Consider the following 288358-nt stretch of genomic DNA (forward strand, 5'->3'; position numbering starts at 1 on the left):
CTCGCCGCTGCCCCGCTCCGCTCCCCGGGGTCCGGCCGCCGCCTCCGGGCCGCGCCCGGGAGCGGGGGCGGGGCCTGCTGCTCACCGCCCCGCCCCTCATGCATATAGTGGCGCTTATTAGCATACCGATGAGGCGGGGCCCGCCCCCCGGCGGCCATTTGTAGCCGCGGCGCCCTGGCTGCGGGGGCGGGCGGTGCTCGCTCCGCTCCGCTCCGCGCTGCCGCACCGCACCGTACGGTCGGGCCTGCGGCTGTTCAGCCCCGGCGGGCCGAGGAGGAGGGAGGAAGAGCGGGAGGGTGAGAAAGAGAGAGAGAAGCGCCGGACTCGGCGGCGGCGCTGCCGCGATCGGCTCCACTCGGCTCCCCCATGGCCGCGGGCTGCAGGGACGGCCCGGGGCAGGAGAAGTACCGGCTGGTGGTGGTGGGCGGTGGCGGCGTGGGCAAGTCGGCGCTCACCATCCAGTTCATCCAGGTGAGGGGCCGCGGCGCGTGGGGGGAACCGGTCCGCCCGCCCGCGGCGCCGGGGCCTGGGCGCTGCCCGGCGCGCAGAGCGGGGGGGCCGGAGCCGGCGCGGCGGGCGGCAGCTCCCGGAGGCGCCGCGGGCTGCCGGCGGGGCTTCGCTGCGCTGCCGGGCGGGGAGGCGGGAAGCCACGGGCGGGGAAGCGGCGGCGTGACCTTGAGGGGCCCGGGGCGGCGGTTGGGGCGCGGCGCCCGCGGCGGTGCGAGCCCCCGGGAAGGTTCTGGAGGGCGGGAAGGGGCGGACGCTGCCCCCGGCCCGCCGGGCGCCGCCGCCGGGGGCCGGCGCCGCCGGGGTGGGGTCGGGCGCGCGGGGCACCGGGGGTGCGGGGCGGCCGGGGCCGCTGAGGCGCCGGGACCGGTGGCCTCCCGGGGGCGCGGGCGGGGTCCGCCCCGCGCTCCGCCCGGGGAGCAGCGGCACTTGGCGGCCGGCCCCGAAGGAGCTGCCCCGGGGTGAGCCTCCGCCTCTTGTGCCGGCCCCGCAGGGGCGAGGAAGCGCTGGCAGCCCACCTAGGAGAGGAGGGGGCTCCGCAGGGCGCGGGGCACGCCGTGCCGGCTCTGGCCAGCCATCGCCCACCGCCCCTCGCAGCTCTCGCTGGTGGTGCTTCAACTTCTAGGTTATTGAACTTTTTTTTTAATTAATTTCCAGTAAAAACCGTGACAGAATAGGTAATGTGAAGTATGCGTATCAATCTCGTGAGGAGGAGCCCTTTCTCCTGTTCTGTCACTAACTCAGCCATACCCCTTTTATTTATTTTCATCTCTGCCCTGTTGCTTTTAGTGTTTCTGCTGCTGTCACGGGAGTGTTATTAATCTACCTCGGTCTGTTTATGGTGGAAGGAGGAGATAACTACTTGCGTTCTGCTTGCTGCTATTGCTGAAGGCAGATGAGCAAATCTGGAGAGAATGACTTTTTGTTTGTCGTCTTTGACTCCACCGAGGAGAGGCCGTAATGTTCTACCTACCCTGATGATAAGCTGCTTGATGGCATGGCAAACTTGTCTTCTAATGCTTGGAGCAATGATATATTCAAAAAATATTTTGTTAGAACAGATGATCTGATAGCAAATAGACTATTTTTTTTTTACTTCAGATTTTGTTCACTAGTGCATGCATCCATGTGTTCATTAGCTTTAATATTCTGCTGAGCTCTGCAGCATAGACTAAGTAACTACATAGAAAACAGCACCTTCAAAATCTGGGTAAGTACTGGATACTGAATGCTTAGAAGATCCAGTAGTGTACAGGATGTTAAAATAACCGACGCTTTAGGAGAATTAGTTCTTTGGAAATCAGTTTGAACAGTGCATTTGAGATGGAATGGAAATCTGTGTTGCACAGGTGCCTTGTTTGTCGGACTTGTAGATGGCTGGTCAGATACTGCCTCGGTGGCCCGTTTGAAGGTGATGGGTCTAGAACAACTGCAGTCGTCTCAGTGTGTGGATTGAATGCCTCGTTGCCTGTATGCAGAGGTAATTAATTACAGTGGTTGCCTCAAGCTGCTTTAGAGTGCCGTTCACTCAAACATGGCACTGTTGCTTTAGATGGTATTGCTGCGTCTTCCTGTGGACACCTGAGCTGGTTGTGACAGTAATGTGTGCAGCTGGACACAGATTATGTTCAGTTCTGAGATGCTGCTGTCTTGGAAGATGTTGCTGAATGGATCTCTGGAATCCCTGGCCATATTAAGGGCTTTTGGATAATGTTAACTTCACCAAAAATAAGTCTTTAATTTCTATTAAAGACATAAGGGGGGGGGGGAAGTGAAGCTCACACTTGATGCCTTGGTATGTCCATTTATTGTAATAGCAATAAGGTTCTGCTGAATACTGAATATTTTCAGTATTTGAGTGCTGGTAGATAATAATTCTTTGAAGTAAAAGCTTGAGCTACACCCCTGTAGAAATAAAAGTTTTGTCTCAAGTGCTCTGACTGACACTCGTCTTCCAGTGAATATCTGCAAAAGAGGAACCTGCGTCTGCTTTGTCACGTATAAGAATATCTTCAAATTAACAGCAGAAAAAGGAATAGTTCAGTTTGAAAGAGTGGTGAGAGAACAGCACTGTGGTGTTAAGTTGACATGTTGTGGGTGAATTTTTCAAGACAATTTACTGTCAGTTTGTATTAAATTATCTCCATCTTTTTGCCCCCTGAGCTGCTTTATCTTGAGATAAAAATCTTGCCACCACAAAGTGACGTTTAGCAGAAAATTCAACCTTCTGAAAAAAAAAAGAGAAATAGCTGGGAAATAAAGACCTTCTGAACAGAACCCTAGGTGCCTTGGAGAATCTGAGTTTTGTATTGTTTCTGTGCTTGCAGTGTAGTTACAGACAATAAGAGATGAGGCTTGGTATGTTATTTATATACTGCAGTATCTTCCTGAGCTCTTAAAGCCTATGATGTTATCAGCTAAGTGCGATGCCATGCAACCACTTCTGTAGTTTCTGTATGGCAAGTGTATTGCCAAATATGTTGTTTGTCTTTTAAGACTGCCTAGAAGCTGTTCAAGATTGTTTTAAAACTTATTACAAGCAAGTCACATGCTTAATTTTTGGACTTGCTTAGGATTAAGTGACAAACTTGTAGTCACTTTCACTAAAATACGGGTTGGTACTAGCTCTTGCTGCAGGACAAATCTGGATGTCAGTGAAGGATTTCAGTTGTCTTTTGCTTCTTTATTGCTTGTCTTCAAAATAGGGCTGTCACCAGCTCAGTTTTGAATCATAGAAAGTTTCTTCTTACTGATACTAGCACAGATTTCCACACGTGGTCTTGCTTTCCTGTAATTCTGTATTTAATTTTCAGTAGATCAGTCCTCAAATACAGTTACTTTTGCTTCTACTTCAGTGCTGCTGATTATTTTCCAGTAAACAAGACTATTGTGATAGGGTATCATGGGAAGGCATGTGCCATGATTTATGTTGTACCTTTGAAGGATTAAAGAGGTTTCATATTTGAAAAAATGGGAAAACTCTTCCTCCATTTCAGATGCAATAAAGGAAAACAAGAGGAACCGAGGCTGTAGGAAGAACCAGTTCATTTTCTTTCTTCTGCCACCTTTCTGGGATTTGTGCACAGCACATCCATCCTCTCCAGACTTGTTGGTGGGGAAACGGATAGCATTCGTTCTTACAAACAGTAGTAATGGCTGAGGTTGGACTCTTATTATGGTAGCGATCAGCATGTAAAGCATTCCTGTGCACGGTGTGCTGTGCGCAAGGGTATTGGTTCCTGAAGACTGTTGTGCCTCAGTCTGAGCTGAAACAACAATGTTTTTGTAAGGAGGCTGAGTGAGCAAACCCGCATCGTACAATGAAAGCTCTTTCACGTACTGGGTTCAGCATCGTTGTGCTCATTAGTTCCGTGCGGTAGGAATGGTACATGAGATGTAACTGGTCACTTGTGTATAATTGCTTGTGATCTTGGGTTCACTTTTCAGAAGTTTGTCTAACAACTTGGAAAAACTTTAGAGTACAAATTAACAGATCAAAGCTTTCAGTGGTCAGATGACTGGTGTTCCTCAAAATTCTTCCTCTGGGGAGATAAACACAGCTTGATACTGCTGTTGGTGGGCCAGGATTTCGTCCTGGAAATATCAAATCACTTCCTTTAAATCAGGATATGATATATGAATTTACTGCTGTTGAGTCTGTGCACTGTTAAGACAGGAAGTGAAGACGTTTTAATTGTAGAGGAGAGTTTGATGGGATCTGTCGCAGCTATAAACTTTAGGAAAGCAGCAGTGAAGATAGTTCAACGTTACACCACAGTATTCTGTAAAACTGTAAGTGATAGAACTAAGCATTCCTTTTCGTATTTAAAACATACATAAATAATCCATCATGCTCATATCCCGAGAGGCAGAAAACTTCTAAAATGCATTGCAGCCCGTTAACTGGCGTCTTAGCAGGCTGAGGTATTTGGGAGTATGAGCTGTGCAGAGCACACAGCTGTTGCCACAATAGCTTTTCTCCAGCTGTCATGCAGAGGTCTGTCACAAAATACCCCACATTCCCTTCTAACTCAGCCCTTTGTAATGTTCAGGTTTCTTTGCTCAAAGGGAATACAGCCTAGCAAATAACCTAATCGCCTTCTGCATTTTTTTATGCTGCAGTTGCCATTTACTTCATGCTGCTTTTTTTTTTTTGTTCAGTTTAACAATGTATAGCTAGTCTTGGCAGTATACAGCAAGAAAACTGCTAATGTTTTATTATTTCAAATCTGCTTCACAAAATAGTGGATGCTTTTGATTGGAATTGTTAAAATTATTTATCATACTGTTTTTCTTCATAAAACTATAGCTTTGGTTTTGTGACAGATGTGTATATTTTTACATACTGAGTAGCCTTTGGTAACTTACAGGAATGTGTTAATAAATTAATAAATGTTATTAACATTAACATTAAATAAATGTTAATTAATAAATTAATAAATGTCACTAGAACCTCGAGATGGTATTGACTAGATGTAATTCAGTGTGGCTGAGTTCAGCTTAGTTTGTCAGTCAACTTCACATTCGTGCATTACCGTAGTTAACATGTTTGAGACCGATAAAACACTTAATGTAATACAACAAACATGTATGTAGGGGTCCAGTTTGGGGTGGTTTTTTTTTGCTTACTGATTTCATGCTGTGTTTACAACCTTAATTCTCACTGCCTAATTTGTAAAATAAAATATTTTTCCTACTGCTCTTAAACTGTCAGTGACAAGTTCTGATTGGAGCTGAGCTTTCTGTTCTACTGACTAGTGAGTAAAACAAGATGGATGTAGATTTGTTGACTTCTTAATGTTAATATTAGATACTTGTCTGAAAGCAAGCATATATGACTTGCAGATGGGTGGTGAGCAGCTGTTCAGACTTTTTTTTCCTTTTTCCTTTCCTGTTTGAAGCTGCTCCTTTCACAAGGCTGTTAGTTCTCATTAACAGCAAGAAAGCTAAAGGTAGGTTATCTCAAAGTATCTTTTATATCTGTTGGGCAAGAAAATAGCTTGTTCTGAATTTTATGCGAAAGCTCTAAAAGAGTAGTAAAGCAACAACTGAAAGTGCAGCTGGTTTTTGAGCTGGTGTGCTAGATGTTTGTCAGACCCCGATGTCTTAGTGTACCACTTCTGTATGCTGGGTTTGGGGGGTGTGCAAATCTCTCTCCAGTTTCTAGTTATTCTGACTAACCGTTGCTAATGGTCAAAAAAAGTGTTGTTCAAGTAAGCCCATAAGAAAATCAAAGGAATAAAATGCCATGAATTCCAGGCTGCAGATTCATGCAGGGCTACGCTAGGACTGGTATGCTTACATTTTGATAAAGCGTGGGGCCTTCTTACGGTAGGTAGTACAATGTAACGCAAGGTGACAAAATACAGTTTGGGAGAGTGAGCAGCTGATTGCTGGCATCTATTGAGGTTAAAGGTGGGAAATAAAAATCCTAACCAAAACAAAGCACTTCTGATGCAGTCACCTGGAATAATAAGGGTTGGTGGTTGTACTTCGTGTGAAACTTGAACTGCTTGGCTACTTGCTTCCTAGAGCACTGCTACAAAAAAAAAGAAAGATTTGTCTCGCTCAGGCTCCCTGCAGCCTGGGAAATGTAGTGCATAACTTCAGGCTTAACTTGCAGGCAAGAAGGAAGCATTGGTTTGCATGTTCGTGGTTGGGGTTGCGTTCAGAGTTGAGAATGTACGGTGTGATACACTAGTGTCGTGCGCACATGGCAGCTTGTTGGCAGGACTGAGTTACGCAGTTTTACCAGGCAGCTGCCTGGTACCACGGACCGGTGTCGCCAAGAGCAGCATCGGCGGCTGGACAGACTTCAGTGACCTGGGCTGCCTGGAGGGTGTGCAGGTCAGCTCTAGCAGTGGTGTAATGCATTGGACCTTACCCAGCAGGGATGCCGTGTATTAATGTACATACAGGGTAGAACTGAGCTACGTTGAAAAGCTGGCATAAATTTGGAGTAGTACTTAAATTTTTAGGTACTGATCATTCCGGTTTTGAGGAATTTACAGTCCTTTCCCAAAGTGAAATTCCTTTGGGATAACTTAAATCACACTACAGTCAGAAAGCACCTTTCCATGCGTTAACCCTAGCAGTAGTTGCTTATACAGCAAGTAAGTATTGACGAACCTTTTGGTTATCTGGTTGTCTTCTGCTGCCACTTGCACAAGGAGTACTGGCACAGCTTCCCGGATTACTGGCCAGCGTGCCCTTTGCCCTTTCAGGGATGAATAGGCAGCCGCTGGCCTGTAGCCCTGTTCCTCCTTCCCGTGCTAATGGGAGAGGCTTCTGCTTCTGGTTTTGGCTGGAGCACTGAATTCCAGTATTCAGTAGTGGTGGTAGAGAAGGTGGCTTTTATAAGTAGAGCCCTTATATTGAGAGAATTTTGAAAGACGTGAATGGCTCGTGTTTGTATACCTTATGCAACCTATCTGTGTTTTCCAAAAGCGTTACCAGCACTGAAAATGTGACTGAGCTCCTTGATGTACCCAAAGACAAATACCAGCTTCATGAGCTGAAATGTAGCAGTCGTCTGGCTAGCTGGTGGGAAGCTAGGTTTTTTGCAGACCTTGCTAAATGAGTTACTTTTCAGGTCTAGACTGGTATGATACCAGTGGATAACTTCTACGTTGGTTCTGACAATTCAGGTGGCTTAACTGCACTGGCTTAGTAGTCTTGTCTTCAATTATGGCCACAAGCACTGTTAAAGGAAAACGCAACACCCAAGTAAATGCAGCACTTACTAGAAATGTGTTCTATTTCAAGAAGTATGTAAAATCAGCATTAAAACTGAAATTACACCTGTAATTGCTCTTTTTTTTTTTTTTACTTTTCCCAATTGCTGCATAAAGCATGTCCAAAGATTTCTGGATCATTTCTTTGATCAACCAAGGCAAATTTTTACTGAAAGAGGTAAGCTGAATGGGGTCCAGATTGAAAAGCTTCATTGTACATAATACCAGTAGGCAGAGTTTGTCTGGCAAATGGTTTGCCTTGAAAAGTTGCTGGAGTTCTAGTTTGAAATGCTGACAGATGGTAGCAGTAGCCTTGTTACTACAAATTTAGAGAGTTGACTTGGATCCTGGGTGAATTATTTCTATCTGAGGAGTGAGGCCCTACCTATTTGTCTTGAACTGCATCTTTCTTTACTAAGAGGGATATCATGAACAATTTTTTTTCTTGTCTCTTTTACCTGCTGTTCTTTGCCATTTTTATGTTCTATCGCACAGCTTAAGAGTAGTTGCTGCATGGATCTGGGATAGCCTGTAAAGCATTCTGTGGGAACAGGTAATACAAAAGAAAATATTTCTTTCCTCTCTTTATAACTTAATTACTTGAAGTAGATAGCAGACAAAAAGGATGTTTACTTAATCTGTTTGCTTTGCCTCTTCTTGCTTATTCTCCTTTGATGACACACCATGTGTATACTTAAGCTAGACACATCCCAGAGTGTAAACTGCCTGGTACGCAGCACTGCTTCTAGATGGAACTTCCATGAGATTAAAATTACTTTTTTTATTGATTGCTTGCTTTTAGTAGTTGCTTCTAAGAGGGCTGGCTGGAATGCAATGCATGGGCTGTTCATAGTTAAGTTAAAGAAGGTCACATATTCATGTTTGAAGTGCTTGATCTTGCGACTAATCAAGCATTGTGCGCAATGCTGCCCGTCATTAAAGTAAGGTCAGAGCTTCTTATCTGCTACTGGGAAGGGAAAGGCTGGAGAACTTGCACTTCAGCTGTCCTCGAGTATACGCAGAACCTCAAACCTGAGCTGGGTGGGGGTTGCTGAGGACTCTAGTGTGTTCCTCTAGTTACGTGGGGAAGCACTCTAAGCTCTACTTAGCGGGAGATCCTGTTGGATGATTGAGTTCTGTGGTGATTTTTGTAACGTATAAATGTGCTCACACAAACGCTCAGAAGGGACTGAGAAGGAGAAGGTGCTATTCCAGAGGCTTCTGTGGAGCTCCCCAAAACTGCGATGGGAAGCAAGGGCGGGCTGTGCTGAAGCCATTGCAGGTTGGAGCAGCGTGCTGGTGCAGCTGAAGAAGTTGAAGGGCCTTGAAAGTGAGGGCAAGTTGATCGTTTGTTTGTGTTTTAGAAGGGACAGCTGGTGGGGAGGCACAAGACTAGGGAAATGTTTTTAATCTTCAAGCCTGAAGAACTGGGCTTTGCTGTAATTGAGGGTTTAATTTGATAAGCTAGTACTACCAGTAATGAAAAATGCTCAACGGGTCGCCGCGCTGCCACAGCAGTTTACCACGATAGCTATTTACTCCATCTAGTTCACTGAAACTCCACAAGCACTCCGAGTTAAAAATAACCAGGGAATGTTTTTACCCAGGATCGGTTACCCCGTCTGGTTCACTGTGCAGCTCTGCAAACAACTTCATCTGGCAGTCGTGCTCATTTAACCAGACCTGCACCAGCTTCTCAGCTGTGCCCAGAAAGTAAACTGCAGTTTCTGCTGAATCTAGATAGCAGTGAGTTCAGATGGTAGGAATGTATGCAAAAGGGCACTATTAAAGATAGATTAAAGTACTAGCTGCTAGGACCAGCTTGCATTAATAATTAACTAGATGTTAGCACCAACATGTTAAAATGCTACAGTTCAAGCAAAAAAAACAGTGTAACACTAGTAACTGAAGAATTCTATGAAGATCTTTATGCAGAAGACCTACGAGAAGTGTTATTTCTCATCAGATTAACCTTAGATACACATTTATAACTATCATGTATGTCACTTCTCAGGTGTTTTAAGTCAGAAGGTAAACTGGAGCTTCCACACAACTTACATGGAAATTATTTTTCCAGTCCTATTCTGATTATTACTAACTGTAGTGATAGACTATGTTGAGTCACTAGTTACATTTGCTAGGAAAAGGAGAAATTTTAACATCACTGCAGTTACCATTTCGGCTTTTTCTGGCAAAACCAACTTGCTCAGCTCATATCATAGAGCATCTTCAGCATTCCTGATGTAAGCAGGTATAAAGCTATAAACCTGCAAGCAGATATGAATATTTTGCTGCTTATGTTGCAAGTAGACCAAATGGTAGGATGCGGATGATAAATCTGTGTGAAAGATCTGGCATCTTTGTGTAGAAAAGTGATCTGTTTAAATTTCTTCCGTTATTAGACTTATTCTATGTAGGGAAAGTAAATGGGATTGCAGTAGTATGTACTGCTTGAGGTAGGGTGTTTCTAAATTGCATGTTCCTAATTGTGTTTCTGTGTTTTGTCTCTCCTTTTATGAAGGGCCTTTAAAATCATGTATTTAAAAAAAAAAGTAGTTGCTGATAATATATTTGTGTATGTGCTACCAACTCTACTACTTAAGAAAAAGATTCTGTTAAGACATAGAATGCTTGTCTCTACTACCTCACGCTAAGAAGTCTTCATTAGCAAATCCCCCCCCAAAAGTAATGGTGATGTATTTAAAAGGATTCTGGCTTTGCATTACCCAATATTACCAAGAACACAATTATCCGTGTATTTTAACTTGCAGTTTCAATTGTTCTTAGGATTTTTTTTTTCTAGTAGTTTGTCTTCGAAGTCCTCCAGAAACATACTATCCTTGCATCTTATTTTCTTGCCTTCCCCCAGACCCCAAACAAACTTATCTGAATCTTGACCACATGTCCTGATGGATATTTCTGAGATACAAACACATGTGCTGTACCATTTTGATTCTCCATATTTTGACTTTGTTTTAACTGATACTCCTCCTCCCCCAGAGCCAGATTCTCACTTTCCTGGGAGTTCTCAGCTTGAGGTCCTGCTTTGGGGTCTTAAAATATCATGGGTGGAGGCCATATCTTCCTGGGCTCAGCAACACTCCTGCAGTGAATCCAGAAGACTTTGTTGGTAGGTTGTATGCCATGATAAAAAATTTCCTGACCCTCAAGTTTGAAAGTAAACTTGTGAGGCCAAAATCCTTCTTAGCACCTAAGCAAGGAAAAACAACTCTTAAGCAGAATTTATCTTGCCTTACTGTCTAGAGAATATTTAAATGAGAAATTTTAAACTGTGGAAATATATCTTATTTCTGTCTCTGTAGGGGCAAGGTGGTGGGTTTTTGTTGTTTGGTGGTTTTTTTTCTTAGAAATTATGTGTTCTGCCCATGGCATCCAGTGGATGGACCACTTTGAATATCCTCCCTTGCTACTTTGATGGTGGCTCTTAACAGCTTGTCACAAACCAGCAGTGCTGTTGACTGCTTAGCTTTGGTTCTCATGGTTGTGCTTCTAGCTTTTTCAAGTCCAGAAGTCTCTCCTCCCATAAACTAAGGGAAGAGGTATACTAAACTGCTGTACAATCTTCTGTATGGTTTAACTACTTCTCCAGCTTTTGGTGCGGTATTATTTTACGTTGTGCAGGTGATACTGCTAACTGCCAAAGTACAAAACCTTAAAGCTCTCCTCTTGTTTCATTGCTGCAATAACTGAACATTTAAGCTGTATACCATATCTGGATTATTGGAGGATTAATCAGTTGCAGGCACTCTATGAAAGAAATAATCTGAAGAGGATTGGGCTGCCCATTGTAACTTCTTGAGCGTGATTTTAGCATTAAATGTTACATGAAAACAGATCTTCAGCAGTAAAGATAATTTAAGATGCTTCTGCTTCTAGCAGTTACACGGTTCATAACATCACTTCAGCTGTCGGGAGTGATGCTGTAAAAAGGATCACGAAAACCCAGGTAGAACTTTCTGTAGCTAATGTGGACCAACACAGTTATGCTGAGACCCGTGTGCAGGCAGAGCGTGAGGGGGAGGGATGGGACAGGCAGCAACTTCTGCAGCGGGTTAACCACTGGAGATGATGTGTGTACAACTGCATGAAGCCTTGTGCAATGGGGGAAGTTAACCTGTTCCAGCTCTGCTCAAGATGGAGAATGAGACTTAAGAGGGTTGCTCTTATCGTCTAGAGCAAACACAAGAAGAGTTGCAAAATGCCTCCTGTGTATAATACTGATGAGTGAGTCCTGTTATCTGATAAGAGGGTGTTCTGCTGAAGTCTCTCAGACTTTAGACTGTGTCAGATCCACTAATGGAGCAAGAGGTTTGATTTCTTTCAGGTTCATCTGGAAATGTCAAGGCAGCTCTGAGGCTTCAAGGTGTTGTGGTCTTCTTGCTCTTCTAGCGACAGTAGGTACCTGTGCATCTCTGAGACCACTAAGGCTGAAAGTTAATTTACTGCTTGTCAGTGGGTTAGCTCTTTGATCCCCTCTGGTATTAATTCTGAGGAATTAATTTGTGCAAGGACACATTTGTAAGTTGAGTGTTGTACTTAACAAGGGTGTTTAAAACTCAAAGAAGTTCTGAATTCTTGTATGTGTGGCCTAAAACTAATAACTATAGAAAATGTTTTGCCTCCTGCAGAGTTTCTGCTTTGCTTCTGCCGTGCTGGAAAGGTACACTCAAATATGTTGATAAAATTAATCTCAACTTCTTTAAATTCAAAGTAAGACAGTTCAAAGCTCAGCTTTTGAAGTAAAGACACTTTTTTTCCTTTTGCTATCTAGAAGTTTTTGCACCCACTAGAATGGATATAGTGTGTATCAAGTAACCATAGGATTTCATAATTTTTTTGTCTGTGAAACTAATTTTTAGTCATGTATATTCTACAAAAGTTGATGAAATTCACTAATATTTGTGAATTTAAAATTGCCCAATATCTGTGTTGGTGGGACTGTATGGGAAAAGAGCCTCCGATCTGAAGTAGTTGACTTCCTTGTCCCAGTATTATCTGCCTTCTTCCAAGTAGGTTACATTCCACACATTTTTAATAGTGGCTTCCCCTCCTCCATAGCTGCTTTGACTTGTTTTGTGGGAGGACTTGAATATTTCAACTGACACACCAGAAGTCTTCTCCCCAAAACAGAAACCAATAATAGAATTGTTCACTTTGAGCAGAGTGTGAAAATAATCTTATCTGTGCTGACTGGATGTCTGTTCAGTGGAATTGTTACCTGGGGTCTTAAAATCCCATGGAGTTAGGGATTTTGTTCAAGCTTTAAGAGTTTGGGGGTTTTCTAGCTTAAGAGCTAAAATTGCATGTTGAAATTCTGTGTTCTGTGCATTTCTTCAATTTGCAAATATTCTAAAGAAAACAAAAGCCCTGTGTCTCTTGACATGATCACCTGAAAAAGGCGCTGGCTGCCTCCCTGCGTGAGGGAAGGTGGTGATCTGGAAGAATTTGTTCAGGGTGATTGCAGAAGATTATTAATTTAAGATGCAGCCACTTGCTTCAGACTAGGTAATTGAGACTGAGTTTTCTAACAGCTGAACAGCTTATGTTAAAATTTAAAAATTTCCTGCAGTGCATGTGCTTTAGCAAGCTGTTTTGTGTGTGAGTACTTTTCATGCCAATTGAGTAGCCTGAGAAATTCAGAAGTATTTCATCTTTTCCCCAGTGCTAGTAGTAATTATGAGATGACTACTTTATGATTGCCTAACGGTATTCGGGTAGGTATTTATCATCTTTCTGTAACTTCTTCATTGAATGGATTATGGTCTCTCCTAAAACTAGAAAATAGATGAAGCGCACTACTTGATTCTCCTGGGCAAAACCCTGTGTGTATGTTCTGTTACTGTTGACTGAATCTGAGTTGGATCACTGACTTTTTGTTGGCTTCCACTTTAGTGCGTGCTGTCGCAAACGGGTGGCTGCCTGCCACTTCTAGCAGTGGGCTACCATGGCAATTCATAGGAAGATATCCCTAGGCTTGTTTTTGTCTTACCTTCAGGATCTGATAATAATTTCCTAAACCTGAAGCATGTAGGCTGTCAGTGGCAAAGCATAATTGAAGAGGACTTTGTAACTCTGCTTTCTTACTTTAAAAAAACAAACTCCACAAAACAAACCAATCCAAAAACACAACCCAAAACCAAAAAAGAAAAACAACAATGTGTTCATGTGCTCTTGACTCTGTTCAACAAGTTTGTAATGCATATCGCCCATCTAATCAGTTTTGAGTTTTGGTCGTCGTGAAAGGTTGCTTTTATCACATGCACAGGAAATGAGCCTAGAAGACTCAGGATTTAAATTAAAATACTTTCTAATGCTGGAAGAAAGCTTAAAAGATAAACTGCTTGCCTTTAATTGGTAGCATCCACCCTGTCCTTGTAAATAACATTAGCTTTGCTGAGTGTTAAAAGCTGGCAGTGCTGTGTGGTGGTAAAGCTGTGTTCAGAGCTACGTTCACACTCGGCTACGTACGTGTTAACCAACAAGAAGATAAGGTGTTCTGAAGGGCTTCTGCTTGTCTTACTGATGTACTGCCTGTCCAGAGATTTCACCTATGGTTACTGGAAGTCTGTTACACTGAATAGTCCATTATTCTAAGCATGATAAAGTTGAAGAACCTGTTTCTAATCTATAAAAACGAGAGAAACTAATGTGCTTTCCTGTGGTTTCGGTGCAGAAGGCTGGCTGCCTGTGCATTCCACGCTCTGTTTTCTCTTCACTGAATGCCTTTACCACAAGATCACTATTCAGTAGAATATGGGAGCGGAAATAGCAGTAGGGTTTTTTTTAACAACAAAAAAAACCCCTCTGATCAAACCTGGTGCATTCTAAAACCACCTCCTGAAAGTAAACAAATTGAAGGTCTCTGCACACCACTCACATTTTAAGATGGCATTCGCTGTACTGCTACCTCTCTATACCTTTAAACAAAACGTTTACGTGAGTTCTTTGCTCAGGAAAGCAATCAAATAATGTTGTTCTCTACTTATTTGAAGTCATACTTTATTGTGTGTGCCTGTCAGACCAGGGAAGAATATTGCACGTTACAATTTGAATTTAGAAGTTGCTTTATAGATGATTTTCTTAATGAAAATGAGTGCTTTTAGGTGATGGGAGTATGTTCTTTCCTTCAGCGCACAGTGTTTTAAGCAGTCTTCCCCTCTAGATGTACGATAAAGCCACTTTTTCAAGTGCTACTAACCTGTTACAGTACTAGAGGGCTGTGGCATGCAGTGAATTTGGCTAGTTTGGTATGAGTTCCTCACTTCTGTACATGTTATGAACTGGGCTCAGGTAATTTATGTATTAGCTGCTCTGTTTCTATCCATGTGAACTTACTTGGAGAGAGGAGGACTTCTAATGGTTTTGTTTGGGGATTTTATAATTGCTGTATTTCATGCTACAACAACTCCTAGGTTGCTGCCGCCTTGAACTTTGCATGCGATAGCTAATTCTTCTGGTGCTGTCCCTTCTGCACTGTAGCATCAGCCTCTGCCTGGATTATGGCCTCCAGAAATGAGGTGGGGAATGGATGGGTTGCTGGGGAGGGGTCCGAAAGGCAACTAAGGGCAGCAAGGTTACATTTCAGGAATCATGGCTTCCCTCCTGGAAAATCTTATGGGACCTGTCAAGTTGAAATACTGTGAACTAGCATAGTGTAGCCGACTATGGCATTTGATAGTGTAAGTTTAATTTGTCATGGTAAGACGACAAACAAAGTATCTTCCTTGCAAGTTGCTCCTAGCCTGTGTAGAAATCTCATACTCTGTGCTGTTTGTTGGATTTATACTAGTACCTTCTTTTCTGAGCTTGCTATCTGCTCTAAGAATATTAGTAAGTAACTTTTTTTTTTAAAAGGCAAAATGTCTTAGTAACGAACAAATTAGTGACTTGCTTTTGTGGCAGTGGCTGTTCACAGAATCTGTGGTGAAGAAGGTAGCTAGCTTCATTGGAGAGTTGTTGCAAGCTAGTAACCATACCATCAGAGCGAGAGCGGCGGGCAGTGGAACCAACTTGTCTTAAGTGGAAAAATACAACTGTCACGATTGAGTTACTTTTCATCAGCCCTTGTCCTTCCTCACTTTGATCATACTTGTACATGGTTTAGATGATGTTTACTGATGCTTTTCATGACCTATATTCATATGATGTGCACCTATGTTTTCCAGACAGTGATGCTTTTCTCCTCAACGGATGTCTGTAAAGGAATATTATAGAGAGAAGTCGGCATGTATCCTCTCATGCAAACGAACTACATGTGATCTGGCTGTTCTGTGGAGGTTGACAGCAGCTTGCAAGTTTAGAAAACAAGTTTATTTGAGAATTTATGTAAATCCTTTGTCAGAATGAGAGCACACAGGGGACAGAAGGGAAATCACCTTGCTGGAAACCCCCAGAGCAAATCTTGACTATATGCTGTTACTAAACTGAAGTATCTGAATTTGAACCCTTAGTTTTTAAGTTCACACCTTTAATAAGCCTAAAAATCTGAAAGCCTGTCAGTCCTGAGGATGGGAGGATGAACTGGTCAACATGAGTACAGTGTAGGAGAATCACAAATGCTTTAAATTTTTAGTGGTGTGTATCCCTTATTTTCCTTTAAAACTTGAAAGCCTGCTAAAATACAAGATTGTGTTTTATTCAAAATGGGAGTATCAGGAGAGGGAGAGAATAATTGAATCTATTCAAGTGAAATTTGGTAAAGAGCTGTCCTTGAAGGTTTGTGTGGACGTACGTGGGTGGCTCGAAGATTGAACTGTGCTCCTCTTAATAAAAAATGCCAGTAGAAAACTGGGCTCAAATGTGTTTTAAATAATCATAGAAAATCACAGTGTTGCAAAAGGATGAAGAGAAAAAGATTTTGCTTAACTGATTGAGCTGAGATCTTCTTGTAGGTAAACTGGTGGTGCTTCAGCCCTTTTCTAGCTGGGATGGGGCATTTCCCTAAAGCAAAGGGTGTGAAAGGATAAGCTACCATCAACAGAAAGGAAGGACCTCGCGGGGCGGGGGGAGTCTACTAAGCTTTGGAAGACCAGTGAAGACAATACTAGAAATACCCTCTTTGAAAGGTTTGTGTCTCTGCAGTGCAGATACTTCTCCCAAGGTTTTTTAGTATGAGGGTTAGGTAAGGAGCAAGGGCGGAATGCAGAAAAAGAGCATGAACGTTTCTAGATCTGATGGGGGTTTGTGTTCTCTCAGTGCTCTTAAGTTCTGCAGATTCATTTGTCTCGAGTGTTCACTGGTATCCTGGAAGAAGAGCATTTTGATGTTAAAGCCCTATTTGCAGTATTAATTTGCTAGCCGATTACTTAAGCAAAGCTGTGTTTACAAGCTTTAGATGGCAGAACCAAAAGTGGAGAAGTGCACACAGTGCTGTCACAGCATGTGTGGCCAGGTTCATATTTGGAGCACTTGTGCTTCAAACAATGAATTGCCACACCCGTCGTTTCATGAGAAAAGCTCTTCACTTGCAGAGCTCAGGTTTTGCCTGAGCGTCCAGATCTTGAAGGAAACAAAACACTTGTTTCCTTTTAGCAGTTTGTGTGCTTCGGAATGAGACTGTCTATAGTGCTTGCTCTTTAAGCTCTCCTTCCCCTTGGAGAAACCTCACTCTCAAACTGAGTAGAGAAATACTCTGGAACTTGCTCTAACATATTGTTAGAGAAGGAGATACTAGACCTCGCTTTCCAGTGACTTTAAAGTCTATGTGACTTTAGCAAATGCTAAGTCTCAAACTGTGAATTCCCTGAACAACGAGGGATCATCTGTGGATGTGGTGTTTAATGCAAATCATGTTTTTATCTGTTACTTGGAATCAGTTCCACTATGGGAAGTGATGCTGCGTAGTGTAAAACTGCTCCAATCTTTCATTTGCTGCCTTTACTGCTACCATAAATGGCCAGACTGTAAAAACATTTGTTGACTGCATCTGGTGTTTGATTAGGTAGCACCTCAGCTGAATGTTTGCTTGCTGGTTCTTGATGTGGTTCGTAATAGATGTGGCTTTTCATAATGTGAAAGTAGGTATTTGCACGTAAAACTGCAGTTTGTGGTGTTGCATAGTGTGAAGCAGATCTTAACATAAGTCTGCTAACGCTCGTCTTTAGCATACTGTGTAGCTGGGTTTTGTTCATCGAATGATGGTGGTGCCTTACAGGAGGTGCATTTATTTTTTTGCCTTAGTTATAACAGCACTTGGTTTGGGGGCAATTGCATTCTCACTGAGGTAAAACAGTCCTTCCTATTAAGCTAATAAATTCTCCAAAAGTATAAAAGGATTAACACCTAACTGCTTAGGTCCTCTAGCTCAAAGGTCACATGAAATACTCATCTAACATTGCTAATGCTGTGGGTGTTCAGTAATGTTGTTTATCTTTTTCTATTCCATCCGGTGTCTGTGATAATTCCAAGCAAAAAGTAAGCTCCCTCTGAGTTTCCTGTGTGTTTCCCTGCCCTGTGATTTGGGGTGATGCTGACTAAGAGTGGTACTACACCTGCAGGTGCAGAGATGGAGGGGGAGAAACACTGTGGTTGGTTTTAGTATAAGCAAATGTTTTGCCGGTAAATATGCTTTTTTTAAGATGGAAGTGGATGCTTGCTTAAATATGTAGACTGAATACTGAAGGCAAAGGTGTTTAATGAAGTTTTGAGAACATAAGTGTGTTTTCATTTGACACTCCTTTGACTTTAAAATCTAAAGTTGCTGAGGCTGAAAACTCTGGCACTGCTTAAGAGCATTTGAATTGTGCTTACTGGGGCTTTAGGATCTCTTCCTTTTTCCTGTAGATCAGCTACCAATCTGATTTTAGCAAGATAGTGCTTGTAACCAGTTCTGTGCTATGAAATCTTGCTCATATGTCAGGATTAGCAACCGTAAAACCACTCAGTAGTTTCTGGTTCCTGGAATTTGAGTCTGCACACATTTCCCCATATGTAATTTGCGACAAGATCGGCCACATTGTGCTTTTAAAGCCTACCTTAATTGGGAGGATAACTCCACTCAAGAACTTGCCCCATGTAAATGTTCCTGTTGCGGGTGGTTCAGCTTCACGGCCGCCGCGCTGCCGGGGTGTGCCTGTGTGCAGCCGCTTGCTTGGTGGAACAAAACGGGGGGTCACCCGTGCGTTCTCTGCCAGGAGAGCATCTCCCCCTCGCTTGTCGTGTGATACCGGCACTGATGTGACTTTGTGCACACTGTAAAAATAATTCATGTAAAATAGATACCATGCTTTTGATCTTCTTGAGTTAAGCATAAGCAAGTACAGATTCGGGGTGAGGTGCACAGAAAATGCTAGGTTGTACATAAACTTCAGGTGTTAGTCTGCAAATTTGCTGTTTTAAAAGTGAGTTTGCTGATTCTGAGCAACTTTGTGGTGCTGAGGTGTGGATGTAAGTGTAGCATAGGTGTGGGCACAGATCTCAAAGAGAAATAAACTGCAGGGGCTGGAGCTACTGCAGCACAGTATGCTTGGGTTGGCTTGTGGGATGCTAACACAAAACATGGAACAGTAATTTCTAAAACTTCACAACCATGAGTGTGGTGGTTTGGGGTGTTTTGTTGTTGTTTTTCTTCTGTTTAGGATGAAATTTTCCCCGTTACCTCTTGTATTTCTTCTGGGAACTTCAGCTAGCTGTCTTTGACATAAAAGTTCCAATGCACATGGCTTTGCTTCTGTCAGAAACAAAATGCTACATTTCCTATTATAAACAATCCTCATGCACTATTCTGCAACTTACCCTTGATGAGAAAACCTGTCTGAATTACGCTATTGTCAGATGTGAAGGAGTAATAACCTTTGATCTGGAAGTCTGCTGCTGGTGGTAGTAAGAGAGACTATGAAGACATTCTCCAAGGACATGAAGATTTAACTTCTTTGCAAGCACTGATTAGGTTGGAAAGAAGAGCATTGTACTCTGCTGGTATTTGTGATGGAAAAATACTCTGTGTTACTTTTTTCAAAGTGGTTTGTCCAGATGGAGCTTCGTTTCAGTTATGCAAGTCCACACTGCAGGTTCCTTGAACTCTGTATATTGGATTTCTAATCTCCTGTTCTTACAGAAACCTGGGATTTTTTAAAATAGTGGTATTAATTTGAACCACCACATGAAGCAGCAGTGTCTATGTCTGTGAGACTAGCCTCTGTTTAAAATACTTGTGCTTTTTGACAAGTGTTGTGCCTTATGATGATTTCGGGTCAGCTTGCATCACTGAAATCTCTGTTGGGTATCTCTCTGCCGAGATGGGGTAGGGTTTTTCTGTCTTGCTTCAAGGGTGGAGTAACTTATCACATTGCTCTTCTAAGTTTGGTTGACGATGACCAAGTCGGTCTTTTTTTTTTTTCTTCCCCTCGGAATCAGATCTGTTGAACACCATGCCCAAGCAATTGAACAAAACAAAGGGACTGCTTGTGTGACAGGAAGCTCCGAACACACTGTCCCTGGTGCGAAAAGGCTTACACAGCCTGCTCTACCTAGTAAGAGATCCCCTTCCCTTCTTTTCATTCTCATAATTAGGTGGGTTAACCCAGCACCTTAGGTTAGAGACAAGGCAAAAAATACTCTTAAGCTTTTTGATGTTTAGCTCTAAATCCCGAACTAAAGTTATGAATACTTCTCCTTAATGCATCTGGGTTAAAAACCTGATACTGAAACGTCAGTCTCTTGGAAAAACCTCTCTTTGCAAAGGGGGCATTAAGGCTACGGAGCTTATTGCTGGACTTGGGAGTGACTAGCGCCTAAGTGCTCCGTTTTCCTTCTTGGTCCCTGTGGGAGCCTGTATGCTGGCCCTGACCGGAGCTGCTGAATCTGAAAGTACAGGTCACGTGGCGAATACACTTGTTGACCTGTACAAATTCTCACCCTATCTGAGGTGATACTGCTTAGCCACCAACTTCTAAGAAATGGTTTCAGGGGGCAGAAAGCAATGTTTTCATCTTAGAATACAGTATGGTGACTGATAGGGATGTGCAAAAATACCTGGTGTTAGGGCATGACAGGTACTCCCACCTGCTGAGCTGGTGGGACTGCAGCGTTGAGTCCATCAGCCTGGTTTGGTTATGGCTTTCATGCTGTGTCTGTTGTGGTGTGAGGAAAACTTAAGAAACTGCCTTGTTAGAAGTGTGCACTTAGGACCTTATCACTATTGTAGTTTTTTTAGCATTAACTTTTTGTTGATAGCTTACCACCTGCAAACTGTTCAGATACTAGGCAACTTCCCCTTATAAAAGGGTGTGTTTTCATTTTAATTGAATTTGCTGCACATTTTACCATTATAGTATGTGCCTCATGCAGCTTCAGATGTTGGCACTCCCGAATGATTAACACACTTTCGAGAAGTCCATTATTTCATAGGTAGGCAACCAATTCTTTCACTATCTTTTTGAGACATGAAAATTTTAAATAACTGCTTTGTGTATCTTACCTAGCTGGGTAAGGGTTTTGGGGGAAGGCTAGTAATAATTTGCCTTGCTAACGAAAATAGATGGCTAAATAACACAGCTGCCATTTCAGCATTCCTGGCACTTCTGGTTATGGCACTTTCAAAACTTAAAGATTATAGTAATTGTCTGTAGTTTGCAAAATGAGTCTAGACAGTCTAGTCTCAGGCCAGAAGGTTGGAGCTGAATAAATGCATAATTTGGGCAAATAAAGCTATTAGAACTGTGCTTATCTTCTGACACAGTAGTTCTTATTAGATATAAGTGGTATTTTATAGCTTTTTCCTAAATAATTAACTTCTAATGATCAGTTCATAAATCTTCAAAAAATAAAGTATTCCAGACTTTACTAATGAAGCTGAATGTCTTCATGTTGGATGTTGTCCAAGCTGGTGTTCAAAAATTCCATGGGATTAACACTAGTAATAGAACAAAAATCATAGGACGGGAACTAGTGTATTGCTATCTTATGACCACAATGATCTTACAGTATAAATGAGATGTGTTACCAGTTTTGAAAGAGTCATCTTAACTTTTAATTACCTGTATACTAATGATTCTGTGTATCTAGTTCTTTTCTAACAGAACGAGCGGTATGATGAGAACTTCTGGAAGCTTTCACTCTTTTGGTTCAGTCCCTGTTTGGCGCTTGATATATATGTATAAGCAAATCATATATAAAAAAATATTTTTTCATGTATGTATTAGAGTTGGGGGAAAAGGCATCTTTTAGTGATATGCTGTGAGCTTTCCTGGAGTGTCTGGACATTTAAAGGTGGTTTGCAGTTGGATAGTGTTTGGGTGGGGGATTTTTTAAATTTTTAGCTGGCAATTTGAGCTGTCTGGTCTCCTGATCAGGCTGCAGGCATCAGGGAACCATGGTAGAAGGTCAGAAATGGGGATGACAAAACCTCCCTCTTCTACCAGCAGGAAGTTGCTAATGTAGTTTAATTGTACTGTGAAATACTATCCTACAAATATTTAATCCTAACTAGAAAACTGTAGGCTCTGGGTTTAATGGACTAGTTAACCTGCCTGTATCTCTGTGTAAACAAATCTTTTAAGAGGAAGAACATGGAGAACTTACCTTCTTTAGGCTTTCTACCTGGCTCTTCCTGCTGAACTGTGGTGCAAGCCCATATCTGCTCAAGCTATTGCAAACCTGCACAGCTGACAATTAGCACCTGGCTTTGTAGAGATCTGAAATGTAATAGTAAAGGTAGGAAAAGGCTCTTACTACCTAAAATGGATCTTTACTTCCTACTTTCAAAATAAGAAAGGTATTAACTTCAGAAATTTTTGACCTTGGCTTGCTATTGAGTCCCAGGGCTCGAACATTGTCAGGTACTTAAAACACAAAGTAGGAGTTAGCAACTCTAGTGCATTTTAGTAATGTTGACGTGAGGCTTTGTTTTACTGTCTTGTTTGGGCTAGAAAAGCTTCTTACTGCATTCATGTAATTAAATGGGTCCAAGTGTCTTTAACCTAGGCTAGACAATCTGAAAAGTCCAATTAATAAGCAATTTGTTTGCAATTTGAACCTATTTAAAGGTTTTGATTTTATGTGAATACCTGCACTCTCCTTAAGAGTGGGGTTTTTTTTGCCATGGAATTAACTTTTCCAATATGAATTTAAGTTCTTCCAGCACATTCCTCAAGGAGTTGTGAAGTGGCTTTTTTCTTAATAGACTGTAGATGCCCTAAGCATGGGTTTCCTCATAGCCTCTAACCTGAAGTCTGTTGTTGACTGCATTTGTTAGGTTTCAGTTACTGAAGTGAAGAGCTATTTTGATTGATTTAAGTCTTACCCTGTATGTAGACTTATAAATCAAAAGTTCTTACATTATACCATATATCTTGAGGTATTCTGATGATTTCATGTGTATGAGAAAAGGTATTCCAATAACTTCTGCCACATCAAGGGATTTTTTGAGTAACCTTCCTTTCTTTTCACTTACAACTATATTCCCTGTTACCTGGTTATACACATACCTGATTTTAGGGTATGTACTTTTAAAAAGATATCACGGGCTTCTTGAGGTAAAAACCTGAGTTCATCCTGAAGAGCTTGTGTGAGCCATGATGTTGAAAACTGTCTGTGATAAAATTTTATAGCTGAAAAGATAGTGTGTAGTGGAAACATAAGCAGTCCTTGAACTGCAAGTGGCCAGGATCAGGAATATAAAGTACTGTGTTCATAGTTCTTGCACATATTTACTGTGAAGCAAAAATGAAATTAAATGAAATCAAGACTCATCTATGCTAGCTGTATAGAGTACATTTTACAGTCAGACATGTTTCGACTTGAGAACTTGCATAGCTGCCTTCAAAGAATTTTGTAGGTGCTTACTGGCATTAAAATGCATTAATTCAAGAGGCATTACAAAGAAGTCTTAACGGATAGTGAAAGTGTACATTCTCTGATCTTGAGTAATGAATACTTCCTGGTGATGCAGTTTTCAAGAGGCCAAAGTTTAATGCGTATATTGCCTAAAACAGGTCTCTGTGTGAGTGTACTTGAGTTTTGGTGTGGTTTGATTTTGAGAAATTTGAGAATTGTAAATTGTAGGCAAATGCTCACAGGCTGGTGAGCTGCTAATACTGAGTTGATGTGCAGTGTGGAGAGCTGTAAGCTAGCAGCTGAAAGGAGGTGTAAGCACAGTGCAGATTCAGTCTGAGTTTGAAAGGTGAGAGCTGTTCTAAAACTATTGATCTGTCTTTCAGAGAAGGTAGTATTTAAAAATATGGTCACATGCATTTCAAAATACAGATTAAAAAACCCAACCTACTTTCATCAGTATTCGTTATATGCATGTAACCAGTCCCCACTCTGTTCATAATTGGTGTTGAGGCTGCATTAACCCTTTACAAGAGTTACCCTAGCAGTATGTTCAAACTTGGCAGGGTGTTAGTAAAAAGGCATGTAACTTTTCAAGAAAGTAGTTGTAACAGTTGTTCTTTAAACCTCTATGATTTGAACATGCACTGAGAGGCTGCCTTTGTTTTATGTTTCAAATACGCTTTCTTTTCCCCAAACTAATGTGCTGTCTCTGGGTGGATTCTTAGGATTTTTTCACAGAATCTTGTAATTATCTGTTCAGCAGTTAAAAACTCTCCAGACTTCTACCTGTAAGCCCCAGCGGTTTTGCAGGTTGTGCCTTGGGTGCCAGGTTTGAGGGAGAAAAGGGAGATGCTTTCCTGTGCTGTTGCAGCCCAGGTGGGGCTGTTGAAGGTAAAGCTGCTTTATTGTAAGTAGCAACTGGCAAAGGCCAAAAAATAATAGGCAGTTTTTTAGGAGTGTTGAAGGGTGTGAAGAGCTGATGGGTGTTCCCTTTCAGAGCACAAAAGTAAGTTTTATTTCAGTTTTGCATCTTCCTGAGTCTTAGTCTGTTGTGTGACCTGCACAATAAGTTGATGTCCCACAACCAATGTGGCTCTTAAATCCTTAACACAAGTCAGTCCTGCTGAACTGTGGATGAAATCGGTGGAATTTCTAGCATACAGCTATCTAGAGAAACATCACTGTAAATGAGTGTTTTTATGGATACGAAAGTCAAGTGTTCATTTAGGAAATAAAATTTGAGGTGCATAGACAGAATTCAGATGTCTATTAGTCTTCAGATTGAAGACGCTTTACCTTCTCTATCCTTTATCCCCTTGCTCCCCATCCTAACTCATGTTTCCCAACACCTGTGAGGGAAGCAAAGTTAGTTTTGTTTTTAGGTCCTTTGGGGTAGTGACCACAACAAAGCCTATCAAGAAAAGAGCTGTGTTGTATTTGGCTTTGTGCAATAAATATGCCCATGCACTGAACACAGATTTCTTAATAGTTTCTTTTTCTGATATGCTCATTCAGTGATCACTGTATATGGAAGGGCAGGGAATGGAGAGAGTAAGAGAAGAGTATGTGGCCATATAATAGGACTAACTGATGCCTTATTAAGTGTTTCCAGACCAAACAAACTCTTGACAATCCTCGCATTGCATAAAAAAGTTTAAGGGGAAAACTTAACCTATATTTAACCAAGTCAGATGTTTATTTTTGTATCCTACCATATCTTATTCAGAATTTGAGAGTTGTATCTCTTCTGCGTGTGAATTATGTGTTGGGGGGTAACTTAATGGATGCACTCTGAGGCCACCATGGGTTCTTCAAGAACTTTGCATTTTCAAGTAGGAGTTTCTTCTCTAACAGAACCATTCAGATTTGATTAAGCATGTACTTAAATATCAGTATTATATGTATATGTAACGCTAGTTCTTCAGGAACAAATAAAAACTTCTCAACTTGTGTATGAATTTCCAAAGGGTTTAGCTTGTATATTGCTCATAGCATCTTCCTTTCACTATAACTTCAGTTTAATCCTCTATTCTCTTTGTGTCTTAGTTTTCACTGTTCATGAAATTATCAAGTGTTTCACATCACTGGATAATTGCAATAATTGTAGTTACAAATGACATCTTTTTCCCTAGATAGCCATAACAATAGTGTCAACAATACATTAGAACAGTGGGAAGTAGTGTAAATTGAGGGAAACATCATTGCTTACAAGCACTGACTATCTTTTAATTTATATTTTTGGAAGAAAGCAACAAGTGCTCTTACTGCTTGTATAATTAAAAGAAAGTAATTCTTTAAGATTTGTATAGATATGGGATAATTGGAGGAGGATACCCCTGGCCTTCTTGTAGCATGGTCCAGTGTTTAATCCGTTATGTCTGTGATCTAGTCTTTATCTTTAATTCTAGACCCTTGGTCCCCCACAACACCAAAATATTTCCCTAGTTCTACAAAGTGTGACTGTTTCTGCCAGTAAAGCATGCTCAATGCTATCTCAAGCACTTCGGTTTAAAACCATGCTGAGTTGCTGCGGGTAGCTCCTGCAGTCTTTCTGGTATTGGTTTGTGTAGTGCCCAAGCCCTTTGCAAAGGTGACAGTCCCTGTTGTCAACACCAACTGTATTGATCACCTGCTTCCCCAACACCAACCAGTTAGACTTGTCTCGAAATACCAGGTCCTTGTGAACCACCTGCTCTTGGGGAGGTATATGTTAAGCATTTAACAAGCTTGTTAAATACTTATCTAATCAGTAGTGTGCTTTAGTTTGTTTGGTGGTTGTTTCTGTGACCCAAGTACATGGGGCTCTGCAAAATACTAAATTTGTATGTTTTGCTGTGTTGTCTGTTCCTTTATTCTGGAATGCAGTCTGGGTTTAAGTTTGCTTCCAGAAGTCTGTTCAGTTTTTTTCCTGCATGTTTTCCTTGTTTTCTAGCCAGCCAACTAAAATATTTCTGAAGAAATTACTTGAGGAGCCTCCTTTGGTGTGAAAGGAGGTTCTTCAGTTAACCTCTTCAGGTGCTGAGGCCCCAGTGGCTGCTTTGCTTAATTACCAGTTCTACTGGGTAGGTTAGTTCTGGACTGGGGCCAGTGTAGCGCTTGAGTGAGGTGGCAGGTTACTGCCACCCCTCTTCTAGGAGCTTGTCTGTGGTGACATTGAACCTGTGTATGCTCCTCCAGGGACAGGGATGGAAATGTACATTAAAACTCCTTGAAATGGTCTCTAACCTCCTCTGCAGTCTGGAGGAGGGCACAATGTGACTCTCTGATCACATTAGTATAGGCTTGGCTGCTGTGTCACCCTTCTTGGGTAGAAGAGCTGAAGGCAGAGGCTCTAAGATTTCCATGGGTGGCAAAGCAGTGAAGAATACAAACTGATTTATGTGGTCAGTCATTTAGATCTTAATTCGTGGTCTGAGAAAGAGGTACTTGGCTATGCCATGAAAAGCTGACAGAAAGGTGACCATTTATGGTTCTACTAGCTGGCTGGGGCACTAGAGTTCTTGTCTTAGACAAAGTCAGTGCCATAGTTTATGACTTCAAACAAATGCCAGAAATACTCATTTAAATGAAGAAAGCTGTTTTAGATGAGTACTTGGGTCAGGTTTCTGTCTTTCTGGGTTAAGTCTTTCTGATCTGATCAGTGGAGTGCATGAAAGGGCTTTAGCCGATACTGTTGTTTGTTCCATGCTCATGGTGAAGACATGCCACTATAGATCGTGAATTGATCTTTGAGTGGGACAGGAGCAGGAAGATGTTCTTGGTGAAGTACAGAGGAAATGAACAACCTAGAGAAGAGAGTGTTGGAGGTAGTCAAAGGAGAAACTGCCAAAAGAAATACTCTGTCAAGTAGTACTTACAGCCTAGGAGATGTCTTGGGTCATGCATTTGAGGTACTTGGGAACGTACGCAAGTCTAAAGGTGAAGCTTTGGTGTGTAGCATTGACCAACATGTTTGCTTTAAGTTCTAATTTATAAATTATAGCTAGGAAGGATTTTTGGGCTATTTGCAATGCTGAAATTGTAGATGCTATTTAAATCCAGAGCTGGTCTGTAACTTCAGCTGGAGGGTGGAAACCCTTCTATTTCCTTGCATTCAGTGGGCTGAAACCAAAAATTTAAATGTGTAGAAAAAATTTAAATAAGCAACTAGTGGTGCTTTGAAACATTAAGTGTATATTTAGTAAATACAGATGGAAATTATAGACACAGCAAGGATGAATTATATATTTTGGCATGTAGCACTCCTTTAACTTATAGTGGTGTGCTTTCACTGTGCTGGGCTGCCTTTCATTGCATGTCCTTCAAGCTTTGTGTAAAGATAAAAGGAAGCACATCATGCAGCCAGCCTCTGGACTGCAGCTTAGAGCAGCTCCTGGTTGATAGTGTCTGACTTCTCTCTCACCTTAAAACTTAAACGTTGATTCAAAAGAAGGTAATCCAGTGGCTTTTCAGCTTGTGGACTGTTGATGACCTTACAAAGAATAAATAAGAAAAGCAGCGTAAGAGCTGTGAAACTGTACTGGGGTTCTCCATCTTTCTATGTAAGATGTCTTTACTTAGTTGTTTTATTAATTTATGGAGTGGGACTCCTGAGCTTGTAAGCGAGTCTAGCTAATGGAGGAATTCCCTTATGTATATTAGAGGCAGCATAATGAAGGGGGAAGATGATAAACTGAAAGCAGGTTTTCACATGTTCTCCTTGCCAAAAGACTTGAGTGATTGAAACAATGACTTAAGGATTACTATTACCTTAAATGGAGAAAGACTGCTAGAGCAGCGTTCGGTATAGTAGTGTCATCGTTCCCAGGCACTGCAAGCAGAAACTCCTGTAAAGGTCAGGAGACAGTCTGAAATACATTTAAGATGACAAGTGTGTGTACAGGAAGGGATTTTGGTGGTGGATTGCCCAGCAGTTAGTGATGTAGGTGGTGTGGGGATGGGTTTTCTGGGGTTCTTTCGTGTGGTTTTTCTTTTGTGTTTTGTTTTGGCTTTTTTCTCCTGCAAAAGGGCTTGTGTCCTTGGCAGGCTTTCCCATATCTGGACTTGATTGCTTCAGCAGTCTTAGAAAGAGGAAACCTAGAAAACTTGTTGCATAATATTTTGGGTAAATTGAATGGTTGATGAGACTGCTGGGCTCAGCTTTTCATTTCCCTTCTAGGAGGTGGGTGGGAAGCGTCTTGATTTTGCTCGTGATTAAGGGAGTGGTGTAACAGAAGGGCATGTTCAAGTTACTATCTTCGTAGAAGAAATTTAGTTTCATCTAATTACTTCCTGCAGGTAGTGGCCGACTGCGGTGGAGCCAGCTGAATGCGACTTAGCTCCTCTGATTTGCCATAGAAACTCAACTGCTCCTAGAAGAGCAGATCTGACAACCTGGTCTGTAATGGGTCGCCCTAGAGAGTGGTCCAGTATGTTTTGTACCAGCTAGCATCCGTGAGACCGGCTGTATCTTTCTGGTATTTTTGTAGTTTCGCGGGGCAACTGCTTCGAAGTATTAGGACTTGCACATACAGCTTTCATAAAGGAGACAGAAGTAGGCAGGCTTGGGTATTCAAACACTGTGGTATGTGCATGCTCCTCTAATTTGTCTGGGCTCAGCGTGAGTTTAAAACCACTAGGCTGGCCGTGGTTTACATCTGCTGGAGTTTGCACTCATGTTAGTTGTTTAAGCAGTTCTGCTGCAAACTCCTGGACCCTACAAAACTGCTTATGCTGATGTATGGTCTTGGGCTTGCTGGGTGCATAGGCACCTTCCCACCGTTGCAGGACAGCATTCAGAAGTAAAGGTATGCTCTGCCATCCCTTAATTCTTTAAACACTGTCTGTACACCAGCAGTAGGGTCCATTTCTCTTCAGATTGATAAATACTGCATCTGCTACATCTAATTTTTGTAAATCAGCCCTAACTTGAATAAGGCCTGCAAGCTGTGGTTGATGTGCTCCCTTGTGGTAAATAGTCCCAGTGCAATTTGGGAAGACTCCTTCAAAACCAGCAGCTATTTCAGGCACATTAGTGTTGTTCTGTGCCTGGAGGTAAACCGCAATGCTAATTGCCTTGCAGACCTCTCCTGTAGTGGCTGTGACAGCAGATTTGGCAGCGCAGCTCCATGGGAGGGAAGAAAGTGCTCATAAGAGGCGGCTTAAATGGGGGAGCTCTGGCATCTGCTCATTCTGAATTTGAGATGTGGCTGATGCTGGATCAGGGCAACTTAGTCTTGTTCCCTTTTTTGAGGGAGGAGCTGTATTCTGTTTCTGTACCTAGTCTGGCACTCTTGTTTTGTGTGTAGTTTCCTTTTAAAACAACAATAACAAACCCAAAACAATAAACCAAAAAGGGTGGGGGGAGTCACAGAAATGCCCTGGAGATTACAGAACATGCTACAGTTCTTGGCCCTTGGACAGATAATAAGGAAAATATGAAGAATCCCTCTGAGATTATTATGGTTGTCTTTTTCTGACCTTTCTCAGGGAAAAAATTGCCCTTGTTAGAAATAAACTTGATGCTTTAGGTGGTCTACTCATACTGATTCATGAGAGTGAAATAAATTGATGCCAAATTCTCCCTTTTATTTAAAACTTGATATACTTTACCACTTTATAGATGTAAAGGATCAGACAGTAACTTTGAATTCTGCAGGATAGAGAAATGAAAGTTGATGCTGGAGAGGGATAGGGAGTAACTTCAGAGTATGTGCTAGTGTCTTCCAAATCAGAACCCTGAATTTCTAGATATGCAGATAGCGACACCATGTTTTAGTCACCTGATGTTTTTTTGTGAATACCACTGTTTCCTTGATGAAACATAGGACTTAAATTCCCTTCCTTGTGATCATCCCTTCTAAAGTCAGATTCTGTAAATAATTTTAGTTATACGTTTTTATATTCACATAAGTGAATTCCTATTCCATCTTTCAAAAAGTGTTAAAGGCCACAGAACACTTGAGACTTAATTTATAGTTTATGAATAAATTAATTCCTCAAAAAGTCTGTTCTTAATATCCTGGATAGCACTCTTTGAGTCATAGAACCAAAAGAAAAGACAAGAACAGTTCTGAAGGCTGTATTTTTTCCTTATTAAGTCTCAGAGGAGCAAGATAAAGGGACAACTTGCAGTTGGAACAGCATCTTCTGGGGGTTTGTTCCATGGTGAGATGTTCTGCTGTCTGCGAACAGGCTCTCCTCTGCTGGAAAACTTGGAAGTTTGTGTGCTCCATTTAGGATCCTATGCCTGTTGGTTTGTTTGAATTTTTGGGCTGGGGTTTTTTTATGGTGTCTGGGTGGGGTTTTGGAAGGGGTTGGAGGGGGGACATTGCTTAGCCCGGGTGAATGTTCTAAGCAAGGGAGAAAACATTTCTTGTTTACAAATGAGCAGCTTGACTTACACAAAACACTATAAGAAAGGAGTGAATTGCAGCCTCATGCTTCACAAGTATCTCTGGTGGGACAGATTGCTAGGATTTTATCCTCCTCAGAGGAGCATGGTGGTTTTAATGTTACTGCTACCTAAAGGTAGCTGGTTACAGTAGTGCTGCTGCAACAGACTACTGCGTAGGTATGTCCCGGGAGGACAGTTTACTGATGTCTACTTAAAATGCAAAGGAGATGTGCAGAGCTGTTCAGTGTCTCTGCTGTAGGGGTCAGCAGTTTTTCAGTTTGGTGCCAGATCTAAACGAACAGATCGACAGCAACCTGTACATACTCTTCCTGTAGCCAACTGCATGGCGGTGAGGTGGTGGTATATGAGCATGGGTTATATATAGTATACACAGCTGGTAAAGTGTTACAACTAGTCGTGTCTTCCTCCCAGTAAGGCAGCTACAGCTCGACGAGCTCTGCTGGGGAGCCCATGTCCGTGCTGTTAAACCAGAAACCTACCTTAGGCGTGTCCAAATGGTGGGAGTCGGCTGGGTGCAGTCAGGACAAAGTACTGCAGCCAGCCCTCATGGGCAGCTCCAGATTGAAACTGGACAGGAACAAATACAACCGCATTAATAAAACTGTATCTGCAAGAACAGAGTTAACAGTATACTGTACTGACAGTGATGTGTCTGGAGAAGCTTAGTGGGCTAGTGCTATAATTTGTTATCGTGTCCGTGTGCCTCCTCCCCCCCCCCCCCCCCCCGTTAACTTGAGTTTGGTAAGTTTAGAGGAAGAGTGGTGTCTTGTTGGTATATTTTGAATTTGTGTGATGGGGAAGATGCTTCAGTGAGAACTATTAATTCTTACATGAATAAGGGGATACACCCTATTTTTGGTGATATCTTCTTAATGTAAGGACACCTCCCTTCCCCATTTTTTCCCTTCCTAGGAGCCAATACGTAGTTTTAAAGCATTCTTGTTTCCTTACTGTCTTACAGAACTGAATGACCTATGCGGGTAGTACTCCTTCAGTTACTGTGACATTCATCTGGGTGCATACATGCCCGATGTGCTTGATTTTTGAATAGTCAGGGTAGTACATATCCGCAGCTCCTGCCGCATTGAGCAGAGGGGGAGGAATTTGATCGGAGTTCAGATTTGTTATGCTAATGTGCTTTAGGTTTGGGTGAAGATAGCTTTGCTATGACTGCATGCAAGCTAAAAATTCATCCTTTGAAATCTAAACTTGTTGTTTCCAGATAGTATTGTTACCCCCAGTATTCAATACCAGGTCACTCAGTCTCTAGAAAGATGTACCAGAACGTGCTTTGCTCTGGAGTTTGGGTGGTAGGTAATGGACCGGCAGTATCTGGTGGTGCCTTGTGCTTTGGCCATGGGTGGCACAGGTGTTTCATGGCCTATTCTGCTTTCAGGACTTGTCTTTTTGGAGGGGGTGTGTGCTTAAAGTCATTAAAACAAGGAGAGAAATCCTGGGAACAAGGATGATCTACTAAACTTGATTCAATTTAAGTGCCACTTGGGCTGCATGGAGCTGTTGCTGGAAATTGTTATAAAACTGCTAGAGAATTCTAGAAACAGCTGGGAAAATCCTGGCACTTCCTAGAAATTACTGGCTCTGGGAGCAGGGGAGGAAATCCTGGAAACTCTTGAGAATTCGAAAAAACTTCTAAACCCTACCAGAAGTCCAGAGAAATTTAGCAGTTACTGAAGACCTTTAAAGCCGCTAGAAACTAAAAGTTTCTAGGGATTCCTGCTGGGAAATTCTGGCAGTTGCCAGAAATCTCTAGAAAATGCTAGCAATTCTGTGGGAATCCAGTAAATTCGGTGACTTTGCTAGTAATTTCTACAATTTATGAGTATTTACTAGGAATAGGAAAGCAGTTACGTGCTGTCTTTTTGAATAAAGTGGCAAACAGTTGTACACGGGTAAAACCTGCTCATCTTCACTAAACCGTCAAGTGTAGAGTTTTAGCATCTTACTCTGAGTGTCCTGTATGTGATTGTCTTACACACAGACTTGTTTTATTTTCTGCAGTCCTATTTTGTTACGGATTATGATCCAACGATTGAAGACTCCTACACCAAGCAATGTGTGATAGACGAGAGAGCTGCACGCTTGGACAGTAAGTAGCCTAACTAAAGCATGGTGCTAATAGCCTGTAGCTGTTGGTGCCTGTGTTTACAACTGTGTGCATAAAATGTAATGCAGGTAAACTGTGCAGCATGTGGCTTTTATGTAAGCGTGTGGCTGATAAAAGCTACCTAACTTTGTTTTAGTGATGAGATACCCAGGATTTGAAGTGCTTATGCCTTACGTAAAGTGAATATGGATATGAAGTGCTTATGCCTTTAAAGTAAATTGGACTTTTTTTTTTTTAAGAATTATTCCTGAAGCCTACAAAACTTAGAACTTATGTAACTCCTGGCAGTTACCTGGGTGACATGGTGGAATAAAAACCACATCACTTGGCTGTTGTGTGCTGCCTCTCCCAAGTGCAATATAAATGCTTTGCATTAGGAGTTCCAGTTCTCCCTTGTCAGTGATTTCTTTAAGGACAAATCAGCAACCCTCCCAACCCCCATCTCTGTCTCTTTAAGCACTTTTCAGCTAGTCATGAATTAGCAAAGATCCACCCAACTTTGTTGTTCATTTTGGTTGGTAGGTCTTGAATTGTTCAGTCAGTCCAAGAACTTGTTGGGAATCTTAGCAAAAAATCCAATAATACATGTGAAAAGTGATTTTTTGCTTAGTTAAGATGTATAGGAGAGGCTCGCAATATATCCTATTAGGAACGATTTTTTTTTTCTCGGACTATACTCTAAGAACATGAACTGTAGTAATCAATATTTTGCTTATGTTCAGTTCTGGATACAGCAGGACAAGAAGAATTTGGAGCCATGCGTGAACAGTACATGAGGACAGGGGAGGGTTTTCTGCTTGTTTTCTCAGTCACTGATAGAGGAAGGTAAGCTTGATGTCAAGTTATTAAAACAAACAAGATGTAATTAATCCTAAATTACTGCTTACCCTTTACTGAAATAATCTCAAACAGCAACACCAAGTATGCATTCACTTTCAGATTCTGTGGCATGACGCTCTTTCAGCACTGATGAAAACCCATTTTAAACCATTCGCTTGAAAGTATCTGTTTCTTGCAATAGATGACTTGAAAGCATACACACAAAAAAATGAAAATTCTATTGAAGAACTTCATTGCAGTCAGAACACTAGCTTCCTGGAAGTGACAGAAATTAGTTAAACTAAGTGCAACTTGCTACGATGTCTGATCAGTTCTTAGAAATATCCCCTGCAACTTGCTACGATGTCTGATCAGTTCTTAGAAATATCCCCTTGTTGTGTGCTTGTCAACATCAAGTGGCTGGCTCTGGATTTCTGAACAGGTATAGCCAGTTCAGGGTATGTCTCTGCACTCTTCTGCAGGCAGTGCACACTCTGCTTACTCCCATGAATTGACTGGAACCTACAATAACTAATTGACTGCAGAGTTGTGAAGAAACATACCTTTTTAGAAGCTGATGGAGCCTGGTTGGGTAGCTCCTGATCATTGTAAGAGTAGGAAACTGCAATGTATATACAGACAATCACTTAATATTTTGGCTGTGATCTTTCTCCACTGACCGTGTCAGATATGTAGTAATAAAGGAGAAGTGCTCAGGGATCCATCCTTCCACTTGTTTCGAGTTGCAACACAAGAGCAATAAAATGACCAACAACTTCAAAAAGTTGTCTATGATTTTTTTTTTCTCCCATACAGATTCAGTCTAGGCTCTATAATGAGAATTAAGATAAATATTCTATGGAGCATGAGTGTGTTTCCATTGGATCTGTATCTTACATTTAAAGATGCTGCTAAATATATAAATTCATCTTGATGTACTGTCCAGAAGAGACTCTTACACTTCTGTCAGAGATCTGGGTCTGTGATCTTAAGACACGCTGAGAACTTGTGTTAACATAAATAATTTTGCTACAGATGACTGTAGATTTTAAGTTGTCATGTGAACTCCTTGGTTTGTCTAAAAATCTTAAGTTTTTGTTTGCCGTTCTGGCTAAGGATCTGCCTTGATTTTATGCAGCTCTTGCCACATATCGCTCTCCTCTCTGAAATCCTTAAAGACTTCTGAAGAGAAGAGTTTTCATTTTTGTTCTGATACCATTTGATTCAAGACTTACCTTGCCTGTCAATGAAGCATCTGCTAGTGGTGTCTGAACTGGTTGTGTGGTGGAAAGTAATTCTGAAGCAAGAAGAAATCTAGATGACTTAGTTGGTAACTTTCAACTCTCTTCCTCCAGTTGCTCCAGACTTCTGAGCAGAGTATTAAAACATATGTAAATGGAGGTCCAGCTGTGCTTAGTGGCACACCTTCCTTCTAATTCACCTCTCTTCTCATGATTGCTTTACGTGGATGGAGGTGGATTGGCATTGTCATGTCTGACACTGTAATTTTTTTAATGCAGCTTTCTTACTGATGATCATCTTGCTTTTAAATTTTGGTTTGCAAATTTTAGTGTAAATGGTTTCAGACTATGTGCCTGGAATTAAATATAATGCTTGGGAAGTCTGTGCTCCAAAGAATATGTGATTGTCTGCAAGTATCTGTGCTGCAGTTCCTTATGTAGTGATGTAGCTTTAAATGTAGCTTTTAACAGCATTTACTTGAAAGCAGTGATTTCCTCCCCGCCCCCCCCCCCCCTCCTGTTTAGGCCAGAATTTGCTTGTTTAATATACTGTCCTTGGTGAAGCTTTCTGCTTTGCTCACCTTCCCTTAAGTATTGCTGGAATATTCCTTGCTGCTTGAACAGTATTAGTACCTGGTATAACTTAGCTGGTAATTGGAAAGCTTTCTCATCATTTGGCCCTGCCCTTCTTCTGTTCTTCAAGAAATAAAATTTTCCAGCTTCAGTAGCTTCCCCCCAGAATTCCTAGGAGTAGCTGTGGAGACTGCCATCTGAAATACTGAACACCAGGGTCTCTAGACTGTAGTTTGACTATTGTACCACAGTTGAACTCCAAAGTCAATATTTGTAGAATAGACTGTGGTTGCTTGATTCTCTGCAACACATTGGCAGCCGAGTCCTTCTAGATCAAGACACAGTAAGCATTTTGCTTATCCTGCAGCCCCACCTAAGTCCAGTGCATAGCACACTGCTAACTTGTGGATTTTTTTAGTTTGAGTGTTGAATGATTCTTTAACTGGTCATGCTGTGACAGTGGGATCTGGAGTGCCTGCAGCTGTCTGTGCTTGTGTGGCATAGCAGGGCAAGTCCAAATAGGTGACTCATCATTTCTGAACTTCTGCAGAACCTGAGAATTATGAATTAGTACACTGAGGCTTTACTTTTTTTCTTTTACAGTTTTGAAGAAATCTATAAGTTTCAGCGACAAATCCTTAGAGTGAAAGATCGCGATGAGTTTCCTATGATTCTAGTCGGTAATAAAGCAGATCTGGACCACCAAAGACAGGTAATTAATTTGCTGTTAGTTACCACTCACTCTCTTATAGAAGCTTTACAATTTTTCTCCCAAAAATAGAGTGGGAACCAGAAAGAAAGGGGAAAAAAAAAATCATACTAACTAATTCTAATGCAAGAAACACAACTAAACTCAGTTCCTGTACTTGAAGAATCTTAGAAGCATGATGGCATTCCACATAAAGCACATCTTCTGTCTGACTCAGTGGGGTTATGTTGAGACCAAATCTATTCACGTACAGAGTTGAGAGCTTTCTGTCATGACTTGATTACTCAGGCATGAACGTGTCTAATTCCTCTGTTTGGTTACTCACCATAGTGCTCTGTGCCAAGCAGAATGTGTTCCAGCACTAGCTCTAACGATCCTGAGGCTTCGGTGCTGTTGCTTTTACCGTTCACTGCTTATGCGTAAATGAGTAGCCGTTCGCTGTTTTCTGTTTGGCCACTCACCTTCTGCATGACTGACTGAAAGTTTTAAAAGTTGGAAGTACAGCAACACAATTGCTGTCGTATTTATGTACCTTAAAATTAAAGCTTTGAAACCAGTAGATGTCAACCTCAGCTCTAGTTCTAAGAAAGCTTAAAAGATTTAGTTCAGAATGATTTAAAGAAGGAGCTTTAAATTTGTTTTCCCTATTTACTCTTGATTTTTCATGGATCAAGCTGATTTGGGCTGAAATTAAAATAATCTTACTACATCAGCAGGAAAGGAGCAGGCATCAAACTTGTATTCTTCAGCAACTTATTTCAGGAATTTAGTATTTTCTCCTGAGATTGTAAGGTGAGCAAACACATGATTGATTTTTTTTTTTTTTTACTCTGAGAGTAAACTAAATATTACTAAAAATGCTGTGATTTTAAGAGTTTCACGAGGAAAACACAGCATTAAACAGTAAGATATTCACACATTTGTGTACCAGGATGTGACTTAATTTCTGTCCACAAATGCTTACCTAGGTTTTGTTCTTTGCTAAATAAAATCTTTTCTCTGTCAAAAAACAGTGCCTGGAACAAGAAAAAATTATGCTCAAAACAAATAACATTAAGGAATTTGGTGGATTAGTATGTTGTTGTTGAATGAGGTTTTTCTTGAATACCACATAATGTCCTCAGTTAAAAAAAAGTTCCTGTTGAGCATGCTCCCTTGATTGTCACAGCCCCTTTACCTTAGAACCTATGTAGAAGGACTGTGACAAAATTAAAACCTATGCTGGAAGATGTGTTTAGAAGATGTTTTCACAGAAGCGGGTCATAAACTCATCAGTAGTAACTTCATGTACTCACATATGCACAGAGCTATCGGCCTGTCCCTGAGACAGAGTGAAACTTTCACTCTTCAGTTACCATGTGCCCCCATCAAAATTCCCAAATTTAACCTTGCAGGTCCTGGAACTTAAAGTGCTTTATCTCATGTGCAAATGTCGGCATGGAAACCATGTCAGTGAAACTGAACTGTTCTGCAAACTGTAATTGCTGAAGGACAGACATCCAAATGCTTTGGGAGGGGAAGTAATATCATCGCTGTCAGGCCCAGCTCTCGGAGGATACCTGCAAATGTCGTTGGTAATCCTGTAGATCCATTTCTAGAAAGTTAGGAACTTTGTTCTCTTTCCTCTGCCCTCCTAATGTCAGTACACTGCATCTGTTTCTCCCTTAAAGGAAGAGAGAGGTGCCTGTCACCTGTTCTCCTGCTCATCCCTCCGTGCCCGATTCCTAGCTGCTTTTTCAGATGATGACGGGCTGCCACGCATTCAAGCTCAAAGCAGCCGTTTTCAAATGCCTAACTTTACGGTTTTGCTGCTTATATCTGAACACAAAAAAAGCTATGTCCACAAAAGCTCCTTTATAGGAGCTTTTTATGGCTATATTAATTGCCTTAATTGATTAGGTGCTGATGAACATAACTTTTGGTGCTCTCCTTCTCACAATTTACATGCAAATTGGTGGATTTGTGACTTCCATTGTAAGCTGGGGCTTAAACAGCTGTAGCTGAAAAAGCACTTCCAGGTTTGCTGAAACAGCTACTTACGTGTTCTTAACTCTTCCCTGGCCCTTCCTCATCACACGGTATGTTTCAGTTGGCCTTAAGTCAGTCTGAAGGAGTGGTTTGGGGATGCTGAGCTGACATCATCAGTCTCCAGAAGGGAGAGGCTGCCCTCCCTCTTGACTTCACGTTCCCACTCTTTCCTTTGCTGGCCTGAGCTCTCACTTGAAGCACTTTGTGAGTTGAATCATCTCTGTAGACAGGGAGGAAAACAGATGAGCTGGAATGGCTTTCTGGGACCTGTGTGAGTCAAATCAGCTTGCAGAAAGATTTGAGTGCCAGTGCTGGAACCATGGGAGGGGTGGGACTGCGGCTCAGAGCAGAGCAGGGAGGAGTTGGGGTGGGGGGAAGAAAGTGAGACCTCGCCTTTTGGCAGCAGCAAGCAGTTAGATGTTATCAGCTGCATGTTAAACGCAGCCAGTCTCTGCTGTGTTGTTGGTGGGGTGGTTTCTGCTCCATCATGTGAACTCTTGATGCAGGCATCCAGTCAGTGAGTTGGACCAGCTTGCTGATCTGGCTGAAAACTAGTACTGCCACCATGACTCCCCAAGTATGGAGAAACTTCATCCTGACAAGCAACGTCATCCTGCTCTGGCTACAGGTCTGCTGCACAGGCAGCTGCGATGGGACGTCTGGGGGCAAAGGCGAGAGTAGTCCCTCACCTTGGTTAGGAGCGCTGGGGTGAGTGGGAAGTGTGGGGTGTCCCCAGGCTGTAACTTGTGGGCAAACGTGTGAGAAGTGCTAGTTCCCTGCATTTTCACATTTTCAGTCTGCTGGTGTGCCAAGCCTCGCTTTGGTTACACTGAAAGCCTGGTCAGCCAGGCTAGAGTGTCACACTGCAGTCCTTTTACTTATCTGGCAGCTCTACAAGAAGTCATCTTACTCTCTTTAACTTGTTTAATCACAAATGTATATTTTTAGCTTCAGAATTTAAGTAGCATTTTTAGAAATTCAGGAAGCTGGGTATGAGTCTTTAGAGTAAAACTATTTGTACTAAGCATCTGCCTTCTTTTTATGAAAGACAGGAGGCAAACCAGTGAAATAATAAGAGAATATATGCTACCTCTGAGAGTGTAAAACTGTGTTAAAAGTAATTTAGTGTGTGTGTTGATCAGCAAACAATACTCGATAGAATTAACACACAAATCTTTCTGGTGCCCAAAACAGTTAAACGTGTACAAAAGGTTTGGATATCTCAAGGGTCTGTCCACACATTTATGCAAGTAACTGTTTTGTAGTTGAACACAGTACTGAGTACTATCACTGTGGTACCATAAATTTGGAAGCAAATGATGCGTAACTAATAATCCTTGTATGGTGGCAACTGTTTCTCAGGAAATACATGAACTGGGTTGTACAGCAGAAGTGCACAGATTATAGTATGATCTTGATGAAGTGTTGGGGTATACCAAAGGTGTAGTCTAAAGTAGTGGTGGCTGTAATATACTATAGGTCAACTCACAGGTGTATTTGGAAGAAGAAAGGTGAAAGAGGAAGTTTGAAATAGCTATTTGCTATGGTTATAACTGTATAGATAAGTGGAGTTAAGCAGCCTTGTAATTTTGTCTCCTTTGTGGTATGGGAGGCAAAGTCCTCAATATCCACAGGTTAGGTTGACAAAGAAAAATGAGTTATTAGAGAATGAGCAAGCATTAATATTTAGAATGTCCTTGTATGATAAGGAATAAAGTTACCAGTGCTTCCAGATTCCCCAATCCGTCATAGATTGGTGACTGAAACCAAAATTGAAGCACCACCTCTCATTGCTCTTTCCTTAAAGGAAATGCTGTGTAGCAGTTTTTCTCTTAAAAAGGTTAGTTTCGTACAACTCAGACAACGCTAAATATTTCTGCAATAAGACAATTCGGTAGAGCCCCAGACACTTTAGTAATAACCACTACTGACGGAGGAGTAGACTTGTCAGTGCAGGATATGTATGACTTTTTGTAGATAACTGCTAGCTTAAATTGGGTCAAGTCTGATCATTCCCCAGATGGCAGGGTTTCAAGGAAAATCCAAGTTGCAGCAGGAAAGTGCTTGGGTTTCATTAAACGCTAGTTTTTGCTTTTTGCATCATGACTGAACTAACACAATGACCTAGTGCTAAGATCATCTGTGCTGCTAGATACCTTTAAAGCAAAGAGAGGTCCATGTGATGTCAGTTTATGCATGGACAGATAATGAGCAAAGCTGATGATCCCAGGCAAGCAGCCTCGTGCTTTGACCTCTATCAGCATCAGCCTAGATGCTGGTGAGCAAGCAGTTAATAAGTTGGATTTGCAGACTCCCTGCTTCACAGGTAGCTTGGCCTGAGGTGGCTTATTCCAGGGTGTGGGTGGGTACAGGGACTTGGGTGGTAGCCTACCTGAATTCATTAACGTTTTGCTTTGGCCTTTCTCATAACTATTGTGAACTTGTATGAAAGTGGGACAGAAATTTCTTGAGGTGGTAGATTTTATGGCCATATACAGTGATGCCTCTTTTTCTCAGAAATGGATCGTACCTTCAGGTCTTCCCACGGCTTGCCTGATTTTGAGCTTTACAGATAACTAGCAATCAGGCATCTGATGCAGTACTTCAGTACAGCAAGTCAGTGTGTTTGAATGTGTGGCAGTGCTTCATAACCACAGTTTGTGCGCACCAAAGCGACATTTACATGAGAATGTGGACAAAATAGAATTAGTGGGTAGTGAAATACCCCCACAGGAAAGCGTTATGGCAGCCCACTGTAAGCATGAACAAGCAGCACTTGTGGGTGGGTTGGTGAGGCAGAACATCAGGATGAGAGATGCGCTCTTCAGGAGTGATGCGGCTCTCGGCAGGAATGGGCAATGTTTCTGTGCGGGGAGCACTGTGGGGTGAGGACAAGGAGGTAGAAATGGATTCCTTTCAAGCTTGAGGAAATGTTTAACTGTGACCTGCTGACCCGAGTACAGTGTGGCCCTTAGTTTTGCATTAAGTGTCCAGGCAAAATGCAGAGGCAGTGTTAGGTTAGGCAGCCTTGTAGAGTTGCTTTAGGTGGAGGCAAGAATAGAAACTTTAGAAATTAATATATTTCTGACAGTTCTCAGCTACAACAGTGAAGAGAGGGGGCCGTGTCGGATATGTTCACAGGATTCTTGCACAGATACTCAAATGGAAACTGTTTCAGTAAGAAGACTGATAACTTAGAAAGTTGGAGAATAAGCTTTTCCGTGTTTGACTTGCTCACATCTTCTATAGTAGTGTTTAATTTGAGAAACTTTTACCTAATGTCTGAACAGCGTGAATGAATGATACCCAAAAACAAACAGTAACATATCCTATAAGGATAAGCATCATGATTCCCATTCATATTCAGCCTTAAACTTGCCAAAGCTAAGAGATTTTTTTTCACTGCAAAACGCCCCCCCCCACATGTACACACACAGTTAGTACCAGAAAATCTGTGGTTCTCTCTACTTCGTCAAAATAAAATAAGTGTTCTTTGAAGAAAAAGGATTTAGTCTTTATTTTGCTGGTGGTGTTTAATAAGTTCTCTTATGACACTTACTGGAAAGCCTGTCATGACACAGGGTTGTCGTACTTGAGAAGGGAGAATAAAAAGATGCAAATTAATAAATTAATTAAATTTTTGTTTTCAAGTATTTCTATGTTTGTACTTACTACATTTCCCTCAGCTTTGAAAATGGAACCGGTATGTTCTGGCCTCGAATTTACAGCTTGGGCACTGCAAATGCTTCTGTAGTGTGCCCAAAACAAAATACTGTTTTTAAACTAAGTTTGTTGTTTGATGTCACTAAAATTGACCATGAGCTACTTGACAGTATACTTGTAAGATTGACAAAAAGATTATTCTGGTATTAAGCAGTTAGATATTCTAGTAAATACGATAAGGACTTTAATGTTGCACCAATAATATTTTAAATGCAAACTGCTGTGGAAGTGTAGCTTGGCTGTATTACAGTGCTAGTTTGACTTGCACCTCTAATGTGCTTTAGATACAATAATGAAGTGGTAACCACGTATATTTAAAGACTAGTTTCGGTTTCTCCTCAGGACTGTTCGTTCCTTCCCAATTACTCATCTTTATTAGACTTTAGCCTCTCACTTTTTAGGGCTACAGTGGACTATGCAGGATGAAGAAGAGCAAAGGGGATTAGTTTTGCAAAAACTGCTGTATCCATACTTCAACTTACTTTTGTCCAGTGAGTGAGGCAGAGATGCATAGAAGGTTTTTGAAGCCCTGATGAAAACTTTGGGGGATTCTGCAATGTCATTCATGTGCCAGAAAACAGCTACAAATGTTTCTCAAAGTGCAGCTGTTGTAAGCCTTGGAATAAGGATATATCAACACCTGAGGCTACAGAGGAAGGTGGAAGTGGATTTGTTTTAGCTACTGGAGCAAAAATCTCGAATATCATTCAGTTTTCAGACAGCACTGGAGGTTTGAAGGATGCCAGTCATTCTTGCTTTGTGCTCTGCAGTTAAGAATGCATCTCCGGTAGTTGATCTTGGGGTTGCGTTGGTTTTGAGGGTATTTTTTGGCTTCAGCTGATGGTAATAACACTGAAATAAATGTAGAGTTTCCATGAGCATTTGAGATCAGCAGATGCATCCTGAGTTACTCCAGCTAATGGCACAAGGTGCTGGGGGCTCCTTGTAGAGCTTCCTGAGCGTTTAGTGGGAGCAGCCCTCAATTCAGCAGTAATAGATGAATGTACTACCAGTGGGGGGGCTAAGGACAGAGGAATCAAAACATGTTGAGATGCCATGCATGAAGGCTCTCAAACTGTGCATGTAGATGTTGGGAAGGTATTTTGCAAGCTAAAAAGTACTTCTATACCTTGCACTGTGGTGAATGCTGCCAATGATGCTTTTCTATTTCCATTTCTGTGTAGCTTCTTAATCTAAGTGAATATCTGAGTGCCTTTTCAAAACTAAATTAATAATAAACTCTTTTTTTTTTTTCCTCCCGTTCTCATCATATCAGTCCTCTGTGCTGGTTTAACATTTTTCTGTGAAAGCACTGTAGGCTTTGACATTTCTTCCACTAGCCATTGGCTTGGCAAGATCTGTTGTACTTCCTTTTATCACTGAAAGCTGCCCTTTCCTCCCTGGCCCTGTGGGTGACCTTCCTGTTGAAGCCTTGCACTGCTCAGGGTGGCCTTCTGTTGTCTGACCTCATTGCTTTCTACTCATCCAAAAATATGCAGTGATCTCCTTTGGTTTTGCCCTGTGCCCAACTTATTCCTCCCTCCTATAATGGTTCACTAGCTTCCTGCCTTCTGCTTCATCACTTCAAATTTTATACCAACTCTTTATGACGCTCGTTATTTCCTCTTCATCTCCCTTTCCTCTTTTGTCCCAAGGAGTCAAGAAGTAGACAGGGTTTCTTTAATATCTCTGGATAGCCTGAAAGCTTCATGGATTTTTAGATCTCTTGTAATTTAAGACATGTTTAAAATGGGTTGTATTAATATTTTGCTGTGTCATAAATAGATTTTTTTAATGACTTTGTAAAGATTCAGGAGCTAAACAAGTTCTTGTTTTAAAAGTAGTAATCTGATTATTTTTTTTTCCTCTAGATTTAGCTGGGACAGGGGGAAGGTGAATTTAGCAATAGTATTCACAGTTCTGTTAGTAATCCAGCAGATGTTGACTGAAGCACTCACTTTGAGGAGGAGTGGGGGACTCTTGTCTGCCTGTGAAGGAAAGCTTGGTCTTGTTAGGCAGAACTGAAGTCGAGGCAGCTGCAGTGAGGGAAATTCCTTGGAGGGGCAGTCTTCGTCTGTTGCAGAAATTTTGTTTTAAAAAGTCTTCACTTGCATTTGAAAAGATGTATTACGTGGATTTGCTTCCCAGTTGTTGTATGTGGACAGCGTGGAAACTATCCTGTGGCCAAATAAGCATTGCTGTTTGACGGGAAATAGATCCCTAACGTGTATATGCAGTGTCTACGCATACGAACGTGCCTGCAGGAGCCTTAAACTTTAATGATCGATGTCTGTTACAGGTGACACAAGAGGAAGGTCAGCAGCTAGCACGGCAACTTAAAGTAACATACATGGAAGCCTCAGCAAAAATCAGATTGAATGTAGACCAAGCTTTTCATGAACTTGTCAGAGTTATAAGGTATGAGAACTTGAGAGCAGATAATTGATGTCCCTACGTTAATGGATAGCTACAGCAAATGTATTGAAATGTAGCAGGAAATTGCTGAGAAAATTCTGCCTGCTGTTACCTGTAAACTTTGGCTGATGCTCTCCATTACAAAATGTTCCTGTGTATTAGGAAGAATGTTTACATTCATGTAAACATGTATTTGAAAGATAATCTCTTCACCTTAATCTCTCAGACTATGTTGATCACCCAATAAGTAAACCTGATAAACTAAATCTGAGATCGTCCTGTAAAAAATGGTGTTTCTTAAAAAAACAAAAAGGCAAACTCAAAAAAACTGTCACTCATTTAATGACTAGTTCTGAGTGTCGAAAGTAAGTCCATGCTCTATAAAAGTGTAAAAACAGTAACTTTAAATATGGTATTTACTTTTATTTAACTGAAAATGATTCTGTGAATTTAATATGGAATATCTATTTCCAGGAAATTTCAAGAACAAGAGTGCCCTCCTTCACCAGAGCCAACACGGAAAGAAAAAGACAAGAAAGGCTGCCATTGTGTTATTTTCTGAAAATCCCAAGAACCAAGCTATCAACTGCCAGATTATTTTTTCTTTCCATCATTTTACATCACTTCTGGTATTGGTCTAGCCTTATATGTACATGTCCTAAAAGTGGTCACCAGAATAGCCTTAGTCCAAGAAGCTGGCAGAATAGTTCTTGAAGAAGACCCAGTCATCCTGGGGCAGACTTCAAAACAAAACACTAAGGCTGCTTCTTTAATACCACAGTTCCTTACTTCTCTCCCTTAAGAGCTTGCACCTTGTGGAGTTTTATTCGCAAAGGAGATGAAACAAAACCATGTAGGACAAGGTGTTGAAGTCATGCATAAGTCGTCTATTGTGAATTAATTTATTTTTACTTCTGACATTTCATTAGCTCTTACAAAGACCTATATTGAAGTATAGAGAATACTTTTTAAAAAAGGGGTGGATTGGCTTTTTTTGCCCTCAGTTAAATTAGACTTGAGTATTCAGCTAGCCTTAAGAAACCTACACTGAATTTCATTGTCAGCAAAAATGTTAATCTCTCATTTATGCTGCAGTTATATTTCAGTGGCCAAACAGTCTACTGTATTTATTTTATGAATCCGGAACGGCTACAGGATGATTACTACTACTATTAGGATATGGCCAAATACCTGAGCTCATTCTGGATTGAGGCATTTCAGCTTATTGAAATTTCACATCATTTGTTTGGAAACAAATTGTGTCTTCCTTTGTATTTCTGGGTAAGGGATTAAGGAAAACTGAAATTGTAGCTGTTTTTGTTTCCTGTGATATAAAAATGAATTTGATCTTTCCATTGTCAGAGATGATTAAATGTTTTTGCTATATACTTTTATACATTATTTTCTTATCAAACTAGTTAACAAGTATTTTTATATGTTTGTAAGCAAATATGCTTTCACAGCATAACTTGTGTATATGTAAAGATGAGTATTTAATTCTCACAGTTCACTTTTAACTGACAAAATGTTGGATTTGCCAAACTGTGGTAAACTTCTCCTTACTCTTCTGGTTATACCCAAGAATGGCCAATTACGTGCCTGCCCAACACACCCATAGAGCAAAATCTAGTGTTGTGTTTTAATGAATTTCAGTATCCCTTACTAAAGACTGACCATTATGTGAATTATTAAACTGTAAGACTTTTAACTGATTGTTTAGTTAAACTGTGGATGGTTGTTTAATTGAGTTCTGTGGATTGTGTTTAAACAATTCAAGAGTATGTTCCCTGATATTGAAATACTGAGTGGTATTGCACAGTTGTCACCTTACTGAATGTGTCCAACAGTTCTTTGAAACTTGATTATTAAGCAAACCCTTGTATAACTTCAGGTGCTAGAATTAAAGATGATCTAACCATTATCGGGGGGTAAGCACATTGCCTCTTTCTGACTCTCTTCGGAAACCTGAATTTTTGGGGGTGGGGGGAAGAATTGGGTGACGGGACCTGGTTAGGTGATAGGTATGCATGTCTGCATGACCTTTTCAAGCTTGGCAGTAAAGAAAAGCCATTTCAATTTAAATCATGATAGATGATAAAAGCTGATGTTTGTTTTGACTTGAAGTATGTAGTCGGTGGTCCAGTCAAGAGTTCTTGTGTTTTCAGGCTATGCTCATTGTCCTGTGCTCTGCCATAAATCTGTAAATGTCTGCTGAGAAAACAGTGCTTAAACAGCGTCCAGTCACCTCTACAGCCACCAAGCATTAACCAGGAGTAACTAGGAGTAACACCAGTGCCATGTGTAGCAGAGGAATTTAAATTTTTCTTTATTTAGATTAGGTTGTGTAATGCTGTTTTGAGAGCGGGTAGCAAATAGTAGTAAATAATGTTACTGGTTGATGAAAGGCTACTTATTCGTAAATAATCTGTAGGAGATTAAAGAAGAAGTTACAGTGGAAGTGCATTTGGGAGATGGATTACATTTTTCAAGTCAAATGTAAGAAATTACAGCCTGTAGCACACGCCACGTGTTTTCTTAAGTACGTAGAGCTCTCTGGAGTTAAATCACTAAATATGTGACATTGGAATGAGTTAAGATGACAAACTACAGCAGGTGTGTTGAGACTGAATTTGAGGTGCAAATATCTGAGTTTCATCAGTTTTTTTTTCCTTTTTTTAATCTTTCATTCATTACAGGTTGGTTTTAAAGTAGGCTGTTACATAGATAGAGCTTTTAATATGTAACTCTGGAATTCATAGGGAAGGAGGAGAGCACCACACCCTTGCTTTTCCTCATAGGGAAAGCAGAATAGCTTTGAGGTGGCTGATGCTAAGCAACCTAGTCCTCTCTGCTAAGCCGCATATAAACAAGTTAAATGGAAGGTGGGACCACCAGCTGCTGCTATGGAAGTCTGCTGTAAGCTTATTACCTAAGGCAGTATGTTCCGGGGCACATGTTTTATAAGGCTTCTGCTGGAGAGAATGGGCAGGGAGATCTTCATGTAATGTTACTTCTGAGACTGGTTTGTATATGGCACTGTAAGGAGCTGTTAAATGTAGGCATTTTGATCCTACTCTTTACACTTGAAGTAAGTATTTAGAAAAGTAATATGGTTTTCTGGCCAGTAATGGTGATCTAGGTGGTCATGAGTTCAAAGCAGCTTAAGGTATTTCAGCGATTTGTTTTTCTCATTGTACCTAAAGGTACTGGTGAAAAATGGCACTTCTGTCCTTGGTGTGGAGCTTGCGAAGTGCAACAGGGACCTTGTCAGTCTTCTCAAAAGTAGTAGCCCTGATCTATATGCCTTGAATTATTTGTGAATTTACGGCACTGCCACCTTGCTGTAGGGTAGCAGTTTAGTTGACAATGTGAGAGAGAGTTTCTTATGACTTTACCTGGCAGAAGAAATGCTGGAAGATTTGTTGCTTATGTTGGTGGTTACTTCAGTTCAAGGCCACATCCATAAATGATTTAAATTCACAGTTCAGGAACTTGGGGTGCTTAAAACGTATCCACAAATGACCTCCTGTTCCTCGTAGAGCAAAGAGGAGGATCTGGGTCTTTGTTTTAAAGCATAAAATTACTTTCCTCTTTCTGAAATCTCACACTACTGAGCCTGCCGCTCCACTGGGTGTGGAGAATTGACCTGCTCATGGGCAAAAGCCTTTTTATGCAATTGGTGAAGCTTTATGGGTGGTCCAGAATCGGGGAAGAACTACTTCCGTGGAAGTATGCTGTAGTTCCTTATGCCTGCTCTGGGTGATGTATTTGCTTTCTCTGACCTAGCAACTCCTCTGCGTCAGTACTCAATGCAAACTAACATATACAGCCTTTTTGCTGTACTTGCCTCATTCTGTTGGAAAGCCAATTTAAAATTCAAGGCTTGGAGCAGGCTCTGGGTTTTAAGTGGGGGTAAGCAGGAGTATGTTCAAGGTGTTAATCCCTGTGTTGCATGGCATGTGTTGTAAGGCCAGAATACTTGTGACCGTTCCTCATATTCAGATATTCTCAGAGCTCTGATTGTGGGAACGTTTGGTTGAAGGCAATTGGGTTTTGTTCTTAAAACTCTGTGGCTGTCTTGGTCTTTTCTAGGCTTTTGCTCAGGCTGTATGAGGAACAGTAGGAAATAGGAAAAATCGCTGAGGAGTGATAATGAAGGGAAGAAGGAGGAAAACAGCCTTGGTACTACGCTGGAGCCTGAGTGCAACCAATAGATTGGATGCAGAAATGAGGATGGGTACGACTGTCTTAGTAGCCTTTAGCTGGGAAGATAAGAGCTTTAAACGAGAAGCAGCAGATGTGGAAGAGGCAATGGATTAAACTACAAGGAGACCATGATACCCAGAAACAGCACGGTGAATGTGTGCTATGCTTGCTTTCTGTAGGCATGCTACTAGACTTTAAGACCACAGTTACTTTTGGAGAGTTTGAGAGATTTTTGTGAATTAAATATAAAGGGGATATGATGTCCCCCACAAAAGCTACATTGGATTAATGCATGTAATATAATTAGTAATGTTCCTGAGCCAGCCAGCAAGTAGTATGTAGAACTAAATGCATCATCTTGCTGCTGGAAAGGAATCTGTTCAGCTACATTTAAAACCGGATCCTGTGAGCTGTAGTGAGATACAGGGAGTACTTGGTACTCATTAATTTCTAGTAAATTTCTAATAAATTACTACATTTTTAAAATATGCTGCTGACGTGAAGGTATTGTAGAGAGGGAGAAGTTACCATAGCAAAGTGTGGGCACCAAAAATGCATATAGAGGCAATGATGAAACCTTAGTCCTAGGCATGAATTAACACATGCTGGAGATAGTTTTAGTTTCGTTGAACTTGACCACTGAAGAGCGATAGTATGGTACAAATACTCCCCTGAATGCATCTCGCGTTTCCTATGACAAATGTAAAAAATGAACTTACTCTGATATGAGTAGCTTCCATGCTTTACAAAGTATTACGTAAAGTAGTGGTTTGAGACCTATCCGGGATCGTATGTCCAGTCCACCATGCAAACGCAACACGAGTTTGTCCTCGCTGTAAAAAGCTGTAATCCGCATAGGTAAGACCAGCACTCGTAAAGAAGAAGGATCTGCTGGGAGTAAGCGGTGGATTGTCGCTTTGTTGTGATTACTTCCCTATAAACCAGCAGGCTCGTGGAGGGGATCCACCTCTAAGTGAGGGATGGAAGGTGGGATAAAAAAGCGATGGTAAGAGCCACATGGAGCAAAGTGAAGGCGTAAGGAGGGGGAAGTCCCAGAGAGCTGCCGGCTACGGGCATGGAATGTTCGACCTAAGCTGTGGCAGCTCCTGGGCGCTCACCCGCTGCGTTCCTGCGGCTGGTCCTCAAGGGTGGAGTGTCCAAAAGGGAGCTAACCCCCCTGCGGCTCGGGGGGTGCTGCCGCCGGCTCACTCTGGCCCTGGAGAAGGGTCTGCGAGAAATCCTGCTGTGAGTGTGAAATGGCGGGGAACGGTTTTACTGGGAACCACACGATGTCACTGTCGGTAGGCAGCCGTCTGCACTTCGAGGGCTTTGCAGCGAGGCTTTTACCCAGACCCTTGTACAGAGTTAAAGTTCCTGTTTTTGCAAGCGGGGTTGGGGTGAACGACAAGAACCATAGCGGAGCCGTTGAGCTGTAATTAACCGGGGCCATGTGTCCGTGCAATTTCAGTGTATTTTGTTCTGTGAAATCAATAGCTAGGGAAAAAACAGTGATTTATGAACAGTGGTTCTGAAGAAATTTGTGTGAAAAGCAGGACGGGTGCTTGCAATCTAAAACATTAAATGCACGTTAATTAAAATATAGTACAAATACAGGAGACAAGTAGTATTTGCCTATCGTTAGTAACATGTACAATTTACAGTCAGAAAGTTATGTATAAACACTTCATGCTCAGTTAAATAATACATTAAATGAGGATTACTGTTAGCATGAGAAAAATGTAGTCCCTCTCATCTCTGCACCAGTCCTGGCGATTCCCTGAGGAGCAGGGAAGTCTCTTCAATGCGGTGCAGACCTTTGAAAGTGAAAGGAAGTTCTAATGCTTTTCTCCTTCCTCCTGCAACTCTGAGGCAACACCTGCTGTGACTTCCAAGCAGTAAAAGCTCATGTGTGCTCTAGTTTTTCTGCAAAGTGTAGAATATCCCCCTCCTTCATTGCCTCTCGGAAGAATGTCCTCTTGCTGAACTGCTGGCGCTCTGCCTCGCCGTAAAAGCCATTCTGTCCTATCTCTTTCCTCGTGAAGCTGAGCCATTCTGTGTCTCAAGCTGGTTTTTATTACTTACAAAATAATCAAGTGCCTTAATGCAAGTATGAAGTACTGCGCTGGCAATATGAACTGATACCTCTTCTACTTACCATGGTTGTCCCTCTCAGTCGAAAGGCTGACTTTCGGTTATTCCAAGGGCAGCCTTTTCAAGGTGTTAGAAAGTATTACATGCTTGCTGTAACTTTTTATATTCCTCCCTAATCCCACTTTTTCAAGTCTCCATTCATCCAGTTGTGTTTCTGGGAAATGGGAGGGGGGAATACCTTGTGAATTCTGAATGTTTTGGTACTTCTTTTTTTTGTCTTGTGGATGTGCAGGTTGCACGCTGATGTTGCTCACCTCTCTACTCCAGGTGCCTTTCTGAACTAGTTGTCTTAACTTCTTGATTGTTTCTTTTTTTTTTTGGTAATTAAAAGGAAGTGAGACTGATCCTGGTTATCTTTCTCTTGAACAGCCAACTTGTAATGAGGATTTGAATGATCTCAATAGCCAGCTGAATGGTACCGTCAACATCTGCCAGAGTCTAATACCACATTTGTCAGTTTTGTAAGGTGTCTGGGCAGACATCTGTTGCTGCCAAGCCCTAAACTCTGGTCTTCATCGTTGCTGCCAGGAGCTGCTCTGTGATCATTTCCTCCCAGTAGTATTAGTTCTACTTTGAGCCCTCTTTGGAGGGCTCTGGATGTGCAAATAGAGGATGCTTGTAGCACCAGAGCAATCCCCTAGCAACTACTGTTTGACTACTTCATATTACTAGGACTGACTCTGCCTTATTCCTCCAGACTATTTACTAACTGATAGGTTGCAGATGATTCTTTGGTTTTGCCTTTCAAGGGTTACATATGACTTGCTGAACAAGGAAGACAGAGAGTGTTGCTGAATGGGGTGAGTGATTTAGTGATGGTAGGCATGGATATGGGTGAGGTACCCAATGCCTTCGTTGCCTCAGTCTTGACCACCAGGGTTTTCCAAGCCCATATGGTTAGTCAAAAGATATGACAAGAAGAAGAGCCAGCAGCAGCGGATGAGGATTGAGGCAGAGGTTACTTTAGAGAACTCAACCCATACAAATTCATGGGCTCCGTCCAAGGTGGTGAGAGAACCAGCTATGTCCTTGCAAGGCTGCCTAGTCATCTTTGATGACCATCTTTAATGGAGATGAGGGCAACTCCTGGTGGCTGGAGGAAAGGAAGTGTTGTATCCATCTTCCAGCAAGGCCTGGAGAGCAATGTAGGGAACTGCAGGGAGTCAGCCTTGCTTCTGTCCCTGGGAAAGTCACACAAGTCCTCCAGGGAACACATTTCTGGGCACATGATAGAGAAGTGGTTGGGAACAGTTCACATGAATGTACCAGTTTACCAGGGTCAGTCACACCTGACCAGCGTGATGGCCTTCTATGATAAAATGACTGGATTTGTGGACGAAGGGAGGACCAGTCGTGTGTTTACCTCAACTCAGCAAGGCCTTCACTGTTTTCTCCCACTATTTTTCTATCAAAGTTAGGACCTGATGGTATGGATGGATGGGCAACCAGATGGATAAACACCTGCATGGTGGGTTGGGCTCAGAGGGTAATGGGCTGGCCTCCAGGTAGAGTACAGTGACAAGAAGATTCTGCAGAAGTTTAGCCTGGCAGCTGACACGTTAAACATCTTGCCAGTAACCTGAAGGAGACAACTGAGTGCACTCTTACCGTGTTTGGAGGTGACACCATGTTGGGGGACCAGTCAATATACTTGGTGGTGGAGCTCCCACCCAAAGGGACCCCGACAGGCTGGAGGAAAGGGTCAACAGGAGCCGCATGGAATTTAACAGGGACAAATGCAAAGCCCTGCACCTGGGAAGGAAGATTCCCCTGCAATGATACAGGCTGGGGACTATCTGGCCAAACAGGACCTGGGTTCTTGGTGGACAGCACGCTGGACACGAGCCAGCAGCATGCCCTGGCAGCAAAGGCTTTTAAAATGATCAGAGGGCTGGAACACCTCTGCTGTGAGGACAAGCTGAGAGAGTTGAGGTGGTTCAGCCTGGAGGAGAGAAGGCTCTGGGAAGACCTTACTGCAGCCTTTCAGTTACTTAAAGGGGGCTTATAGGAAAGATGAGGACAGACTTTTTAGCAGGGCCTGATGTGATAGGACAAGGGGTAACAGTTTTAAACTAAAAGAAGGCAGATTTAGGCTAGATAAAAGGAAGAAATCTTTCACCATGAGGGTGGTGAGACAGTGGCACAGGTTGCCCAGAGAGGTGGTAGATGCCCCATCCCTGGAAACATTGAAGGTCAGGTTGGATGGGGCTCTGAGCCACCTGCTCTAGTTGAAGATGTCCCTGCTCACTGCGGGGGGGTTGGACTAGATGACCTTGAAAGGTCCCTTCCAACCCAAACTATTCTATGATTCTCTGTGTCTGCCTGGATTTCACTGTAAAATCTCAAATTAACTTCCTGATGTTTTTATGTACTTCAGGTTCTGCAGTCCTAAAGTAATTCCAGTTTCCTGTGACATTTAAATAACTTATTTGTAAGCTTTGAAAATTCATTTTTAAAAGGGTAAGTTAGATAATTTCCTACTTTCTTTTCAGATTCAGACCTAAAAAACCTGAGGAGGGGCCCTGCTTTAATGCTCCTGGTGTGGAGTTGCCTCTCTAGCAAGATGTCCGGTTACTTGAACGCTGCCGCGTTAGAAGCCGGTCAGTGGCAGCCTCACTGCGGCATTGCTTTAGGGACGGGGCTGCCTGGCTACCTGACTTACCGCTGCCTGCAGCGGCTGCAGGACTCGGCAGGAGCGTCGGCGGTCGCGTTTGAGGGCAGAACCAAAGGAGGCATTAACGCTTTTCTTCTGGCCGCCGGAGCCGGCAAGAACCGTGGAGGAATGGCGAGGGGAGCGACAGGTATAGTGCAGGACGGGGGTTTAATTAACGCAGCTTTGGGCTGTGAGACCGGGTTCTGTGCCAGGGCTGATCGCTCCCGCAGAAGCCCGAGGCAGAAGCTCCTCGCAGGGTGGGAGCCGGCGTCTTCCCCTTGTAGAAACCGTCCTCCCGTCGCGACCTGGCTATTGCCGTGGGACGCCCTCGGCTCCTTCGCCTCCCCCCGGGAGCTCCCTCCAGGCGGCGGCGAGGACGTTACCTGTGTTCATCTTTCCGGAAGGAATCGGGGCTCCGCGCTTCAACCCGGCTGCAGCGACGCTGTCGGGCTGTTCTGAGGCCTCGGTTTTCACTCCTGCTCCTTGCAGCTGATGTGGGCTGTGGGCACAGTCACCGTCTTATCCAGGTTTCTTAAAAAGAGATATATTTTAAAAAGCTACCCTGCTTTTGTTGAACCTGCATATCTGTTGGTAAAGATGGGAACTTTTTTCATAGATACTGGGATGCTGATCCAGAGGAATGAATGCAGTTGGAAAATCCTCCAACAGATGGGGACTGGGATTGAGCTAATTTTGTTTCTCTCTCTCCCTATCTTTTCTTTCTTTCAATAAAGAGCAAATGTAACATCAACCACTCCTTTCAGTCCTCTCAACTCATCCCTGAGTTTTTTCACAGCTGAAGCGTCAGCTACGTCTGCTGGACCTGAGCAGTATTTCGGGGCCGTGCATCACTCGCCCGGCTTCTTGCTGTCCTGCTGCAGTTACGTGTCTTTTCGCTCTGCCTCTCCTCGCCCCTCTCTTACGCCATTGTTCGCTCTCTCCTCCCTGCTTTTTTCCTAGTTTTTATGTCTCTGTCATCAGCTGGTCCATGTGAACGATAAATCCACAAGAGCACAGTGCTGCCTTCCCAAATCGCGTGCCCAGGTACAACCTAGCACCGTCAGGGCCTCTTAAGTCATAGACACAAAACTCTTTGAAATGCAAAGCCTGTATGCAGCAAGCACCAAGCTGGATTGATGCACCATGTCAAATTTTTCCACACTTTTCCCAGAAGAGCAGAGCGCGAGCTGGCTCCCGAGGGGCTTTGGGGCTAATGCAAGCTGCTGCCGCCCGCGGCAAACATCGGGGAGCCGCTGGTGCCTCGAAGGAGGGGGACGCGGTTGAATGTAGCATCGGCACCCAGTGCTGCTTGGTACTTTCTTTAACCCAGGGGAAGTTCTGAATGGTCAAAACAATTTTTATATTTCATTTTTTTATGCCTCTTGATTAACAGAGCAATACTTTGCTGAAGGCTGCTGTAACCACCCATCCACACAATCTCAAGTTTGATGTACAACAATTTCTGTGCATGTGGGAAATTAGCAAATATTAGAGGTGAGTAGGGGATGGAAAGAGCTAAGGAGGTACTAAGAGATTGCCTTAGCGATTAGGACTGTAGAAATGGGTGAAACGAACATGCAGCCCTTCAGTGATACGCTCCGTGAGAAGGCAGAGTCTGTGAAAAAAGTACAGACTGGCACCCATACGACTATGGACTTTCTCTGGTTTAGAAATTACGGCATTTTCTATAGAGTAAATATAGCATACCTGTAGTATATATAGTAAATATAGTATTTTCTAATCACTCAAAAGGAAGAAAGAACTCAAGCTGTTATGAGTGCAGCGCTGGTTCCTTTTATTTGTAAAGGGAGGGACTTCGAACCAAGCATGGGTTGCACGGCCGCCGAGAGGGATACGGGCTTCTAAACACTTCCATGCAAGATATTATCAGAGGGTCGGCATCGCCCCGTGCACGTGTAGGATGTTGCGGGGTGTTGCGGTGCGCAGGGTGCTGGGGCGGGACTCGGGAGGGTGCGGGCAGTGGGTGCATATCTGCCGTGGTTTCGTGGTTGCTGCTGGGAAAGTTGTGCTGCTTCAGTTGCCTGTCTGTAGGCTGTACGTGGCGATGCTGGCTTCTTTGCAAAACGCTTGGAGACTGACGGGTAGAGTTGTTTATTGTATCGGGAGCAAAGTAAAATTATAATGACTCTTGGAGGGAATTTTTAGAAGCTGCGTTTTCCTTTGAAAGGAAGATGAAATGCAGAAATATGCCAGATGCTCTTAAGGATGTAAATAGCCTCTATTCAGACAAAATTGTTAAGCCCAACTTTCATGAGCTTTACTTTGGCAGGGTCATATGAGGGCATGTGGAAAAACAAACAGCAGCATTCCTCCTTCCCTAGCTCCCCAGTATAAAATACTATTTTATACAAGGCACTGGCTTATTAGTCGCTGGCACAGATGTTAGGTGGCCTGGAGTCTCTGCTGCTCGTCCTGTTGGTACGGATTTCTCCACATTACAGCTAGCTGCAATCCAGCAGCACAGATGCTTTTATGCTGTTTTCTTCTGCTGTGGTAGGACATAATGTACCTTGCAGCCTCTCTTTGCCCTTTTTTGTAAAATTACGTAGTGCTTTTTTGGAGGCGTCTCTAGCTTCTTTTAAAGCAGCAAAGCCCCGCATGAGGAGGCGGGTGCTGCTCCCGCACCCGTGCGTAGCGTCTCACGTTGCCGCTGGCCTTTAGCTGCAGGAACAGCAAGCAGTGCCGGCAAATGGCTGAGGCTCTCGATTCCTAAATCTGTCCAGAGTGGGTGCGAGTAGCTTTGAGGCTCTGCTGACTTGCTTTATGGACCCCCAGCCCCAGTGGGCGGTTGTGTACGGGCTTAGGTACAAACCCAAGTCTCTTTCTAAGCGAGGTCTGGGTATTTATTCTGCAGGGGGGTGCAGCGATGTTTGCCCAGGTGTCAGAGGGTTTATAACTGGTTTTTCTTGAGGTTTTCCTGTTGCTGTCCTATAAATCTGTCTGGTTATCAAAGGAGAAAATGCATGTTTTGTTCAAGTCAGCCTGAGTTCCTCTGGAGCTGACAGGCACACTGGGTTGCAATAGTCTCCCGCTGGTATCTCATAAACATCACCCTGGCGCTCTGCCCCGGCCGCGTGCCGCAGGCAGCGGGTGTCTCGGAGCATGCTGCGGTGGCTTTCTGGAAAAACCTAGTTCATGACAGTGCTTAGGCAGCCGAGTCTCCTCCGCCTGTGGCTTGGAGTGCTCTGCCCTCACTCCTCATCTCCTCCTCACCTGGAGATCGTCTGCGCACGGGGTTGAGAACGGGCGGCCCCTCAGGAGGAGGAGGGGAGGAATTTTTTTGTCAAAACCAGGGGGACGGGGGCTGTCAGTGCCCCTTCGCTCTGGGCGCAGGTCCCCGTCTCAGGGCACTGTCCGCAGACCCAGCAGCATCATCCCCTGCAGGCAGCAGCCCCGAGGGCTTGGAAAAATCCCCTCTTGCGTAAGCGCTAATTAGCGCTGCCGAAGGACTCCTAATCTCATTGAGGAATTTCTGGTGGCCGTGGCTAGAACACGACCTGTGCAGCGCTGACAGGCGCAGCTTTGAGCTCCATCCGGGAGGAAGGGAGGTGCTGGCGATCCGTTCGCCGAGCACGCCCGCGCTGGTGGTGGCTTTCTGGAGTGGGAAAGCGAACGCCGTAGTGGGCTCCGGCCGGTGCCTTTCTGGCTGGCTGGATGCAGGGACCTGCCTGTCCCTTTCCAGAGCTCACCTCCAGACCCAGGCTGGGCTGTAATGAAGGGACAGATCATGAGGCCACAGACACCTGATGATGGGACAGATGGTTGTGAACATGGTGTTTTGCTGGAAAAACTGTCTGGGGATGTCCAAAACGTACACTTAAGCCTCAGAGTATTTCTGGAATACCTAATCTAGAGTTATCCTATGTTGTTTTTTTGACTTACCACTGCTAAACCTATTAGGCACCATTCAGTGACTCAGCAGGTACTTTGTCACTTGTTTGCAGCAAGTTATGTGCCAGCACAAAAATGCAGGAACAGCCTGTTTGCTTCAGTGCTGCTGCCGGTTTAATTTCTGCGGTATTTCATCAGCTCAAGCCAATATTCCAGATCACGTTTATTTGGGTAGTAAAGTCGATTGCCATATACTAAACACCTGAAAAAAATGTATGGTTTCATGCTTTCTCAGTGCTTGGTTCCAACCTTTCTCCTAGCTGTCACGGGGGTGGTCACTCTGTGGGGCAGCTTTCCAACGCTTGTAACAAAGAACTGAAATTTTATGACTGCTCCAGTATTAACATGCTGTAATCCAGAAGCCAAGCTCCCCTGCTGCCCCCAGATTAAACATGCCTGCTTTGAGATGTCCCCGTATTTGCAGTGGTCAGAGGGAGAATCTTGAAACAGGGAGCAGAGGTGACTCGTTTCAGATGAGTAGATGTGCCCATGCACAAACACGGGGTGACCCACGCCTTGCGGCACTGGTAGCAGAGCAAATGGCAAGAAAAACATTTCTGTTTCTGACTGAATTCCAGCATGGATCCAATTCGTGTCTCTTTACCTTGCGCAAGCTTATGAGTGCCCTGGCTTCGCCATCAAAGCTGTCTTGAAAATTTCAAGTCTGAAGTAATATTGTCAGCAATGCAGGTTGTGGGGTCGGATGGCAGAAGCAGAGCCGGGAGAAGAGAGCCACAGCCCAGCAGGAGCTGTAGACACTCACAATTAATCACAGGCAAAGGCTTCACTGTTTGTGAAGTTTATTGGTGTTTGTTTTGAATTAGTGACACAGGAGTTGAGAAACTCCTGAGAGGAAGAGTCGGGAGGTTTCTGTGTTCAGGGAGCTTGCCATCCACACGCCGGAGGCAGGGAGACACTCCTGTCCTAGCCGAACTGCCACCCACCCTATCTTTCTGAGGAGTCTCAAACTGTTGTTCAGCTGCCACAGAGCCGTGGAGAAGCTCTGCGTGTTTCCACTCTCGAGTGCCTCTTGTCTGAGGATGTGTGGAGGGCTCTCCCGAAGCTGGCCCAGGCAAGGCCTCAAAGCACCGGTCTTCCCAAACGATACTCCGTTTATATACGGAGCTTGGATGTGGGTTTTGGTCTTTGGTGTTACCCATGCGGAGAGGCTGTACTTGCTGTGAGGTTGGGCAGGGTCAACCCAAAATCTTCGCAACCCACCTGCCTTAGCATGCCAGGACAGTTTTCATTTCTGTCAAGACTATGAGGAAGCAAAGCCACTGGGACAAGACAACTCTGGGTGCACAGCTGCGTTTCCCCCATCTCAGCATGAGCTGCTGCACTTGACGTTCTCCTGCTCAACGCTCTGGTCCAGGATGAGTGAGAAGGAGCCTGAGGTGCCAGCGAGCTATGCTTTGAGTGAGGCACATGGAGAGGAGAGTCCATGATCTGGCAGCTAACCTGTGCTCCTTGCTCTTATTGATGCGCCTTGAAGTGTTTGTTTCTGACGGAAGCTTCCCTGGGACGCAGGGGCTCCTCAGGGTGACTTTCAGCTGCTCTGGTGTTGAAAACATTTGTCCTGAGTAATCCAACAGCCAAGTAAATGGTCAGGCTTCGGTTTGCCCATTTACAATTTTCTTAGCATGAGCACAGCAGTGAGGAGATGCAGGTAGGTGGAGGAGATGGGCTGTGACTAACTCTGCCTTCCAGACTGTTTGCTTCATCCAGGTCACTCAATGCAGGTTATAAATGAGATAAGTGGGAACGTGCTGTCTATACGTTAACATCAACAACAGCATCTGGAACAGGAGTCAGGATGATAAAATCATGGGATATACGCAGTTATAAGGAACAAGGCTTGGCCAACTTAATTGCCATTTTGAGGAAACCTGGGTGATGTCTTCCCCGTTGGAAAGAAGTGTGGCCAAATATCACCCAAATTCAGAGAAGGTTTGATTTAGATTAAAACCAGTACATGAAAAAAGCTCTTAGGCAGGTTCTGCCTATCCTGACATGAAGGGGTTAAGGGTTTGGCCCATTCACCCTCCCAAAATAAAGACAAAATGAAAAGATGATGGCAGGTATTCATGAGAAAGAGGATTTAACTGTAACTAAAGGAACTGAATGGGGAAAGACGAAGTGGATATCAGATGTCCATGAATACCTTTGAGCTAGAACTAGAAAGGTCTCTGGCTGTCTGTAGAGTGGAGCTCTAGGAGCTCTTCACTACCAGCCTCTGCAGCTTCAGCCTGAGACCACTCATGCTGGTGAGATGAGGGACTGGGACTAATTAATCCAAGTCTTCATTTTATGTATGTTTGGGGTTTTTAGCCACTTCTACTGGGAGACCTTACCCTTAGGAGCTGGGAGTGCGCCATACAGCTTAAGAGCAGGGCTGGGCGCTTGGCTGGCCTTGCAGCGAGGGAAGGGGCCAGGAGATGCTAACGTGGGCCGAAGAGCTGAGGCTGACTGGGAACTGTTTGAAAGCGGTCCCCCCATCTGCCATGCATGTACGTAGACATCCCGGGTCACCCCGGGGGCTGACTGTACTGACCTGGCACTGCTGCTGGTAGCACCTCTCTTGGACAAGGTACAGCCAGGTCCTCTCAGCAGCCCCCAGCGGGCCGTTGGGAAACTGTAACTCCTTAAATCAAGAGTGAAGCACAGGGCAGAGCACGGTGCCCTGGGGCAGTGAGCAGGGTGCAGTGTCCTGAGCACAGCTGTGCACAGCGAGGTCTGGGCAGCTCTGAATCGGCTTCTGGAGAGATGAACCTCTGCCTGCCTGCACCTGACCCTGCAGACGTTCTCCTCGTCCTGGGACCATCCACCAAGCATCGTCAGTAAGGCTTGCTTTTGAGATCTGTTGCCCAAACCAAACTCTTTGGTAAGAACTATGAAGGGTGTCCTGTCCAGAGGGACATGATCCAGCTGTCTCTGTGTGCCTGTCATTGCACAGCCATGCATCTCGGCAACCAAACCTCACCCATGTGTGGCACTGGGAAGCTGACAGCAAGCAAATATTTTAAGAGGAGATGCAAGAAACCACTGCACAGTTTGAAGGCAGACCTGAAATAAAGCAGCTTGAAAATGCAGAGCTGATGTGCAAGTTCTGCTGAACATTTTTTTTTTCTGAAAGGAAAACCAGAAGTGAATTTGAAGGAAGATTATTATTATTATTATTATTCCTTTTTTTGTGTGTGTGTAGAGTGGTTCAGTTTGAACTACTGTTGCACAGTGCCCTTGTATTGAGGTTATCAGAACTGATCAGAAAATATTCAGTGAACAAGGTCTGACTCCCCCCAGTGCGCAGCCTTGGGCACCTGGGAGCAGAGCAGACCCCGTGCCACCTGCAGCTGATGGAGGTGAGAAATGCCTCTGTGAGAGACCCACGGTCCTCGGCACAGGCCCCGACACTGGACATTGCTGGTGCCCACGGGGGAAATGTGGGTGGGAGCCACGAAGCGTGGCTTGGCTCTCGGTCCTATGCCCAAGACCTGTGCTCAGGAAGAGCCACGTCAAGGCTGGATGGATGTCGCGCTGACGCCCCTGCTCTGGGGCAAACTGGGGCTGTGCGCTGCACAAAACCAGTTACTGAAATGGGGTATGCAAAGTGTTTTTGCTGTATGTTGAGTGATGCCTAGAGAGCCCTGTGCACTGACTGTGGGATGCAGGGGCTGCAGCGGACAGGACGGCCAGCAGAGCCGTGTCCCCGGCAGGGAGGTGACCCTGCGGAGCTGCCTGACCGTAGCCGACTGCCAGCGCTTCCCCCGCACTCAGGAGATGTGATCATTGTCTGCCTGAAAGACCACGTTGACGAGACCCAGGGACCCACGGCGGGGTGGGAGGTGGCTGATGTCAGAGTGATGGACCCGTATCTGTGGCAACCAGAATGACTAGATAGATAAATAAATAAATAAAGCGGGCGTGCTGGAGCGGGAGGCATGCAAGCCGCTCCTCCTGAGCGCGGCTTCGCTGAATATCTCTTAAGCAGCTTAGCACCCTTGCTCCAATTTATTACCTGAGCGCCTTTGTGTCTGCCGGGTGGCTGAGAGCATCCTGCTGCCGGTGCCTCCCACTCCCGCCCGCCCTCCCTCCCTCCCTGGTGCGGGCAGTGGTTTGCTCCGCGCATCCAGAGCTCGATGCGAAGCTGCCGCTCGGCGGTGAATTTTGGCCCCGCCGTGCAAGGCCGGAGGCGTCTGCCCGCATCCCCACGGTGGGCCCGTCTTCAGGCAGGTGTTTGATTTCCAAGCCCGGCAGCCGGTGCCTGCAGGAGGCAAGCGATGCTGGAAGCGCCATAGCTGAGCCGGAGATGGATGGTGTCAGCAGCAACAGGACCATGTCTTACAGTAGATGGAGTTACAACAGGTATTGTCTATCTTGTTTTGGTTTGGGTTTTTTGTTTGTTTTTTTTTTTTCTTTTTTCCTTCCTGCTATCGCAAAACTGGCAAGCTTACATAAACTGAGAGGGAGAGCCCTCTTCAGGAAAGCATAAACCTTTACTGATGCTGCTTTTACAGCCTGAAAGATGCTTGAGGCACCCCGATTTCTCAGCGACCGGAGCAGTGGCGTTCGCCGTTGTTTAGCAGGTGTTTGCCTGGAAGTGGGGTGGTCGTTTGAGCCCGCTGTGGCAGGACCGGGGGCCGCTGGCAGCCCCGGGCGGTGCAGCACACAGCCTTCCCGGGCTCCCGCCTCCGAGTGGGGCAACGGAGCTGCGGCGATTGCCTGAGCAGTCGCCCTGACTTCCGAAAGCTGATCTCCAGTGACTACCGCTCAACGCCAGCACCTGGGTGTTTTCTGCAAACCTGAACTAAAGCTTGGGAAAGAAAGGGACCAGGGCGCCAGGATGGGGCCAAAGAGCAGCATTTTCAAGCAAAAGCTGTGAGGAATGCTGTGTACAGCCCGGGTACCACAGAGCCGAGGGGGCTGAGTTAGGTGTCTCACTGAGACAAATAATCACACCATGTTTCATATCAAGATGCAACTATGTATGTGCGTTGCTCCGGGGAACGGAAAACTATTGTAGCGTTAGTTTTGCTTTTACATGATTCATGGCTGTGACTGACACATTCTTTGATCCTGGTTAAAAGGAAAAAAAAGGTACAAACTTCATACTTTTTTTCCTTTTTTTTTAAACTTTTTGTTGTGTGGAGCTAGATGCTAAGCAGTATTGGCATCTCACTGAATCACTACCGCAAGCCACCACAATATTCTGAAGAAATAACCTTTGGAAGTGGTTTTCAGTGCTTAAACACATATTCAGTGTCGCCCACGCTCTCCGTGTGTGTGGGTTTATATGGTTTATACGTGCATCTAGAGAGTTTCACTCATTTGCAGTATATTCATACTGCCTCAGCAGAAAATATATACAGATGCATACAGTGGTGGCAATGGGAATGGTGCCGCCTTTAAAAAAAAAGAGTGTATGTTTATGTATAAGCAAAGCTGAGTTACACAACAAGCTGTGTTTTTATGCAAACCTTCTCCCACACAGAGGATGCTTTCCGTCTGATGCCATGTCATCATCGTCTTGGCACTGAGACCCTGTAGTGCTCAGGTCTGTCCCATGCAGTCCAAGTTTGCAGCAGTTTTGATACCCTAAAGTATCAAAACTATTTGTACTAGGGTACTAAGTATTACCCTAGAGTAAAAAATCCAGAGATTTTCGCAAAAACTCCTCTTGGATGCTTTCTCCCAGTGCTATTGCCTTTTGAATTAACCTTATGTATTGCTTGCAATCTATTTCTCCAGTTTTCAGTCTTCCTTACTGCGACAGAGAAGTCTCTGTTTATTACTGTTTATTAGCCTCACACCACTTAGGGAGGTGTGCTGCACTTGTCTGTCTGCCCCACTTGGCTTTTGTACTGCATCTGGGGGGAGAAATGCAGTATTTCAGTGCCCAGGCTGTTTTTTTGGTGGCCAGTTTCCAGATTTTGAGATTTTTCCTAATAAATCCAAGCTCCGTGAACCAATGCCTGTGTGCCATGTATATTTTTCAGTGCCGGGAGGCTGAGTGAATCGCTGCTTTTATTCACAGTATTACCTTTCTGAAAAATGGTGCAGAGTTGTTCTCGCACACCGAGCCTGTCCTCCCACACCCCTCTTGTGCCCAGGCCCATGACAGGAGAAGGAGCTAACTCTTTTGCACCCAAAACCCCAGTTGCTGTCATTTGTAGCTGGAGCACATTCACTGCCCCATCTTTGGTCTCACTGAGCAATGACAGAAAAAAAGAGACAGAAAAAAGGTTTTGGGGAACTTTCTGCCAGGGAGGGAAGGAAACAGGAGGTGCTCATTTTGAGCATCTTTGAGCATTTACTGTGCGTGCCGGAGCCTGGGGACATGGGCTCTCCCCTCCGAGCTCTGCTCCAGCGGGGCCATGGGATGCCTTTCTGATCTGCGGGCTCCTGCGAAGCCCCTGTGGGCTGAGACATTCCCATGACTACTTAGGTGACTGTTGGGGCTTGGGTGGGAAATTGCAAGATTTCATGGAAGTTGCACTCCGGTGTAGTGGGTTGTAGGAGTTTTGCTGGTGAATTTAAATAACAGAATTTGCTTCTTCCTCAAGGGACATTTGTAACCTTGGGCAGGAAACACTGCTGCTCCGAAAACAGGTTAATGATGCTTACTTCATTTACAGAAGTCCTGTGAAACCAAGTGATAATGCTTGGGTTATTCCTCCTCACCAGGGGCCACAAAATGTCACAGCTGCTCTTGGGGTAGCTGCTCTGTGGCAGAATGTCTCAGGCCAGGGCTCCTCCAACATCGGCTGGCAGCAAAGAGAGCATAGCTGATATTTTTTTATTGAGTAAAAACATAATATTTACAATTCTTAGCTCTGTTACTCATTACTGTGTGACCTGCAGAAGTTACTGTGCTTTTTTGCTCGTCCCCCCAGCCCCTTTCCCTGAAGGCAGAGGGGTTTAGGCACATACCTGTCTGCACGGACATGTGGGGCAGCACTGTGAACAGCCAAGTGCCGTGCAAAAGCCAACAATAACTCCTCTGGATGCACGCCCAGGTGTGTCCTCTTGGTGTTGGCCTCCATGAATCAGCACTGCAGTTATAGAGGGACTAGGGCTGATGGAACAGGTGCTGCCACCCATAAATACAATTGCATCTATTAATTTTAAAGATGCTCATCGTCAATTAAATCACATGAACCAATTTAAATTGGTTCAAGATTCCGTAAGATGCATGATGATAGAAACCCATGGAAAAGGGGAGAGCTGCTATGTCCCTTCTAAATGGCCACACATGTGTCTTGCAGATGAAAGCACCTGTGTGCAGCACATGGACATTTTTCTAGTGGGCATTTATCTGTCACTTGTTGTGTATCTCAGAATTTGGCCCTGTGATTGTGGTGTTTCCTTAGGCTTGCTGCACAGGATTTCTCTATAGGAAAAGCGTTGCTCATTCCTGAAGGTAGTTTGTGCAATGAAGAGAAAGTCCAAACACTGACTGCAAAACCTGTGATCAGGGAGACCCATGCAATGAGAAGAGACCATTTAACAAAGTTCACCTCAGCTACTCTCCTAACCAAAGGAAAGGTTTTTTTCCCCAAACTAGACAAGTTTGTATGTGAAAAGGCTCTTAATGATCGCATGTGTCATTTCCACATCTGACTCGTTGCCCTTCCTAAAAGGCCAGCCTTATCTTGGGCGCGTCTTTGCCTTCCTCCCATTTTGGTGCTGTGATAATTTCCTCATCACTCTGAATGTTGCCAGATGAAAGCAGGGGACAGGCAGCAATTTAAACAGAAACTGGGGATGTTTTGAAGGTCCTAGAAACACTCAGGACTTCTGAAGTCAGCCAGCTAATTCCTCAAGTAAGATAATGTCATTCTTCACCCTCTGCCCTTGCAGATATGCTCTTTTCTGGATAGTTACTACTCATTTCTATTTGGTGTCTCTTCCTCCGAAGCAACACACTGCCCGCTCACCATGCTTATGGTCTCCGGGTGTGCAAGAATGCGTCTGCCAGAGCAGAGACAAACCTGCCCTTTTTCATGATCTCTATTTCCAGCACCATTGCAGGTTTCGGCAGCTGGACTGTCACCCATCAGCACTCCTGCTGCCTCCCCCCAGCTTTGTCTGGGGTTCATGCAGCACCTCACTCTCAGAGATGCTTCAGGGGGACTGACAGAGCAGGTCCCCATCGAGCTCTTTGGGAAGCGTCCACCCATCCTAGTTCACTGATTTCAAGTGTCATCCATGCAGGTGTAAGAGCCACCATGTAGTACATTCTTCAGGTTAACTTGCAATGAATTCTTTTTAGGTTTAATGAATCCCTGTAGGAGTTCATGGTCTGTATGCAGAGAGTTGTACTTTCAGGGGGCTCTGCTCTGTGCCATGGCAGTTGTTGGTAGTACCCAGCACCGATTAGGTAGAACTTGAACGCTGTGTGAAGTTGACTTCCTCTAAGCAACTTGAAGCTCAGCAGTTATTGAAAACATCCAGTGCCAGGAGTGAAATGAGCAACAGAAGATGGAGTATTCAGAAGTCTCCTTGTGTTGGAGCTCTCTGGAAATAGAGGTGGCACGTGGAGGTTTACAGAGCACTTCCCATCATGCCCTGGTGGAAATGGAAGCTCAGTAAGATGTGTCATTAATGTGATAGGAAGGTGAAAATGGAGAACAGGTTTTGGCTGGTACAAGACTGAAGAGCCATTCTTGTGAGCTGGACCAGATGACTCCTTCATAGCACTTCTAGCAGTTGGACATTCCACCAGATGGACAAAAAATTAACTCTCAATGCCACACAAATTTGACCACTGAAGTTCAAAATAGTGCTCATGAAGGCTTGAGGGAGCTCTGATACTGTGGACATAGTCAAATCCAAGCTCTGGGAAGACACAATTTAGGAAAGTGTGCAGTATTCAGTCAGTCCATAGACACAGGAGACCAGTTTGAAATCAAATATACAGGCAAATATATAGGCAAATATTGCAGACTGGGAATCTGTGGTATGTGTTTGGAGAAACCATGCTAGGCAGTGGTGGACTGCAAAATTTTGCAAGGTTTTTCAGGTGTCCGTGGACTGTGTATAGCTCCTATGAGGCGGCCCACAACTGAATGGCTGGTCCAGAATAGTTTTCTGCAGGAGCAGTAGAAAGTTTTGCAGCAGAAGGAATGGGTAACCTGCAGGCAAACTGAATACCTATGCATGAACAAAGATGTTAGTGTTGCTTTTTTCTTAAAAAAATGACACCCCTCCCCCCCGCCCCCGACAAACCACAACAAAATGCCAGCTGCGGAGGCAGTAAAAGTCACAGTCGCTTCCCTGTTTCCTCACATTTCTTCCTGAGACCAATACGTTCACAGTCCTCCCCTATCCTCTTTGCTTCATTTCCATACTTATTTTCTATTTTTTTCCCAGAGGGCTTTAGTGCAGCTATGCCAGGCTTGTGAATTAACCACATTATGATTCATGTAGGTTTTATCGGCTAGCATTTGGAAGTATATTTTGGGGAACTTTCTCACAGGATGTTTCAACTGTGGAGACAGCTGAAAAGTCTTTTCTATTGGTCTGTCTCTTTGGTCTATTCTGGATATCAGTGTTGTTCGTGGATGCCTTTTGAAGCTGCTATTTCTGTTTTGCCTTTTCTATCCTGTGTTGAAAAGCTATGACTGTGTGTTTGGGTCATGGTGTCAGAGGGTTTCAATCTTAGATCTCATTTTTGAAGGCTTTTAAACTCTTCTACCTTGATCTTTTTGGGGACATGCTGTCATCAGTAAGTAAATAGAGGTTGTCCTCCAAACTTCATCCAAAAGGGATTTCCTAGGGAAACTGTAATTTCTTCTTCCCTCTCTTCTTTGAAGTAGCAGCTGTGAAATACAGAAGCATGTAGACTTGTTACTTCTCTGGGCTTGCGGTTGTGTGTGCACTTTGACTACACTGAAGAGCATCTCCTCTTTCTGTTCACAGCAGAGCTGTCTGAAGCCCTGTGTGGTGATCTGCCGTCAGGAAATGGAGGGCATGTGATGCCCTGAACCCCTGTTGGTAGTGATTACTGTGTCTGCTCTTAAGGGGAGGTAGCACATTCAGGTAGCAGGTTAAGGAGGGAGTCCCTTAGCCACCCCCCCTTCTTTCCTCTGCCATCTTGTGTCCTTAGGTGTTTCCTGGAGTAGATACCTTTATAGCTGTAGCCATTGGACAAATCACTTGAGTGGACAAGAAGTGGAAATTGTCCTACAGGACAAAAGGAGGGGATAGAATCAGCCAACCCTGAAACGAAGCCAGAATAAAACATTCACGTGATGGATAAACTTATGAAGATTTATGTATCAACGTTGCACATTTAGTTTGCTGGAAACCTGTTCTTTACTTTTCTTTCATAATAAAGTATCATAATATCAATTACATAGGAGAACCTAGAGTTTGGGAACAATGTTTCCTTCCTCAAGTCAAAACAGTAGGAATGATCTGTGGGGTGCGTTCATGTGCATCCTCCTGTCCTCAGGATGAACATTACGTGTTGGTTGGCTGCACATCCTCAAGGTGTGTGAATTCTCCAGAGGCTGTGTGGTGGCTTGTGATAGCCTGCGAGAGAGGAAACTTCTGCTCCTACTTCACTGAGGAAAAAGTTTAAAACTTCTTAAACAGAAGTACCTGAGAAAATATTTTAAACATACTTGGCTCATGTACAGCATTGCGATACTAATGAACATAAGAATTGTGTTTGGAGCAGTAAATATCACTGCCAGCAGCTCAGCGATGAGAGTGAAGGGTAAGTTTTTAAAGGGAAAACCAATATTACGGCTGATCTTCCATTTATCCATAGTATGTAACTTAGTTAAGAGTTTACAGTGAAAAAGAGGCAGTCACTTGTAAGAGTTAACTCAGCTTGGAAGGTGCCACTTGTATGCTCTGTCATTTCATTCTCTGCTTTTATATAAAAGAAGCGCACAAGTTGGGCCATAGCAATTGATGGAGCTCACTGGTGTGTAAAACTTGATACCCCATCTGAAGTTTTCAGTGGGCTCCCTTGCAGGGATGGTAGCGCAAGACTTTGTGCTCTCCATTGAGAATTGGACTGTGATCCTTGAAATCCTTATCAACAATGTGGATAGACAATTAGAATGTGATGCCCTAGAATAGCCAATTCCCCTGATTAGTGGCTGCCTCCTCACCTGCATGTACTTTAGACTTCCTTCACATCTCACTGAAATTTATCTCTGGGTATCTCTAGTTTTGGCCAAGTACCGATGATATTACTTCTCTCAAATACGAGTGATAGGAAGTGGAGAACTTCAGTGGTTAAAGGTATAACACAATATAGACCTGCTTCTGTGTATGGCATCTGCTCTGAGATAGATGGCTATTGAAGTGAAATGTGGAATAAATGCTGTTGCCATCTACTGTTACCCCCTACGTATTTAGCTATAATTCTAGTGTCAAGACAGAAATGTATTCTTGTCTGTCTCCCTTTTTTTTTTGGCAGCCTAGCAGGAATTCTTAAGTTTAAACTACTTTTAAAAGGCATGCTATTAAAAATGCAATTTTTTCTCTGTGAAGAGGTGGGGTGAGCAATATAGTCTCTATATATAAAGAGTGAAGGGCAATATAGCAAACCATCTCAACATTGTGTTGATAGTCATCTTTCTTCATAGTCAGAGAGCTCATTAACAAATCTCCATTAACAAATTCTTTTAGAAGAAGATGGAGAGAAAAACAGAAACAAAATATACATATCTTGGGTCGGTACATTTGTAGACCTCTATAAAAGTTCCAAGGCCTCTGTAAAGCTTTATGCTTAAAACCTGCATTCAGGGTTTCTCTTGAACCATAAAGACAACTCAAACATTTCTTCAGAGTGGAAGGGGCAATAGGAAACCAGCAAAAATGGCCAGGAAGGGACCAGGCATCACACAGGAAGCGTGAGATACGTATGCTGCTCTGGTATCTGTTATTAGCACTTTTCTCTTTCCTTCTTCTTTGGTCCTATCACATGCTCTGTGTGAGTGCCTTTTGTTACCGTGTCTAAAACACACGCTAAGCGCCTCGCCTTTGGTGCTGGGGCACAAAATTGACAGTCTCTTCTGTGCCTGTACATGTGCACCGTACAAGGAAGATCGAACATCGCAGCTCTGAGCGATCAGAGGCTCTTTAGCTCTCACTGCAGCTTTCAGAATTAGATTGTATCTTGAAGGAAAATCAACCACGTCTCATGATCTGCGTTATCATAAAAAGAAACACTTTTCTTTCTCCAATATATAATTTGCGTAAATGTCACTACTAGTGGAAGTCTGATAAATAATGTTCACTGCTGAAAACCAACAGAGAGGGTTTCCCCCCGCTTCAGAAATGAATCAGGACAGAAGAGCAATGCGGGCCATTGACATGGCACACGGCGGGTGCTACATGTGCAGCTGGCTGGCGAGTGGCAGTGCATGCAGCCATGGCAGGTTGATGGGGTCTGGGGAAGCTTGTTCATCACTGATTTTAGGGGAAACTAGTTTCCAGTTTTTGCAAGAAGAGAAAAAGTTAATATTCAGTTCATTCTTCTCTTTGCAAAGGCTAAAGCTGATCTTTATTTTGCAGGCAGGGTCCATCTGTCCACTTCAAATGCCATAACCACTGGGCTAAAACCATAGCCTCACATGGTCATGGTCATCAAGTTAACAAGCACCTCTTTGTTTCAGTATATCCATACCCATCACTTTCTAGAGAAGGTTGAAACAGGGGTGGCAGCTGGTTTATCTTTCCTGCACCCTGAAAGCCCGTTGCCTTTGGCTTTGTGCTCCTGGCTAGTGGCAAGTGTTGTACTTCCAGCAGCTGATTTATACCTGTTGAGTTTTGTTTATTCTTTGTGTCTCTGAAAAATAAGTATATCATGAAGCTTTGGCATGACCAGATTGGGTTCCACCAGCAGTCACCTGTATTCATAAAAAAAGAGGTATATTAGTCAACACTTGGATATATCTGAAATGCTTGAATGCCAAGATCAAGAACAGAGGAAGACTCCAACAGTTACTACAAAAACAAAGATGGTCCCAGAGGTGTGCAAGTCTCTGAAGTGTAAAATGACAACAAATAAGCCCAAAATTAATTTCAGAAGTATTTTAAAAATTGTAATTTGTTTCTAGGAGTCTACTACATGGATGATCAGCCAGGTAAGTTACCTGGCTTAGAAAAAAATTAATTCCTTGTTTTTATAAACTTGCTGTGATAAGTGTTTGATTCCTTTTATCCTACTGGTGCTATGTCATGTTGTGGTCATGTTACTCCGACAAACTGCCACACATATCAACTATCCAATTATTTGCTGTTCAGCTAAATGTGTCAGTTCAAATTCCTGCACCAATTTGTGGGTTCTTAGAGAGACAAGATATGTGGTAAGAGTATTCTTGTACTTAGATGCTGTTACTCCAGAGATAACTCTCTTCCGTTTCGAAAAGTCCAGTTTATTTTGATATCTCACCATTTCATGCACCACCACCAGCATCCTCCTTCCTGCTGTGCATTTTTGCTGTCTGTGAACACAGCTATGTTTTGCAGGATGGAATAGCTCCTTATAGCCCTGTGGGCACTGTTGACATCAACATTAAACTATTGATCTGTTCTTGGTTAATTAAGCACACTTACCTAGATTGGCTCCTGTCTTCACAACCTGCTTGCAATCCTTCAGAACATATTTCTTGAAGTTAAACTTTTCCAGCCCTAAAATCCCATTCAAAAATCCTGTTCAAACGTCTTCTGCTGGGACCCATGAAGTATCAAAGACAATCCTTTACTGCTTAATGTGGCTTTTCTATGTATGTTCTTGCAGGTTATTTTGCAGAGCTGTAACCTAAAATCCTAGCAAAACACAGGGAATTTGCCCGACCCTGTTAAAGGCGCTCCCAGAGAGCTGGGGGAGCTCTGCTTCTCTGCGAGTCTGGGGCTGTGCAAGGAAGCTGTCTAGAGGGACTCAGCAAGGGATATTAATCGGATAGTCATTTCAGGAGAGGCTGACTCCACACTGACTATTTTTTTTTCAGTAGTTGGAATATTGGAGTGCAACTGTATGAACTATCTCAAGCTGGAGTTGTTGGTTAAAGTTAATTTCTCACTCCATCATATTTTTTAACATCTTTGGTTCTACTTTTTAATATAACTTGGCTAGCTATAGGAAGAAGTAATGAAACTTGGGCTTTGTAACAGGATCTAATAGCTTTGAACCAGACTTCAGAATGAAGTTATCTGTATTGTGAAATAGCAATGGGACTGGAGCTGGGCTCCAACATCCTGTGTGAACAGAAGCTTTTAAGGTATTCGCAGTAACTCTCCTTGCATGACATACTGTGCTTCAAACAGGCCTAGGATCCAGATGCTGATATGTAAGTGTCACCTTCCCTTGGAACTGTGATTTTGCCCTGGACGTTGAAGGCAGCAATGGTTTGCTTCCCAGGTATGTTCTTTGGTGTGCACAGATGCACTGCCACGTTTTTCCAGTAAGTGCATCACCCACACTACCACCACCACCTAAGATTTCACTCCTTTCACCCTGAATGCGCACCATATAAACTTCTTTTTCTCTCTGGCATGCTTTATTTTTCTTCTCCCCTTCCTAGCAATCCCTTGAATGTGTTTAATTAGTGGGGATTTTCAAATTCAGTTTGGGCCACTCATGCAAGGAGTGTAGGAGCCGGTCTGGGCTATGAACCCAGGTTGAGGCCAAAGCCCATTTAAGTCCCTCCTTACAACCCTTCTGTTCTTTTGCTAATCACAGTAAGAGGATTAGCTTCAGGAGCAAGGGGTGTTGAATAGTACAGTCAAAGATGTTCATATCAGACTCTGGGCTATTCTCATGCAATCTTTTGCAAATGTAAAATGATTCCCAAAGCAATGGGTGAATGGAGATCCAAGGCAATTTACTCATGCTTTGAGTATATGTGTGTATATAGCAAGAAAAGGAACTTTGGACTGAAAAATAAGAACTGGCCTTAAATCAGGGCTGAGACTTAATGTTCCAAACTTGTTAAAATTCAGGGCTTTTGCTCCCACTGTCCATTTGTATTTGAAAAGAATTGTATTACACAGATGTTATTTGCTTTCTCTTATGAAAAATACTGAGCAACTATCTAATATTACATTGCTTTTGTCGGTGCCCGAATTGTACCTTCTGTGAAGGTGTGCTTCTCCCAACAGGTCCTGGTGCAGGTGGACTGCTCTTTGCAAGGAGCTGAGGCTAAGCCACAGCTATTTCTGTCCATTATTTTTGGAGCTCCTAGAGTTGAGCTTCAGTCTGACTACAGGTATTATTAAATATATCATCTTAAATATACAGTATCATTAAATGCAAATACATAGCCTTTTGCTTGGGAGGCAGGGAGGGAAGGCAGTGATATTTTCCCAATACATCCTGTCTCCCCTTGGCATCATCTCTTGGCCGCCAATAAGGCAAAGGGAAACAACTGGCCTTGCTGTGTGCAGCCACTCTTGTGCTCCTGAGCAAGTGAAACTAAAATTTGTCTAACAGGCATCCTCCTAGGCAGGCTGGGACTGCAGGCATCCCAAATGAACATGTCTGTGCCTGGGTGGGCAACTGAAGCTCCAATGCAGTGACCGAACTCTATTTTTGTTCACTGTAGTGTCTTTACCGTATGTTGTGTACATTTGATTCATTCATTGTAAAATCTATATGGACTAATAGGTTGTTTTGAAATGTAATTAGGGTAAAATGTCTGCAAAAGCAGAAGCATTTGCTTTGCTTATCCATTGCAGCGAGGCTTTTCTGTTGTCTTGATTGTGCTGTAGAATTGCTAACGTAATCCAATGAGATGCTGAACTAAGAGTCAAATGTAAGGATGCTGTATGTGTGGGAGACAAGTTGTGTCTGTTCCCATCTCGATACACAGAAATGCAGTTGTTTAGGTAAGCTCTCATCGATTAACAAGTAGGGGTGCTCTGCTGTGTTTTCTCTGCTCGTCCTGTGTGAAGCGTTCCCCACTGAGCCCGGGGGAGCTGTGCCCTGGGAACAGCCCCGGATTGTGGGTGAGGGTTATGCTGAGTGCTGTTCCTACTGTGATAAACCTGCTTTTCAGAGGAAGCTATGCATTTATCTTTGACTTAGCTTGATTTTTTGGGATTGACGATTATCTTTCTGCAAAAAATCTCTCTTCGCTTTCGCTTTCCCCTCATTATACTGTGGGATTGTCTGCATGATTTGAAATACATGGCCCCTAAGTCCCTTTTCTGTCGATCTTATGAATCTTGCCAAGAACAACATTGCAAAGGATATTAGTTTGCCTCTTATCAGTTACCTTCCTGGCTGGTTGTTTGGTGCAGACTCTGACACAAAAGGCAGCTGCCAGTATTTTTATGCATTTATTATTCCTATGTACTGAGCAGCATAGAAGTGCTTGTGCCTCCAGCAGTGGTATGATGCTCCAGTAGCAGCATGAGGCTCTGAGGACTTTTGCAGGTCTTTGGCTTCTTTACCATATGATTGCTCTTTTTCTACAGTGGTAACATCTGGGTTTACCTACTTGATGTCATCTCAGTCATGGTGCAGCTGAACACAAATTCTGAATTCTGTGTACAGTAAATTAAATAACGTATGTCAGTGTTGAAAATACAGACAATTGATTTTTTTACTAAGTTTCTCTTCATCACTCTTGTGTAGGTAGTTGGAAAGTCAGGGTGTGTGACTTTGATAAGAATAGGCAAGGAGAGAGGGAGTGATTAAACAGATTATTTAGCAGAGAAAAATAATAGAGGTCTTTAATGAGCCTTTTCTGAAGTATCTAAGATTCAGGCTTTTAATATGGTGCAGAAATTATGCGAAAAGTTTTCTAATGTTACTGGGATTCTCTCCACATGGACCGTCAAATTTTTCCACGCAGAAGTTACAGGATGCCTATAAGTTATAACTTATTTTTTGTTTAAAACAACTGAATGATTTTGTTTAAAACAACTGCAATGAACTATTCAAACCTGTACTCAGATCCCACTGACTGTGACACAGTGAGACTGTTCTTAAATGCTTGTTAGAATAACTTAAAATTCACCTTCACCTGAATGTTATGCATGAGGGTGGCCTTGCTGCCCGGCTCTGCCAAAAGAAGCAAGAAGAGAAAGTACCAGGGGAACACCTCACTGTAGCAGTACCGATTTGTTTAAATTTGAGTTCAGCTTTGTTTTAGTTACAGCCTTGTGGGCTGACATTTAACTGCAGCTTCGTGCTCTCCATCCTGGCCTCACATGAGCTTACGAGTACTCTGATCTATGGATTTAAAAAGAAAAATAATCTCATAATATAAGACACAGAACCCTGATGATGAATCACAGAGTGTTATCCAGTATGTTTTAGGGAATTTGGTTGCTGAAGTTAACCAGCCGCTCTCCATCTTGCCCAGGAGTAGGAGGGATGTTTCTTATTGTAAGTTGGAAGACAAGAAGTCTCTAGAATTAGATGTTTACAGTGAAGTTCACATTGTGACACTCCCTGAGAGCTGCCAGTGTGCTCTGTGCTATCTCTGCCGTCTTGCCTGTCCTGTAACTGTGAACTTGATTTTTCTTTCAGTGCATTTCAGACACCCTCTGGGTATTGTAGGAGACTTTTTAGGGCCACTAGATTAGCCTTTTTTTAGCCTAAACCATATTCTCATCCCTCAGTCTGGAAAGGTGTTGGTGCAGGAAATACCCCTTTAAAAATACATGAAGATTAGGAAGCAGGTTTGTTTTCTTCCACCTCTTTTAAGTCCTCTCCTTTGTATTCCTTTCTTCTGCTACTTTACTGTCTTGTCTTTTCTTTCCAGTTTTACTGCAGTTACGTCCCTGGTGATGGACCGTCATAAAAAAAGTCAGGTATTATTTTTGTTGCACCTTAGCAGTGGATAAGGCTAGAGAAAGAGAGGGGGGATCTTCACAGCTGTTCACTTGGTTTAGCTCTTTCCTGAGCTGTTGCATGGAGGATTCAGTTGCCTTCCAAATTAAACCTGTGCTGTCTTACTCATGTATTATCTGACAGTTGGCCAGAGCAATATGAGCTGTTATTTTGAGATTTTAATCATGTTCTGAAACAGTATTACCTTGTGGCGGTTATGCAGCAAGCACAGCTTTGCAGCGCTGAAAGCCTTGCATGTGCAATGGTAGGGCTGCAGCCAGGCATCTCTCTAGTACAGAAGATTTACATAATGACTGACTTTTTTTTTAATTAGATACACTTCTTTATTAGTAACAAAAAGTAGTCCTTTTATTCTTTTAATTAAAAATATTTTAAAATATCAAGTAAGATTCTTTTCTTTGAAACAGCAAATCAAATTAATTTCATTTCAGAAGGAAGCCCTTGTTCATAAGGATAGAGATGTTGTTGTGTTGCAGTTTGTAGAGTCATGCTCCCTCGCTTGCCTTGGCCTGGGTAAGATGAGGAGAAGGAGCAGTGCTCCCTGTGCCAGCAGCCCAGCCCAGCTCGGCAGGCAGCAGGAACTGGAAACCCTCAATGGGGCCACGGGGACTCAGGGAGTGCCAGGAGCTGCTCTCAGTGAGCACCACGAAGCTCCTACCCAGCGCAAGACACTGTATGGCAGACTACAGCGGAGGGAGGATCGCTTGATGCCTCTCCAAAATACCCAGGACTGGGCACTGTTGGAAATGGCAGACTGGCATGCCTTAATTTTTTAAGTTTAATCTGAAATAATAGAATTTCTTAGGGGTGAGTAACTGCTGACGGCATGTGATGACTGCACGGACTCCCCCAGGAAGGCCTGCTTTCGGTGGTGGAAATGCCTCTCAGGTCTTGGGACCATGCTGGCCCCACTCTTTGCTCCCTTCTTCCTTTGCATGTACTGTCGTGCCAGGATAAACTTATTTTGAAATTAAGTCTTTTGCAGAAAAGGGAGGACACTGCATACTGGGACTCTTTCTTTGTAATACTATTCTTTGAATAGTTCCTCTGTTCCCAGGGCACATGGTCTCTGTCAATACAGGTGGGTTTAGTCTCAGCCTGAAGAAATATCAGCTGTAAAGTTTGCAGAAGAGGAGTTTTGTCTCTTTTGTTTTGTTTTATTTCTTTTAACTACACCATCTAAAATAGAGCACAAGCAGGAGAAGGCACCATCAAATAGTGACTGCCCCATGAAGGCAAATAGCAGTGTAGGTGCTGCCAGCAAAGCCATCTCCTGAGGAGCTGGCTCCAGAAGCTGGAACAGTCTCAGCTCCTTCCAAATTTCATCCTGTGTTTATGTGCAGAGCTGCAAACTGCTCACTGCTTTCTGCTCTCCAGTGCTGTCCTTTGCTGTGAAATCTGTCTGGATGGGAGTGCTGACTGTATCCTGAGCGCTTCTTTCAAAGGAAATACAAAGGAAAGACCAGCACCTCAGTTAGGAAGTCGGGTGGGGAGACATGCTGATGGTATTTGCCTGCCGTTCCTCTCCCTCACTCTCAAAATACCTATTACCAAAGGGTAGAGGGAATGAGGGACCCTCCTCCCAAAGATGCAATCAAATCCTACTTGTGTATTCAGCTGCCATAAGATTAGGCAGCTCCCTTGCCTCAAACCCTGCACATATGTTCTCTTTTTTCCCTTCTGCTTGCCAATATATATCATACTCAGCTGCCTTGCTAGGTGTTTCAAGGCGTAATTCCTTCACATTTTTTTATTAAATCAATTTCAAAGTTCTATTTAATTGAATAAATACACCTTATTCCTGCTTCCGGACTTAAGGCACTCATCAGAAAACATTATTCTCATCTGGATATTAGATCTCATCCCCTGGAGTCTACATCATGAAAAATATGGTCTGTATCTTCAGCAGCCCCGTGGAATAGAAGACAGGCAGCCCAGCTCTTCAGCGCACATCACAGCCGTCGCTGAAACTGCTCAGCGCTCTTTGTAGCAGTTGCCTGGAAAGTTAGGAAATAAGTCTACAAAAAATGGACTGTCCTTTACTCTCGGCTATTGTGAAGCTTTGGGGAAGCCAGTCCTGGGCAGTTTTCCTGCACATTTCCCCCCTTTTGGGCCTGTTTTATGAGCAAGCCCCTGAGTGGCTCTTTGGTTGCCAAGAATAAGTTATCAAGAAGTGTTACTCCAGAATGCTCAGTCACACAGCACTGAGCGCCTGTGGCGAAAAATAACTTCATGTAGATTGCATGAGTTACTGAGAGGAAGCTGAATTCCCTGAGGCTCTTGTAGGAGGGAGGAAAAAAAGGCTTTTTTGTCCAACTATGTCATACTCATGCAGTCATGCCAAAGCATGATGGTGTGCTGCTCCTGCCTTTCAGAGGCCTCTAGATTAATTGTTTTTCTTCTGAGAACAAGATATCTGAAAGATACAGTGATTAATGACATAGAATGCTTTCCTCCCTCTCTGCAGGTCAAGCCTTCATGAGCAAGAATGAGGAGGCTGCTAGCATGGGGCTGAGATCTGCCAGATCCAGAAACTTTATGTTTTTTTCACACACTGTGCATTTTTTCTCTTAATAGAAACTGTCATCTATAATTGAGACTATCACATTGAAATATGAAGATAGTGCAGAAATGTATGTAATTTAACTAATTCTGAGCCTGCTCATCCCCCTTGCTAAAACAGACAACGTTTTTAGCAGCCCTATCCAGTGCTTTCTAGCCAGCAACATTTTGCTATAAAAACAAGGCAAACCTCCATCACTTCTTCTGACTGCATATCCCCTGGCTGGTGCTAAAGGGCATCAGAAAGACTTTATCAAAATTAGAGCCTCATTGCGCTAGATCCTGTGCAAGCACCTTGGCTGGGTTAGTCTAACCAGAGAAAATACATAGAAGTCGAGACTGATATCATTTTATGAGTGCTGGGTGAAAGTAAATGTAGCTGGGGAACATGAATAAATAGTTTGCACAGGCCCAGGAATTGAAACTGCCTCCAAATTTCTGAATACCCAGAGAGTGCGATTTCCAGCTGGGTGATGTAAACCACAAGGCAGAGGAAGGATGGTGGGGACTGGGTTACTTCCTTCAGCCTGGGCTACATCTGTTGTCCTTAGTGGCGTTGTCCTCATGTGGCATGCTGGCCCCAGCACAAACTTGTGATTTTTTAAAATGTTGTTGCATAGGGTGGGGTTTGAGTCCTGGGAGTTGGACATGTGGGATTTGGATAAACAGCTTAATACACCTGTTGCTGTAGGTAACTCAATGTGATTTGGCTGACTTTGATGCTGGTAAAATGCCAGGCATTTCCTACGCCATGTACAAAAGAACAGGACAGATAAAGTAGCTGAACCAGCAATTTTTTTTGGACTTACGGTATTTATGACCCAGCAGGTTTTTCTTTATAAGCCCCCCACAGGGTGCAGATTTTACAAAGGACTATTCCCTTGGTCAAGGTTTCAGTATATTTTAGATTTCAAAGAAGTAGTCTTCTAACTCCAGTTCTGCCTCGGCTGCATAAATGTCATTGTTATTAAGTCATCAGGAAGAGGTTGAAGATAACTCATATATGTTCATCTTGAAATACCTTGTAGGTTTTTAAATGCAAAAGGCAGAAATCCTGGGGCAAGAAGGAGGAGCATGGCTTTGTCTTCAAGGCTCGATGACATTAAAAAAAATGCTTGTTTTAGCTGTCACGAAATAATTGAGATCCTTCTGAAATATTTTTTCGGCTTTTACTCTGCATATGTTGAATGTGAAGTGGCACCTGCTATTAACACTTATCTTTTGTCATAAATATCTCTCTCAACTCACGAAGACCTGTTTGCAACATATACATGAGAATACCTTGTTTGCTGTTTAAACAGCAAACCGATGAGATGCTAGTTACTTTACTGTCACTGATTAAGTAATTACTTCATCTGGGACATATATTGCTTATCTTCTCTATCTTGATTTTTCATATGAATTGAGTTTAAACCCAGGTCAGTTGAATTTACTTTTTTTAACCATGGTTGAGTCAACAAGTTTGCAATTATTGGCCCTTTCTTACATAAAAATATTCCAGTCTTGTTCTGATTAAGCTGTGATTTAAGCAGAGCATCAGCCTGCTAAATAAATCCAGGTATGTTTTTCAAATGATAACCCTGGCATGTTGTGAGTGAGCTTAGTTGACCAGTCTTCAGAATCCTTGATACAAAAAGCCCATTTAGGGGGGGGAAAAAAGGATAAGTGAATAGGAATTCTGGCATTTTAGAAGCACAGGGAACTAGTAGCATTTTGGCTGAATGCTGAAAAAGTCCCAATATTTCTAGAGAAGTGCTGAAATTCCTTGGCCTCCTTAAAATACTGCATGTAGCTTTTCATTCCTGTGTCATTCCAGATCCTCTAATCAAGAAAGCATGAGCCTGATATTTACACACAGGCTAGGAAGGAGAAATATAAAAACAGCCACAGGTCCTCATGGAGAATTGAAAGCATAATGGTTCCTCTGACCTGTGGGATGCAGGAGGAGTGATGTGGCTGATGCTGTGCTTGGTTGCCTGTGGCTCCTGAGGCTGGTTGGTAAGACATCATGCTATAGCTGGTTCTTTTACTCCACTAGTAAACAACATACTGTATTAAAAAACCCAAACACTAGGCATATATTTTTCTGAGACACTCAAGTTACTTGATATTGGGCAGAAATCTTGCTTTTGAGCAAGAATCACTGCTTCCAAAGTAGAATGCCCCAATCCCCGAGGTTGTCCCCAGGTGCCGGGAGTGCCTGAGGCATGCGGGAAGGAGGACAGTCCCACTGTCAGAAGCAAAGCTGCAGCCACACTGAGCTGGCCTAAGGCCCAGAGGCTCTGGGTTTGGAGTGGTACGTTTTTTTTTATAGGGCATTTATTTGCGTTATGCTGTCATTGTGCAATATTGGCAAAGGTTGGCAGAGAAAGGGAGTGTTCAGCAGAGTGTGATTAGGATTTTCAGAGCTGGGCTTGCCGGATGCCTGGGTTTCAAGCATGTGGTTTAAATTGCAGTCTGGACCATGGGAAATTCAGTGAAGTCTGCCTTGTAGCAACTACAGAATGGCTTACGTACAGGTGGGGGACACTGCTTCGCTGCCATGCTCAAAATGTTACATCTCCTCCCTGTCCATACTTGCAAGGGAGCATTTCTGAAGTATATTGTTCTTACAGAACTGGAAGAGCCAGATAACCCCAGCAATGCTGTTTTTTCATACTTTGACACCTATTGAATAAATCAAGGGTAATGGGGCAATCAGAAATCATAGAGTCACAGTCATATGCAGTTAAGTGATGAGGTGTCTTCTCTTTTAGTCTCTGCAGTGAACTTGGTACTGGGGGTTAGAAAGCCAAGTGCATCTGGCAGATGGGACACTCATTTAGGAAAAGGAGTAAAGAGTTGGATGAAATGGAATGAATGGTCTACAAGACCATTGGATGAATGGTCTACAAGAAAGGCCGGAAGGAGGATCCTGGGAACTACAGGCCTGTCAGCCTGACCTCTGTTCCAGGGAAGATTATGGAGCGGTTGGTTTTGAGAGTGCTCACAGGGCATCTGCAGAACAGCCAAAGGATCAGGCCCAGCCAGCATGGGTTCATGAAAGGCAGGTCCTGCTTGACCAACCTGATCTCCTTCTATGACCAGGTGACCCGCCTAGTGGATGAGGGAAAGGCAGTGGACGTTGTCTACCTGGACTTTAGTAAAGCCTTTGACAGCGTCTCCCACAGCATTCTCCTGGAGAAACTGGCGGCTCGTGGCTTAGACGGGTTTACTCTTCGCTGGGTGAGGAACTGGCTGGATGGCCGAGCCCAGAGAGTTGTGGTGAATGGCGTTAAATCCGGCTGGCGGCCGGTCACGAGTGGTGTTCCCCAGGGCTCGGTTCTGGGACCAGTCTTGTTCAATATCTTTATAGATGATCTGGATGAGGGAATTGAGTGCTCCCTCAGTAAGTTTGCAGATGACACCAAGCTGAGTGGGAGTGTTGATCTGCTGGAGGGTAGGAGGGCTCTGCAGAGGGATCTGGACAGGCTGGATCGATGGGCAGAGGCCAACTGTATGAGGTTTAATAAGGCCAAGTGCAGGGTCCTGCACTTTGGCCACAACAACCCCATGCAATGCTACAGGCTTGGGGAGGAGTGGCTAGAGAGCAGCCCGGCGGAAAGGGACCTGGGGGTGCTGGTTGACACCCGGCTGAATATGAGCCGGCAGTGTGCCCAGGTGGCCAAGAAGGCCAACAGTGTCCTGGCCTGTATCAGGAATAGTGTGGCCAGCAGGAGTAGGGAAGTGATTGTGCCCCTGTACTCGGCACTGGTGAGGCCGCACCTTGAATACTGTGTTCAGTTTTGGGCCCCTCACTACAAGAAGGATGTTGAGGTGCTGGAGCGTGTCCAGAGAAGGGCAACGAAGCTGGTGAGGGGTCTGGAGCACATGTCTTATGAGGAGCGGCTGAGGGAACTGGGGTTGTTTAGTCTGGAGAAGAGGAGGCTGAGGGGAGACCTTATCGCTCTCTACAACTACCTGAAAGGGGGTTGTGGCGATGAGGGTGTTGGTCTCTTCTCCCAAGTAACTAGTGATAGGACAAGAGGAAATGGCCTCAAGTTGCGCCAGGGGAGGTTTAGATTGGGTATTAGGAAAAATTTCTTCACTGAGAGGGTGGTCAGGCATTGGAACAGGCTGCCCAGGGAGGTGGTGGAGTCGCCATCCCTGGAAGTGTTCAAAAAACGTGTGGATGTGGTGCTTCAGGACATGGTTTAGGGGACATGGTGGTTCTGGATTAATGGTTGGACTTGATGATCTTAAAGGTCCTTTCCAACCTAGTGATTCTGTGATTCTGTGATTCTGTGATATAGAAATAAGGGAGCCTGGCATAACCTGGACAGGCACAGCAGTGTAACTCTGAAACAAGTCTGAGGAAGACTCTGAAACCAAGCCTGCAGATGCTGACTGGCTTTTAGATCTTGGAGCCAGAAAAGTTTTTCTGATGTACATTACTTTGGGGAAAGAAAATAAAACTCTCAGCTGTAATTTTTTTCTTCCTTAATCCACTTCTCAGAGAGATGAGGTATGAGAACCTGCAGCATGCAGAGTGCAGGTGAGGGACTCAAAGATATGTACTCAAGAGCTCTGCCAATATTCTAATTTGTGGTATGTGATTTCTTTATTGGTTGAGAGACTTGGTCAAATAGAATAAGCGGGTATTTTATTCAATTATGATTGTACTATTTGAAATACATTGGGAAAATTAATAATTGATATCTCATAAGACTGGCTAAATTTGGAGGAAAAGAAGCTCAAATATTTTCAAGACTCTATAAAGTAGTTTAAATAATAGATGACTATGTGTTATTGTGATTCCCCCGCTGCCCCAAAATACATTTGGGGTATGTATCCATTTTCTTAAAGTGCAAATACTCTAAAAGAAAACACAGTGGAAGATACATTTAAAATTGAAAACCAACACGAGTGCCTTGCTGTAGGCTAACAAGAAATGGAGAGCAAATTCTCCATGAAACAACACAGTAAGCTTCCTCCTATGTTACATCAGTGATAGTTCCTAAAAAGGTGGTGATAGCATAAACAAAGGATGCTGCGTACAAACCATTGAAGGACTGTACACGGTTGTGTTATGTGGATACATAGTATGCTGAGATAGGATTATTTTCTTTGCCAAAAGATTTTTATTTGCTTATGTGGAATAGCTGTACTCATTTTTTTGGTGTGAACAAGTGCAAAATATCTGGTTTTGGCTTAACAGAAACCCCAGTGGAAGCTTTTACCTCTTTCACTTGCAATGTTTTTGGGGTCACCTTCCACGTCTGACAGCTGCTTCTGCTGCACAACAGTGCTGTTCAGCACATCCCAGGTATGGCCAGAGACGGTTGCCCTGACGATTCACTGCTGGTGAGTCAGACTTGTTGTCTAGGCAACTGCCTTCAGCTCTAACTGGAAAATGATGAGTTGAGACCATAGTCTTAAAACTGCAAGGCCTCCAAGGGTGGTCTCATCACACTTAAAGCTCTTCTAAACTTTAGTCTTTGTGGGCATGTGCTGTAAAGACACAGTCTGAGGACATAAGGGGGAATATGGCATCAACAAGAAATGAGAGAAGATTTGCTGCAGTGGGGAGCTGCTGCCTCCTCCATAGTGCAGGGCTCGGGGGCAGGTCTGGTGCCTGGGCACCAACTTCAAAACCCCACGGGAGGATGCAAAAGGGGGAGTGGGAACACTAAGTGCCCTCTCATGCCCTGCAGATGTCTAGCATTTCACTAAATGATGCAAAATGCCAAACTCTTTCTCTACTGTTAAGATTTCTTTGCTGGGCAGAGCAACCTTTTATAAGGTCCAGCACAGACAGTGCTTGGTAACTTGATGGAGGGGAGACTGTTTAGGAACAGCTGTGCCTGACCGATGTTGGTGCTGCCGCCTACTCTTCAGGATTGCCAGCATGTTTCTCAAAAAGAAATCAAAAAACCCCTGTTTCTGGCTTTTTGATATAGATGCGTGCAAGCACCTTACTTACGTACAGTGCTTTGTAGCAGGTTCCAGTCCCAGTCTTGGGGCCATCCTGCTGTAAGGGAAGATGACAGAAGGCACAAATAGATTTCCTTGTTTTTCTTGGATACACATGTCTTCAAAAAGGTTTCAAATAGACTAGCTGCTTCTAACACAGTGGTGGCAAAGTTGCTCCTTCAGAATTACATGAAATCAGCTCTGACGCGAGAACCTCACTGTGCACATTTGAGTGTGCAGCTGCTAAATAGCATAAACCAGGAGCACTGAACCTGGAAAATTTCCAGGGAGTGCGCACATACGTATATTGATTTTTCATAATTCTGGGTGGCTTTAAGCTATATACCAATGTGCTGAATTGACAAAGTAATAATTTCAGGAATTTACGTAGGTGATGAAAAATATTTCTTCCCTCTCCTGAATCTATGGCTGTGCTGAGGGTGTCTTCTCTAGGCCTGTGCTTTAACTGAGAAGGTGCAACTGTGGGGACTGTGGGTGCTCAGTACTGAGGAATTTAGGGATGACAGTGTAAAACAGAGGTGCTGGGGCAGAGAAGCTGGATGAAGCCAGCAGGCTAAGGAATGAAATACAGGAAGATAAGTAAGTGAGATCCCAAAAAATGTACCAAGCATCATCTGGTAAAGGTTTAAAAACAGCTTCCTCCCTGGGGGAGCTCCATGCATAGCCCATCTCCGGGGACACAGCTGTTCACTTCTGCCCCTTGCGAGTGGGGCTGGAAATAAAGGACGTGCCATTTTTTAAGAAGCTGAGCTGGCTATTGAGTGGGACTTACAAGCTTTTGTTATGGTTTGTCCCAGTAAGTATGAAGTGTCTGTCTGTATTCATGAGAGCTGCCAAATGTCTGTCTTCCACATTTGTGTTGAAAACTTGTGTGGACAGACAGACTCTGTAGTATGAGCCTGAAAAAAGTTAATAAACATTTAGAAAAGCATAGTCTTTGGAAATATATAGAATATAATCAAAATGGTTTTGGTTTTGTTTTCTAGTAGAGCGAAGATAGTTGTTTCTGTATAGTTTTCATGGGAGGTCTGAAGTCTGCATATATGACAGTTGCAGATGTTAACATAACTACAAAAATTATCTGAAGCTTCTTCCCCTACAATGTTGAATTTTAGAGGCAAGTGTATACAATATAAAATCTCTCCACTGCTAACCACAGTAACAGATTACATGTGTCAGAGACAGATGAAGCACATTTTGCATAAACATCTAGAAACGGTCACTTGAGACCTCTGAGACAGAATAGCTTTTTGTTGCAGTGCTTCTACCAGAGCTATCAACAACCTTGACAGTTCTAGTTTCCTGCTGAAATGGAAATGTTTCACGGGAATAGATTAATTACCGCTAATAATCTTGACAGAATGCTGTCAAAACATCTTGTTTTGATTTATACGTAATATAGAATGTAAGTCAAAATGAATCACTGGTGCTTGAAACAACATACTTTTGAGTTTTAAATGTAATGTTCTCAACTCTTCATTAAAATGAATTCTTAGAAAAGAACTTGGAATTTCTGACATGGAAAATTCTTCCAAACTGATTCCAGCTCATAGTTTTCTTTCCTCTTTAGCTTATCTTTTAACCAATATGTCCAAGGCATATAAAAGAAAACCTATTCTTAAAATGGTGATTACTGATGTTTGTAAAATCTATATGAATGTACTATTGCCTCTGGATTTAAAGCCTTAAAATATATTGGGTATTTTAATTGATGCTGAGGATCAATATAATATGTTTATTGCATTTTTGGGAAAAAAAAACTTCATCCTTTTCTTAATCACATCTACTGAAACTTTTGGAAGCCCTGCCTAGGAATGTGCTATGCCTGAGATGCTGAAACTTTCATTTTGCTTACCAGGTACATCAAATTCTAACCCGATTATATTGGAAGAGGAGAGGAAGGATGGTAACATCTAATAATGGATGGGATTGTGTGTAATGTGCTATAAAATGTATAACGTATATAGCTGTATGATGTAGCTCAAGACGTATAGCCACACTGTGTCTAGGTCTGTTCAGGCAAATCCTGGCAGTTAAATGCAAAGTTGTGTCTGGGCAGCACTGGCTTGCAAATCCAGCTTTTAAAAGTCTGGTTGAAGTAAAATGCTGATGAATGCTAGTGCAGGCTCACGTTGCTGTTTTAGAAATTTCCTCTCTTGTTGGGCTCATGTCTGATAAATGTTCCCCTGGCTTGAGTAGCCCTGCTTAGTGCTAAATTTCAGTAAAGACCTGGAATTGTAATATGGAGGTCTCTCTGTCAGAATCTCTTACATTTAACATCAAAAGATATTTCACATTTTGCAACAGTGCATGTGCTACACAGACAGGAACAAATACTAGATTTTTAAAAAGAGAAAATGAAAAAGCAAATGCTTTGGCTCATTGAATTAAGTCAAAGTCCATGGAAGAACATTGTTTATTCCCCTGGGCTGAGGATGAGGCATTTTGTGATGATTTGCTTTAGGCTTCTGAACAAAAACTGCAGGAATACCTGACTGTTACTTTCTTTTTAAATCTCCACGAGAAATAAAAATTATTTATGGCAGCATTTAATTGTAACTATAAACAAGATTTATTCAGCACCTTTACAGCCATTTGCCTTTTTTAGACTTGCTTTATATGGTATCTTTGCACCTGTAAATATCCCAATCAGCTTCTGAGAACTTGAAGCTCACATAGCGCTTCAAGACTTCTCATAAGGGCAGCTGAAGAAGCCAAACTAGTAGCTGGGCAAATGTATTTAAAATATCACCGTGGCTTATACAGGAGATGGACAAGCATGACAGAGCACGTATTTTATCAACATGTTGCCTGATACTTATCATGTAGGCGAATGCATCCAAACTGCTTTCCTGCTGGCAGTAAATGGATGAAGGAGCTATTCTGGAACACTTTTAGAAACGCTCTGGAACTCTACACACTGTACTAAGGATTACTAGAGCTAGTTGTGATAATCATAGAAGCTGTTATTATTCTTTACATACAGTAATTGATTTTCCCAGTTTTACTTCATTGCTTTACAGATTTATTTACTTTTTACTTTTCTGTGTTGTTTTCTATAGATGTAATGAGCATTGTGGGTTTTTTTTATAGTGCCAGCTTAAACTGTGGTAGTAGAAAACTTTGTATGTAAGGAAAATTTAGGTGTAGAAGCATAATTTGTTGGATGTAGTAGCCTATCAACTAAGTCAGTTACAAGGTGCAATGTAAGGAATTTCCCATATGTCAAGTGGAAGGAGGAAATATTCTAAAATCCAGTCTACACTTGGCAACTACCATTTGTGTCTTCTGTACACACACATTGCAAGAGAGTGTTTTAGCGACTAATGTAATCTGCATTCCCTGCAAAATTAAGAGGTTAATATCTCTATTAATAGGGGAGAAAATGTGGTGCTGATTTTCTATTGGAGGACTAGAGATGCCATATTGAAATACATCAAATAATTAATATACATATTTTGAATCTCCTGATGTCTCCAAATCCTCCCATAGCACTCCAACTTAAAGCAGATAAACTTATTTATTTTTCTAATTGAAATAAATAGTGCTTGTCATTATAGACAGAATGTGCTGCCGGAAAGTTTTTAGCTGGAGCATTTGCCACTCTTTCCAGCAAACTTTGGTTTCATTATGCAGTCAAGAGGTAGTTGAAGGTGCCAGTAAGGAAACAATTAAGCAGCTTAGTGCTTACAAGTTTATGGCAGAACTGTCTGTAAAGCCCATTTAACTGAAAGTCCCACTTCTGGTGGGGAGGGAGGGAGGGAGGGAGGAAGCAAGCAAGCAAGCATGCATGCATGCATGCATGCATGCTGTGGGGTCAAGAAGTGTCACTCTTCTTGTCAGCTGCAGTGAATCCACACCCTGGCACTTGCAAGGGGTGTAAGGGGCTACTTGTTTTATTTGAGATTCTGGGATTAAAAAAGTCCTCTCTGTCTGAGGTTGTTAAAAGGAACATTTTGTCCAAACTTCAGCTCAAGTAATTGAAGGGGGATTTTTTCCCCTCATTCTTTTCCCTTGGTATTTTAAGAAAGCATAATATTTGTATATAAATGCTTTCAAATGATTTGGGGGGTTTGCAAAGGTCTGTTTTCCTCTCTTAATTGGTAAAAAGCCAGAACCCTAGATATGATGAGTTTTTCTCTTTCCTCCCGTTTTTAGTGTGTCCTTAAGCCTCAAACTATTTTCTAGTACAAGAACTAGGAGCCAGCAAATGAAGCTAGTGGGAGACACGATCAAAACAAGGAAAAGGAAGTAGTTTTTCGCACAGCAGGCGACAGACGTGTAGCTGCTTGCCAAAGCAAGCTGTGGATGCAGAAGTTTTTTATATGGATTCGGGAGGAGATTTGACTCAGGAAATGCCCTGAACTGAAAATACTTGAAGGCTGGGAAAGGAACTATCCTTTTTTTTTTTTTTTTTTTTTTTCCCCAAGGCATGTACTTGCCTTATTTATTCTTTTCTCTGGGTGTCCACATACTGCTTCTGCTGCAGACAGGATACTGAGCTAGGCAGCCCCTTGGTCTGAGCCTGCACAACCTGCTGTGCTGACTAGATTTCACACTTCACACTGTTCGTGTTTCCATGGCTTTAATGGAAACAGAATAACACCCCAGAGGTAGCTGCTTGTCAGCATTTGCTGATGTAATCCCTTTGAGATGAAAGGAGCTCTATAAGTTAACATAAAGTCATGTTCTAACCTAGTACTTTTGATGAGACAGTGAAATGATTTAGAGGCCAATAAATGTGAATAACTCTCAGCTAGCCTTTTTCTTGCAGCTATCCACACTTCAAGCAAACAAGTGTTGCCCTCTGTAGTGCATAAGATTCCCATTGAAATAATAATCAAAACTGATAAGGCTCTTACCTGGAAACCTCTGTGTTGACAATAAAAGGTGCCCATTCTCCAGATTTAAACAGAGAGCCATTGAACCTGTCAGAGTTGGGGAAGAAGCACGAAAGGCATAGACAGAGAGGGATTCTGCAGTCCTGGGGAATGAGTCACCTTTCCAGTTCCTTGGGTGTTTTTTAAGAACCTCCATGTGCTCCTTCACTCCCAGCTGATTCTTCCAGTGTCAGCAAGTAACAGTCACAAGGTAGAGGCAGAACATGCTGTCCCAGAGAAGGAAAGATGCCTTTCCTTCTTTGCCCCTTTGACTTGCAGTCTGGCTTCAGATCAGGAAGGCACTCACTTTGTTCCTCAGGGCAATTACAGAGAAATTTGACAGCCCTATATTTGGAGTGAAAGGAATTACAGCCACTGCTCACAGCCCAGCAGGACCAAGTCTGCAAGACTATGCTTCCATTCAGGGTTATTTCCCACTCACCCAAACACGTATCAAAGAAGTATATTTCTCTTAAATCTTTTTGATTAATTGAATGTGCCAGATATAGATAAAATGAGTAGCCAAGGTAGCCTGGCCTTGCTTTCCTGTCTCTTGCATATAAATAGGGGTGAATGCAATCAGACAAAAAAAAGGAGTTGTTCCATCATCGTGAGTGTGCATTGTAGACAAAAAGTACCTGGGCTCCCCTTTGATCTCCACCTGCTCTTGACTTGAGTTCTTAGCGACATTTAATTCAATGAGTGTGTTTGCCTGTGAAAGAACTTTCTTTCTTTTCTTTATGCAAACTTTCTGCATAAACTGTTTTTCCATTAAGTAGCCTACGTGCTATGTTGCCCCATGTTGTCTCCCTGGGGGAAGGGTTGGTTGTTTGGTTTTTTTCAGATTTATCTCTTAAAGCTCTGGTCATGGAAGAGGACCAAATCCTGCTCGTTTCAAAGGAGCAGGTGGCATTTGTAGCCTGTCACTGTTTCTTCCCTGGCCTGGAAGGATGCACCCTGAGGAGATATTGGGATCTCCAATGTTAAATCACTAGCTAAAAGGCTGAATACTGTGTGTTAAAATAGAAAGCAGACTAGAGATGTGTTTAAAACAGTGCACTGAAAGAGTATGAGTACCGGAAGAGGAGAATCTTGAAAAAGAAATAATTCCTGGCAGCTCTTCTGGAGACTGATGCGTGGCGAACATTTGGCTTAATCCATCACAGGAGAGCTCTAACAACAGGGAGAAGGGTGGGAACCAAGCCCCAAACCAGCAAAAAGGTGAATTGTCTTGCTCTGTGTTTAAATGCCAAGAGGAAATTAGTATAATGTTTCCTCATCTGTTCCACTGGGATTGGAGTTCTTCAAAATGCTTCTCTGGGTTAGGGGTCAGGAAAATGCCAGGAAACATCTAATATGAACAAATCTGCTATAGAAAACTGTTCCTAGCTTACAACCTTCTCTAGTTGAAGATGTCCCTTCTCACTGAAGGAGGATTGGACTAGATGACCTTTAAAGGTCCCTTCCAACCCAAAGATTCTATGATTAGTTTTAATGGTGCTTTTAACTATGCTTTTGTTATTTAACTTTAATTCTTGTAGAGACAAGAAATCTTAGCTGTGGGATTGGATTCTCTTGCCCTCCACACTGTGAGAACAGCTGCACAAAAAGATTTCTGCAACAGATCCATGCTCTAGAGAGAAGGACAGAAAAGAAGAATCACAAAGTCATATGAGCACAAACTGTGTATTGGCATGTTCTGATGGCTTTATGGGAATATGAGAAATATATCGACATTTACTTCTTTTGTCAGGGTCATGGCACAGCCCTTTTATCAGGCACCAGCAAATTAATGAACTGCTGAATCTTAGCCCATTTGTCTTTCATCTCTTGTCTCTGATACAAGCAGGCAGAGAGCTAGCGCAAGGACTGTGGCACAGACTTGATCCAACAATGTGAATATACTCTTCGGTGCTTGCTACAGCTGTTGCAGGTGAGGTTACTTCCTACAGTTGAGTAGTGGTGTGTTGTCATGTTGCAGAACCTCTGCTAGTAATTTGCTCCTATGCCTATCTCAGGAATAACAAGAAACAAAAACTGTGGGGCCGGTAGGATTGTGGGTCCAGAAATATTTCCTCCTTTAGCACATGATAGCATTTTCCTACTTGCTGTTATGCTACACAAATGCAAAAAGCTCATTTTTGGAAGGCCACCCAGTCATGTAAAGTTGCCTGATTTTGCTGTTATGTTTCAACAATAAATTTTCTCTGGTAAGGGTTCATTTGCTGTTTTCAAACAGCACCTATACTTCAAATATATCAGTGATCTGAGTAACTTGAAAAATGCCATAACATTTATCAAATTCATGAGATATTAGTGTTGCAATTTGGTGCATTTTGTTAAGGCTGGGAAGAAATTTAATATCTCCTGTGTTGCTAGTTGCAATAGCCTAGTCCCTTGGTGTTAAAAAAAATCTAATTTCCAAACATGTTTCACGATCCAGTCCTCCTTTAACGCTGTTATTGATTTTGTTCCTAGAGACTTGGTTGTTTTTTCCTTAAGAATGGGGGAGGAGGATTTTTTATCCAAAACTGCTTTTGAAATGAAAATGTTGGACAGACCTCATCAGCAGAGAGCGCTGAAAGTTATTTTAAAGGATACACCAAAACTCATGGGTTTTTTATTTAGTGATGTAGATATGATGTATGTTCTCAGAGAACTGATCTTCCACTGCCTTGATGCCATGTGATGAATCTTGATGTAAAATCTGGGCTCAGTTCTCAGCCACCTTAGAGCAAAGCTCTGATTCTCATGTGTTTTAAATCCTGCCTAGGCCTGGCAGCTGAGAGCACTGCACTCAGTGAGCAGGAAGGGGAAACTTCCATCTGATGGGGAACCAGTGAAATATGTGGATCCTGACAAAAAGATGTAATAAAGTGCAATGTTTCCATGATGGCAAAGTGGGGAGGTATCCAGAACCAAGTGTGGCCCAAGAAGACTTGTGGGCACGGACACAGTTGGGAGCAGAGAGGACTGGTTCCTGAGCAGCCATCCCTGTTTCTTGTCTGACAGTAGTATGCCCTGTGTCTCACAGCGTTTAGCTCAAATAACTACCCATGTAAGCATGAGAATTCGTATGCTTGCATTCTCCTATCAACTCTGCAAGCTTAAATAAACACTTAAACATATTCAGGGTTAGAGCCATAGTCTGCTATGTTCTGGTAGTGACAGAGCAGTTTTTGTTTACCAGTGGATTGTTGGTTACTGTCTATCATTGGTGAAATTTAACTCATTTTCTCCATATAGCAGCTTGTGTGTGCTACTTTATTTGCATTAAGCACTGCAGACAACCATGGAAATGACCTTTTTAATTGGAAAGGAACCATTTGCTAGTCAAGTTCAATAAACCTAAGCTGGCAAAAACATCTGCTCTGCTTTGATAGTAATGAGAATTTTACAAATTCAACAGTAAAGTTATCCCAATGCTTTTTTCTTTGGTTATAAAACATGCATTTAGGCATTTGCTAGTAAAGAGAAGCATGAGGAGCTGAAGTGTATCTGTTCATGCTCAAACTAGGGTATCAAAACAGAGACAACAATTTCTAAAATAAAGCTGGTGTCAGCAGGCAGGTGATAGAAATAGGCTTCAATGTCGTAGCAAGTAAAGATGTAGGCCTAGCTCACCACAGCAATCAAATGTGTTTCTTACCTAGTAGACCTTAAAGCATGTGATTTAGGGTGTTCCTAAATTAGGGTCAAAAGACATAAAATGCCCAAATGTTATTGATCTTGATTAAGCAAACAACAATTAGATTTTCAGTATGTTGCAGCCCTAATTTAAATGTTTTCCTGATAAATGGCAATATATAGCAGTTGAGTATCTGTCTCTTCATATCATTCTGCAGTAACACAGATAATTATTGCACGGCTATTCTGCAATCAAATGCTCTTAGAGCTGACCATGCTTTACCATGCTCCTTAAATTAATCACAGCTAAACTGGCCAAGGCCAATACTATTTCTTGGGAAGTAGCTGATTGATTGAGTCTTTCTTTAGATGAAGAGGAGGAAGAAAATACAAATCTGCTCTGCAAGTAAACGATTATTTGAATTTGGGGATATAACTCCTCTCTGTGTTACAGCACGAATGCAGTCGCTTTGTATCACTGATCAGATAGACATGAGTACTTAACAAGTAAAGTTTCTGTGGCTGAGAAATGTTCATGGGAAATTATGGAAAGGAAATTTTACAAGAAAATGGAGCTAGGTAACCCTTTCATCTTGTGTCCTGTGAGGCTATCATGAGAAGGGGATTGACTCTAGGGATGAATGCCTTGTACAGAAAAGCTCAGATGTTCAGAACAGCTGGAGTGTTTGGCTGTATCCTACTTCAAGAAATTGTGTGCAGTCTCTTGGGGAACATAAGCTCAAGAAATATCGTCCTATACCATTCTTTGGAAAATATTTTAGCAACAAAAATTGTTGGAGAAAACAGGTGATTTTGCCAGACAAGGTATTTCTCTACTTAGATGCTGTAAGTTTTCATGGACTTACTGCTTATGCCTTTTATGAATGTATTTATCTAAAGAAGCTCTCCTCCCTCTATCTTAACTTAATTACACAATATAAACTCAGTGAACAGAAGCTGTCTTTATTTTACTGTGGAAATAAACTTACTCAGTTCAGTTCTGTATTTTTACGAAAGACTGGAGTTGGTAAAAAAAAAGTGCAGGCAGCTTCCAAGCATTTTCTATTTCTGGTTATCTAACAGGTATTAATTAACTGAGGTGGAAAAACACTGTTAAGAGGGAGGTACTTCAGGCCATGAAGATATGTCCTGATAACATGTGTTGTTGGCATCAATGAAAGAGTGTTTGGAGCTTATATCAGAGATTTGGTAATTTCTGCTGTATGTTTCAGTACTTTGTTGAAGCTGTAGAAAGTACAGAAAAATACTCTAGGTGTTGATTATTGCAATGTTGATGCTTATGAATCAGCAGTATATTTTTGTTCTGTGAGCTCATGCAGCAAAAAGACTGTCTGTAGTGAGGTCTGCAAGAGCTAAATTGTGCTTAATGGCTTTTGCAATGTTGGGAATGTGGATGAAATTAGTGTGGAGATCAGGTGCTAGGAACCAACATAGCAAACAGCATTTTTCTTGTCTAATATTGGCTGGAAGCACTGGAAAAGCAGCCATTACCAGGAGGGTGGAAGGATGGGAATACATCTTATAGCGTGGTGCTTTGCATCCCTGAGGCAGGAGAGCATTTTCAGGAAAAGCTGGCATGTCTTGATTTTTTTGAAAAATGTACTTTCTTAAATTTTGGGACTTGGAAAACTCTAGTTATGAATATATGCAACATTTCAATGTGTTTTTATAATTGCTCATCGGAAAAACATTTGTCTTTTAAGACATTGCCATTTTCTAGCTGTGGACGTTATTAAGTGGCATCTTACAGGGTCTGATGGTGACCCTGGAAGCTTGCTTGGAGGCTGGCACAGTCAGGGCTCTTGCACTTTCAAACTTCTGTTACCTGCCCAACAGTGTGACTGCGGGAGGATCAAGAAGAATTTGTCCCCACTGCATCTGGTGGTGCAGAAAGAAAGACTGGAGGTGGCTTCTGCCTTGTGCAGGTTGCTAGTTGAATAGAGAGGATAGATGAGGGATGAGAAGACTGCATAGCCAACTGATGAGAAAAGGAGAATAGGTATTTTTAATCTGTCTGAGTTTTTCTGGCATTAGAATTACAGTGGGCTACACAGAAGGACGGGGCAGGAATGGGAGTAAAGAGAACATGAAGAAGAGGATGATAAATAGGTGAAGACGGGCAAGAAGGCTGACCTGAGGGAGACTGAAACACATTTGGAGAGGTTGGAGCAAACAGGGAGAGGTTCAGTCAAAACTACTTTATTAAAGGTATTCTCTGATATCTTCCTGCTTATGTTTTTTCTGTAGAAACTGAGTTGGCTTTGATCCCTGTCTAGTCTATGGTGTCTCATGCTCCCATGTGTCCCTAGGTACAGACCCTGTCCTACCTCCTCTCCAGAGTAGCAGCACTTGTTTAACTGCCTATTGTAGTGACACTACTGGTTACGCTTTCTGGCTGCAAAATTGTAACTGGGAAGTAGGGTCCCATTTAAAAAAAAAAAAAAGGTATATGGGAGTCTGTCACTTGAATACATTTAAATGTTACTTAAAGTTCTCATAACAAAGTAATCCATTGCAGGAGATGTTGAAAACAGCCTTCAGCTCTGTATATCTTCTGTAGATTGAATTATTATTTTTTTTAATAGTCAGTCTACAGTGAAAACCTGTCCAATCCAGATAGCTATTCTTTGGCTATATTCTTAGACCCTTGGAAACATGGTATTTTTGCTGAAGTTTTCTAATTTCTTTTCTTAAAAATATGAATTCATTAATAATTTCCCCAGCTATCAGAGCCAAATTTCAGCATGAGAGGTTGACTGTATTGGAGCTTAACCCAGTATTAGTAGCTCAAGAAAGAAGTTATTCTTTTTATCTTTGCCATTTCATTTGACATACAAATGTAAAATAGACCATCTTCTTCTTTTTTTTCCAAATTGTAAAAATCTTTGGCTCTGATGAATCAAAAATATATTTCCGTAATGTTGTACCTATCTCCAAGTATTTGAAATTATAAGGTGAGATCAGATTTCAGTACTTAGCAAAACTTCCATTTTATATTCTGGAAACATCAGCGGTGTTTCTCTTTGAATTGAGATGCAACTTAAACATACAGTAATTTGCCTTCTACTCCTTTTATGCCAAATAGGGTAATTGAAATTCTTCCCTCCTTCTTTAGTCTGAAAATATTTTCATTAAAAGAAATGTCTGCTTTCTTGAGATTTTTGTTATCACAGACATGTTGCAAGGTACTGATTTGATCAGGATAAGCATTGCCAATTACAGCCTTAATCTTACAATCTAGTGTCCTTAATAAACATAAGTAGTGTTATCTGTGTTGCTGTTTAGGAGACTTTATTTCCTCCCTGTGAGAGGAAATTTTTTTTTTTTGCCAAATTTAGATGTAGTTGGAGTGAGAATGTGAACATGGAGCTTTGTGTGGCATTACAAGTTGTTTTGATATACAGCACCCTTGTCCCTGACTTTTCTTTTTGGTCTAGTTGCCTTACACTTTGTGTAACTAAATGCCTTTTAGATTCTGACCTATTTCTCAGGGTCTTCACAGTAGTCTAAGTTATTGCAGAATGTAAGAAACCATACAAATAACATGTTACTATTCACAGTCGTTTTCTGCATAAAGTTTCTGTGTGAACTACTCAGTCATCAGGAATGAGAATGCTCTACCAAACACACAGGGAAGCCACTTTATCCAAAATACATGTGCACATGCACAAAGAAAGCCAAGAATACCTGTGGGAGGAAAACAAACTTTATCCCTGGTGGAAATAACAGGTGAAATGTTTTTGTAAGCAAATGGGACTTAGGGTGGCCATGTACTTTTTAACTACCTGTGAAGGACCTTGGGAGCTTTAATGCCTGGAAAGAAACTGAAAGGTGTAATACATAAAATGTTAATGATAAAAGGGGAGCAGGTGTTTTTTCTCTCTTGGTAATTCATAATTAATATTTTCAAGGCTGGAGAAGGTAGAGGTTTTTGTTTGTTTGTTTTTTTCTCTTGATAACTTGGGGAATTTTAGAGCACAGTAAACAATGGGTTTTCCATTCCAGCAAACAAGCTCTTCTGGGCTCTCAGGCTGTAGCTTTTAGCCCATTAGATTGAATCCTGCTGGAGTGATGGATGCTGCAGCCACCCATTCAGTGTTGGCAGTCTGGTGTGTCTCCATGCTTAATTAGTCAGTGAAATCAGCTTGAAAGACAGCAGTTGCCTTGACAGAAGCACTGAGAGAGGTTAGTTGTCAAGTGTTGGGTTGTTTATGCGGTAAATGTTTGGTTCCCAGGGGATGACAGTTGGTTGGAGCCTGAAGCGAAGGAGGTGGAAGAGTAAGCATTTAGCCAAGAGGTGTGGGAAATGCCTTGCAGTAAAGAGCAAACAGGATTTGGTTCTGTTGGCACAAGCCTACTAACCATAGGGCAGTATTTCAAAAACATATAGGAGCTGGGCATATTGAACTCTGGCCCCGTTTTCTGAGCAGCTGAGTGCCTGCCTTTCCTCAGCATAAAAAGTAGCTATGAGAGAGCACTGCAATTACATGAGAAGATGATGGTTTTAAATACTCTCGGTACAGCTCCTGGGCCAGACACCAACCAGTGCTGGTGGTTGGGCTACATGGGGAATGGATTCAAATCATGCATCATTTAGAGTAGGCCATATCCCATGCCCACCTACTCCTTGGCTGTTTTTCAGGAAAGACTGGTCTGTCCCAGCCTCTGTAAGCTAAGTATCAGCTCTGATGACAAGAAGCTATGGTAACAGTTTGCTCTCATTGCAGATAAGGCAAACTGTGTTCTGGGCTGTGTTAGAAGGAATGTACCCAGGCAGACCAGGGGAGCTGTTTATCCCCACCCATTTGGCACCAGTAAGAGCACCCAGAGGCTGGATCCAGTTCTAAAGGAGGTGACTACTCATCTAGCTGCCTCTGGCTGTGACTGCAGGCTCTCTGCTTTTACACACTTTGCAGTGGGCATTGTTGCTTGCAGTCAGCTGGAGAAGCATGAGATTGTTTTGCAGGTTATGTGGAGGGCTCTGTTTCCTGAGTAGCTGTTGTTTTTTGATCTTCATTCCTCACCTGTCTCCATTTCAATTGTTCCATAGAAACTTTCAGCAAGCCCCCCAGGGCTCAAGCTCAGATGGTGAAAACTGTTGTGCCTTTGTTTTGTTTAAAAGAAAAAAAAAAAAAAAAAGACACCCTGGGTCTAGTCCCTGTGTTGAGTCCTTGCTGTTAGATAGTACATGGTAGAAGGCACAGCTGCAGTCTAAACATGGCAACAGATATAACAAACACACTAATAAAGGCAACTCTCCCAGTGATGTCTCTTCAAATGGCACTCTTGGGTAACTGACTCTTTATTGTTGTTATACTTTCTCCATAGCATCTCCTCAAGTAGAGGACTTCCTTCTGCCTATGTTTTTCAAGAATGGCTCTTTTGTGGATTGGCAGACATTAAATTAGAAATGTGTTTTGTCCATGTTCTAATAGAAAGTCACCTATTACTAATAAAGTCCACTAAGGTGCATGGAGTTTATAAGCTCACCAGGCAGGAAGAAACATCTGGGAAGCAGCAACTGGGAGGGAGGCAGTTACAGTTTCCTAAATGAAAGGGCTTAGATGCCTACAAGGAGAGTGGGAGGAGCACTGGATAGTGCAAGGAGACAAGCATTAATAGCCAGACATCCGCTACCCAGGAGAAATGCCTGCTACCCATGTCTGAACAACATTGTTCCTTTTCTGTCATTCCCTGTTGTCCTAGTTAGGTGTTCTGTTGAATATGAAAACACCATATCCAATGTTTTTTGTTGCTGTATTTTGGTTTTTGTTGTCTTGTTGTTTTTTTTTTAATGACATCTAAAGATGTTTAAACTGGGTTTCTCTTCATATGAGTCTTAATTGGTAGCAGTAAGAATCAAACCAAGAGTATAAAGTTAAGGAACCAGGAAACTCAGGAGTTATTCTTATTTTGGCAAAGTTCAGGTCCAATTGTAGTGATTCAGATGATCTAATTGCCTCCAGTACTGTGACCACTTCCACAGTGGAACATCTCAGAGGTAGTAGTGAGTGTCTGTAGACTAAATGACTGCTCAGCATTGGGATGTTTTCCTTCTCACAGAGACTTCCATGTCTTATTTTCAATGGGCTTATGCTAGTGAGGTGAGGAGCATCCTGAGTCTTCATTAACCTCACCAGGGTTTTGGGATGCTTAGCAGCTGTTGGACTGGTCTCCAGCTGTGATACAGTATCTTCATACACCACAGCATGACTATTTGGTGCAGTAGTTTTGGAGCAATCGGTAACTTACACTGCAGTTAGGCTTGAGAAGCTTTGGAGACTGACAAACACATATGTTCAAGCCCAGGTCTGTCTTCATCCAAGTGAGAAAAGTAGTTGCCTTCAGTTTCATGTGTAGTTATGAGAGACGCTCAAGGCCAATTCAATCCACCTGAGAACTATCCCCCAACTCAGATCCCTTGAGCCACTTAAACATAGGTGGTACGAATCCAGGTTGTAGCTAATAATCCTGAAGCAGCCCTTGATCCTTACCTTGCTTAATTTTCTGAATCAACCTGTTGTGTTTATTGACCTACCATTTGTATCTTCCTACTGCTGTTATAAAGATATCAACAGAAGGGATTACTGTTCTCCCTCTGTTTTGCCCATAGCCCAACACAATGGCAACGCTGCCTGAGCAAAACTTGCCTGTGTGCTGTTGTGAGTGGCTCTGAAGAAAAAAGTGGGTTATGATTGAACTAACAAAGCTTCTGTCTTTTGAGTTCTTTGTCTTGATCCTGCCAAGTATTTTATCAGGTCCTTAAACAAGCTAAGTATTTCTGACATGGTGCTAGTCCCAAGTGTCCTTTTCCAACAGGGTTTTGCTACATTGCAAGCATAGTTCAGCTGCTTGCTTCCTTCAAAGGGTTCACAGTCACGTTAAGAGTAAAGTGCTGAGACATTAAGCAAAAACCTCTTTAAAGCAAGCTCCTAAATCTCTTCAGGACTTGAAGGCAATTGTACTAATTTGTACTAGAAACACTGAAGTGAAGGCAGAGGACCTAAGACCTTATACCAAAAAGCATCTGAATAACACCACATACATGAAAGCACCTGAAAGCCTGTATAGTATAGCACGCTGTTTTAAAACAAGAAAGATGGCTTGTGGCAATGCTAGACTTGAGCTAAGAAAAGCTGTGAAACTGTTGCAGACAACAAAAGATGCTCAGGCAATAGACTTCCTTGAACGCATGCCTCCTAAGGGCAACTGAAAATGACAGCTATAGAGCCATGCTGTTCTGTGGCAGGCTTGAGTAAATTTTATTTGCTCCTAATGCAAAAGATGGCCGCCTCATGGCTATAAAGGTTAACACAGGCAGTTCACAGTGAATCAACACGACAACTGCTAACAGAGAAACAGCAATAATATCCAGAGGAGCTGGGGTGACAATTCCTTTAAAGGATATTTGATAGGGTGAGCCCTTGTACAGGGAACATGGACAACCTGCAGACAGACACCAGGTTTACAAACAGACCTTAGAAACTCTAAAATGGTAAGTTTCCAGCACTTGAGTTCTAGCTGAATCAGATCCTGGAGAAAATTAGTCCGTATTTCATATGTCCAAAACTAGCTGTGTAACATTCGTTGGTCACAATAAAAGCTGCATAAAAGTGTAGGCTATGAACTAAAACTATTTCTTTCATGTCTCTTTTGCACAAATCTGACTCATCATTTTATGGATGTACATGGATGTTACAGACCACAGCCTGTCATTTTGTCGCCCTTTGTCAGAGCAAAGCTTTTAAGCACTAATAAAAATCCTCAATGTAAAGAACTTGTCTTCCCTACAAAACTTTTCAGGCCTGGCTTGCCTGTGGCTGGGAGGGGTTCACAGGAACAGTTCTCTCCTCCCCCAAATCTAATAATAATCTTTTTTCCTCAATATCCAGTAGTGTTTGCAACATTGTGTGTTGTAGTATTTTTTTTAAATTGTTGTTCTCTGAATAATTTTCAGTATGATAAGCAAAGACGTATGGATGAAATTGAAAAAAAAAAAGATTGGTTTTTGGACTTCAGATTCTGAAGTGTTTGTTTCTATTCATAAAGCTTTCAGTAACTGGAAATAATATGGCTTTCTAGTTGAAGCTGACTTTTCTTTTACTGTTAAGGCACACGACTTAATAATGTCAGTTAAGAACCTTAAGTATGTCTAACATAGGGGGATGCAGAAATTTCTGGGAGGCAGCTACACCTTAATGTGCTCAAAGATAAAGAAATTCCACTTTGTCGCCTTCAGAATGAAGGACGATGCTTCAGCAACACCAGCCGTCAGCCCAACCTCTAAAAAGGGAGAAATATCGCCATCTTGAGGTTACTGTTCTGTATGGTGACTACGATAAGGTAATGCGAGAGGTATTCGGCTACAATTAACTAAGAATAAAATATCATAGATTTTGCTTGAAAAGCTCTGATGGAACACACACAAAAAGCTACAGCAATAGAGAAAACTTGTTTTTTCTTTAGCTGTACCCTTTTCTTCTAAAGAAAAAAACATTGATGAATAGCGTTTTTCAGGCTGTCAGAATCCTATTAAAATAGTAAGTGTTCTTTTGTGAAATAAAAGGAAAAAGTCCAAGTGGTATTTTAAACACATTTCTTAATTTTAAGACAGCCTAACTTCCACTTTTGCCTTCACATAAAAATTCTGCATTCATTTTTAGTGGTATAACACCACAGTAGGTTCAAGTTCTCAGTAATAGTTAACATGTCATTTTGTGTGTTTTGACTGTACAAGTTGATTCTCTTTTGAGAATTGTAGCTGTGTGTAACTTCTGCTATTCAAAGAGCCACATACAAAAAAACTTGTTACAATTCTACTTTTTATCACCCTGACACTGATCTGTTATAATCATAGGGGCTGTTTTCTGAAGATCTAAGATGAGGGGACAGAGGAACATAATCTGAAATGTATGCCTATTCCTAATTCTTAAGGTTATTGAATTAAATGATCCAAAATCTAGGTGGACAAATTGAAATCAGATGTTGAATTTTAGCCCTTAAAATGCTTATAATTTCAGCACAATGTATGCAGGATTGAAGTCCAACAGAATTTCACAATACTTCAAAGGCAAGCTTTCAGTGCTTGCTTCCAGACAAAACTGAAAGATCATCTGGGAGCAATTTTATAACTCTTTCTTATGTTTTTGACCTGGTCACTGGCTTTCTGATGAACTTTGAACCTGTTGCTGAGGGCCTGTGTCCTAGCTTCTTTGCTCATAAAAGAGATGAAATGCAGAGATGAGGTGAGATCCACAGTTAAGGCTAAATACGCTCAGAAAATGGCTTTGCTGTGTAGATACTAATATTGGTAATTGGCAGGACGTTCAGAACAGTTGCGGAAGGCAGGGTGCATTAGTGTTGCTCTGTGCTGGTTCTCTGAGAGACTTCACTGCAGGTCTCCGAATGTTGAATAAGTGCCGACTGCACACCTGTCAAAACCTCTGCTGTGCTAGAGTGTTGCTTATGTTAGTTACATCATTGTGTCATCTTACTTTGAGGAATTCTGTATTTCTGCAGTTATGGGTGTGTGTATACTTTGTACTATGTTTAAAGTTTTATTTTTTATGGGATAAACTACAAAATAGTATACTAGCTTTGAGACAGTGTCTATGGGAAAGAATTTATGGAACTACAGAAAGTGTAGTGGATTTTACAATGGAACAGCTTTTCTCCTTCCCCCTGCTCTGCACACCTCAGATCTGTACATGTTAACTATAGTGACTATTGTTTGCTGGGACATGGATTTCTTCAATATCCTGTTTAGTATCTCCATTTCTGTTTTAGAAAATATATATATATAAGGCAAAGTTACTGCTCAAAATAGAAGCTTCGGGAGTCCTGATTTCTGAAGGTTTAGGGTTGTTTCAGGTCAGGGTAGAAGTCTGACTAGTCCACTAATTTTCTGACAGCGGCTAGCAGATAATGCAAAGGGGGCAGTGTGAGAAGCAGCCAACAATATTTCACCACTCATTTTTTTCCACTCAGAGTATCAAGTCTAATATTAAAAGAGCAATGCAAATACATTAATGTATTTCTCTACATTCACATACGCAAGATTTTGTTGTTGGGTTAAAGAAAAAACTCATCCATGCCAAGAATCAATCTCTTGGCATGTAATCCAAAGAAAAACAATTTTTACTGGAGGGAGACATTAGCACAGAAAGCTACTATCTGAAGAGTAGAAAATATGCATCCTTATTACTGGAACAGTTACAAGCCAAAGAGAGGAGATAATAACCCTTTAAAATGGGATCAAGCCTAACATGAGAAAAAGGCAAATCATTTATCGGATACCTTTCCTCTGCCGTTGTTGGTCATGTGCTAGCCCTGGCCCCTGGAACGTACTGAATGGCAGGTGACCATAAATGTGACTATCCGTCTTCCAAAAGAGCAATGCTGGATGGGCTGTGGCCCTGAGTTTTTCTGGGGTGCACTGGAAATTGCGTGTGGTCCATGGTGGAGCTCTCGTTATTTCAAAATATATGATGTGAGGGCCTGGAAACAGAATGGAGCCGCTTCTGAGAGCTATGTCTTTTGAGCTTGTCACCCCAGATGGGACAAAGACTCTGTGACTGTTTCTCTTAGGAGATACACAGCGAAGATGTGCAGATGAGACTCAGTTTTCCCTTCTAGTCCCACCTTTTGCCCCTAGAAATCAGAGCGAAGCAGAACTGGCTTGTGGGAATGAAATAACAGAAATCTGTTGCCATTTGTAAGAAAATAAACTAAATGGATCTAGCCCTTTGGTTACTCCCATGTTCTTGCTTTCTTTCCTGTCAGGGCAAACTGTGAGCCCATAACTGTTCTTGGACTGTGCCTTCTAGATGGCAAATATTGTGATTTAGTGCTAAACTGCAGTGTTGACAAGTCTGAGAATTAGACATCAACTGTAAGGATTTTTTGAAAAAATGAGTTTAAAAATTAGAGATTTTATTTTGTTCCAAGACTTTTGAACATTTCAGAGGTCATGGTTTTCAAGCTTTCCTCCATAAACCTGGCAGCAAAATGCCTTTATAGGAAAGTGCATCTTCTTAACCAGAAGCCCTTCTTTAAGAAAAAAAGTTAAGTATCCTGACAATGTGAATAAAAATGTTGTTGTTGATGCTTGTGACTTTTATGAGCTTCTTCTTTACCCTTTAAAGGAATCAACGCATATTCCTCATGTATCAGACCAACTCTACTCTAGTTAAAGCTGACTCTGTTCTTAGTTGTGTCTCCATGTTCTTGGATCCCCTGGTCAGCATGAAGATTGCAGGATCTTAAGGGACTGCACTGAGGATCATAGGTTTGGCTTAAGCCTGTGGAGTGTTTTAGATTTCCCTGTTGCCTTGGTCAAGTCCTTTAAATACTTTCTTTGGGCTCAGAGGGGAATGATGATATATTAATCGTGCTCTAAGCAAAACTTCATTAATGGGTAACGAGGTTTTTCTATGCTATGGTAACAGAAGGCATTTTGGTACCTCATCTGTTTGTGTCTTGGTCTAAGACTCCTGTCCCTTACTTCTGGTAAACCAGGTAGTTCTAAGCTCTGCCTCTGTATTTGAAAAGATTTCTAGTGTGGAAGTGTTTTCCTCCTGACGAAAGATAGATGGAAATGGAAATACAGCTTTCTTACAAAAAGTGAGAAACTGGCCTCATGAAAGCATCAGCTGTGCAACAAAGGTAGGAGGGGAGGAAGAGCGCTGCGTGTGCAGTGCTATTGATACTCTTTCCAAGCCACTGGTTTTGCATTTTTTCTTACCAAATTATAGATCAAAGTACAGGCCTAAAATGTGCATGTTAGGCAAAAGCACTCAGATAAATTCTACTTAGTTATATTACAGCCCGTTATTGCATTAAGACATAATTGTCGATTTCATTAGAGTTAATTGTTGCAATTTTAATGTCACTATCAAAGTGAAGTATCCTAGCTGTAAGAAGCAGCACATCATCTTCTATTGTGTAATGGCCCACGTGTTACTACATGCCCGAGAACAAGACTTGGCTGTCTTTCTGAAAGACAGATTTGATTTTAACAACAAATGATTGGGCTTGGCGCAGCAGCTTCAGGGTGATACTCCAAGTCTTTTTAGGCAGGAGGTCAAAATGGCTCTCCTTAGCTTAGATACCTGTGGTTCTTTTTTTACTGCATTTTTTAAGGGAAGCCGCTTGGCTGCATTAATGTGGTATTAAACAGTTAAGCAAGCAGCTCCCAAATCTTTTAATGGATATTTAATTGTCTTAGTTTTGTGTTCCCAGAGGATGCGTTGGGGCCACTTTGCTTTTGGATAGTACCTCATGTGAGCAGGAGGTAGACTCTCTGCAGTGAGCTATCCCTGGCTCATGGTGTGGAATATATGCAATGGTTTGCTGCTTTGGGTCAGCATGGGGTTTTGAATGGTAAAAAAAACCCCAACATAGTAGAGATGAATGCATGCGTAATTTAGGCAGGTCAGTTTTTTATATTATATAATCTTATAATTACTTTTAGCGTTGTTGACTCTCTGCAAAAGACAGAATAACCTAGATGCTATCTTTGTTAGAGTCTAATGCACTACTACTTCAGCTTCTTTACTGGGCGGGGAAAAGATGCTAAATATGATTTAGGAGGTACTTAAAATTGTATAGCAGAGCTCTTAGGGAAAGCTGTGATAAGACAGTCACTTAAGGCTAAAATTAACTATTTTATCTCAATAAAGGCCAGCATTTGCTCTTCTAATGTCTTTTAGTGTCCATTTCCCTCTCAACTAGGCAGAGAGGCAATAGAGAGCAACTGGAAAACCCTTTTCTGAATTGGAAGAATCAGCAGATGTTACTGGGAAGATGTAACTCGTTTTGTGACTGATTTTTTTTTTCCCCTCTCTCTCCCCTCTTCCTTGTTGACTGCTTTGGGCACTTATCGCTAAGGTGTTTGCACTTCAGTAAGGTGCCCATAAGGATGCCAGTGGGCAGAGCTTGTGTGAGAGGGAGGGGAGCACGCTGCATGTTTGCATCCCGTAGGGGAGGAGCTCACAGGCTTTAACGGGCACTAAGCCAGTGAGTTCTCCTGCAATGCAATTTGTTTCTCTAGGAACTTCAGTTTTTACTTACAGGCTTTAATAGAGTGTCTCTTTAAAGGGCCCGTGGGTGGCGCTGAGCCGGTACGCGCTGCTGCGGAGAACATTCGCGCTGACACCTCAGTGAAGCGGCAGGCGCTGAGGGCGGGCTCCAGGGGTGTCCCGGCTGGAAGGCACCGCCGCGGGGCTCAGCTCCAGCGCTAGCCGCGGCTCGTACCCCGCGGCCCTGGCAGGATCACGGCGAGTACCTGCCGCCTCTGCAGCCGGCAGTAGCGCCTCGCCCCCGGCGACCGTTAGCCGCTAACGGCCGACAGCGCGCCGCCGCGCTGTTGCCATGGGAACGGGAGCTGCGGCGCCCCCGGGCGGTGCGGCCCGGCCGGCGGCCTAGGCGAGGCGGGTCCCGCCCAGGCCTGCCGGTCGCGGGGCTGCCCGGCGGGCCCTGCCCGCCTCCCCGCGGCAGACCCGGCCGCCCTCCTGCTGCCCCTCCGATTGCCGCCCGCACCCGCTGGCCGCTCCCTCCTTCCCCGCGAGGCAAAAACTGCTGATAAAAAGCCAGAGTGCACTTCCTATGTTTTTTCTCCGCTCAGCTGAGGGAGAAGGAAGAGGCAGCATGGTGTAGCTAGTCGGCTTTGAAGGCGGGTGGGCACCAGCTGTGCCATGGCATCACCCCCAGAACGCTTTAGATGCACCATGGGCATGAGAGAGAGGTTCGTGTTCAAAGAAAGCAGCAACATGAAGAGTCGCGCCTCTCGCTGAGCTGCTGCTGAGGCTGGTCCAAGTAACATGTTGAACAGATCTTGGAGAACTGAGGCTTAGTTCGTAAGATGCTCCTACATCAAAGTGTTTCCGGGCATAATTCAGTCACAGGTCAACTGACTGCCTCTGCTCAGTGCCGGCTCTGCTTGCCCTTTGCAAGAGGCGTTTATGCCCACACGGAGATTCAGTTTCCTACCGCCTTGGCTAACAGGTCTGTGTTGTAAAAGCCATGCAGTGGCCGACAGCAGATGCTTAGGGAAGGGTGCGAGAGCAAGGCGGCATCACTTAACCTGGAGAGTGAAGACTTGTGTTTTGCAGTCCAGAAACCTTAGGTTATGTGGGCTGTTAATGACTGATTGTTCTGTTTTATTATTGCTTACAGCAGTGGATAACTGTGGGTAAAACCTTGTTATACTAGCCACAGTCTTTCCTTGAAATAAGTAGTCTAAAGACAAGAACTAAAGTAGGGAAAGAAAGAAAATATTGCCAACAAATGCAGCTCCTGTGAGGCAGAGCATCACTGGCAAATTAGTGAGCCTTGCAGATCCTTCCTGGGATCTTGCTGCATTGCTTGCTTCAAATAAAACCAAGCACCAGACCGAGTATTTTTTTACGTCATTCCTTTGCCAAAAGGCTGAATTAAGACAGAACAGTTTGGCAAAGGCAGGGAGTTGGCCTTTCAGATGGAGTCCTGGCTTGTAGCCAGCCAAACTCCTGATGTCTGGGTACAGCCCCAAGCTTCAGCATGGCGGAGCAGAGAGGTTGTGCCTTGAGCCCTGGTAGGTTATCTCAGAAGGTCAGTGCTACTTGCAGGGAGGCAAAGTTGCCTCCGTTTGGGAAGTGAGGAAGTCTGTAAGTGCCTTCCAGATCAGGAAGCGGCAGTGGAGTAACAAATCACCTCTGTAATTGGCAGCAATTGTCATGATCCCAAGCAGCCCTGGCCGAACTGTCCATATGTTTTGCAGCACCTATTTGCATTCTGTGGTTTCCCTCAGTCGAGGTGTCATTCATTGCTGAGACCGTTCTGCCAGCAGTATGATGCCCAGGGATGCCAGCACAAGAAGCAAAATGACACTTTGAGAAGGAGGTAATTTCCTTTTCAACACTGCAAAACATCCGCCCATCTGTCACAAATGCATGTCTTCTTTCCCGGCACTGTAGCATCTCCGTATCGGTCGCACATGGAGTACAGCTCAGCACAGGGGAATTTATCAACTTAACGTCATCAATCATGTGCCAGTTTGCATTACTCATGAGTGCCAGAACCACCTTCTTTTCACTCCTTACCATCAGGTTTGGGCTTTTATTTTAAGCTTATCCTAGAGAAAAGAGCTGGAGAAAACACAAGTGGGGAGATAGTGCTGAAGTGTCTCTGGAAGACCAAGCTGGCTTGCAGACAAGCTGAATGCCTGTAACCTGAAGGAACTCTGCTGTCAGATTGCAGAATCACAGGTGGAATGCTTAAAGCCACACATAGCTGATTGCCCCCCAGACCCTCCCGCTGCTCCTTTCTGTTTGAAACCAGTACCTTTTGTCTGTATTAGAACATGCTGATCCTTTACAGGAGAAGAGGCCATGTGACTTGCCTGACAAGCTGACACACTAATAGCAAACCAAGTAATCGTTATGCTCTTGATTCTGGAAATCATGTTCAGCCTGTTGAAACACTAGTTGCAGTGTTACTTAACATCTTGGGGTCTGTTCTATGTTTTTCAGTGTCACTCTGTGTCATTTAGAAACAGTACTTTAAAAAGCATTCAGTTAACCGTTGGTGAAATATGCTCTGTGGCTGTAATGAAGTGTCAGGTGCATGGTAATTAATAACGTGCTGCAGAGTTCTTGCTGTGTGAAAATACAGTATCAGGTGTGCTTATATTACCAGAAATACTTTTCATTCAGATTGACTTGAAATTTTGGTTCATTAAGCTGTCAGCAACTCTCAACAACTATAACAAGGAGAAAACATTGATTAGTAGCCTTAGAAACTGCAGGCATGTTTACAAGAAACTCTGATTTGGCTCTGTGAACAGGAGCTGTCTGTAAATTTTAGGTTTGTTTTTAAATGTTTTTTTACTCATTATTGCCATATTGATCTTTTATAAAACTCAAAGAGGTCCAAGTCACACTGTTCCATCAAGCCATGTTAGAAAATGAACATTAGAGCATCATTAAATACATGCAAGTCTGAAACAGAGCAAAGTCCAGAGAAAAGCCAGTCTAATTCACCATAGAATATTACACATTTTGTATATCAATTCATATTTGTAAAGTTCACTGGAGCAATTCCATTGTTATGCTATTTAAGAATAACTTTATTTAAAAAGTTATAAGGAATACACGTTGTACATGTTCTTACTGTAAAGAAGATCAGACAATTTGCTGTTTTGTCTGTGAATTATTTAATTTGCTCAGATGTTTCTACCGATGTCTTCCATCCAACCTCTTATTGCCACGTTCAGAAATATCTCATTTTTTGAGACAAGAATTTTATTTCTTCTATCGGGCATTTATATATGTGTCTTGGGTAGCTGTGTGTCACCGCTGAGTTAGAAATCAGTCATAACAATACTGGAGAAAATTAATTCTCCTTGTGTTTCACTCAGTCACCTTGAATGCCAACTTCTAGAAGTGAGGTAGCATTTGTCATTCTGAGAGTGCTGCTATTTTGTTGGTGAGATAAGATGAAAACTGGGATTACTAAAGCACACACATGGCTTATTGGGCAGCTTGGTGGATGCATTTTAGGTTTGGATGTCTATGAAAGACAGGATCAAATCAGGAACTTTTATGGTTAAGCCTTTGCAAACTTGAAATTTTTTGAAGTGTCTGTATTTATTTGTAAAAAAGGCACCTGGACTTTATCTGACCACTCCCTGAGGACAGACAAAACTGAAACATCACCCCTCAATAGAGAATTGATTGACACAGGGAGCACTCTTCCAGTCACTGGTGGCAAAAATGGTTTAAATTTAATAATCTTAAATGAAGCTATTTATTTATTTGACTACAGAACATGGAGGCCCCTGCTGTAGGCTGCTGGCCAGAAGGTGTACTTGTGGGAAGGAGTGCCGAACACAAAAGGTTTAGTAGCAAATACTGAACAGAGAAGTCAACCTACATGTATTGCGCCATGTATTGGCGATTGTCTGTCAAGTGTGAGGTGTGCTTACTAAGCAGACCTATAAGGTGGCTCCAAAGGCCCTAGGAAATTACTCTTTTGTTTTGGGTTTTTTTGTTCCTCTCTGCCCATCCATCAGCTTTTTGTTTCCTTCTCACCTGGAAGGACCCAGTTCCTGCTATTACAACCTCTGAGACTGAAGGCTGCCTTCCCCAGGGCAATGAAGAGGCAGTGCTACCCTGAGAGTATGTCTGCTGAGACTCTCATTGAGCACCAGAAGAACTAACTTAGATATAAGAATACAAGATAGTAGTATTCATGGCTTTTCTGCCTGGACTCCTTTGTCCTGATGAGCAACAGAATGTTTAAATCTGGAGGATGCTGTGGTACAGGACCGACACCGTTTAGGCAGCTCGTGTGCCTAAGTACCCTGGAATCATACTGAGCTTGCCTGTGATTTGTGACTAAGGAAGTTTTGCAGATGAACAAAGGAAAAACAGAGATGAGTCTATATTTGTTTCGTTCCTAGTTTGTTGACGTGAAAATTTTTAAAAGAGGAAGCTTTCTTGCCTTTCTCTGTAATCAATATTGCAACTGCCAAGGAATTCTGCAACTCTCCCACTTTTCCATGGGGTACCACCATCAGCCACCACTAGCACCTCTTATGTGACTCTTAGGATACAACAGGCTTACCTCTGTTTTCTTTTTGCAGCCTGCTAGTTCAGTGACCCATGTGTATGACTATGATTGCTTCTGATGGGAAAGGTTCTCCAGCTATCGCAAAGCTGTAAGCATTGCTTCTCCTTCAGGGCTCTGCCTTTCTTCTAGTCACCCATTAGGCCCCCATATTGGAAGTGGAGCAAAAGAGAGATTCAGCCCTGTTCTTCTGAGAGGAGACGATTTTCCCCATGCCTCACAGACATGAAGGAGATGCATAAACAAAAGACAGAGATTTTTTTTGCTCCTGTAGAATAAATTCTGCTGGCTGAAAAAAATAATTGCTTCTATCTCTGAAAACCTCTTCCAGCCAGACCAGCAGGGGACACAGAGACTGGCCAGAAAATTCAGACTGGATTGCCTAGAGGTTTATTACTGGGTCGATGGTCCAGCTGGACTGGGTTGGGGCTAACCAATATGTGGGATCAGTGGGAGTGCTTTGCGGTTCATGCAGTGCTACCTCCAAATGTGTGGCCAGCTCACAGTGTTGAACTCTGAGTGTTGAACTATTTCAACCCATAAACCCAGTTTCTTCTTAGTCATAAATGCAGATTTAAAACTAAGGGTGAATTATCAGACTGTGTTGTAGCCAGATAACAATTATCAGCTGTTTGTAATTCAAAGCCTGTCTCTGCCTTAAATTGCCTTTTTAGAGAAAAAACCCCTACAAACAACCAAACAAAAAAAACCCACGCCCAAAACCCCTCATCATTTTATCTCCAGTATTGTACTCGGTATAGCTGAGTTATAGCCAGAATGTGAAAACAGCGTACTCAGAATTTGCTACTTCTTTTGTACTAATAGGTCTGTTAGTGTTTGATTGGCAGTTTGCTATTTGTTTCAAAGAAAAGTGTGATGATAGGTTTTCTGCAATGGAAACTCCATTATCCGTCCTATATGCTATCTAAGCAATGCAACATCCTTCAAATGTCCTGAATCCTTTTATATGTCTTGTCTGGTTTTAGCTGTTTTGAAAATGTTTTACTTTTGACTAAATGATTACAAAAAATTTCTAGTCATCTCTGCTAGCAAAACATACTTAATTTTGACTTGGAGAAGAGGATGCGGCACTTGTACTGCCTGAGACTATCTTTAAAGATACAGCAAATGCTTTACGTCAGGTTATTGAGTGCACCTTTTAAATGAACTGAGTGAGAAACGGAAAGATTGATTGTGGGGGTTGATGTTGGGTAAGTAAATAACTGTCAGGTGGAAGACTGATGGTTTGGGTGGAGTGGTTAGTTGTCTTGAACCGATACAGCGGTCTAGAGTGGAAATATGTAGAAAATGCTGGTTGTTATAAAAAACAACAGCAAAGGAGGGAGGAAGCTGGTGCAGGGAAAGAACATGGTGAAAGGAGGTAACGCTGGGTGAGTTTCCATGCCCTCATCTCCAAGTCTGCACTCCAGGCAGGAGCAGGCACTAACAGGAGCAGGGCAGCAGAGACACTGGACCATCTGGCCTTTCTTGGCCACTAACCCACTTTATTTTTGGCACTGGACTAATGGTAGTGGCTCTCCTACCCTCTCTTAGGCTAGATGGAGATGGACTATCATGGCTGCCACAGTGGCAAGGTACAGGAATTTGGTTTTGAACCTTTTCATAGCATCCTCGGAAAGGAGTTGGTGCTGTGCTGCATGCTGAGAGAAGGCATGTGTTAGCAGGCAGGATCCCTGCAACGGGGTGTGCAAGTGCCATCCTGAAATATTACACTAGCAAACTTTTAGACCTCAAGCCAGGGCCAAAGGACAGTCCACAGAAGAATATACTGGGTCATACAGTGGTGGGTTTTGGGAAGGCAAGTGGAGAAGTCAGTCTCTCATCTCGTCCTGCAGTGTCCAAATGGATCAAGCCATTTTGGTATTCTGAAATGGTGATACAGGAGGAAATGGCCCTCTATTCATGACCCAGACATGATTAATGCCTAGCTATGGATAAATAGTTGTTATAAATAAACCTGAACACTGATGTCTGGTCCTGTTTGATAAAATAAGCTTGCTGTTCTAGGTTTTAAAGAACTCTGAAGGCTGGTCACACAGACTTCCTCCAATTTCCCCCGTCCAGTTCGTCTGGAAGTAAAATGCAAATCAGCTTTTTGTGTGTTTTAGTTCCCTCATGTTTATCCAAAAGTACTTAAATTATGTTTTTGAATAGAAAAAAGTTTTTAATTTGGATTTTGGAGGGAGGATGGACTTTCTTTGAGAACTTTAATTTACTTCTGCTTAAGCAACTTGCTGGCTACTCCAAATGCTAAATGTACAACTTAACTCAATAATGACATCTCTCAGGTAAGTCCTGAAGGAATGTTTTAAAAGTCCTAATCTGCTTTTCTAATTTAACAATGAACAATCTATGATTAAGGGCTAAAAGAAATTAATCTGAAACTTTAAATGAAATAGAGCCAGTAAGGGTATGTGAGACAGGAAAGCTGTCACAGACAGAAGGATCCCTATTGGTAAGAGAGGAGTGTGTGAAAAGAGATTCAGCCAGGCTAGAAAAGGGGAAGGTGTATCATGGGAATAAAGAGCTTTACGTGTTGATTCAGAAAGCAGTATGTGAGAAGGAAGGCAGAAGCTCTCTACAGACAGTCTGGAAGGGGAAGAACTGTGCCAGAGAGATAAGCACGTCACAAGGATCAAGTTGAGCGTGGTTATTAAGAAATATCAGTAAAGAAGTTGGTTTGGCTAATGTCAGTTCAAATGTGGTGATTAAAGTTAATGGGAAGGATAATATGATCAGGAAAGAGAAAGGTGGTGAATGAGATTAAATTTATAAAGCCCTATTTCAGTTCAGGTTCAAATAGCGTTACTGAATCTGTTACCCATTTTGCATAAACTGGAAAACAATGGAAATTAATGCTTTTCTTGGTTATTTAGTTTTGTTACCAGTGGCTTGAAAAGACTTTGAAAGTCAGAAAATGGAGATAACACTGTTTTATTCAATCTTGTCTGGATTCAAAAGACCTATTCCAGACCAGTTTCTGTGCATCTCTCCCAAGTTGTCTCTATTTTTTTCAAGTGTATTAAAGATTGTTTTCTGTGAATACTTTTCATTGGTTCTGGTGACAGCTCTTAGCATTTCCTCCAATATGACCGTAACTAAGTAATCCCAAAGCAATCCTAAATGTAAATACACCACGTGGAATGTTTTTATTCAAAAAAATGAGGTAAATGCATTCGCCTCCTATGAAATACCAAACTGCAGTTTTTTCTTTTAAATCTTCTATTGGAAATGTCTCGTTTAAATTTCTGCTCCTGCTGCCGGTATTTTGTTTAACTTAATTATTTGATACTTACCATAGCAAGCAGTTGTGCTGGTACCACGGTGCCAAGAAGACAGGATCGAGTGGCCCAGGGGTGCGAATGTGTGATTGCTTGTGTTGAGCCCCGGCGTCCCGCCTCCACCTCTGCTCCACTGCTGCCGCGTGCCGCGCTGCTGCCGCGTGCCGCGCTGCTGCCGCGCTCCCGCTGGCCAGCCCGCGCTCAGCACGGTCTAGGGTAGCCAGCGTGCGCGGTGCTACGGGAGCCTCTGAGGTCTAGCCACGTCCTGGGTGTTCTGGGCCACATCTTTTGCCCTCGCCCATCAGGCTCAGTGGCCAGAGGTGGTGGAGAAGGCAAGGTTGTCCTCTGATGCGGTCGGCTTCTCCACAGCATCTGAGGTTTTAGGTGGAACCAAGGCCACCAGAGCTTTTAGTGTACAGATAAGGTGTTTTCTTACTGTACACCTAATATACAACTTGTAGTTCTGTCAATGCCAGTTAACCAATTGCAAATTAACTTGTTTTACCCAAGACAGTGGCAAATTCTGTGTCTGGACAGCCCACAGAGTTTTGCCCCAAGACCAGTTATTATATATGTGAGTAGAAGCCAGCTGTAAACATGAGTCTAGGCATAGATGCTACAGTGATGGATAGATGATGAAAATCCCGATGTGTAAACGCTGTAACTTAGGTTTAAACACTGTAGTCAATTTGAGTAGAGCCATGTTAAGTTCCTTTAGTCCATTCTAACAATGAAGAAAGTTCAGAGAGATTTGATTGTGCTGATTTAGGAATGTAAAGTGGTTAAAAGCAGTTAGTGAAATAGCTGAATTTTTGTATGCTGAGTTGCAAACTCAGGAGGCTACCAGCACTGAAATACTGGAAAGGAAAAATCCTAATCTGGGACATGCTAATAGTTGAGAAAATCGAGCTGTGTAGTTTCTATAATTTTCTGCACCTAAGAATATAACATAAAATGGGGTGGAATTGCAGATCAGAAAAAAATATAATTTTTTTTACTTAATTTATACAACTTCAAGCAACACCTGCTAATGTAGCTTCTAGATGTTTGGATGGCAGGACAACAACAGGAATTTAAAGTGGAAGTTATCCTTTCTGATTTGATTCCCCCTCCCCCTAGAATACAGAAAGAGAGATGTGAAACACATGCTAATTGGCTATTCTTAGCTTTTATTTTTGAGTTCGTTCTTGCATGTAATTGTTTGAACAAACTATGATCCTTCTGCTGAAAACTGTAACTGTGCAGAGAATTATAGCACTTAGTTTATCTTAAAGAATATCCCAAGTTACAGATCAGTATCAAGTGAATTATAACCAAAGAATGTAGACGCTTACTTTCACTGTTGTAAATTGGGGAAATTAGCATCCTGAAAAAAAAATTGATTACTTGATCTATGGAGAAATGTTTAAAAGAAAGTATGCAAGGAAAACCCCAGAAGGTTTCTGATGAGACACAAATCAGAAATAGTAATCGTTATAAACCAATAATAGCCAGTAGCACTATGTAGGAATGAAAGCAAAAGCACTTAGTAAAGCCTGTGTCTGATTTTTCAAGGTGCCTCGTGTTGTTTTCTTTCTTTTAGTATGCTATTTCCAAAATCATCTAAGCCTTTGGAGTGAAAAGCCATACTTTGGTTGATATCCAGGTTTTCAAAATATTGTATGTTTCTGAAAACATTCAGTGTTATCTGTGGCCAGTGACACTTACTATAAGATTGTCTAGATGAGGCTTTTGCCACATTAAACTGAAAGAGCATGAGAACAGCTTGGCAAAGTGATTCCTGATTTATGTATGCATGTCAGCATTTCACAAGTACTAAAATATAGCATTTGCTTATTTGCATGATGATGCCCGAGCTGAAAGATACCAATTTAACTACCGCTGGTTTATTGCCTCTTGGATCATGCTTCTAGATACATTTTATAAATGTGAAATAGTTTTATCAGTCTGGTGCTTTTTCCAGTACACAGAAATGAGTATGATTGTTTTCTTTAATATAGTATATTATTGTGTGCATGGACATTGCCTGAAATACCATACATGTGAATTTTGCAGTTGTCCTTGGCAAATGGAGAGCAACACGGCTCATCTTTGTGCCCTGAACTAATAGCCCCGCTGTTCACAGTCAGGACTGCAAAGGCCACCAGGGCCAGCTGTGTCGATAACTTGTCACAGACGACTCAGAAATGCAGGGTGAGGTTTTGTTGCTTGTTTGCTTGTTGCAAAACCTCTGAATATTTCTGATAAGGAGGTGCTTTTGCTAAAGAAAGCAGAGTCCTCTGCAGCAGTTCTGTAGCATGGAGGTCGGGCACGGAATGCAAGGCAGTTCCTGTTTGCTGCTTTTCCAGAAGCCTCAAGATTGGAAGTACTGTGCTGATTTCGTTCAGGCACCAAAAATGCTTTCGTCTACTTGGCATTCAGCCTGGCTTTTTTGCTGCTGTGCCACCTGATGGTGCTTCATCAGGCGAAGGGCTGAGCTGAAAGGATGTGAAGGATGCGCAATTAAAACATGCCACAGAAGTATTTATTCATTGGGTTTATACCAAGACAGAGATTTAAAAAGAAACATCATCCAGGAGCTGGAGTGTTGCAAGGGCTGGTACGCCTTTCCATCTGAGGAAAAGGGTACTATCATAGTCTGCATTTCAAATTCCGGAGTTCAGCTGAATCACATGTTTAAAAGCTTTAAAAAAAAATGTATGATAGAACAAACTCTTCTGGGTGTTCCTTATTTAGACCTAATTAGGCTACCTTGACCTGCAAGGAAATTAGACTAAGTGTTGCTGGGAACAGAGAAAGTATTTTTATTTCAGTTTTTGTCTGGAGGGACAGTTTTTGCATGGCACCCTTCTGTAACATTGATCTGGTTGCATACATTATTTTTATCATGTGTGTATCATTTTGATTTACTAATTAGATTACTGTAGCTCTAGAAGGTAATCAGGCCACTTGATTATTCACTTTTTATAGCTGTGGTAGAGTTTGGAAGGAGGAAACAAAACCTGCAAGCAACCTTTAAATCTTCTGTGCAATCCACTTTTTCTTTGGCTCCCATTCCTCTTCACAGTCTGGCAGTGACAAATGGGTAGCACAGAAATTAATGAAACTGGATTTTTTTTTGAAAGCCTGTTAGTCTCTAAACCACCCATCTGGATTGCTTAGGGTGGCAAAAATAGAAAATACGGATCTTAAACTAGACAGATTTTAAAACCGGAATCTTTGTACTGGCCCATGAGAAACAGTAGAGTGCATGAAAAGGAGAAATATTTGCTGAGGTGTTTGTAAAAAAACAATTCAAACATTAATACACTACTAGCAATGTTAAAGACTTTGTAAACATACATTTGTAGTGATTCATTCCCATAATTAGTTGGCCCATTTTTAAAAAATGAAATCAATAACTTTTTTTTTTGGCTTGGGGTAACAAGTGAAAGCATGTGGGGTTTGGGCTTTTTTTCTGTTTGTTTTTTACAAATGACGATGACATAGGAGAAATTCTCCACTTTACTTCACTATGTCTTATTCTGAGAATGAATTTGCCCTCAAATATATTTTTCACAGCTGTCTTTCACTATTTTCAAGGGCAAGTGAAGTCTTCATTGTAAGTATTAAAGTCTTTTTCCTTAATCAGATTTTCCGACACAGAGATCAGAAACAAATTCTAGCATTTTTCAACTCAAACATTTTTATTTTGTTGTGAGACGGAAAACATAATTTGCTGTGCCTTTTTGGAGGGTAGGTGAGCATCTTGGAGCAATGGGCCAAAACAATCTTTTCTTACAGCACAGTGAACATGCTGGTTGCTGAGTGTGTACCCGCCTACGGCTCTCAGGGATGTCCAAGGCGGGGGATTGTACGCAGATGGGAAAGAAATACTGGCTTGGGAAAGTTAGGGAGAGTTTGACTCGCTGTCAGTAACGTGCTTTGAGGTCCTTCAGGAATTTCAAAATACATTTTTTCACCTGAGTGACTAGTGGGAAACAGTCACGAGGAGGCTGCGTGGGGTCTGCCTGGGGATGCACTGAGTCCCCTGCTCTGGCACCAGTAGCGCTCACAGCCAAAGAGGAGGAAACGCACACCTGCAGAAGGTGCATGCTGTACTGCTCACGTACGCTGTACCGATGACGTATGCTGTACTGCTCTTCCAGCCTCCAGTGATATGCCCCTTGGGCACTTCTGAACCAGAGGCAGCAGCTTTGTAACGCACAGTGGGTTTTCTTACCATTTCTCTAACCAGTTTTTATGTGCAAGCTTTTAACAGTCACAGCACTGCACAGCAAGCAATGCCACCAGTTATCTACATCTAATGCCAGGGAGAGAAAATGCATCCTTCCCCACTCATCATCTCCACAGAAATCACAGTTAGTAAACCTTGTTCCTGTTCCAGCCTCAGCTCTTCTTTTTCCATGCTATAGAAGTCAGGGCGTATGGAATTTTTCCTTAGGAAATGTTCTATACTTTTCATAAAAACATAGGATAGTTTGGGTTGGAAGGGACCTTTTAAAGGTCATCTAGTCCAACCCCCCTGCAATGAGCAGGGACATCTTCAACTAGACCAGGCTGCTCAGAGCCTCGTCCAACCTGACCTCGAATGTTTCCAGGGATGGGGCATCTACCACCTCTCTGGGCAGTGTGCCAGTGTGTCACCACCCTCATCGTAAAAGATTTCTTCCTTATATGTAGTCTGAATCTACCCTCTTTCACTTTAAAATCATCACCCCTTGTCCTACTGCTACAGGCACTATTAAAAAGTCTGTCCCCATCTTTCTTATAAATCCCCTTTAAGCACTGGCTGGCTGCAATAAGGTTTCCCCAGAGCCTTCTCTTCTGCAGGCTGAACAACCCCAACTCTCTCAGCCTGTCCTCACAGCAGAGCTGTTCCGTCCCTCTGATCATTTTTGTGGCCCTCCTCTGGACCCACTCCAACAGGCCCATGTCTTTCCTGTGCTGAGGGCTCCAGAGCTGGATGCAGAACTCCAGGTGGGGTCTCACCACAGCAGAGCAGAGGGGCAGAATCACCTCCCTCCACCTGCTGGCCACGCTGCTGTGGATCAGCCCAGGATACGGCTGGCCGCCTGGGCTGTGTGCACACATTGCCAGCTCATGTCCAGCTTTTCATCCACCAGTAACCCCCAGTCCTCGGCAGGGCTGCTCTCCATCCTTTCATCCCCCAGCCTGTACTGATACTGAGGGTTGGCCTGACCCAGGTGCAGGACCTTGCAGTTGGCCTTGTTGAACCTCATGAGGCCCACTTCTCGAGCTTGTCCAGGTCCCTTTGGATGGCTTCCTGTCCCTCAGGCATGTCAGCTGCACCACTCAGCTTGGTGTCATCTGCAAAGTTGCTGAGGGTGCACTTGATCCCACTGTCTGTGTCATTGATGAAGACATTATACAGTTCTGGTCCCAACATGCATCCCTGAGGGACACCACTCATCACTGATCTCCATCCAGACACTGAGCTGTTGACCACTACTCTCTGCATGTGACCATCCAGTCAATTCCTCATCCACTGAACAGTCCATCCATCAAATCCATATCTCTCCAATTTAGAGAGAAGGATGTTGTGGGGGACTGTGTCAAAGGCCTTACAGAAGTCCAGATAGATGACATCAATAGCTCTTCCTTTGTCTGCTGGTGTGGTCACTCCACCATAGAAGGCCACTAGGCTGGCCAGGCAGGGCTTGCCCTTGGTGAAGCCATGCTGGCTGTCTCAAATCACCTCCCTGCCCTCCATGTGCCACAGCTTCTAGGATGATCTGTTCCATGACCTTCCCAGGCAGAGAGATGAGGCTGACAGGTATCTCTCCCTAGATCAGGTTGCTCAAAGCCCCAGCCAGCCCGATCTTGAACACTTCCAGGGATGGGGCATCCACAACTTCTCAGAATCACAGAATCACAGAATCACAGAATCACTAGGTTGGAAAGGACCTTTAAGATCATCAAGTCTAACCATTAATCCAGAACCACCATGTCCCCTAAACCATGTCCTGAAGCGCCACATCCACACGTTTTTTGAACACTTCCAGGGATGGCGACTCCACCACCTCCCTGGGCAGCCTGTTCCAATGCCTGACCACCCTCTCAGTGAAGAAATTTTTCCTAATACCCAATCTAAACCTCCCCTGGCGCAACTTGAGGCCATTTCCTCTTGTCCTATCACTAGTTACTTGGGAGAAGAGACCAACACCCTCATCGCCACAACCCCCTTTCAGGTAGTTGTAGAGAGCGATAAGGTCTCCCCTCAGCCTCCTCTTCTCCAGACTAAACAACCCCAGTTCCCTCAGCCGCTCCTCATAAGACATGTGCTCCAGACCCCTCACCAGCTTCGTTGCCCTTCTCTGGACACGCTCCAGCACCTCAACATCCTTCTTGTAGTGAGGGGCCCAAAACTGAACACAGTATTCAAGGTGCGGCCTCACCAGTGCCGAGTACAGGGGCACAATCACTTCCCTACTCCTGCTGGCCACACTATTCCTGATACAGGCCAGGACGCTGTTGGCCTTCTTGGCCACCTGGGCACACTGCCGGCTCATATTCAGCCGGGTGTCAACCAGCACCCCCAGGTCCCTTTCCGCCGGGCTGCTCTCCAGCCACTCCTCCCCAAGCCTGTAGCATTGCATGGGGTTGTTGTGGCCAAAGTGCAGGACCCTGCACTTGGCCTTATTAAACCTCATACAGTTGGCCTCTGCCCATCGATCCAGCCTGTCCAGATCCCTCTGCAGAGCCCTCCTGAGGGCAGACTCAGGGACTGCCCTCCACCTCCCCTCGTGTGCCTGGGCTCCAGCCCCTCCTCACCCTTGCCTGGGCTCCCCTGGATGAGATGGTGGCAACGGTGTTGCAGGAGGGTCAGGGGTCCTCAGTGACCCCCAAAATCCTGGCTCCCTGCAAGTGGCACAGCCGCCCATGCCCGACAGTGGCTGAGAGGGGATGAAGCACCCAGACGTCCCGCCGGCGGGAGAGGGAGGCACAGCCGGCCTGCGCAAGGTCTCCCCGCACTCCATAAAAGAATTGCTGATTGGTTTTGTTTCCCTTTCAGCGTCTTTTCTAGTTTGCTGTGTCCTTTTAGAAATGGGAGGATGAGGACTGCGCACAGTATTTGAAATATGGGTGCAATATGCATTGAATTGTTGAGGTAGAGGTGTTCGTATTTTGTGTTCTATTTCTTTTAATTTCAAACCATCTACTGGCTCTGTCCAAAGAACAAAGTTTCTTTGAAACCTCACTAATAATCTTAAAAGTCTAATTTTTAGTGTAAGTAATGGAGTATTTATCAAAAATTAATTTCCACTAGGGCTCACGTTCATAGCCTGAACAGGCTGTTCTGACACTGAAGAGACTGCTACATCTTATTTTGTGTTTGCATGAAATTTTTATATTCTATGTCAAATTGATCTAAAAGCATGGCTATGAACTTATTTATTTCTGAAAGTGTTATTAATTAATAAAATTTGTGTTCCTATGCTTGATTTACATGAAGTGACTGTTTTTAAGCAAAAACAATTAAGTATTTTTTTAATGCTAAGTAAGCAGCAGAAACTTGTAATGATTTTTTCACAGGAAATTAACAGACCAGGAATTAAATTCTTGGCTCTGTGAAATAAGCAGTAATATTTCCATGGGTTTCAGGGATGTACTCCCCGTGAGCTGCTGAATAAATTCAAAATACCGATTAGGTTTCAGAACATTGTGGCTATCTTCAAATGCAACTTTTGAAAAAAGAAAGGGCTAATAGTTTGACTAAATAACCTGATTTATCTTTCTTCTCCATAGGCCTATAGTGAGCATAGTGACAAAACCAAGTAAAGGGCCAGCGAGTAGGACAGGTAACTGTTTGTCTAAGCACAATCAACAGCTTGTCACACTGCTACGTTCCTCTCTGTAAGCTCAGCACCCAGAAGCCTCATAGCTCAGCGTTGTCAGACTGACTCAAATTAGCTGCAAATGACAGGGTGATATTTATTTGGGGCAACTCTTGGCATACTGTTAATTTACATGTTCTACTACTTAAGGATTTGCTCTTCAGTGGAAAGCATTAGAACATGAAGGGAAGATTTTGTATTCTTTCTTGAAACATGTTGAGCATTTTGAATAAAAGAGTAATTATAGTTGTTATAGTCGGCAGAACAATGTGAAATAGTTTTACTTAGAATGATATGCAAGCACTTGTCAGCTTGCCATTCACAGGAACCTTTCAAAATGCCACGGTAGTTACTTTCTAAATGTGTAAATATTAAGTCACTGGAACACAATTAAAACAACGATATTCAGGGAAAGATATTCTTGCGTTTGGATTTTGACCATACAATCCATGGCAAGAAAAATCTATGTGTTTCTAGAAAAGTGCTAAAATAATATTCCATGCAAATTAGATTTCTTGCTTACATGAAATTGATATTAAAAGAAGTCCCACACCAGCCACTCCCTCCAGTCTTGTTATAATATTGTACTGTCCATAGCATTTAACAATAACCCATTAAAAAATGTAAGTAAAGGAGAAAAGAAAATTCTTGTGGTAATACATTAATAACAGCCATCACCACAATATGTAGGAAAAGCTGTTTTTTGCTCCAGTGATTTGAGGGGGTCTCTATTTGCAGGCGCTTACTACCTTGCACAGGATCTCTGCACCGTACTGAGTCAGCACTGGGAAGCACCAGGGTACTGAGCCATTTTGAATGCAATGTGCTAAGTAGTTACCCTTGTTCTAAAATACTTAAATATCAAAATGACATACCTGGCATTGCTGAACCTCTTTTTAACAAGTCAGATATTTGTATATGATATTATCCATCTGGTCGTTGCTGAAAGCATATACTATGGGAGGCCAAGTTTTTAATCCCTGTTATCTCTGTAAATCTGGGAAAAGTTTATTGATTTCAGTAGTCTTCCTGGTGAGATTTTTTTCTTATATAACAGGGCAGAATTTGGGTTATGTTCTCATTCCCAAGACCAGTGCTCCTGCAGACTTCTGTGCTGCTCCATGCTGGCTGCAATAAAGGCACCGCACAGCTCAGATAACCGTCTCCCAAAACCAGACGTGCTCCTTGACATTTGAGCTCCAGCTCATGGGGTTTTTGCTGCCTCTCTCCTCTACAGCTTCTGCAGGCTGACTACGATCATTCATTGGGCTGCTGTATTATAAAAATAGGCTAGTTACTAAGATATCAATAAGTCACTTAATTTAGAAACAATACATGGATTTTTTTCATTGGTGACTTTGGGGGAGTCGATAAATTGCATGATGAAGACCCCGGGGCTGATTTGGTAAGGTATCAGCTGGGCTTTCAGCTCAGTCCCTTGTGAAATTGGGTATGTAAGAAAAGCTGCTGTGCTCCTTTTCCTGTGAAACACGCTTGAGGTCTTTGACTCCTAGAGGATTTTTGCCAAAACCCAGATGCACAACGTTCAGATATACCCTTGCCAAAACCACCCTGTTCTCAGCCATGTGAAACCATACATAGTCTTCACCCCAGTGAAAAAGGAAAATATATAGTTCAGACATCCAGACATCTTTGAGCAGACTGTCAAGGCGTTGCTGTCAGCAAAGGTTAAACTTGTTCTGTATCCAGAAGGAATGCACCCTGAAAATAGCTTGCAACTGAATTTCCTTTAGTGGCTAGAACTATTATTGTAGGTAGGACAATGTTTTTATCTTGAATAGTGGTGCAAACTTGCTGGTATATATTTGGGTACAGATGCAAGAGTACTTTCTGAGGGACAGTATAGTCCGTGGGTCACTGGGTAGCTTGGCATTAAAAGTTATTTCTTAAATCATATAAATACCAGTAAATGTTGACTGCAGGAATAAGGAGGTTCTTTGTGAAAACATGTTGGAAAACTGAAGATTGTTCTCACACACTAGAGAGCCGAGAGCAAATTACCTGACACTCAGGCTGTTATTTAAGAGTCTGAAGAAAGGCACTATGTTTAAAAACACTAGTCATACTAGCAACCTAATCTTTTACACAAAAGCTCAAGGAGCTTTGCTATTGACTAAATAGGTGAATGAAAAACCACACTGTTTAGGTTTATGCTCATGTTTTTTCTCTATTATCTAGAAAGCCACTTTACACTTTTTGATAATTTTCACAAAATTGCCTGAAACCCAGCTTTAATGATTTAAATAAACATTGTTTAGTTTTAGTTTGTGCCTTTTTGGTTTCTGCAGAAACGATGGGACTGATGGGAAAGGATATGAGAGCTCATTGACCAAAAGAAATGGAAAAATTGTCTGTGGAAGCAAGAAAATAATATATTAAGGAACAAAGCAAGGTGAGCTTATCACAAGGTCAGAAAGGTTTTCTCCGAGGAATTTGTTTGACAATGACGTAAAGAACAAATACATGTAAGGAATACCGAAAAATAAATGCAGACAGTGTGTACAACGCAGCGATTTCTTACATCAAGACTGAAATCTGTGGTGTTTTTATCTTGGATGAGGGTTTTTCAGTTCATTGACTTTTTTTCTTTGGTTCACCGGGACAGTATCTTTCCACATGGCAAAATTTGACTGTGTTACACAAAGCAGCAGGTGTGGCAGGGCATTGGGAGTAATCAAGCGTACAAAAGCAAGGAAGATCTGTACTTTTAAACTGCATCTTATATTATAAGAGGCAGCTGTATGGGGGCAACAGTACAGCAAGTGTTTCTGGCTCTGAAAAGCATGTGAGACCCCACCATTATTTTTTTCAAAAATGGAGAATGAAATGGACAGTCGCACAGGTATGGTCTACGACAGCGTTTAGGCACAAGAAATGTACCCTCCCACCTACTATTCACTCAGTGGTAGATATATACCGTGACAATATTCCTGATCATAGTAATTGCTTTGAAAAATATGTTGCATTTAATGCGCTGCTTGCTTTGTCTCAGTGGCCAGAATGTGATAAAACTCAAGATTTAAGAAGAATATGCCTTAGTATTTAGCTCACAGGCAACCCCGTGAGATCTAGCTTCAGCAGAGGCTTTCGGTACCTGAAACATCAGTCAGGGCAGGAACGAACCCGGAGCAGAACATAAGTAAATGGGGAGTGTCTGAAACATCCGGAGTTGTAGTTGGGAAAACTGTATCAGTGCTGATGTCCGTGGCGTTGTCATTTCTCTTCGCCCCCCGCACGTTCTCTCTGTCTTTCATGCCTTTTGTTGCTATGTCTCCAGTTTGGGACATGGAATTTTTAAAAAAGAATTAAAAACTCAACCAAGTGTATTAATGCTTCATTTGAATTATTCCTTTAAACAAAATGTTGCACTTGTTTTTTTTTTTATCTTATCATTATATATGGTAATTCTTTCTTCTCTAGCCTGTGGAAAGCTGCGCCACCCCTGCAAACCTCTCTGAAAGTGGTGTTAGCTCTTTAGGTCCGTGACAATTAAAGAGGATATGAATAAAAAGATTATTTCCTCTTTATAAAAATAAAGAGGAAATAGTCTGGTTTTGAGCATGACCTTCCACACTGTATCTTTGCCACCAGGCTCCTCTTCCACTTGGTCTGAAGCGATAATACTGTAATTTGGCCGGAATACAGCTGGTGAATTGGTCACCTGTGCTGGCTGTGGATGTGAGGCACAGCGTCGCGGGGGACTCCCGAGTCACTGAACTGCAGCAGCGGCTTACGAAGGAGGCACAGATTCTTCCCCCTGAGCTTGTATGGCTGTTCCTCGCTGTTTGCAATGCATATAGTATTGTTCCTCCTGCGTATTTACAGCTTGTCTTAATGTGTTACATAAAGGCTGGGTTACATAAAGCACGGGGCACCGCATTAATAGTGACCGACCTGGTCTTGAACGAACAAAATGAGGATTAAAAACCTGCAGTGTCAGCCAGTGGCTGAGTCAAGAGAAGAATCCAGGTGTTCTAATGCATGGTACAGTGCCTTTCCACTAGGCCATGACATCGCTATTGTGCAGATAATGCAGTAAAAAAATATGAATGGGAAAAAAGGGTGACATGTCGTCTGGACTGTGAGCCACGTCCTTTTCAGCATTAAATGAAAAGCAAAATCCTATAACAATGCAGTGAGACAGTTGCCCATGATGCAGGTGTTTGTGTTATGGCTGATCCTTGTAAAACACACCATTGAAAAGGCCATGCAGAACCATCTTGAAGCTTATGTTAATTTTTAATGTCAAGTGCATATTTTGTTCTGTTACAATTCGGTGTGTATTTATTGATCTGGTTTTTCATACTTTCTCAAAGACGTAAGACTTACCAGAATGCCTGCTGCTGTTGTACATTTTTTACCACAATATTGCAACAGGGCTTTATTAGCACAATGTTTCTGGATGATACTCTAGAATCTGAATAAGAACACAGTCTTTCTTCCACGTCTTTGAAGAAAACAAAATTAAACAAAAGATACTTTATAGCAGTGGTGACATTTAGCCAACTATTTCTAGGGTTATATTCCCATCAACCTGGCACTCATCAATTTGAGCAAAAACAGGACTTCTGCTTTGCTTTTCATTGAGAGGATTTGTATGGGATTAAGCAAGCCAGACAAAGGTGTCTAAAAATCATACTGTGGCAGCTGAGCCATCTGAGGATGCCTCTCTTTGATCATGTGTTTGCCACGGAGACATGTGAGGCCACGTTGTAGGTGTCCCTTAGAGTTGTGAGGTTCAAAAACCTATGTCCTGAAATAGTCTATGACTCACCTGCACCTGCAATGCTTGCCTTTGTGACCACAGAATTTTATTATTTTAATGTCCTTCTCACACATCTGCCAGCAATTCTTCTTCAGAGCTTCTCATTTGTTCAAAATATAGCTGCCTGCTTCCTTGCTGAAGTCAGCAACTGTGCCTGTTTTGCTCTTACACTGACAGATTGCCTTTAGGTTGTCCTTTTGTTTTTTGCAGGCCTTAATGGATACTCTACTTGTCTTTGCTTTTCTCTGAGCCTTGTACTTTGAGATTTGCATTCCAGCAATGCCAGAACAGTAAAGATCCTAAAGCTGTATTTTAGCATGGAAAAACTGCGTTTTGCCTTCTCTTGTTTCTAGGAAATTAATTTCCCTTCAACAATGATCTTGGTGTATTCTCTCTTCCTTACACTCTCTTTTCTGTCTTTTGACATTGAGGATTGATGCAAAATGTCCTGCTGAATGCACATAAGTTACGTTTTGTTCACAGCCTAAGCATTTGACAGAGAGGAGTTTTAAAAATGCAATCACTACATTTCATAATGCAGTGTAAGCTGGAATAGTCCTTCAGGACAAGAGCATGGGGAAACCAATACTGTTGGTTTAGAAGATGGGGCCATGAGAGTCAATTTTGACTTGAGCTTCCAAGAGGCAAAGTCCAAACGTGATAACAGATGCAGACGTTAGCCTGGGAACTTGGTGAATTCTGGAAGCGCTTTGCTCTGAGAAAGATTTGAAGTAATTTTAGAACATGTAGCTCTTCAGGAGAAACAAAGTACTTTTCTAGTATTTTGGTTGATTGATTGGGTAACAGTCTGAGGCCTCGTTTAAAGAGGAATCTGACATTTCTTATCTCAGATAGGGCAGGAAAGAATTCTGATTCAATGAATATTATCCTTGAATGTTCAGTAGATGAACAGATGACAGGCACAGTCATTGTAGCCTTTTAAGTTTTCACACCATGTAAGGTGAATACCAGAAGTGGCCACTGCCTTTCATGCTTCCCTTGTTTCCTGCATTCAGTTCAGCCCCTGCAGGCTTTTACTGAAGCTTGGAAGTGCCTCTGGCTCCTTGGTACCCAGACTGCGTTAGCATGAAAAGCATGTGAATGCAGTAAAGCATTTGAATAGGCTTGAATTCCATGTTTAAAACAGAAATGCTGAATGCCAAATTTGACAGCCTTTGGGAATTTGGAGGTAAATTCCTAAACTGAATTGCCTTTGGGGTGGTTGGCATCATCATATGCGTTTGACTAAAAGCCATCCGTCTAATGGCGGCTAGATGCCCGTGTCCTGCAGAGCAGGAGCCTAGTTCACTCCTAATTAAGATTCTGGCTTTAATCTGAGTGAAGATAGGCCAGAACAATTTTTTTATTTCCTTTCTGCTCTTTCTTAGTGTCTGTGCTACGTTTCTGTTTCATTTGCTCTCATGGTGTCTGTTCAGAGGCAGAGCAGGCAGGTGGCAATCATGGGAGCCCAGACATGCATTTTGTTTGTAAACGTTCCCAAGTGAGTAGAATTGTTTCTCGCTTCATAGTTCTACTGCAGGAGTCCGTCCACCCAATTTTCTCTTTAGGCAGAGGAGGAACAAACTGCTTGATGCACAACTGAAAGATACTTGCTTTGGTGGTGAAACCGTACTCGTCGAGAGGACCAGAGCAGTTTGAGAGACTGACCATACTTTGAACACGTTACCTATTTCTTAGAGCTGTGAGTAATCTCCTGAGAGGCGACATATTTACAAAAGTAGCTCTCCATCTTTTTGCCACAAGCACAGACTTGCTGAAAATAGAATCCTCAGAGAAGAAAAGTGAGAGGCAGAGATTGCGACTGCTCAAAGCCACCTCACATGAGAAGTATAAAACCGAAACGTACACTCAGCTGCTGGTACCAGCTGTTACATTCATTATAGTAATTGCTACCATTAGTGTGCTATTAATATTTCTCTTACAAACTTGTAAGGGAAATCAAATGAAAATGCAAAATCTGCTCCATCTGCAACCATTTAGGTTCTCTGTGGTCAAGTCACACAAGCAATAATTTCTAGCAATGCTGTTGTCCTCTAAGGAAACAGGTCTTAAGAGAAGCTTCATTTATCTGAGTTAGTTGTAAGATTTCCATTTTGTGCTGGAGGAGAAAGACAGCATGTAAATTTGTGAGAGCATAAGAGCATAAGAGGGGATGTGCTGCAGTCCTGCGTCAGAGCATCCAGCAGCAGTTAGTGTATTTTGTTTTCATTCAAGCAGGTGCTGTGTTTCTTCCTGCACTGACGGGCGTCCGTCTTTTATTTAGCAGCACGGCGGGCAGAGCTACGGTCTTGCTGAAGCGTGTGAAAGCGCCGTTCTCGTGCTCTCTGCACACCCTTCTCCTCGCTGCCTGGAGGGCAAAGGATAGGAAAGCTGGTTCTGGGAGTTACCTTCTTCATTATTCTGGATTTCCCCTTCATCCTCATCTAGTGTCAGCTTGCTCACCCTCCGGGCTCAGGGAGAGGGAACTTGTTTGCCCATCAGATTACCTGACTCTCACACAAATTTCGTGCATCCTCAGAAAAGGAGGAAGGCTGTACTCTCAAAGTCAACTCTAGCCCAGGACCAGCAAGGACCTCACTATAAAGTTTGTCCCAGCCAAAAATCCATCGCTTCAAGGAGAGGCAAAGTATAAAATTTGATGGATTTGGAATGAAAGAGCAGTTTATTCTAGAAGTGTCATATATAGCACCGATTGAAGCAGCAAGGTTTGAGGGAGACCCTGGTTAAGTTTTAGCAGCTCATCATTAATACTGCATCTGTCATGTTTTATGATGATTTACGTAGTATTACAGAAATAATTGACCAAGCTCGCAGCTGATGTAAATCTTCCTCGCTCACTCCAACTCAGTGAAGTTCTGCTAGTTCCTTTGGAAATTTGGAGTTTGATTTGCAGTTATTATTATTACACACAATATTTTCCCTGCTTCCACAGGGTTTGCAGTATATATTTCAAGTAACATAGACAATGATAATAAATCCATCTGAATGCAGAGTTTTCTCGGCAGATTAATAATACGAAGTTGATCTCACAAAAGGACAAGTACCCGACCTCGCACTGCTAACGCAATTAAAAACACTTAAGAGCTTGCTATGGTATTAGCTCTTAGCTTTGCAGCCCTCCCAGCAAAAATGTAATTTGGTGCTTATGCTGCCACAGCAAATTCAATTCTATGAATTCCCAAGTTGCATCTCTTGCATGTGAGAATACCCATCAATTTGTCTTTATGAGTTCTGTTTCCTACTAATATCTATGCGCAGTGTCTTATGATCAGAGAGACGTTGAACCAATCTGTTCGTTTGCAAAATGATATTTGATGTGACCTCTGTTTCACTTCTGTCATTATCTTCTCATCCAACTTCTTCCGACAGTTTGTTGATCTGAGCTCGGAACGTGGATCTTTCAGGGCTCCCTGCTTCCGAAACGTGAGGGGACAGAGTCACAGCCAGAGAGCCACCACCTGGTCTCCCTGGGGGGCAGGAGCCTGCCTTGGCAGAGGCCCAGGGCAGCAAACTACCTTCCTGGAGGGGTCTGGAGAAAAAAGGGCTATATGGGCTGCTGTGCCAGCCAGGCTATGGAAACTGAAGTTTAGGATATCATTTTGACTGGGACTGAGTAAAAGGGGGGAAAATTCAGTAACATTCACAAATTTGGCCTAAAGGAGAGACCTGAACATGTAATGGTGTGACCTGGCAGCCATTCTTTCAAATCACGCAGGTCTTAAATCCAAAGCCTGTGTACCAGCAGTCTTAGAAATTTAAAAGCTTTGGGCTTGAAATCTGTTTTAAATCATAACTGATTTTTTCTCATTTTGATTTTTATGAACAGATGGACTATAGCTAGCAGTTGCCCTTGAGGAGTCTTTAAAAATGTAGTTCCGTGAACTGTTTCCCTGAAGATTGATACAGCTGCTATTTCTTCAGCTATCTCTGAATCACCCTCAATTACTATATGTCTTTATAAAATAATTATAGGTTTTATCCGGGAACTGAACCTGGCTCTGTATTTTTCATAAAACACTTACGCAGGGTTGGTTAGCAAAAGAGATGATTTTACCCAACCAAGTTTTCAATTATTTAGCTTTGAACTTTTCTTCACTTATTCAATGTTTTGCTACCATGCAGCAGCTATATTCCCTTGGAACTGAAATGGAAAAGATTTTGGCTGCTCTATCCATCTCTTTGCACTTACTAATTTGTCTGCCAGAGTAAATCACACACAGAATGAACTTAGGAGAGTTATTAGTTCAGATGAAGCTATTCAGACTTAAACCAATAAATAAATGATGATCTTGCCCTGGAAAATCTCTGCTTGTTCAAAAGTCAGTCCACTCTTTCTGATTCCCTGTGCACCTATAATGGGGAAATACTCTGTAGAAAAAAATCACTTTTAAACGTTAAGATGAGAATGGACCGAATCAAAGTATGTGGCATTAGCTCTGGATGACAGGGTGATGGACATTGGGTGGTAGCCACATGGAATTGTCATCCGATGACGCAAATACAATTTATAAAAGTTCATTTAGTCCTTGCCCCTCTGTATCTCCAGATACATCTTTGATGATGTCTTGGCCAGTGACAGATATGTTGCAATAATGAGGGCAGTAGGTGAAACCACTGAGACAGCCAACAGCCCAGGCAAGCTCCTCAGACATTAAGGCTGGCAGGTGTCTTCCTTCGGGTACCCTAAGACATTTTGTAAGGGAAAGGTTTTGTTCCCTCTGCACCTTCCATTTTTGCTACCATTACAGACACCTTTTACTCATGGCAGAGATCATGCTGAAGTACCAATCTTTTTTCTGGAGAAATGTGAGGAATTGGGGAGCCATATAGTTTCCCTGTGCCTTTATATAATGGCACAGGAGGGGATTGTTCTTCTTTTAAGATGAATTAGCAAAGTTATAGATTATCAGAAGTGTTCTCAGTAAAATAGATTTTCAACTCTGTAGAAGTTATAGCTTCATCTTTGTTTTGTGTATTATTTTGATGCACATAACCTGTAATTTATACGCACTACAATGGAGGATTGCATGCATTAATCTTTTGCCTGGAGGAATTTTCAGCATGTTTGTCACTGAAATGAAGTGTGGAAGGAGTCTAAACCCTAGCTTGTTTTCAGTGCAATGTGCTCAGCAGCTCCTGCTGGAATTTTGCAAGGCTTAACAGAAGTTGCCACTTCCAACTGGATGTGTTCCGGAATAACCTCCGAACGCTGGTGTTTCCAGTGCTGGTAAACTCTATAACAGCGTGTTCTTTGGAGATATGATTAAAACCATTGCATTCTCTTTGGTTTAAGAAGTAAGTTTCATTCTTCCACCTCAGTGTGCACAGTCTATTGTTGATTTAACTGACTCTCATTTAGGGCATAATACTTCAGATTATACCTCTGTGCTCTTTTGTTAAATTTCTCTGATGAAGATGCTTGTTATGAGGCAGTGAAAGAAATTCCTCATGCCTGTGAGGACTGGCTGGTTAAGTGAGAAATGTTCCTGTAATGGGGAACAGCATGTTTAGTACCGTAAGACTGAGTGCTCAGTAGGCACTTCAGTGACCTAGCCTTCTTAAAAACCCTACAGATTTTAGCTTAAATTATGACGGCTTACAAGTTGAGCTTAGTGTAAATCAATCTAGATTTCTTTCCATTTTGCTTTTTGGGTTTTTTTGGCAGAGGTCCTCATCCAGATGATGGCACTGCTAGGACAGACAGATAATCTGGGGGCCGTCCTGCATCACACTTTGACTGCCTTGCCTGTTTACGCTGTAAACATAGCATAAGGAAAGACAGACCTAAGGGTGAAGTGACTTGTCCAAAATCGGGTAATCAGGCCCTGTACTGAGAATCTCATTCAGCTGAAATTCAATCTCATGTGCTCTTGTTAAATTGCAGTTTCCTAGTTTGCTGTCTCTTTTGGTGCTTTCCTGTGATGCCTGGAGTTCTCTTGTTCTTCAGGGGCTACAGGTGTTCATAACACTACCTTTGTTAATGAATATTTTCTTTTAAATAAAGGGGTGATAGTTTGCTTCAGGGATGCAGCTGCTCACAAGATAGGAAACGGAACTTGAGCATCTCTGGAAATAAATTTGTGATGCTGAAAACCTGACATTTTTCAAGATAAATATATTTTATCAATTCTGCTCTTGAGATTGCAATTGGGACAGAGGCACAGCTCCCTTCGTACCTGCTTGGAATTCATTTCATGTCAGTGGGGAATGAAAACAATTTATATGCAGTGACACAAATCATTGATTGGTAGGTGTTAAAAGAGCCCAGAGTCTCCATTTTGTGTTTGGTCAATGTACGCCTGTGTCATGTAAGCAGGCAGGACTCCTCATACTACTTGATACTTTTTACAATTGCTATACTGAAGGAGGAAAGTAGATTCGTGTCAGGGTAGGGGCAACAAGCACAGAGGCACCCTCTCTTTTAATGCCAGCCTAAAGTCTCTCCAGTGGACAGTGAAGTTTTGTTAAGCAGGATGCCAATATCAAACCGAAAAATTTTCCAGTATTCTTTTCTGATTTACACTTAAGTCAAAGGTTTCATTTTAAAGGAAGTTATATTCACTGATTCTTTCAAATATTTGAATTAACGAACAATTTTCTTTAAAAATCCAGAGTTAGATTTAATTGCAAATAATTAAAAATTGTATCAAGGAAAGCTGGCACTTACTGACATTAGGAGAGCATGGTATAACACATCCTGAGGCTGGCTAGTATTTGGCTGGCTCTGTTTTCCTCCTCTCTGAATCCCTACCTTGATCATATTAGGCTGACCATAGAATAAATGTGCATAAATACTTACACCAATTCCAATGGACTTCTTGAAATGTCTATTTATTGCCAATTATTTCCTTCCAGAGCATAATTTGCATCTGAGACACAGACTGCCCTACAATATCTTATCTCAATGTAGTGATACATTTAGGTCTGCTGAAGTGTCTGTGCACGGGGTGAACAATAAAGGGAAAATCAAGAACTCTTCAACTATGGTTTGACAGATAGGGCAAACAGCAGGAAAACACGTACTCTCCAAGAACAGCGCTCTGTGAAGCTGGGTACTTTCAGGAGAAGTTAGCACCACAATTTTTCTACAGACCGATTTGTTTTTAAATGACAATTTGAAATAAAATCTGCCATTCAGAAAAATATGCAGTATGTTTCCTTTCAAGTGTTGCTCATTTACTGCATGGCTGTCATGTTTTGTGCAACAAAATTCATTGCCATCAAGCGGTACAAAGTTGGCAAATAGAAAAAAAGGTATCAATACTCACCATCTGCTTCTGTGGCACTTCAGGTGCGGCACACCTTTGCGTATTTCAACTGTGACTCATTTCTAATTGACTGACTTACCCCAATATCCCATCGCAATATCTCGGTTTTTTGGAGGCTTTTCATTGTTGTAGGGTTGTTTGGGTTTTTTTTTCCCCAGACTGCTGATATATATGGACCTTTTGTGCGTAGTTTCTCTGACTGTATTTAGTCTATTAAATCCAACTCTGTCTTCTAGACCTGAATCTCCTATTCTAGGTCTATTTTATATATTTTTTTTTTCCCCTCCATCTTGTTCTCTCCTTTTCCACATCAATTTGCCTATTACCCCTTAGTGAACTTTTTCAATATTTTCTGGATTGTCTGTGATTTTTATGTTTCTCCTTGACTTAATTTCCTTCACTGAGTCTTCATTTTGCTTTGAAATTTCTTTATAAAGGAAGGTTCTTATTGTTAACTGGGTCTGCTTGAGATTTAAATTGGAAAACATGCCGAGAGGCACAGAAGGGAATTTCTCTAGGTCTTTGAGTCAGTGTGTCTCAACACATCTCTGGCACTACAGCACAATACAGCACTGGTTGTAAAGGGGACTCTTGCATTACCGCTTTCCTAATGTAAGGGAAGACAGTGTAGACAAGGATCAATAAATAGCAAATGTCAAAATGAGGAAACTGCTCAGCAGTTCCTGAGGAAGAGGCAGTGCTTTTTGCAGAGTTGGGTTCTCAAGGGCGTTGTTACTGTTAGGACTCCGTGAGAGGGAGCAGGGTCACACAGCAGGTAGAGCACCAAAAAGTCTGTGCCAAACACACAGCATGCCCAATTGCTTCATTATGGTTGCTAGAGGTACAACATGTATGTATATTATACATGTATATAACATATCTAAACGTACTAATATTCTCTGGGAAAAGGGCCATCAGTGGTTTTGGAACAGACTTTTAGCAATTGCAGAAAATCTGGTATTGTTTTTCTAATCTCCACTCCCATTTTGTAATACTTGCTTTGCCCCAGCTCTTTTCTACTTCTTCCCTGTCTCAGGCTTCCTTCTAGCTTATCTTCCAGTCAAAGTGTGCTGACCCTCAGAGATTAACTGTGCTGTCCAGAGGCAACTGAGGCAATACTGCAAATCCCTTCCTGAAGACCTGAACCTTGATCTTTCCTGAAGAATCTGAACAGATTCTTTAAATCCAAGAAAAGGAGACAGAGCTGTGAAAAGAAGAAAGGTAAACTGAGACACTGCCACATCATTCATGCAGGAATGGGCACGATGGGTAGTACCAGCAGCAAGACAGTAACAGACTCTGATATCCTGAGGTGTCTCAGGCCCTTTACTTTTTTCCTCTCCCCAGACCTCTCACTAAATCCAGGCCTGTGACTGAGCTTCACAAAAATTGTATTTTTTTAAGTGAATGCATCATATCTTTTACCGATGCAGATGGTCTGTCTGGCTTCACATTCTCCATAGCATGTACTGTATCTGCACATTCAGTGAAGGATTGTTGTGTTGATCTCAGTCTCCTTTTGATTTAGGCATAAATAATACATTTTGGGTGAATCTGGAATTATCCCTGCACTCAAGTCAGTTTGTCTTTACAACTTGCTGCTCCTAAAGGGAGGTTGAAGGATGTGGTTACAATCGTATTACCAACGTTACGATCCAGACCTGAATAACTGTGTTGGCACATGAATGAACCAGGCACGTGAACCCAGCTGACCATGCAACTTGAAGAATAGAGGGGAAAATGTGGTATCATTGCAAGGAAGGTGCAGCAGGATTTGGCTTAGAAGAAGAGCATGGAACCGTCATCAATAAGAGGTGTGAAGAAATCCCAAGGAATCCAAGTAGCAATTCCTCCACTGGACATTGGCGAGAAGAACATCCAGATCGATCTACCTACAGTAATTTAGGAGAAACTAGATGTTGTCTGGAAAGGGTCTGAGAGGCCAAAAAAGAAGATTGGTTTATGCAAAGCAAAATGAAGAAAAAGAAGATAGATTTCATACAGTCATCTTCCTGTACGAAAATCTGCACAGGCTCAGAGAATTTTGTATCCACCTATTTCCTATACAATATTTACTAGAGAGACATAAACTCACTTTTTTTTATTTATTTTCCTGGTTTTAATTCTTATCTCAAAATTACATGAGAGATGTTGCTTTACCTTATCTTCTGCCATGCAAGAAAACTCTCTTTGAAGAATTTAATTTTTTTTAAGTGGAAGTCATTGTAATAATCCTTTGTGTTTTCTGTACAGTGCTTTTTGAAGGTATATGTTTTGCTTAGTAATTAATTGGTGCTTAAATACTTATCATTTTATGTCTATAGGGGAAATTTTAAAAGCTTATCTTCCTGTCTGGCTGCCAGGAAATATATTTTGCAAACAATAGTTCCCCCAACCTTTTTTTTAACAGAAAATTAACAAACAAAACTGCTTTGATTTGTACTTGCTGGTGCGGGAACTCTGCTCAAACTACTGATGAAGTTAATGAGGAAAATGTGCTCATGGTCTGCCAGGTGATACCAGATACCGTTCTCGCAGAAGAACTGTTAGGAGTTCAGCATTGCCCCCCTGCCCTCCCCGAATGAAGAGGGTTGCGGCACAGCGGGGTCTGGCCTGGTGCAGCTGTCCTCCCGTCTGAGGTGGCGGGACCTCGTCTGCTTCCTGCCAGACCCTTCAGGTGTTGGCTTTCTGAAGGGCTGGCAAATGCGCGGTCCGAGAGGACCACCTGGGGCGCAGGAGGGCCAAGGGTGGGCATGACGTGCTGGTGGGAGGGAGGTGGGCGCTGGGCTGCACAGGGGCTGCACGCTGAGCCCGGGGAGACCCCCGGGCTGTAGGCAGGGAGTGCCCAGGTGCCCGCATGGGGAGTCACCTCTTCACCGGTCAAAAAGAAATTGCCCTGGTGCTCTCCGGTGGAAGCTGGGAGCTGCCCAGCAAGCATCTGTTGAACTCTGACAGCCAAATTACTGAGAACCTGGTAAAGAGTGAACTAAAACATTTTATAAGAGAATGCTAAAACATAACAAAAAAAAGCCTCTTTTTAGGCTGGACCAGGTTATTGAACACAGTGTCTCACATTTAGCTTATGTTGAACTATTTGGCCACAGCTTCAGTCATCTACTGAGGCAAAGTGAAAAAACGGTGTGGTGAAATCAATGACATTAATAACTCTTGCAAACAGAAATTCTCAGCTAGCTCTTTAAGTTAATTTAGTGTATCTGTATATTTGAAATTATTACCAATTGCATTAGACTGTAATTCAGGGAAACACTGAGTAAGCAATGCACTCCCACCCTGTCCTTGTACTGGCAAACACGGAGGACTCAGAAAGCACTTGGCTCGTAATACCCAGAATATAATTTCTATGCACTGTAGATGGATGTTTCCATGAAGATCAGCTGATCGATTCCTATCTTATCCAGAGACTTGCTATATAGCTGTGGGCAAGCTAAATAATCTAGCTCTGGCCTCAGTTTATCATCTCTAATGTGAAAATGGCATTTTATTGCATTACAAAGATGATGTAAAGAAGTCATATTATGCTTAGTGTCATATATTGGCCAGAAGTGCAGATGATTGCAGTAAGTCAGGCTAATATGTTGCATAAATTCTGAAGGAAAATCAGGTGTTCCCATTGCAAGCTCAGATATATTTAACCCATTCAACCGGAAAGAGAGCAGAAAAACAATATTTTAAATAATTATTCCTTTTCCTTTTGAAAAGTTTTACTAGCTAGACCATTTTAAAGCAAGCAAATGAAAATAATGACTTGATACTATTTAATCTTAAATATCATCTGAAGACTTTGAAGACTGTAGAATGTTTTCTAGTTATAAAAACGCTCAGCTATTCTAAAACTAGTTTCTTATTTTTCTAGCTGCTTTGACTCCAAACAAAACCATTCAATTTTTTTTCCTTGTACAGTGAACTCGACCTCATTTTAATTTGATTGCAACTCTGTGCTAAAGTGTAATGGAACATCAATTCTTTCAAAATCTGTCATTTTTTTTTTTTTAAACAAACTGACTTCTTTGTGTAATCATGTTTGATGGAAGAATAAATCTAGAGGGTATAAAATGAGAGGGTCATTATCATGATGTTCCAAATGAACACCTATGGCAAAGCATTTTTGGTTCTACTTACAAGTTCTGCTGGGAGCATTTCAATTTTCTGGCTCATTGTCAGGTGAAGTTAACAGTTTTTAAGGGCCGATAAGTCATGTCTGAGTTTGAAGCATCCGTGAGTTGGAAACTTCTCTGAGATTGGACAGGATTTAGTCTGGGTTTTTTTGTTTAGCTCCCCAATAGCTAAGCATGAACATTTAAAACTACATCCTCAGCTGGGGTAGACAGTTTTAGATCTCTACTTTCAATGGAATGTTTTTGATTTACATTAACTGGAAGTAATGCCTATGCATGCTTTTACAGAACAGTTATGAAGGATGTACTTAGCTTCAGATTAATCCTGAGGTTTTGCAGGACTGAGTACAGTTGCCTACTCACCATGCTGCAAAGGAAAGACTATTTAATATGAAGAAACTGTTTGGGGTTTATCCTTTCAGCAGGCTAAGACATGCTACTGTTTGCGAACAGCTCACGAGAACTTCAGCATGGCTTTCCCAGTCTGAGTTGGGAGAGCCTGCTTTTGTCCTGAAGGGACGCCTCAGGGTCCTCTGGACTTGCCATGAGGACAAAGGGAGATGCAATATGTTCCCCTCTTGCTGGTTGAGTGCAAAATGATGCGTCTTTGCTCAGAGAAACAAAATGAGTAACGGGCACGAATTGAAATACAGGAAATGCCATTTAGACATAAGACAACACCTTTTGACTGTGAGGCTGGTCAAACAGCAGCGTGGGCTGCCCAGAGAAGCTGCAGAGTCTCCGTTCTTGGAGATAATCAAAACTTGCCTGAATGCAGCTCTGAGAAACCTGCTGTAGTTGGTATGGCTCTAGGCAGAGGGGTTGGACAAGATGATGTCCAGCGATGCCTTCGTTGCCATCCATCCTGTGATTCCGTGAAAACAAACAAAAAAAAGGAGTCAGAACTGAAAGCTACCCTTGGTTTTTAGAAGGCAAAAACAAACAAAAAGTGACTTATAATTTTCATGGGCAGTAAACTGGCATTTGGTTTGTTATGAATTTAGACTTGTCTTATAGGAGAGAGACATGTACTTTGGGCAGGGGGTCTTTTTGAAAATATGTGGGTTTTTATTTGGTATTCTAACTGCCTTGAGTGACATGAAGGCTTCAGAAAAGTTCAAAAAGCATCAGTGCAAAAGATGAGAGCAAAATTACTGTGTAAAATTTGGTTTAATAATAACCTTCAAAGGGAAAATAAACCTTTAAAAGCAAACCCTATGTGAAATAGTATGCTGAAACGGGATAGGATTATCCACTTTCGTATTTGAGCACTATCTCAGGAAAATTCATCCTTCATGAACAATCATTTCGGGTATCAGGATATAGGAATAATGTTAGAGGGCAGTGAAAAGGGGAGTCTGAAGGGGATATATAGCAGAATCGACTCCTAGCGGTTCCACTGGATTTAGATGAGTGATGATTAGGACAGCAATTCCAAAGATGACAGGAGCTCTAATTATTATGAGTTTCTTAGTCAGGTTTCAGTGACTTTATGTACAGCAGTCACATAGGTTAGCCTGTCTCTGTGCGAGAGACCTTGTTTTCACGTTAGTAACAGGGTTTATTACTTACAGTGGAGAATCAGAGCATTGGACATATCCAGTGCAAAATTTTGAGAGAGGTGTTAAGTGTTGTTACAGAATCTGCTGTCAGACTGAACTAAAAACTTACTTAGCGGATGTTGAAAGCAGGCCACCAGCGGCAAACACCGGGACAGCGGTGTGCAAGGTTTGACTTCTAGTGCTGGCAAAGTGAGCTTAACAACTTTCACTCCTCAAAAGTTTGCATTTTATCATACTTACGTATTTTATGGGAATATGTAGATGTAGGTGTCAGCTTGATATTAATTGTCAAAAAAATGGTATTATACAGGATCTCAGTGGAGATAGGCAAGTTCAAACTGAAGTGACTAAAGTAAAAAATCACTCTGGGTGGCGAGGGAACTCTATTCTGTTATTGCAGAATAGATTTTATTTCAGTGTGTTACCGATCAGTACTTATGCTTCACAGCCTCACAATAAAGAAACACAAATGTTAAGTACCTCGTGATAAGTACATGGAATGAGAATAGATGAAATACAGTAAGGAAAAGTGAGCTTTCATGGAGAGATGATCAACCATGTAAAGGCTGCAATAAATCTTTCATATACCAATTTGTCTCCTTCCCAGAGTATCATCTCCAAATTGTTCACCTTTACCACAAAATTTTCTTGTTATAGTTGAAATTGGGATATCAAAAATAGGGCATTTTTCTCTTACTAGGGAAACAAGATTTAACCTGGGCTTCTTTCTGTTCAAGGCACAAGGACAGTGAACTCGGCATAAGCCTCATCCAAAGCCCACAACAATGAGCAGAATGATCTCTCTCATGTTTTTGATATGACTTAAGTGTTTATGGCTAAAATTACCACTTAGGGCTTCAATTTTATTCACTTTTTGTGAGCATTTTCTTTTTTTTTTTTTTTTTTGGTGAAAGTTTTAACGTCTTTACTGTCATTCCTGGAGTTTATTCTGCATTTGTTTCAACACATGCCAAAACTCACTGCTTGGGAAGAAACCCACTGAACTTGCTGCATTTCAGCTCATTATACAAAACCTCAGCTTTTGCATCTGGTCCTGGTTAGTTGCAGAGTTTGATTTTCAAAGAAACAAACAAAATATCCTAGATATGCTCAGAACTGATCTGAGCTTTATACAGAAAGGTTCATGAACTTTGTTAGGAACTCTAGGTTTGCAGTGAATGCAGATAAGTTTTATTTGGCATGATTTTACTTCAAATATGATAGCTTGATTTTAGATATATTGGAATGGAAAAATCTAAACACAGACACTTCTGTAGTTACGCCAGCACAAACATATCCCTATTCCTTGTCATTTGGAGCGTAATATTAGAAATGTCCAAGTCGATAAAGGAAAGCACAGAATCCTTACATGTTTATGCCAAATCTCTCCTGTTTGTGCTATCATAAGATTTAAAATGCCAGATAGAAGTGTTTTCTGCACTATGCTTGAGCTGATCCAGAGACAACAAACTGTCAGCTTTTGCCCTTTTAAAAGACCTAAAAAGTAAAGCTCGAATTAGTTTCTCAGATGTCTTATGAATGGGCTAGGAACTGTTAGGAGTTGTGTTACACCGCAGCATAAAACCAGGATGGGTCCGCAAATAAGAAAATCTACGGTGTTCATTACTGTACTTTTCCTTTTTCTAAAACCAGCCTTCTTTCAGGTCAGCTAAAAAGGCGAATGAGACAGGAATTTAATTTGATACATATCTTGTGCCTATGGGGTGTAGGAAACCTTATAAGTTACGCAACATGCAGACCTTTCTATCTGTAGCACGGAAGCTCTGACCAGTGCCGTGCTTACTAGTGCAGAAGCAACAGTGCCTCTAGAAAGAGGAACAATAGGAATATAGATAGATAAAAGCCTCTCTATAAAAGACACCTTGTGCACTTTTTCAAATCAGTATATACGTTTACTACTTGATTTTTTTTTCATGGGCTAAATTATAAGAACTTAATTCCCCCATCATGGCAAAATTAGACTTTTAAAAGTTATTAATCTAGACATTTAGGAAAGACCTTACATCAGTTTCTTATTCTACTGCTTGCTTAGATTCTCTCAACTCCCTTTCAACAGTCCTCCTGCTTTGATGTCTTGCTCTCTACCCAGATTGCCAGAAGGCTTTCAGTTGCAAATGCAGGTGTTTTCAGCTGTTATAGTTGTGTTGTATTATTCATCATCTCAATCAAAAAACGTATTAGTAGGACACTTATTTTACATAGAGGACAAAATAGGAATGACTGGCAAGGTAGCACACTGTACACAGAGGAAGATGGTACTCAGTGAGACACATCTGGCAGTGGAGGAGCTAGGTTTGCATCTACATTGCTGCTTTCCATCTGTGTCATATATCTATTGTTGAACCTTTAAAGCACTGTTTATCTAACAGACTCTTGCCCATTAGGCTGGTATCAGAAACTAATTAAGCATGGTTTTTGAGGAGTACAATTCTCTTTACAAATAGCACCTAGAAATCATCATTGCACGTAAGGGTTATTTGTCACATGCTGGTATTTTTTCCTAGTTTTTGTTGTAGTAGTGCTTGGGGAAACTGGCAGCTGCAAAAACCAGGTCTTCCCTGAGCTGCTGAAAATTATTAGAAATGTCAGTGAACAGATCTGCACCTCAAGGGCAATCTTGAGGCTTGTTACACTGCAAAATGAACACCTTAGTCCTCTTTCCGGCAAGGATTTCTCTTTAACTCTTGCCCTGTCATTCAGAATTAGCTCCGTGTGCCATGTAGACAAAGCAGGGTGACATCTGTAGGAAACTGGTGAGTCGGGACGGAGTTAGAGACATGCAGTAACCCTGCTCTCAGCGCTGCCAGCTGCAGAGGGCTGGTATTCAGCTTTCTGCTCAGCTCAGCCGCTTCAGAAATGGGGCAGAGCATTGCCAGTGAGAAAGAACTGAAGCTGGGAAGTAAGGCAGTATAAAAGCAAGTGACTCGAGATGGTAAAGGGATGAGGGGAATCAGGGTGGGGGAGGATGAGGAAGAGGGTCGGGGCCATAAGTAAACCCTACAAAAGCAGATAAAATACCAGAGAATTGTTTTTCCCTTCTCCCCATACAATTTTCCTGATCCTTCTTCTCCTCTGTGTCAGCACTCCCTAGACAGACATGCTCTGTGCACCCCCATCTTCCTGGACACCCCGACGGTCTCCCATCTTGCACATCTAGTAACCCCATATGCTTTGTATTTGTTAACACAAACATGGTCTTGGGCTGTTTAAATGACAGTAAAGCACTTCCATATTTCATATCGCTCAAAGGTTCGGAGGGATCTTTTTGATGTGTGTGCATTAGCTCATCTGTCAGACTTTACACTTATAGCTTTTTGAAAATAGGTATGCTAATCATCAGTCTTGAGAGCTTTCGACTCTGAAGACATGAAACCCTTAGAGTTTTCGTCTTTCCTTTCTTCTTTTCTACACAAGCCTCGGTAAATGGGCATGCTTAAAAAGCATGCAGCTTAGTACCGGGAGCTGGGATCTGTCTCCTGCAGCCACCTCCTCACACTGATAACACTGCCAAGTGGTGGTGAAGCCCGTTGTTTTACAGATCCAGATTGTGCCTGACTGGAACTGAGGTCTGTCAAGCCCAGTGCCCGATGCCGGCCAAGAAAGCGGCAAATTATCTTATCCACATGGATGTGAGATAATTCTTCCTTAAAGGTAGATCTCATTCAGACTTCTGGAAAATGTTTCAATTCTGGTTGCTGGCTTTAAAAGACAATAGCCTCTCAAAAGTTCATGACGGTGAACGATATGGTAGCATTTCTGTTATCTGTTAAGCGTGTCACCTTCTGTGGACTCTTGCTGGCTTCCTGGCCCCGGCCATGTTCTTTGCTAGTGAACTCTATCATAGAGTTATGTTGTGTGAAAAAGTATCAATCTCCTTCAATCTGCTATTAATTTGCTAAATTATAATACTATCTCCTTGTTTTTTATGCTATAAACCCAGGAGAACAAAAGCTCTTTTTCTACGGTTCTGCTCTACTATTTCTAGACACTTAGTTTTAAACTCCCTGTCTCTATTTTCTTAGGTGAACATTTTTTTTCACTCTCTGCTCAGATGTGCACCTTTCCGCAGCCTTAATCATTCCTTCTAATTCTGCAGTACCTTGCAATGGGATAACCTGTACTGTACCCTTCCTCTGCATGAGTTCACACCATCAAGCAGATGACCAACATTGCAATATGGGTATGGCTTAGCAGGTCAGAGCTTCATGTCCTTCTCACTTAGGTGCCCATCTCCATCTTAGCCTTTCCAGGGTACCACACTTAACTCTTTGGTGGCTTATTCCACGATGCCTGTTCTGTGTGAAAAGGTGACTTCAGCTAACTCGTTACAGTCTTTTCTTTCAATCTCCCCTCCACACACAGCACAACTGTTACCTACAACAAAATTTCTGAGATATTGGAGGCCAGATTGCCATTATTCAAAGCAAATAGAGATTACATTTTTCATTAATCCCTCTCACTAATTTCTTTTCTTCAGATCGTGTTTTTTTCTACAAAGTCAGGAACTGTTTCTGTAAGCATATAGTCTGACACAGGCTAAGAGGAGCAGGGATTTACGTGGCCAACAGTGTAAATGGGCTTCACTTCTGCTGTGGCTGCAGAGCTGGAGCAGAGCTGGCCTTGCCGGGGTGAGTGAATGGTGGCCTGTTAACACTCTCGCGTAGCCAAAGCTGGGCTCCTCAGGGAGCCCTGACGGTGCTCTGCTCCGAGGCGTCCTTAGCCTTCCGCCACGGTTTCCACAGGAGAGCTGCTGGTGCTCACGGCCGCCCCAGGGCCAGCAGAGGTGGGCTGCCGCCACCGTGTCCCAGCGGGCCGGCATCACCGCGAGGTGCCAGCCTGGCACCGGCCAACAGAAAGCACGAGTTTTCCCGTAAGGGCCGCGTTCAGCTTTTACCAACAGACCCCAGGCTGTGGCTCCTCAGCCATTTTGGGTCGAGCTGCTGAAATGTATAGATTTTGCCGTTAGGGCTGGACTGAGAAGAGCCTAAGCTCGGGCTGAGCTCTCCTCACACCTCTGACCGCCACAGCCGGCGGCCGGCGGTGCGAGGCCAGCCGGGACGAGCCGAGCCGAGCCAAGCCCGACCCAGCTCTCGCCGGCCGCGGCGCCCCGCACATGCCCAGTGTCGACGCGGCTGACGGGGCAGGGGCGGGCCCGGCACGGGGGGCGGCTCGGCCCGCCTCGGCCCGCCTCGGCCGGGCGATGCCTCAGCGCGGCGGCAGGGCGGGCGGGTAGCGGCAGCGGGGACGCGGCGCTGCTGCCCTGCCTTTCCCTGCCCGCGGCTGGCCCTTCCTCCGCCCCCTTCCCCCGCGCCAGTGCCCGACTCAGCCGCCGCTCCGGGCAGGGAGGAAGGGCTGGGAGCCGCCTCCCGCTGCCCCCGGCCGCCCCCCTCCCCATGCAGCCCGGCCCGCCGCTGGGAGCCCTCCCCGGGGGGATGTTTCTGCGGCCGCTGCCGGGATAACCGGCGCGCCGTCCGCCCCCGCCCCGGACGGAGGATGCTGCCCGCGCCGTGGCGGGTTCCGACTCGGGCTGCAGCGGCCGCGTCCGCCTCCTCGGCTCCGGGCAGCGTCGCCGGGGAGAGATGACTTCAAGGCACCAAGCGGACTGGATCCCTTACAGGTAGAGGGCACCCCGCCGGGGGGCGGCGGGTGGAGCTGTGCGGGCGCCGGCCGGAGGGACCGGCGCTGCTCCTGGGCTGGAGCCACTGCCCCGGAACCCCTGCCTCGGCGGCGGGGCCGAGCGGCCGGACTCTTCCCGGGGCGTGGCGGGAAGGCGGTGGGTCCCGCCTGGAGGAGCGGGGCGCGGGTCGGCCCCGTGCCTGCCGGCTAGCGGCCGCTGTCGGAGGGGGGGGGCCGGTCCCGCCTCCCAACTTCGGGCCGGTCCCGCTCGGCGAAGTTCAGGGGCCGGTCTCTGGGGAGAGCTATCAGGCCCGCGGAGAGCGGGAGCGCCGCTGGGAGAGCCGGGGCGCTTTCCTCCCTGCCTCCGCCACAGAGCCCCCGCGGCGGGCCGGGCGGCAGCAGGCAGAGCGCTGCGCCCTCGGTGGCGGCCGTCGCCCCTCGGCCGCGGGGACCCCAGCCCCGCCGGGCGCTGGCGGGCGCTCGTCGCCGCTTCCGCTGCCCGCCAGCGAGAGCGGGCCGGCGCGCGGCGGACCGGGCAGCGCGCGGGCGCCGCTTCCCCGCGGCGCGGAGCGGCCGCTGCCAGCGGTGCCGCCATGGCGCGGAGCGGGATCGCCATGGCAGCGCCCGGCGGACGTCGGCCATTGGCTCCGCCGTTGCCATAAGCTACGGGAGCCGCCGCGCGGCGGCGGCGGCTGCTGCGGCCCAAGAGCCCCGTGCGTCAGCGGGCGGCGGTGGGGGCTCCGCGCCGCGGGGGCCGGCCCGGCCCCGGGGACGTGCGAGGGGCCGCTCTGCCCCGCTCCGCCTCGCAGTGCCGGGCTCGGCTCGGGCCTGCCCTTCCGCACCCGCCCCGAGCGCCGGGTGCTGGAGCGGGAGCGTTCGCTGCTGGAAGATGAGAATAGTTCGTTTCCGATCGGCGGTCCGAGGGGAGAGCGAGGCGAGGCAGGTCTAGCTGCGGGCGGGACGGGCTGGGCGGCGGAACAGTGCCAGAGCCGTTTCTGAGCCTGCTGCTCGGGAGGCTGTTCTTCAGACTGAATTACCGCAGAAAGAAATCGCAGGTGTTTTAAAAAGGTGTTCTGGATAAGACAGCAGAGCGTGTTTGTTTCATTCATTTGGTTGTAAATAAAACCAGGCAGATACAGTAGTGTAAACTTTTTTTTTTTGGTGGAGAATCATGAAATTAAAAATGTTTACTCTCTGTAAATGACACTCAGCATTTTAAAACAAAGACAGCTGTTTAAGCAGGTCAGTTGTAGTTTGCCCCATTCTGAATGACAATATTTGTAGCAACCATATGCCACAGTGAGTGCAACATAAGTGCAAATAAACCGTTCCTTGGTACAGGGAAAAAAATATAGCGATAGATGCACAAGTGGAAGTCTGCTGTTTCAATCTGTGCACGTGACCGTTCTAATCAATAGAAGAAGCAGAAAGAAAGAAAAATGATCACAGTGAACCGGAGAATATCGCCACTCTCTCTCCGGTAGCTCTTTCAGACCATGTATTTTGAAAAGATATAAGGAATTGAAGTAAAAAATGACTAGCGGATGCATTCTGATGCAATTTGAAGCTATGTAATGAAGGCAAAAATACCAGAAGAACAGCTGTTCATGGCTCTTCCCAGCAGCAGAGTCACCGTTTCTCCGTTCCGTCACTGTACACAAGGCTCTGCGGAGGCCAGTGCCAGAAGTTTGCTGGGGGGTTTTGTAGCAGTGGCCTTGGAGAAGGAAATAAAACATCTCTTCTGTTTCTGCTCAGTGCAGTTCAGAGAACCAAAGGGAGACAAAGCGGTAGATATTCAGAGAAACACAGATCTGAGGATACTCACGTCTTTTCTAATACAGTATTATTCTTGAATGTTAACCATATGTTTATGGCCAGAAGCTGCTGAGGACTGCCCCAAACCAAAAGCAAACCAACCCATGCTTCTGCTCTGAAGTGTCTTTGTTCAGGCTTCTAACACAGACTTCTCTTGAGAAGTCGACTTATTTTTCAGTCTACAGAGCTAATTCCTGAGTTAGAGGTATATCATTGCAAATCTCATTTGAAAAGACACATGAAAAGACAATTTATTAGTAAGTTAGGTCAAAGTAGCATTTCGTAGGAGTGAAATCCGCAAGGGGAAGCCTGCTGTGCACCCCTTGGAATAGTTCGTCTTCTCTCTGGGAGCAAAATGCCTCGGCTTATCTGCTGCATTGCTTCAGATTCTTGTTTACTGTAGTGAGTTCAATGGTTGCTGACTCTCGAAGCTTGGAGGCCTGTTCCCCACCGTCTTTATGGCCTGGGTGGCATGTGGCAGCCAGCAATGTCACTGCTGCTAGCGTGGGGGCAGAGCACAGGCTGTTGGGCTTGCTGAAGTCTATAAGGACGTATGTGACGTAGCCCGAGCCTTGCTGATGTACAGTGTGCTAGAAGAAGCTGCAAGCTCTTCTCTGAACTTGGCAAAGCCGTTTCAACTTTGGCACAGACTTTAAAATGGTAGCATGACTCCTAAACCTACATTTTTTCTCCTAGCAATTGAACGTACATGCAGCTATATACCTGAATTAATCCAAGCAGAGAAGTGTTTGGGTTTTTTTTTTCCTTTAGTAAAATGTCATATTTTTCCTTACAAGTGAAATGAGCCAGAGGGAATCAGTTCTGCCTGTGTCATGCACAACTCATTAAGCAATCCACCTGCATGTCCAAAACTCACAAAACAGATTATACTTCCACTTTTAAGATGCTGAAAACATTTTGGCTGAGTTAACAAAAAATAGTAGGCATTTCTTTCAGTGTCAGTGCTAGCTTTTTAATGCTGAGGTAGATAACAGACTCATTATTTGTGAGTTTGCAACCTTGGTATTTTGCCCTTAATGTCTTTTCTTCTTCTCTTATGAATTCTGCTTTTGCAACACTAGTAGTCATAGGATTAAGAGATTTGAGTTCGCTAATGTTAAGAAATTGAGAAATTATTTTTGAAAGTAAATACTTTTCATTTATTTTCATTGAACTATTTTGTAGATAGAAATTCAAGCATATGATTAAGCACTTACTCATGTGAAGCTACATAGCAGGTACGAGCTAGGAATTCTTTTTTAAATTGAACCCATTTTTAACAATGCTTCTGTCCTTTATTATGAAGGATCAAAATAATTTAGACTCAAGTAAAAAATCATTCGCAGTTCATGTAGCTGCCCATAGCCCCAAAGGTGGTTCCTGATGGCAGTTAAGAATAAGATGTAGCTTCTTTAGGAACTGCTGTTCTCAAGCTCATTAGTGTTTTCCTTTGGTATGCTTTATGAGTTTCCAGTAGAAAATACAAAGCAGAAATATCTGGGAATCATTACAGATTCACAGGAGTTCGGGTTTTTTTTGTTCAAAAGTATGTTTCAGTTTCATATCTTTTTCCTGAATTCATTTTTAATTTATAGAATTTCTAAAATTAACATTTTCATTTTTATTTTATGCTGGTGTGTCTTGAATAAGCGAGCACATTCCTCAAACTGCATTAACTATAGTTAAATGAAACTGTTGCTAGCTAAGATAAAAGTGTCAATACACTCAGTCACAGTAAGGTCCCGGTCCCTGTTGTCAGTAGTAGTATTTGTTCTTCTATTTTCACTTGCTGCTTTAACAATAAATCTTAATACTGTAACTTAAAAAGCAGCATTTACAAAACCATCTAGCCTGTTTAATGAGAAACACACAAACGTTGTCAGCTGGAAAGCGCAGTCCACGTAGGAATAAATTTGCCGCGAGTCCCCGGAGTTCTCGGTAAAGCGTCTGTGTAATTCTGCTGAGACTTGGTTTGCGCGGATAAACCTGCCGTAGCCCAAGGGGAACGCGTGAGCTGTGCCGCGGGGCTCTGGCGCTTGGCGTGGAGGGCACTGTGTAAAGCAGATTACACAGCGCGCATTTGCAGTGGGATAATGAGTCTTGGTACGCCCATGATGATGGTAATAATACACAAAAGTATTTTATTTGTGGTGTTTTTTCATTAGGCTCAGTTTTTGGTAGCTTTTATGAATTTGCTCTGAAGTTTTAAGGCTGTGCTTAGATGTTGCAGCTATGAACAGTCACTAGTTATTTACTTGCAAAGTGAAGGATTACAGTTGGGTGAAAATTGTGGAGCAGAGCTGTGTTGTGAATTCACGAATCACGGCAATTAGAGCACATAAGAAGATTTCTGAAAGTGTGATGTGTAAACAACTCCTGGAACAGGAGCGGGCTTGAAGACCAAGGGTGTCCCACACTTGTTTCTATGCATTTATTTGAGGTATCGGGATATTATCTACCCTTAAGCCTCGACATTCTAAAGGCAGCAGCGCAGGTACAGTGCCTGCCCCGCCGCAAGGCGCGGTGTGTGGCCGAGGGCATCGCAGTGCAGGCGGGCTCGCTCTCAGCTGCCTGCTGTGGGCAACGGCGTCGATAATTGATGAGCGTGCTGCTTTTTCTAAGGAAAAGGGTGCAAAGAGCACGTGTGTCCGCTCTGAATTAGGCTGTCTTGTCTCAGGTTACCGCGATGTACAAAATTAGGCTAGTCCTGTGCTTTTAACACGCTTAAGGTAGAGCTCTCCCTTAACGGCGGTCTGTGCGCCTGTGCAGGGTGTTGGTGCCGTGGTGCCCAGGCTCCAGCTGGGATCGAAGTCCTGTTCTGCCCGGCATCAGCGTGAGGGAGCTGTACAAGCACGTCGTCAGGGGCTGTTGCTACCCTGGGGCTGACAGCCTAAGTCAGTCAGACAGAAGAGAGAGGTGAGGAAAATAAAGTATCACTTCAGGTTTACCAGCGAGGGAAACGGAGACCTGCGGAAGTTGCGGGGAACGGGCTCACATGGAAGTGGGACAAGGCTCAAGGGAGATGAGCAGCAGAGCTGGGAGTGAAGCCCAGCCCTGTGCTTTGCAGTGTGCCGCAGGTGGGTGTAAGTAAGGGGCTGGAGGGGCTTTGCCACCTCTCGCAGGGTGTGCTTTGGGCCTTCTGACAGGTGCCTTCTGCACCAGCTGTCCTAGAGTGTTGTCAGCCACGACCACCTCTGCGGTATCGACGCCCAGGTAGAGCGTGAGACTCATTCCGTAACCGGCCCGTGGATTTCTGGTAGCAACGCTCGTTTGCAGGGTTCTGGCAGTGACAATCATTTACGAGCCGTCTTCTGTGCCAGCTTTGGATCACAGCTGGAAGGCGGATATGAAATGTTACGTCTCCCCTTGCGGTTCCTTGAGTTGGATGGTTTTGACTCTTATGCCTGAGGGTTTTTGGACTTCCCTTAAAGCAGCATCCATTTAGACGTGCGAGCAGCAGCTTTTCTGGAAGGTGGTACTTTCTATTAGTAACTAAAAATTGCCATTCTAGAGAGCTGGATTCTTTTCACACTTCCTCCTCATTCTTCTTCCCCTCACACTAGTGACTTACCTTAGTTTCTAATTCATGTTCTTCGGTTCTTTCTCTTTATGAACCAATTTCTTTTTGCCGTTTGTCCCTACATCTTGCTCGCCTTCCCTTTTTTGTTTTCTTCTCTTTCCCACTTTGAGATTATTCATGAAAGTAGAATTCTGTCTTGCCAGCTATATGGTGCCTGCAGGAGATAACACTTCTCTGTAAATGTTTGCTATTTAATTTGTATTTTATTGTTTGTAACTTTTGAATAAATCCATCCCAACTGCTCATTGTATTACTTAAGTAGTTAGTACCGTTTGCAATTTTTTAAAGCTAAATTTATTTATTTTGCAGATTATCGAGAATTAATTTCAGTTTTTAGAGCAGATTAGTCAAAGATTATTGCTTTAAGCACGGATGTTAAAATCAGTGTTTATTTTATGTCTGTCTTATTGCTGAAGCTTTTGTAACTGCAGTATACGAAGGCCAGTAACTGGGATTAGGAGATGCCCTTCTCGGTGATAGTCTGTGTCGTGCAAATAGAGGGTGGTGGGCAGCGGAAGAACTGTTCTCTCGCAGTTCTGCAATCTCTTTTATCATGACATAGTGGCAAGACGACACCAGCAAGTTCTGAGGACTCTCAGCTGAGAATATAACACCTCTCTGGGCTCTGTTATCGTTCATATCATGCTAATAGTATGCACGTATACCGCAAGACAGTCTTCAGTCTGAAAAAATTTCAGTTTAGAAGATAGATACAAAAGAAGGGCAAAACATACAAGCAAAAGGATCGGTGTTATTGTTGGCGTACTTCTTTTTGCTTTCATTTTTGTTACAGACGTATGATCATCAGCTTCTTTTGACTATCCTGTTCTTAAGAAAATGGGAAGTAAGGGGATAGTGACTTCAATACGCAAGGAAATGTTCTCCCAGAGAAGGGTGTATGCGAAGGTAACTATGGGAGAAGGTGGAAAGATTGGAGTAATTATTTGGAACAGGATGAGTACACATGATAAAAGATGAAACCAGATTTTTTTGCTGACATGGTTGTCTTACACCAGCTTGTTTTATCTAATACTTGATGGCAATGTAGTTTTTTTTTTTTTGCTTTGTACATGTTCAGTAACTGTGGATATAATGCGGGTCATCTATGGAATAATTTTAGTTTATGTCTACATTGTGTGGACATTTATTAGTAACTACATTTATTAGTAGTGATATTTGTGACACTTAGGAAGGTCTTTAAATGCTCAGTTTGCTCTGTAATTAAATTATTTACTAGATGTATTTTCTTTTACATTAATAAGAAGCTTAAATATATAGTTACGTCCCCTTTCGGTGATTACAGCAGAAGTACCTTTCATACTTTTGGATTGCTAATAAGTTGGGAGATTACATATTTATCTATTATTTATCCTTAAAGGGAAAAAGTGACCCAATTTAAAACACTTTCTTTGGGGAAATACAGTAGAGCCTTACAAGGCAGAGGATAGTCACTGCTTCTGCCAGTACAAGAACTTTGCAGATGTTGGATGCTGGTTCCGTGGAGTACTATCCTCATACCTGGCGGTGGGGATGCTCTAGAGTCTAATACCACCCTCTGCCTTACATGTGGTTGTGTGGTTGCCTGCAAGAAGCAGTCACAAAAGAGGTGCCACAACAGCCTTTCTATTGACTTAAAAGGGAATGGGATTGGTTCCATGAACTTCTCTGAGCTCATGTTTTAGATGAGTAAATAACAGCAAGTGGTTAATATCAATGTGCAAGCACACTTTGTTTGCGAGTGACGTACTTATCGTGCTCTCTGACAGCACAAGTGCCGGAGTCATTCTTTCATGAAGTTGAGTTTTAGCCTGAGTTCTCAGATGCTTACCAAAATTAAGTCTTGAATTGCAGATTTCGGTGGAAACCTCATGGTTCCTGTTGAGATGCATGTTAACACAAGTCTGTGAATATCATCATTCGTAATTAATATAACTCATTTGACACAGGTAATGAAACCACAGCATGAAGTTTTTAATGGTAATTTTAATTGTAATCACAGTTGTAACTACCTGCAGGTGAGAAATTACAAGATGAAGAAATTCCTTGATTAACTTCAAAAAATTGCTAAGTTGGAAATTGCATCTGCAAGTGAAATACAGATATGTCAGTATTTGATCCATGGTTAGGGAAGGGATCAAAATAGGCCTGTCTTTCAAATTTGGTTTCGATTTGAAAGGAAAATGAATAAAGTTGAAGGCTAGGTATTTCCAGTGCCACAGCAAGAAGCGTAAGGAAAATTGGTCTCTCTCTTTTCCAGAGCAGGTTATTGCTAATGGATACTACTACAGCAGCATTTTCACTTGTCTGCAGTAAAAAAACCCAACAAACTAAACCCAAACGTGGCATCAGGTTGCAATTCTCTCTTCTGAAAATTTGAGGAAATTATTGGATATATTGTAAAAATTAAATAATAGATAACTTGTCTGGACAATGACTTAGACTTAACTGCTCAGGTCAGGTGGACTGGCAACTGAAAGACTAAAACACTTACTGTACTTTGGAATGCATCCCACTATTTCTGGCAGATACAAATCCCAAGACTCAAGCCAGGAGTGTGAATTTCCATGAAACAGTCTTTCGCAGACCTAGGGGTTGCATGGACTGCTATATGCCTACCTAAAACTTTAGGTTAGCTGTATGGGTAAATAATGCATCTTTTGCGACACTGCATCTGTAGAGCAACATTAAATAACATTAAAGATGTCTCTACACACCAGTGAATCAGACCTTGATAATTGATTCTTCCAGGTTACTGAATTTTAAATCACTTCACTGGCTGTTGCTGCAGATTTAAAAAGTGAGGTCCAAGGTTTTAGAGGAAGTTTTGGTGCTTGCCCTAGAATTTGTTTTATTGCCTGTCCTTAAGGCAGAGCTCAGGTGCCTGTGCGTGTTCCGTATCGTTAAATCTGTGCAACGATGGAGATGCGGAGAACCCTGTAGCTTTGCTTGGTGTTGAATTAGTTAAATTCTTTCCTTCTGTATTTGATCTCTGTGGTATGTCCTGCTGCATACTGCAGTGCAGTAGAGAGACACTTGGGCGAGCTGCATATGAGCTAACACAGATCTTGAAAGCCGTACAACAACATCAGAAATGCAGAAGTGATTTACTCCTTTGAGGAGCAGTGCAGCTCAGTCTGTGAGGAGCTATGGATTACCATAGTTAAACTGTTTCCAGTACATGTGTTGGCTTGTTCACAGCTAGCTGGGTATCTATCATAGCACAGTTCACAATGAGGATGTGACTTTTAATTTAAAATTAATTATTTGGTCTAAACGAAGAATGTTAATTTTTGCTTGTTAAGAGCACTAGACACCTATGAGCGACCTAATCTGGGTTCTGGCTTTTCCGAATACTAGGATAATTCTTCTTGGATATGCCAAATATATTAATTATGTATTGATACCTGGAGAAATTGGGGCATCATAACAGTGCAAAAAGATCATGACATTGCTAGAAGTTTGAGGCATCCTGGAAGATGCCTTTTAAATGTGATCTACTTCAAATAATGATATAGTATACTTTTCTGGCACTATTGATGCAACTCGAAAAATTGTTAATTACTTTTGTGGGGCGTGAATATCACTCACAGATTTTAAAGATCAAGAAAAACCAGCACAGGAGAAATTTAAATGGAATGTAAGGTCCTCCCTTCCTGTTTTCCTTCCCGTTTTCCTTCCCGTTTTGATTCTCAGGCACCTTCTGTTATTGATTCATTTAATACTCTATGCTCAAGGCTTTGCAAGATAGAGGTTGTTCTGAGTAGTGTTGGAAGGAAAAAAAGTTTTCCAATCCTGTGCACCATGTGTCGGAATGATTTCCAGATTATTCTATGGGAAAAAAATATGAAATTATGTTTGCATAGCCTGGAAAGTGGGATATGCATATTCAAGTGTTCAAGTCTCTGCCATGTGTGTTGCATTCCTTATAAATGTATTTCTAATACCTCAGATAAGTGCCTGGACTTTCAGGTTATTTGTTGGTGTGGACTGGGCCTGTCCTTACCTCCCACCCCCCCGAAATTTTATACTGAAACTCTACAGGTCACTGAGTTTACAAGATTTGGATTTGATAGAATGGCATTCTCTTACAGAGACTTCTAGCAAAAGAATCTAGTGAACTCGAGACTTGGAATAAAAGGTTTTAGGGCTTGAATATTAATTTTCCTTGCAATAAATTATAATTTCCGAAAGCCATCATTTCACTGAAGCGGTGCCAAATAATATAAGCCGTAACAAAAATTGAAGGAGATACTAAGGCAACTAGGAGCTTGTTGGAAATGACTATCCGGTTGCTGGACTTTCAGTTTATTGATTGTTGCATTCCTTTAAAATATAAAGATTTTGAAACAGAAGATTTAAGAACATGTGAGGAATAGCTGTATTTTAGCATTAGGCTGGTATAGGCCTTTCAAAGGATGGAATGTAACGCTACATAGGGAGCCTTGATTTTCAAGAGGGCTCAGGGTCACTCTGATTCTCTGCTCGCGTTTCTTCCTCATCGTGACCCTCTCTGAAAATCTGAAGCTTCTGTTGAAAATACTTAATGTGGTGGAGAGAGAAAGGAGGAGAATGGCTACTCTGCTGCTTAGTCAAAATGACAAATAACACGTTGCAGTTTTTATGTGTTCTTTGGCAAGAACAACTCATTCTCATCTGAAAAAGCTTATTCTGAAGAAAAGCGCAAGATACATTAGAAGCATAGAAGTTTCCACTGCATTGCATGATGAACTGTAAATATGCCAAATTGACAGTGCGAGGAGTCTTCGAAGTAACTCTCTGTGCATTGGGATGAAAATTTAGCCCAAGGGGTTTTAGTTTGCAGCCAACTCTGCAATATTGCGTTTACTATGGACTTGGGTTAACAGTGCCAAACATGACTGCATATTGCAATAAATAGTAAGTAGAAAGATGGTGTTCTGTATGATTATGCTTTTCACTTTGCACTTGATGACCTCTATCTTCTTGCTAATTTTTCATTAAAATGGCTGTGATATTGTTTCTGTATTTTTTCATTTTCACTCCATTAGAATAGGTCTATAACTAACAATGATTGATTAACTATTAATAATTCCCCAAGTTATTGACTTTGTGAAATGAAAGACATTTGTTTTCTTTTTACATCACAAAATGCCTTCCTCTGTATTCTAATGATATTCAATAGTTAAGGAAACTTATTCAGCTTGTTTCTGTGGTTCTTTCCCTTTTCATGTGAGTTCTCTGTATCTGGAAATTTCATCTGTAGTGCTCTGTCAAATGGCTGATGTTGATTTTGGGGAGAATAGTGTATGTGCTGCTGGACGTAATACAGGTTCAGTTAAATTTGTCAGTAAGTCAATGGCAGTATTTCCTTATAATCTTCCAGCTCTTCTTAAATTAAATCTTTTAATAATCATAAAGCAGATAAATTTTTGATCGGGATTTCAGGTCTGTGCTCCCATCCAAGAACTGCCACCAGAAGCCTTTCTGAAGTAGGCTTGAGATTCAAGCAGAGGTTGTTCTGTCAGCTCCCCGGGGAGCACATAGCCTCAGCGACGTGGGCGAGAGGTCTCCGATCGCTGCTGTGGTCAGCGTTGTGAGGCTGCCCGTCCGGAGGAGCTCGCTGCGTGCTCCCGGTTTGCCGCAGGTGAAGATTAGGGCGTGCGCACTGGTAGCGGTACAGCGCTACCCCCGAATGGTGAACGCTTTTGAAGAATCGCGTAGAGGAAGCTGTTGCTGTCTTGTGCATTGCTCGCTTGCTTGTGCCAGCCAGCTTGCTTTCCATAGTTCCCGGGCTGAACTCTTCCTCATCCTGTTCCAGTTTTGTCTGGGTCCTGAAAGAGCCCTCCGAATCTGACAGAGTGAGGCTGGATGGCATTCGGTGGATGGTCCTGCAGGCTGGAATGGCTCACCTTGTAACCCCGTATCCTACAATAAACGCAAACTCGCAGGCTGTGCGTTGAAATAATAGAGTTATGAAAAATGTGCAAATAGCAGTGATCACATGCTACATCAATTAGACATTCTGTACAGTGGGCAATTAGTGTTCAATAAAGAAACCAGAAGATACATAGTCGTATCCATTTATCTGAGAGGAGTGGAAAAACATCTGCTGGTGTGTGAGTGTTGATTAGACCCAAAGGGGGATCTTATTTTCACACTCTTTTTTTAATAGTTCAATAGCTAAAACGATACTTCCTGCCTTACTCAAATGCATTTGGAAATGTGTTCCCACAGTGCCAGAAGTGGTTTAATTACCACTGATATGGTTAAAAGGGGTCTCCAGCTTTGCCTGACACAGCTTTCCTCTGTCTGAGAGTACGTGTGCTCGCTTATTATTCCTCCTGTTGTCTCCAAATTATATTTGCTTTACCTTCCAATTCCATCCTTGTTGCCTCTAAAACAGATTATCTTTCTTCTTTCTCTTGCATTTCTGTTTGTCTGTCTATAAGAAATCCAAATTAAGATGAGCTATGCATATACATATGACCTGAAAAAAATATACCCAGTAAACTTTCTTCACAGTGTGTTGGGGTTGGAAGAGATCTTCTGCATATAGCTGTAAGAAGTCCTAGGATCAATACAGCTTTTGAAGCCAGAATTCCTACAGCTGTTGTTCATAATGTCCCCCTGTGTGGATTCTCATTACTCTAATAATATTATTGAGCTGGGCCCAAAACCTTCCTCTCCACAGAGAGCCTGTTTAAGGTCTTCGCCTCTACCCAACCACCGCCTTTGTCATGAAATCTGTTGCACTTAGAAAGATTTACCCCTCTTCAATTTTAATTGAAATTGATCAGCTGAAGAAAAAAAAAAGTCATTGATACTATGAACATGTAAGTTGTTCTTCCTTAAGAACCCAAGCAAAAACCCTTCATTATACACATAGAGAATTATCGGTGAAGGTGTTTGAAGTTTGAGCGCTTTGGTCAAATTTTTTTGCACAGCCCCTGTGGAAATAAGAATTCTGCTTGAAACTTCCAGAGATTCACTTGTTCAGTGCTTTCTGTCTTGTACTCTTACGCAAAATGTAGCATTAACATGTATGTTTCATGTGAGACAGAGAAGAAAACTTAAATACTTCTCTGACAAAGACCTAAATGTTTTGAATTTAATTTTACTTGCATGGTATGATTTGCTTCCTGTTCTAGAAAACCAGGAACCAGCCTGATAATCACACATTTCTATTCACATTTTGCTTGAAAATGTTTCATAGGAGGGAACTAGCAGGCCTAGAAGTGTATCTACTGACAAGGCTGTATGTGGTGCTTCAGTCCCCAGTGGAGATGGCTTTTGCTGTAATCGTTGCTAACAGGCATTCTCGCAGGTGAAGTGGAAAAATTAAAATGGCAACTTCAGCCGCATATTAAAAAAATATGAAAAGGATGGTGAAAAGCCCTTTCCTGTAATGGTTTGCTACTGATGCCACAGCACCTGAGCAGCTTTATGTTCAGTAAAACCCCTTTAATTCTTATTCTTCCAGCCTTTGCTTTACAAGAAGTTCAACACAAGCTTAAGCCAACCTCCTGGCAAATAGATTTGTGTGTTTTACTGTGCTTTTTGTATCCACAAAAAATGCTGGTCAACTTTTCTGTACTGTTTGTCAACGCAATCTTTCTTTAGCAGTTAATCCGATCTACGTCGGTGGTGATCTGTTTAGTTACACAGAACTAAAGATGATTTATCTCTAGCCTTTTAAAAAGGCACACTGGTGCAAATTAAATTACGCTTGTTTTCTTTGTTGAAAAATGGAAGGCACAAAATCCAAGTCCTGTAGCATCTTGAATTACCTCAGGACCTGTTTCTGTCATGCTTAAACAAATCTGCTACAAAGAGCGTGGCTCTCATCAGTGATATCTCTCTAAAGCTGTGCCTGTTTTGAAATTAGAAATGGAGGTGGTTTTATACACACTTTCTTATTATTAAAACATTCGGGATGAGACACAATTTGCACTTTTTCTCAATACGTGGAAAAAATCTAGATTCTGTTTATTCTTTCTCTCTTGAATCTATTTTTGGCAAGTTGTAAACACATAGAAAACAGTACTTCTCACAATACAATTGAGTATTGAAGATTCACTTAAGCTCCACAGGTTGAAATTCAATGTAGGACTATCATTTATTTTTCATTTAAAAAATGAAGAAGGGAATAAGAAACAAAAAACCCCAAACTCAGTGATACCCGATCTTCTGTGCATCTGAATTATGTTTTAAAAAGGAGAATTTGGTCTATTCTGTGCAGTAAGTAAAGGGTCAGTAGATTTTTCCTATGTTATTTCTGGCCAATAAACTTATCTTTGTCTTTCTGTGGTTTCATAATATGCCTGAATCTTAGGGAAAAGAGAAGAAAAAGACAGTTTTTGTCTTAATTGGTAAATGAACTGCAGTGTTCTCAGTATCTGTATTTAGCATGAAAACATGCATTAGAATTGCAGATTTTGCTATCCATTTTGTCTCTAGGAACTGAAAAACATACAATTTGCAATCCTATATAATTATAATCTGATTCTAGAGAACTGTAATTTCTACCAATATCTAGAAATATATCATTTGAGCCTAAATTTTCAGTACATGGTGTGCAGGGTTAATGGCACACTCTTAATGAGGATTACGCTGCTCATTTCCTTGGATATCGTACTGGTATTGTATCCTTTATCTATTTTGAGACGTCAAATTATACTGAAAATATGTAGTAGTATATGACAGGCCAAGAATGCTTGTGGGTTTGTATGGTAGGTCTTCTTTGGTTTATAAAACATAGTACCCTATTTGCTTAGCAATTGTCGCATGGTGAAAGAAAAAAATAATGCTTAACTCGGGTAGGAACAGTTTAAAAAATGGTAGATTGGATAAATGCTGAAATCTTTTTCTGATCTAATGCCTTTGAATATTTTGTTACAGTTACGGATGACAGCTGCTTGCCAATGTAAGGAAAAAAAAACACCCCACCCTGAAGTTGACACACCTTTTAAAATTAATTATCTTATGCATGCTTTATTTTAAAGAAAAGCTTACTCTTTTTGCATGTAAAATGTTTGTGCAAATCCTAGGAGTTTTCAAAACAACCAGAAAAAGCATCTTACTGTTTTTGTGTGGTTTTGTTTTTTTTTTTCTCCTTGGTCACTGTTTAATGGAAATGGTGAATATTTGACAAGATGTTTAGAAAATAAAGATAAAAATTAATCATTTTTTGTCAGCCTTCTCCTTTGGTGTTCACCATTTCACATGCTATAAGCTTTTATTTTGGAAATACTTAGCCATTTGAGCGGGCTCAGGTGGCAATATTTATGTCCAGCAATAACAAGTTTTATTAATCTGTTCAGGATCAAAATCCTAAAAAATTTGGTGGTGTGCCTGCATCAGACCCTAGTTGCAGTTGTCTTCAAATGTAGTGAAAATGGTGTTCTGGAGTCTGAAATGTCTTGCGTGGGGACCAATGGACGCTCTCAGTACCATGCGGGCTGTTTATGTAAAGAAGTTTTCAAGCCTAGAACAGTAATTTGGAAAAGATAGTTGCACTTAAAAATATGAATTAGTTGGGTCATGATAATTAACTCTTAATTTTCTAGTAATTCGATAACTGTGTCAGCTGTAGGCTGTATACTGCAGAGGAGATTTTTCAGCTGGAAGTCCGAAGCTTTTTAGGGACACCAATTCCCAGTTCTCTAAAACTGTGAGTCTGCATGCTGACTCCTCTGCCACAGCCTTTCTCACAATTCTCATTTCCTGCTGGCAGCACATGTTCTGGCATGTCTCATATGTGTTGTAGGGCAAAATTTTATGTCTTGAAATTAAGGATTGCTGTATCAATATACTGCCCAATGCTGAAAGTATCCAACATTTGAGTCATGCCAGTTACTGACAATGGTTTTTCAAATGGTATTAAAAAAAGTAGTAGTCCTCCAGATTTTCTCCCCCAGTTTTTTTTAATATATACATATATCTGTGTATATATAGTTAAATATGAGGAAGTAATGTCTTGTCCTTTTACCTGTTGAGAGGTCAAGCTCGGCAGAGCAGATAATGTGTTACTTTTATCAAGTCATCACACTTCTTAGTAATTTAATGCTTTTTTGTGTTTTTCCATTTATGTATCACTACAGCAACGCATTTCACATAGCTCTTTGTAGCTCCACACAATATGTTAGAAAGTGTTGAGGGAACAATCCAGAGTAATTATTAAACTAAATGATAACTTCATTGGAGGCAGTTTGAGAGAACTTGATGACCAGTTAGAGGTCGCATTGCTGGGGTATTTTGGATTGCTTATTTGCTGAGATATTAATGGCATAAAAATGGAAAATCCCAAGGTGTAACCTCCCCTCTCTGTATTGTGTATACTCTACCTTCTGTAGTTTCCCATAATTTTCAGGTTGCGATGTACACATGCTTTCCCGTACTGGCCGTGGGAACTAAGCATTTTTCAAGTGTGCTGCATTTGCCATGAGATTCTGATTGAAGATTTGGTTAAAGCATTCCTGGCTTAACATATTAGCTTGATAGTTGATTTGGACGTAAAACTTTACACACCAGGTGGATTTGTGTGTTTTCACTGTTCGTGTCAGGAGAGAGAATTCTAGCTGCTGGACACTTTCTTACATCAAGAAAGACTGACGCAACCCTGGAAACAAAAGCCTTGTGTGAGGAAGTTATCAGAAATGGAGTCAAAAGATGACAGGATAGATTGCCATTGACTGCTGGAGTTGTCCGAGTGGACAGGTATTGTAATTTTGTGACAGAATTTTGATTATAGGAGTTAGGAGACTTAAATAGCTGAAATCTTCCTGTTGTGTGGCACAAGAAGAGCCCAGGCTTGTTTGTACTTCCTAATATAATTTCCTCTAGTACACTTACTTAGGTAAAAGGTGCCTCATGATTGTCAGATGTAGCAAAAATGGTCACAGTGCAGCTGAGAAGTACAGTTGGGACTCTGATGATTCATAATGAAGATGGAAATAAAAATATTCCAGTAACAAATATTTGATCTGTTTTAAATTTGACTAATTTATTTGAAATACTTAAAGCTGATAGGCTAAACTAAGTATATAAATTCAAATTGGTGAGCACAGTTAATATTTATGAAAATCCAGCTGAATAAAATTTTTGCAGTGTACGTCTCTCAGTATGCAACAAAAAGAGGTATATTGCATAAGAGTGTTGAGACTTTTACTTGATCTTGCCACTTCCAAGTACTTATAAATGTAGTGAATGCATTTTACTATTAAAAGGACTATTTTTTTGCCAATTCGAAACACAAAAATGCATGCCAGCCTGTCTGGGGTTAAATGAAGTATGGTCAGAACACAGAAATATGGTATAATAGCAGAAGTTAGATTTTTTCCCAAAATGTGTCAAAAGTAGTATTTGTTCCTTTTCCTACTATGTCCTATGACATAAGATCTTACGTACTGTTATTCCTTGTTATGTTTTTCCCTCCTCCTGTTAATTTTTTCTCTACAATTATTTTTACTAGAGAAAGTTGGAAAGTGACACAGGCTGAAATTTGCATGTAGTAGTTCAGCTTCCTTGGCTGGTAATTACACACAGATGTGGAGAAAATCACTTAACCTAAGAAAAAAGGAAAAAGAGCTGATACGAAAGATACGGATTTGATGGATGGACTGTTTGGTGGATGAGGAATTGGTTGGATGGTCAAATCCAGAGGTCAGTGGCTCAGTGTCCAGATGGAGATCTGTGACAAGTGGTGTCCATCAGGGGTCTGTATTGGGACCAGTACTCTTTAATATTGTTATCAATGACTTAGGCAGTGGGATCAAGTGCACCCTCAGCAAGTTTGCAGGCAACACCAAGCTGAGTGGTGCGGCTGACATGCCTGAGGGACAGGATGCCATCCAGAGGGTCCTGGACAAACTCGAGGAATGGGCCCATGTGAACCTCTTGAGGTTCAACAAGGCCAAGTGCAGGGTTCTGCACCTGGGACAGGGCAACCCTCAGTATCAATACAGGCTGGAGGACGGAGGGATTGAGAGCAGCCTTGCCAAGAAGGACTTGAGGGTGCTGGTGGATGAAAAGCTGGACATGAGCTGGCAATGTGCACACACAGCCCAGGCGGCCAACTGTATCCTGGGCTAAAGCAGCGTGGCCAGCAGGTGGAGGGAGGTGATTCTGCCCCTCTGCTCTGCTCTGGTGAGACCCCACCTGGAGTTCTGCATCCAGCTCTGGAGCCCGCAGCACAGGAAAGACATGGACCTGTTGGAGAGGGTCCAGAGAAGGGCCTCAAAAATGACCAGAGGGCTGGAACACCTCTGCTGTGAGGACAGGCTGAGAGAGTTGGGGTTGTTCAGCCTGCAGAAGAGAAGGCTCTGGGGAAACCTTATTGCAGCCTTTCAGTTACTTAAAGGGGGCTTCTAAGAAAGATGGGGACAGACTTTTTAGCAGGGCCTGAAGCGATAGGACTAGGAGTAACTGTTTTAGACTGAAAGAGGGTAGATTCAGACTACATATAAGGAAGAAATGTTTTACGATGAGGGTGCTGACACACTGGCACATGTTGCCCGGGGAGGCTGTAGATGCCCCATCCCTGGAAACAAACATTCTATAATAATGCATACTTATCTCCTCCACCCATAGAGAACAATATATAATGGTGATGGATTTACCAACTGTGTGCTAGAGCCGTCGCACTTTGCCTGACAGTAGTCTGACTTCTGTTGCCTCCTTTCCTACACTACCTTCTTCCAACAGCGCCTGGACTGAATAGGATCTTTGAAAGGGAGTTACTTGCCGTGAAGAAAGCTCAAAGATGTATCTGACATCTAACAGATGAAGTGTGGAATGTGATTTCTTAATAATCTTTAAACACCCAGAAAATCTAATGAGGGACAAAGACTTTGTTGGCTGTACTGTAGTTTCAACAGTTTTCTATAATAATATATAATACTATAATATTAGTATAATAATTATGTAATAATATCACCTGGTTATTTCACATACTTACAGTGCTAGAGTGGGGAAAGCTTTCATTAGAATTTGCTGATTTATTACCTTAAAATGATTCATGGAGAAAGCCTGATCCTAGAAAAGTTTTACTGGGAAAAATTCCTTTGGGAATTTCTTTCGTTGCTTACCCACCTAGCCCCTCAGCAGCCTCCCTGATACACAAGCCATCTCATGTGCTTCTCACTCAGTACTCTGTAGGTGCCAGTGCTCCTGGGGCCTTCCATGTCACTGATTTTGGTAGTCGGGCAGGTGGACAGGCATTGTATTAGAGATCCCAGGGCTGCCAGGAGCTCAGTTCTGTAGGTATTTTATCTATTCTGTAGAATATTTGCTTTTGGTTGTCTTTCTGATTTAGAGCAGATGGGCAATTCAGGATGTCAGATTTCAAAATCTGGCGCTGGTCAAGGTAATGGAATGATTTTTTCTGTGACCAGCCCTGTCATTAGCAGGAGCTTCTTGTGGTGATCTGCCACAGCCATGTGGGGAAGAGCCCCTTCCAGTTCTCCAAGGAGCAGAATTCTTGAGTGGAGGCCAAGAACATAGGACAGAGTTGCAGGTCTTATTGATATCTGGTGCACTGAGAAGCCTTCGTGTATGAGTGTCAGTGGTTAAGTGGTTTCCTGCATACCAGATCACGTACCTGAAAGGAATCATTCACTGTGCAATGCCATCCAGACGGCCAGCATGTTTGCCTTTGCTGCTAACTCTCAGAAGAATGGTTGACTTAGGTAATTAGAGGGACCAGCCTTCACAGGACAGTCATTAATACTCTTGTTGCGAGCAAAGCTCCCATGTTGGTTATCTGCCACTGCTTCTCAGTAGCTGTACGCTTCACAGCTGCAGAGAACTCTCTGACCATGTTGTAAAGTTTTCCTGCCACTTCCTAAGTCTTGAGAGTGGATTCCACTTACCCACCTTTGGTTGCACACAGAAGCGAAGCAAAGAGATTGGCTTAGTTTTGATATGGAGAATAATGCTCTTCAGGTTGTTTACTCACAAGATCATCTTTTCAGAGGGAACTGAGAGATTAGAAAAGATGAAATGTGTAAGTTCTTTTGAAATTATCTTTAAATACTGTAGGCATTACCATGTTTTAGAAAGGAGTGAACACCTCCGACTCATTTTAAAAAAAAAAAAAAAAGGGAAGAAGTCACCACCCCAACCTTACTTTACTCACAACCTTATGCTTTTCTGAGATTGTGTTAATACCTGGAAAGAAGAGTCTCTCTTGAGCAGCCACTGTATATGCACATTGTGAAAACAATTCTGTCTCCAGGAGTTTATCATTAAAAATCCCAACCTCAAAGGGTTTATACATATGCATCTTTTTATGCCACTTTTTATTGCATGACATTGAACTAATATTGTTTGGGATCAGGGCCCAAGTATGCGGATCAGACTGTATGGAATGCCTCATCTGCATAGAGTTAGAAGTAATGACTTAGTTTTCATTATTTGGTACAAAATCTAGGCCAAATGATATTTGTTACTTTTGCCAGCCATCAACATCTTACCGATCTTGAAATCCTTATCATCTACTTAGGCACCAGGATCTGACAAACTCACTTTTCCACTGAAAATGTTGTCCAGAAGTGTCAGAACTTGCCACTTATATAGAAGGTAACTACAGAGAATGAACTCAAACCAAAATGAAAAATCTGTTTTCTTCAGTTCCAGCAAAAGAATAGTAGATTGGATTATAAAGATAGTATGTGTAGGGGGGAAAAGTGACAAAATATTTTGTTTCAGGGTTAGTATTTATCACGAAATGACATGTCTTCCCTTAGAAACTGTATTCTCCTGAAACTGTAAAACCACCTGTAAAAAGGAAAAAGGAGCTTGGCTGTTTCACTTCACTAACATCTCCTATCAGAGTTGTAATTCTCACTGTCTTTTTCTTCAGTTTTCATTGTTGAAAAAGCTTAAGGGAGACTAGGTAGTCTCTTTCACCTTCACCTTTACAATAAATTGATAGCTTAATTTTAATATTCCTTTTAAAATCCAGTAAATATAACGGTATCATTTTCCTGTCCTGTCCTAAACACATAGGTAGGCAACGGGATCTGTTAATAAGCTGCTGCATTAGTGAATTGCCTCAGATAGAATCTCTTTCAGCAGCAGCGTATTTGATCTACGTATTTGTGCCTGTGTTTACATGCCCGCCGCAGGGAGAAGCCTCGCGGAACACCTGCAGCATTGACCCTGTTGTTGGGGTCGGTGTTTTGCTTGTTAAACATTTCACTGTAATACTATTGTTTTAAAGGCCAGCATTGTTTTTAGGTTAGTTACTGTACCTGTAATGCTTCATTCTTACATCATGAAGGTATTTCCAAGGGGTGTTAAGACTTGCTAATCTCTTTCTACAGGTGTCTTGGAAGGTTATAGTGTTTGATGTAAAATAGGTCCAGTATGCTGTCAACTGGACAAAACCATGTTTCCTAGAACAGGTATAAGAGAGGGAAGGAAAGGAGCCAGCAGTCATCTTATGCAGGTTTTCTCTTGATCACAGTGGTTCAGTCTTTTCCATATCAGAATCGCAGAGGTCTGTTCTAGGTGGCATCTGTTACCAGCGCAGCAGTACTGGAATGGAAGAGTCGTCATGGTCCTCTAACGTCCAGCTGGAGAGCTTTTGTTCTGCAGTGCATGTGTAAGTGCAGTCTCTCTACCCAGACAACACTTTTCCCTAGTTTCTGCTCACTTAATTTACTGTGTTGTGGTCGGATGCTTTGTACATTAGTGGGTTGGTTTCATTTGCTTATATATTTTACTGTTTTAATGATTGAGATTGGTTGAAGCTTGGTACTGAAAGAGAAATCAGACTGACTGTTAGGGCTGGATCTTTCCTGTGGCTGGCGGCGATGCATTTTCAATAAATGCACTTCCTGAAAGTCATGTCATTTGTCATCTGGATCCATCTGCATTGCAGGTAGTGTATCTCCAGGTCAGGTTTTTTTTTTTCCTTCCCAATTTGCTCCTATTTTGGCACTTCTCATAGATCTACTTTAAATATCATACTAGCATAGCTCGCATAATACCCAAAGGCTATTGTGTGTTTGTGCTCCATCATTCATATTTATTAAATTCACCTCTTTTAGGACATAGATTTTCTTTCTAACATTGCATTCAGGGTTTGTGTGTGTTGAGAAAGGGCAAGAAATAGCCCAGCCATCCACTCTTCCCTTAGGTGTTACTTTCATTACCTGCAATTTACTGCTGTGTGCTATTTTATTCACCTCTGTGTAATTGCAGAGAGTGAATCTGTGCAAATATTAGTTCAACTGATCTTTTCAGGGCAATAGTGCGGCCCTGTAGTTTGGGTTATTTAAAACATGCAATGTGCTTTAGGGAATAGTTTTGCTTTTCCTCTCATTAGATCTTTTCCTGGCTTCTTACCATCCTCACTGAAAGCTGTCAGCCTAAACATTTCAGATCCTAAACTGTAGTTTCTTCTTCCCAGAGACTTCAGTTTTGTTCTTGGAATGTGAATAGCAGTTTTCTGATTGAACGCAAAGCTAGATCTCATTAATTCAAAGCATATCTACAGTATCTGTAGAGCTCTTGTTGTTCCCTTCAGCACTGACAGTCTGTTGGGCAGTTTGCCCTTGGGCAGTCCTTGGTTATATATGTCTTGTAATATACCCATCTTCCAATATATTTTTGCCTGACTCTGATGATTTATTTTTTAAAAAAAGCTTACTCTGAGTGAAACATTTAGAAGACTTGATTTCTACAGTTTTTGTTGGTTTCACATCCCCCTGCAGTTTTAACAATTGGAGATTTGTTTTGATGAACTGTGCTAATTAAAACAGAACAAAAATACAATTGTGTGGTCATGCTGAGGATTTGGCTGGAGTTTAACTTAACAATGATGTATGTGGAATTAAGAAAGAAACTATGAATGTGTGTTCCTGTTACATTTTCTTTCAGTTAATCTGCTTGTATAATGTGCCATGTACCTCAGCTGGGACACTGATGTTTTAGTTCTGTATGACATCCAAAGCGAAGACACTATTCACAGAATCTGGAAGGGACCTCTGGAGTTCTCCAGTCCGGTATCCTGCTCACCGCACAGTCAGCTGTGAAGTCAGACCAGGTTGCTCAGGGCTTTAGTCATTTGGGTCTTGAAAATGCCAAGGATGGAGACTACACAACCTTTCCAGACCACTTGGTATTAGAAGGCTGTGATTTGGTCTCTCCAAAGCTGTCCCTTTTCCCCTCAACCTATCCTAACAGGACAAGTGCTCCAGCTCCCAGACTTCCTTAGTTACTCTCCTTTGGGCTTGCTCAACATGGTCAACATCATTCTTGTACCAGAGGACTCAAAACTGGATGCAGTTTTCTATATGGGGTCTCACAAGTGCAGAGAGAGGAAGGGTGTTAATCACTTCCCTTGATATAATGGTCATACTCCTGTCAACACAGCGCAGGGTGCTGTTGGCTGCCTTTGCTGCCAGGGCACGCTGCTGGCTCGTGTCCAGCGTGCTGTCCACCAAGAACCCAGGTCCTGTTTGGCCAGATAGTCCCCAGCCTGTATCATTGTAGGGGAATCTTCCTTCCCAGGTGCAGGGCTTTGTGTTTGTCCTTGTTAAATTCCATGAGGCTCCTGTTGACCCTTTCCTCCAGCCTGTCGGGGTCCCTTTGGGTGGGAGCTCCACCCCCAGGTATATTGACTGGTCCTCTCAACTTGTTGTCATCTCTGCAAGTGTGACAAGGGTCCACTCAGTTGTCTCCTCCAGATTGTTGATAAAGATGTTATCTCTTGCCCAGATGAAAATACTTAGCACATGACTAAGGAGGGATGGAAGAGAAAAATATTAAAAAAATGTGTGTTCTGCATTGAGTTACAGGAAAAATATAGAGTGCTAAGAAGCTTTTTGTTGTTCTTTTTAAATCCCCAAAACAGAATGGTTGGACATAATGAGTGTCATAGATCTTAGATAAACTTTACTGAAGCAAATAGGACCGACAATTCAGGAAGGTTTCATTCATTTACTGTTTTTTAAGGTAGTTTGCCAGCCAGGATTTGAAAAGAAAATAAAACATTTGGTTCTGTAATTGTGCAACTACAAATTCAGTCTCTGCTTTCAGCCGTCTGCCCTGCAGGCATTATTTTTAGTGCCACTTGGATCATTGGCACAGTGTATGATCCACTGCATCTTCTTGTGTTTTGTGCTGACTTGGTGCTGATAATTCTGATACAAATATCTGTGTTCGTATTCCTGCCTTTCTTCCCCTGTCCTTTTGCTTTATCTCTTTCAGTCTTTTTAAGGCTCTTTAGAACAGCTGCACGGGCAGGGGAGGCAATGCTGTATTCATGGACAGGCATGCTTTTATTTACTGTGTGAGGTTCACAGTGGAACAATTTTATTCCGTTGAAGCTTCCCATGAAGAAATGCAATCTTTTCTGTAGCAGTTGCAGTGTCTTTACTTCACTGGTCAGCTCAGTGGTAACTGATAGATGTACCGGTAATGGTAGGCTGTTGCCCTCTCTGCCGTGTCAGTATGGCATGGGAGAAATCCAAGAGCTTCTGCTGTTGCTGCTGTTGGCAGTAGAAGGGCAAACTAAGATTGAATGTGCTTGGGCTGCTCCTCAACAAAGAAGATGGCCAGACTTCTGCTTGCTTAGATGGCCCAAGGAAAGAAGTTACTCATTTTACCATAAAGATAGTAGCTGAATGTTTTACTCTAAAACAGATAACTGAGCAACTGCATTGGGTTCAGAAAACCTTGATGATTCCTAGTGTGAGGGGAGCCCTCGCAGTCTTTCGAAGTGCTTTTTTTCATTTAAAAGTCTTTGATTAGGGTGTGTGTCTGATATGATAATGTTCTCCTAAGAGGTTTCTGGTAAACTCAGCATATATGGGTCCTGCACTTTGGCCATAACAACCCCGTGCAACACTACAGGCCTGGGGAGGAGTGGCTGGAGAGCTGCCTGGTGGAAAAGAACCTGCGGGTGCTGGTTGACAGCCGGCTGAACATGAGCCGGCAGTGTGCCCAGGTGGCCAAGAAGGCCGACAGCATCCTGGCCTGTATCAGAAATAGTGTGGCCAGCAGGAGTAGGGAAGTGATTGTGCCCCTGTACTCGGCGCCGGTGAGGCCGCACCTTGAATACTGTGTTCAGTTTTGGGCCCCTCACTACAAGAAGGACGTTGAGGTGCTGGAGCGTGTCCAGAGAAGGGCAACGAAGCTGGTGAGGGGTCTGGAGCACAAGTCTTATGAGGAGCGGCTGAGGGAACTGAGGTTGTTTAGTCTGGAGAAGAGGAGGCTGAGGGGAGACCTTGTCGCTCTCTACAATTACCTGAAAGGGGGTTGTGGTGAGGTGGGTGTTTGTCTCTTCTCCCAAGTAACTAGTGATAGGATGAGAGGAAATGGCCATTTCAAGTTGTGCCAGGGGAGGTTTAGATTGGATATTAGGAAAAATTTCTTTACTGAGAGAGTGATTAAGCATTGGACCAGGCTGCCCAAGGAGGTGGTGGAGTCACTATCACTGGAGGCGTTCAAAAAACATGTGGATGTGGCACTTCTGGACATGGTTTAGGGGCCATGGTGGTGTTGGGTTAACGGTTGGACTTGATGATCTCAAAGGTCTTTTCCAACCTTAATGATTCTGTGATCTGTGATTCTGAGAAGTTGTAAATGGGGGAGCCAACTTTATTTTTTGTGGGGACTTGCAGGTGTTGGGACTGGTTAGGAATTCATTGAATTTCACTTCTTTGAAGAACCTAACTGTGTGCCATTCCCTCTGGAGCATGACTTCAACCTGCAGGTCCCTGACCCTGTTAATGGGCTTTTACAGTAGCATTTCATCAGTGCTGCTGGAAAGCTTGTTCCTAAAGGCTTAACAGTAACATTATCCAGAGCGGTTGGGTTTTATGCAACTACAGAGACTTTATGGAAGTATAGAGATTATAGAGAAGTGTAATTGGGTGAATATAACAAATGGTATCCAATAAGCCAAGTGCTATCTCTTTGCAGGAATTTTATTTCCTGTTTTCAGAGACTTTGTAACGTTCAAATGGCACATTATACCCATTCTTGCCCTTTTGAGTCAGCAGTGTTCTAAAAGATCCCATAACCGGCTTCTCTTAACACAGAAACATACCACCTTTCTTCACATCAAGAGTGCATGGGAAAGATCTGAGGGATCTTGAAGGTTAGTCTGGTATGGTGTATTTTTTTTTCTTTCTCTCTGGTTTGATTATCCATAGTTTTTGAATTGCAGTTGACAATACGGCAGCAGAAACTCAAGATGAAAATACCTCCTCTAATCTTCCATTGCTTCTGGTTTAGCGTTGTAAATGGGAGTAATGTTTTCTTATCCAATTCTCCATCTTTTTATAATGCGAACTGTTTGTTTCAGGAATTTTCCCTGACTATGTACATTCATTTTGCTTGCAAAAAGGTTCCCGATTTCACATAGAGTTCGTGAGTGCTGCTCTTAGTAATGTGTTATCATGAAGCAGGAGAAAGAGAAAATGCAAGGGTGACACTTTTAAACAGTGTATGAAAGTTTAGTGGTAGTATATGTCTTTGCTTGTTTGACCCAAACACTTCTCACTGCAACTAGTGCTGGACTGCAGAGATGTGACGGATGTGATTTTGGACCTTTGTCCTGGTAAAAAAGGTATTGTCAACAGAAAGCGGTCCTTTATGAAGCAGTGCCAGGAAGTAAAAAAACATTGCCCCATTTGTCAGGTAGAAACAATAGAGCTGCTTTACTGTGTCAGACTTTTTCTTTAAAAAAAAAAAAAAAAATCAGTGACTACATGCATCTTGCACATTGTAACAGAAAACATTTCTTCTTAGTTATTTTTTCTTGCAATGCCATACTGAAATGTGAGCAGTTTGCATGTTCAAAGAGTAAAGGTGAAGTACTTGTTGTGAAATGTGTTTTTATTTGATTTAAGGCTTTTCTGATTTTATTTAAATTTATTTAATATTTAAATATTTAAATTGAAATCAGTCCATATGTAATTACAGTAAAATGTAGCATGATGTTTATCTACAGAAGCTTCTTCATCTCAGAAGTAATCCCTAAAAACCTGATTTGTCTTGGGTTTCTCTCTAAATGATCTTTAAGGAATACAGATTATGACGAGCTTAGAATACTAAAATTGTTGCTTATATTTTTGTCTTCATTATGGCATGCAGCAGTATAGAAAGCCTGGTTATTTTTGTGCAAATTGGATTTAATCTTGAAACTGCCTCTGTAAAATAGATTTTGTGTCTTAAAAAGGTGGTATGAAAAGTAATACTTTGACAAAAAGGCTCATTTAATATATTTCCCTTTAGAAAATAGGAGGTGGGGATATTTGAGTCAAATGCCATTTTAAAAATGTGAAAATATGCTATCCAAATTTAATACTTAAGTCTCTCTGAGCCTTGGTCCAGGCTGCTGATATGAATATTTAAGTTATATAGCTAGAGTCTTGCTTTCTTAAGCCCAACATCTAGTAAGCTCTAATGGGTGGGTTGCTCGAGTTATGTATAGATGGGTAGGTCTTCCCTGGAGGAAATATATACAAGTTCTGATTTGTTAACTGAATTTGGACTAGACTATTACTGCAAACCTGAAGTGCTGTTTACAATATTACATATAATCTAAAATTGTTTTTTATTTTAAATGGGGTCAAAGCCATAGCCAAGATGCCAGGTGGGTACATGATACTTGATCAAACAGGAGTAAAAATGAACCTTGCTGGATCTTCAGGATGCTTCAGCATGCTCAGCAGATTACTAGTATGTATGCATTCTCTTCAAGAATTCAATTTCCATGAATTATAAGGTTACATTTCTCTGTAAAGACTGAGTTTCACGCTGCTGCTGGGATTTTCTAGTATCACATCAAACTTGTAGGCAGAATTGTTCTAACGGCCTTGTCCTCTCTGACATTATTTCCTGCAGTGGTCCTGCCATAGATTTTCCACTGTACTGGGCCTTTAGACTCTGACCATGCCGGTTATTTGGACCACTGAGCAACAAAACCATGGCCACTTCTGAAACCGGGTAGGATAGGCTGGATCCTCACCATGTGCACTTCCAGAGAAAAGAGCAAGTGATTTCTGTTCTTTTCAAAGACCAGGAAGAGCAAAGGCTGTGCTTCTGCTCCCAGACTTTTGTGTTATTCAAAGAAAGAATAGGGTGGATCCTCTGGATTTCAGCTTCTGAGTCCTGGAGCATCTGTCAGAGTGCATGGACTGCCAGACACTGTAGCAAGACCATCTGCTAAATCTTTCTGCAAAGCTCCACTGAAGTGTGAGAAAGGGTCAGCAGTGGTTACCCACTTGCATCTCAGAGTCCGCTGTGGATGTTTTTGGAGGCCGCAAGAGTAAGGTCCTGATGGAATTGCTACGGAAACAAAGCTTAGTATTTTTATTTATTACTTCATCCATCAAGTTATTTATTCATTTATTAAAAACTTGATGCCCCTTAATGGCAAATCTTGGGAGTTACCCAGTCTCAGGAGTGGTCTTCCATTGAAAATCTTGGGAATGTGAAATGTTGGTTACTAATCAGCAACTCCAAGGTCCACCAGTCCTGTAGAAAATATTAACAAGGTACACAGTCTTGAACTAGAGTGCTCTGCTAGAATAGGAGAAGAATATAGAGGCTAAATTGAATCCTCTTTTTATCTGGATTTGCATAACGATTATTTAGGCATCAAGAAAGGACAGAACTTCAGCTTTTCACTGATACTGGTATTAAGTAACTTAAAATAGAGTTGGTGTTAGTGAGATTACTTTTAAGGCCTTTTTTACGCTGTGGAGGACTCAAAACAGTGGTCTGTCTGGTGGGAGTAAGGCATTCTAGTCCAAGTCTGGTAATCTGGAGAGGGGGCGAGAATTGTTGAAATAACTGTATTCTATTGAACCTCGGTATCATGGAAGAAAGCTGGAGTTCAGTTTGAGTTGTTGAATGTTATGGCTTAAATAATGTAAGGCTTGTAGTTAATGCATATTTACAAAAGGATTGTGGGAAACAACCCAGAACTTTATAAAATATGAAGTGAGAGAATGGAGGGCCTGGAAGCTTGTCAGATGGTTTTTTTTGGTGTCAGCTTTGATTGCATATGTTCAGAGGCTTTAAAAACAATGTCTTGCAGTAGAAAGGCAATATGGAGAGGTGTTCTAGTGTTACAGCATCCACAGTTTTTGGATGTAGGTTCATTTTTTTGGCAATCCTTTGGTGTGTCTGATAGTTGCTCTGCATTCGTGGGATGCTGAATCAATGCAAATCACACCCTTCCTCTGACTGGTGTTTGCTGTTCTGCTCCCAGACTTTTGTGTTATTCAAAGAAAGAATAGGGTGGATCCTCTGGATTTCAGCTCCTGAGTCCTGGAGCATCTGTCAGAGTGCATGGACTGCCAGACACTGTAGCAAGACCATCTGCTAAATCTTTTTGCAAAGCTCCACTGAAGTGTGAGAAAGGGTCAGCAGTGGTTACCCACTTGCATCTCAATGGGTCAATAAACATTGAACTGCCATGTTTATCGTGGTAGGGTTGGGCATGAAGAGACCTGAGGGATCTGTGCTTGTTTACCTGAACTTGGATTTAGCTTCTCATGGCTTCCCAGGGAGTCACAGGTAAGGTTTTGAACCTGACCGAGGACGTTTCCCTGCTCCCTTGTTCCGTGCAGTGTGTTATGCCAGGATACAGCGTGATGGGAAAGCAGAGGAAGCTAGAGTCATCCGGACCGCTTCGACACCTTGTCTGTGATACAGAATTTAGAATTACAGCCAATCCAGCATAATACTGAAAACCATTATATTCACATAAAGATAATTACCGAACTGGTGGTCTATGGGAATGTCTGAGATGTGTATATATAGCTCATTTAACACATCCGAGGGAGTCAGCATAGTCTGATTTATACAGCAGATGAGATCAGAGTTTTCTCCTTAGCTCTGCAAATGACTGATAGACTGGAGCAGTATTGGCTCTCGACCTCTCTGGGTATTACAGGTGTACATGCATTGCTGCCTCTGCAGTTCTTATGGTCTGTATTAGCATCGTTACATGGTTTTGGCTTTTTTCAAGCATTGTCTTAAATGAGGAGGATTTGTTCAGGCCATTAAGCCTGAAACTTTATAATTGGGCATCTTTCATTCAATTGTTTGGCCAAAGATGTCTGTTCGGGTAGTTTTACTTCCTAGCAGTGCAGCTAATATACATTGCAGTTGTAGTAACGCAGTCTTGAAAAAAACCCTGATATTGTATACCATCTAGGAATGTGTGTATTCTTTATATAACTGTATATAAACAGTGTTTGGTGTAAAGCATAACATTTTTGTGGCTGTGAGGGTTTTTTTCGTTGTTGTTTTTTTTGTGGACTACGAGTAATGCATTACCTCTGCAAAACGCTGTGTGATTTCATACCCCAGGTACTTGTATAGCATAGTTTCATTCTGTTGAACATCAGCCTTCTGTAACATATAACCTGAGTATAAACTGTAAGAGGCTGATGCTACCAATAATGCCTAATTATAGGTCTTTGATAATGCTGGCATGGAAGGGTGGCATTCTGCATGCCTTTATTAGCTGTCCTATCTAACGCTGCTATAATGTTACTGTCTCCCAAAGAGTGTATATTAATACATGGGAAGTCACATTTTTAATGAAATTTCCATTGCAATACAATTTGGTTTTATGCAGGTCAGAATCCAGGTTCATTTCTCCTGGGTTTTTTTCTTTTTTTACTTTTTGATTGTTAAGAGCGATTATAAAAAAGGGACTGATATTTTATAAAAATGTGTTGTAAGAAAAAATGAATTCTACTTGTAAGAGGCTGTATTTTTGTTCTGTAGAACTATTTTCCTTGTAGATGATATATTGCAGTTTAAAACATTTAATTACCTATGTCCAATGTTTAACCATAATGTTCTTACAAAAGAGACCTTTGTTCTCCAGAAAATTAAAGTGTAGTCAGTAGTTTTATAAAATACTTCGCAAAAATTTCAATGCCATTAGTTTTTAACATCTAATTAATGAAAATGATTGAACGTGCAGGAGCTAATCTCCCAACTGCCAACAACTAGCAGAAAGAAATATGGCAGTGCACAATACTGTTTGTCTTGCTGGTCTCTAAAAGTTGAAGTGCATGGCAATCAGTGTGACTTTTCAGATATTCAGGAATAAATTCTGGTTTTCAGTGTGCAAAAGATTAGACAGTTACTTTTCCGAACATAATTTTAAATACTGCTGAGTTGCTAAGCAGCTCTTTTACACTTCTCACTTTTCATATGCTTATTATACAAATTTTCAATCAAACCCTGTTGCTGTATGTATTGGTATGTTGCATTAGAAGACAGTGGAGAAGAAAACAAGCTATAGACTGTGGATTTTGCATTTCTTCGTGAACTGGCTGAATATATATTTTTTATTGAGGTTTATGTGAACCAGAGTTTATCAGTTTTTCATGGACTGCGTTTAAATTTTCTTGAGCCAACTTCTGCAGATTAGGGCAAGCAAACTTCCATGGAACATAGTGGGAATTTTATATGGATAAATCCTGCAAGAGTTTGCTCCAGTGATTGCTGTTAGGTGTTGTTTTGAGTGATAGATTTGTTCCAATTACGTACGCTTTGTCTTTGCAGTGTTCTGGATGATGAGGGGAGCAGCCTGCGTCAGCAGAAGCTTGACAGGCAGGTAAGATTTTGGAGGGGGACCTACTGGTTCTCTGAAGTCTAGTTCTTGGGGTAATGCAATCACTGACATATATCTGGTAACTGATAGAAAATTGCATCCTCTGATTAGGGAATGCAAGAGAGAGGTCTGTGGAGGTTACAGCTTGCTTAGAAGTCTACCATTAAATTTTTTCTTACGGCTGTAGACTGAGTGAGTCTCACTTCCATGGCCTTCGACTTGTTTTAAGCTGATTTACAATGTATTTGTTACCCCTTTGATGGACCAGGAAGGACAACAGGGTCTGGCAGGCATGCCAGCCAACAGAGGATTACCACAAAGTTTTTACGTATTTTCCTTTTTGTTCCCTGAGTTTAGCCCTCGTGGCTGTAAACTAGTGGCACTATGTGCTATGTTGCCTATTTTGCTACTGTATTCCTACATGACTTGTACAAGAAAATGATTCAGAATCTCTCCCATGAAATCTCAGGGGATTTTGCCGTCAAGTTTTCATGGGGTTTGAGGTTTCCACTTTTCCTTTGATTTTTCTGTGGTCCCTTTTTCATGAAACTTTGTCATGTTTATGGTTAAACCTGGTGAGTTTAATTTTAGGTTTTTCTATACATTTCTTTTCTTCTTGTTTTATCAGCTTGCATATCTACCAGGATCTCATTTTCAAATTCAAATACTCTCTATTTATGCCATAATACTGTGCTAGATTCTGACTGTTTTGAAGTCATATTGAGGTGTTCCACACAACTTATAGAGCTGAAAGTATCCACTTCCCATTCTTGTTCTTCAGTTTTAGTCCATCTCCTTTCTAAAAGAAAAAAATCACTGTACAGGAGCAGGGAAATGGTAAGGTAAAATTAACATTTCAGTTCTCTGGGGTTGTGGAAGAGGGCTCAAAGAGAGAGTTGCCTATGGTGCCATCGGATGCTGGAGGTTTTGGTTTTCAGCAGGTCTAGCTGAGAAATTCGAGTGTTTAACTGAAGTTCATCTTGTATAGTTGTTAAATTAGGCTCATGTCCAGCATTACCACGTGATTCTCGTTTGCGGAATACCTGCTTTTAATTTGCAGAAATTTAAATTGGCATCTCTGCCTCATGCCCTTGCTTACCCTCCCATTGCTTCATAGCCAGTACTCTCTCACTGTTGTTTTCCCAAGGGTTATTTCCAAGCAAGCTCAGACAGCTGGTAGACTGCTCAGAAAGATCTATTTTAATTATTTGCTGTTTTCAGCAGAAGGTGTTTTAGCAGTGGGTTGGTTGCCAACTGCTGCCACTGGAAAACTGGAGAAAGTGTAAAGACATCCATTGGTTTTCATCATAGATTGCTACTGTATGGAGTCCAGTAACAGATGCTTTTCTTTGTTTTTTCCTCAGCGAGCATTGCTAGAACAGAAGCAGAAAAAAAAGCGCCAGGAGCCGTTAATGGTTCAGTCCAATGTGGACAGTCGCACAAGAACACGCAGAATGAAACATTCGGAAGAACAAGCACCATTGGTTGAATCGTATCTTAACAGCAACAGCAGCACCATATATCATGGTATATGAATATGATCTATTGCATGTATACTTACTGCAAGTCATAGTATGATGCCCTCCATGTTAAATTTATGCTAATGAGAACAAAGGTTGTTGTTTTGGATTTTTTAGTAAATAATTTATATCCTTCACTTGCGTTTGGGGATAAAAACATCAGAACTTGCAATGCTAGCCTAACAGGAGGGAGCGAGGTAACTAGCTGCCATTTCAGTGCTGTGGGGAAGAAAAGAGTGGCTTGTCCCCTCTGCCATGAATATTTAAGTGACTTCAGCCTTCGTTCCTACTAAAGTAAAGCTTATGCTGTTCCACTCTATGTATTCCTCTGTACATAATTTTGCTTAAGCCTGACAGTGTTAATGATAAATTTGAAACCAGTTAACTAATTTCAGCTAAGTTTGAATATAATAATTTCAAAGATACTGTGTTTCTGCAAGGTTCATTAAAATAGGTGAGTGGGTAGGGAAGAACATTTCAAGCTCATACAATGTGGTCTACCCTTTCTTGTTAAAGATTACAGAATCCAGAAGGGACAGAGACACTTCAGGTGTCACAGCCATAGGGAGAGATTATAATGCCATTTCTGTATTGTTAGACTTCAAAGAATTTAATTATCCTAATCATACAGAGAAAATAAATCCTAAGGAAACCAGTTGTTACTTAGTTCTGTGCATGTATGGCCCATGCTTGTTGGCCCCCTAATGAAGGTAGGTGCATACTTTTCCTCAGGATTTCCAAGAGGGAAGCTTGGGTAACCTTTGTTTAATATTTCATCTCTTGTAGGTCTTGTTACAGGTGCTAGCACCTCCAAGAGATATAGAGAACAGTAATTTTCAATTTTTCTTGTTTTGCAGATCATTAAGTCAAATTTGATTCATAAGGGATTCATAAGCCTCAATAGCAAAAGGCTTTCTTCCCTGTGTATTGATGAGTATGTGCTACACAGAATTAGTACAAGGAAAAAAAGAGAGTAGAGGACATGAGCTGAAATCTACTGGTACTGGGAATGCAGCTGGCTGTTTTCAGGTTGGGAATGCTACTGGGTGGCAGAGTACTTAAGATTTAATGTCTAAAACACAAACCCTAAGATGCCTTTGTGAATCTACCTCTGGGGGGGAAAAAAAAAAACAACAAACCAACCAGTATCCTAGTCTTAAACAAACAAAACCTTAATTCAGCATTCAGTTCAGATCTCTATCATGTATACTGCACATGCTATACTTTTTGTCTGCCCTATCATTTCATTTTCATTCAGTGGTCACAACTTTCAACAAGGCAATGGCAGGTATTTACTGGACTAACTAATCATGCTGTGAGAAGTGCAGGATTCAGAGTCCCTACTTCCGTTTGCATTTGGTGGAATATTTTGGTGTGGTTACAGCTACAGAATTTATTGTTAGAAACTGGAATTTGCATTGATTAAATGTTAAAACCGCGTTAATAATGGACCTTTTTTATCTTGCTTCTGCAAGCAGATAGGCTACCATTTCAGATGGAGAATTATTTTTTTCTCTTAGTATTATTTCAAATATGTTTTTTTGAATAAATATTAAAAGCATTAATAAGATTTCTTTCTCTTTACTGTATTTTTCTCAGGGTCCAGGAAGAAAATTTTTAAGACAAAACTAAAGTTCTTTCCAGTCTGACCTAACAATTTGATTTAGCATAGAATTTTAATTTGGGGTTTTTTTTATTTTTTAACCAGAGAAAACAGATTCTTGTCTCTCTTTCCTCTTTCACTGAATAGCTTATCAAAGGTACAGGACTGTTCTAAAAAATAGTATCTTATGGTACCGCCATAAGAGGTAGCGTCATATACTAAAACTTCTGTATTGTCAGTTGAACAAGGTTTTAATTTTCACAGATCAGAGAAACAGACATTATTGTCCCATAAATGGTAGCAAATTTCATATCTGCACTAACTGAGCTAAATTTTGCAACAGTTTGCACCAGAGTGGACTTTCTGACTTAAGTGAGATTAACTGTGCTCTAAGGTAAAAGTGACCCTTCCCGTAATGTTATGCTACACCATGGAGTACTTACTAATTTATTCTCCTTAAATCAGCTTGTTCTAAATTTGTCTCTCAAACCCCTTCAAGATTTCGCAAGGTTTCAGAGAAGCAAAAAAATACAGTAATGTTTTTCATATTTAACCCAGAGTTTGTTAATCCCTGGGGACAATTGTCCTTGTAATAAACTGTGCAGTTAGGAAAAGCCAATTTAGGAGAATTTAATTACCTAGTAATGTGTTTTATTGCCTTGTAAAATCCTTTGTTAGGAACGTTGCTTTTGCAAATATTGTAAGAACTCCAGAAGTGTCCTTTTTTGGTGTGCTCTTCTCTGGGAATGTGCTTAGTGTCTTAGGTTACACTGTTTGCATGGTACATAGTTAGGTTTTGATGGCCATTTTTAACTACGGTATTCAGCTTCAGGGTTGGCACTTTTTTCCCCCACAGTGAAAAAATTTGTATGTGGGAGTGTTGGATGCATGAGACAGCTGGGCTGTTTCTAAAGAACTATTCTGCTCTTTTCCATTCATTTGTTTCTGGTACGGGCATGCTGATTTTAAGTTAAGAATGACTCTTTGATGGGAGTTGACGGTCTACTGAATGAACTACATTGCTTGGATAAGCATGTTTGTGAAATCAATTCCTGTACTGCAAATGTTACAGAAAGAACACTTCTTTCCACCTATCATCCTCCTCTACTCTCTTTTTTCCCTTCTACTAATTCTGTGTAGCACAAAAGTACTTGTTGATTTCAAGAAATAAGTTGAATGCCTGTGTGGAGATATCTCTATGGTACTTTGAGCGAAGTAGGTCAGAGATAACATCTCAGCAATTCTGAGATGTTAGGCGTTCTGCACTGGGAAATTTTCTTTCATACACTGTTGTGGCTTATTCTGATGCAGTTATCTCTGCTGCAATGGTTCCCTGATGGGCAACTCTACTCTGGAATAAAAACTCATTTCATTCCAGCATAATTATTGGAATGTGGAGTAAAAAGTCTAAATCACTTTTGTTCTGGAATAGGACATCGGCCTGGATGTGAGCTATTTGTAGGTAGGTGTAGTGGGACAGCATATTTCACTAGTTAAGCTGATCATAAATTTTTCCACATAAAGGAGCCCTTGGGTGCTTTTGAACTTCTGCAGGGAGTCGCAGAGTGATTGCTGCGAGTTCTCTGGCTGCACATGTATCTCGCTTCATCTAGCTTGGAGCTGAGGGGAAGTGCAAATAAATTTAAGGTGCAGTAGGGTGGAGGGATGTTAATTAAGGGCTGTGACTGAGCTCAGCTGGGGCAGCTCACAAAGGGGGTAATGCAGATGTGGCTTTCCTATGCTTGTGTTGCTCAGGATTGAAGATGCTGGGACCAGTTTAATTCAGCATGAAACTGAGCAGGTACAGGGCTCTTCTGAGTTTTCTTTTTTGTTAGGTTAATAAATAACAAAATGTCTCTGCTGAAAGCCTGTCTCCATAGAGTAAGGAGGAGTATTGCCAGGATCACCGTACTTTTTCCTAGGTACCTTCAAAGCAGCAAGGTGACATGTTGGTAGGATGAAATGGTATCTGTTCCCTGCCAAGTGTTACTAGCAATTCCTCTGGGTGCCATGAGACTTTTTAAAGAGATGGGTGCCCTTCCACTGAGGAAGTGGCACTGCAGAATTCACCATACCCAAGCCTCCAGATGGGTAATTTCTTGTTCCTGCCCGTGTTTCACCTACAGGTAAAAGTTTTCAGATCCTATAGTTTGTAAATGACTGGCATGTAGTATGCCTTTTAAAAACCTCTTGGTTGTTGGCATAATGCCTACTTAACTAATAACAACAAAAGTATTTGAGTTATCTGCAGGAACTGACAAGAATTAAGTTGAACAGGCCAGCCTGAGATAAAATGAATCCTTGGCACTCTGGTCCATTAGCGGTTAGTTTGAGCTCAAGTATTAGCCAGTGGTAATGCAGTGCTTGCCTGCCAGTGTCTGTAGGTCAGGGAGGACCAAGTGTGCAGGAAATTGCTTTTGTTACTTGGAAAGGATTATAGAGATACATTTAATGGGGACAAACCCTCCTCTTTTATAATCTGTCCATCTAGGACAGATTGGCACAGTAGTAGAAGCAGTATCATGGCAGCATTTCTAGATAAGTCTGGGGCAAAGCTGAGTGCATGGAGGTAACAAAGTGCTCATGTGATTAATGCAGTGTCCTTCCCCCCCCCCCCGCCTTTTTTTCCCCTTTTCCCCACTGAAATGTGGGTATTAATATAGTTTTGGGACCGTACTTGTAGCTTAGACCCTAAATTATCTGCCTGCCATTTCAAGCAATAGGTTATGCTTCCATTAACTTCCATAATGTTTGGCTCCAGTCGTTACTATTACAAATAATGCTTCTCTCTCTTGCAGTACCAAATACAGCTTCATCACTATTTCATTGTTATAAATAGCAAAATAAGAACCCATAGCCACATTTTGTATTGCTATTAAGTTTACATTGAATATAAAAGACAACAAAGTCATTTATTCACTAGAATAAATTTAATCCTTCTGTGTAGGAGAGGTCACTTACAAATTGCTTTGTCTTCTCTCTCCTGTGTTCTTTATTTTTGATTTGGTGTCCTTCATAAGGACATATTGCTACCTGTTTGTTTAAAGTTTTTATTAAATTTTGCTTGCCATTCTGTAATGCCTCACAGTCACATCTGCTGGTTTGTTTTCATGTATCTCTACATCACTTGTTTTGTGAAGTTTGTTAAAAACCTGAACAGACATTTTAGCCTGATATGACACTGCAGAATTCTGCTATGAGTACAGTTCTTTTCAGTCTGGATTGAAAATACATACTGAGCATTCCTGGAGCCAAGTAGCATGCAGAGATACACTAGTTACTGCAACAATTTAATTACATTATTTAATTACATTTAATGCAAAAGATGTAAGCCCATTTTTACAGAGAAGAGTAAATTTACTTCTGTGAAAATGGTGAATTTTCATTGGAGAGTGATTTTTCTTTTCACAGCACTGAGGAAGGCAGAGATTTGAATGAGTGCCAGCCATGCTTTCATTAATATTACCATACTTAGTTGCAGCTGTGGCTTTTTTTTTTTTTTTAAGACCTGAAATTAAAAATGTTTTCAATTAGATACTCTCAGAGTAATTTTCATGGCAACTTCCAATTTAGAGATTTAGATTAGCCATGTGTAAAAAGGCAAAATTACTTTCTTACTTTCCTTATTTGACATTTGGCAGCACATCTAGATGTAATGGTTGTGTGGCATGTTGAACAGACTTCTGATGGCAAGTCATAGCTCTGGATTGTTAAATTTGATGTGTTGTTCTGCTCCTTTACTGTGAATTAACGGTTGGACTTGATGATCTTAAAGGTCTTTTCTAACCTAAACGATTCTATGATTCCATGATTCTATGAATGATGAGAGAGAGTTTTCTGATGGCTATCAAGCTGCCAACTTTATAGCATGACATCAGTTAACCATTTGTTTAAAAAAACAGGTATTTGCATGTTCATCAAAACAGTGTCTTGCCATCCCTGTTTTCCTCTGACCTTGAAGGGAGATGGTATTAGTTTATTTTTTGAAGGTAGCCAGGAATGTTCTGTGCACAAGAGTATTAATACTGAGAGATCAGGCAGCACTCCAAGTATCATATGGGCAAAATACTTAACTTCCAATAAGCATATATTTGGAAATCACGCTTTCAGCTGCAGTCTCTTCACCTTCATCCTTTAAAGCATCTTCTTGATTTATCAGCAGTCCTTACTGTGCTAGTACATTTTCAAAATAAACAAACTAACCTGTCAGCAGTGGTTAGAGAGCGGCGGGTAGCAAGCGGTTTGGAGGTCTTTTAGTGGTTCTTGGTACTGAAAGATTTGAGTTTAGAGGCAATTGCTCACGATTGCTTGAAAAAACTCCCTTCTCTTTGCTTTAAAGTTCCACTTAAAGCATCTTTACTTTCAGTTACCACTTCACAACTAGCCATTATTTTCCATCCTCTGACAGTCTCGCTGTCGGGGAGCAGCAGGGGCCCACCATACCACAGGCTCCCAACATGGCAGCCGAACAGAGGTGGCCGCTGCTGACGGGATCCTCAGCAGTCCCAGACACAGCAAGGGACGGATGAACTGGGGCCGGGACCCTCCAGGGTGCCCGTCAGGGCAGAAGGGAGACGGGGCTGGGGGGCACGGCTGCAGCCTACGCATGGCGGGTCCGCGGCGCGGGTGAGCGGCCTGCAGCATAGCGCCGGTCCTCCCAGCAGGCCGGCTGGGAAGCAGCGTGCCGGGCATAGCCCGTGGGCTGGGTGTGGGTAGAAGCCCCCGAGGGGACTCGTCAGGGCAGCTAAAGCCTACTCGTGCCCTCAGGGCCCTGATACACCAAATAATTATGTAATTTCTTACTGTCCTTAATCTTCCTGGCATAGGTTTTTCACGGATATTTTTAGCTTTCCTTATTAGTTGTCTGCTTTCCCAGAGAGTCTAGTTCATTGCTATTAACTCTCCATTTCACACGTTCCCTTTTCTTTCCCCCTCCCTGGTAGCAGACAGCCGATATTTGGGGGTTAAGAAGAATCTTTTGTTTAATTCCTTCCTTTGTTCTTGCGGAGGAAATTTTCTCACAGCAATGAGCTTTTGATAACATCCTTCAGCGGCACCAGCTTCTCATGTTCCTTTCTTCTCGGCCCGTTCACATTCAGCTCCACTTATTTTCATCTTTGTATTTTCATCTTTGTAAAACCAGCCTGATCAACACACCAGTGATAGATATGTAAACTGCAAGGAGCCATAGGGAATTTATAGGCAGTATAATGTTTTGGGAATCTGGAATCTGACTGCAAGGTAGTAGTTGCAGGGGTGATGCCTTTGATTACAAGCATTTTGAAGCAGAAGTCAAATCTTTGTACGTGATTAAACAGTACCTGACAAGGACCTACCAGAGTCCTTGCCCTAATTCAGGCCTGTGTATTTAACTAATTTTATTGTCTATATGAAACTAATAAAAAATATTTCATTGCATTGTAAAATACAGTGTGTTTGCCCATCTTCAGAATATTTCTGATAGAATCCAGTGTCTTTTAGATGATTGTAAAAATGCTAGACCAGCTCAGAATCTAAGTTGATCAAATAAAGTAATAATGAACGACAGCCCAAACAAGCAGCAATATTCACTAAGGCTAGAGCTTTATGAAGTAAAATAGCAAGCCATTCTTACAGTGAAGCACAAGAGCATCTCAGGCAACAGTAAGAAAAGGGCAACCGATTTGCATTGATTTGTTAAGGTACACCTTGACTGAACTGTAGTTTATCTTTCTTTGCGTGATGCTTATTCCAGATTTCGCTTCTACTGTTGAGAGGATGTTGGTAAACAGAATTAATATTTGCCTTATACAGCTGAGACAATGATTTGCATCATATACCTCATTGTCTGCTTCAGCCTCTTTCTACTTAAGATGTTTTCCAGACAGACCACACAAATTTTTAATGTATCCGTTTAAAAAATCTTTGTCTTTTGTGGTTTTTCACTCACTTCATTCTTCACATAATGTACTGATGAAAACCAATTTTTTTAGCACATGGCATTTTTATATGATAGGGGTTGCTAATTTACGATTCATACATTTTTGGTTTTGTTTGTTCCCCTAAGATGATAAGAGTGTACAAGCACTGACATAAATAAAAATGGGGGTGTAAATGAAAAAAAAAAAAATAATCTGCATTTTCATTGCATGCTACTTTGAAACTAATACCCTGTGTGAACGTGTCGTCATGAAGGCCAGATGGAAAAACTTGCTTTTGCTCAAATACGTGCAGATAACGATCTTTCAATATTTTTCCAGTTTTGTGTTTTCTGCATCACAGATTATTCACTTACTTACCAGTTGGACCCTTTTGTTTGACTGCACCTTGTGGCTTTATCCCTGTAACATGCAGTGTTGTCCAACACAGAACTGGTTCATGGGAGAGGCTTCTTTTTCCACTTTTAGCAGTTAGACCATTGGCGATGCAAGGCGAAGCCAGGACACTGCCCTCGTCTGCTTTGATGCCAGTCCTTCTATGCTCACTTTGTACTATGTTAATAGACTACTTGTTTGTTGTTCATCTTTTCTTTTTAGCTCAGATCCCAAATTAGGATCGTAATCTGTGCTCTTTTCTGTCTCCCCAAAAGTATTTTTTTATAATACTGTATTGAGGTTAGTAGTCAGTACTTGATTTAATGAGCATAGATGAATAACACTAAGCTTAAAATCATGTCATTGTTTTATTTGAAAGCTTGCCATTTATCCCAAAACTATTTCTTATGAGTCCAAATGAGAATGAAACACCAGATCTGAGAGTTCAGCATTATGTGCTGTTTGGAATTCTGTCTCACCACAACACATGCTGCTCCATTTGTGTCTTTTCTAAATGCAAATTCCAGTACAAAGAAGTAGTTCTAATGGAAAAGGAAAATCTGTGGGGTTTTTTTAAGTGAACATTTTAGTAGTTTGTGGTGGGGCATATGGGGTTTTGGGCTAAAGTTTCAAATGTAGTCTCCTGTTAGTTAAGATAACTATCAGTAGGGATTTTTGAAGTTGCCTAAATTTCTTTTTGTATTGAAATTAATGTATTTTTGAGTGAGCATCTTTGAAACTCCATCTTTGTATAGCTGCATTTAAGGTTCTTAATTTATTTGTCCTGTGGTACTGCTGTCATTATTTTTAACTTTTTAACATCCAACTAAGGACATAATCATATTGTCGTATCAGTGAATATTCTCTAGGGAGGCCAATTTATCTCATTTTCTGTATTCACGCTTTCTTACAGGGAACCGTAAATTGTTTCATGGGGCTATCTAGAGTCTGCAGAGAATGCAGAGTTTGCCTCAAGGTTCCCATCCTGCTGAGAAGGGAAATTCTTGTCAGAATGTTACTTAGTGATCCAAAGATGTAGTAAAGGGCAGAGGGGAGGACATTTGATCCCTTGATGACATTGCTTCTACGAATTGCTTCATCTCCACAAAGACAGACCAGAAGGAGTGCCGGCTCGGTAAGTTCAAAGCTCCACATGCTAATGACCAGCCGCAGAGCGAGTACAGAGGATGTTAGAAATGGTCCTTCTCACAAATCTCCAGGGCAGGAGAAAGCATTGGAAAGAAAACCCAATTTTTTTTTTTTCCCCCACTTTGCTCCACATCTGAATCTGTTGGACCCACTGAGCAAGGTAGGTCCACAGGTCTCTCTCTGTAGGGCGGCAGGCTTCAGAAGATAGCCCGCTGCCCACTCCTCTGCAAGGATCAAAGTCGACTGGCTGTGTCGGGCAGGAGCTTGCTGTGCTGCTTAAAATTCCCTTCCTACCACTCCGCAGCGGGCAGCGCCTACCCGTGCGGTGTTTGGGGAGCTTAGTGCTTACGGGCAAGGGAAGAGCTGTGCTTGCCTTGTGCTTGACTGCAAGTACATAACCAGGTCCCCTGGAACTCAGTGCTGCCCTGAACTGAATTTGTACAATCCGTAGCAAATCTACATAATTTCTTTCGTATCTGCAGTCATCAGAGAAAACATTAGTGAGCAGATGAGCCTTAGCTGAGGTCTGCTATTTGCTGAATAGCTAATGGCTAAGAATAAGATGGTGGGGTTTTCTGGTAGAGATGGTATTTTGGGATTCGATTTGGCTTTATTTTAGAGGTAGTGCTTTAAATGTAATGTTAAAGCTCAGAAAAGCATCTTTTAGAAACAGGAAATTTTGTGCCAATTCCTTTCATGAACCCAGCTGCGGTATCTGCACATTTATGGTTTAAATCTTATTTTGCAGCCTCCATCATTTGTGCCTGAAAGTCCTGTTTACCATAGACAGCAGTGATGATACATGCTTAAAATGGCTACTGGTCTGAAATCGTGTTCTCTGCCTTATAGAGTAAAGCAATGGAAAGATTTCCTTCTCTGTCCTTTGGGAGCTCCATCACTGTACTTATAATCAGATATCTCTTGCTGAAAGTTATGAGAGAAGAGTAATTCAAAAAGCTTCAGGCTTACCTGTTAGATCAAAGGATGTCTGAGAAGATAAGTCTTTAACTTTTCAATTAACAATGTCAGAATTTTTCATCCTTTGCTGATTAATTGTTGCTTTGGACCAAGTAAATGGTGCTTCATCTGATTGAATGAATATGGTCATATTTAAAAGGATTTCAAGAACTATCTGGTCATTTAACATTGATCATTTGTAAAGTACTGAATTTAATTATAATGTGGATTATTATCTTTAAAACAATGAAAAGAACACACCCTAGTTTTTAAAGAGAGACTCAGTTGTAAATATAGGACAGATTGCTGGCTTGGCAAATGACGCCTATTTAAAGACTGGGGAGCGAGGACTCTTTGGTTCCCTGCTTAGTCTGAGGCTGCCATGCCCATGCAACTAGGACCCAGTGTACTGCCTTTTATGTGCAGTTTTCACTGACATCCTGTGCACTCACTCCTTCGGTTATGTCGTCTTCATTTCCAGCGCTCCTTTACACTCGCAAAGGGACTGCAGTCTTGTGATTAGTGTATGATAAAGACAGGAATGTGGAGTTGGGCAGTGACGAGCCAACTTTCAGTCACTCTACTAATTTAATGTATATTCTTTATAAAACTTGAACTCTGCGTAAGGAGAAAAGGAGTGTGTGTTTATTGAGTGCCTCTGATGCTCATTGTGTTGTGAACGTAATGCTATTCATAACAGATTGCTGTGCTGGGGAGAGTTGCTCTGGGTTTGTAAGCTACAGTCTAGGCAGACACGGCTAAATCTGTTTCATCTTACTCCTCTGAGATCTCCTTGGTATTTCTATTGCTATCTCTGCGCATGAAGGATTTGGTGAACAGGAAAGTTGCCTCACAGAGCAGAAGCCTAGGGAGAATTACCTCCTTCAAAGAGAAGGAGGTTACTGGCAGTCCACACATCATTGGGCGTCATTTGGTCTTTTGGGGGTTTATGAAGTTTGTTGGGATATTTTAAACTAATTTTATGGGCAATCAGTTCTTTCCAGTAAGGTTCCTCAGTGGACTTCTTTTAATCCTATTAAAGAAAACACTTCAGTTTTGGGAAGAATGAAGGGGATGGTAGGAGGCCCCAAGTGCCAGGGTGATATTGCTCTGAGACAAACCATAGTCACCACGTGAAGCTGGTGGGGCTCAGCAATTAACAATGGCCAGCAGCTGGCACCAAAATCTTTTAGCCCACCTGTGGGTTGTTTTGTTTGGGGTGAGAAGTTTGATGTTTTCTCTATGCATTTCACAAAGGTAGTTGCTTTTCTGCCTTCGTCAACTCAGTATTTTTTCACTTCAAGGCTTGGCCTGGCCAGAAGAAAGAGTTATTGTGTGTGTTGCTTTCACAGATCAAATATTGACCTGAAAGCGTGTCATGGTCTTAGAAAATGATAAAACCTCTTTTTACTTTGAAAACAACTAGCATTGCATGAATTATGCCGACATTCACCGTTTATGCCATGCATATTATGTTGAGACTTCTAGGAATTAATTTATGTATGTATGTTACAAAGTAGGAGGAGTTTTTAATTTCAGCTTGGATATAGTTTCATCATAAAACACATGGCCATTCTACTCATCATATCGTGATACATACAATTATGCAAGAAGTGTTTTGAAATTAACCTTCCCATGATTCCTTGTTTACAGGGTTAGGATGTGGCTTTAAGCTCTAAGCACTACAAAGTCTAAAGGAAATTTTTCTGCCTTCATGCTGCTACTGTTGATGATCAGTCTGGCAGAGCTTTGCTATGAGGAAAAGTGCTTCCTACAGTAGCTCAGCAACACATTAATATTCTGATGTCACTTTTGGCCTGAAACTTAGGAGCTGATATTTTATTGGAAGGAGGAAAAAAGTTAGGAAATGCATCTTAGCTATCCTAACACTTTCAGGATTTTACTGTAGCTTTGCAAATTCTGGTTTATTTGACTCTTCCCTCTGCATGAATTGTCTGAAGTACCAAACAAACTCTGCTATGTCTGCTTACTCTTTTATGCCTTCACAGAGTTCTCAATTCATTCTCTTTTGTCTCTCTCTGTTTCTCTCTTCTCTCCCTCTGTTTTTCTTTTTGGTGGGTACCCTGAATCTCTCAAGCAGTGCAGGAGGCCGAACAGGAAGATGTAAAGGTGGTAGTGGATGCCCAAGCTCCGAAACCAACTAAAAAAACCAAGGCAGCAGCTGCAAGTTGTCAGACTGGCAGCACCAGAAAGGAGAAAAAAGGGAAACACAAAGGTTAGCTGCATGTGTCTGAATGTCAGATGTTGTATTGACTGCAAAATAACCTTTTCTTTTTCTTTTTTTTTTCTCTGACTTTTGGAAAATTGCCTAAAAGTAATTTCTTGAAATTTTTATGAGATTGGAAAATGTGAGTGACTTGGTTTTGTCTTGGCATGTCCAACCTGGGAGTGAAGGAGGGCTAAAATTGGTAAACTGAGTCTTTTGCAAACGAGAGTGTTCAGATTGCAGAGAAGGAAAAAAGTACTGATGGAAAGATGCTGGTGTTTTCTTGCAGTGTTAAAGAAATTAGAACCATCTTACATCAATGTGGGTTTCTTTTTAGACCATCTGCATGTAACATGATTTGGAGAAACAGCCTCAAATTGCAATCCAGACTCTTACGGAGGTTTAAACTATACAAATTAGTGGTTAAGTGGCCATTTTGAAAATCAGTTCAACACAACCAAGATAAAATCCTCAAAGGAATTCTTCAAGTTGTTACGTTAGTGTTACTCTATTCCACCTGGTTGACATATGGGAGGTGTTTCTATGAAAAATTTTCAGCAATGACTTTGGGTAAGATTAGGTAGACAAAAAAAATAGAGTCTTGATAATGACAAAATGGTAGGGAGAAATGACATTGCCATTATATTATTTAGGCTAGACACAAGGAAGAAATTCTTTACAATGAAGGTGATGAAACACTGGCACAGGCTGCCCAGAGAGGTGGTAGATGCCCCATCCCTGGAATCATTCCAGGTCAGGTTGGATGGAGCTCTGAGCCACCTGCTCTAGTTGAAGATGCCCCTGCTCATGGCAGGGGGTTGGACTAGATGACCTGTAAAGGTCCCTTCCAACGCAAACTATTCTATGATTATCAGATTTACTGTTTGAGCTACATAGGCTAGATGGAAGAAGTAACATGAGCTACTTCAGAGATACTCAAATCTTATATACATGCACAGTCACAAAAAGAGAGAGGTTTTTGTACCACATACAGTTTCTTTTTATTTGATGGCGAATAACTAATGAAATTCATAAGTACCTTTCCATAATTTGCACCTGCTAGATCCGGGCAAGTTACTCCATGAGCAGTGCGTGCTTACTTTGTCATGTTGCACAGGTTTTTATCATCTCAGAGCAGGTAACACCTAGTATTTTTCTCATAAGTCAATAATATTGTTATTCATTTTCTGAGAAATTCCCCAAATGGACAAGTGTTGGCATATTTTAATAGAAGCAAGTTGTGTCAGTAGAAGTAATGCCACTTTATGTAAACTGAGAACTTCTGCATGCTAATACTGGTCTATGTGTTGGTAACTAATACTGTTAGCTATAGAAACCTCTGCTTCTGCTGCAATTCTTGCTGCTCATCCTGCTGTGTTACGCATGGTCTTCCCTGGCCTTCAGCATTTGCCCATCAATCGCACCTTATGTACGTTTCCATAGAGTGGGGGTGTTATTCATCAATTATACTAAAGAAAATTTTGAGTACCTCCTCTCCTGGAGTTTATGCTGATGATTAGTAACAAATCTCAAGCAACAAACATCCCTGTCAGATAAAGTGTGTTCAGAGCATACACGTGGCACCTTTTCGTCTAGCTCATCTACTTTTTTTCCGCACTGGTATTTAACTGTTCATTTCTGTATAATTTCACCCTTGGAATCCTATCTAGTTTACCTTTGATAGTGTTGTAAACTTGAAGTGTTTGCAGGGGTTTGTAACTGGATTTCCAATCTTGCATCCTTATCAAAGCTGCAAAATATTTTGTTATTGGATGAAAAAGTACAACTGAACACGACTTTAAAATTCAAGAGGGATTTTACTGATCAATCCACTACAGACATAGCTAATTTGTGTTAGTTGGGAATGAAGAAAATGCCAGTGGTAGCAGAACTCTATAGTGAACTTTTATCATTTTTTCAGTTACTTTTTAAGGGTAAGTGTGAGTCTTAAGAAAAGATTTTTATAGTAATGTTGAATGGATTTGCTAACAACTTCAGATCTCCCTAATGAAAATATATGAAAGTTAAGTGGTTTTATACCATTTTGTGGGACAAGACATTTTGTTGGAGGAAGTTCATTGGTAATTAGACCAAATCTTGGAAGTTTTAGGTTCTTCTTTTAGGTTTGCAGTTGCTTCAGGCTTTGTCTGCGCTCTGACTACTCTGACTGTAACCTTTGTATGTCCTGTAAATGAGCAGGATGGATGCTGAAGGGTGAATGCACTTTACGTGCTAAAATAGCTTTTTAAAGGTTTCTGTTAGTATTTAGCTATAGTGAGCGTTACCTTTATAGAGCCGAACTCTCTGTGCTTTAAGAAAAAAGAACTCTGCGACCAGATCCTATGAATAATAATCTAATGCAGAGCAAAAAATCGTTGAATTATATATGAATAGCTCTTGAAGCTGTAGTGTAATGATTGCACTCTGGTATTAGATGTGTAATGCTTTTTTAAGTGGCTCAACGAATGATGAAACTGGGATCAGAACAATGTGCTAAAGACGAACGTAAGGGAGATATTAGGTTTAATGAGGTTACACTAACATAAGAACGCTACAATTGCTTGTGTAGAGCTGATTAGGCCTCCCAAGTTAGGGGTCAGTGCATTTTGTAATTCTGTGATGGGTAGTACGGTATTTAGCAATTTTTTCTAAGTCTGTGATTATTACTGATATTTCATTCTTAATAATGGTATCCAGTATACACTGTGCATATTTTTAAAAGGAAACACCATTTTTGTGGGACAAAGCCTGCAAATGCAGTGAATTGATGACATTTTGCAGTAGCTTAGCTCATTAAACTGGTATTTCTGAATGCTTTGGTCTCCCAGTTTATTGTTTGACATAATATTCAGTATTGGGGAAAAAACCCAAAACGTAACAAATGAATATGTAAAAATGGTTGTCTTTCCAGTGCAGATAGTGGATCAAATTCTGGCTTGATTTGTGATGCTAGTAAGGGGTGATTAAGGATATTGGAGAACCTGGTGTACAGTATCGCTACATGGTTCAACAGAAAAATAACCCAAGGAAGTGGAAATAGTTGCAGTAGGAACCTACGAAAAGTATGCACCCTGCATAATATTACAAATACAAAACCAAAGCATCTTCAAATATCAAATACCTTGATGATTCTTTAAAAACTGAGATGCCTGAAAGTATTACAGGTACATAGTGGTATGGGTTTTTTTGTTTGGTTGAGTTTTTTCCCCCAATGTAGGTTGGTGAAGAAATTAATGAATATACCAGATAAAGTGCTTTTTTGGCTATGTGCACTGAATGGGGCAAAAATTAATCAGGAAGATAAAATGAAACTTTTAAAAAACCCCAGAAAACCATGCAAAGCCAGGAGTTCATTCAAACTGAAATCTGATATGAAAATTCAGGAATCATTCTGTGAAAAGTTGTGGGGTTTTTTGTTTTGTTCTGGTTTTGTTTTGTTTGGGGTGTTTTGTTGTTGTTTGTTTTTGGTTTTTTCCTAGCACTCTTGCATTTATAGCATCTAAATACATTCTAGAAAAATCCTGCACTGGTTCACTCACTACCATAGGCAATATAAATGAAGGGTTTTGTCACTAAAATGGGGAATCTGGATGTGTTTAAAATGTTCAAATAAACAACACCTTCCCAGCAATTTTTCTCTTGTGTTGTACATTAAATATATATAGTATGCTGGGTATTCCCTCCTGTCTTTGTGAGAGTCAGAAAGCAAACAAGCTGCTCTGACACACAGCACTTTCTCTGCCAGGATGGCTATTTCACGTTTTGATTTGGTTTGCTTCTTCCGTGTTTCTTTTCTCTCTTTCACGCCTGTCTGTCTGTTTTGATTTCTGCATCCTATCTCATTTTCATATATTTCAAGCAACTACATTAATGCTGGCTGACTAAGAAAGCAGCACCATTTGTTGGAGAAGAAGCATCATTTCTCACTGTAACACTTTGTTTCTGACAGGAGGAGGGAAGTTCATGTAGAGTAGATTTATCTCGGCTTCCCTGTGCTTTAAAGAGAAAGGGTAGGAGGAACAGTAAGTGAGTTTCCAGCAAGAAAAGTCCTGTTATTTCCAGATCTGACAACCCTTTCAGGCTATGCTTTGGCAACACATGAACTTGACTGTCAAGAAGTCATTTTGGCCTCATCAAGAGGGAGATCTATGAAAGTACAGTTCCTGCTACAGTTTTCTAGATTTCATCAAGGTGAATGTAGAGCTTGATGCTCAAGCAGTTGCTTTTAGTGACCTGATCTGGTGTTAGCAATAGTCCTTCTGATAGAAGTTTGGACTAAATCACCTCCAGAGGTCCTTTCCTAAAAAAAAAAAAAAATATATATATATTTGTACTTGCCCCCTTTCCCTATAAACAAAGCCCTTTGTGATTTTGCAGTTGCTTGAACCCATATCAGTGCACGCGCAGCCCCTATGAGAACAGGCACATACTGGGAAATGGCTCAGAAAATATTGACAACTACAATATACTTAAAGTTATTTGGTCCTAAAAAATAGACAGAAAAATGCTTCCCCCCTTTACCGCCTTTTCAGTAAATTCCTTTTGAGGAGAGTTTCACCCAACAGTGATAAATATATATCGATATATATAAAAAGATAGATACATATTTTAAAGCAATGAATTTCTAGAAGATATAATTTCCTGATGTTTCATTCTAGCCATTTTATTAGACCTTCCTAAGCAGTCATTCTGAGGAAGAACCTTTTCCACTCACTGATTTGTGCAATACTGCTTTCTTGTACCACTGTTCTGGAAGTAAACGGTATTATACTCAGTGGTCACACTTCTTGATAAATGCAGATTTCAAAAATAAAACCACTGTTGTTCTGTCTTTTTAACTTAAAATGTAGATCACTTGAAACAATAAAAGCAGAAGTAGGGTTTGCTTTAAGCCAAGTTTTTTAAAGGACAGAAATTCTATTTGTTCCGGTGTCGGTCTAAGAAGAGCAGATTTCTCTGAGGACAGACTCCTTGCCTTTGACTTCGGGGCCGGCCTTTGAAGGGTTATGCTGCATTCTTGAAGAGCAATTTGCAATTGCAGTGTGGCCGCTGGCCACAGCCTTGTGAGTGTTATCCACGTGGATATGACTTCTGTGTCAGACCAGTGGCTTATCTAACCTGGTGTCTTGCCTTTGAAGGCACATTCTTAAAAAAAAAAAAAAAAAGGAGAAAATTTTCTAGTGTGTCTGCATTTGCTGTCAGCATGTTTGCAGAGGAAGGGCAGACTTGTGGTATGTAACGGGGGTCAGAAAACACGGCTTGAGATTTTTTCTTCCAGAGTCCTCCTGCCTGCCCTCGGTCAACTCTTCAGATCTGATCTGCAAAGGGGTTAAGCATATTCTTAAAACTTAGTCTGTGAGCAATATGCCTGACTTCCTGTGTTGAATTTCTGTCTTGAATGCTTTATAAAATGAGACCAAGAATTTTTTTATCCTGCAGTTTGTATAGTAGGGACAGAAATGCTTGTTTTCTAGGCTATGTTCCTTTCCCGATACGTAATCTCATTTACCATTCAGTCACTGAGCTCAATTAGTTCTCTCTGATGTACAATACTTTTCTTTTTAGCTTCTTTCTTGGTTTGCAAATGTCCTATGAAGAAATTAATAATTTATTTTAACAGTTATTTTCAAATAATTTAGAAATCTGTCTTTTCATGGTGTCCTAGGTGCCAAAAAGGCTTTCTGTAAATAATAAGTTAATCATTCTTTCATGTTGATGTAAAAGAACCAAGAGGAAATAACATTTGCTGAAAACCTTTTCACAGCAAAACGTTTGCATGTATAAATACATGCTGAGAGGAACATGATGTATATAAATACAATTAGATTCTTTTCCTGCAAGATCCAATTACTGAAGATTCATGTAGTATATAGCCAAATACTTAAATAATGTTTTGGAGAGCTGACTCACTATGCTTATGCCTGTAACTTGCTGCTGGTTAGTTTGTCACATATTTTTTCAAGACTACCATTGTGCATCATGCGCTATTGTCAGAGCGCAAAATCTCTCCTCATGTTTTGTTTTGTGCTTGTCTATAGGTGGTAGCCACATATATCAGCAGTCTTTTCCTCCCATTTTACATTCTCCCTTCACCCCCTAAAAATCTTAAATACTCTTTCTTGGTTATCTCTTGAGCAATGAAATAATTAAAGTTGTGGGTTTTAGTCTGCTGTAATATTATAGTGTCATTAGACTGTGGTGACTTTGAGAATTTCTCAATGGGGTGTCTAGAAATACTTAATTTCTGTCCAGTTTTTAGAGGAAGTTCTGCTCAGACCTGTTACAGATTCTGTGTTTAGATGGGACTATTCAACAAACTGATCTAAGCCTCCGTGTTCAGCATGATTATATCCTTAGTTTCTCACTTGCAGATAGGGTTAGGAAGAGTATTTCTTTTCTGCAAAATCATTTTGAAGGTTGTGAAGCTGAAATAAAAGTGCGTGAGGCTCAGATGGATACCCAGAACTGCACTTGAAATGCTCTACTAGTGCTCTTGTGGGGAGGCAAAAAACCCCCCCCAGAACAACATCTAGATCCGTAGGGCCAAGAAGGAGGGACGTACTTCAGGATCTATAGCCTCCATCCCATGTAGTCTGTACTTACTTAGTTTGTCAGGAAGAATTTGGTAACTACATCTAGTAGAACTGAGATGACTCATATATATTCATTTTAGCGTCTCTCTATAGGACTGTTCAGCAGGAAGCTACTGGGGATGTAGCCTAGAGGAATGTATGCCTGGTGACCCTCCCATAAAGAGATTTCCTTTAATTGCTGGACTGGAACAATAAAACAAGGTCTCAACTTCATACCCTCAAAATGTATTGTCATCACTAAATCCAATGAGACTGAATGGATTTTGGGTTGTTAGTCCATCCTTTAGAAGCTGAAGTTTCAAACAGGCATAACGTATCACAAAATGCACGAAAGCTTAGATTTGTTTCTCACACATCATAAACACTAAGAAAAATTTGTCCACTTTATTCCTTTCCCAAAGCTTTCAGTAGCAGTTCTCTTCTTCATTTATTCCATACCCTTTTCTCTGTCCCTGCATTCCAGACCTGGATCTTGTGATTTTTGTGTGTAGATAGTTAACATTTTGTGTATTTAAAGCAAAAGCAATTAAAAAATCCTATCTAAAAATCCCATACCTGGCATCAAAGTGCGTGTCTGCCTAATGTATTTTGAATTTCTTAGAATTTAGCTGTTAATAAAAACATCCTATTAGGTAGTTCAGATTACAAACTTCTAAGAGCACGGTATTGTCTATTTATAAATATTTACTAGAAGATTTTAGGTGCTAACAGAATACAGGCATTGATAAGTAGTAGTTTATAGGATTGAAATGCCAGTGAATGTCAAATTTCTGATGCTTTTTTTTTTATTATCTCCTTTTTTTTGATTTCTGGTACCTCTGGGTTCCATCTGAGACATGACCATGTCAAAGTTTGTCAGAAGGCCTTTACTGAAGGGACTGGTATTCTGGGGGTTGTTTCAGTCTTCCTCTTTCCTCCCTGCCCTCCTTCCCAGTTGCCTCTCAAAAATTCCCTTTTCTTCTTAGCAGGTATTCAAAGACATCTCCTCCATTGGTTTTTTCCTACCTGGTTTTTGGGAAAAGCTGTGGAAAATGCTGACTGTAGCAATAAAGACTTTCTTTTTGGCATGCCCGCTCAGCTTCTTTGCCTCTTTTGACCCTGTCCTCAAACTGGGAAACTTATAACTATAGACACAAATGGTTTGTTTTATTGCACAGTGAACCATCCTTCCAGTAAGTGGGTGGAAAGGAGTCAGCGAGGCAAGGTAAGTGAGAATACAGGGAGAGATCCACCTTGAGTATCGTGATTACGCAAGCTTGGAAGTGTTTTCAGACATTAGGTAGGTGATGGTAAAGCTGCCTTTTGAACTACGACTTACAAAGATACACTTTTATCTCTTGATACAGAGAAAAGAAACGTGTATGGATGCTTGCATTTAATAACGTTTTACGTATGCATATGTAGCTACAAAGATGTGTGCACCCACACAAATATTAAATAGTTAATGCTGCATTGGCCACAAACCATCTACAGTATTCTAATGCAGCAGAGGTCCTTTTTTTTCCCCCCCTCTCTGTCTGGCTACATCTTCCATTCCCTTAAATGGGGTCACCAGTGGAACCATTCATAACGCTTAATAACACACTCTACCAGTGATGCACTCTCCAGAATACTGAAATTGATTTTTCTTCTCTAAAAGTGTGACCTGCCAGCGTAGTCTTTGTCCTAATGCCTAATAATATGTGATGTTCCTGACAGCACGGGACGCGAGCGCAGATGTTCTGCAAGCATCAGAAAAAAAAGCAGCCTCAGTGCAATGTCTAATGCTGTGGGAGGCATTTCATTTGCTGCAGATTAATATCTGCTTTGAAGTAGAATGATTAAGGTGTTTTGTTCCTTTTGAAATGGGCTCTCAAAATTAGGTTTGTATCGTCCAAAGCTTAGCAAATAAGGGGCTAGATAGGTATGCATGAGGTATGAGCATCCTGTTAAGTTCATGGATGCTTAACACTTGAAATTCAGAGCATTAAAGTAAGAATGTAACTTTAGGCAGCCACTTTAATGATGGTGGTTAATATGGTTACAACTGTTAAAGATACCACAGTGGATCTGAGCAGTGACCTGTCTCTTCTAGAGCACCTTTTCTGTAGTGCTTATCCCGAGATACCTTAAGAAAAATGCTGTTCTGTTCACTGCAGTATTATACCTGTAACACAGGAAATTATACTGCTCATTCTGCATCACACAGAGCTCCTGTCTGAAATTCTCATCCTACCAAGACAAGGGGAACGTTTCTATGGACTTTATGTAGTCTTTTGCGGTTGGATGGACAGATTGTTTTTTTCATTGTTAGTTTTTTTTACGGTAAGTAAATCAGGCTTTACAGGGTTGGTGCAGAAATTGCAAGATAAGGGTCTGCGTGATGCAGGTGAGTCAGTATTTCCTTGTGATCTTGAACTCTGTGAATTTAATACTTCTGCAGTGTTGGACTGCATCTTGTTGGGTAGTTACGTAGCCAGTGCTGTTCCTGTTCTGAGGGTGTGAACCACTCTCTTTTCCACTTTCGCTTCCTATCACAGTGGTGACAGCTAGTATGGCAAAATAGAGTTAAGCATGCTAAATGTATAATCCAGTTGTCTTTTAATGCAAGTTGACAGCTGCTGGCAAAGTGGGTTGAAATGGTATTCTTGGAGACTTCTGCTACAGATCACAGTCTGAAAAAATCCCGGTCCCTCCAGCTCCTTCTCACAGGATTTATTCAGCTCTGTTGTGAGGAGCATCATATTCTTTTACTGAACTACCTCATTGTAATGTTTGCTAATTCTCTACAATGTTACTTGCTTATTAACAAAAATTTCAGAAACAGTATACAGGTTTATGTTATTTACTATGTCTTTACATGATAATATTACCATTTTTATTGTTGCAAAAGTGCATTTTTGTATAGCTAATTCAGTAATATATACCAGCACTGTCTTAACTAAGAGCTGAAGTACATTTGCAATCTGATGTTTTAACTTCTTGTCTTAAAGAAAGAAAAAAAGTGGTTAGCTTGTGATAAGAACACACCACACCCTGCCCTGTATTTTAATTTTTCTGTCTTCAGAGGCGATTTACAGCCATCAGGAGGTAAATAGTTTCTTTCTGGCTGTCATCAGAAGCCACAGAATCACAGCATGGCTGAGGCTTCAAGGTGCCTCTGGGGACTGTCTAGTCCGACAACTAGAGCTGGTTGCTGAGGACCATGCCTGGTCAGGATTTGAGCATCTCAGAGGATGGAGGTTCCGGGGAATATGTCTTATTTTCTTTATACTTTCACTCTGATGTTTGAACTGTCAGCAGGCGTATTTAGGCTTGTTAACCTGATGCTCTTCCTGTTGTATACACTGCTAGATCTACTTGTGAATTTTCCAGGTATCTGAAACTTTGAAGCATCAGTTCATACTGGCAGCCTTGTGCATTTGGGAGTGTGGCATAATCTGGGATGCAGGCCCAGTTGTGTGTCCTTATGAAAGCTGCATCTGTTTTCTGTTTAGTTTTCAGTGTTTCTGGTGCATGGGTGGATGTGCTTTGGGGGTGAGGAGGGCAACAGTGAAATCCTGATCACCTCTTGGAGATTTTCTAGTGCAGTATGTGGGAAGTAAGACGTTTGCCTTGGAGGCTAGTTTAGTCTTTTTAAGTCTAGAAATATTATTGAATGTGAACCCCTGATCTCTGATTCTTAGAAGAAGATGCTTTTTGTGAATGTGCAATTCCCTTTTCAGTAACTTCTTGACACAAAGACAAGTAAGGCTTTTGCTGTTGCCTGACAGGGATTGATGGCCCAGCTGCTTTTCAAGACGATGTTCAGAAGATAGGAAGTCAGGTGCAGATTCTCACTGTTGGACAGTCTAGCCATAATGAAGATGATGGAGAGAAAGTGGCTAGTGGCCAACAACAGCAAAGCAAACAAGATCTTAGAACAGCAATGCAGAAAAAAGGTAAGTAGCCAAATCTGCCTTCATGTTCTCATTGCTTGCTTTATGTACAGTGACTCCTTTTCCTATTCTCACTCTCAGCCCTAGCCTAGACAGAGATTGTTACTCTGTGTTTCTTTCCCCCAGAGCCTGTTAGGCTCTGTTCTATTATCTCAAAAAAAAAAAAAAAAAAAAAAAAAAAAAAAAGAGTAGTTCTCTCTTGTCCCAAGGAACAAGAGCTTTCCAGGCACCCACAGATGTGGCTTTCCCATCTTTTCCCATCTTACCCATATTAAGGTACCAGGCAGATGCTAATGCTCATAGCCATCTGTTCACATTTTTATATTGTGCAACTCTGCAAGTCGCTTACTTGAGGGTTAAAAAAAGAGTACGGAATAGCAACATTCAAACTAGAATATTAATTTTAGTTGTGTTGTCAGTTAAATGTTGTTCCTGTTTTCATAATGTGTGTTCATGCTTGCAGAGGTGAAAATTACAGCACTATGTATTCTTCAGCATTCCCCATGCATAGTCCTGAAATGTTCTGGAATGTTTTTTTTTCAAGAGGCCTGCATGATTTGGGAGATAGATTGTATATGTACACATTCACGCATCTGTCCCTTCCTTCCTGCCCTATTATCTCTCATTAGGCATTAAGTGTAGGAAGGAAAAAAAACCACCCCTAAAATCCTCACAAAGCTTTTTCTGAAGGCATTGGCTTTGGAGTTGTTGTTCTTCAGTGTACAGCTTTTGAAGCAAAGATGGCTCTAGCCAAGAGTGCTCTGATGCTTTAAGAATAAACTCTTTGTGTATAAAGAGCAAAATGTAAGTGCAAACTTGACTCATCTAGAATAGACTATTCATACCTAAATGCCCGCCTCTTGTCTGCAGAGCAGTTCTCACTAAGATTCATTTTTTCTGGGACATTACACTGCAGATGTGAGCAACTTCAGCTGAAATGGGCAGATTTTCTCCAAGTGTGGTATTTCCTGGGCATTTGAGTTGGAGGGATGTTGGCATGACTAAGAAGTTCTGATCTCTGTGGTGATTGTGTTGTCCTAGACCATGGCTCAGAATATTTAATCATCAGGCACACCACTTACTAAAGCTGATCGACTTAAAAAGTATCAACAGGCTTTTCAAATTAGGTCAGAGCACTCAGGTTTTTACTCTGGGGGACATTTCTATTTTTGATGTTTTTTCCAGGTTAAGATATACTTTTATTCTCCCTAATTTTTTTGTTTATTTTTTAATAGAAGCAGTCGGTGAGGGATTTTTTGTTTTGCTTTGGTTTTGTTTTGCTTTGTTGGTTCATATTGTTAAATATTTGATATGACCTTTTTTAACACAGGTCTGAGTATACTCCTGATCAGAGCAGACGCTTGCTAAGAATGAACCACTGGTATGCTTCAAGTCAGAGCAGGGGGGTGCTGCTTTTAAGTGGGAATGCTGAGGCTTACTTGTTTTTATTAACAGAGCTATGAGACAGGAAGAAAGGTATTAGGACAAGACTGCAACTAGCAGCATCTTCATAAAATATTTTTACTATGCATGTATGGTTTGCCAGTTGATACCAGGAGAGGAGGCTTATTAGAAAGTTTTCAGTATCCCAGTGTTCGTGGGAAACTTTATGTAGAGCTAGGGCTTTCCATGTAGATACCCACTGCTGCTTCTCTGCTTGTGGTATGTCCTTACAGGCATGTCCCTGTTGGTCTGAAAAGCATTTAGAATTGCTGTCTCCCATCAGTCCATCTCTTGCGTGGAATAGGGGCAAAAGGAGAAGAACACAGATAAATGCAAACTGGCCTAATGGAAAAGGCTGAATCCCATCAGATTTGCAGAGCCCTGATTTGTGCCCATTCTGCTCTTTGACACTAACTTTGTGGAGAGAAGCCTCTCTCAGCATGTGTCCCTGCTTCCCCAGCAAGTCAAGTTCTGTTACAAGACAAGAGGTTATAGGCTACCTGAGTGTGAAAAGAATATGCTGCTTGCAAGAAAATGCCAAATATTTTATTTGATTTCTCCATCTGTTGGAAATTGCCATACTAGAATAATTTTCTTCCTGCAGGAGATATTCGTCCTTTGATTTCAGAAGTCTTAATATGTAGAGTTCCTCTCTGGCAAGTGAGTCACTAGGAACAGAGCCAGACATCCATAAGTTTTAACACTGAATAACTAACATTTAGTCTTCGCATTTATCAGTTCCCTATATGTCTCTTGTAAAGACTTGGAATGAGCAATTTGGTCTTAGTTCTTCTTTGCCACCTGAAGTTATAACTGTTTCGAGATTTAGGGATGGATTATGTTTGATTTCTGGGTTCAAAAACAAAACAGGAGCTCTCTGAAGCATTCTTCCCCACAGGTTGAGTGCAGGCTTTTCTAAGGCTGCCACGGAGTTCGCCAAAATAATGGTGGTGAAATAGTGAGCATGGATGTAGAAATAAACTGATTATGTCTGTGCATATGCAAGCATGGCTTTATTGCACAGCTGCCAGCTGAGGAGATGGAGTGTCTCCATTACACATGCATAGCTGACTAGAATATGGTTGTCATTATTAAGAAATAATGCTTGTGATTAATGAGCATGTGATTAATAATGGGTGAGTTCTACAGGCTTTGAAAATATCTGTTGACCTGTGAACTCGGGCCTCCCTTGCATAACCAGATCCTATTGAAACTTTTTGCTGTTGTGCTGTGTGGTGTATGTCCAGATTGAGGGAACTGAAGAAGTGGATAATGAGACCATTCATGGGGCAGCTGAGTCGAATATGAGCATTGCATATGCTTCTGTTTTACACTCGCTCTTACTACTCTGGTGGTGTTTCATTATCCAATGCGCATCTGGTTTCAAAAGCTATTTGAAAGGGATGTGCACTGAAGTTACTGGAAGCAGCAATAACGTAAAAAGTATTTAAATGCCTTTTTTGGTGTCTTTTTTTTTCTCATTCCATTCCAAAATTTGAACTGAAGAAAACCATTACCGATACTATCTTTAATGCTTTTATTTCTGTACATTGTTTTGGTTCAGTCTCTGCTTGTTGCAGACCAAGCTCACATTCCAAAAGACTTAAGCTACATGAAAGTCTCTATGCGTATCCCCAGAAGTCCCAGAAGAACAGTTTAGAGAGCCTGAGAAAGCTGGTAAGGACAGACTGGGCACAGGGATTTAGGCAGAATTTAGGCTATCTGAATATGAGTCTGAATACTTTTTTCAATTTTATTGAACAAGTATGTGTGTAGAATCTGTCTGTACCACTTGTGTTGATCGGTTCTATGTTTCTGCGTGTTAGAATTCAAAAGTAGGGCACAACCACATCATGCAGGGCACATCGTGCACGGAAGGGTTTCTGGCACAAGCTTTCAGCATGGATGATGTTTCCTGAAGCCCTTGTGATCCAGGGCTTTTTGACTTTATTCAAAGTACCAAAAAAGAAGGCGGCAGCAGGTATAAGCAGGTAGAAGGTGAATTTAATTGTGCACAAAGATAAAATGTCCATAATTGAGAATTCTGGCAGCAGCATTATGGCCCCATCCAGTAAGCCTTTAGCCTGTGCGGAGTCCTGTTGGCAAGTTAGGCTTGTTCACTCAATTAAGGGTTTGCAGAATCAAGCCCATGGATTTTTTCCTTTCCCAGATCCCCATGCAAATACATCCTGGTCCTCTTCCACCTCCCAATCCAGTCTTGTCGCCCTGGATCATGTTCCTGGTAAGTACAGGAGGAAAAAGTTAATTATGCCCATGCTGCTTGGCTCTGGAAATCTGTATTTCATTTATTCTCTGCACTGGACTTACCAATAGTGGAAATTCTGGACCAAGTGTTTTATTTTTTTAATTCTTTTTTTTTGTTAGGAGAAAAATTTTGTGTAGTTACCCTCTAATATGTGGAACTTAGAATTTGAACCCGAGTGCAGGGTGGCTTCATCTGCATGATACTCCTTGAAAAACTAGGCCTGGCAAATGTCCTGCCATTGATGCTTTCTGCTGCTAAGTCCTATTTGACATTCAAAGTCGTGTTTCCCTTTGAAATGTCTGAGGTTTTGAATTCTTGTAAATTTTTCAGTGCTGTAAGGCAGTTCCTTTGGCCTGGGCTGATACTGTTTTTCACATGAAATAAATATGCATGAGAACATTTCCTTGATGTGAATGTTTCTTCTCAGTCTAAGATCTGCTCTTCATCCGATCACGTAGGAACGGTTAAAAGCGTGCTGTAGAAGGGCTCCTATTTTAATTGTTCAGGTTTCCAAATGGCTGTGATAGGTTGTCCACTCAGCTCCAATTTCAGGTTTAATATTTTGTGTTGTGTTTGAGGTACCTGATTGGATTAAGAAGATCTGACTTTAATTCCTAACTGGATATTGCTCCTGTATCGCTGCATAACTCGATCCTCTCTCTGGAGTGGAAACCATGATGTTTCCTTTCTCATTTGCTGAAACATTTTGGCTCCTCAGGGCAGCTACTGTCTCACCCACGTATTTGTACACTCCTCGCACAGCGCACGCCCCTCACGCCGCCTCTCACCTGCGAGCCTGGGGGTGCAACAGTCTAGTAAGCGATATTTTACAGCAAGTGTGGACAGCTTTAATGTATTAGTATTTCATACAAGTGCATGGTTTTCTCCTCAGGCATTTCAAGCAGCATGAATTTTGATGAGGAAGAGGATGAGGAGGATGAAGACAGCTCCAGTTCTTCACAGTTAAACAGTAACACCCGGCCTGGTTCTGCCACAAGCAAGAAATCCAATAAGGTAAGGGGCGAGTGCCAAAGAAGGAGCACCCAGGCTTTTACGTGCTGCGTGGTTTCAGAGTGCGGTCAGGGTAGGCCTGGCTTTCTTGTTTTGTTGTTAGTATGCACTAGAGTATCTCCAAGGTGATCTACTGTGATAGCTCTCAGGGTTCACAGGAGCCAGGGATGAAAAGAATGACTTGGAGAAAAGAATAGCAAATATTGTCCGAACTTGAATGAAGAGAAAGGTAAACAGTAAATATTTACCTTTCTGCCTCTTGCAGATGCTCAGAGGGATCTTTTGTTTCTATTGCCTTTTTCTGAGCCTTTTCCCACCCTGTTCTCACGGTGCTGCTACCATCGAAACTTAAAATAAGACTTTGGCTTGTTCAGATACTCTAAATCACAAGCTCTTGCTAAACCAGTTGACGGTGCCCCACTCTTCTGTAGACTGCACTGACTTCTCATTTCTGTTATATCTATCTAGCTTAATCTGTCTGTTCCCAGTCCCGTTTCTTCCTTTCATCAAAGACCACCGCTGTCCTCGGGTATGGCCTTCCTGCAGAGAGCAGTGTGGTGAAACGGGAAGGTGTGAGCCAGGGCTTGCTTTGTGACCTTGCAGCACTCTGCTTGTGCAGCCGCCCTGTTCTGCTTTGCCAGGGGTGTCCACACACTGAGCAGCAGCGGCACAGGGAAGTGCTCCCTGGGCCTTTGGTAGCCAAGAGCTTGACCTATGGGATGGGGAGAGATCCTTAGCTGGATAAGCCGCCTTCAAGGCTGCTGAGGAATCAGAACAGGGAGGACAGTGTGTCCCTTGTATTTATTTTTTTCAAAGTGCAGCTTCTATCAAATGTCATCCCTTTGTACTTAAAACCTTGTAAATCAAAGTCAAGGAAACCTGAGTTTTTCTTACTGTTTTAGGAAGCGGCCTCAGCCCCCAGTCCTTCCACAAATGAGCCTCTCATAGATGTCGATGACCTGGAGGAATTTGCCGTAAGACCTGCTCCGCAGGGAGTCACCGTCAAATGCAGAATCACAAGAGACAAGAAGGGAATGGACCGAGGGATGTACCCTACTTATTACCTCCACTTGGAAAGGGAGCATGGTAAAAAGGTCATAAAATAACTTGAATGGCATACCAATTGCATCTGAATATAAAAAATTATTAAAAGTCTAAAGAAGTCTTACAAAGAAAATATGATCTTATATTTTAAATATATTTTCACTTTCACTGAGATCTGCCCTACAGTCTTCCAAAAGCAAAACAATAGTATTGCTTTGTTCTACTGCGTTTTTTTCATATGTCCAATCTTTGGCCTCAAATAATCCATGCATGGCACCTTTATGTGACAGTCAGCAGTTGGGGCTGTCTGCATTCTGTGGCCTGAAAACCATCTATTTTCAATCCAGCTGGAAGAGCCAGAGCAACTTAGAATGAAACATTTAACAAAATAGATTGAATTTAATTATTTAAACCATAAATAATGGACTGAGTGGTTGAGAAGTCACTTTCCCTTTACATATTTTTATCTGGTTTTGCTAAGTCCCCAGAGACCTTCTGTTAGTTTGCTAGTGATGCTGGAAGACAGAAAAATTGCCTATGGTTTCCACTTATCAAAGCAGGAAGTGGTGTGTGTTAACCCCTTTGGCATTCTAGTTTGTTTTTTTTTTTTTTATTTTTACACTGCTTAGGTATTTCTGTTAGCTGGAAGGAAACGAAAGAAGAGTAAAACCTCTAATTACCTCATCTCCATAGACCCAACTGACCTGTCTCGGGGTGGAGAGAGTTTTATTGGAAAACTGAGGTAAACACTGATACATCTAAGAATTTTCTTTATATAATATAAAGTTTATTGGAAATTAAGAAGCCTGCAAGCCACTATGACCCCCTTAATTAGAGGCTTGACAACATCATGTGATAATGGTCTTAAAGTGCACCAGTATGCAAGGCATGTTTTCAAAACGTCTCAAGTACTTACAAGATCACATTTTATTAAGAGTCAGCAGAACTGAAGCTCTTAAGTGCTCAAAGGCCAGATTCTCAAGGGTGTACAAGCACAACTTACCTTAATGGGATTTTCAGAAGTGCATGAGTAGATTGTGCCTAGCCCCTATTGATATAAATACCTTGCAATGGAAGTTCTGTCTGTTAGACAATCTGATAATCTCTTTGGTTTTGCCCGTTTCTTAAGATCCTAATTAGAGTTGTTTACAAGTAGTGGAATTCTTTCAGAGCCACTTGTTTCTTTTCTGTCTGTCACCCCATCATACATCAGTCTGTTGATAGCTGCGTGGAGCCTCTCAAATGTATGTTTAGATCATCTGTGCCTGAGGAAAGGGACTGTGCTGCTAATTGCCATTTGCCTGTGTGGATCTTGGAACTTCATGCGTTATTTATTACAGTGCAAACACAGAATGAGGATAATGTGGTTTTAGTATGTTCTGAGTTGTATTTTGCGCTCGTTGGTGTGATTTCCATTTAAATAGGAAAGACTGATCTTCTTTATAACTTTATGAAAATCACTCTCTGTATTCTAATAGAGTTAGTAGTCGGATAAGAAAGCAGATAGTTTTGTAGAGAGTAAGCATATTCTAAAAAAACAAGCGAACAGACAAAATACCCCCATCTGAGTGTCTCCTTATTGCTTTCTTGAATTCTTACTAGTTTGCAAGGTGTCATGAGGAGTCTCCAGTGTAATGATAACGGACCTTTAGTACGCTCTGCTGTACTGTACCTTTACATTTTTGTTATGGCCTTTACTCCAGGAATCGCCATTTAGTTGGGACTAGAAATAACAACTATTTGTACTTGATATTAGCTGTCTTTCCTCTGGGGCTGCAATGCAGTAAAGGATGGATGTCTCGGGCAGCATTACTGACAAATGGTGATTGGATTTTCCACTTTTTTTGATAGATCAAATCTTATGGGAACTAAGTTTACAGTTTATGACAATGGAGTAAATCCAATGAAAACAACACCAAGCCTGGAGGCGAGTATCCTGCGTCAGGAGCTAGCTGCTATTTGTTATGTAAGTACTGCTCACAGGCAAAATATGCAAGAAAGGGCAGTTCAGCTTCTGAAATAGCACACTGAATTTCCTTCTCACTTATGATTATGTAAATCAGTATTCATACTTCGATGTTATCAAACAGATGATCTTCACTAGAGAAACCAGGAAATTCAGTGGAAAGTAGAGGTGAAAAACGTGCGCAGAACCAGGTTCCCAGTTCTCACTTTTGGTCAGAAGGTGTTGGAGCTTTTTCGTAACCCTCTGGAAGGGATAGGATGCTTCACAGCCTGCAGCCACCATCCAAGGGAGCCTCCTGAATTGGAAAGAATTGTGCACATGGAATTACTGCACTAAAATATCATAATTTGTAATGGCATTTTGGAGGAGGCCTCTCTGATCCAAAACACAGGTAGCTGGACAGCTAGGTCCGCAGCAGGGGCTGAGGGACTGGGATAAAAACTCTAAAACTCCTTTTTACCAGGAAAAAAACCCAAACAACCCCCAAACAAAATCCAAAATTCAATTGAATGAGAGAAAACAGCCTCTTATAGGACAGTAAATAGCATTTGTCAGGGGCAATGCAGACAATCAAGGCTGTTGTTTCATGATTACTGGATGACTAACTTTTTTTGGTGAGAGTATTGTTTCTGTCCAGAAATCTCTGGGCCCAAGAAACTCTTCCAGTCAAAATTGGTACATATGCTACTACAGAAAGTTTTCTGTTTTCACAAATAAAAAACTTCTGACAAAAATACCCAAGAACCACTTTTCTGGAAAAGTTCCTGCCCAGCTCTAACGAGGATGCCCGGAGCTCCGTCAGATCAAGGGCCAACCATCCCAGCATGTACCCTGCATATGCACGGAATACATTCCTGGAAAGGTCAGCTTCAGGATGCGGGGAGCAATGCATCTGGAAGCTTTTGGCACATGAAGAGGAAAACAGAGAACTGTCCTTTCCGTGCAGAGTGCTGAGAGCACTGAGGGGTAGCAGTATTAACTACTAACGTGTTCTTTTCCTGCTGCTTAGGATGCAGTTTTTCTGTGACTATAGTATAAATAGCGTGTTTGTTCACATGTGGTATTACTCAGGCATGTGGCTTACGGTTGCAGACAGACACACGTATCGCTCCATTCCTATTGGATTTGAAAATTTCTGAGAATTTCAGAAAACCCAGCTAACAGGATTTAACAAGATAGTCCAGGGTTTGATGTCAGTTTAGAGTTCGACTGAGGTTTCAGTGGGAACTTAGGAGAACTTACATATTTAATAAAGGTAATTTTTCTGGTTTGTATAGGAGGGCACTCCCAGGAGCCAAGCAACTAATCTTCTGGTGCAAACTGGAAATACAAGGAGAAAACAAAGAACAGTTTAGACAAAAGTTATCTATTGAAAAATTTAGGCATTGCTTGTATAAGTCAACAACGACATTTGAACCATTAACATTACCAAATAAAAAACTCAGTTGGAGTCAGCAGAGGAAATTAGAAGAGTTAGTGTTGGAAAGAACAGAACCATGGCCACTGTTTGGAGAATATGGCTAGGATCAGCTGCTTATCTATGTCTATTTTGAGATCAGCAGTTTAAAACTTGTACATTTGTATAAGAAAATGACTCATTCCATTGATATTTTGATATTCATGGAGAAAGGCAGCAGGCTTGCAGGTATGCTATGGCCAGAGGACAAAAGGAAATCAGAATGAGATTTCATTACTAGTCAGGTTTGCTAAAGTGAGATGATTGTTCCTGGCTGCAGCAGAACCACAGCAAAGAATGCCAGAAAGAGCACTCCTGAAACACCCTTGCCCTAAGGTAACCTTTTAATTCCCACCTTGAGATTTTTCCTCCAGCAAAAACTACAGTAAACAATACTTTGGAAGCACCACTATGCCTCTCACTCTCTCTTGGCTCATCCGATCAAGTACCCATCTGGAGAGCAAGTTGTACCCGCTTCCTCCAACTTACTGAGCCTGACCTGCTGAACCGTCTCAGCAGGTCTAGTTTTACAGGCAGAAGCTGGTGACGCATCTGTTGTTAACTGGGATAAACGTGGTGAGAACTCTCGTCGTGGAGCTCACCTTAGGGCAGGCTTCAAGCAACAGGAATAAAGTTAGTGCAAGGACCAAGTTTTGTCAGGTGCTGTTAGCCATTTTTACTCTCCCTGCTGATGGCAGGCAAGCGTATTAATAAACTTGCAGCAGCACCTAATGGCTGATTTCAGAATCGCTTGGCAGAATTTATTGAGAAGCAGGGAGGTGTAACTGTACCAGTTGTACCAGGACTTTCTGTGCCGGATTCCTTTATCTCCGTAGTATCTCACAACTCAGTTTGGATCAGATTCTGCAGGGAGGGAGCTCAGCTGATACTCTGAGGTGTGACTCAGGTTTCAGTAAAGCAATAAAACTACGTGTTTCTACTCAGGCCTCAATCACTTGCATTGTGCTCCAATGTAATGGGTTCTGTGGTTTGGGCTTTCGATGGAGCAGTAGTTTCTACAGAATATATTAATACAGCTGTGTGAATCAAGTCCAGAAAGGGAAGCAGCTGAAAGAAAATTGGGGTAATTAAATCGTGACTCTCCTGGGAGCTGTTGGGATATACACCTTGCCACTTTCATCATGACAGCGATTGCCACCATGGCGAAATGCTTACAATAATTTTATGAAGGTATGTATGATTTTAAACGCAACTCTGCGGAGAGGCTCTGTGTTCTTTCAGTCCAGTTTGCAGTGACACACGTTCACAGGAGTGGCTTGCTGGTTCGGCTAAGGCAGGGAGTGCAGCTTCCAAGCAACGCTGGGCCAAGCCCCCGGCTGATTTAAGTGACTGGCATGCTGGTTGAGTCAACAGGGCTCTGCCAGCTAACAAGCCTTATTTTGAGTTCGTATGTAAACCAAGACTGTCAGTGGCGTTAAAATGGTGTGAAATCAGAATTTGGCATATGTTCCCCTAATAATGCCATTTGTAGTCTCAAATTTAGACGTGCAAAATAGCGGAGGAGGGATATAAAAGAGAAACAGGGAATGAGACAGGAGATAAGGGGAATTAATTTATCTTGGGTGCAGGTAGATGGGAAAGGTCTGCTCTTAATTAAAGCTCCTCTTTTGTCCCTACTGTTTTCCTCATGTATTCCATGGTTGTAGAATTTCAATTCTGTACCTTGATTTTAGCAAAAGGGTAGCATTTACCAGTAAAACATTTGATATAATTGGTGATGGAGGTAATGTGCAACTAGAAACCATTCCCTTATCATTTGGCAGAAGTATTGATTTTAGAGTTTCTGAGTAAATCCAAAGAATCTAGTCCTGTTTTTTCAGTGACAATACTGCTTATTGGGAGGGAAGTGATTCAGCGCTATTATTTAATTTTGCCTTGAACAATGTCTTCAACCAGTCAGCATCTAAATTAATTGTGTATAGCATAACTGCAGCTTGATGAGAAGAAAAGCTTGTAAGGCATTGCAGAGAAGACCAAAATCAATCATCAGTAGTTAGTGGAAAATAAGCATAAGCATGAACCTTTTCTTGGAAATTGTCCTCTGCTGTGCTGAGTCTCTCCTGCTTATAAAATCTGCTGGCAGTCATTTTAGTTTTTGAGTCTCACCATGATGCAGAACCAAGTATGTGCTTCCAACTGAACTGGTAGCATTGGTTTATTCTGCCAAAGGCCATGATATAAGTGATTCAGAAAAGAAGTAGAATCTTCCCATTAATGTATATAGTTATGAAGATATATGAATATACTTCGATTGCTTTAAGAGTATTCGGTAAGTCAGTGGAATTTTTCCTGCATGGATGAAAATCTTTAATGAGTTTTGTAAAATCTCCAGATGGTTTGTTGAAACAACCACAGTTATTTCAAAGGTCTGATGGATGACAAAACGGCACAAGTAAATTTTGGGCGGGTATTTTCAGATGTTTCCAGTGAGTTGAGATATGTGGATTTTGGCTTGTAAAAGTAGAGATGTTTTAAAAAGCTTAATATTCCTTAAAATCAGGACACTTTTATTAAGTATATAAAAGCAGAGATATCTGAATATGTCACTTCTGAGTGCCCCCGTGGTAGAGCCACACCAGCTGGAGCCGTGGGGGTGTCCAGTTCTTGGCATCTTGTGGTATGCCACTGGGAATAGCGCCAATGGGAATTTCCTTCCTGAGATGCCTTAGGGTGTGTCCACAGCCCTTCACTTGGGAAAGGTAGAGGAGAAAAAACGCATGCGACTGGGGAAAAAAAAAAATAGCACAAAACATGAGGAGATGGACTTTCAGAGGTGTCACTGTTTCATTTACTGGAGTTAATGCTAAAATAGCGATCAGGTTTTACTGAGTGGGTTGGAAAACATCGTCCTTTACTTTTTCTATTTCAAAAGTAGACGACGACTTACTGAAATATTTGGCCCCAGTTTCCTCTGTGGAAAAAAGAAAGCCTCAGATAAAAATACGACTTTAGGCCTATTTATTTTTCAGTGGTTGTGTTTTGAGAGGATAGTGCAATACTGGCACACTTTTGTGCAAAGCTGGTCAGAAAGGCATCAAATCATGTTTAATGGAAGAACTGGTATTTTCCACGGATTTGTTTTTGCTGCCCATGTTATTTCTTTACTTTCCCTGCCTTCATAGCTCAAAAATTTGCATTCATGCTAATGTGTTTGTTTTTTACCATGCTCATCTCTAAGCATAACATATCTGAAGACTTTGAAAACCACAGCACTGCTAACAGATGCTCTTACTGGCAGATTCTTCTTGTTTGCTTTTGTACTGGCTCTGGAATAAATGGAGTTGGTCCCATATATTTAATTTTGTCTCTCATCAAAATGTGTGACTGCATTTTATGATTTTTAAATTATAACTACTTTATTTTGGGATCTAGCAGTAGCCAAGCAATCTGGTTAGTTCATATCCTTTTTTAACAAAGGGATTTTTTTTTTTTTAATTGTATTAAGGTTGCTGGCAGACAATGCTAGGAGTGTTTTTGGAAACCTCACTATTTCCATTTTTCCTGTTGTTGGAGCTTCTAAGACAAAGCTCGAATGTTTGGCAGTGCCAGTGAAGGTAGGAGTTTCAAGATGTTTTTTGAGTTGATTAACAAATAAGTTCCCTGGGCTGCCACTGTGTCTCTCTGTTGAAGAAATTAACTTTAAAAATACAGAACATCATGAACTCTTTTCTAAACATTTTTAGGAAACAAATGTCTTGGGGTTTAAAGGACCTCGTAAAATGAGTGTGATCATACCAGGAATGAATATGGACCACGAAAGAGTTTCCATCAGACCACGAAATGTAAGTCATACCATCAACCAAAGATATAAATTATTTTAATTCTTTTTCAGTTAGAGTTGGGGTTTTTTTTGCATTTCTGAAGACTTAGAGGTTAAAAAAAGGGGTATTTGAACAATTGCAGAACAATTGGATGTGTGACTAGTTCTGTGACTCGCAAAAGCACTACAAATAATAATGTATTTTGACAGCAAAAGATACAACTAACCTTTTCCAAGCTGTGGAATGGACTCAATTGCACCTTCACATTAAGATTTTCAGAGTTATCTGTTTCATTTGATGATGCTGTTTTGAGGGTTGAGGGTGATGGTTTTGTCTTTGGGCTAGGATTTATGAACCTTTTTTTTGGTATGAATTTATTTCTTGTCTTGTAAGTGTTAAACTGAAGTCTGTATCTGTGGTGTGGTGTGTGCAGGAACATGAGACACTCCTTGCAAGATGGCAGAACAAAAATACAGAGAGTGTCATTGAGCTGCATAACAAAACGCCAGTCTGGAATGATGACACCCAGTCCTATGTTTTAAATTTCCATGGTCGAGTCACGCAGGCCTCAGTGAAAAACTTCCAAATTATTCATGATAATGATCGTAAGTATAGTGCTCTGGAATGTGTAGAAACAGTACTGCATACACAGCCTGGCGGTGATTCTGCCCTTGCTGAGCAGAGTTTAATTTAGTTATGTGGGTCCAACATGTTGCCTTGTGTCCTTGTGTCCATGGCCTTGTGGTCATGACATTGATGCAGGTTGGGTCTTTAAATGCTCGTGCTTGAGACGGGTGATGCTGCTCTGTGCTACGTTAGTTTTCTCCCTTGGCTGCCCGGCTTGTGAACTGAGCAACAGTTCAGAGCCGTTTCTGCTCTCGGAGCTGCAGTACTTCAAGTCAGCGGGACCGCGGGGCAGTATTACCCCACTCAAGCACTTTGGGGTTTTTGTTCACTCTGGTCCCCACACACTGCCCAGCTGGAGGTAGCGGCAGTCAGACCAGTCCTGCTGCACATCCACTTTGCCATTACTAGTGTTTGCAGTGTTAGCCCTACAGAACACCCTGAAAATGTCAGGACTGCCTTTCACACCATCACTAGGACCCTCCCAATGTGCTGCTTTCTGCCAGCAATGTACAGCCCCCTTTTTTTTAAGCTTAGGTACAGTTGTTGGAACAGGGATAAAGACAAGTGCTCAAGTCGAGTGATTCTGCCCCACCTTACGCTCACTTTAGGCAGACTGGGTGGGTGCCCACTGGGGCAGTGGGTGCTGGAGCGTGCTGGGCTGCACCAGTGCCATGCTTAGTCTGCAGGGGAGTATTGGAAGCTGGTGAAAGTGGCTGTTCCAGTCTCTGAGAGCAACACTTAATTTGACGCATCGGTGTATGCATTTGCTGCATTTTATAAGGCGAAAAAATTACACCTGCTTCTGCAATTAGACATTTCAAACTGTGAACGAGGCTGAGATTTTCTTTTGCTGACAAAGAGTACAAAAAGGAAAAAAGTTGAGGAAGAATTTCTGAATATGATAAAACAGAGACATGATTAGATCTAGATCACAGTCATGCCTTCTCTTCCCCTGTTGTCCTTGCTTGTCCACTTGTCTGAAGTGAAGTAGGAATAGAATTAATTGGTTCTTGGTACATGTGAAACTGGCACTAGGTCTGTATAAGAGATTTGAGCCTTCTATACAAAAGCAATTTTCTCTCTGTGCTTGCAAAACCCACTTTTTATCTGTGTAATTTTTTTCACAGTAACAAGTCTTGCAATCCTTTACCACTCAACTGTTCCTCACTCAAGCTATCCTTGCTTCTCCTGATATCAGCACACCCACTTGCATGAATAAGTGTGGGAGGTTGGAGTGAGCATGTTTTGTTTGTATTTTGCTGAACTGGGCCAGAGAATGGTGTTGAATGCATACTTATCTAGTAAGGGCTGCAAACAAAAATAATGCTTTGTCACCATTTATGACCTTTCTTGCAGCTGACTATATAGTGATGCAGTTTGGCCGCGTGGCTGAGGACGTGTTCACCATGGACTACAACTACCCAATGTGCGCACTACAAGCCTTTGCTATTGCCCTTTCAAGTTTTGACAGCAAGCTGGCTTGTGAGTAAAGGGGCATGGGTGAGCATCCTCTCAAAGGAAGCAGTTTGCCATATGATACCCAACTCCTGCTGGTGTCACGGTCCATACTAAACAGGTCAGGGAAAATGCAGTTGTGGAGGACCGCTCTATTGCTGAAGAGAAAGTAAAAGGAATCTTCTAAAAACGCAGGACATTCAGGAAATAATATTTTCCTTTTTTTTCTGTCATATTTTTCTGGAAGTGGCATCAAGTTTGTGTAAATAGAAGTTCTATCTCATGTCCTTGGTTATGTTATGGAGATGTGCCATGATGTACTGTACCGTGGCTCTAGTAGCACCATTATAATGGTGTCTCTTTTAAATCCAGAAAGGGCATGCACGCTCAAAAAATTTCTTTTTACATTTAAGAGTTATTCCAAGGCTGCAATCATACCTCAAGGTTGCATTCCTACATCGACTAATCAGAGCTTCACATCATCCAACATAAAAGAAAGATCACATAAAAGATGCACTTTTTTTGAATGTGCAAGATGCTCATGTAGTATAAAGCCAAGTCTGAAGGTTGAAAACCTATACTGGACTGAACTTGATGCATTGCTATTGTGTATGTAGTAGGGCATGATGAATTTTAATTGCAGTAGGAGGAAATGGAGAAGTAGAAAGCACAAAACGATGTTGCACAAGTCATTTGAATTCTAAGCTGTCATTATGTTTTAACATCTATATGCTTTTTAATTTGTTTCAAATGAAAATGTATTTGGAGTACAGAAAAGGAAAAGGAAAATGTCTAGATGCCAAGAAAGCATAACTTATGTTGAATTTGGCATGTCGTGTGTTGGGAATTTATATCCTTGTATTGCTGTGGTAATTCAAACACATATTTTGTATGAAGTGATATAAACAGTTGGATAAAGGCTCTCTGCAGAGAATCTTATTATTTTGAACAGGCAGTGTAAAGCTGAGGAAGGTAAATGGAAATATTTTATTAAATTTGTCTGGCCTTTTGCGATTTTACAATTTGTTGATTGCATTTTTTGAACTTTAAGCAACAACCACTTTTCATATTTATTTCCCTGTGTAAGAACACTTGAAATCGATTGAAACTGCGTATGTTGTTCTCTAATGTAAACGTGCCAGCTGCTGAGCTAAATCCTTCTAGGCAAATCTAGTGTATGCTGCATACAAATGAGACACTGGCAGGACACAGAATAGCTTAAAATAGTGTTGATATTTTGTTTCTTTTTTTTTCTTTCCCGATTTATGTGGGATATATAAACAAATACCATTTCAAAACACAAGCAAAGAGCGAGCCATTCTCTTCTCCTCTGAACATCTCAAAAGCCAAGACCTGCAACTGAAAGCACACTGTAAAACACCTTTGAAAATAATGAGTCTTTTTGCCATTGTTCTCTACAACGTTATCCTAAATGGCACACAAAGTAATAGAATTTATGTGTAGTTCACCAGAAGGGTATTGAAGTGTGAGTGAAGTGAAGAAGCAGTTGCGTTTTATACTGTGTGTGTTCCGATCTCCTTTTTACTCTTTATAGGCTGTTGCATTGCACAACCAAAGATTATGTAATGAGAAAATGAGATCAAATCTGCTTGTCTGATAGCTGTCAGTCCCTTTTTGACTATAGGGGTCAGGCCGTAAGGAGAGGTTGTGCCATTTGGACTGGGTAATTTCAACTAATAAAAGAAATTTGCTCTCTTCTTCACATTTGCCTTCAGGTCTCCTTCCAAGTATATAGTCAAGGAAATCGCAGATGAGAGATGGAAATAAGTAATTGCCAGCATTTTTTCTAATCTTTTTAAAAAATCTATGGAAAAAGGTCTGCTGGCTTTGAGCAGTGTTTTGTCAATGGACTCAGCCTGTCAAATGTTATCTTTAAATAACAGGAGGCTCTGTCATTTTTTTCAAATCTTTTTACAAGAAGCCTTTCCGTGCATGGGTATAAAATGGAAAGACACCTTTTGTTGTAGAGAAACAAGCGGTCAGCTCCCTCAGTGAGTGACCAAAATGATGAATCATGAGCTGCAGTGTGATACTTGGCACATGGATGCTTTGTTTTCCCCTGTAGCTGGTGGTTTCCCACCACTTCACATCCTCATCTGTGGAGATCACACTTTGGATTTTAACAGCGAAGGTCCTTAAGCCTTTGGTTACCTCATGTCGGTCTTTAAAAACTCCTCCAGTGATAACCAGAATTTTTTGTTTAGACTGCTGCAAAAACAGACAGGAACTCGCACTGCTGGTATTGAGGCATGATGCGGATTTCAAGAACTCTTCAGCATGGGATGGTTGGATCTGCGCAGCTTTAACTCTCTGCCTCGCCAGTCATACGTTTTCTTGAAAGGCTGCGAAAGTGGCACCTGACACAGTTTTCTGCCTGCCTCTGTGCACAACACCGTGTCAAAGGCACTGGGTGGCTTCTGGTGCAAACATACAATCTGTTGGCTTTAGTAGTGGAGTTGGGTTAGGAAGGGTTGTTTTTAACGCGGGTCGTAACAATGGTCTGACTCGCGTCGCGGCCCCGCGGGGAACCGGCACAGAAAGGAAGCTCCTGTGCAGTGAACTCGCACGAGGGTGAGAAGGAGGGGCTGGGGGAAGGCAGCGAGTTCAGCTTCTCGGGACAGTTTTGCTGCCAGCACATTGTGTAACTTCACGCTCACTGCATGTTCTTCCCGGCCAGGTATTTTTGTAACCTGTAAGCACGCCAGGAGGAAAGTGGCGACTCAGATTCCCATCATCTTAACAATCATACGGGGACATCAGCCAATGAGCTGCAGAGGAAAAAATTCCCCACCATAAATCGAGGTCACTAGAGGGGGATGTTAACCTGGGACTAAGAGGAATGAGGAGCTCTCATTAAGTCTGGTTCAGCTACAAGAGGATTTGCGCCGGGTGACCTTTGCCAAAGCCCCGATTCCTCACTGTTGTTGAGCAAGGTACTGGGTTCTTTCGATTCACTTGACCATCGCCATCTGCTCAGGAAGCAGTTGCTTTTCATTTAGCGTCCATGTAATTTATGGTGAAGGGCACCGCTGCGTATCAGTGCAAGGTGGTACCACCAGTTTTCTGGTGCATCTCTAAATTTTCTTTTCCTAACTTGGCAAAGTTGCAGCAGGTTCTGTCTTTACAGTCATACCTGAGATTACCCAGTCCTCACAAAGTTGGATTTTCCTCCACACCAGTAATAAAATCTTGGAACCAGCATATATTTTCAGAGATATATGCATACTAAAGTAACTGAGGAGTAGTTAGTGGCACGCTCATATTAGTAGTAGCTTCTGCAGGGCCTGCATGGCAATGTGTCACAGGGCATAACCGTGATTACTTAGTGTGACAAAGAATATAATGGCACCAAGCTGTGTATTTCCTTCACATAGCCCTAGTGAGTGTTTGGATACAATAGATTCGTTATTATTTAAAATCCAAATATTGATGATTTTTTACCATCTGCTGTTGATTTTGGCAGAGAGTTGTAAACAAATCCCTTGCCTGAATTGCTTATAGGCAAATACTGCATGCTTTAATGAGAGTTCTTAATCTAACTTGTCACTCTGTTTGCATCAAACGGTTTCTCCCTGGCCCTTTATCTAATTTTCTTCATCTCTGATGTTCTGTTCCTTCTCATTCTCTTCACAATCCTTTTATCTTTTCTTCAAGGATGTGCAACTCAAAAGTGTTTATTTTGACAATATTACTGGGTGATCTCTGCACAGATGAATAATGCCTTCGGTGCACATCCAGTGATGCTCCTACAATAGAAGCCTTATCAAAGGGATGAGTTTGGCCCTTTGGCTTTTCAGCAGAGTAAATTACCACATTAAAAAGTAGCAGATAAAAAAGCTTGCCTAAAATATAATCAGAATTTTTCTCAGTAAACATTCAGTAACCAGAGTTTCCAAACCATTGGTTGCAAATCAATGAGCAGAACCGTCCACAAGCCCGGAGGCAGACTGTTCGACAGATTCCCTTTGTAGTGCTGCCTTATACAGTTTGAAAGTGATTTTGTGAGCTGAAGTGTGTTGGTGCCCTAAAATAGAGTTTATTTTTTAGAAACTAGATATCACTTCACTACTTCTGTAGGAAAACAAATGGCACATAAAATAGTAATGTCGTAGGCCATTGATACATGATTAAATTCTGATGCTAAGTCTGTGCAAATGGGTTTGTAATAATTACTGGTTAAATCTCTCACTATTCAAGTTGCCTTACAATAGTGCTGGAGTTCCCAGCTGGCTGTCCTCATGTGGTACTGGAACTGAAGGAGCTTTAGTGAAAAGGGCTCTGTAATAAAATCCGCTAGCTGCATGATCGAAAAACACTATTGTGGAGTCAGATGACAGCACTGAGTTTTATCGGTCACGGTGAACCAATGCCATCAGTTTGAACTTTCTGGGTTTTTGCTCCTTTTTGATGAGCAAAAGGACGGACTTTCAAAAAGCACAGACATCAGTGAGGTCTCTAGAAGTACTAAGCATTAGACCTACTTTTCTACCTATGAAAATATTATCTCTACTTGAGTGCTGCCCATTAAAAAAGCAGGAAATCAATCCAGTCTTCAGTATAGAATATCACTCCCAGTTCTTGTATCTTAGCTTTTTACAAATTTTATTATTAGTTTATTAGTGATTTCACATAAGGGTACAACAAGGACTGGATGTCACACAGCAAACAGGAGTTCTTGCCCTGAAGAGATGATGGCTCTAGACCAGTATCTGATATTTTGTCTTTGATTATTTCAGCGGGATAGGACACGGGGGTGCCTAGTGGTTTTGGCAGAGGGAGTTTCTCCTAATGTGTGGCAGGTCTGAGAGGGAAGATTTGGGGTTTGATCCTGTGGCATTCTAACTAGTTCCCCCATACTATCCTGTTGCTCTCCCAAAACGTAATTTGCAAGATTTTTCCTGGCTTTAGAGAAGCATGTGCTCACCAGTAAAATATCTTTGCTTGGCAAATAAGGACAGCACATATGATAAAATAACAGTCACCTTTATTAGAATTATGCGCTGATGACTCTCGGATTTCTCAAAATGCCTCATTTTGATTACTAGAAGAAAGCAGTTTTATACATATAAATTTTGCACTAGAATTAATCTGACTGTAGATGCAGGCTTCTCTTCTATGTGCTACTTAACGAAAACGGGTTTCAGTTGTTCTTCGTCTACGAAATGTCCCTTCCAGGGTGCTCCTCTCTCACTAGTTGAAATGAATTATGTAGCTATTTTTCAGTTCTTTCTGTTGCTCGCCAAGGAAATCCTAAGAGAAGGATTTGCACAACTATCTTGATGTTTTGGTATTTTGCTATGAACTATATAGCTCAGTAGCTGATACTCACAAATGCCTGTATATTGGATGAAAATGCATTAAAACTTATTTTATATGTTGTCTTTTATTTAACTGCCTAGAAATTTTACATTCCTTTTTTTCAGTGAGGGTATGTTTATCCATATCTTCACTGAGAAGGCTGGCATTAACTGGGTCTCTTGAATCTGTTTAGTGGAACCACTGCGCTGGTTTGGTAAATAGCTTTAGGAAGAGGACGCAGTTCAGAAACACTACGCTTACATTTTTGAGAAAAAAAGACCCTTCCTATTCACTTTATAATTGGATTACTCGATAACACTGAAAGCTTATCATGGTTTTATTTAAGTCTGCAATGGCAGTTTGAAAATTACTCTGACAAAACTTGCTAGCACGTGAACTGGAATGAAGTCCTACTTGAGAGTCAGAACCGAGCAGGTACCAGTGAATACTCCTGCATCTATTCTGTGCTTAGGTACTGCTTGCATGCAGAAAAAGAGTCACAAATCTGTGTTAAAATCGGCCTAATCTTTTAGGCAGTCCAACAGCTGTTAGAACACAGGCCTGTGGATCAGGTCACCTGGGTTTTAATCCCAGCTGACTGCATGGCTTTGTGCAAATCTTGTAACCTCTTTGTGCCTCAGTCCCAACGAGATGAGTGGAAATAATAGTTTTTGGACCTGCCTACATCCCCGTTCTGAGGGGTTTCTCAGGAGGGTCTGAGGAGTTTCTCAGGAGGGTCTGAGGGGTTTCTCAGGAGTGTTTTGAGGCTGGTGGATGGCAGGTGTTGCTGGCGTGCCGAGTACCCTACTCATTTCTCACTGAAGGAACTGCAGTAATCTATGAACAGTTCTCTGCCACCTACGTGGAAACTGAATAGCTAACCAATCTCTTGGGACAAAATCTTGTCACGGTTGAATTCTGTGGAAATCTTGTCAATGATTTCAGTAGGGCTTGAATTTTTTACCTTGTGTCATTTTTGGTCACTAAGCGTGTGGAAAAACCAGTAAGGACAAACCATCTGATACACTTCTCCTTCTCACAGTGATGTATTTGTTGGTTGTATTTTAGTTTGCACCATCAGTTGTTTTAAAACTATAACTCCTGAACGTGTTTCAGCAGTTCAGTTAATGCAACCGCCTATTTATGCTTTTAGGTAGCAAACTGACACACGGCGATTGTGCTGCAAATCGCCTTTTTGTGCTTTTGGGGTTTTTTTCTTGGATGTGACTCAGCTGTTCAAAACTGTTACTGCAGGCTTTGACTCTGTCACGCATATCTGACTGAAAAACAATGAGTCTCATGATTTGTGACTACCTTTATACTCACAGGGGATGTTTACAACAGAATCTGTTTCTCACGTTTGACCCTGTACCTGTGGCTTCTTACTGAGGTTATCCCAGTCGGCACAATGCCATTAGAAGTATCAGTAAGTTATAAAGTGAACGCTTGCAAAGTAACGGAATGTAACCTATAAACACTTTTATAGATTTTAACATTAAAATCTAGCTGATTTTAATGTTTACAGATTGGGTGAAATTACAAGGAAATCATTTGTTGAAAATTCTCTTTCCTTAAGCTTGTCTTGAAGTTTTTAAGAAGTAAGCTCCTGAGCCAGCAGCTGCATCTGTGCAAGCAGAATACAGGCTGGCCTCTGCAGACTGCCAGACTTGGGCTGCAGGAATCTGTCAGTGTGATCAGGACACAGTAAGTGATGGGATTTTCAAAGTCCTAACAAGAGCGCACTTCCTAATCCTCTTACTCTTTAACATCACGTAAGGAATCATTTACCTTTCCTATGTTGACTTACCAAATAACAGCAGGAATATTTTCACTCCCTTTGAATTTTTTTTTTTTAAAGGCTATGCTTACTGTCTAGGCAAGTGTAATTTTATCAGACATGTAGTCTTGAAGTCTTGGAAAATTATGTCATGAGATAGCTTATTTTGCCGTGCAGAAAATCTCGCAAGTACTCAAAACGAGAGTATGTTTTGTGACAGTGGGCTGCTTCATGCTGTGAAGTTCAGTGTTCAAACAAGCTTGTGAGCTCTGGCACCTCGTCACAGGAGGTTTTTATCCCAGACTGGGGATATCAGAAGATAACCCAATTATTATCATCCTGTTCTCTTCCTTAGGGAGGATTCCTGTCCTCAGTGGCTAAGAAGTAGAACTACATAGATCCTGATGTGTCTTTAAACATTATGGTATTTTTTTAGCCATTTTAAAAACATTTTCAGAGATGTAGTTTGAGCTCAAAGAAAATAATCTTTGAAGTAGCTATAGGTGTACCAGGTTGATTTGGTTGAGAGGCAGCTGCCTTTTCCAGGAATTTTCTCAGTTGGCATAAGCAGGCCTTGATAGTCCGCTGGAAAAACATAACATAGCTCTTATAATACGCTTTCCTTGGGTTTTGCCTTATGATACTGCTTTTCTTGTGCACCACAACATTTATTTCTCAAGGTCAGTACTTTCAGTGCTAAACATAAATAACAGAAGTGTTTTCTACTGAAGTCTCCGCGTCATTTTCTGCTGCCTTAGATGTGGAGATTTGATATTTGATACTAAAAATAGAAACTTTTGATCTAAGAAAAAAACAGGATGTCTAGGCAAAATCATTAACTTCTAGTGCTGTGTGCCTGGATTGACAAAGGTCTTTTTTTTCCAACCAGGAATCTTATTACTGGCAGAGTAGTGTGTGCAATGACACATCCCTCTTGCATCCTACATCTGGGACACAGCGTTAGGACCTGGTCCAAAGACAGCCCTCTCTCACCAAAACGGCACCGCTTTCCTTTTTGGGGGGCTTTCTGTGATACTTTTATGCTTATTGCAGTATCTTCCATCTTGGGGGCAATCTGTGATGAGGTTAGTTAGTATCAGCCTTAACAAACATCCTCAAACTAAAAACACCACTTCACAAAGATGCTACACATCATCTAGTAAAGGCTTACAGCAGTCCAGGAGCAGCAGGTAAGTAGTATTAACCTTTTAATGGCAGTGAAGCTGTGATTTGCAGTTTATAAAAGCAAACAGACAAAGCATTATTTTTAGAGCTGGCACCAGAACAAAGTTCTTGGTCCCTAAACCTGTGTTCTAGCTGCTGCCTTAGGTGACCAACTAGTAGGCAGAAGGTCTCTGTTTTGAACTTCACTGTGAAGACTAAACTGTTTCACTTCAGTTTGGAATACTGGGAAACCAAACCACACCGCTACAGGAGTTCTCATCACGCAACTGAAATTACACTGAAATCCAGTTTCACGCGTATTAATTTATGAGGAAGGTGCTGTGCAAGTGTCAGGAGCTGAAAAGTTTCTCAGCAAATAACTTAAGCAGGCCCACTGAGTTTTCCAAAGTACAAAAACAATGGCGTTAGAGTTCATTCCCCACTGTATTTATTTGGAGATTCGGTGCTTCATAATGTAGGCTGAAAATACAAAAATGCTGTGTGCTGTTAATTCTAACTTCTGGTTTAAAGCAGGGCTGCAGCAGTGATGCTTATTCTTACAAGATTTGTAACAACGTCGTCTTAAAAAGCTGATTGTGGAATACGGTGCTCTAACTATGGTGGATTCTCAAGAGTTAGTTAATTCAATGACACTAATACAAAGTTTGTTGTTGTTCTGAGTGGTGTTTTTTTTAAATGTTGCTAAAAGCATTGGTTATTCTGTCTTTTGGACTACATAGCACAAGTCCACGAGGATGAATTCCTATTTGGTATCACTTCAAATACTTTCTTACAGGTGGCACATGCTTTTCAGCTTCTTAGTATGTGTTACTACAATTTCCTTGATTTAAGTTCCCTGATTTTTAATTTTCCATCTATAATGTTCTCTTGTTTCAAACACGTACAGGTTTTTCCATATGGGGATGCTCCAGAAAGCTAAGTCGGTGAAACCTATAAAGTTAATGTCTGTGAATTAAAGTGTGCTAAATCCCTGTGTATATGTTCTCATTTCAAAGTAGGGTGGCCTTTACTTCCAGTTGCATAATCCTCAGCGGGGGGATTCATCACATTGCGCAGTTCAAGGTTGCTGGTGAATTTTAAAGTGCAGAATAGGTTTCTGAACAAGATACTGGAGAATGTATGTAAAGGGATTCACCCTTCCATAGTCTCAGGGTGGCAACTGCGACTTACAGCACAGCGTTTCTAATAGCTGGCTCCTAGAATTGTACTTGCAAAGCTCAGCACCTGCACACTAAAGGCCATGTTTCTGAAGTCCTCTTTTTCTGCTGCAGTGTTTTTCAGCCCTCTCTGATTTATTGCCACCTCTGTGATGGATTGAAGCTTCCTGACAACAGGTGCTTTCTTCTTTGGGTTCTGTGGATGCCAGGGAGCTGGGGCCTGTATGCTAAAAGCAACTGGTTTGCTAGTATAGCAGAGCATGATGCTGGGAGCATTGGTGTAAATGATGCCAGTACAACTAGGTTTATTTTTGCAGTACACATCAGAGATATGCTTGTTTCTCATAAAGTAATCTTCCTTTCTCTTTTTCTTCTTCATTTATATCTGCCTGGATCTGGAGGATGAGAGCCCCTTTTAGCATTCATGCAGGCAGCCACCATGTAAGAAAAACACACACAACAGGTTTATTACGGATGGGTTGGTCGTGAAGCAATGCAACTATTACATACTTACTGTCACCCTGCTATGTAACTGTGCATGTTTTTACCCGCATGCTGTTTCCCACCCTGTGTGCTCGTCACCAGAGGACACTGCTGCAAAGACATGCATGGAAGTAACTGCAGAACCAAAGCCATTAAGATACAGCTCTCCTAACACTGAAGAAAGAGCTCCTCCTGAAGGCAAAAAGTGGGACCCGTGGCTTTTTAAGTTATTTGAACTTTTCATGTGTTTGCGTTGCATATAAGACAACACTTTTTTATCACACGTGTACTATACTGAGCCCTAAGCCCAGAAAAAGGAATATACAATCCACGGAGCGCAGTTACCGAGGAGCAAACAAAGTGCCAACAGGCTCCATTTACAGATGCAAAGGAACTCCAGCGTGCAGGCAAGGCGGTAGCGTGTTCTGGGGAATGACAGTAGGGTGATTTCTTGCCAGAGAATTGTCATGCTGTTTGGCATCACTTAGAGCGAGGAATGGATTTCAGTATTCATTGATAGGCTATGATGGTCACTGCTTATGTTGCACTATATTGGCTAGAGCTCTGCCCGTACCATTTGTTTCCCCCCTAAACAGCTTGAATTATGTGCAGATTTCTTCATGATGACTTTTCTACCCATTTGTTTCTATTTGGGGCCTAATCCAAAGCCTGCTGGTGTAACCAAAAGTTCCTTTCTAACTTTTGTGTGCCTCCATAATGCCACACTTGCATGTCTCTACAAGAGTCCTAATGCCTTTTTGTCTGTCTTTGTTTAAAAGTGGGCTTATCTGGATCTCGAAAATTGGGCAGTATTGGCACAAATACTTAAGAAAGTGGATTTTTTGCTCTGACGGACATCCCATGAAGCCTTGTTGACACTCAGAGGGAGATCTAAAACGTCTTATCGGTGAAGAAGTTGACCTTTTCTATTAAATGTGCCATCAAATTCTGTGATGTCATTGCTGCAGCTAAACAGGGTGTTTAGAAAAACAAAACATGGCTAGTAGTTGCCCATGTTTTAAGGAATAATAGTGGATAATAACTGGATAACTGACCCTGCACAAGAATTAACAAATCACATGGGGAGTTTCCCTAAGAAACAAGGTCAATAAGAAACAAACCTCCTACAGTGGGTTATTGTAAAACATTTATGAAAATAGACAAATATTGGAGCTTTGTTAATTTTGTTAGTATCTTAGAAGTGTAACATTCTTTTCCTGTGATTGAAACTAACAGTTTATTTCAAATTAAAAAAATACTGTATTTGGTGTCAGGAAAATAAGGTCAACTGGCGGTTATATACAAAGTATAAAGGGGAGTGCACATACATGCCCAGGACAGCAGGATTCACAGTATTGGGAGTAGGTTTAATTTATGACTTTCCCAACATTTTCCAATGTTAGATGTGCAAATATATGTGCTGTGCATACACACACATACACATATGTATATGCTCTTAAAAAATTTCCTTTGACAGTATCTGGGGATTACTCATTCTTCTTTCCCTCTGTTCACACTGACAGCATAAACCATGATATTAATTTTCATTTGTCTTGGCATTAATTATTGCAAAATATCTCTAAAAGATGCTGTTATTTGAAACCCCTTTTAAAATAATTTTGAACATGTGAAATCTTTATGGGGAAAATGTTAAAAAAAATCTTTTACATGCTCTCCAAGTACGTGTCTGTATTTATTACAGATAACCATCTGCTTTTCCTTTTTCCTTTGAGCTGACTTTTCGGTGGGATTGATCCATGCCGTGAGTCAATCCATACCCCATGATTACAACACTGGGGCTTTTGTTTCTCCTTTTTGAACAGTTTCTTATACTCAAGAGTAGGGGAACAAGGGAAAAAATATCTGTGGAAGATGGTTTATAACTTGATACACCTTTAGAAGTATCTCAGAAAGTAAGTACTTTTGAGGTGCTTAATTTTCAAGAGTTCCTAGTAGACACTGAACTGTTTTTGCATTTCCCAACATTGCCTTCACACAACTAATGACAGCCTGAAAGATCCAGTGCTTGGGAGCAACTGTAGAAACACTCATTTTAGAATGTGTTGGGACTACATCTGCCTGTAAAAAATACACCTTTGTTTCTGACTTGTTTACTTAAACATCAAGAAGTAGAAAATGTAGGTGCTACATGAATGTTTCTGTCCCCATAAAATGAATATGCAGTTTAGTTTGTTTGTTTTTTTTTTTATTCCCACAGTAAACATCTTCTAATTTCTCTCTTTGCCTTTCTTAAATAAACCAGTGACATACAGTAGAATTTGAATATGTTATGGTCTAGATTTCCTTTACATTATATGGGGTTTAAAAAGTGCAAAATATCAAAACTGACAAAAAATGTCTTAATCCTGAGAACTAATATTAAACCAGTCATTTTTTTTTCATAATGCCTGTAATATGTTACGTGTTTTTGCTCACAAGACTGTCTTGATCTGTTTCGAGTCGTCCGGCATCTCATTCTTGTTCAGACCTATATGGAGTTTTAGATAAACCTGCAAGAATGTGCTTTTACAAAGTAAATTTTTTTAAAGAAACTCTTTGGTATTCTGGAGTAAATGTATTTATTTACCAGTATGTGCAATGACAGATTTTTGTATTTTCACGTAATTTACCTTGTGTATGTCATGGAGGTTCCAGTGTTTGTCAATACAGAACACTGTGTAGAAATATTAAACTTAATCTGTTTGAACCAACTATGTCTTTCCCTACCCAAGGTCAGAAATACCTTGATAATTTACCTACACAGAGTATGGAGATTATTTAATGTAAGGAGTTTCCAGTGCTGTTTAAATTGTATTTTTACCTTTAATGCTAATATGAATTCAGAACAGAACACATAATCATAGAAAGTTACAGTCTCAGTCCAGGCTTTACCAGATCTGTAGTCATTTTCAGCCTGTAAGTTTTCTCAAACTCTTGAGCTCGAAGACTTGGGAGCGGTACACACTGTGGGAACAGTCCTCTTACCCATTTTCATGAAGAGGACAGTGAGATTCCTAATGGACACCAGCCGAGCAGAGGCCCAGTTGCTTGCTGCCTTAGGTCCCTACTGCCCGATGCTCATGTCCCATTCCTGCTACCTCAGTGCTGTTTGCTGTGAGCTAAACCAACTCTTTCCCAGTCTAGCTGTTGTTAAGGACTGAGTTTTTGGCCTACTCATTTCTACCAAAATTAGTCTGGAAAATGTTTAGAAAAACCTGGGATGTAGTTCAGTAAGGACATTATGAGCAAAGAACTATACTTAGACAAGAATAATCAACTGCACAATTACAAAAAAACCCAAGGTTCAAACATGTGAAAAGCTATTGGAAAGAAGAAGAGAAGCATCTGTCCTCCATATCTCTGATAGGCAGAACTGATTCAAACTGCAGTCAGGCTAGACATCAGGAAATCTCCTGACTACAAGGCTAGTGAACCTTGGCACAGACCTTTTTATCTGAGAAACTTTCAGTGACAGGAGACTCGCCATCTCCTCTGCCAGGAACAATATAGGTTTGGGTAATCCTGCATTTTGATGGTGACTGATCACAATAGTAGTTACCAGCAGAGAGGAGGAGTGGTCTCTGGGCACTATATAAGCCATCCTGGGAAGGTCACTGGGAAAAATGACCATATTCTCAGGTGTCTATTCACTCTCTAGTGACCTGTGCCCGTCCTGAAAGCTGGTGAAGTTCCAAAGCTGAGAAAAATCACTTGACTAGACCAACCTTTCCAGCTGTATTTGTACATGGGTTGCTCAGACTGTCTTATCTGATGTTGCATTCATTGGCTTTGAAATATGCAGTTGGTATAAAACCATTGAAAAATAGATAATTTTCTAACTCCTACCTGGGTTCTCTTGCCTGGTGTTTGTGATACGTGAGGTTAGAAACAATATTTTTATTAGGGTATGCAAGTAAAAATCATTTAAATAGAGGATTATTGCACTAGATTGTTCTGTGACCTCAAAGTTAATCATAATTTCCTTATTCTTAGTTACCTGCCAAAGGAAGGAATCACACATAGGAACACTAATTGCTAATGCAATGAGTTAGAACATGAACTCCTTACATGTTTATCTGTTTTCCAAATACTATTTGATAACTAAACCTCTTTACAGTATTGTCAGGACCAGCACTATCTTATACTTTGTACTTTGTTTCTGATCCTATGGAATGCCTGAAATAATCTGTAACCATTAACAAATATCTAGGAAGAATTAAGCACTTTTGCAGGTTTTTAAATCTAGTTTTATCAGAATATTTTAATTTAAACAATTTTTAAACAATTTAAACACGTGCTGTTTCTTCCAGCTTTAATAAAAAGCATACCCATTTAATTTTCTAGGTGGGAAACATTGTAAGGAAAGGAATGTGTGCTTTTAATAAGCCTGACTGCTTCCACTGGGAGTCCACCTAAGCTTCTACAATTTTTTTCCAAAAAGTCCCAGATTTTCTGATGTTCTGACCTATGACTTTGATTTACTTACTTATTTAATAGAAGTTCTTTGAGAATCCTGATTTTATTCAGGTATGTTGTTCTGCAAATTATGAATGCTCTCTGCTAAAAGTGAACAATTAATAATTAAGAATGCTGGACACACCTGTGAGATGACCATTCTCTAAAATATTTTTAACTAAACAGGCATTTCTGTTTCAGAGGGGGGGAAAGCTGAAGCAAAGAGAGAAAAGGAAGTGTCATGTGAGCAGGAGTATCAGCTTGAAGGCTGCTGGTAAGCTGCTGTACGAGGTATGGCTGGCTACATTCCGGGAGCACTTACTGGTACCTGGGCTGGGGCTGCCGAGGCCATCGAGGCTTCGGGACCAAGTTGCCAAGACTCTGACACCTCACAGTCAGCCTGCACTCCGATCATTTTCTCCTGTTGGTGCTGCAAAGAAAGACGAAGCCTTTAGCTCTGCCACCAGTATTAAAAGGAGGCCTAGCAACCGGTCTCTGTGATAGCAGGGGAAATCTCACTGGGTTTTCTTTCACATGGACTTTGTTATTCACAAGAATTTACTACAACTTAGCTTCTTAATGTATGAAAATAGCTGTTTAAAAACTCTACCTTGTACTTTAGAAATAACACCACTTTTTCATGCTTTTACAACGTCTTGCTCAAAATTAAATGCACAAATTTGCCCAAAGGCAAATGAAAACAGTGAACCTTTTAAATGTCACATACCTTTAAAAGCAGCAGGAATTTGAAGTACCTCATAAGCACATATTTGTATAGAGAGGTAAAATTCTGTGAGGCTGCATTTCTCTCAGCTGTAGTAGACCTGAGATGGCATCCTTGTTTCTCATGGCAATGGGTTGGACCACTACTATACTGGGAGCAGCTATGGTATATGGGTATCATAGATCACTGGAAAGTTGCAAGGAAGGGCTGTATGCTTGGCAAGTCACACAGCTGTATCAGTATGTCCAGCCTGACTGTTTCTATCGAAGAACCAGAACTGTCCATCGTCCCATCCTGCGTATTCAGTCTCTCCACTCATGTGGATTTTAGGAGCGTTTAAACAGTGAAAGCGTTGTTCCAGGGACAGAGGGATGGACAGACAATGTTACCTGCAGTGGACTGAAGGCAGTTCTTTAACAGCTGTCTTTGGTATTAGCGTATTCTCTAAATATAATGTGGTATGCAGATACACTGCGTATCAGCTCCCAGGTGTTGTAGACGTGCAATGGGGATTCCCAGTGAAGAAAACACTAGCCCAGCTCATAGAGAGAGGTCAAACTACTGGCATGGTTAAAAGAGACCGACTCTATTGACAGAGTCCAGAACGTGTTGAAACAAAACCAAAATAAATGTTCGCTTACAAAATGATTCAAAAATAAATACACTCCAAATAAAACAAAGTATACAATATGTTTTCTCTATTTTCTCTCTTACTTTACTATGAATGAGTTTTTGCAGTAGGAATTCTTTATAAATACCATAAGCACTATAAACATCTGGCTACACTCATAACCTTGGAAAAACGATCAGCAAAAACAAAATGCAGAGGTCCCTCAAAGGCCATTGAACAATAAACCTGGTCTGAGGGTGTGGATCAAGATGCTCTTTTTTTTTTCAGAAACACTCAAGATACACCCTGTTGATCTAGGAAGACAGCTGGTCCATAGTGGTTACACAGAGATGTTGTTAAACAGAAAATATGCATTGATTCAAATGAGCTGTTCAATACACTTCTAGTGCTTGCCAAGTCCCAAGGCTAACAGAATAGTTTGGGTTGGAAGGGACCTTTAAAGGTCATCTAGTCCAACCCCCCTGCAATGAGCAGGGACATCTTCAACTAGAGCAGGTTGCACAGAGCCCCGTCCAACCTAACCTTCAATGTTTCCAGGGATGGGGCATCTACCACCTCTCTGGGCAACCTGTGCCAGTGTGTCACCACCCTCATCATAAAAAATTTCTTCCTTCTAAATCTACCCTCTTTCAGTTCAAAACCATTACCCCTTGTCCTATCGCTACAGGCCCTACTAAAATGTCTGTCCCCACCTTTCTCATAAGCCCCCTTAAAGTACTGAAAGGCCGCAATAAGGTCGCCCCAGAGCCTTCTCTTCTGCAGGCTGAACAGCCCCAGTGCTCTCAGCCTGTCCTCACAGGAGAGGTGTTCCAGCCCTCTGATGATTCTTGTGGCCCTTCTCTGGACCCTCTCCAACAGGTCCATGTCTCTCCTCTGCTGAGGGCTCCAGAGCTGGACGCAGGGCTCTAGAGCTGGACACAGGACTCCAGGTGGGGTCTCACCAGAGCAGAGCAGAGCAGAGGGGCAGAATCACCTCCCTTCACCTGCTGGCCACGCTGCTTTTGATGTGGCCCAGGATATGGTTGGCCGCCTGGGCTGCAAGTGCACATTGCCAGCTCATGTCCAGCTTCTCTCAATCGCTTCATCCCCTGCCTGTATTGATACCAGGGGTTGCCCTTGCACTTGGCCTTGTTGAACCTCACAAGGTTCACACGGGTGCACTTCTTGAGCTTGTCCAGGTCCCTCTGGATGACATCCCATCCCTCAGGCATGTCAACAGCACCACTCAGCTTGGTGTCATCTGCAAATTTGCTGAGGGTGCACTCAATCCCACCGCCTATGTATGTCGTTGATATTAAAGAGTACGGGAGGTGCAGATGGCCTGCGCAAGGTCTCCCAGCACTCCATAAAAGAATTGTTGATTGCCAACTGTTGTGTGGGCCTTTCTTTCCCATCCCCCAGCTCTGCCCCTGGAGCGTGGGGAGGTGCCATCTTGTCTTCATGGAGTCCCAAGGGAGAGGGGAGAGGGTCTGGCGTCCTTTGGGCCACTGTGCTGGTACCACATGAGGACTCTGTTGGAGGCCACCAAGGGAGATCCTTGGGGCCTGGAGGTGGTGGGGTTTCTCTTCAGCCTGAGGTTCACCCTTGCTCTCTTCTCTACTTTTAAGGACAAACCTCACTGCTTTTTTTTTTTTTTAATCCCCAGGGATATTTTTAGTGTTCTTCTCTAACACAAAGTATGGTCCAATTCCTGCACTCATCTGGGAGTTTCACCACAGCTATGGCAAAGAAAGAACAACTCATAACGCTTCAGTCTTGCTCCTGCTCTTGCAGAGAATTGTCTTGCTTCCCAGCCCTGCAGCATGGAATAAGCTGGGAAATAAGCTGTAGGTAGGGGTAACGTGAATTTTGTGGATCGCAGTGTCAACAGTTTCTTGGGCGTACAGCAGCAATGACACAGTTGAGAGGGAGTTATGTGTGTGACTATGGTCTGTTCTGCTGATCAGTTAACATTCAGGTAAAAGAAAGAAGGCATACTTTCTCCTCCAGCTTCCTGGTAATCTCAAATATATATGGATTTGATTAATTTTCTTAACTGTTAGCACACAAACAGGTATTTTTGACAAAAAGTCAGAAGAGACATTTGGTTAAGTCTGGGATGACAAAGGCAAACCCAAGGACCGGGAAGAATCACAAATATCTGAACTGAGTAATCTGCTCCAAGATATCAGTCTCCAAAAAGCAAGGACGAAGCGCTGTTGGCAACGTCACGGTAAACCATGACAAGACTGCATGAAAGAAGGCATTGGCTTCCAGTTCAGGTAGATGATGTGACTGATTGTTACCATGGGAATGAAACTGGCACAAGAAGATGAACACAAAGAAGTCTTCATCGGGAACAAAAAAACCACACCAATGACAGTTTATGACTTCTACCTTCACCATCTAGATGACATCCACTATTGTCCTTATTACTCAAGTCCTTTCGTGTTGCGTTTTCTCAGTGTACCTGTTTCATCTGAATCACTAGCTTTTTTAAGTGCTGCATTTTCATTTTCTGACTCCACAGACAGGTCCTCTTGGGTTGGCTCTTCTGCTTCACTGCAGCTTTCAGAGTGGAATCCAGTGTTCTCTGCTATGACAGCAGGGTCATCATCCTCATAACAACAGCAGCACTCCTCAATGCATTGGCTGTGATGAAGGCCCCTCTCCTCTTTACTAATGCCAGTTACCTCATCCTTTTTCTGCAGTAAGTCATGACCTCCCCTTCCCATGGTGAGATCAGCTAGCAGGGTTTCATTGCACAGATGCTCCTCATCTTCCATGCCCTCCATTCTTTCTGCCAGCTCTTCTGCAGAGGGCTGGCTCAAGTCAGGATAATCTACAAGGATTGTGTCCTGTTTGCGCTTGAAGCAATCAGCATTATCATAGACAGGATAGGTCTCTTCTGGATAACCTTAGGAATAAAGTGAGAAGCTGAAGTGATAAAGATGAAGTGTTACTAGCATTTAAAAGTAGTGTTAACTTCAGTGATGGATACACAACTTTTTGTTACAACAGCTGTTTTCAGCACTGACAATTTATGTGTCATCTATTTAATGCCATGTATGTGCCACACTATTAAATCCAATGCAAGAATGTGCAAAACATGACTTTTTGGGAGGTGATGAGAAAACTCCACTTATTTTTACGGAACCAGGATATATCAACCCTGACTTTCCAGAGTGAGTATCTGTGCTTTGCTGAAACCTATGGAAGCTAACAGGTGAAAATTGCATGTCCTAAATCTTTAAATAGATCCTTTTTTTTTTGTTTCTGTCTACAGATTGACTGACTCATGCTCTGATGACTTTTGCTATAAACAGCATTATTTATAAAGTTGAAAAAACAGCTAGTTAATAACTTAGTGCATTTCATTTTAGAAAATGCATCATGAACTTGACCTAAGAAAACAGAGCTCAAGGCCACTGTTTATGCTTTATGTTTTGGATCATTTTTGAAAGCTTCTTAAAAAGCAAGGAATTAAGCCTGCATTTAAAATTCTGATAGTGAGCAGCTCAACTAGGATGTCTTGAAAACACATTTATGTAACAAGTAAACACCAAGGAATGGAAAGGACATTAAAATAAAGAATTTTTAAAAGACAGACTTTGTGGAGTTGACTTTTGCAACACTGCAGCAAAGAAAGAACAACTAATCAAAAGATAAAATTGTAAGTTATACAAAACATATTGATTATGATTTCCAAGGGTTTTATGATTTTGTATGAAATGTAGCCCAGCAAAGAAAGGGAAAGATATAAACCTACAGCAGCCAAGACCCAGCAGCAGATGGAGCACATGTGAATATTCATATGCCACTTTTGGCAGCAGATAGTGTAGTGTTTACACTAAAGGAAATGCTGAATGCCTCAAAATCTATTTTCTTTCTGTTATGGTTGGCAAAACAAACCACTTCTTGCAAAGTTTTGAACACTGACTTCTGAAAAGGAAGGATAAAGTTGAAAGGATCTGGAAGTATAAGTAATCCTTATTCAATTTTTCTCATCAAGGTAATGGTAAGAAAGGTTCTCGCTTACCTTCCCAATCCTCCATGTAAGGAGCTTCTTCAGCTTCCTTCTCAGGAGAGATGCCATCTATGAATTTTCCTTCTTTCATAACTCTAGTAATTTCTCGGAGTTGCTGAAGTAACCTTTTTTCCTGGTCTGTTGTAACATTTTGAGTCCTGCTATAAAATATTAGACACCAGAATTCAGTCCACTATTATCACAAACTATTAACAGAGTTTGAACCCAACTGTTTGGTCTATCCCAGCAGCACAGTCTGAAGAAATCTGGCTGCAGTATGATGACTATTCAACATCTGCATGTGGCCTGCACTTCAGCTCGGTATAAAGTTTTATCCATTTATCCAGAAAGCCTGTAAACTTAAACAGGTAAAGGAAGGAAGGTGCAGCCAATGTGAGAGCAATATGAAAGTGGTAAACAAGCAAGATTTATGGTACAAAAGACACTATAGAAATTGCTGGCCTCTAGAAGAGTGTTGGGTGAGAATTAGAGGGCCTTGCCTTGTTTGAAGTGTTATAAGAAAATGTAATTCAGAACTTGTGCTACATTTAAAACAACTTGTGGGATTGATCAAAATGTCTCACACAGACATTAGTCTCAAGAGTCTAATGATCCCTAATTATTTGCAAGGCTTCATTAAAAAATGTCAGTCGGACAGAGCATCATGTTACTACACCAAGTCAACTATGCTGCCTGGTGGGAGGTGGGGGAGAAGCAGAAAGGAAGACTTAAAAATGAAAAGATGGTGTTACATTTAACTTTAACCTGCCTTTAGAATCAGAGGGAGAGTGGGAGAGGACTGAGACTTTTATCAGATTAAAAGTAAACTATAATTTTGACTGGTTCTACACTGCTGATTCTAGTAATTACTATTGCTCAAGTAATACAATTACTGTTGTAACAAAAATGCTTCCAACAGATAAGATCATGTAGTCATTACATGTTATTTTCTCTGGAAAAAAAAAGTCTCCTAAAAATCTTACGGACAAAAAAGAAGTATTTGGAGGGTGGTGATCTGAGCTGTACTAACTCAATAGGTCAGAATAAGAAAGACACTGGCTGTATTTAGGGGAGAAAATGGTTCGGACTGTTGTGCTTGTTTCATCTTGAGTTTCAAGTAGTTCTTGAGTAAGTGTTTGATCTCTGTGTAAATGCCAGTTCAAGCCTCTCAGGGGACCACGGCACTACTCTGCCACTCTCTTGAATCTCGCTGTGTTTCAGGCAGGATCTATCACCTCTAGTTACTCAGAGAGCATGGCCCTTGGCTTGCGCAGAATGCTGAACTGTAGGCAGTATGTGAGGTCAGACAGATGATCTCTAGTGATCTCCAAATCATCAGATAGACAGATAATCTCCAAAATTAGACAGCTGCTTAGCAAACCTTAGGGGTGAGATGGGAAGAAGGGAGCTGGAAATAGATTAATGGTTTTGGATTGAGGTGATCATAAACTTGAAAACTTGCAGTGTCCATCTCCAGTTTTTCCTCTTACTGTTGTGAATATAGCAGCACTTTAATAGGTACTTTGTGAAACTCTGCATTTATGGGAATTATGGTGACACGATAGTTACTCCACTAAAGGCAGCAGAGTCATACTGGTTTACTGTGCAGTGGTGATGGAAGTGCTGACGCTGGGCTAGATTTTGTGCGCAGTTGCACACCCAGTTGGCTGTAACTGAACTTAGCTCAGGAGCAGGCCCACTGGTTTCATCAGCAGCTACCCAGGTTAAACTGACCGAGATCACAAGGCTAAACACCACTTTTCTGTGCTTCCCCTGAGGGGCACTTTGCCCGACAGTTTGAAAAGCTGATATGGTCGCAATGCTATATGGAAGTTGCACTGAGTCCCCTCAAGTTGTGGTGGCAGTTTGTTCCACAGAACAAGCAAAGGTGTGAGACAGCATCTTCTCAAAAGCCTGGGTTATGCAGATGTAGAAATTGAGACGTGAATTAATAGGCACCCAAGAAGAAATGGTTTCATCAGCTAGCTGCTTTTGACAGAAGCTGTAATAGAACTGACAAACTGATCCGCCTTTGATAGACAAAAGTGTATGTAATTTTAATACCTATCATCACCCGCATAAAGACAGAGAGGCCTGTCTGTTTAGCACAATGGGGAGATATGCTAGCGCAGATAATAGGATCAATCAGTGCAGCTGCATCACTGTGGCATTTCATATAGGAAAATTTCTAATATGCTGGATACTCCATTAGAAAGCACTACCGTCTTACTGCAACACAAGGTCTCTGTGAGTATTTCAGAGTATTCTTCCTCCAGATACCTTGCTTAAAAGACGGATTTCCATGTAGAGGGAGAGGAACCAAAGCCCATGCACTATTTCTACTTCATTTAAGGCCACTAGGAAGACCTACTGTAGGATGCTGGCAACGTATACGACATCTGGCTGCCTGCGTACGAGAGATTTACCAGGGTATATATAATGCACTTATGAATACTAAGAGGACAACAGGCACAAAAGGTTTACAGGGTAAGAAAAGGTCATTACTTTTTCTCTGTGTGTTTGTAGCTTCAACACAGCTATTACTTTTCATAGTGGCAATGCTTACGTTCTGTAGAGTCCCAAAGTGCTCACTAACAAGTAAAGTAAAGGTTTCTTATTCTTACACTGAGATCAGAACATTTCCTGAAGAGCTATCATGACTGCAGTGACAATCCATAATCCAACATAGTATCTCAGACATGTCAACCAGTATTTTTTTGCTTTATGATCTTAAAATAACCATTATTAAAATGCAGCTATAGTCCCAAAATGGCATCCCACAGAGTATAGTCTCTCTCGCTTCCATACCCCATTTGCTCAGTTTATGGTAAAAAGGTAAGTTTTTCCAATGGACAGCCTGGTAAACAGGACTTTAAAAACAGGTAATCGAATTCCATTAGAGCTCTACCTCTTCCCTAATTAGCAGAAATTGAGATTTTTTCTACAAGAAGGTATTGTACAATGCTTCCATTGAGAAAAATATTTACAAGTATTCTTCAGTTTAAAGTGGTTTCAAAATAACAAATTTTACAGAGAGTACTGAAAAGAATATGGGCAAGACATCTGTGAGAATGGGTAAGGAAATCTTTCGTACCCATTGTATCATTGAAACACTCTGCTAAAAGCCTGGAAAAAAGCAATTTGCATGCTTTTAATGCAGAGAGCCCTATATAACCATCAATCAAGTCTTTACATCTGAATCATCAAATTCCCACCAAGGTTCCTCATCTCTGTTGAGAGACACCAGACTATAAGACTATAAAGGTCTACATTTAGAAATGAGATACTGCGGTCTCCTTAGTGATAGGATATGATGATAAATTACAAAACTGTGTAATTTAAGTTTATAACGTGTTGAAAAAAGAGGTGGGAAGAGAGCTAGATTTTCTCAGAGCTGTGAATCATTATATCCTTAGGTACTACGTACTATCCATTTAAGTGTGTGCGTTAGGTAACTGTTACCTTTGTCCGCCTCTCAGTTTAGGTTTGGTTACATTGCTGAGGACCAGGCCAGGCGGTATTTTGTTCTTCTTGCTTTCTTTACCTCGCTTCTAGTCCTTGCTAATACATGCTAGGCCTTACTTGTACTTTTTGAAAGTTTTGAATTTCTGCAAGGCGGTTTCTGTACTTGAGGCTATAGCAATTCCAGCTGGTACGCTGGTTTGGAAGGAGGTCTCTCTGGTTCGTTTGGAGGTTGGTCTTCAAGCCTCATTAAAAAAAAAGCAAATACAAGTTCCTGCCTGCCTACCTTCTACAACACAGGACTGGATAACACTAGCTATCCCATCTGAGAAAACCAGCTAATAGTGTTGAGAATTCTTCCAGCCTCACTTCAATCAAATGCTTTTGAAAGAAAAAGAAATGAGCAGGACAAGCAACAGCAAGAAAACAACACATACACTTGCTACAGAAAAAAGCAGAATAAAATCACACAGCACGGAGTATATATTACTCCTCTGAAACAGGATTTCTTTCTATGGTACAGCATTATCTGAGAATAAACTGTCCTTCCAAACTCATCCAGATTTCAAAAGAAATGTTTTCTTTAAGAAAATATACAGAATTAGAAAGTCTTTGGGTTCTAAGAATCTTCATCAGAAGGAGAAAGCCAGGATGAATCCTGGAGCAGTTCAGCTGGGAGGAGAATGTACCTCAAGTATAGTGAGAGGACACTGAGGCACGAGCTCAGACCTCAGCACTATTACAAACGCTGTGTGTTAATGGTGATGCACCGGTTTTTGTGACAATGCAAAATACATCCTTTGGTTTGGCTACCAATACGTCACTTGGCAGGCTGGGAGTCTCTTTGCAATATCTAGTAAAATGGGCCATGGTCTCACTTGGAGTCTTTCAGCATTAGTTTAAATTAAATTTGATACTAGTTATTTCCTTCTCTGACTTTTCTGTTGTAAGGATTTCTGTTTAACTGCATATTAATAAATGGAGCTAAAGTAATTTTTGCTCTCTTCCTCTTTCCTTTTTATTTAGATCTATCAGCATCCAGATTGAATAAGCCTAGCACTGTACTGTGTGCTCGAATTACACTTTCTATCCATACCTTTTATTTTGGTACATTCATCCAGTGTTACTAAACTTAATGAGTATCACCATGTAGATTAAGAAAGCTTCAAAGTATTTGAAAAACAGCTATTATTTGCTCCATGTAGAGGTGCTTTTCCCCTCCTCTTTAAAGAGGCTACATAAAAAATTCTTTATTAGATTCTGATTCTGATTTCCCCTGAGGCCTTTACATCCATCTATATAAATAGTTTGGTTGAACAAAGAAGGGAAGTTCTACTAAATAAAGGCTCTGAGCCAATAACACAGAGTGGAACAAATATTGGATCAGACCCTAAACCCATTTTCTCAGTAAAAAATATCCTATCTTGAGAGTCAGCACAATATCTGGGCAGCTCATAAGCCTATTTCTGGCAGCTTAAATGTACGCATAAAGCACTGTGTTAGCTCTCCAAAACAGAGATGAGTAATAGTCAAAACAGTATCCTTCTGTTTCCCTAACAAAACCAGGACAGCTTAGGGGTTCTCCTGCTGGAACCTGGCCTAACACAGGCAAGTTTGGCACCTCACCTTGCTGAGGTGAGTGCAGCCACAACAAAGGGCACTGTGCAAAGTGGGCAAAACTAGATGCTCAAAGAGAATGCGGTTTGAAGTGTAAATGAACGTAAGGTGCAAGTTCAGCACTGAATTGTTCCTACAGAATGGGTTAAATCAGGCATTGACCGATCCAGACGAAGACAACATGCATTACAACCTGAACAGCTATCTTTTTTGCTTGTAAATGTCACCTTAATATTAATGGTATTTACATTTTCAAACACTGCAGTTATGCATTGTCCTATTGATGTATGAAAAACACAGACTTGTTTCCAGTGTTTCTTTATAATGAGAATCATGATCTCAGATTTATAGCAAACATTAATAAACATAAGATATCTTTAAAACCTGATTTTACAACTCTTTTTTTTGCTTTTATATTCAGAAACAAATGTATGGATTTACTGGTTACAGGGTGGAACTAAGTTATGGAATCAGATTATACAATTCTGCCCTTAAAGAAATATTTTATGGATATTCTCATAAGCCTTTACATAGATTATAACAGTATCTCTATTTAGAAAACTAATAAGTATTTTCCACTGGAAAATAACATTAAAAAAATGTGTCTTTTAGCAATCATCAGAATATTACTTTGGTCACATAAGACAGGTTGGTTTATATACTTTAAATGTAGATGCTTTATTTTCCATTTATACACACCTGTAATTATCTTCCAAATAACGCACTATACAAAGGGGGAGGGTAGGGGTAGTTGCTTCTCTGTTTAAGGAAAATGAAATTGGAAAAAATTATTTATTTGAAATATAGATGCTGGAAAAACCTGCAGAACAAAAAGTGTGATCAAGTAAAATCAAATGTCTACAATTTGAAGTAGTAATAAAAATGCCATGTTAATATAGCCAATGCAAGAAAGTTTAATTTCTAATCAGAGCAGAATCCCTCCTTAAAATGCTGTAATTTGAAACATACCTGTCACAGTTAGGTCCTACTCTATTGATTAATTTTTCCATAGCTGCTTCTGTCTCTCTCAGTTTTTCCTGGAGTTGGGTGAGCTCATAGTCAGCTGTAAAACAAACAAAATCCCAAGATCTGTCAGTAGGAGCTTTGAAAATGTATACCTGTCCCATTATCACAGGTAGCATATGCTGTACCACACCAAACTGTCTGTGAGGAAACTAAAACATGCAGCTTAAGGTGAAGACTACTCTCAATGGTAACAGGACACACAGAAAGCACCTTCTTTCAAAGGCTCCTGTGCAACCTCCCAATAAGCAGAGTGAGTGGGCCACTGTAAATGCCCTGGAGGTTAAAGTTAGGGAAAAGAAAATACCCTTTTTTCCCCTAAGGAAACCAGAGTGTTTGACTGTCTACTGCAGAATTAATAGTTCTCATGGAATTTCTCTGTTAAGTTCTTGGGAAGAGAGACAAAAGGTCACTTGAGCATTTTCTAACGAGGCCAAAGTCTGAGAAACCACATCTTTATCAAAGAGAATAAAGTCCATGGGCCTGATGGCATCCACCCCTGCACTGGTGTGCCAGGGTAGGCAGTGAGTGCTAATGGTCTGCCAGGCTTACCAGGATGAACAACAGCTAGCCACATGGTGTCTGTCTGGGGAGCAAAGCATGGTATTTGCATGGCTGCACTTTTTTAAAAAAGTGTGTCCATAGTACAATAGTAGACACACATGCACACATGCAGGAGCACCCACACTGGCTTTAATTCAGCCAAGGCATTAACAGTAAAGATGCAACAGCATGGATGCCAACAAAAATGCTTGAGTTCCTTGTTTGGAGCTCAAAATCCTATGGCTGAGACTTCATCGTTCCTCACTGCAGAACCAAATGAAACTAGCCTGGGTAGGTAAATATTCAGCTGCTACAGGCACACCCATTTAAGCAGCACAAAGGCACAAAGGACCTCCAGCATAGTAGAAATGGAGAAAGCCATCCACAAACATCCTGTATTGAGAAGTTGTCTATTTCTGCAGAGACTGTCATTACTTAATGTATCACTGATGTAATTATTCTGCATGTCTGAGACTTTAGCGAAAGGCAGATTGGCAAAGAGAAAGGAAGTTACTCCCTCCAAGTCACTACGTGAGTGGTTCCTAGCCCAGTGACTTGTCCCCTGCTCTGCTACACCTTGCAATGAATGCTTTAGGAATACAAATGAAGAGCTCTAGAAAAAGGCAGAATAATTTTCATCACTAGTTCTTTGCGTTATAATGATGGTAAATATTTAACGTACTGCAAAGTTAGTTTCTTTTACCAAGCACTAGAGAAAAAAATACAATTACCATTGCTAATAAATTGCGCAACATTGCCAGGCACAATGCAGTACAAGTGCACTTAAAATACAATCTATAGTACATTAGGTATTGCTAATATACGCATTAATGTCAAGATAATTACAGCTAAGTTAAGAGAATTACCTTACTGCTAGCACTTTCTATAAAGCCCTAAGTGCTTTTCTTTCCTGTTACAATTTAACCAGATAAACACAACACACTTAAATACTGTTATGGTAACTACTCATCCAATCTTCAATAGTAAGCTTATTAATTTATCTAATAAATATCTACAAATAGTTGACTCTATCCCACCGATGTTTAGGTAAAATCACAATGACATTTCAGAATACTGTTGGCTTTCTCATCCAAACTCTGAGCATTGCAAAAAGGGAAGCTAAAAAGTAGGGAAGTGCCTGGTGATGGCTAAGAGCTCACTAATTCAAAAAAATGAAGGTAGCTTTTAATAATATCTTCACATACTATTACTAAAATATTAAGGATTTTAGAATAATTATAGATGTACATCCTATTATCCATTTTTAATGATTAGCTACATAGTTTTTCAGCAATTCTGTACAGTTAGTTCAGTGAACCTCATGAAAAGCCATTGCTTGCAGGGGGGCTTGGGGTCAGGCTACTGTCACAGAGTGTCATTAGCCAAATGTGATTAGAAAGCGATGGTGCCATAATTCACTTTAAACTCTCGCTCATTCCAACACAGAAGCTTCTGGCTTGTTCTTTATAAGGGGGAAGAGCAGCTTAGCAGTGTGCCCCGAACTTGAAGAACCGCGTTGGACCACGCCTCTGCAGAGTCAACAGCTACACAGATACAACTCAGAAGTCATACTCACTGATTTTCCTTTTCATGTTTCCAGGTGTAGCAGTAGGGCATTTCCGCTCTCCAGCAATAGTTTTTCCCTTGGAAGCCAGCTGACGAGTGAAAAAAGGACAGCCCTTCTATGAGTTATAGCAATAGTAGTATATAAGTCCCAAAGGCAACAGAAAAAAGGATAGAAAACTAAAATGTGCCAGAAAGTAACCCAGCAGCAAAAACAGACAACCATGAAAGATGCCTGGGAGATCTTGCCAGCTGAAAACTCCTAAAAGACACTTGGAAGAAATGATATCTTTAAGCAGAGTGAAACCATAACTCTACAACAATAACTTTTTCATTTTACAATATTTATCCGTTCCAGCCTGATCCTGTAATTCTTCTGTGTATAGGAGGGAAAAACAGTGCATTGGGCAATTATTATGAAATAAAGGACAGGTTCTGAAGGAATGATATGTGACCCTACTTGTCCCTCTTGCAAAGTTTTCTGCCACTATTCCTTACTGACTTTGTACCTATAGCAAAGATACTGGCTGGCTCTATACAGAAGCTGCAGTCTCTCTATTTCATTCGTCTTTTCTGTGTTTGATCAGTTCATCCAATTCACCTCGTTCTTGCCTCTGTCTGTCCAGAACAGGCTCAACTGGACACTGCTCGGTCTGGATTCAGCCCCACTCAAAGGAAAAAAAACATTTCCAGAAGTCCACTTCTCCATCCTCCCACAGAGCTGATGATTGCCATCACCTACATGCAAGTCATGCCTATGTAACAAAAAAGCTATGAGAAGTTCGAATCAAGTGGGAAGCACTTGAGGGGAATTTGGGCTGTGCTTTTTTAAACTAGCTTTCAAACAGCTCCTCAGCTGGGGTAGTTCCAGCGTGCTCAATACAACCTTACAAACTCCCATTCTCCAATAACATGGTGCTTTTGTTCCAAAGGTATGCAATAATTGTACTTCCTCTCTCCCACTTTAAATGCATAACACAATGCATGACATATACAGTATATATAATATGTAATCACACATAATAGAAAAGAATACTATGTGTATATTAAAAATTAATCTAACATTGTTCTAGACATACACATTTTCCACGGGGGAATAAAAATCCTTAAAATAATTGTAAAAGGTCAGAGGCCAATACAGGATCACAGCAACCCGTCCCTGCATTCTTAGTCACAGTCTTTGCGACAGCAAAAACCTCAGGATACACCAATCTTTCAACCACCAGTCAAAGGTCCAGCATAAGTGAGTTTTTTTTGAGCAAGTCTGAAATGGAACCAGGTACAAAAATGGGACTGTCGTTTCTGTTTTGAGATTTTTTTAGTTGTAATTTCCCTCACTTTTCAATTTATGTTGGTCTTACCTTAAATAAAATGTACAGGATATATAAGAAGATGCCAAATCCATATATAGGGATAATCTGCCCCACAAGACCTCTCCCAGTTCCACCAGTGCTTCCACCACCAACTCCACCTGCCTTGGCTTTGGCAATTGCTTCAGCAAGGTGAGACCTTGGAAAATGAGGGGCAGCCCGGCTGTCAGGAGTGGCCTGGTAATGCATCCTCGGTGGAAAACGACCAAGCTTCCCTACAAAAAAACACACAACGGTTATTTTTGTTCTATTACTTTTCACCCTTTTACACGTAGCCTAAGACTGCAGCATGTGCGGCTCATGTCTTTTCTCTACTTTCAAATGCACCCCACTGATGAAAAAGTAACTTGTTGGACTGTAAGTAATAAGTCTGTAAACTCAATCCTTAGTCACTTACTACGTGCAGTGCTAGGAGTTAGGTATGCGCAATTACTCTCTTGATTTTAAGAAGAGAAAAAGCGGGCAGGGCAATTAACAAAACACGGAGTTTAACAGGTATATCCTTGTCCAAAGACCCTACAAATCAGCATCCCTAGCAGGATAAAAACCCAAACTCTTATTTCTGGTTTTCTGCTCAAAAAACCCCCAGCAACATGTTGGTTTTCTGCTGTGAGTCTGATCTTTCAATATAACGTAAAGGCACGTTAATGCATAAACCACTACTCATCTAGCAACCCAGTACAGGACTGCAGTGTTTGCCCACTATAGATTTTTGGTTGTTGCCGTAAGAAGTAGTATTTTACCTGATTTTACCAAATGAAAGACAAAGAAATGCAGTGGCACCTCAAACTGTTCTCCTTAAAAAGGTGTTGGGTAAAGCAATGTAAGAGAAGAGATTGAACATAGTTTGGGATATATGGTCTTCTGCATTTTAAAGGGCAAAAAATGGCTTCTAGCCATGAAAGAGGCAGAGATAATTTAAAACAAGAAGGAGAGTGAGCATAAATGGATGCATGGATGCTAGAGTAAGACTGCAGAGAGTCTGAAATGGTGCTGCAGGCAACTTCATTCAACTGAAAGGCACTAGAATCTCAGTAAATCTAAGCTCACACATTATTCTATTTTCTTGCTGCCATCAATTCAGCAATTTTTCCATGAAATTCACTATTGTACTCCTCCATCCTGCTTTCTGTCTCCATATCCAGCCTGGACTTGTCCCTGCACTCCCTTCCACCGTTTGGGACTGAAGTGAATTGCTCAGCTACTCCACCACCGAGTCTGGCAGTGGGAGGTGTTGGATGGAAGCACCAGAGATGCGGACTGCCAGGCTGGGCTGCAGCTCAGTGCCTGATGCCAGCTGTAAAGTTCCCCCTCCCTGGCATACGCAGCAGGAAAGCCAGGCAGCCTGGACACTGGTCACTGGCGCTGGGGCAGGCTGCATGCACTTGCATAAAGAAAATGAAAAACAGGTTTGAAATAGCAGCAAAAATAACTAACTTTAACTTTACATCTGTAAGTACCCAGCTGCAAGTATTTTTAAGAGAAGCAAGACAAGAGAGAATTAAATTAACATTTGTTTTTGCTAGGAAATACCATCATAGGCAGCTAAATTCCTAAGCACAGAAAATTACAGTAAATACACATTAGGAAGTGGCATCAATAGTTTGTGAAGTTCTATTATGAAAACAATTTTTCTTGTAGGTGATGGCATATGTTCTTTGACTGCTGCAGGCTTTAGTGAAGCTACCTAGATATACCACCACTGACCAAAGCCGCTCTCAAATTAGCTCAGGCATAACTTTGAGGAAGCTGTTATCATGCACTTTAAAGTGAATTATTCAAATTCTGGCATAGAAAGCATAGCATCTTATTTACAAGAAAGTCCCGTTGCTCCAGCAGGAATGCCTTGTAGCAGTAGGTCACTGTGGAAACAAGTGTGATGTCGTGTAGAGCGCAGTATCACTGAGGTGGGGATGAAACAGCAGGGTAGATAAACCTTTGTAAAACATCTTATACTCATGCCAATATTCTTTATTTAAAAAAAAAAGATGAAGAAAGCAGAATATAGTTGACAAAGGTGAAACTGTATTTAAAAAGGGAATAGTTTTCTAAATTATCCACAAGGCCTCATTTGTGCTTTAAAAGATTCAATTCAATTAAAGATAATCAGGCCAAAGGAACATGTACTAGTCATTTCATTATCAAAATAATTTTCAAAGGGAATTTCATGGCTCCTATTTATAAATCTTCCCTGTTGATTTTTAAACTTTTATAATGATTTCCTTATTTTAAAAAAAGGAAATTATTTTCCATAGCTTTTTATTGTGAGAATCCATGCAAATTATAAAGGAAACTGATGGCACAGGCACCTTAAAAGCAACATATGCACAAAGGTGTCAAATATACAGTATATAAATGGAAATGCATAGTGCTTTGGATGCCACTGTCAATCAAATATACCTCATGCTATTCAAAAACCCAACACCCTAGCACACACCCTGGTAGGTGATGTGACTGGATTCTACACTGCCAATGATGAAACAAACCATTTTCAAATGGAGACAACAACACACTAAAATAAAATTAATAAAATCAAGTGATGCTTCTACTTGAGGACAGAAGGGTATGTGTTGGGTCCTTGTTTGCTGGACCATCCCCTTGCCACTGCTGATGGTGAGTACTTCAATGGGGCATTTTCCATGCTGTGGGGAGGGCAGAGCACTAACCTCCATTTAGCTTTGAAGGGTGCCACAGTGCTGCTCTGCGTTCGAATTGTTTCTCAACTCCCCTGTGACAGCCCAAGGGCTGCCTTCACGTAGACCTGATTGATTGATGGATGTGGTAACTCCACCGAATACACCCTACCTGGCTTTGCAATCTTTTTACCTAAGGTTTACCCAACACATTTAATAATTTTACAGTTTAATGTTGCAAATCAACTTTGCAAACCAGCTACAGGGCAAGCAGAGCATGGTTTGTCTAATCCTGTCTCTTCAATAGCTTGAAGTCCAAAAGTGAAATTATGCCCCAGCTAACATTTGTGTTATTTAACAGACTGTAGGTTTCTGAATGTAGATGAAGTCCTTAATAGCAGTATCATGTTAGAATGACTGTGAGTTTTTTAATCTTTTAACAATATTAACACTCAACTGAAAAAAGCAAATCTTAAAAAGTATGTTTATATGACACCTAATACAACAGCCAACCAAGCTGATAATATTCAGACCATCCAAGTATCTTTTTTCCAAGAAAGCTGTTAGGTGTTCTACCTAACTGTATTTAGGAATTGCTACTGAGCCCAACTTTTTAGTTTTTAGACTTAAATTATTGTACAATTCAGCAACTCTTAGTCTAGATAATATGTCCTTCTGCAACATCTGACCAGCTGTAAAATGCTGGGCTACACACATATATGTATAATAAAAAAATAAAGTTTGACATACAGTAAACACAGGCTGTTGCTACATTAAGTTTGCACTCCATTCATCAGGAGATTTACGATATATGACCTCATTTATCAAATGTGCCTGTTCTTCAGACCCCGTGATGTGTAGCAGGAAGGTTAGACATGGGAAACGGCAGTCTGAGAAGCGCCTGTGACTTGTCCAAGCTGAGAGCAAATCAAAGGATGCTGTTTTCATTGCTCCTCAAATCTCAACCAAGCAGCTCCTCAGGGGAACAGCACCCGCAGTTCTGCTCATGCTCTGCAGTAGGCGCTCTGCCTTTTTTCTTTGTTTCCATCCCAAAACCATGGTTACACTACTTTGGTTTGGAAATGCGAAGGTTGTGGTTTTTCCAAGACACTTACTATTCTTTACAGTGCATGCAAAACCAACAAAACAAAAAAACACAGCCCAAGAACAAACCAGCTAGATGTTTTGCAAAGCTTTAACTGAAAAAACATGTGACATTGGGATACAGAACTATCCTCCTGCCTCAGCAACGCAAATTCCAGTCCTCAAACCCAGGTTCAAACTGTACCCTGACTTCCACGTTTAGGGATGTTTAGGTGCCATTTACATTTTCCTGGTAAAATGTTCATCGTAGTGACTGAAAAGGAAAACCACCACTTTTTCAGACAGTCACAGGGATCAGAAATGAAATACGCTTCTGTGAGAACCAGAACCAGAACTCAAGAGTTTTGTACATTTTTCTCCCCTGCCCTCTCGGACTTGATATTTAAAGACGACGTGTGTTCGAAGCAAAACTTTTTCTAAGTAGGATATGCAAGACCTCCCTCTCTGCCAAAAAAGAGGCATTCATGGTGAAATCTTCGTCTCGGGACACTTGAATCAATCTTTAGCCCCTCTCAGCAGTGTATTTTCATAAAGCATTTATTTTCTCTCTCTCTGTCCAATGAGATGAATTGGCCAAAGGACTCTAAAGCTGCAAGTGGCAATACACAGAAAGGCACATGGACTCCATCATAAAGTAATTTGATCTTTTCTAGGTTGAAAGTGTCCTCCTAGGTTTTTGTGTATAGCCTCCATGTTTAGTATAATAGTTTAGAATAATCTACACAGAAACTGTTTTCTTGATATTTAATCTAAATTATCTCTCATGCCACTATATAATTTCTGCTGCTATTCTTTAACACCCTCTAATTTCCCCAACACCTTTCCCTACAGAAAGTCCAAGTAATTAATTCTTCTTATAACACTACAAGTTCATGTTTGGTTCATTGTTGAGGCCACTCTCTATTTCAGTATTACACACTATCAATCATATGACCCCTGTTTTAGATTTTTTACACTAAAATCAGTCATTTGTATTTTTCTCTTCTAAATCTTTTTATAAATACTTCTGATTCTGGCAGACAGTGCAACACCAGGATGAACTGGACAAACAGTATGCATTCATTTAGTTCTTGCTCTTCACTGAGATTTACAAAATAGCTCTACCTGTGTTCAAAACAACACAACTTTAGAAACTTACCAAAAAAAGGTTAGAAGGAATGACAATTTTGAAATCCTTACTTTAAACCACCGCATAGGTATTCTTAATGGACACAGTCAAATGCTTGAACATTTTTTATTAAGTATTGCAGGTGGAGGTTAAAAAGGAAAACACAAAACCTACCCAAAATGGAAACATCTTGATTTTCTTAAGTAAGGACACCTGCAGGCAACTGATGTGTGCATTGCACAAATCCACACTGAGCAGAGGTGTTACGTGAAGAGTCATGTAACTTTTTGTAAAGCTGGTGCCACTTGACTGTTCGTAAGAATGCAGACACACTATATACCTATTGTCATAGAGCTGTAAGTTTTTCTTAAGCTGCCAACTTAGACAGTAGCTTTACAAAATGCATGGCATATATTTATGAGCACTAGACTTAAAAGTACTTTTTAAACTGCTAGTAGCTCTATTTTTCCTCTTTCCAAAAGATTAAAAAAAAAAAAATTCTAATGCCTGTCCACGAAGTAAACTAGAAACGTGATACATTCACACTAAGTTCTGTAAATAAATTCTTTCATATACAGGAAACTATTACTGTGAAAAAAAAACCACCTTCCCGTTTGAAAGATAATATTAACTTCTGTAGTGCTATGCTCACCATTTACCTAAAAGAGACCTCTGAAAAGGGCTTTATTAAAGAAAGCGCCATTCCCATGCTTAAAGCCTGTTTCGATAAAAAGCCTTCTGGTAACACTGAGTTCTAACAAATGGTAGTAAACGTTAAGAATGTTTTATTCAGAGACATTTTGCCCCCAAGACTACAATAAGCACTTATTAACTACAAGAATGACATGATTACTTCAGGTCCCCGAAAATTCTGTCAGGTAACTGCAGTTATCAGTTCACTGAAGAGGACAACTAATGAGAGATATGAATTGAACTGTTCAATCAAGATTTATTCTTCCAATAAAAAAGTAACTTCAGGTGAAATAAAGTTTGGTCTACAGAGCAGGTGTAATGAAATTCTTGCTATCAAATTGAAAATATGGACTATAAATTCTCATATGAAACCGATCAGCTGAGGTGAGCTATTACATCCTGGGCCAAAGACAGGTGCTGGGGTGCAAGAGGAGCATGCCGAGTGCTTGCTCTGCACCAGGCACACACTAACTCGTGCTGTACTGTGATCTCCTACAGGATGATAGAAAGAGTATTTATACTACATATTGATGATGGAAAGAGTATTTTATGTTATCTATTTTAAGCATTTAACTGTGGCTGTGATTTGTCAGATTATGACAGCACTGCTTGAAGCAGGCTGTGCTAGAAAAGGTACGAACATCACTCAGCAGACAGATGTCACTGAAAGTAATTTGGGGGCAAGATTTTTGAGGTTTTTTTAAAATCTAATTTTTCTGTCAGGTCATTTCCATCCAGTCCATTCTGCAGCCAAAGAAAAAAGCACCAGAACATTAACTGACAACTGCCTCAGACTGCACTGCTGTAGGAAAATGGTTTGTCAAACTCTTGTCACCTGGTATCACTCTGGGATCAGTCAGGAGCTGCACAGGGGCAGAAGTTAACGGAGAGACAGGTACCACCTCCCAGACCGCCTGCTTCCACCCCTGCTTCAGGCAGGTGACTCCAGTCCTCACCAAGCCCCTGTGCTGTCTGCTGGGCCTTTGCAGGGCCCAGCACCATGCCCTCATAGTACTGCTCTTGATGTGCTATCAAAAAAATCAGCTACCATTCAGGTTTTCAGCATTACAAGATTCTGCAATTAAACTATAAACCTGTAGATCTACAATGCTGATGAACCTATATTCAAGTTCTCAAAGACCAAGAATACACACAGCAACCACAGAAGGGTAGCCCTAGTACGGAAGTAATTTATTTCAGTTCAATGTAACATTGTTTCAGCAGTAAATTCAGCCTGAATGTCCTTAAAAAACCCTCATCAAATGAAATCAATGTCACTTAAGTGTACGGTCACGTAAGAACCAGGCTGCTGGAAAGACGAAGAAGATAAAGTCACTGAACACGAGTCTCTGGACAGCATCTAGCACAACCTCAAGTTCTCCATCAGCCTCACCTCTGGCTTGCAGCAGCCCTGGGCAAAACTCTTGCTCTGCCAAGACCTGGGACTGTGATGCTAGCTACTTTTGTGAAGTGCCTTGGGGAGAAAAACCTACAGTAAAAAGCAATGGGCATAAAAAGAATGGGAGATGCTTCTATGAACCCATTCCTCTACAACTTAAGAGGGGACATGCAGAGTGGGAGGGTAGGCAAGAACATAGCTCCAGGGACTGCATGGACAGTACAGAAGTCTAGATGAGTCATCATGAGGCACATATGAGAATCTAGTGTATGAAAGCCATGTTTAAAATACTGGACTAGGAAATTAAGCAATGAAGATGATTCAAATGATCTTTTATTTCATATGCAACAACAAAAGCATTCTGTACAGAAAGTAACAAAATAATGAAGCTCTCAAATAAAAAGTGATGTATCACAATGACAAAAAAAAAGTGGTATGACTATGTCTCTCTTCAATAGCTTTAGCACCCCACTGATACAGAACAAATAAAATTAAATTTAGAAAATTTTAAACTATCTTTTTTTTGAAGGGAAACGAAAAAGTTAAGTCGCAGTGAGAATAGTAAATTCAATCTTTGACACTCCACAGGTCATTAGGGGGACGGTATGGGAGAGTGACGCGTGTAACACTTATGGAAGAACTACGCTACGTTTTCACACCAGGCGGCAGAGCACCTTCCAGACGTGCCGTGCAACCAAGAACCGCTCACACACAGCCCGGCCAGCGGCGGCAGCAGCCTCGAGGCGGAGAGCTCACGGGCCGGGCCCAGCGCGGCCCACCGCCGAACCGCCCGCCCCGGGCTCACCGCTGAGCCACCGCCCGCGTTTTACGCTCGGCCCTCGAGCAGCAGCCGAAACACAGACCTCGGCGGGGGGTGGGGACTGGCGGCGAGGAGCGGGGACTGGCGGCGAGGAGCAACCCGCCCTCGCCTCAGCGGAGCCGCAGCCGGCGGGGCGCGCGGCGGCCTCTTACCCTCGGGCGGCGCGGGCGCTGCGAGCGGCGCAGCCCCGAGCTCCTGCCTCCCGCCGCCCCGAGACAAGAAGGTCCGCGGCAGGAGGAGGGAGACGCAGAGCACCAGGCAGGAGACTACGGCCACCCTGCAGCACGTCGAGTACGCCATGGCGGCCCGCGCGCCGCGGCCGTTATAGAGCCGTTTAACGGGCCGTTACCGCACCGCTAGTCTCTGCGCAAGCGCGGGCAGCGCGCGCATGCGCCGTGCGCCGGCACGACTGGGCGGGAGCATGAGGCGGAGGCGCGGGGCGGCCCCGGCGCCTGAGGGGAGGGCTCGTTGGCGCCGCCTGGGCCTCTGTGCAGGGAAGGCGTTGGGGAGCGGGGCGTGGGAGCCGTAGGCCCTGGTCTGCGGTGGGTCCTTATGGAAACGGCGCTGAACTTCAGAAACGCAGGCCAGGGATGGAGGGGGCATGTGGATCCTCTGTTTCCAGTCCCGCCATAAGTGTTTTACACACTCTGTGTTGCCCGTTGGCTGTAGCACTGCAACCTGTTGGGGGCGGGGAAAGACATTGCCCCTGTTTTCCTCCTTGTGAAGGGTTTCAATGCCATACCTTGTCTGTGCTGGTGGCAGTCATGGCAGGATGGAGCAGGTGGGCTCTGCAGTGTCCCACCATGCTGAGAGCCCATCACGGTAGCGGCAGCGCGGCTACCGGTGCTACCCCCGGCCTGGGAAGGGGCCAGGGCCATACCTGCGGTGCGGCTGCTCTTGTGAGGGCAGCTGGACTTGCAGGGGCAGGGAAGCAACTTGGCTAAAAGAGCTGTTTAAGGCTATGGCTCGCCAGGGTTCTCCATGTGGAATTGTTTCCCCCCTTTGAGAACACGGGACGGATGCAGGAAATTCCACACCGTATTTAAAATTAATTCAATTTACTGGAACTATCTAAGAAATCTAGAAATTACAAATGTGCATATATTTTCAAAAGAGAGATTGAAATTTGCATATCATCAGTGCATTTGTTTAGGTTGCTGCTGTGCAAAGTCATCCTAAAACCACCTTCCCACTATACTAACAATAAAAAATGGAAGGAAGGAAGGAAGTTCATTGTTTGTACTCATTCATTTTCACTGACTTAAGCAAAAACTCCCAGTCATGTCAAATTAAATTATATGGGTTTGTATTTCCATTGTATTTCTATTACACTGTATTACTGTAGTTGAATTGCACTATTTTCCATGGGGTCTGGGCTGTGACTACTGAATTTAACTCACTTTACGCAAGAACTACCCTTAATTAGTCTTGAGCTGAGAGCAGAATTGCTTTGACTAATGCTGCCGACCACTACAGCAGCAAAATATCACAGACTCTTTAAATTACTACCAAAGAGATATCCACTGTCTGAACAGCTGGAACTAGGTGGATGATTCTAGAAATTGTTCTTACTGAGCACCTCCACCCTAGGGGGTCGGCAGCCCTTGGCCAGGTCCCGCCAACCATTACTGGACTAACCTGGCTTGATTGTCTCCTTCCGCAGCTCCTTCACCCACTACTCATTCACCAGTTCTCAGGCACCTCACACCGTAGGACTTCTTGGACTCTCCACTCCTCTCCTGGAAATAACAATTGTGGGGACTATCGGTTCAGTGTCTATGCCTCCTTCCTAAAATTGCTAGTGGCTCCTGATGCCTGCAGTGGCCAAGTTAGCAGGTATAGTCATCTAAAGGAGATTCTCCCTGATCAGAAATGTGTCATCAGTCTACTAACAAGAAATAATTCACTCAATCTGTCACATATTGTTGTTCTCTGGCAATGATGTACTACCATGAGCAGCAGCTTTGGTCTCTTTGTTGAAGAGAAACAGCTTTTTAGCGTAGTACAGTGGTGAGGTTTTGCAGTTGCTTAGGACAGTCATCTTGAGCGGCTGATGATGCTGAAGTTACCCAAAGCATCAGTGCTTAAGCCAAAAGCAAAACAACCTTCCATGACCACAGGGAGAACACCACTGGCCCGGCACAGGACTCCTGGGATTCACCTCTTTTTGCATTGTACCTCTTGGGATGTGCAGGAAGGACAAACAGCAACTGGGAGAGCACTACCACCACCTGAGCCTTTTTAGGTGTTAGGTGTGGCTGTCAAAGGGTGGTTTCACCATTATAAGTGCCATGGGTGTTATCAAGGCAGTCGATTGAAAGCACTGGTATTTGGGGACTTCCTCGGTGATTAGGTTTGGATAAAACAGACTGCCTTTCCACTCTTATCTTGTTGCTAAGAAAGTCACTGGAAGAAATAAATAAATGCTTATGGCAGTGTTCTCAGTATTTTTCCCCACACGACTCAAAGCCAGGGAGGAATGGGGAGACCGATGCTCTACAACTAGCATTTCATATGGAGTCGCAGGCTTTCCAATCCCAGCATGGCATTTGGTCCATGGCCACTCAAGAAGCCTACAGCAGCTCAAAGCCAAAGCTAGGAATTTAATACTGGGATTATACGTAGAGACTGCATAGATGCAATGACTCTTTGTGATGTCTTCAATGATCAAGAGTTATGTTTCAAAGAAGGAGGAGTTGTTATAACCCATTTTTCTTCTACAGCCAAATACAGAACTCCTGCAGGGGAAGCCTAGGGTACGAGTCTTGGGCTTCACAAAAAGGACAGGTCCAGCCCTTTGTCTGTGGAAGTCGCAGGTGAAATCTTTCTGGTTCAGCTTGCTGTGGAACCCGTTTCTAACCGTACAAAACAACTGTGGAAACAGCATCCTAACCAAAAAAAAAGAAAAAAAGAGGATGTGTTAGATTATTTTGCCTTCTGGAAGGGGAAAATACCATAAATATATTCTGATCTGAATATGTGTTTTTCAGACCACAGTCTGAGTACGACAGATGCACTGATTGCTCACATGGGCCTCAAAAAGGTCAGCCTCATGAAGTGGACTTTGCTGTATTTAGGTTGTTTTGAATTGTATTTGCCGTCGTGTAGAAAGAGGTGTTTTCACAGAATGATGTCCTCATAAGTACTAGTATTCATAAATATCTTATTTGATTTATGTTTCCAAATGGAAATAAATAACAGGCTTTATAGTATTCAGAAACAACACTTACATAGCAAAATACCTTCAGGTAGTATAATAGATATTCAGCAGGTATCGCTAGCAATCTCCAACAAATGATTTCTTTTGAACTTCTGGAAAGGAACATTAGAGCTTACTTTCATTTTCTTCATATTTATTTAACCCTGATATTCTGCCACTTACCTGCCTCTTTGTTATCCTGTGCTTACCTCTCCCAGTTTCTCTGTATCCTGGGACAAATGTTGAAAAAGTTTTTGAAGACAATTTATCCAGTATGAATCAGAATTTCTCTCTCTCTCTTTTTTTTTTCCCCCTTTTTTCCTGAGGTTGTTCTTGGGCTACTTTATTTTGCAAGAAACCTCAAAAAACAGGAAATGACAGTGTGAGTTGTGGAAATTGGACACGTTCATGCTACTATCCATGCTGGTGTTATCAGCATCGAAGCAACCATCCATTTGCATAATTATTTGCAACTTATTGTAACTTTTTCCTTTCATAAGGGAAGGGTCATCTTCAGAAGCTAGAACATTTTTCACATGTGTAGGTAAAGATCTGCACAAAGAGCAACTACTTGGAGCCACAGTCTATGGCTTAGTAAATACTAAATGACAGATTATATATAACAGTATTCAACAATTCTGAAAAACAGGAAAGCCACAAACACTTCAGTATGATTGCTGATAATTTAGTGAAATTTAGAGAAAGAAGTTGAATTAATAATTTTAAGCCTGTCTTGGTTTTTGTCTGCTCATTCTTGACTGGCCACATATAAATTGCTGAAAAAATGAACAATCTTTGATGTAAATGTAAACTAGGAAAAAATTTCTTAAGTTAGTCAAACTAACAAATGACTGAAGAGTCTCCTCATATGTCTAGGTCTTGCCAAAAGCAGTGCCGTCACAGCTCCCCTCACCTAACTGAGGAAGGTGCCTACGTGCATGCTTCAACCGTCCTTGTCATTGCAGAGTATCTTAGTAGTAAAGGGCCAAATGCTGCAGCCGTAGATAAATGCAAACACCAGTAGGAAACCTGACAGCTTTTTTCTGAGGAAGAATGCAATGCCCAGGTAATTCTCAAATCTGTTGATTAGCTATGGAGCAGACAAAAATCAAGAGTTAGGCTGCACTGGCAGTATTTGCTGGGAGCACCTCTGTGGTATGTTGCTCGCTAGTCTGCAGTGAGGATTTTGTGCACAGCCCAAGAGCTTGCACAGCTAGCATCCTAGCAGTACGCTAAGTCGGTGCTGTACCTAATCAGTAAAAATGGATCACATCCTCTGTGCCTTCTGTGGGTAGCCTGGAACAAGGATGTGGTTTCTTGTCTTCTGTGTGTTGTGAGCAAACCTATTTGGCATATCTTCAAGTCTTCCCTGTACTGAGAATTGGAGGATTTGCCCCTAAATGAGCAGTGTTGACTAGAGGCTGCCTGTGTGTTTTCCAACTCTGTGGTGAGTTGATGAGGTAACATCAGGTAACAGATGGGATTGCTTACACGTTGTGATCAGGAACTCAGTAAAGGGGATGGTTTAACCTACAGACCAGGTGATGCCTTGCAGAGGGAGGACCCTTTCCTTGCATCTTTCTTGCTATCGTTGGTCAGCAGAAAGAAAGCTCAGACTTGAATTCTGTGGGCCTTTCTGTCACAAAAAAATATAAGGGAAGTAGTATTCTGCTCCAATTAATTAAACAAACTGATATAAATTCCCTGCTTAAATCGTACTTTGCATATCCATAATCTCTGCACTACATTTTATGTATACTTTACCCTTGGGTAAAAATTTGTGAGCATATAAATGCTTTCTCATATAATCTTGCTAAAGCACGCTCTTGCCTATAAATATTCATACCACTGCCAAAACATTTGCAAGCTTTCCCCAAAGGTGAAATATGTGTAATGTACTTTGCCTTCGGGGTATAAATATTATCCAATACATTTTGGTTAATATGAATACACTAATTATTCTTGTAACCCTTTTTAAAAGGGTCATCCTCATGATGTGAATTTTTTAAAAATGTAATTACAGTAATTGGATACTTAATCTAATTAAAATTGGCTTTATCTTTAATGGGAATTTTTCTAAAGAGGCAGAATGACAATTGACTTTCTGATAATCACTGTTTTCTTTCAGCTAAAGATGCATTTAGTACACTAGGAGCCAGAGAACATGGCCTCTTTACTATGTGACAGCCACCTTTAGAGCCAGTTAAACTGTATTTTTATCCATTACCAGGCAAAACTTTCATTTTACTTAGAAATAAAAATTCTGCATCCTGAATCGATTTCATTGTGGCTCAGGTACAAATAATTTAGGGAGCGTTTATTGTTTATTGTGCTGACTACAATGCAAAGCTTCCCTTAGAGAAGATGCAGTATGGCAGAAGGTGTCAGCCTCACAAAGCCTGGCTCTTTTGGTGGCTGTAGGCACAGCCACATGTATGATGAGCCCCACTGTCTTCAGGGGGTGCACCTGGCAGGACCCCAGCATGCTTGGGTGTTGTGGTTTAACCCCAGCCAGCAACTAAGCCCCACAGAGCCACTCGCTCACTCCTCCCCGGTGGGATGGGGAAGAGAATCAGAAGAGTAAAAGTGAGAAAACTCATGGGTTGAGATAAAGACAGTTTAATAGGTAAAGCAAAAGCCACGTACACAAGCAGAGCAAAACAAGGAATTGCACTCCCCATGGGCAGCAGGTGTTCAGCCATCTCCAGGAAAGCAGGGCTCCATCACACGTAACGGTTACTTGGAAAAACAAACGCCATCACTCCGAAAGTTCCCCTCCTTCCTTCTTCTTCCCCCAGCTTTACATGCTGAGCATGACGTCACATGGTATGGGATGTCCCTTTGGCCAGTTGGGGCCAGCCATCCCGGCTGTGTCCCCTCCCAACTTCTTGTGCACCCCCAGCCTACTCGCTGCCGGGGTGGTGTGAGGAGCAGAAGGGGCCTTGACCCTGTGTAAGCACTGCTCAGCAGTAACAAAAACATCCCTGTATTATATCAACACTGTTCCGTCACAAATCCAGAACACAGCCCCAGATTAGCTACTATGAAGAAAATTATCTCTATCCCAGCCAAAACCAGCATATTGGGGTACATGTTAATTCTCACTGAAGTCAACAGATCTCCAGTACAGAGATAATCGGGATTATCTCCTGGGTGTATAATTGGGATCGGCATTTCTAGCTTGCTTTGTAAAGGCATGTTCCTTGCTCAGTGTGACTGGCAGGACTGTCGCCATTCAAAGGTGAAAGTCATTTGGAGGCCACGTTGCCAGTTACAGGGAGTGTCCTTTACTGTTTTCTAACGCTGCTGAATAGAAAGCCAGGGAGAACAAAGCAATGGAAGAGCTGGGGGTTGTGTAAGAATGAGACGGGAGAAGTGGATTCATGTCACTAGCCTCAGATACCCATGACGTACACATTTATGTCTGAGACGTGTTTGTATTGATCAGTGGGAAATTGGTACTTCTAAGGTATAATTCATAGGTGGAGGTCTACTTTCAGGTGTGATAGATCACACTGTATTTTCCCTTCTTTGTGATAAAGGCTGCATAAATGGGCACCCTGTAGAGGTGAATATTGAGTTAGATGAATGCTACCGTGTGAGAAGCAACACAAACCCCTGTCTGTGGAGCGCATCAATTTACTGCAGAAGTAGAAGAGAGAAGACCAGCATTAGAAGCCAGGTGAGGTTCAGAAAGTTTTGCTTTCTGGATCTCTGAAGATTCAGAAACTCAGCTGAAAGCTGAGTTGAAAGAGCTAAAAAAAAAATTATCTTGAGAAAGAAATGAAAATGGAAATTCCCTGGTAAAATGGGTGATTTTGAACTGTCATTGTGAAACAGTGCAAAATTGGGGAAGAGCTTCCCTGATGAGCTCAGCAAATGAAAATCTGGCAAAACAAAGAGAAAAAGCAATTCCTGTGAGCAAATATGACTGACCCATCTCTTGTGATCTTACATAGATGGCACTGCCAGCAAAGGCACTTAGTCTTCAGGTTGGTGTGAGCCCTTGACTTATGGTTTGATCCAGCCATTGGGCTGAAGTAACTCAAGCACAACCAGTACCATGACCTGGAGAACACAGCGTCAGGTTGAAATATCTGGAAGCAGGTCTGTTATAAAGCTGCTGCACTTTTCAGCGTCTTTGCTTCTAGTGAAAGGTGTTACTGGAGCCAGGCAAGAGAGAAGGAGCTTCTAAGAAAATCAATCGACTGTTTTGTAGGCTCAGCTTGCCAACCAGCGTGTCCCTCATAGGCTGGTGTGTTTTCACATGACTAAAGACAAGAAGAGATATTTAATAGAGGAACTAATAATTGTTTCCTAAGAAGAATAATCATCTGCAACACATCCACATCTACACAGTGTTTGCTAAAAAAAAGAAAGAAAGAAAGCGTGTGTAGACTGGGCCAAATCATCATCTAGTGCAAAGAGGCCTCACTGTTTTTGGAGGTACCTGTACTCCATCTGATGTCAGTATCAGTCTGAGGAATGATACAATTGCCTGAAGAGTCTTTTGGGTTTCAGCCCGACAGTGTGGTGTCTGTTACAGCGAGACCCACTTCCAGGGTGGCTGTGGCAATGTCCAGTAGACAATCTGTGCCCATGTGTCTGTTAAATGCTCTCTGTGCCTCTCACCTCTGCCCAACTGCTGCACCTGCAGAGTCTGCCTGTGCGGCGAGACCAGAAGCACCAGCCTTATAGTTTGCATAGGAAACTATTTTTTGTGCCCAGAGAGTTTCTGCTGAGCTCAGCCCTCTGGTAGCCTCCTCCAGCAGGTGATCGGCTGATGAACAAAGAGAACAGGTTGTATTACTGTACTACTTTTTGGGTCAGGGTGAATAAATATGTATCTAGTTCTGTTGACAGTGATGTGAAGTAGCAGTGACTGCAGAAGAGCTGAGAAAAGGAGGATGGAGGTGATGCTGTGATTGAAACACCATCTTTCAGCACCAGCCTGTACATAATATTCATGATAGAAAAGAGGCTTCGAAGAGCTCATGAAATTTATGTATTGAGAAAAATAATTAATTTTGGAGTGAAATTAGTACTGATGTAAAGAAACATTTCAATTAAAGACAGGTACTGAGAAAAGTTGATCATAAAATGAGTGCGTAAGTTCAAAACAGCATCCAAAATAACCAAGGAAAGCCTCTAGCTTCATTCGAGAACTGCAGCTTATTAAAAACATTTGCCATATGAAAAAGTTGGTGCTGAGAATATTGAAAAGCGTGCCATTTCCCATCAGTTGGTTTTACCAAAGTGATATGTTTGTGTAAGCTGAACCACTGGATCAAGAAATGGTGACAACGTCTGCTGGCCTTCACCAAGGTTACAGCTTACAGACTGAAATTAAATATGGAACAATTAGACAGAAAACAATATTAAATTAATATTGACCCGTTCAATGGGAGAGACTTTTAGTGGCAAAAACCCAGCGTGTTGTTAGGTAAGTCGTCCTGTACCCGAGATGCACAGAAGTGTGAATGTGGTGAGGTTCTGTTGGTATTACAGAAAATGTGTTAGTAGGTTTGGCAGTACTTCGGAAGTGCTGTGGGAGGTGAGAAAAGGGAGTGTTGCAATGGTCAGCAGCATGAACTGTCATATTTTCGGAGCTGAAGATCCTTCTAGTTAGGTTTTTGCTTTCACGCCACTATTGGCTACTCAGTACAGAGGAGCTGAGACGATAATAGCTTGCTAGAAAAATCTGAGCTTTTTGGAAATAAATTTTTGGTCTGTCATGGGAATTCCTGTCCCTGTTTATGAGGCCAGTTAAAACTATGCTCATGACTGAGGAATCTTGGCAGATGCCCATCTGAACGCTTAGAGAAACAGAATTTTGGTTTTGCGAGCTGTCTTGGGTAAAAACTCTTCCTTGCTTATGTTCTTTCTGGATAGGCTTTTTGGGAAACTACTACCAAATATTGCCCTAAGCATCAGAGAAAAGTATTGGCAGATAAAGGGAATAAATATGCTTGTGGGGGGGACGCGAGGGAAGTCTGTTGCCTCTCTTCTCTTTGCAGACAATCAAATGGTCCTCATCCTGCAGCAGTATCATTGCAGGAAGAGACTGCCAAGTAGCTGGCCTTGGCATGCACATATCCTACACTATCACAGGGAAAGTTTTCTCCTCTAAGAGAAAACTTGAAACTTTAAAGAGTTCTTTGTAGGTTGGGAAAAAAATCCTCATAGATATTGGTACCAATATCAACAGGTTATACTGAATTTATTTAAAAGAAAATAAAATCCTGATGCTATTTCAAGATTTTAAAAAGGAAGGACAGTCTGGAGTTACAAAAATTTTAGCAAGTCTATGACAAGGTGTGATCCAAAAATCTTGCAGAGGAGATTAGGTGTTTTTAATAAAAGGAAAATCCTCAACAGACCAGACATGAATTTTGCTTTGACCACAGTCAAAAAAGTGGGTGCCACTTTCCACAACCCTACTATCCACAGGATTATTTCAGAGAGCAGTTTGGCACTAGGCACAGTAAGAAATGAACTGGCTGGGCACCTGAGTCCAAGTGACTTCATGTGCAGCAGTTCTGGTATCTTGCATGCGTCACAGGCAGAAAAAAAGATCTGAATCCAAACTATTAGTGAAAGGCTGTGCAATTTCTCGATGTCCATGAGGCCAGCATCCCTGCAGCATACGGAACGTGATGGGAGGGGGAACCGCTCAGCTGGAGCTGTGCGCGGCTGGCCGACCGAGCAGCCAGCGCACCAGTATTCCAGCACTGCGGAGACGGGAATGGGACCAGCTGAGGCAGGTGTGGGAGTAATGGGTCGCCACTACAGCAGAGTGTGCATGATAAAGTGTGGATCGTCCAGACATAGCTTCTTCCCAGCGGAGAGATGGCAATTGTAAGAGGAATTTGGATTTAAAAAAACCTTGGTTTTGACTGGAAATACAAAAATACCCTGAAAACAAGACCTGGTAAATTCCAAAGTAATTAGCATTGTATTCTAATTTGGGAGTGGAGTGGGGTGTAAAATACATGGTCTCACAGGTTACCTGATAAAGTGCAAGTGAGGAAGGATTTCGTCTTTTGTGGTTGAACGCAGTTCCATAATTTAGGGGAGCAGGAAGAAACTGTTTAGCTGAAACAAGAGCAGTCTTCCCCCAGCCCTATCCCCAAGCAAGCAGAAAAAGCGTGCATGAGGTAGCTGGGCCTGGAGAGGGACTTCAGCCCTGCTTGCAAGATAACACCACTGAGCAGCTTCACCTGTCTGTCTCCTGCGGAAGGGGAGCCCCACATGAGAGATGGGGCCCATCTCCCACTCATTTCTAGAAGAGGGAGCTGTAGCAGGGAGAAGAGTCCCCCTCTGCTGCGGGCAGAGCCACGGCTTCATCCTCCAGCTGGTCTTGGACGGAGTCTGAGAAGCTGAGCCTAGGAAGACTGTGAGAGGCTCTTACTACAGTTCCTCTTCAGGCTGAAGGTCATACATAGCAGCCAGAGCTCCAGGCTAATTGATGGAAAAGCTGGCATTGGGGCAGAGGGCAACTGGGGGATATGGACAAATGTAAAGTCTGAGTACCAAAACTGACGCAGCGCCTCCAGACACGGGAGGCGTGTTTGGAGTTGGGGGAAATCCTTCAGCAGCAGCCAGAACCACTGCTTAGTAAGTTGGTAGGATGGTGTCATGGTTTAACCCCAGCCAGCAACCAAGCACCACGCAGCCGCTCACTCACTCCCCCATGGGGGAGAATCGGAAGAGTAAAAGTGAGGAAACTGGTGGGTTGAGGTAAAGACAGTTTAACAGGTAAAGCAGAAGCCGCACTCACAAGCAAAGCAAACCAAGGAATTCATTCACCGCTCCCCATGGGCAGGCAGGGGTTCAGCCATCTCCAGGAGAGCAGGGCTCCAGCATGCGTGACGGCTACTTGGGAAGATGGATGCCATCACTTCAAACATCCCTCCACCCCTTCCTTCTTCTTCGTCCCAACTTTAAATACTGAGCATGATGTCACACGGTGTGGAATATCCCTCTGGCCAGCCTGGGTCAGCTGTCCCGGCTGTGTCCCCTCCCAGCTCCCCGTGCATCCCCAGCCTCCTTGTTAGCACGCCAGCATGAGAAGCTGGACTGTCCTTGGCTGCTTAGTAACAACCCAAAACCTCAGCACATTATCAACATTTTCTCATGCCAGATCCAAAACACAGCCTCACACTAGCTTCTGTGAAGAAAATTAACACTATCCCAGCTGAAACCAGGACAGATGGTCAACACTAATTATCACAGCATGTCTCAGGAAAGACCAAGAAAGCAGACAAAAAAATATAATACCATCTTCTTTTAGATGAAAACTGCAATACAGATGTCTTTACCGCTAAAATTGCATAATCTCAAAGTATCTGTTTCTGGGTTACTGACTGCCGGCGGCATTAGGTAAAGTAATATTGCACCATTTCTTGGTGGGCAATTCCTTATGTGTTTAGGGAACGTATGTTTTGTAAAGAAGCACCAGACTGCTGGAGCACCTAGCTGCTCTCACCATCTCCTTTTGATAGGAATAGCTCACAGCACTCCAAACATCACATCCGTTCTTGTTCCTCAGCAAAATCTTTTGACAACAAAAAGCCATGCAACCATTTCTTACATTGAAACCAGGTGTCTCAGCTACTCTTAACCCCTTAAATTTAAGGAGTTGTTGGCTTTTGTAGTTAACCTCTTGCTCCTGAAAAGTTTCTTTCATCTCAAGGTGAAAAATTTGGAAGCACAACTTCAGTTTTTCCAGGAGATGGCAGTGCCACTACAGAAAATAGCTGAGGAGTTGCGCTCCTAAGGTGACTGTTCTGTAATTTGCCAGCTCAGAACTCATATATAACAAGTTTTGATTTCTTTTTAAATAGATGATCAGATAATTATACTTCAATGACTGTCAAAAGCAATAATGATAGCACTCATTACAACTTTAAAGCATGTCTGGTTTCCCAAGGGCTCACAACAAACGTTAATTCCTCTGAATGGAAACAGGAGACATAATTAGGCAGTAACTCATTTCGATCACATACAGTATATGCTATAACTAATTTTTGCCTCGCGTGTTCACACTGGATGCAGAACTGCTGTCCTACCACCCACCTCCTATGCACCTACCTGGGGTAAGCGCAGGTGTCACAAGAATTGCAGTAGCAGGCAAGTAGATGGTAAACCCTGGATTCGATCCGAGGAAGTGGCGTAGCACATCTGGCAGCACCTGGCGGATCTCAAGTATAAAGCAGGCGAATAAACACATTGAAAATTAATAAGGAACACAGCACTGCACCAAATGCAGTGGTATGCTAACTACGTTGCTAAATAGATTGCAATATGCTAACTAGACCATCTAAAATATATTCCTGCTTTCATGAACTGTGTGAACCAATGCCTTTAATTTTCAGGTTGAGCTTGATTTCTGATTATTTTGGTCACATCATATTTCAAGGATTTTGTGTTATGATTACATATGATTTACTAAAAATAACAGATCAATGAAAAGATGCAGAACTTACTGTGCTTCACTTTCCATTCATTTATTATATTTTCCTAAGTCTTTCATTACAAAAAAAAAAAAAAAGGGCTCTATTCACACTAGAAAGGCTGCCTACCAGTTCAGTGAGAAGAAGGCAAGCAAAGAGTTATTCTATACCCTGCTAACATATTCACATAAAACTCATCCAATTTTGTTAAGACCTTTTGTGGAGAATCAAAAGTTAGTGAAGATTGTATTGTAATTCCTCTTCCTGACCTGAAAGTCACACAGCTGGATTCAAGTAGGCCAGAAATATGTGCTTTATAGAAACACCTTGTGGTTGGGGTTTTTTTTGAAGCTCTGAAATTTTATACCGCTGACCCTGCCCTCCGTACCAATAACCGAGTCTCTAGTAGGAACTTATGGCAGAAGACAATTTGTCGCAACTGTCAAATAGCTGGAGGAAGGAAAGATCCACCTTGTTTCGTCAACACTTCTACGTTTTCCTTGTAACGGGGCAAGAGTTACACACTGTTCATTAGACCTGAGAGATTCTGGGTTTTGGGACATAATCAAAATTTAAATACCCTGGAGGAAAATAATTTGCTGCTTGATTTCAACAGCACCTTTTGAAGTCAGTATAAAAACGTTCATCAGCATCAATGAGATTCAGATTAGATCCTTGTTTCATAGTCAGCGGTAATATAACATAATTGGCGGGTCAACATCATCTTTTGCAAGTCATAGGAATTTGTGGAGAGCCATGTCGACAGCAATCTCATTTATTGTAGTAGCAGCAGCAGCACCCCAGTGCTCTTCACAGCCTTACGAGCATGCATGTTGTATTGTTTGCATCCCTCCTAGATGCTGCTAAACCCTGTCCCATACTACGTGGGAACACGTCGCAAAACACTCACCGCACATTTCACTGGTGGGTGCTGGTAGAAGGGGCTGTAGCATTTCTGATAGTGGAGATAACTAAGATACGAGAAGGAAATGCAGGTATTGCATAATAACATTTTATATGTCAGTTACTTTTAATTCTCAGTGTTAATGACGATGGTGAAGTAACTGGTAGTGGTACTTTGCATCACATATACGGTAACAACATCAGGAAATTAATGTGCGTTCTGTGGAGAATCTCCCCATTACTTATGCCTTTCCATTTATTGCGTAGACTTTATAACAAAACATATAAAAAGGTATTTAAATAATAACTTTTCCAATATAACATTCCACATATTAAACTGTGCATTGAATGAGTAGGACAGGTCCACACTAAGAGCTAATAAAAAAAGGAGCTCAGGTCCTAAGATGGATACCCATCATGTTAGGAAAAAGAAAAATATAAATCATAGTGATTTTTGACTAAGCAGCGCTCTGGCCAGCCTTGTGAAGTCCCTTCTATGACTCCGCACTGGTGGGTAAGACGGCAGCTAAGCAGGGCTTGAAAACTGCAAGACAGTAAGGCCACCTTCTTTTATATCCACTCAGGATTTAATTCAGTGCTTCTGTAGAATGCTGTCATTTAATGCAAGCAACGCGGACACAGGTGTCACGGACCGTATTGTTCAGAGGTGTTACTCCGTACATGTGAACAGCAACGCGCTGACACCGGAGCACGTTTCAGCACGGTAACTAAACAGGGTGTGTGTGGAGTGTGAGGCATCAGAACTAGCAAAACGAGCACGGCAGGTTTCTGTCACACATGAGAAACAGCCAAATATCAAGGGCAAAACACTCCTCGTGCACATACCTGACAGCACACAAATGCACAGACCATAAAACTCCGACCAGATACTGTAGGAACCCTCCCCCAAAAATGGTGGCGGTGGAAGCAAAGTAGAAGGATAAGACTGATAGGGTGTTCATAGTCACCCGTTATCACCAAGGTAATTTTTGGAAGTGAAGTCCTACGCCTTTGAATGCATGTGCACTTCCCCCACAAGCTCCAGGGCAGCCTACTCCACATAGACTGCCCAACCCCGTACAGCACATCCATTCCTCTGCAGCTCAGCAGCACCAGGTAGGACTAGTCACCAGAAGACAGGCAGATCAAAGAGCAGAACATTAACCAAGGTCACAGGGGACTTGTTATTTCTGGGGCAGTTACTTACTTTCCATGTGTCTTTACTTAAGTCATTCGACTTCTCTCTGACTTTTTATTTCTTCTTTGTTGGGCTCCTCCAGTTGCTACCAGGATGTCAGCTATGGTCCCCATTTTATATGTTTAGAGCTTGGTTGAGGCCTCTGGGCACAACGGTATTGCTAGCGCTGATAGATGATTCCCACAAATGAGAAAAGGAGGAAGGACGCGAGTACGTCTCTCAGAAACTCTAAGAGGAGACAGCCTCAAAGAGAGATTGCAGCTGCAACAGCATAAGGATGAAGAATCAAGGGCTTGGCAAAAAGGGTAGAAATGGTAGCTTATTATTTTCAATGATAAATGCTGAGAAGACATTCAAGTTTAAATAATCTTTGGATGTGCAGCTGTAGGGAGAGTTAATACGGAGTTCCCATTAAAAATCTCTCAGGAGATCTTGTAAGATTAAGTAAAATTAGCCTAAAGGCCCAAATCCTACCTGCAAATCAGGCATCATCCACTGAAATTAAAAAGCCCCTGAAGAGCGCATGGCCCAGCCGCGTGGTCCGGGAGTCGCCCCGTGCCTGTCCTCCCCACGCAGCCTCCCGGCACCATGCCTGCCGCCCGCCCTACCCGCTCCCTGCAGCTCTGCTCCCGGCCGCCGGGCCAGCTGGCTCTCAAGCCCGGGGGTCTGCTCGCCTACGCTTTGAAAAACGCGGAGAGAAAAGGCAGCTGGCTGATCCCGTGAGGACCAAGGCTCGCGCTGGCACGTCAGGGGTGTGCCTTATACGACTGCTCCTGAAAACCTGGAAAGGCCGGGCACCTACCTTCCGGCTTGGCATGGCTGCGAGGGCTGGGGTCGTAGGCTCGCGCGTCAGTGACAAATAACTGCCGTGCGTACGTCCTGTGTTTCCTAACTTTGTATGGTTAAAAACTGATGTAGCTACAAAAATCAGCACTTTCAGTTTTACATTAAGTGATTAAAAAAAAAAAAAAAAAGAAAAAAAGGAAGACGACAGAAAAAAAAAAAAAGGAAAAGAAAAAAAAACCCCAAAGAGTTATTAATGAGTATGAGCTGATGCTGGAGGCTTTCCTTACTTTCCCCAGTCATCCCCGTGACATCTGCGCAGCAGACCACCGCGTTGTGCGGTCGCCTGCTCTTCAGGCTGTTACAGCCGCAGGGATGAGGCGCTTGTCCTGCTTGCGGACAGACAAGTGGTGGAACTGCCGCTGAACTGGGGGCAGGAGATCTGCAAGCCATGACTTTGCAGCATGCCCAGTTCACCTAACGCACCGGCCAAACTTTTTATGCCGGTCGTTACTGCCTGCACGTGGCAAGCTGTGGGCATTGCCAAGGACCTGCACCTGCAAGCGATGGCCCGGGAGTTGCTGGCATTGCTGGTGCAGCTTGGAGCTCGGCAGCCTTGCTGCTGGGCCATTAACTCTGGGGGATGTTTATTATGAAGCTAAAATTTATTCAACCGAATCTCACAACGAATAGAAAGTGTAAGATAAATATTAGGGCTGCACTTGGTAGAAACAGTAAAGAATACGCTGCTTAGCAGGGTAGATATGAATGCTGTTTATTTTGTGTTGGAAGAGGGGAGACCTCACTACATTGCTGCAAAGCACAGCTTTTAAGCAGACTTTTCCTCTCTGATACTTCAGAATATTTCTGTGCAGAACTTGCTTACTTTTTTTGCTTAGAAGGACTAAAAATTAGTACCTTTTCCTTTTAGTAACAGATTAGTCTCCTGAGAGTCCGTAGGGCAGATGAGCGGTTGAAAACGCTCGTGTACTTTCAGACAGGAACGTGAGCCAGTCCTTCGGTGCAGATCCTTCGCGTTAGGTAATGTCCAGCTCCTGATGAAAGATTACACCAGTGGGAGTTGCTCACCAGTGCTGCACATCATCGGAAGTGCCGTGACCAGTTAAAGGCAGGTGCCACAACGCTTTGAGGACCAAAGCCTTAGGGCCAGAGTTTAAAAGCTGCTGATGTGCCCAGCTCATGTACGGAGCACCCCGGGGCAGTCCCGTGCCGGCTTTCCGGCCACCTCGGTGGGGCCGTACCACTCGGCGACATCGGCAGGACTCAGACCCTGCTCCAGATCCGCCCCTTTCGGGAGCGTGTCCCCACATCTTTGGCCATGGGCACCGGCAGTACCCGGACGTGCCGGCGCTCACGAAGCTGCAGCGATCTAAGGATGAAGCTGGGGCTCTTAAATCTTACAAAAAAATTAGGGATTTAGGCTGAGGCGGCTTGTGTGTTTGAAGACATTCAGGTGCCTCGGTCTGGCGGACCGGCTGGTCGGGGCTTGGGACAGGGTGCCAGTGCACGGATCCGTCCCACTGCACTGGCAGATAGTCCAAGATGTGGTGTAGCTTCTCCGGGAGTGCGTCTGTACACATCCATCATCAGTCGGGGACAGTTTATAGATCGAAACAGAGGATAATGGGAGGATGGTAATTTAAATCATAGTACTTAATTGGATGTAAGGATTCTTAACATCTTCTTACTTTCCTAATTGCTAATATACTTAACACTGATTTTATCAATAGTCTATGATATATAAAGTTACTTCATATCAGCTCATTAGTTAATTAGTTGGGAGGAGGGAAAGGGGAAAACAACAAAGCCAAAAGTAGATTGAGGACCCAAACTTCTCCTTGAGTGAAGGGAGCAGCTCTGCCTCCGGTGCAGTGGTGCTAATCCTCCAGGGCCTGCATGTTTTTCAAGTTACACATTTACATCCATGCAGCTTTGCAAAGTACGTGAAGGAGATGAGGCCACCACGCCAGGACCAGCCCTTCTTTTCAGCTTTTTGAGACTTCATCTTTAGGGGGCAAAAAAGTTGCCAGGTCAACCGCAGCTCAGTTCTGCAGCTGGCAGAACGGTGGCTGAATAAGAAAAACGACAGAATTAAAATTCATATATATGACAGGTTTTTTTAAAACCCTCTAAATAGCTGAATGAGTGTACTAAGAAACTAAATATAAAGTTAGTTTTTCTATGACAGTGAATACCTTGGCTGAACCAGAGCAGAAAAATATTAGTTATAACTCTAAGCTGTGTTTAGTGAATGCCTTCTGTAGGACTGGTTTTGGTGAGAATGAAATAACATATATTTTTGCTACATTGTGCAAGAATTGGGTGAACTGAATGTTTCTGATTACCCAGCCCGACAACATTAAAGGCATTTCAAGCCACCACATTTTGCTTCTAAAATAAGCTTAGAAACGGACGCAAGGCTGTTAAAAGCGGCGCAACTGATGTGCAGTAACCCTCTAAGTGGTGGGCTGTCCGTACCTGCAGGTCATCTCATTTATTTACAAGTAAGGTCAGGTAGGATTGGTCCCTAGTTTGTTTTTTTGGCTTGGTTTTTCTTTTTTTTTTCTTTTTCCATTTCTGTTTTTTTCCTTTTTTGCTGGTCGAAGTGGGGCAGGAAATGGAAGAAAGCTCCTGCTCCAACCCAGGGTTTTCATCACACACCAGTCTTCCCTGTTGCTGTGCAGTGAGCCAAAGTTCGATTATTCTCTATTAATAACATCATCTACTGAGGATAATGGTCACACTTTCTTCCCAACACTGGCAAATGGATGGTTTCATTTTCCTCATCTAGGATCTCCACGTATGTGCATTTTACTGGGCTGGAGACCCCTCTGCCCAGCCTGTTGTTGGTCTTTTTCCTTTCAGCTTCTGCGTGTGAGATAGATATATAAAAGTATCTTTACCACTGAAGAAAGTGTGATCACCCCACTAAAGTGAACAATGTGAATTTTAGATTTGCAGTCTTTCAATTTATTATCTACAGAGAAACCCGAACTCCAGAGTTTGCTTCATGCTGATTATCCTCCTGGGGATATAAAAAAAAAGCATCAATTTTTCTTTTATCCTCATTTCCCCACCACTTCTATGCAGGCAGTCTAGAGACACTGTTACATGAGTTTTTCCTCCTGCTGAAGACAAAACTGAGGATTTTTTTGTAGCCACAAACTGTTAAAACCGCCACTGTTTGCCCCGTTTCTCCCCCCAGCCTACACTTACCCCTCTGGTTTCACGTGACGATTTATTGCTAAAGAACATTATTTTCCATTAGAGGAGAAGGGGGGGGGGGTACCAAACAAACTCCAGTGGCTGTATTCAAAGTGTAATGCTTCTTATCACAAATAAGTTAAAAAATGCAAGAACCCCAATTTGCAGCTAGGAGGCCCACTTGAGGGATCAGTTAAAATTTACTCCTTTATACGCATGCCAACTTTGACTTCAAAAAGACTTTATTCCCAAGGATAAACAACCCGATATTTGTGTAATATAATTAAGTGAAGGCATCTTTAAATGTCATACCAGCTTGTGCCATGCTTTAAATTGTTATGCATCAACAGAATTTAACGAGATGGCCAAGGATCCTGCTTCCTGCGTGAATGCGATAAGCCACAAATACTGTATAGCTCTTTAATAGATTGCCAAAATAAAGCATTTTGTATGCAAATTATTCATGGAGTGGCAAAGCTAATATAGTGCCAAAATTACGCCCACTGGTCCTCTGCAATTAGTAGTTAAGTTGAAGTATCTTCAAACTGCAGAATTTCTTTCAGTGTCTCCCAATACTTGAAACATCTTTTCATTTATGAAAATAGGAAATAGCAGCTTTTATTTTCCTTTTAAGGTTTAGGGTATGCGCATGCTATAGCAGAGGGGTGGCGAGCGGGATCTAATCAGAACAATTGCACATAGACTACCCGGGAAATAAATATAAAAGTCCAGTGACTTGCAAGAAAGTTGAAGGAGAAAGAGGAAAAAAAATGAGTTCCCCCTCCCCAGCCCGTGCCCCTAAAATAAGGCATGTGAGCCCTGTGAAGTCGGGCTGAAAAAGCTAACTAAAGCCACGCACAGCAAGACAGAAGTGAAAATACAAGCGTCTGGCTGATGGGCTCGGAGGGGCTGGCGGTGCCCCCGGTGTACAGCCCCTTCTCGTCCTCCCCCGAAATCTCCCTGTCCGAGAAACACCCGCGTCCTCCTAACAGCTCCGGGAGAAAACTTCCTCGGGGCGCGCCGGGCGGAGGAGCCGCCACCGCGAAAGACCAACACCTGTAAATCATTTAACCTATAGCTTTGCTGGCAAGAAATCACCTGAAATGTTCTTTTAGAGCAGATTGGGGGATAAGCCATCCATAACCAGGAGTCTTTAGTTTCAAGTTAAGTACACAAATAACTGACAGGCATGTCACCTGGGAAATACTTGCAAAATTCTCAGTTCTTTTTTTTTCTAAGTAATTATATTCTCCCCTGAATACCGGCAACAGGGTTCATTTGCAAGAAAGGGAAAGGAAGAAAGAAGGAAAGAGATAGGATTTCTCAGCCTCCAAATTTCCAGTGAAAAACCTCTTTCCCTCTTCTTCAGCCCTCCAAGATCATCTCCCAGACCAACCTGGGGCTGGTGAGGGAGCCGTGCAAAGGGGCAAAAGAAGAATTGCTCCTTGATGGAGGAGTTTTTGGAGAAACTTTAAACAGTTGAAATAGGCAACTGCAAAGTATTCGGGTAACTTTTACCCTCTTCGGTGTGGCTTACAATAGCACGTGGAGATGAAGCATGGTGAAAAAGTGGAGGGGCAGGTGTGTTCTGTAGATCATGTCCTCATTCTGTAGAGTTAACACCAACCATATTTTTCATTTACAACATAATCATCAGAAGAGTACAGTAGATGTCAGGGGCCCGGGACAGTGATTTAGGAGCCTGTGCCAAACCGCTTGGACCTGAATGGCCTTTCTAAGCTAACCTGAAGGATTAGCTAATCAACAGCTAAACAACTAGCTAAACAAGAAATGTAACTTTGGTCACAAACTGCGTTATGAAATGTTGTGGAATACCGTAAACAACAGTATTCAGTCCAGTGAACTCCAAAAGTTGTTATCTACAGATTTCTCTTAACCTGGGGGTAGTGGAGGGACCCAAACCCAACACCCTCCTCTTCCATACTTTGATATCAAGGGAAGAAATGGGTAGCAGCTCTTAGAGCAGAAAACAGCAGTCCCATGGAAAAACAAATAAAAGCAGCTACTGCCATTAATAACATAGATCTTGCATTTTGTCCTTTTTACAATGATGCTGGTTTACCTGGGTCCTTTTTTATAGCGATGCGGGTTTAAATGTCAGCCCCGCGGAGGTAAGTGTAACCGCAGCGTCTCTGCCGGACAAGGGCCACGGGGAGCGTGCTGCCCCGGCACCTCCACGCGCGCCCGGCTAACGGCTAACCGCGGGGAGGACTTGCCGGATGCTGTTGGTCCGGGTCCCGCACGGACAACTTGTCATCGATTTTGTTAAAAAAAAATAAAAAAATAAAAAATGGCAACCAATGAAGATCAATCTTCTGATGCTCGGCTGCCTTAAATACCAGTAGAGCAAACAAACAGCCCTAAACAATACGGCAGAACCCATATATCAATTACCCTAAATGCTCAAGCATTTTTACTTCACAGCCTGCAACATCCGAGCGTGGTACCCGCACCCACTGCGCCGAGATGATAATGGTGCCGCATTGTTCCTGGGCGCCTGGCGGCCAGATAAGGGCTGCCTGCGCTTAGATGATAATGAAAGTGGGCAGACTTAACATTGTGATTGGAAAATTTCTTGGGTCTCAGAAAAAGGTTCTATTAAGCCCACTGACCCCAATTGAATATTAATTAGCTAATTAACAGATTTATTGTTCCACGCAATTTCTGGAGAGGCAATTTTTTTTCAAGTGCCATTATTTTTTTAAATTATTTTTTGCATTGTGTATAATTGAATCTTTGTGGCTGCCAGCATCTTCTGCGTGATTTGGCAAAAAAAAAGAAAGAAAAAGCACTTATAGCTTTTTCTTTTTTTCCCAGACCCAAATGTTTCCAATCGCTTTAGCGAGTGTTTGGGAGTGGGAGGAGGAAGGGAGCAGGAAAGAGGCAGCTGATTTATGTTGCATTCTACAGATTTATTTATTCTTAAAAGCTTAACTTAAAAACGTCCACAGTTTTGGTTTTTTGGTTTTTTTTTTCTATTATGATTCACTGGTCTATCTTTTAGCCTGAGGTTACTACACAGTGCACTATTATTCCCAGGAAAGACACGGAGGTCTGGCCTTCCTCTCTTTATACATCCTCTTCAGCGTTGCGCACCTTACCTGTTTGCTCCTGCTCTTTTCTGCCATGCGACTACTTTCTGCCCGGCTGGGGAGGGCAGGGGACTGGGGTGAGCTGGTCTCTGCCCTTCCTGCAGGAAGGTCCCTTGCATGGACCGACAGGGTTCACATTTTTTGGCAAAGGGTTTTTCTAAATACTGAATTATTGGTAAAGAGAGGCGAGGTGATATTTTACCATAGGGATGATTCCTGACCGTTTCAAGGAGTTTATCTGGCCGTCCGTCGCGTGGCGTGATTGCCGGGGCAGGGCGTTCGCTGCAGATTTCTTACAAACCATTTACTGCGTCGTATCTTTTCCTAAAAGAGCAGGCTGTCTCGTAAATAAACAGTGTTATTTTGGGGAGTGCTGTCCAAAGGCGCTAAGGTAAGCACTCTTCGAAGTTCCAGAACTTAAAATCAAGATATTCGTATAATGTTACAAGCTGTAGTGTCAACAGAGAACATCGTTATCCCATTAAAAGTAGAAAAGACAGAAATAATCTTGCATTGGAGAACAGAAAACGTGCAATTTATGTGGTGCGAGAGAGCGTGCAGATCTCTGAAGTCCATACACCTGGGCTTAGGGCTACTTCTTGTGCCCAAATCCAGGATTTGCATAATTTGCTGTAGCAAGTGTGGCTCAAAACTGAGACCCGGCTCTTCTAACAGTGTCTTCTTTTAGGGCATATGTCATCCTTCTCTGACCATCACGCAAACGCAGCGAGACAGCTGTATATTAAAAGTGTGGTTAAAAACTACAAAAAGAGACCTCCTGCAGAGGCTCGTGGAAATCTCTTCAGCACCTACAGAAGAGAAACCACGTTTGCCTTGTCCCCCATGGACAGAAAAGACTACAAGAAGGACAGGCTTGTCCCTCCCACAGCTACAGGTGGGCCCAAGGCTGGTGAATGCCCATAGGTAGTTCCTCCTCGGTTTTCTCCCCAGACTGATTTTTTCCTGTTATTTTTCTTTTTTTTTTTTTTTTTTAAAAAAACTGCCAGTGTTCAATGAAATAATTCATTCATAGCTTCTAAACGGTCCCTATTTCTACACCTCATAGTCATGAAGCAGGTCCTCGATGACTCACAAGACACTTTGTGGATCCATAGAAATGCTATGCTGCCAAATTAAACGAGTCAAAAGACATCCATTAAGCATCTCTTTCAACTGTTACAGGTGACACTGGTGCAGATTATGGACTATACTGCACAGTGCCATAAAAAAGACAGCTTGTAACCTGAGGGGTTAATTTCTGAGGGGTAGACACTTTGACTCAACGTCTAGAACTAAGTTGTATGATCCAGAAGAAGACAAGCCACTAGAGGCAGCTCTGGGCCCTGGCTAAATTTGGACCCAACCAACAGTCTTACTAGTTGTGGGGAGCAGAAGTGTTGGTATCTGGATGCTTTTGTCCATCACAGAGATATAACTGAACTCAAATTCGACATACAGGGTGCATGTTCACAATGTTTTGCCCAGGACTTACCTCAGGTCTCATGTGATGTTCTTCACAAGATCGGCCTAGGTGAATCAAGACATTTTAATGATGAACCTGCTGTTATCATAAACTTCTTTTTATTTAGATTTCTGTACCTTTTTTACAGCTATATCCTATCCTGAAATATGCTAGTCTGGGAGATAGCATTTGAACCACATGATCATTTACTTAAAAATATTACATTAAATACTACTGAGGCTCCAAGTGAGAATGAATAAAAACATCAAGAAATGTGATAAAAACATCAAGAAATGTGATTTCTATTTAAGAATAAAACCATAAGAAGTTAGGGAAGGAGAAACACAAAGCTTGCACTAGGATTATAGAGATATGTGAACTGTGTCAGTAAACAGCCTGGACTAGTCTCATCAAAAGGTTGGTGGATATTATTTCATATTGACTTTGACCTTCTACTCTAATGTAATTACTAGGAACAATTTAAATAACTTTCCTTTTTTTCCAGAAAAAAAAAAAAGAAAGCATTTTCCATTGCTTAAAACTGGAAAACAAAATGTTTGATTGAGGTCATCTTGACATCCATTAGTGTGATAAATGAAGTGGAATTCAAGGCTGCTCCATTATCAAGGTTCATTTTCGTTGTTCAGATCTGGTTTCCCCCCTCTCTCCCTCTCCCTTCTTCTTTTTTTTTTTTTTAAACAACATGGCCTCAGACTCAAGGCTGATTACAATAATTACATTTTCTACCCATAATAGTACAAATGATTCAAAGAGTTATTCAGAATGTTTCAATGTCAGCACTTAGATAAATGCTCCTTCTTTCCCAGGGATTGCATTTTTTATGCAGAAGGTTAGTTAGCAGTGGCAATAACGGTATAGCTGTCAGAAAGCCATGAATTTACGTGCCCAGTAACTACATTCACAATTGTTTGGTACTCGGCGTGGCAACGAGACTGAATGGGATACCAGATAATTTATAACTGCTCCCCAATACAAGAAGAACAATTATATTGTGTGCAGTATAAAATGGCCATTATTTAGCTCAATTTTTAAAAATTATTTGAACAAAATGCCTATCCTTTGCAGGGCTATTTTCTTCTTGGTTCTAATTAGATACCCGAGGAATACAGGATATATAAATTTTAGCCAGAAAATATATTTATGGAATTTTAATTCGCTTCTTGTATACCTCTACCATAAACCTTGTAAGCCTACTTTGGGAGGTTTTTAATCTTGAAGGTGAAGAAAAAAGAAGCAAAAAAAGGTGAAAGAAAGCAATATTCATACAAAGGTAGCTGCCATTTTTCTGATGAGCAGCAAGGCCCTGGCTGTATGTCTCTCCTCTTGTACCATAAAATTACTGCTGCATGTTTTATGAGAACAAGTTTGTTCCTGCAGACTTGACAAATTGCATCTCCTCATAGGGAGGAGCGGGGCCGGCGTCGAGCAGAGCTTCAGCGGGGCTTCGAGTGGGCCAGGGTCCACAGGACCCTCCAGCACTTGAGCTGAAGCCTCCATCCCCTTGGCTTTCTTCACAAGTGGAGGGAACCTTTTTATCAGAATCCTCCAAATAGCAATTTTAGCATCTCACAGAAAACGAAAAAAAACCCCAACCCAGCCCAAAACAGTTCATGACCTTACGACTGTCCGCCTTCCTTTGGGGGTGACGGAGGCAGAGGGTCTTTGCAGCGCATACCACACCTGGCCGCAGCTGGGATTGATAGCGCGCCGTTCTTCGCGAAACACGGGCGTTCTAGCCTAGAATGCAAAATCGGTTTCCCTTCACTTTTCCTCATTTTCTTCCGAAGTACTTCAGGGATCAACAAAGCATATAACCAAGTATGAATGGGAGGAGAGTCAGGTTTCACCAGTTTCTGTACAATTTGCACCTGAATGGGAATTCAGGTAGAGAAGGGACGGACAGAGAGACAGACAGATGTCGGAAAGCTCAGATTTGTTAGTAGCTGGGCCCAGTTAAGACATTGTCGAAATTTAAATTTTGCCCATTTTGAAAGGAAATTAGCCATGCTATTACCAAGATAGGCTTTCAATCAAAGTCTAAGATTAGGCTTTCTTCTCTTGAACGAGACCTTAAAATATCTAACATATATTAATCTAATCCAGCTGTCTAAGGGTTGCTGCCCCCCATCACCATATAGCCGAGTCACTAAACATTGCGATTAACCCTTGCCTTGGGAAGGAGGTCTTTTAAGGGATTGCATCTGCGTCCGTCTAACCAAAGCAAATCCAGTCACGTCTCTTCTAATGGTAAAAAAATTATCTAGGGGAGACGGGGGAGGCAGCCGGGGAATGGCTGCGGCCGGTGTCCTGCCAGCATTTCAGCAAGGCTGTGCTGCCGCGGCTCCCACCTGCCCTTTCCTTCAGAGAGCCCAAGGGTACGGATGCAGTAGAGAGCTGGGCTGAGAGGCTGTGCTGAGTGCAATTAATTTATATCTCCATTTAAATAAAACCCTCTCATAGTCATAGCTTGGGAGGAGGCAGCGCCACTTGGCAAACAAAATTGTATTAAGTGCACTCCACTAGAAATGTTTATACTTTGTCCCTGAGAAATGTTTATGCTAGAGTACAGTATTTAACTTATCAATTTGAAAATGAATGACGAGGAGAGGAGTACAGAGGTTTCCTATTTCGGAAGCATTTGTTAAGTGCCTTTCATTTGCAACAGTTCCAAAGTCAGGGTAAGTCGCCTTCATCTAGAGGAGCCTGCAGTGACCCCAGCAATGCTGAGCATGTTGGTGGGGACCCTCCAGCAAATATATACCCCAAAAATGAATGAAGGTTTGGGGAAATTTCTTCATTTCTGATTACATTCCTTTCTTCTCACCCTCTCTTGGTGCTGACTTGGCCTCAGGTGCCTAAAATTACATTAGAGCAGCCGGACCAGGGCTTTGAAATGTATGAGATTGTACCTGTGAGCATGAATTTCCAAAAGACTCTCTCAAATAATATCTCCCGGTTAAAGTCCGAATTCCCAAAGGTCAGTTGCACTCCCTCGCACCCTTCCCCTGCATTTCCAGCACAGGCTGCCGTCACCCGCGATCGTCTGTCCGCAGGGGTGCAGGAGCAGCAAACACCCGTGTCCGGCGTGTGCATTGCAGAAGGTTTTTCTTGCCGAGGGCGGCTGGCCTTCTGCTCCAACCAAATGCTTTTTCTAATATCAGAGGAATAAAACCCACCTGTACTTACCGTCTCAGTCTTTTTCCCCTGCAGACTGCATGGGAAGAGCATAAGATCCTAGGATCCTCTCTGGGATTCAGGGCTGTGTACGCTCCCGAACGGTCCGTTTTGCAGCCAACAAGAGAGTAGATCCCCGCTCTGACAGCCCCAGAAGGTACCCAGCAATTTTGGCAGCAAGGTCACCTCTCTCCCTCCCAACGGAGCAAAGCGGTGCCTCCACATTTCGGGGGCCGGGGCTTGGTCAGCAGCCAGCTGTGTCCATCACTAGCATGGGTCCTGCTGTGTTACTCGGCATGTTTCTGGATCAGCCTGCACGGTCCAGCCACGGTGACCTTTCATTTGCTTTGGACTTCAGGTTTCGGTCCAGGAAAGAGTAAGGCAGCAGTTGAACTGGCTCACCTTTGCCAACGGACCTTATTCTGGGCCAAATTAACTGAGCTGGGTCACTGGGAGCCTGTTTTTACCTGAATGCAAAGCTCTCTATCCCTGCGTGCGAACCCAGGATACCAAACTGATGAACTGGGGAACCCAAATGAAATCGCATTTATTTCGCTGCAGCGTCATACATAGGAATAAAAAGGCCAAGTGTGGAGCTGCAAGACATTGGTACTTCATTTCAAAGGGGAACGTGCCTCCTAACACCTGCTTTCAGGAGGAGCGCGTACCTTCTGCCTCCTCTACCACACGCAAGTAAGTGTACACGTGCTTGAGTTCGTGCTGCTCTTTGCTGGCAGTTTATATTCCTTGCAGGAAAGCCTGCAGGTTTCCCAAGGTGACCATTTTGCCAAGATGCTCAAGGTATTCTGGAAAGGCAACAGGAGACGGCGCAGAAGACGCAGTTCTCCACAGATAAAGTCCAAACGAAACGTTACGTCCTGCAGAAGGACAACGCAGAGGTTTCCTGCGGCGGGCACCCTGAGGAGGCTCGGAACCAGGGTTGCCCTGTCCTCCCCACGCAACAGCCCAGCTGGCAGCTACCAACAGGAGCGACCCAAACCATGAGCCACCCCACGAGCAGACGACTCCGCTAGAGGCGGGCCTGAGCAGGTGGTGCACAGTCATGGTTTAACATGCCTTCACGTGCTAGTTGGTGCTACGGACCCCGACTTCGGACCTGAAAAGCTGCCGCACATGAACCCTGGCTGCGCCTCTCCCCGTGCTGGCGCGCGGGCGCCGGGGCAGCCCCCCGGCCCTCCCCGCAGCTGGGCTCCCGAAACGACCCATGGACAGCCATAACCACCAACCACTCTATCAGCGCTTTCATTCCCCCATCACACCCCAATAAAGCCGCAAAGGACCGTGCTGCCTGTGTCCCGGATGCTTTTGCTTGGTGTAAGGAGGACAGGGGAAAGATCCATGGGAGTGGTAAAAATAAATTTCAAAAACCAGGAGTTGGAGCAGGAGGGGAAGGAGCATTGCTCACTCTAGCCATCATCCGTAGTATCATATTTGATCTTTATATGAGGCTCCCAGAGAGACGAAGAGAGATGGCGCAGGTATGAATCCAGGAATAACACTGTGCGCTTAATGGTTCTCTCTGTATGATGAAATACGACACTGACATTTTACCGATGTATCTTCGAAGGGCGTTAACGAGGGAAGACCTGCCTGAAGCCAACAGCCCAGAATATGCCAAACAAGAGAAACGGTTGTTGCCATGAAGAGAAGAGATCCAAAGGTGGGAAAGAAGAGGCACAGAACTGAACCCCTTGTACAACTGCACGACGTTTCCGCCCCCAACAATGAAGAGCAAAGGAAGGGTAAGCCGGTGCCGGAGGGAAGGCAATGAGGGGCATTCAGCAGCTCATGGAGGAGGAGGAGGAGAAAAGCTGTACCTCCTCGTGGCAGCCTCAGCGATGGGCATAGCATCAAACAGGCTCTTCATTATGTCCCTAATTTATCCATCCCTGATATTTTTTCTCTCCTCAAAAGATGTGCTTTAGAATATACATGACCTGGCTGCATGAATCATCTCGGGAGCAGCAGCATTGTGATTAAAGTAATAATACTACTAGAAAAAAAGGCATGCATGCAGAGTGTAGGAAGTGTGCCCAACCTCTGAGAAACCCAGAAAACTCTGCAACTCTTGGGTACGAGCATTAAATGAGGTTTAAAAGCTTGTCACCCTCTCCGGCACACGTGTCAAGAGCAGAGGTGGTGTAAGATTGAAGGAGAATAATTGGTGAAGGAGGGGTGTAATTTATCAAATTATGGGAAACTCATCACTTCACATTGGACAGGAACTTGCAGCAAAAATAGCCAGTGGTGATGTGCACGTTTTAAAAGAGGCAGCTACTAAAAAGTGCCCTGCAGAAACAGAAAATAATTTTAATTTAAAAATAACTTTGCTTTCCCCAACATTCATTTGGTCTCCTCCCGCTAAATGAACTAGACAAACAAAAAATAAAAGCTCTTTGAGAAAAGCAACATGCCCTGGCCCACTATTTACATATTGTGTAGATTCCGGTAATTGTAATACCAGCAGCTTCAGCCTTCAGTCTTATTCTCCGCCTGTAGTCTCCATCACGTCAGGTTGCAATGATGCAAACACGAAGCAGCTGGGCAGAAGGAGGGACAGCGAACCAAGCCCCTGCTCAGATGTGAGTTTTTCAGTAGCTAGCACTAATCTGAAGGCGAAGGCCGCATACTTCATTGAGAAGAGAGGGATTTTTAAAAATATTTTTTTTAAGAGTGGCACCAGATTTGAGATGGGTCAGTTGAAGCACTTTGGAGACATCGAATAATTAGTTTGTTATTTCATGGGATGGGAAAAAGGATTAGTTTAGTAAAATGTGGGAAACTACTGTTTTGATATGACAGCAATGAAATAGGAGGCAGTGACACCAGACTGCATCAACCCTGGCTGAGCGGCCCCGATTCATAAAGGCATAAGCTGGCCCGTCCTTACAAAGTTTATAGCCGGGCAATAAATGCATGAGCTCTCATTTTTGGGACAAGTGTCCCGGCTGCTACACACCCACATCACCCTACTGAGGCCAACAGAGCTGCCGCCTTTGGGAGAGCTGGGTCCAAAGGTTGCATTTTTTTCCTGATTTATTTTAGGAAAATTGTACCTCATTGTTAAGAGTAACGTTCCTCACCGATGCTTAAAAGCACATTTGTTAGCCTTGAACTACAGGAAAAGTTGTCTCCTGCTAATGGCTCGTGCTCCCAGGGATGACACCTCATGATCGTGGCAAAGCTCAAAAGATCATGCGCCTCCTCTGGCAATTTTTTCCGACGCTGACATGCCATGAGCTATGGACCTGCCATAAAAGCTCTTTTCAACCTATCGGGCAGGTTGACTGGCCATCCTCAGGGTTTTCCAAAGCAGCGAAACCCCCGTGCTCCTCAGGGGACATCCCGGTGAGGTCCCTCTTCTAGCTGTGGCCCCTTGCTGCTGCTTGTGGTGCGATCTAGCCCAGCCTAGTCCAGCCTGCATGCTTATTTCAGGCTTTCTCCATCACAAGAGCAAGGTGGCGAGGGCCCAAAGCAGGCAGCATGCCGCCGAGGCCGGGTCGCACGGGGCTCTCCCCGACTCTTTCCAACCACTCCAAGACTGGCCTTGCATCGGCAACTGCTGGGCTAAGCGAAACGGCCACCATCCGTGCGGAAAGCCCCAAGCCCCGAAGACAAACCGTTCTCCACGGGACCAGCACACCTCCCAGACGCGTCGGGGCAAGACGTACGGCTCGGCAGCAAGGACAGCCGCACGCCCGCGGGGTTCCCGGGGAGCACCGGCGCCGCGGCTCCCCGTGCCGGCTCGGCCGTGGGAGGAGAGGTGCACGGTCAAGAGAAATACGGAGTGCTGCCTGGCCTGCCCCGCCCCGAGCAGAGGAAACTCGTCCTCTATAAATACCGCCTGCTCCCACGCTCGGAAACCGTGGGGTCCCTCCCGTTACCCAGGGACGAGATTTATACGGCCGGAGGCGGGGGAGCGCTAGCACCCGGGCTCGAGCAACTGGATACCCTCGGATTTATACGCCATTTGGGATGATAATGAGGTGGTTAACACAGAAATACAAGACAATAATAAACCGCTGACTTTTATAGATCTCGGTGTGAATCTGAATCATCGTTTGGCGACCAGGAGGCGGGTGATATACAGCAGCCCGTCCTGCCCGCGCCCCTCTCGAGGCTGCCCGGTAGAGCAGCAGCACAAGGGACCCTGCGAGCGCCGAGGCCGATAAATCCCGCCCGGCTGCGAGGGGATGGTGTCTGCTGGACGGGATTTGTTAATGGAATACGGATCAACTAATCTCAATTAAAAGCATGTTCTTTTTACATAGAGATCCCTTTTCCTCCACACAAGTTGCGCTCGTTGTTAAACCTCTTAATTATATTGGAAATGCCTGCTGGCAGCTGAAGGCAGCTTTTGCTGCTAGCTTTAACTTGTTTTCTGATGGGGTGAGAAGGAGTGTTAACTGCCACTAAAGGATCTACTTTCAGGTCACATAAAGTCATCTAAACTTGCATGAATGTGCTTACAGCTTTGAAAAATCACAAAACCATGGAATAAGTCTTGCGGATGCCTGAGAGTTCATATGGTTTAAAATAACAGGCAAGTGAACAAATTCATGGCAGAAAAGATCTCTCAAGGACCACGATACGACTCTCCCTCGCAGCCGGCCCCGAAGCACAGAAGGCCAGAGGCTGGAAAATCACGGCACGATTTCAGAAAATCGGGGCCGCTCGTACAGACGTGCTCTCGGCTGCTGCCGCAGACCCGCCGCACCACTGGCTTGGGTGAGCCACGGCTCTGCCGCGGGCCGGGAGAGCCAGCAAACCTTGTATCAATATCTTCCAAAGTGAAATAGGGACTTCGGGGTATCCAGCTTTACAAAAAAAAAAATGCGGAAAGCCTGATTGCTGAGAGCAGAAACCGGCAGCAGCTCCCGGCAGCAGAGGTGCCCGTCAGCTGTTGCCAGTTGGGCTTCCCCAGCGGCAAGGCAATAAAATCACAAGCAGCTTCCGAAAGTGTTCCTCCTTCCCTGCGTGTGCATTTTTCTGTGAGAGAAAAAGAAGCTGAAGTGATATTTCATTCAGGTAGCCAGAGCTAATCCTTCCCATCCCTTTTCTTCTCAGCGGCGGCGCGGGCGAGCAGGGCTGGGGCGGCACGGCTCCCGCTGCCTCCAGACCCCAAACCTGCCGGTTCCTCCGGGAGCGGAATATATGAGGATTTATATGATGGAAGAAAAAAGATAAAATGTTAGAGGAAATGGTCCAGAAATGCTGAAATAGAAATGAAGGACTGAAATAATCTACCCATACTTTATGCCGTGGCATAGATATAAAAAATACCTTTTTTTTTTTTTTTATTGAGAATCCTTTTTCTTCCCAAGAAAATTGTTTATGCAGAATCTCCTGAGAAGCTTCATTTTTTATTTATATATCCATATATATGAGTGGTGGCAATTTGAAGTCCTCCAAACAATCACCTGTAAATTACAGTCTTTCTAAGCAGCAATATATATCCACAAATCAGTCCCAGGACACTGAAGCTATATGCGAAAAGGTCTATTTATGTCACTCCAGGCAGAGAGAAAAAAAACTTGCTCAGTTTTATATAAAAGAAAATTTCTTATTAAGATGTACAGTTAATTGGATAATAAAAAAAGAAGAGCCCTTTAACAGATCTGGGATGACTAGACAGTTAATCTACCGAGCTCCTGAGCCGCGTGATTTACCAGGGCAGCGATACCCGTGCCTCTCCCCGCGCCACGGACCCAGATCTGTCTGCGGCTCAGCGCCGCGCACAGCCGCTGGCTGCGGCTCGCGGGCTGCGCCGCGCACGGGGGGGCCACCGCCGCGCAGCGGAGGCAGCGGCCGCGCCGCTTGGCTTTGGTCTGCAGCAGAGAAGTCACCGGGAGTGACTTTGCAAAAGAGCCGTGCAAAACTCAAGGGGGAGGTGACATGCGGGGAGGGTCCCAGAGCAGGAGGTTGAGGGGATGAGGCCCCCAACCCCAAATGCCCCCCCTTAGCAGCCCCGGAGCCCGCTCCTGTATCTGTCTGGCAAAAACGCCAGGAGGCCTGCATGGATGAACAAGTAGCTCCTGCGCAAACTCAAACACAAAAAGGAAGCCTGCAGAGGGTGGAAGCAAGGACAGGTAGCCTGGGAGGAGTACAGAGAAGTGGTCCGAGCAGCCAGGGACCAGGTTAGGAAGGCTAAAAAGCCCTGAGAGAATTCTTGGACTTGATGATCTTGAAGGTCCTTTCCAACCTAGTGATTCTGTGAAAAGAAGCATGGCCAGCAGGTCGGGGGAGGTGATTCTCCCCCTCTACTCCGCTCTGGTGAGATCCCACCTGGAGTACTGCGTCCAGCTCTGGGGCCCCCCAACATAAGAAGGACATGGACCTGTTGGAGCAGGTCCAGAGGAGGGCCATGAAGATGATCAGAGGGCTCGAACACCTCTCCTATGAGGAAAGGCTGAGAGAGTTGGAGTTGTTCATCCTGGAGAAGAGAGGAAGGAGACCTTATAGCAGCTTTACAGTACCTGAAGGGGGCCCACAAGAAAGCTGGAGAGGGACTTTTTACAAGGGTATGTAGCGATAGGACAAGGGGTAATGGCCTTAAACTGAAAGAGGGTAAATTTAGATTAGCCATAAGGAAGAAATTCTTCACTATGAGGGTGGTGAGACAGTGGAACAGGTTGCCCAAAGAAGCTGCAGGTGCCTCATGCCTGGGAATGTTCAAGGCCAGGTTGGATAGGGCTTTGAGCAACTTGGTCTAGTTGAAGGTGTCCCTGCCCATGGCAGGGGGATTGGAACTAGGTGATCTTTAGGGTCCCTTCCAACCCAAATCATTCTATGATTTGTACCCGCCGTTTTCTTGTAGGCTTTATCTTACCCATGGCCCATATCTCCTGCTGTAAATGCAGTGTTTTGGGGGTGTGAGGGAGGCAGGTTTCAGGAGTGCTGCTCCATCACATTACCAGCAATAAGGCACTAGAGTTTTCAGGACCTTGAGACTTATCACTTGTAACAGCAGAGTCCAGATCATGCACATGCATTTTTTTAAATATGCTTTTTCTCGGAGCGAGCTTTTGGAAGAAGACTCTCATGAAGCCAGCAAATGACATCAACTGAAAGTGACATTCAACAAGTGGGCACTTAAGTGGCAGGAGTACTTTATAGAGGACAAAACTTCTGACTGCTGCAGCTTTTTCTCCCATAAATTACATTCTTGGCTTCCCTCTTCTCCTCCTTCTGCCTGGCTGAGCGCCTGTGAAGATGTGAAAGAAGACTACCAGTTGTAGTGGGTCAAACATACAAAATTAGATTACTGGTCAAATATATCCAGGGAATTCTCTCAAACATTCATGTGAGTTTAAACATGAGGTTGCAGCAGCCCTCTTTGCTGTTTGGTGGCCTTTTGTCTTCATCTTCCACCAACAATGATCGGTGGAAGATGCCTGCACGTTTTTTTGTGTTAGGTGAATATTAAACCTGTCCACAGAAGTCCTTGCTTTTGCTGTATTTTTGGGGAAATGGGATGTTCCTAGGACCTTTGCCATGGCCAGGCTGAGGGGGAGTGCCAGGGTACTCTGATGAGGTACCAGAGTGGCAAATGGTGTGAGCTGCCGCAGTTCGTCAGGACAGCTCAAGCACGGCTGGTGCGCTCTCACCCGTCCCAAACCGAAAGAAAAAAAAAGCAAAATCCATTAATCTTGGACACCAACAGATTCAGGAAAATCACAGTCCCTTTGCAGACGCTCAGAAATAAGAGTTGTGTTTGCTGAAGAAATTATTCATTGTGAATTATTTGCTCTACTAATAAGTTGCTTTCCCTCCATGTCTCGCCCTCACCCCTCCTTCCACGTAACGTGGCTATCAGTCAGGCCTCGCTCCACTGAAACTACCAGAATCACCCCCAAAATTCACAGCGGTGCCGGGGCGAGGCAGTACTGCCCGCATTTGGAGGGCGAGGGGAAGAGCCCCCAGACCTTAAAGCAAGCGGGGAGCGAGGAGCCGCAGCCGCAGCCCCAGGCTCGGCGTCCCGGGGCCGTCACGCCACGGGGATGCTCTCCTGGAGCAGCGCCGGAGCCTCCTGGTGCCGCGGTCTGTCTGTGGTGGCTTGGTAGCGGGAAACCAAAGGCAGCGCATGCCGGGGGGACACGGGGGGACACGAGGGGATGGGGGAGCAGGGTGGCGATGCTCAGAGCAGCTGGCGATGCCCAGAAGTAGCCATGAAGCTGACTTCACAGCCGGCGTGCTTTTTCCTGTGGATTTCCCAAGCCCAGGGCTCTGATTGTGGATCGTCCCCATCGCGAGGTCACTCCCTGTGGTACCCCCGCCGCCAGGATGGGCTGCAGGGCAACCCCGGCGCGGCGGCACCGTCCCACACGGCGGGGGGTCGGTGCAGAGGTAGGTCATGCACCCCCTGCGCTACCTCCCCAAAACCGCCCACTGAAAGTCTGCCTAAGCTTCGGGCTTGATTCTGCAATCCCTCTCCCCACGCTGCTGGCCAAAATCAGCACGGGGCTGGCATGTTCTCCTCTTGGGGGAATTAGGCCCAAAAAAAGGGCTCTCCCCTCTGTAGCGCGGGGGACAGGGAGGGGACAGCAAGGGGACTGCAAATGCCATCAGGGCTGAAAGGCTTCAGTAGTTCAGAGGTTTTTGATCTTGCAGTAATCCCTTTGCACAGTGCCACTCAGAGCAGACTTTGATTAAGAGGTGGCTGGTCAGCTGCTGTTTAAAGGGATGTGGGGCGGGTAGTTTTTGCCTGGTTTTAAGAGGGGTTTAATGCTCGCGCTGTCCTCGTGCTGCCCGAGCGCGGTGACGCAGCCGGGCATCGCAGCAGCCTGGCAAGCGCTGAGCTCGGGCAGCAGTGGCTCAATGTCCTCTGGCTCCTTCCCTACTTCCAGCTCCGGACATTGATGAATTTTAAGCTAAAGGGCCAGCGAATTATTGTCTTCCATTAGTCTAATACAATACAATTTATTTTTAAACAGCTTCCCTCATGCAAAAGCATCCCAAAATGATTCACAGCAGCCGACAGGCTCTGCATGCAAATCCAGGCGGTTTATACCCTCCTGCGCGCCGCGGCGCGGGTCGTCCCGCTGGCTGGGCCGCAACCTGGCAAATTTAATTATCCACAAAATGGCGCCATTGCGCTTCGTCCTGTATTGGCAGATACAGGCAGAGCCAGGGAAGAGACCGACACCGATTAAAACACAGAACGAAGGTTGTCCAAATCGCAGGGCTAATAAAGATGTTCAGGTGCTTGGGAGGAGAGGGGGAAACACAAGGAGTGAGTAAGGGTGGGAGGCAGGGAGCCGACCCAGGGCCCGGACGGTGAGAGCAACACGGTGACTTGACGGGAGATGAGCCGATTTGCACCAGTTCAGGATCTGTCCCGGTGCGTTTCCACAAACGAAATACAAGCAATTCCCCCAAAAGCGCTTGTAGAAGTTAAGTCGGCCAAGCCTCTCCCCTGAGCTGTGGTCAGGAGATGCTTATTTAAATGACGGGGGGAAACCGCAGCACAAGGCCGGGGCTCGGTGCGCGCCCCTCTCCTCCGCGGCGGGAGCGGGGCAGTTTTGTGAGAGCCCCGTGACCAAACAGGGCGTCGCTCCCTGCCGCAGGGCCGCACGGTGCAGGCCAGGCACGGGGGGCTCACCCCCGCTCGTGGGAGCCGAGGGGCGCGGGGAGGCTTGGCATGGCGGTGAGCGTGGCCAGGAGCGTCCAACAGCAGCACCTTCCGCTGGTCACGTTTTAAAGCGATAAAAATAGTAGGCGGCCCGGCAGTGCAGGGAAGGAGAGCTGTAATACCGCGAAGATCTGCCTTTTGACCGAGGGGATTTGACTTAACCGGTGATTTGGCATCGCTTTTCTCACGTCCCACCGCAGCCACAGGTCAGAATTACGCGGCACCTGCACACACCATGCGCCCATCATCTCCCTCACCGTGAGGGTCACCCCGCTCCCCGGGCGCACGGCAGACACCTCCCGCGCTTCCTTCAGCCCGAACAAAAGCCCAGAACAGCCCGGAACGTCCCCCTGCCGTACCCGTTCCCACCAGTCGCTCCCAGCATCGCTCCCGGGCCAGGTCCCCACCACCTGCAGAAGCTGCAGCCCCCAGCATCCCGCTGCAGACAACCCGCAGCTGCTCCAGCACAACCTCTGGGGACAATTAAAGAGGCAGGGTAATGACCCGGGGCCGGCAGCGTGTCGGAAACCTGCCTTCCCCCCCATCGCCGGGGAAGGCTTCCGTTTAACTCCCCTGGGCCGCCCGCCCCACTAGACAAACGAGTAAATACCGCCCGAGGATCATCGGGGTGAGCCGGTAACTCGCGTTTATAAAACCTGCTCGCTGAGCCCCACCGGGAGCGCGGGGGCTGTCGCGCCGGTATTGCTGGTCACCTGCTGGAAGCGACAGCCAAGGCGGTGGCCGGGCGGCGGCTTGCGGCGAG

The 288358-nt window shown here is 42.4% G+C and overlaps 3 protein-coding genes across 3 annotated transcripts; 2 read left to right on the forward strand and 1 right to left on the reverse strand.

Annotated features, from left to right (window-relative positions):
* Positions 1 to 366: 366 nt before the first annotated feature.
* On the forward strand, positions 367 to 44627 carry RRAS2 (RAS related 2; the record flags this gene model as incomplete). Its single annotated transcript, XM_082001028.1, has 6 exons — positions 367 to 471; positions 32452 to 32539; positions 33280 to 33382; positions 35794 to 35902; positions 43950 to 44068; positions 44540 to 44627. The coding sequence occupies 6 exons, from the start codon at positions 367 to 369 to the stop codon at positions 44625 to 44627; spliced, it is 612 nt and encodes a 203-aa protein (XP_081857154.1).
* Positions 44628 to 60775: 16148 nt separating this feature from the next.
* Positions 60776 to 214373, forward strand: TUB (TUB bipartite transcription factor; the record flags this gene model as incomplete). The annotated part of the gene is made up of 13 exons (XM_082000814.1): positions 60776 to 61352; positions 174981 to 175032; positions 176394 to 176556; positions 188653 to 188787; positions 199124 to 199291; positions 202902 to 202973; positions 203890 to 204011; positions 204911 to 205102; positions 205682 to 205794; positions 206904 to 207018; positions 212179 to 212277; positions 212690 to 212861; positions 214240 to 214373. Exons 1-13 carry the CDS (start codon positions 61297 to 61299, stop codon positions 214371 to 214373), a joined length of 1593 nt encoding a protein of 530 aa, XP_081856940.1. The 5' UTR covers positions 60776 to 61296.
* Positions 214374 to 232480: 18107 nt separating this feature from the next.
* Positions 232481 to 251736, reverse strand: RIC3 (RIC3 acetylcholine receptor chaperone; the record flags this gene model as incomplete). The annotated part of the gene is made up of 6 exons (XM_081999839.1): positions 251563 to 251736; positions 243645 to 243868; positions 242297 to 242375; positions 240124 to 240217; positions 234088 to 234236; positions 232481 to 232965 (listed from the first exon to the last, which is right to left on the reverse strand). Exons 1-6 carry the CDS (start codon positions 251708 to 251710, stop codon positions 232481 to 232483), a joined length of 1179 nt encoding a protein of 392 aa, XP_081855965.1. The 5' UTR covers positions 251711 to 251736.
* Between the last annotated feature and the right edge of the window lie 36622 nt (positions 251737 to 288358).

This window comes from Phaethon aethereus (assembly GCF_964289735.1).
Source record: "Phaethon aethereus genome assembly, chromosome: 5".
Classification (NCBI taxonomy): Eukaryota; Metazoa; Chordata; class Aves; order Phaethontiformes; family Phaethontidae; genus Phaethon; species Phaethon aethereus.